The 274,402-nt window shown below is 42.9% G+C and overlaps 12 protein-coding genes across 33 annotated transcripts; 6 read left to right on the top strand and 6 right to left on the bottom strand.

Annotated features, from left to right (window-relative positions):
* Positions 1-403: 403 nt before the first annotated feature.
* On the top strand, positions 404-34,017 carry tmcc1a (transmembrane and coiled-coil domain family 1a). Of its 6 annotated transcripts, none has more exons than XM_088289975.1 (7): positions 404-514; positions 9,471-9,526; positions 9,693-10,072; positions 28,374-28,610; positions 29,204-29,889; positions 30,858-30,993; positions 32,145-34,017. In XM_088289975.1, exons 3-7 carry the CDS (start codon positions 9,821-9,823, stop codon positions 32,457-32,459), a joined length of 1,626 nt encoding a protein of 541 aa, XP_088146101.1. In that variant the 5' UTR covers positions 404-514; positions 9,471-9,526; positions 9,693-9,820; the 3' UTR covers positions 32,460-34,017. The 6 variants fall into 6 exon arrangements, with proteins under 6 accessions (XP_088146101.1, XP_088146102.1, XP_088146104.1 ...); XM_088289976.1 differs by having other exon boundaries at positions 406-514; positions 9,687-10,072; XM_088289978.1 differs by lacking the exon at positions 404-514 and adding an exon at positions 8,883-9,392 and having other exon boundaries at positions 9,687-10,072.
* A 1,682-nt stretch (positions 34,018-35,699) lies between these two features.
* Positions 35,700-110,901, top strand: plxnd1 (plexin D1). Its single transcript, XM_088291125.1, has 36 exons — positions 35,700-37,075; positions 40,872-41,048; positions 46,651-46,782; positions 48,279-48,379; positions 52,550-52,679; positions 55,179-55,356; positions 55,904-56,012; positions 61,114-61,213; positions 62,445-62,543; positions 64,103-64,192; positions 64,355-64,454; positions 65,940-66,097; positions 70,696-70,841; positions 78,346-78,451; positions 80,030-80,169; positions 80,439-80,618; positions 81,511-81,595; positions 82,367-82,660; positions 87,841-87,990; positions 91,380-91,494; positions 91,953-92,060; positions 93,922-94,034; positions 95,174-95,278; positions 96,013-96,143; positions 97,388-97,586; positions 97,892-98,038; positions 98,157-98,313; positions 98,676-98,779; positions 100,448-100,511; positions 103,505-103,539; positions 104,038-104,142; positions 104,268-104,431; positions 104,514-104,661; positions 107,577-107,717; positions 107,791-107,865; positions 110,125-110,901. Exons 1-36 carry the CDS (start codon positions 35,867-35,869, stop codon positions 110,239-110,241), a joined length of 5,712 nt encoding a protein of 1,903 aa, XP_088147251.1. The 5' UTR covers positions 35,700-35,866; the 3' UTR covers positions 110,242-110,901.
* A 2,453-nt stretch (positions 110,902-113,354) lies between these two features.
* exorh (extra-ocular rhodopsin) lies at positions 113,355-117,798 on the bottom strand. Its single transcript, XM_088290596.1, has 5 exons — positions 117,376-117,798; positions 117,100-117,268; positions 116,334-116,499; positions 115,182-115,421; positions 113,355-114,889 (listed from the first exon to the last, which is right to left on the bottom strand). The coding sequence occupies exons 1-5, from the start codon at positions 117,734-117,736 to the stop codon at positions 114,758-114,760; spliced, it is 1,068 nt and encodes a 355-aa protein (XP_088146722.1). The 5' UTR covers positions 117,737-117,798; the 3' UTR covers positions 113,355-114,757.
* Positions 117,799-118,695: 897 nt separating this feature from the next.
* On the bottom strand, positions 118,696-145,314 carry ift122 (intraflagellar transport 122 homolog (Chlamydomonas)). The gene is made up of 29 exons (XM_088291208.1): positions 144,939-145,314; positions 143,825-143,891; positions 142,032-142,116; positions 141,869-141,947; positions 141,671-141,747; positions 141,492-141,558; positions 141,273-141,419; positions 140,483-140,558; positions 139,511-139,702; positions 139,047-139,185; positions 138,478-138,680; positions 137,711-137,848; positions 137,035-137,199; positions 135,399-135,596; positions 135,020-135,160; positions 133,959-134,012; positions 133,514-133,675; positions 132,217-132,383; positions 131,068-131,239; positions 129,237-129,339; positions 127,331-127,471; positions 127,151-127,248; positions 126,729-126,832; positions 123,592-123,757; positions 123,339-123,453; positions 121,686-121,811; positions 120,655-120,731; positions 120,372-120,536; positions 118,696-119,199 (listed from the first exon to the last, which is right to left on the bottom strand). The coding sequence occupies exons 1-29, from the start codon at positions 144,980-144,982 to the stop codon at positions 119,113-119,115; spliced, it is 3,555 nt and encodes a 1,184-aa protein (XP_088147334.1). The 5' UTR covers positions 144,983-145,314; the 3' UTR covers positions 118,696-119,112.
* Positions 144,975-148,722, top strand: mbd4 (methyl-CpG binding domain protein 4). 4 transcript variants are annotated; one of them, XM_088291211.1, is made up of 8 exons: positions 144,975-145,221; positions 145,923-146,056; positions 146,131-146,657; positions 146,730-146,798; positions 146,876-147,010; positions 147,677-147,826; positions 148,287-148,390; positions 148,532-148,722. In XM_088291211.1, the coding sequence occupies exons 2-8, from the start codon at positions 145,944-145,946 to the stop codon at positions 148,604-148,606; spliced, it is 1,173 nt and encodes a 390-aa protein (XP_088147337.1). In that variant the 5' UTR covers positions 144,975-145,221; positions 145,923-145,943; the 3' UTR covers positions 148,607-148,722. The 4 variants fall into 4 exon arrangements, with proteins under 4 accessions (XP_088147337.1, XP_088147336.1, XP_088147335.1 ...); XM_088291210.1 differs by having other exon boundaries at positions 144,977-145,221; positions 145,825-146,056; XM_088291209.1 differs by having other exon boundaries at positions 144,977-146,056.
* A 735-nt stretch (positions 148,723-149,457) lies between these two features.
* On the top strand, positions 149,458-152,459 carry LOC148340507 (uncharacterized). The gene is made up of 6 exons (XM_088289422.1): positions 149,458-149,467; positions 150,220-150,338; positions 150,783-150,910; positions 151,926-151,985; positions 152,052-152,241; positions 152,316-152,459. The coding sequence occupies exons 1-6, from the start codon at positions 149,458-149,460 to the stop codon at positions 152,424-152,426; spliced, it is 618 nt and encodes a 205-aa protein (XP_088145548.1). The 3' UTR covers positions 152,427-152,459.
* A 518-nt stretch (positions 152,460-152,977) lies between these two features.
* Positions 152,978-159,009, bottom strand: creld1b (CRELD disulfide isomerase 1b). The gene is made up of 11 exons (XM_088292011.1): positions 158,676-159,009; positions 157,809-157,929; positions 157,651-157,733; positions 157,201-157,311; positions 156,263-156,354; positions 156,009-156,188; positions 155,535-155,630; positions 155,373-155,456; positions 154,942-155,037; positions 154,477-154,617; positions 152,978-154,394 (listed from the first exon to the last, which is right to left on the bottom strand). Exons 2-11 carry the CDS (start codon positions 157,923-157,925, stop codon positions 154,174-154,176), a joined length of 1,221 nt encoding a protein of 406 aa, XP_088148137.1. The 5' UTR covers positions 157,926-157,929; positions 158,676-159,009; the 3' UTR covers positions 152,978-154,173.
* Positions 159,010-159,722: 713 nt separating this feature from the next.
* On the bottom strand, positions 159,723-169,279 carry il17re (interleukin 17 receptor E). The gene is made up of 17 exons (XM_088291685.1): positions 169,096-169,279; positions 168,275-168,290; positions 168,118-168,207; positions 166,673-166,761; positions 166,487-166,579; positions 166,292-166,394; positions 165,707-165,855; positions 165,568-165,636; positions 164,824-164,890; positions 164,553-164,725; positions 164,404-164,451; positions 163,672-163,717; positions 162,631-162,782; positions 161,935-162,000; positions 161,806-161,857; positions 161,630-161,737; positions 159,723-161,420 (listed from the first exon to the last, which is right to left on the bottom strand). Exons 1-17 carry the CDS (start codon positions 169,180-169,182, stop codon positions 160,657-160,659), a joined length of 2,172 nt encoding a protein of 723 aa, XP_088147811.1. The 5' UTR covers positions 169,183-169,279; the 3' UTR covers positions 159,723-160,656.
* Positions 169,280-169,840: 561 nt separating this feature from the next.
* On the bottom strand, positions 169,841-189,014 carry brpf1 (bromodomain and PHD finger containing, 1). Of its 4 annotated transcripts, none has more exons than XM_088291034.1 (17): positions 188,641-189,014; positions 187,127-187,189; positions 186,111-186,892; positions 184,461-184,650; positions 183,236-183,523; positions 181,968-182,494; positions 180,048-180,237; positions 179,807-179,938; positions 178,734-178,862; positions 178,189-178,552; positions 176,811-177,122; positions 175,696-175,974; positions 174,958-175,105; positions 174,166-174,299; positions 173,971-174,086; positions 173,753-173,907; positions 169,841-170,607 (listed from the first exon to the last, which is right to left on the bottom strand). In XM_088291034.1, exons 3-17 carry the CDS (start codon positions 186,845-186,847, stop codon positions 170,424-170,426), a joined length of 3,885 nt encoding a protein of 1,294 aa, XP_088147160.1. In that variant the 5' UTR covers positions 186,848-186,892; positions 187,127-187,189; positions 188,641-189,014; the 3' UTR covers positions 169,841-170,423. The 4 variants fall into 4 exon arrangements, with proteins under 4 accessions (XP_088147160.1, XP_088147163.1, XP_088147161.1 ...); XM_088291037.1 differs by lacking the exon at positions 188,641-189,014 and adding an exon at positions 188,001-188,522; XM_088291035.1 differs by lacking the exon at positions 187,127-187,189 and having other exon boundaries at positions 188,696-189,014.
* Positions 189,015-189,913: 899 nt separating this feature from the next.
* Positions 189,914-224,264, bottom strand: LOC148340511 (serine/threonine-protein kinase WNK2). Of its 9 annotated transcripts, none has more exons than XM_088289613.1 (29): positions 223,793-224,262; positions 221,019-221,835; positions 215,042-215,214; positions 214,746-214,966; positions 214,521-214,678; positions 214,068-214,156; positions 213,564-213,783; positions 212,525-212,792; positions 211,245-211,360; positions 208,448-209,344; positions 208,032-208,214; positions 207,463-207,864; positions 207,097-207,345; positions 205,886-205,929; positions 205,528-205,687; positions 205,334-205,450; positions 204,792-204,959; positions 203,585-203,636; positions 202,819-202,917; positions 201,702-202,435; positions 201,181-201,223; positions 201,031-201,104; positions 200,011-200,588; positions 198,309-198,538; positions 198,000-198,224; positions 195,931-196,029; positions 193,583-193,627; positions 192,899-193,188; positions 189,914-191,838 (listed from the first exon to the last, which is right to left on the bottom strand). In XM_088289613.1, the coding sequence occupies exons 2-29, from the start codon at positions 221,643-221,645 to the stop codon at positions 191,584-191,586; spliced, it is 6,816 nt and encodes a 2,271-aa protein (XP_088145739.1). In that variant the 5' UTR covers positions 221,646-221,835; positions 223,793-224,262; the 3' UTR covers positions 189,914-191,583. The 9 variants fall into 9 exon arrangements, 8 of the variants coding, with proteins under 8 accessions (XP_088145739.1, XP_088145743.1, XP_088145740.1 ...); XM_088289617.1 differs by having other exon boundaries at positions 207,850-207,864; positions 223,793-224,261; XM_088289616.1 differs by having other exon boundaries at positions 191,688-191,898; positions 223,793-224,263.
* Positions 224,265-235,799: 11,535 nt separating this feature from the next.
* On the top strand, positions 235,800-245,762 carry ccm2l (CCM2 like scaffold protein). Of its 3 annotated transcripts, none has more exons than XM_088289622.1 (11): positions 235,800-236,002; positions 236,583-236,750; positions 237,214-237,297; positions 238,023-238,206; positions 239,080-239,654; positions 240,246-240,375; positions 241,490-241,553; positions 241,668-241,824; positions 243,077-243,215; positions 243,376-243,523; positions 244,969-245,762. In XM_088289622.1, the coding sequence occupies exons 1-11, from the start codon at positions 235,973-235,975 to the stop codon at positions 245,102-245,104; spliced, it is 1,815 nt and encodes a 604-aa protein (XP_088145748.1). In that variant the 5' UTR covers positions 235,800-235,972; the 3' UTR covers positions 245,105-245,762. The 3 variants fall into 3 exon arrangements, with proteins under 3 accessions (XP_088145748.1, XP_088145749.1, XP_088145750.1); XM_088289623.1 differs by having other exon boundaries at positions 244,972-245,762; XM_088289624.1 differs by having other exon boundaries at positions 236,604-236,750.
* A 2,555-nt stretch (positions 245,763-248,317) lies between these two features.
* On the top strand, positions 248,318-268,721 carry cables2b (Cdk5 and Abl enzyme substrate 2b). The gene is made up of 10 exons (XM_088291123.1): positions 248,318-248,960; positions 258,028-258,123; positions 259,856-259,933; positions 260,767-260,872; positions 260,945-261,113; positions 263,409-263,506; positions 264,540-264,646; positions 264,768-264,887; positions 265,172-265,256; positions 266,157-268,721. The coding sequence occupies exons 1-10, from the start codon at positions 248,395-248,397 to the stop codon at positions 266,298-266,300; spliced, it is 1,569 nt and encodes a 522-aa protein (XP_088147249.1). The 5' UTR covers positions 248,318-248,394; the 3' UTR covers positions 266,301-268,721.
* The last annotated feature ends 5,681 nt before the right edge of the window (positions 268,722-274,402 follow it).

A 274,402-nucleotide genomic window follows, 5' to 3' on the forward strand; every position in this document is an offset into this window, starting at 1 on the left:
TAGGAGAATTATTATTACGTTATTAATTAATTATTTTATTATCATCATTATTATTATTATTATTATTATTATTATTAACAGAAATACTAATTTAGAGTACTGACATTTAAAAATATACTTGGAACTCATCAGAGGAAACACTATTAAACTCCGAGCGCTCTTTCCATGAGCGGTTCTCCTAAAGCCATGTCCTGTTCTTTGACACTTTCTGCGCACACTTATAATTACGGCTATAGCAGACCAACTTGTACAGTCTGAAAGGTACGGTCAGTAACCTGGAAATTTGTTGAGCTATTTAAGCCCTTGCTATGAGATGCGAAGTCATTGAAGTGAGAGCTCAGACCAACAGAACGAGCAATTCTATCTTTGTGGCTGTCGTACGTGTTGACGTCATCAACAAGTGGGCGGGGCCTATCCAGAAGCGGACCAGGAACGCACGAGCGCACGCAAGCAACTCCGGGACACGGCTAGCAAGCGAGTCTTACAGCAGCGAGACACTTGCTTCGCCAGCCATGTAAGTGTCAGCCTGAGCGTCGTTTTTGTTTTGTTTCACATGTGAAATATGCGCGCTGGTGCGTTTTGTGCGTGAAAAGCCAACAGCCGCTCGCCACGGTTTGCTGTTCGCTCCTATGAGCAGCTCTGACTTGACTGGACTTGACAGACTAACGGGACTGTCAACCTGCTGACAGCGTCAACAGGACGCACGCGGTGCTCTTTCCGTCGCTTTGCACGATTGACACGCTTTTTGCTTTTTACGGTGGCGTTCGACCTTTTTATTTTTTTACGTACGGCGATGTAGTGTGATCTTGTGATGATAAAGAAGCTCCGCTGCAAGTTTTTTTTTTTTGAAGTGTGCTTTCGTAAGAGTTTGCTAGGCGTCGCATCTCCCGTGTGTTCACTACACTGTCGTTCATGACGTACATACTGACGTATATGTCATGTATATACGTCGATAAAATTGTTGGTAAACCCTCAGTTAATGAAAGAAAAATATTAATAAGAAGAGTAAAAGAGAAAAATAAGAGTAGTTTTAATAAATAATATTTAACGAAAGCCAACCGCTGAAAATCGGGCATAGCTTGTGAACTATGGCTCAACGGCATTATTAAAAAAACAAAAGAAAAAACAAAAGAAAAAGGCCTTCACGAAAACTGTGATAGGAAAGATTTAAAATCATTTGAACACAGCCATATTCAACCAAGTTGTGTCCTCTGTTTAGCATCACAGATGTCTTCAAACTTGTAGGCAGTCAATCAATTTTTTTTTAAAGAACGACGATTGTCATTGTGCAGTTTGTGGAATTGGTGTGTCCTATACTGAACATGGACAACAGAATGTAAAGGAACATATTATTCACGAGACAGGAGCCAACCTCACAGGATGTGGCCACATGAGGAAAATTTATGGCATATTGAAGCGACGGATATTACCAATCCTAACAAAAGGGCCCCGGACAACCTCCAAAGAAATTAAATGTGGACTCTGAGGTCGTATACATCAGTGTCAGATTGCCCCATTCTACCTTGTTGAGCCAAAGTGGACTTCAAGGGAGGTTAATAAGGAGAACACCACTGTTGAAAATAAATAATTTAAATGAAACTGTCAAACTGCATGTTCACAAGCCGCAGATCTTCTGGGAGAATATCCTATGGACTGGCGCGACAAAAAAAGGAACTTTTTGGCAAGGTGCATTTGCTCTCTTCACAGATGCAAAAATAAACCAAGAAACAAACACTGTCCCTCCAGTTAAACATGGAGGAGCCTCTGTTATGTTCTGGGGCTGCCTTGCTCCACAAGATGTCTTGAATCTGTGCGACCAAAATGAAATCTCAAGACTATCAAGGTATTCTCGAGAGAAATGTCAGAAAGCTTGGTCTCAGTCGCAGCCCATGTGTCTTGCAAAAGGATCATGAGCTAAAAGGCATCCAACAGCAACAACAGGTTCATTGGAGCTGGTCTCACCTGGTCTCAATTTACTCACACGCTTATTTGTTAACTTCCCGACTAACGTGAGAATTCTGAGCCAGCAGCATCTTAAATGCAAAAGAAAACATTCTGACGACAGTTTTCATCCTCATCTTTATCTTTCTGTTCCTCCTCCTGATCCTCTCATCCTCATTCTTGTCCTCCTCGTCCCTTTCTCGTTCCACTTTTGTGTGTGCTGGGCTTTTGAATTTGAAGGCTGTCATTTGTTTACATCCAGTTATTGAACAAAGTATGAGCGTTGCTATCGCGATCAAATATTTTTACAATCCATTATTTTATTTTATTTCATTGATTAATTTAATAACTGTTAAAAACTATTTAGCATTAAGGTTTATTGCAAAATCTTTGGTTTTTTAATTACTATCTATGAACTGATTGTTGTTATTTATTTGGTATTGTTTCATAATTAAACGACCATTACTGAATGAATAGATGAATTTTGACACCTAGTTGCATTTCCAAAAGCAGCCTGTGATTTTTTTTCTTAAGCGCTTTTCCTATGATTTGCTTACCACCTCCATCTTGAGCCTCTCTTGCAGTCAGGATGTGCTTGTTGTGGAAGACACAACAAGATGAACAACTTGCTTGCCTTGTCTGCTTTTCACAGGCTCCGCTTAATTGGTTGGAAAGGCAATGACCGTAGCGGTGACGTCAAGCTCATCTTTCGTTCCGGTTATTTTTAGAATTTCCGAGCTCTATTGGCATTGGTCACACTTTGATTAGCTGTCAATCTGGAGGCAATTTGCTCATGTGCTTGTCTTAGCTCAAAAGCATCTCTTTAATTATCGTTGATGTAGTGGAACCTTGAGCTCAAACACAATTTGTCAGTCTCTCCTTTATTTGTTTTACGGACTTCTCTTCTAAATGCACAGAATTTACAGGGAATAGTAGTTCTTTTGTATACCGTTTTGTATCATCTGTGGTCCCTCGGGCCTACTTATGAGACGTGTACTCTTTTATGACTATACTTGACATTTACTACTGCGACCATGCAACAATTTTGGTTCCAGGCTAATAATCGCCGCCACGTGTTTGAGATGCTCACATTTGCTGAGGTTTTTCTCCCCTACCTTTGTTTGAGGAAGACATTTTCAATAAGTGTGCTCTGGGACTGATGTTAAAGTGTCAGTGTTCATTTGTTGATTTAAATCCTGGCGCTAAAGGCTCCCATTGAAGTCAAGTACTTTTTAATATACATAGAAATGACTGTCGTGCTCCAGTTTTACAACAGTTTTTTTTTTTTTTTGAGCTACATTCTCTCCCGTATGACCGACTCCCACACTTTCCCAATGAAGGTGAAATTCCTTTCTAAAAGCTGTGGTTTCTCATGGCAACAAGCTGCCCGTTTCCCTCGCTTCCGGACCTGCTTTGAGGAAAGAGGCAGAATAAGGCTGCGCTCACATGCACGTCATCACAATCTGTGCTGGGACCTGGAGGCGTCGATACTGTGAATAACTATGCAAAAGTTAAGCAAGCTATCTGGTTAGCAAAAGCGTTGCCATATGTGATTGATTTTTGCGCGGCACGTCATCATTGAATTCTTTGCTTGGGACAGTCGGCTCATAAAAGGTTGATTAGGAGGTTATGCAAAACATCCTTCTACGTACTTTGTATGTGGGAGATGAAGGTAGCTGCCATCGTGTCAGTCAGTGGCCTGATGTCAAGAGGCAACAATGTTGATCAGTTGGAAACGCATCGGCGCTCACCTGCCAGCACTCGATGCCATTGGATCGGATAAAGCGTGTTTTGACCCTGACACGCATTCCGCTTTCCGCTCCTTTTGGGTCATCTCCGTCCATCCGCTATGAGGTTTCATCTGGCGTGTTGGTACTTTCCCGCTTGTTGACAGTTGACGGATATGAGCTACTGGTTGAAGACCTCTATGGATCGTAAGGCCATTTGCAGTTCTCACATGTATCGAATGCTGGAGCAGCTTCTTGTTGTGTGCTTTTATGGCACGCAGAAAGAATTTGTCCGCCAGGATGCAGCCAACATGAAGCAGCTTTGCAGACGTAGTGAATGATTCATGAGAGGATCGTGTGTTGTTGAGCTCACGCTCACACTCGTCGTCCTGTAAACAAGGCCGCTCCGGTGCACATTGGCACTCATCACGTCTGCGCCTTTCACATGGCTGCTTTGGTGATATTATAAAACCGGCAAAATGAGCAAGAAACCTCCATCAAAATATATGCAGAGTTTGTGAACAAAAGGCATGGTTCATAAAGTATGAAAAAAAAATAAAAGAAAACTACTGTCATTTCTATATATTTTTTTTAATTCTAGAGATTGCTGTATTCCCCCCTCCAGATTAAAATAATTGAACACAGAATTGTTTTTAAAATATAAAGTTGCGATGGAATAAAGTAAAATAAAAATTAACAAAATACTTTTCAGAATAATGTCCCACTATCACGAGAATGCAATAGAATCGAATACAGTGCTGCCCTGTTGATCGCGGCTGTTTTGTTCCAGGCCCACACGTCCATGATACATTTAAGCCAAATTCACATGCAGTGTGGTGTTTTAGCTCCAAACAGTCGGTTTTTTACCCAAATTCAAGATTTCAACAAAGTTGTCAAAATAATGACCAGGACACGAAGACACCCGTTTATTCAGTTTATCGGCCGAAAAAAAAAAAAAAAGTTAATTTGGTCTTGAGTACCCCTTTAAATCATAAGTGAATGTCATTTGGCCTATTCTGTAAATGGGTCTGTCGATTTCCCCTGACTTGGAAGCGAGGCTAGGCGAAGATCTGTGGAGTGTATGCTGGTAAGCAGAGCTGCAGTGTTGTCTCCAATTAGCATGAGCTTGTTATTTGTTATTATGGGCACATAATCAGATGTTGGGATGATTGTGTATGAGATGTTGAGTTTGCCCTTTGCGCCACGTGCAAGCATGGACTCAGTCATGGCCAAGTCATTTTGGATTCTTAGTGTTGAAACGAGCAACCAACACATTCACTTCCTGAAATCAAGCTTGCTTTCCGATCCTTCTTAAGCACACGTGCGCTCTTGTTGTGGGAATCAATCCATCTTGAGTTAGTTCCTCATGCGCGCGACACCGTTGGAGTGCGTTTGTGTGTGAGAGTGTTGTGTTGCTGGAAAGCTGAGTGCTACAATTTGTCAGCTGGGCCTCAGAGTGTTGCTGGCTGCACAATAGGACATTGTGCCCGCCTCTGTCCGGGAACTACCTTCCATTCAGCCATTCATTCACACGCACTCTGAGCCAGCAGGCTGAACCTGACACGGCCGGGTGAAAGCGCACACAGGACCGCCGCCGCCACCGAAGCCCCTCTGTCGCCCTCTGTCACTTTTCTCTCCCATACAAAGACGAAGCTGAGTCTCTTATCGCACTTTCTGCAGCATGCTGAAGTCATGTCCTCCTCTGCGACAACCGACACAAACATGCTATTCTCTGCCTTCCAGAGGCACACGCGCACACAGAGTACAATAACAATTGTTTCCTGTCGATTCTGTGCCGACTCAACTGCTAAATGAGACAAGTTTCAAGTTCACTTGCTTTACATTACACAAACCAGTGGTGACTCAAATTGGGATCCAATTTGGCCCAAAAAAAGCCATCGCCGGATTGTGTGCATCCTCAGCAGGGATCTGTCTGTTGAACACTTGCAAAAAATGTCTGCTTCTCCCTCAAAGCAACATACATGGATTGTTGGGGGAAAGCGTCGTCCCATGGACAGATACGCACAGAAACAAATTGATCCTTCTTTTAGATTTACTCACAAGGATTGGCATCATCTTGTTGCAGTGAAAAGCCAAATGACACAGATTATTTTCCAGTCAGTAGAAAAATACCAAAGAGTTTGTTTCTCGGCTGGAAAACAACATTTCACAGTTTTTGCTATATTTTATGTATGCAAAATTGAATACAAGGTGTACTTTATGTGATTAGTTTTCAACTAATCCCATTGTATTTTTCATTAATTGGACTGACATGAAGCATCTTTCTCTTTCAAATGGTACAAAGCGTGACAATTTAATTATCATTCATAAGTCATTAGTTAATACCAGTAAAAATAACCGTTTGATATTTAGAGGGGGAGTTTGAGCCCTAGTTAACACACACGCACATATGCATTCACGCACACATGCGTGGTCGTGCAGGCAGTCGTAGCTGATGATTGCTTCCAGAACCCTCTGGCCTAATTCCGTTCTTATTGACTTGCGTGGTCGTCAGTGAAAGTGGCATCGCTCCAAGTGCAGCGTGGGCCTGCGTGTGTTTCGGAGCGTACTCTGGGACGCTTTTGGAATGCTGTTTCAGATGAGCACGAGTACGCGATGTATCGGCTGACCTGGATTTGGGTTGCGTCCATCGAAAGAATTCACAAAAGTATTGCATAGTGATAACCTGTGAAAATGGAGCAAGCGTCTAGTTTACATCGGATGTGCAGATGGCGAAATTCTTCACTAACTGTGATGCCAAGCAGAATGCCAAAGAAAATGTTCATATGTTCAAAAGGCAACAGTTGAACATGTTCAAAATTTATTGGCGACAAGAAAAGCTGTTTGCGATCATTCAAATTGCTGGCAAACGTCTTTGCGACTTTTTGCGACCTTGACTGATCCTTGATGAAAAATGAACATTCACTACATTTGCAATCACTTGCAAGCCTTTGCCGTTCAGTGGGATATGGTCATTAATAGCCACACACATGTTGAGCGAAGCAAATAACAGCAATAGAAAGCTGGTGCAAAATTGCCACTCCTCCGTGGATGTCTTATCATGGTTGCAGTAGGGCAGTGAAGGCATCGTCAGCGCCGCCCCTCCCGACATGCAGATCACGCACTGTGCATACGGCCCCATCTGCCATGGAGTGCACCATTTTGACCGAGAGAACATATTGTGACCTGCAATATCTGAGTGAGTAAAGTGCAACATCCTTTGGGAATAGGACGGCAAGATGGAACAAACTGCATGTGGGAATGAAGTGCAATTAAAAGTGCGGCTGCAGATCATTTCTTTGTGGATTTATTGTGTGCAAACAAATACTCTGATGCCTCACAGTGCTGATGCATATAGAACTCATACAACTAGAGGTGCAACAATTAATCAATTATCAACACATCGTTAGTGAGTTTGTGGGGGTCCACGTTTGTGTGTTTTTTTCTTTTTGTGTGGTTGTGTGTGTGTGGCTGCGTTTGTGTGTGTGCATGTATGCAAGGGTATGAGCCAGCTCGACATGTTTCCAAAGAGGCCATTGTCGCTGGGATTGTTTGTCATTCACCTTTCGACTGCGATACATTTGAGGAACATGCTGACTCGCCGAGCTCGCTGACCTCGGTTGTCACCAGTTGATGATAATCGCCAGCATGCGACGGCAACACAATGGTTTATGCAGACTAAAATGCTCTAATAGTGTATTGTGTAATTAATTTGAAGAGAAGTTGGAAAGAGATTGTCCTGTTTAAAAGGCGCTGCAATGATTGACTGCATTGTGCAGAAGAGCGGACTCGTGCAACGGTCGGGCTTTGTCATTTAAAAGAGGATTTAGGCGGAACATAAAAGCATTAGCAATCAAGGAACAATCCAATCCTGTGCTTGGATCAGCTCTGGGGGGACATTTGAGTGACTTCAGGTTCAGCCTCAGGACACAACAAGAACTCACAAACTCTGAAGACAGCACAGCACAGGGCTCTAGATTAATTTGTTGTACTGGTTGCACTGGTGCGCCCAATTTTATCGGTTGCACCAGCGTTAAAGTAAACATAAACAATGGATGGAGAACAAATGATATGACACTGTTCTGTGTCCTACTGTCGTAATAGTAATTAATACTTGTATTACAAGTTTTTGCTGCGGTGAGGAGGAAGAGCGCACAAGCCGACATGGATGTGGGTGTGTGGAAAAATAAAACCTGAACAAAACATAACATCGTGTAATATAAAACCAAGCTATTACTCATCCATTTGATAAGATATTTTGTGACCAATAAAATTTCAGAAAATGAAAAGAAAACCAATCTTTTTGCATTCACCTGATCAGTCCCTATCTATGATGGCGTAATCAGATCGGGACATTCGTAATACCTAACACAGGATTAATGCTTGGAAGAATAAATCTCTCACAAAATTATTATTTACTCAGAAGTGGCATTTCAACAATGCACATTGCACACATGTATTGTTAAATAAAGGTGGACCCTCAACATTTTCGTCCTACTGGCCATTTCTCTGAGAAGGCATTTTGGACCCAAATAAAACCAAATGATTAAAAATATCACTCATCATCGTTGCGCTTCATTCATGGACACTTGTAGTCCAACAAGTATTAATGACTATTGTTGCCGTACAATACAGTGCAGTGTTATAATGTTTGCAATCCATCCGATTTGTTTAGCTGGCCGGGTGACCCAGCCACCAGCTCCCAGTCACACGTTTATGTGTCCCTATGTTCCCATTTCCAAGAGACCCCATCTCTGCTTTTGTAACAACAGAAAACTTTAATTCTGACAATTTTGCAGATAAAAACAACTGCAACCTACTGGGCATGGTTCATGGCTGAATACCTCTGTTGCCACAAGAATGAAATGTGCATCCAGCCATCGCAGCAACAATGGGCCGGCAATTTGTATGAATAAAGACGGAGGGTCGAGGCCGGGGGCAGGGGCGGGGGAGTGACCGGCTAAAATGGGTCAAGTTCCCAACTCTGCTTATTAATGTTGTTATACAGAATGTTTGGATATTTGTAACTAGCCTGTTTTGGCTTGTTAGCGACTTTTCTTTCATTTCTTAACTGGCAGACGTTGACAGAATGGAATCCTAATGTGAGTCTGTGGCTGTGCTTCAAAATACCGAGTTGGTCATCTTACATAATAAGCGAGGAAACACTGCCTGTGCCAAACACCACTTAGCTGCGGCCAATGCAGGCAGCAGAGATGTAACTTCATCGTCTGCGTCAAAGATCAGCTCGCGCAGGAAGCCAAAGTGCCGTTTAGTCTGTGTGCTGTCAGACAAACCTGAATGGAACCTCAAGCCGCGGTAGCTAACAGTGTCCACTTGTTTTTTGCAGCACCACAGTAGCATCAGTCAGTGATGCCGCAAGGCGGGCGGGGCCGACCGCCTGCTTGTTTGTGAGGTGATCGCTCTCCCACCAATACGGCTGCCGCTTGACAAGACGGCTCCGATTTGAGCTCAGAACGACTCTCGCGGCTTGCTTATTTTGGCGCTGATTTTGCTACAATGTTGGGACTCAGTTGGCAATATTTGATCATTTTGAACCTCATGAGGAAGCAGGAATGTCACAACAGGATAAAGGAGGGATACCACAAGGATACTAAATGAGCTCCTGGCGGAACACACCTCCATTTGTTTATCTTGGTTATTGCACAGCGCCGGTCAACTGATTGCAAGAAGAACAGATTATTTGAGTATTTTGAGTATCACAAGGTCAGAGACCTTTTGAATTGTTAATGATCACTTTATTTTCTTTCCTTTCTGCATCTGCTCTCTCTCTCTCTCTCTCAGGTGATCCACAAGAGTGAGTCCTTCCAGATTGTGAGGCTGTGCTACTTAGGCTGATGGTAGGTTTATTTAATTAATTAATTAATTATTTCATTATTTATTTATTTAATTAATTTTACTTACCTTTTCTCATCTGTCTCTGCACTGCTGTTTCTTCATTTGGAATTTTCTCATGAGACAATGATTTTTTGGAAAAGCCCTTTTATTCATTTGATGTAGTTTCAGTTTCAGCAGGTGGCCCCTCCCACTCCGCTTCCGAGGACTCCTCGGGGCCCCGCTTACCCGACCTCGCCTGAGCCGCCGGCCCCGTGGATCCCTGCACAGCCAGCCGGGGCTGTGGCCCCGCAGGCGTGATGAGGCGAGGGACTAGCCTGCAGAGCCGGCGCAGTAAGGGCTCCGGATCCGGGAGCGGCGACCGCGACCCACTCTTGAAAGGCAGCCCCCGGGCCCCGCATCGCCGCTACACCCACGATCCGCAACAGCATGTCAGCCGCCCGCGCTCCTCCTCTGCCACCGATACGGCTCCTAGTAGCCCCGCCCCCGGATGCACGGGGGGCGACGCGGTGCTGTCATCGGGGTACCAGTCAACGGATGAGACGGACAGGGTGAGTGACTCATCAACGCTGTTGTTCTGAAACTTGAGCTTTGTTGAATGCCACAAACAACAGTGAATATGCAGTATTGATGAAGTGCTGCATGTCGCAGTGATCAAGAAGGAGAGTTAAAACTGTCCTAAGAACTAACTTTCAAAATAGAAGCTGTATGGGTGTGTCATTCTGAACGGGAGCAGAACAGGATGGAAGTTGTTTGAACCGGGAAGGGACAGGATTTTTTTCATTTTTTTTTTTTTGCTCTGTGATTGGACAAGAGTGAAAATCCTCTCCAGTGTCACCCTTTACTGGGCGACCATTTTGTGGGGTGGGGAACATAAGCTCCACAGATATGAAGACTAGGTATGTGCATGCATGTTGTAGCAGCCCAGCCCGGCTTACCCACCTGCCTATGTGGCTGCCATGTTGGGAAGGGCAACATTCCCGTTAAGGGAAATACATTGACAGTGAAATTAAGTAGTGACTTGCTCTTTGTCAACCTATTTCCATGAAGTTAACTTTTTTGACAATGACAAAACGTGTCCTCTCAATAAAAAAAAAAAAAAGATATATATTTTTTTTATGCGTGAAAAGTTATCATTTCCCTTGTCATAACTGGACAATAATGTGCCGGTTCCTTCGGTTTTCTTGCCATCCGCACATGTGGAAAGTGCTGGTGCCTTTGTTCTAGCTGAGGGCCATCTTAAAAGGGGTGTGTCCTGTCTGACTGTCTTCATATCTAAGTGTAGTGTAAAACGCTGACTTTGCTTCTGTAAATTAGATCCTCCCTGTTTGCAGCCCTGTTGTTAGTGGAAGTTTAGCATATCAGCTTGCGACAATGGATACATATTTAATACAAATCAATTTGGTTAATTTGCTCTCAAACATTAATGGGGGTGAAATGTGAAAAAAGATCGTTTCCTTGGCATTTGGGGCTGAACATGTTTTTTTTTTTTTTTTTGTGGGGTGATGGATTTCTGTTCAGATAATGAGGTGGTCCTTTTTCCCTTGTCAAGCGTCCCAGGAGAGCGTCTCTGCCTTACAGTCAATCCTGGTTCCAATCTCCACTCTCTTTTCTGTATGTAGTGTGAATGTTGTCCCCTTGTTTCATGGGTTTTCTCAGAGGAATCCATTGTTTTTTGTCCCCACGGACGGATCATGAGATCAAGCAGCCACCAGAGGATGCTGTTTGATCAGTTAAGTTAGTATGAAGTGGTTCATCTGTTGCTTGCTTTGGTTAGAACATCACTTGTCTTGTTGTCTTTTCATAATGTTGCAAACAATAGGTTGACCACGTTGTGTTTTGGGCGCCAGTTCAAATGTAAATTTTGGCCAGCCTTCGTCCCCCTTAGAAGCAATTTTGCTATCTTCTTTTCAACTGAAATGAAATGACACCAATAGGTTTGTCTATGAGAAGACCTGAGTTTTTCCCCGGCGGGAGTCTCTGTGATGTCACGCTGAAAAGATCTGTATGTGTGTCGACTGTAGTCTTTGGCCATCCTCTTTCACTTCTAAGTCAACATTCATGTCGTCATGCCGCAGCTGACTACAGTGATGAACCAAGCGCATGCAGCAATCTTTTTCGGCCTCTTCTTTGTCCTGTTCTTCATCTTTCATCTCCATCGTGTACCCCATCACTCTGCAGAGCAACACGGCAACGTCTGCCGGGTCAGCCAAGTGGTCACCGTGGTTACCCTGAAACATGCAGCATGTAGCCTGCAACTACCCCCTTATGCGGTTGCCCTAGCAACAGAGCAGGTGACTCCCGTGTTTTGACGATATCTTGTCTCCATTTGTGAGCTCGTCAGAAGGATAAAGGTTGTCATCAAGACTGCACTTTGTTTGTCTTTCTTTCTCATCCTCGAAAAAATACCCCGCCGACCCCCCCATGGTCCCCTTTCCTCTTGCCTTTTTCTCCCTCATGATCTTCCACCCTCTGTCACAGGGAGGTATCGCGGGCAGTCAGTTCGCTTCTCCCTCCTCTTCCCTTCCTGTCACAGACAGGAAGCAGGAGGCGACCTTGCCTTCTCCGAGTTAAATGAGAACATCGGCCGGCTTTGTGTATGACAGCTGTCTTGTTGTGTGTGTGTGTGCGTGTGTGTGTGGGGGTGTGTGCGTGCATTCGTGCGATACAAGTGTCAAATAATCCTATGCAGCTGTGTGTGACCAAACATTGGTACACGTGTGTGAGTGTGCTTGGGACTGAGGGCGGCCAAGCTGATCTGCCCGTTTCTCCGCTTGCTCTCCCTCGTCTTTTTCATCTCAAGTGTTTGCACAGCCGGCACTTGTAGCCTCGACCTGAAATGTGTGAAGATGGATGTTTAGAGAGAAAAGGAGTAGATGTGCTTTCTGTGTGTACTAAAATAAAGTGGACCTCACAATTGGAAAAGACGAGTATGTGTGTGTGTGTGTGTGTGTTATCTATGGATTGGGCAGTGTGTGTTTGAAGGTAGATGAGGGCAAAAGAGTGGAGGGTTGAGCCGTGTTGTGAGGAAAGATGGTGCAGCGATTTCATCTCCGTGGACATTCCAAGGTAAGATTGTATTTGCTGTCACACGCCTACTCGTCCACTCTGGACAGAAAGCAAAGTTGACTTTAAGATTGTTGTTGAATGCTTTTGCACTTTAGCTTGTTTAGAGCAGGAGCCCGAATGGTAAACATGAGGTGAAAGTTTGCTCATGCATGTATTTGCTCAACTTGTAGCGTAGTAGTTGATCCACACAGTTCTTCTGAGTCGTTCTCTCGAATTTTGTTATATTGGAACTCGTGCTACAAAATGGCACATTGTGTTATATATATTAAATATTTGTCCATTGGCGCTTGTGCGCTTAACAAGACCCGTAGAGGGGCGCCTGTTGGATTCAAGACAATTAGGTGCTGATGAAATATTTGACACAGAAGTGGATTTTGACTCTTGCTCCCTCCCACTCCCATCGAAGATTTATCAAATCACATCCCAAGCAAAATTTTACAATCTGACTCTCGTGCTTTTTCCTTTTGCTTATTCCTCCAACTCAATCCTGCTCCATTTTCTTCCTCAGTCTAAAATATGCATTACACGGGTCACACCATGTCTGCCTTAAGTCACTGTAGTAAATACATTGAATTACCATGAATGCTCAAGAAATAAAAAAAGGGGCTATGTACTCAAGATGGTGTTCTTTTTTTGTTTTTTTCATTGGGGGCAAACTGTAGCTCACAAGCGAGTACATGCCTGCGTGACGAGGTCAAGTGAATAGCAGCACTCGTAGAGAAATTGGAAATAGCATGCTGTGAGCTTCAAGATCACTTTAAAGCTTTTTCATATGCTAATCTGCCACCTCGCTGCGTTCCTCCACCACTTGGAACAGATTCGGAGCCAGCACGGCTTCCAATTGATTTATCAATGTCAAGTTTGTTTGTCTAGAGCAGTGACGAAAAATTATTTAGATAAATAATAAGAAGTGTAAATGCTTTTGCTTTTCAGCCTAGTGACGCCATACCATGCTTAGAAATACACACTGATTGTTTTTCAAGCGTATAAAAGAACTTAATCAAGTTAGTTGCCAGCTTGGCAGGTTTAAATGTGGTGATTGGCAAGGAAACCAAGAAAAAAATCACCTTGTCACCTTTGCATTTCTTCTTATACACTAATGAATTTCAATTGGCCCTGGACTAGTCTGTTTCAGTATTTAATTATGCAGACGATAAGACCTTGGTTGCTTTATTAAAAAAAAAGGGGTGACTCAGTGGGGAAAGATGTAAATAGAGCAAATGTATCTTCTCTCCAAAACAGATGTGATTTTTAGCTCCTTGGAGATTAATGTCACGAAACTTAAGCGGCTAGTTGTTTTCGAAAAGAACTTGAGAAGACTCCAAAATAATTAAGTTGCATATCTAAAGAAGTGCAGAAGAATAGAAGCCTCAAAACGATTCATCTCATCCACTAAGAATGGAGCTCCAACTCCTTATTTCTGGTAGGCGTTTTAAAGTACTAAAGGAAAATCAGAATATATTGGAAAAAAAAAAAAACTCCTCTCTTCCAAATGCCATCAACGCACTGATTAATAACATATCTCATTAGATATGCCTCTTAATGTACGTGACTGTTGTCCTGCATTTTGCTTTTAAGATATTTTGCGTGTAAGTGTGAGTCCTGTTGTGTTTGAGCTGTTTTTTTCTGTATCTGAGACAAAATGTTCACTTTGTGGACAATAAATGAAAGACTAAAACTTTGTGTGTGAGGGGTGACCATGTTCAAATTGATTGCCGAGGCAGCAAATCATGTGCGTGTGCTGCGTATGATGTCTCTCGAGGTCGTTCTTTGTGTTGTTATTTCGGGCCTGCAGCTGGTTCCTCCTTTAGCAGTTTGTGTGTGAGAACATTAGCGTGGGCATGCACGTGTGCATATCGAAGGTGTTTTCACAGCCGGTCCAGGCTTGCCACATTTTGGGTCATCGAGGATGTTATGCTCAACTTTGACCCGCCTGTCGTTGTCCTCTAGTCCACTGATTCCCCGCCTGTGACGGATCATCAGGGGTTCTGCCGCTTCCGGAAATGATATTCTTTGATTACAAGAATGTTGCACATCTATCTATCCCAGCGACATATATTGACAAGCAGAATCTATATATACATATTTTTTGTAAAAGCAGTAGTTTTTGTTAAATTGCTAAGAATTTATTCTCATCAGATGATGCACTTTTCTCAATGCATAGCACGTTATTAATTATCCCTTGAACATTATTGCATCATATTTTATGTGTATTTGATTAATTTTTAATTTAATGATTTATATTATTAATGCGCTACAATTTGGATGTATTTGAATGCAATGACAATAAAGGCATTTCGAAGTGGAATGGAGGAAAGCGTCTCAGACAGGCAGAGGGCAACCTTGCATCACTGCCATCTATCTTGTTTGAGTGGATCTGATGAATTATGCATGAGGCTCTGGATCAGTGAGCTCCACTCACAAATGTGATGACACCCCTGAGGGAATAACAGAATATTTCTCTTCACTAATAAGCAGAGCGAGGCCTTGCTTTGCCCTGCGTGTCAGAGTCAGAAACTATGGAAGCTTTCTTTCCAAATGTGACTTTCAGACATGTATTCTCCATTTTTCTCATATTCGTCTCCTCTAATGGGTTTCCTCACTCCTTATGTTTGATTGCAATATACAGAATTGCATGTTGGCTCGTCAGGTGTTGGATGATGAAGGCATTGAGGAGGTGTTTTGGGGACGGGATTGCATTGAGTGACGTGAGCTAGTGACATAAGATATTTTGTGCAGTAGCACCCCTTAGTGGAGTAAAAATGTAATAAAGTACTCATATTTTAGCAGTAGTTTTCTGATTTTCCTGATCCTGATGCATCTGTTCGATCAGTGTTTCCCAACATTTACTAAGCAAAGGCATCCATTTTATATTGCGGGAATCTCACATCACCCTGGTTGCTACGTTGTTATGTGTACTGGTCGCAAGCTTTCACATGCCGCAGCAATTGTGACAAAGTGACAGGATTGATTGGATTGCTCAGTTGAAGTTGGAGCATCTGCTTCCAGCTAGCAGACATTGTGTTTCGCATGCGTCACGAATTACATGTTCAAGTTTCAATACAAGCAAAGTAACCGAATCACTCAACTTTTATGAAATGGATGAATCAGATCTGATTTTGCGTGCGCCTGGGTAATTCTTAAATGGTGAATTTGTCATTTCACTTGGACGAATGCGGCTAAACGTTGGAGACAGTCCCATTATTTTTTTTTGAATTATCAAAGCAAGTGATGCATGAAATGAACAAAAAAAAAGTACATTGCCAAGCATTGATAACAACTTTGCATTTGCACGATGTCATTTCTGTTTATCTCTGGCCTTGTTATAAAATGAGCCGCTTCTCAGCAGCGGTGTGGCTCAGACTTCCCAAACAGTACCGATGCCTGAATGAAAAGGTCAGAAGAGAGCTTGAATTCATGCAGACGAGAATGGGGCCAGTACCAATGATCAGTCAGGGCAAAAAAAAAAAATGTGGCATTGATTGTTCTCGAATGTTCAGCGTCCGCATCCTGCTTATGAATAGGCCGGCTGCGTGTCCCAGCCAATGCTGCTCCACTGCGGGTACCCTGGCCCAGTCCCACTCTGCATTTTGGGCCAGTGCCCTTTCGCTTTCACCATTACATAACCACAATAAACTTGAGGGTATATAAATCCTGCTCGACCAAACACAACATTTGATCACTCCACATTCCTGTTTTTGCATGCCTCACAAAATTACATATAAACACTGAATGGCACCATATAAAGCAGGCGTGGGCAAACTATGGCCCGGTTAAATGTTTTAATCCGGCCCGCCGAACTTGAAAAAAAATGAAATGAATAAACCTAAATACTGTCGTTTTTCAAATATATATATTTTGTTGTAATGCTTTTGTTCATTTTCATTTCAAATTAAATGTATTTTGTTTCTCAGATGATGTGAGGTCACCAAAACACTCCATCCATCTGCTCCTCGTCCAGCCCCTCTGTAAAATTATAGAACCCATTGTGGCCCGCCAATCGAAAAGTTTGCCCACCCCTGATATAAAGACTCACAGCACAAACATGATCTATAAAACGGCAGAGAAAAATTGCTGATCATAGATTAAGGTATTGAAAAGCCAAATGCAAGTTGACCTTATTTGGGTTCTTATTGACGCATACCATGTGTCTTTCATCAAATGGATAGGGCTAATGGTCGAAACAGATTTATTTTTTGGCCATAATCTTCTGATAATGTGAAAGTGTTACTACTGCATCCCAAAAAAGTTACGGTTGAACAACCTGGCCTGTCCGTTCCTCGAGGTTGCCTCTATGTTAGACTTGACACTGGATGGATCCGACCGGCCGATATTGGGCATTGTATGCATAGTCACGGCACACTTGGTGCTGTTTTTGTAGTTGTTTGAATTTTGCCTTGAAAGTACTCAATTTTGGGCAAAGCTAAGATAGTCGTCAGGATAGTCACAGTTTAAGATTACGCTACGAAAAGACGTTTACGGGAAGTGAACCGACCATGAGCGATGACCAGCAACACGCCCCCCCAAAGGAAACCCCCCTCCATACCTCCACCCCACCCCTCCTTTAACCCAGTTGTTCACAATTAGAAAGCTTTACTGTCGTGTAAATTATATGACACAAATAAAAATATATATGCAGCTGCTTTATAATGATTACTGCCTTCAAAGATATGCAAAAGAGTCCCAAGTCCATGAAAAGTCTCTTTAAAACTACCAAAAGACATTTTCACAGTTAGACTGATCGATGCAAAGAGGATCAAAACATGGGCTCGCAGAAATTCTCTGGTGTCAAACATGATCCCAACAATGTATTGAAAAGTGTGAGTTCAGGGTCTTAGCTGGTTTGTTCAAAGGATGCCGTCGATTGGGAAAGCGAAACCTTAGCAAATAGAAAAGTCCGGCAACACAACCATCCGCGCTCACAAACACACCTAGAGGCAATTCAGGGTGTCCAATCAACCTACCATGCATGTCTTTGGAATGTGGGAAAAAAACTGGACTCCAAGGGTTAAACCCACGCAGGCACGAGGAGAACATGCAAATTCCACACAGGAAGGCCGGAGCTGGAATCGAATCCTGCACCACTGAACTATGCGACCCTCGTGCTAATCAGTCGACCACCATTCCGCCCCAAATAGAAAAGTCACTTATGTCATTTTGTGTGCCAAAGAGGCCTAAATCCAACAATCCCTCTGTTTGAAGACTTGAACTGGCCTAATGGTCAGTTCACCCTCCCCTCACCCCACTTCTTTGCGTAAGCAAAAATCCCATGTGTGTTCGTGGATCCCTGCAAGTCAGAAGTAGTTCACAATGGGTCCGACGTGCTCAAATTGCCATCAACTTCAGGGATCATTTGTGTTGTGTAATACATTGTGGAAATTCCAAACAACATAATCACTAAATATGCGCCCTATAATGGACGGGTTGTGGCAAAATCACATGTTCGCCTACAGGCTGTTGCTGCCTGCCGCCGCATGCCGGTTGCCTCTTGAGAGTTGACAAAACTAATTGTCCGAAATATAACCAGTCCGGGTTCGTGTGTGCGTTCATGCTCTTGTCCGCTTAATCTTATTAAAAATATTATTAAAATACAATACGATATTTTTGTTTTTGTGCAAGTGGAGTTGATCACATGAGCTCATGTTTGATGTCAATAAATCCAAATTATTGTGCAGAAGGCTTTTATACTTTGACAGGTTGAAGCATTTGCATTTGGGGGGTGAGTGGTTGCCGTTTTGGACAGCAGAACTAACAAAGCGAGCCATATTACTTCACTTACCTCCCTGCTGTGACGTAGATAGCTGAGACGGAAAAAATAACAAGCCGCGCTCCAAAAGGGGGTGTCCAAAATCTCATCACAAAAGTCTTACAGGGAGGTGAATTTTTGTACTGATGTAATTTTTACATGCAAACCTATTATATGAGTGCCAATGTTAAGGGCAATCAAATGAAGTAGTCGTGAAGATGATGTCTTACTGGTTACCTGCTTGTTCACTGGAAGCTTCACAAATTCTGCTTGTTTGGTTTTTGTCATATTTGTTTTTCCTCTCCGCCATGGTAATTGGACCATTAAATGATTTCATCTCTCATCTTTTCTCTAATCTAATTTTGTCATAATGACGCACATGTTTAAAGTACTCAGTAGTTTATGTAACAGAGGCAAGAAGTGTTGAACAAGTCTTGAACCCTCAGTCAATCTTCTGCAACCATCCCGTTGTGCAGTCCATCATTTAGAATCACAGGAATGTGAGTGAAGAGAAGTTATTCTTCAGATGATTTGATGAGCAAGATTGACGTGAAGGTTGCAGTGGACTTGTATTGAAGGAACCTCCTCATGACAGACTTTGTGGGACTTGTTTGGAGAAGGTCCAAAGTTTATTTCTGTTCCACAAAGTGCAGCAAAAAAAGTTCCATAATGTTATGGCTGGAAGAGTTAAGTGTGGAAGAACTTCAGACACAGTTGCGGATTTATAGCTTGGAGATAGAATGAATGACATGTAATATAACAGCCTGAAGTTCAACTGCTTCGTGACTCATTCAGTGAGATAATCAGGCCTGTTCTTATTTTGCCACGGATGTCATAAGGTCATGTCCATCTGTCTATCTGCGTGCATGCATGTGCGTGTGTATGTATGTAAAAATCCATAATTAATTGCGATTAATCGCATTTTTCTACTACTATGTTTTGCAAAGCTTTTAACAGGTATTTACTTGAATAATAAATTATGATTAATGTAAAATCACCAAATATTACGTGTATTTTAAATCAAAGACTTTTCTAATAGCTTTGTTTGATCCTTGAATACAATCGAAATGGAATGAATTTTTCTTAGAAACAATTCTCAAAACTTCTGCAGTACATTTAGTTGTAAGCACCACACTGCAGCATTTTTGTTTTGCAAGGCCCAGTGGTCACTTAAGCATGCTGCTTTGTTCTGAGATGAGGTGCTAAAGATGTACAGCTTATATGATACAGTGAATTTGGCTTCGGAAGATATGCAATTTAATCACTGAAGTAAATAAAACTGAGTTAACTGTTAAAATATTTAATTGCGACTGAAATGGTTTGATTGGCTCTTGATGGTAATGTGATCACGTCAAGGGCTACTGTAGGACTGAATGTACTGTAGTGACAAACGCAGTCTGTGACAGTGGCGTATGTGAGGAAAAAAATGGCTGCATGACAACTCACGTAATAGACTTCCACTGACTAACAGCATTTGACTTGGTCCGGATTTGGACTGCTAAACACCCTACCAACCTTTATTTCTGTAAGTGGTAAATTTCCCCGAAGGGACTTTGTCATTGTGCAGGCACTATGCAATTCAGCGTATGTTACAAAGATGGAAAGCATGTAAAGGAGGCCTGAGTCCCCCTTAAAGCTCAAGTATTCCTCGACTGACGGGAACAGCTGGGGAGGACGTAGCCTCCACGAGACGTCTGCAGTGTCGCTGGGCGCAGGGTGCACAATGTTTGGAATTTGTCCGTCCCGTAAAGGAACCTGACAATCAAAAGCCCGCTGTTGAGTTGAGTAATCGATGACTAATGACTTGCAGTTACATCTGCGTCTTCAGATGCTCTAGTATTTCATTTGTGTCCATGTGCTGTCCATTCATTCATTAGCCCAAGCCGTCACCCCTGCAACTGATCTTGACTTGAACGCGTTTTGAGGCTACAAAATGCCACTAATTGTCGACTATGTTTTGATTTCTCTTACACTGAAATGTTACATCAACCTGCCAATGGATAAAGATTCATACGCACAGAGTTATTTTTAAATCAGTAAATAAATAAAATACATTAACTCATTAACTCCCATTGACGGCAAAAGACGTCAAAGATCCTTTTTTTTTTTTTTTTTTTTAAACTCGGCTGGTAGTGAATGAGTTAAAATAAAAGAGCAATGTCAGGACTTTCTGCAGCCTTGTGTTCCTGGGGATCAATCCTTCTCAACGACCTGCTATGCAAGTGGGGCTAGTTCTTATGTAAGCAGCCTTTTCCCCAAATCCTTCCCTCACTGGTCCCCGATCTGCTCCTGCCGCCTCATTCATGCTCTGCTCGTCCCTCACCTCCTTTGAGCAAGCTGGAGAGGTGCTTGTGTCGCCTTTTTCTTCAAAGCAATCTCTGCATCAAGACCTCTTGAGTGTTAGTCCACATTGTTAGTTCAAAGGTCATGGGAATGTGTTTTGATTCTCAATGATGGTTATTTGCGATAGTGACCGTAGGGCCAAATTGAAAAATTCCGCACTTGACATTATATTAATCCACCCCCCGTATTTGTTCGGCTGGTGCCTTCATAATGGTGGCTGTCACTTATATGAGGTTTTGAATGGCTGCCTTGTAATTATCACATGACTTTATGAATCGGCATCTGCAGTTTTCTCCAAGCTTCCTCCCTTGCATAGATTTTATCTGTCTGACCAAACATGTATCTTCCATACCACAAATGAATGCAAATTCCATTTTAAGTTCAGTTCTGGCAGTTGGTCAGGAGAAAACGAAACCCCAGCTGGCCAGGGTCAGCACTATGTGGTTCATTAGCACGAGATCACTTGGGAAACTTATTGGCTGTGACAATCTATCGTTGAGATCATTGAAAAGGAGGCCTTTCTTTCCACGTAATTGGGCCTCAAACGGCCAACCAAATAAAAGCCCCCCAGTCCTCCCCCTCGTGCATGAAGCTTTTCACTCTCTGCTCCCTTGCTCACTCTGTCGCCCTCACAGCAACATCACCTCGTGGATTGGTTTTTTTTTCCCTCCTAGATTTCTGCGTGTTGACTCCTCTCGCATTTGTTCTCTGGGTCTCTTCCTCTTTCTGACGATATGATGTCTCCCTTCACTTGACCCTGGAAGACTTCACCTGAATTAGAAGCAAAGTATCCACACCGGAAACCGTTCGCTCTCCTCACCTCTGTCTGTGGGAGTTGTGCTTTAAAGCTCCGATATTCATTCCTTGGACTCCGCCGAGATTGAACATGTGTGCCGCGATTCCACCTCAGTGAGCTCAAGCCAGGATAAATCATGGCTCAGTTTGTGGATATTCTCTCCGTCGGAATCCCCAAGGCTCACCCATTTTTGCTGTCAAGAGGAGCCTTTGCCCTGTGGGCTTTGGAGCCAAGTAGGTTGAAGTGGATCTATCCTGTCTGAGTGATGAGTGGTCACCCAGAGTTGCGATTTTGACCTCGTCGCTGACTGGTGTCATTCCCGTAAGAACACTCTAAAAGAGACGGAACAAACGCAAATTTATTCCCACGTGTGCACATGTCTCTTCTCGCCATGGAGGTCATCCTCAGCCTGGTAACTGCTGACACCTCTCCGCCTCCGATCCCCGCCACCGTGAGTCTTTCGGCTTCTTTTCTTTGCGCGCATCAGCCAACATTAAGGTTTTAATCTCTGCATTTCAGTCATGTTAAACACAATGTTGGGAACTTCTCATAAATAGGACAATAATTGTTTTTGTGCGTGTATGTGAGCGAAATGCTCCCTTATCCAGCATCACATGGGATTATGTAAGTTTCCATATCTAATGAATGAGATTCATTGTTACCGCTTTGGATCCCCTTAAAGGGAAAAAGCGGATTTTGATGTTAAAGACGTTTCATATGTGACGAATTTGAGCACAGCCTTAATTGGCATGTTGTGTGGGAACTAAAAGCATGTGACACTGTGCAAGCAGAGGGCAACAAGAACAAGAAAAAAAAGTGACATGGCTTGAAATTTTTAATTTGGGATTTTTTTTTTTTGAAAGAAAGAAACACTTTGTGTTTGTAAGAATGGGAGTTTACTTAGTCACTTAGGGCTTCATCTTGGTTCTGGTGAGGCTGCTCTCACATCATTTGCTCTTGTTGAATCAGAGAACTTGAACTTGCGGTACGGTCATAATGTTGGCATGCCCGCTTTGTTGACCTCCTGTTCCCCAGAGAGTGGGGTCAAAGCTCACACCCACCTAATCAGGAGTGTGAAGTTCATTTCAGCATAGATGGCTGGTATCGAAGGCAGCTGAAGGCCGCTGATGACGACAAGTGGTATAAATGGAGATGACGTGTCCGCAAAAGTCTGAATGACTATTTGGATGCGGAGGCTTGACGCCTGATGAGCTACACTCTGTTGTCAGTCATTGAACACATTCTGGAATGTACTAGACTATTTACTATAATATCGTGACATATCCCGTCTCTATATTTTCTCACGCTGAGAGAATGCTACAATAGGCGAGGGATGTATCAGAGGACAGAATTGTTCCATCGGATCATGCATCTTGACATGTCAATCTGCTGCTTTCGTGAGATCGCAGGAATGCGTGGATCAATAGCATATAAGGTACAGTGCCGTCCATTTGCACTCATCTGACCTGTGGAATTGATCATTTATGGATACATATGGATTCAAAGGCCTCTGCATTACTAACAATGTTAAGAAATCAAAACGGGAAAATGAAGGTAGTCATATTACTCTTGTGGGATCACTTTGTAGTCTCGATGTGATATTTTCGATCCATTCATCCAGGAAATAAAGTCCCTGATGTTGGATCCTGGCCAGAATGTCATATCTAATTTTTCCAAAAGTTATTTGATAGGGTTGAGGTCAGGGCTCTTCCGTGCTAACTCCTACACCATGCTGCAATTAATTTCTGTGTCTTGGGAAATTAAAGGTGACTTCCATGTCACATCTGCCAGGTCAATCCCAACATATTCCAGTGCGACGTGGTGTGCGTTAAATGACACAATCAGTTATGCAAGTTTGTAATTCTTGATTGTGCCAATACAGCGTAAGTGTCGGCCCTCTCCTGAGGAAAGGCCAAGTGATGTCTGAGCTGCTCTAACCAGCTTTACTAGGATCACAAGCTGTTGCGCAACCTGCCCCAGAAGCAGGTGGACCCAGTTTAGGCCGTCATGAAGTGAAAGGAGCCACGGGGCAAGGGAAAATTCCATGTAGTCTCTTTGTTGTTTTTATCTGACTGATAACGTCTTAACTAAGTGGGATCAGCGCAGACCCCCCCCCCCCCACTCAGGACAAACCGCAACTGAAATGTTTTACATACTGTCATGAAGAGACTTAGCCTTCAGTAAATGGAATTCTTGTTGTTTGTCACCTCGGCCCCCGGCTCCCGGCTCCCACTCACCATTTTTCGATTACATGCACAATTTGTCGCTGATCTCACCGGAGCGGGTGAGGACGATGTTGCTGGTGATGAAGTTTCTTTGCTATGTGAGCTAGCATAACAGAAGAGTCAGCTGTGTGCTGAACCGCAACAAGATCACGGAAAGCACCTGAATGAACACCCATTCCTTCCGTCACATGACCTCAATGACTTCATGGTGAGTGACGCTGACGGTGCCAGTGTGTTCAGGTCACCGGGCCTTTCTTATCGCTGCGTCGTGTACCTCGATCTCCAGCACAAAGGCCTCAAATGACTTGTCCTTTGCCCTCTTTATCTGTAGGATAACGTCTGTCAGAGGGCATACATTGCAAAAACTGTGCTTTTAAAAAAAAAAACAACAAGGAAAAAGGTAATGAAAGGGAAAGTGATGGAATAATATATTACTTAATGATATGCCAGTAGAACAGGACAGTTTGACTTTAAACAAGCAAAAATAGCTTGCCTGAAATAACCTCAGCGATGCCTTGAAACATTATACATTATGCCACCTACGCCTATTGGATTGTGGTATCTCTTATTTGAAATGAAACTTACTCATAACCAGTAATATCATCTCAATAATACATTAAAATACCCTACAAGATTTGTCAGAAAGAAAAACTATGCATGAAGCAAGAAAAAAGATCTTAGACAAAAACTGCCTGATAAAAATCCGCAGTTTGAATCAAAGCCACATTGGACATCTTGTTTGTCTGTTTTCACTTGCGCTGCTTGAGTCATCCTTTGACATGGGTGACATATCACAGACACATTGCCTGATAATAAGAACGAGAGGCATTGATTTGTGATTTTTCATCTTGGTGAGTGAAGAGTTTTTGTAGTGTAATTCCTGCGTTTACAGACCAAATTATCTCTGAGGTCAGGGCTGTAAACCTGGTCCAGCAAATTTGAATCAGATGGCTATTTTTGTCCCAAACATATTTTTGACGATGATTTAAAAAATATCTTTATTTTTTTTTCTAGCATATCAGGTTTTTGAGATATTATCAACTGTTGCTGAATCTAACCCTCATTATTACGAAATATTATTATGAAAACTGGGGAATAAACATGGGCAGATTTACATTCAGTGCAAAAAACATATATTTTGAAAAGTTAACTTGCATCTCTGAAGAAAACGTTTTTAAAAAAATTTACTCTTGTAATTAAGCCAAGCCCCTCGCACACGCACACACGCACCCAGTCTTGTCGTCCACTTCATAGTCATACAATTGATTCTTTCCAAGAAGCAAGCAGGTGCTGCTGTGAGGTGTCACTTGTCAGTCGTGTGCCGTGCCGGCTCAGCGGACTATTTTTTGCTCTGTGGTTCATGACGTTGCCTTGGCTGCTCGTCAAGAGGGTTAGACAATAATTAGATATACTGTGCCTTGCTTGTGAAGTGATTCTTAAATGTGACCAGAATTTTTTTTTACCAGTAGTGTTTTCATCTCATTTACTTTGCCTGCTAACAACGACCAATGAATAGTTGAATCTGGTATGTAATCATCAAAGAATTTCTGTAAAGCTTAGCATGAGGAAGATGTCGACCTGGTTTTTCTTGTCTGCCAGTATTTGTTTCCATTGGTTGGCTCATAACACACAGTGAGTAGTTGTGACTCGATTTTGATGGATGTCAGCGGTCAAAATTTGTTCCCTCCGCAAGGTATTGGTACTCTCCCTTAATGGTGAAGTCTAGCCCAAAATCAAAGTCACTTTTTGACTAAGATCCAAATTCTCCTCATAATAATTGTTCATGTCAAATAAAGGCAACAGACCTTGTCAGAATGCATTAGTAGCCTTGCTGGCAACACCACACGCATTTGCTTTTCATCTTTCAGAAAAGTTTATTCATCAGCATTTATTCAAATATAATTGTTCAGCCATTGTATGCAATATATTTTAATTAAATCATTAATGAAGGACAGTTTGCATAATTCTAAAGTTCAAATTGCGTAATTGTTAGTGGCTTACAATGATACGGTATAGGATTTAAAAACGCTGCTTTGTTTTTTTTGGTGAACACTTAGGCTCACTATGTTATTGCATTTTATTGCTGGTCATAATTGTGCTCCATGGAGAGTTTAAGATTTTTGGAGTTGGTACTTGGAGTCAAAACTTGGAGAACCACTTTTTTTTCATTCTTTTTTTATTGCAGGGACTTTTATATGTGTCATCCTTCTTATGCTGTTTCTTTCACTTTTTTTTTGTTAGCTACCCTTGTTCCTTTAAAGTCGAACAGGTGACTGTTTCTGCTAATGTGGTAGAAACGCAGACCGTTCTAGGACGGGCACACGAACGAAGAATGACAGTGATGGCATTTTTTGGAATGGTCAAATTTGCCCGGAGCAATGATAGAAAGGTTCAAGCTCCTCAATCGTGCTTGATTGGCAGGTCACACCGCTCACGGGATGATGTCATGTGTGGGTGGGGCTAGGAAGTGATGACAGGCGAGGTTTCTCTCAGCGGTTGCTTTCTACTCTTGGCTTGAGTATAGCAACTTTCACAACAAGACGAGCGACAACACCGGCTCAGTGCCTGATCCAGACAGACAGACGGATAGAGCGGCGACAAGCAGACAAAGCAGTGGGCTGTCAAGAAGTATCAACATAAAGACGAACGGACGCTGACGTCGCGGCTTTGTAAGCGTCTTCGTGTGGTTGGATGAAAGCAAACGCTCTTCTTGTGTCCGGACAAAATGCACTGGGAACAGCTCCTGCGTTTGGGCAACGGGAAGGTGAGCGTCAATGTTTTTACTCATCATACGTGTCATCCCCCCGTGCAAAAAAAAAAAAAGCTTGTTATCAAAACGGAATGCTCATCGAGTCAGTTAAACTCGGTCAGTTGTCAATTGACCTGATGCGGAGATTAGCGTTTAGAACACTAAGTAAGAATGGACATACGTTTTATTTCTACAGCGCTTTTCACAGAAGACTTGCAAAGTGGTACACATAATTACGCATTACTAAAACAGAAACATTACATTTTACAAATAAAATACTAAAAGAAACTTCCTGGAAATCCGGTATGAAAAGTGTTTTGAACTGTTTTGAACTGTGTTTTTTAAGTGAACTAACATATATATATATATATATATATATATATATTTATATATATATATATATATATATATATATATATATATATATATATATATATTTCCTCACTCATGCTGTCACCAGTGGAGTGCTTCTCATTTATGAGTCTAATAACAGGGGAAACAACAAAGATAACGTACCGCTACATTACATTTCCACAAATAACAAAAACACTGTGAATAGTTATATTTTTTTCTCAACTAAAATCCAATTATTTTCGGACTTCTTTTAATCCGTCAATCACATCACATCGTCAACCGCATCTGCTATGAGATTTGGGATTAGATAATCCAGGATGCGGAGGTGGAATTTGTGCCTACATATACAGATTTTTACCTTGTGCCGCGGAGAGATTCAAGTTTTCCGCATATATTAATACGTTGTGCATTGCAAATGATGTTTAGGCAGCGCGAGAAGAAGCAAGGAGAGCCATCGACTTGTCTATGCGAAGACCATTCGTATATCAAAAATACTTCTATACCAACATTTTCTGCTTAACCCGAATTACTCAATAAAAGGAATGTGTGTACCCCATGGTTCCACTGTATACATTTTTTGTTTGGTGTGTGCGGTTGCATTTTCTGATGTAAAATGCGCATAAAAAAGTGACTTGAATGGAGCCCGAGAAAGACTGCCTTCGAGAGATGTGGGTGAATTGCTAGTGTCATCCCATATTTTATCGCACGTTAACTCTCAAGTTGGCTATTTTGAGCAGAATGCAATTTTGCACAAAGTTCTTCCCTTGTGCACTTTGTTGTGCTGTTGCAGGAAATGAATCATATCGTCTGCCTGCCTCATCATTACCAGCTTTTACCTTGTTGCCCTTTTTAGGGAAGAAAAGACAGGCAGGGCGCTGCATGATAGCTACCGGATGACATTTTTTACCCAGAGTCAGAGACAGCGCCTTTAGGGATTTGTGGTCCCCCCATGTTCATACTGAGAATCATCACCATCCAGGTCACTGTATAGTTTTAATAATAGCATCGGTCAATCTAGTTGTGCCATTCAAGGGACCTAATGATGCCTTTGCATTTAGCGGTAGCTATAGTGTTAGCAATATATATGGAATGTCATTTTAGTAGCGGTAGAAGCTTGCGTCAGCTGACAGCAAACAGAAGCTTGATGGCAGATTGCAATCAAGTTGTGACAGGCGGGAGAGGTTCTGCCCGAAAAAGTAAGCAAGGAGGGAGATAAAAATGAAAGCTAAGAGTGGAGCTCCGTCAATTTCCTGCAAATAACGTTGTCACTCATTTCAAAAAGGTACAAAAAGGTTGAGGCTGTGCTTTGCGTCCTGCAGTTTTTTCTTTTGACTTCTTTCTTTTCATTGTGAAGGTTGACATTCAACTAAAATGTTTGAGACTTCCAAAGATTGACCGCAAGTGGCCTTCTCAACTTCTCACTTTTCAGATCACTTTTTGCAGAAAAGCAGAACCTTCTTCTGAGTCTGTCAGCAAACAAAAAACCCCGCCACTAATGCTTTTTATTCCTCTTGGAGTCATCATTCACTCCAAGTGACTCTCATGCTCACTTCCTGTGTCGTGATCGCAGATCGAGCGCTCGGAGGTGAGCGGGTTGGGTCCCGTGGGCGACTCTTCATTCTCGGCGGTGGAGGATGCAACTCTGGATCCTCAGCGCACCAAGCAGGCCATTGCCCAGCTGCAGCAGAAGATCCTCAAACTCACAGAACAGATTAAGATCGAGCAGACAGCCCGAGACGACAATGTTGCCGAGTATCTCAAACTGGCAAACAATGCGGACAAACAGCAAAGCACACGCATTAAGCAGGTAGGATAACGAAAACATTTGACTGAAGTGCACAAATGTTCTTTCTAGCTATTATTAAGTGTCGGAAAAAACCTTAACATTGTATCTGTTGGGGAGCTGAATATGCTCTACTATCAAAAAGTTAGGAACATTTCAGGATTTTCAAGAAGAATTTCAAGAGCAACATGCAGTGTACTATAACCTTTTCAGGTGAATTTGACGTGCTTTGAACTTTAGAACGCATGTGTCCAACTTTTTGTTTGGTTTCAGTTCAATTTCCGAACGGCAAAATTCACAACAATTAGGTCCACAAAAATTCCAAGGATGCCCACCTTTATGTCTTTCTGTGACTCTTCCAGTCTCTCTGTTGCAACCTTCTAATGACACTCAAGCTCAGTGGCCACTCCCATTTTTGAGGCCTTTGTTGATTATTTGCTCTGTATCAACAAAAGGTGAACAGCTTCCCCATTGTGATGCAACCTGAACATTTTTCGCTTTATCCGGGGATCAGTTTAAAAGTTTAGAGAAGTTCACCTGAAAAGGTTATAGCTCATTTTTTTCCTCCACTTCTTGTGAGTCATGTATTTGAAGTCCATTGCTGTTGTCGCTTGCAGGTTTTTGAGAAAAAGAACCAGAAGTCAGCGCAGACCATTCAACAGCTGCAAAGGAAACTGGATCACTACCATCGCAAGCTGAGAGAAGCGGAGCACAACGGAATACCTCGGCAACCCAAGGACGTTCTTCGGGACATGCAGCAAGGCTTGAAGGACGTGGGTGCCAAAGTGACGGGCTTCAGTGAGGGTGTGGTGGACAGCGTCAAGGGAGGCTTGTCCAGCTTCTCCCATGCCACGCACTCGGCAGCGGGGGCCGTCGTCTCCAAACCGCGGGAGATCGCTTCGCTGATCCGGAACAAGTTCGGCAGTGCCGACAACATCGCGTCTCTCAAAGACTCGCTGGATGAGCCCTCGGGGGAGGAAGGCATCGTAGTCGCTCGTTCGCTTGGCGCCGCCGGCCATCACCTCCAGTCTAGTCCCAAGTATGGCAGCGAGGACGACTGCTCAAGCGCCACGTCTGGCTCAGTGGGGGCCAACAGCACAGCGGGGGCACCTGGTGGCCCCCCCAGCTCCAAGGGGAACACGCTGGAAAGGGCTCACGCGTCCGGTCTGGACATGTTGCTGCAGGAGGTCCAGGAGCTGAGGGAGAGCCAGGCCAGGCTGGAGGAGAGTCTGGAAGGCTTAAAGAGTCACTATCAACGAGACTACACGCTCGTCATGCAGGCGCTGCAGGAGGAACGCTTCAGGTAAACAAACGAGTGGTCTGGTAAAATCTTAGTTACGTGAATAACCTCCAAACTTTGGAAGGTAATCTTTCCCACTCAAGATGATAATTCCTAGATAGGTGCTGTTATCTCGGGCCACACAGTGCCCGCCTGTGTTACGTCAGACTCCTTTAGACTCCCTGTACACGATAAAGCTAATCCTTGATTTTATCTCGTCTTATTCATTCTTTGCTTTCAGAATTTTGTAGAAAGATGGGATTGTCTTTACGGGTCTTATTATTACAGACTTGTTAAAGTCCAATAATACGTTATTATTTTGTTGCACTTTTTGGTCAAAAAGATATCACCCTCAAACCACTAAAAACATTCTTGGCATTCCAAGTCCCAATATAATGACCAACATTAGTCATCAGAACAAGATGGGTTTTATTCCTGAAAAGTATATTTAATATTATAAGCCACGGTAATATTATTCACAGTTTGAACTAGTTTTAAATAAAAGAATAGAAAATGAAAAAAAGCCACAGTAACATTATCACTTGCCTTTCTAAGGAGTAGGAGATATTGGTGCACAAGTCTACAGTGCCCTCTTGTGCTGTGTGTGAAATTATTTTTTCCCCCACGTTAGAGTTGCTCCAACACCAGCCAACCTATGAAAATATTGTGATTTGTAGTCCGGAAACTATGGTAACTTGAATGATATTTCAAGTAGCCCTTGAAAAACGAGAAAATCCTAGCTGTGTTCTCTTCTCAATATTACTGGTTTTCCATGCCAATAGAAGCTCTCGTTTGCGGTATTTCCAGGTGACTACTGCCCATTGGTGCGTTATGTCACGGATGCACTCTGATTAGACTGTTGCCTCATCAGTTGATTTAGCGCGTCCTAATCTTGTAAACATTTGAGTCAGGTGGCTGCTGTACCCGTTTTTATAGCATGAGCATCTTTAAACTCATTAAGCCCCAACATGCGTGTTTGTGTGTGGTTTCAGGTGCGAACGCTTGGAGGAGCAGCTGAACGACCTTACAGAACTTCACCAGAACGAGATCCTGAACCTGAAACAGGAGCTGGCCAGCATGGAGGAGAAGATCGCCTACCAGTCGAACGAGAGAGCGCGAGACATTCAGGTTGGTCTCGTCTGTTAGCTTGACGCAACGCAAAGTCAGTTGCTTGGCCGACTTCGCCAAAACTCACACCTGAATCTAGTAAATTGGAGCCCTGAAATACATCTCACTGCTAATCTCTCCCAAGTTCAAACAGAATGATTTAATTTTAGAGAAGATTTTGTATTAGTTTGAGTTTGTCACCGATGGTATAGTGACTGCGTGTGACTGCAACTTAAAAGAAAAAGAGTGTTGAGTTTCCCATAGTTTGGAGGTGTGTTGTCATTGCCACCCTCACATTGTCTTGGCGAGCGAGTGCGGACAAGGCGTCAGGCTGTCAAGAGAATGTGGAAGTGTGAGGAGCGCACACACGTGCATGTTGACACTCCAAACAGGAAGACGAAACCAACCATGCTGTCATCCGCGCAATTGGTCTGTTTAGTCACAACGTTCTTTGGTGGCAACTTGTGTTTCTTCTATTGCTGCTGCTTCCCTGCAACTTGGCCTTGCTCAGGGTCCTCTCCTTGCCAGTAGGGGGTGCTCATAGTGTGCACACAGTTGGGCCCAAGATGTCAGTGTCTGTGTGGTGGGAAGTAGGAAGGTTCATATTTTCTGCCATCCAAACATCTTTTTCTGTGACAAGACAATTCTGAGCCACATTCTGGCCATGTTACAACAGCGTAGCTTTATAGTAAAAAAGTATGAGTGATTGACTGGCCTGCCAGCAGTCCAGACCGTCCTTCCGTTGAAAATGTAACTTGCGCGACTTAAATATATACCAAGCAAGAATGGACATGAATGCCACCCACAAAGCTTCAACAATTAGTGTCTTTGGTTCCCAAATGCTTAATGAGTGTTGTTGAAAGGACAGGTGAATTGAACATGCCGGTCCCAGCTTTTTTGTAATGTGTAGCAGGCATCAAAATAAAATTGCGTATTCGAAAAAAATAAAACATGAAATACCGTGTTTATTCATTTGAAGATAGGTTGAAAAGGATTCGTTTTATTCTATTTTTATTTAGGTTTTAAACAATGTCCCAGCTTCATTGTAAATGGGATTTGTACTTCAACCATTTTTTTTTTTGGGCCAATTTTCTGTACCTTGCGTATGACGGAAATCTGAGCAGCTGAGCAATGGGGACTTTTGTGACATGCTGGTCAATGTCTTTCGGCAGGAGGCGTTGGAGGCATGTCAGACGAGAATTTCCAAGATGGAGCTCCAGCAGCAGCAGCAGCAGGTGGTTCAGTTGGAGGGGCTGGAAAACGCCACGGCCAGGACACTGCTGGGCAAACTGATCAACGTGCTGCTGGCCCTGATGGCCGTCCTCCTGGTCTTTGTGTCGACCGTGGCCAACTGCGTTGTGCCTCTGATGAAGACGCGTTCCCGCTCGCTCTCCACCCTCCTGCTCGTCATTATCACGGCCTTCCTGTGGAGAAACTGGGATGTGCTCTCGGGTTACACGCAACAAGCCCTGCGGCCGCCGGGATGACCGCTGCAGCACGTTTAAATGGGCACACGTTTCTTTGCTCATGGCAGGTGACGACAGTGAATCGCCGCAGTCACGGAGCAAATTTGACAAGAGCCGTGAGGATGGCTTTGGGCTCAACCAGTGCTGAAAATTCAGCTGAGCTCATTTGGGAAGCGGCTCGGGTAAACTCGGAGATGAAAAACCCTCGTCCAAGAAAGACCAGACTGTTTACATTTCTTCAACTGATGTGTTGACATCCCTCCATAACACATTGTTTTATTGTTGTTTTTTTATTTATAGATTTTAATCCATGTTATTTGTAATTAACCTTGTTTTATTCAGTACAATGTAGCATGACACTCCACACTCGGGGAGGATTTTAGTCAGCTCACCTCAAACGTGTGATGAATTGCCTTTGAAAACACAGCAATTGGTCGACTTGAACCTAAACCTCAAACCATTTTTTATTTTTTGCTGAGCTGAAATGCGTTCCAACTGAACTTTTGAGTCCTGACTCATGACCTTTTGTGCTTCCTCACCATTTCTAATTGCAAAATTAATATGCTTTTAATTTACTTTTGAAGTGAGGCTGTTTGTGATTTCAATCTCAAGTGTGGATGAGCCTGACTTAAGGATCAATGCTGGCTGAGATGAGTTGCTCGCCAATGGCTCCCTAACAACATCTGGTCATTGTCGAACGTCTGCTGCGTTTGCAGCATGCGCCTGTGAAATGAAGACAAATGACATGTGGGCCAGATGTGTTGTTCAATACATGACAAAAGTCCATGGTACCAGTAAAAGCAATTTAGCGTTTAAATTGGCTCCCTCGTGCCAGGCTGACCTGAGACCATTGGTGCTTATCTAGCTCCATCTCAGATGTGCCGGGAGGCTGCTGCTTTGTATCCACAGCATGCAGCGTTTCTGCTGTCAGTCCAGTTAAATCTGCCCGTTTCCGAGGGTGTCCTTTTCATCACGCAGTCTCCTGCTTCTTATCTCTGAGCTCATCCTGCTTTATTTTATGGCCAACTCACCCTGCAGTGCCAAACCCGAGTCAAGCCAGACCTGCCCGACAGGCGCTGAAGACAACCAACAGGTCTGTCGTGATTGGCCACACTTTATTTAATGATGATTACACCGGGTTTGAAAAGGTGGGAGCGTGAGCGGTTTTAACATTTGATTTATGACTTGGTCTCGTTTATGTGAAGTTGTTTGTGAAACTCGCCCACCTTTGTGCATTTTGTGGGCCCTGAAGTAGTCCACCCTTACCACCCAGATGACCTGATGAACTGTACACTGGCACTTTAACACTCAATTCTATATCGTATGACTGCGGCCGTTGATAGCAACCATTGTCTGCAAAACCTCACAAGGAGGCCACTCAGGTTAGGATTGCATGGTGGCAAAACCTCATCTCAGTTACATAAATAAAATGCAAAATGTATCCGTTTTAGTGAATTGGGAGCAAGCTGTTGTTTGACCTCATTTTGACCTTGACTTTGGTTTACATGATAAACCACTCCAGTGCCTTCTGATATGCTTTTCCAAGTGTGGAATCAATAAAAATACTTTCCTGGCTAAATGATGTGCTTTTTTTATGGCTGTAAATTTGCCTCTGTCTTGCTTTAATCAAATCCTGTTTGTCTGTGTCTTTGAGGATGCACACCCTCCCGAGCACGGAAAACCAATGCCATATGGCCACAAGATGGTGCTGTTGAGCCTTGCTTCCTGATAACCTTCGGTCGTCTGAAACGTGGATTGATGTGGGCAGCCTGAAAAGATGTGCCCGTTCTAAACCTGGAGAGGGGAGATGGGGGTGGTGTTTGTTGTTATCGTCACGATGCAAACAGGTTGGGGTGGAAAATCCGTTTTGTCTCGCAGTGCTGTCAAAGTGATCCCTGCATGACCTCACCCACGCACGACTTCACCGCGTGTGCACTTTTTGTTGTCCTTTGCGCATCAGCTGTGGCGGTGTCGTGATAGTTCCCCAAAGGGGAAAACTGTGTGCTCTTTATGTTCCACACGACGTGTGCTGAAAGGATTTGCATCAACTGTGGATATTAACATTCATTCTAGGATAAGTCATCTGTGCTCCAATTGAAAAACATTAATTTCCATTCTAATGTGAGCATATGCGCACTCCATCCAGAGACAAAAACAGAAAATCTTGAGTGGGAGCACATGTGTTCTGCTTGAATATTTATAAGTGTAGACCGAGATAGAGGAAAAATAGCGAGTATCAACAAGTGGAAAGGTGTGGCCATCTGTTAGCACTTTCACGGCCTTTTACTGTGACCGAACGTTAGGATGTGCACAACTCATCTCAGGCGTGCGTGGGGATGGTGACCTCTGACCTGACATTAACCTCAAGATGAGCGGAAGTCCGGTCGTCAAGTGGGCCATCTTCAGGACACACGACATATGCACAACTACTTGACGTGAGATCAGTCATACTGGCGAATGATGATCACGTGTTTTATACTGCATTGGTTCATTTACGAAAAAAATGTAAAAATAGAAACAGACTGTACCTGAAGTATTTTTATGTAATTTCGCAGCGCCAGATGTATATGTGGACGTGCCGCGGGAAATTATTATCACAATTACGTAATTGGTCAGAAAAATGACCAGCAATAACAATTAAATGTCCACTGGGAATACACGGGGTGTGTCAGAAGCGTTCCAGCACTGGTGTCACAAAACGTGTAGTTTTTTTTTGTTTTAATCCAAACCGCACAGCTACGTTGTCACGACTACCATCTTCAAAACAGGTGCCGTGTTGACCTTGCTTGAAAAACACAAAAATAAATATAGAAATAAATACATTGAGCCAGGTCAACTGAATATGGGTTTGCTCTAGCACGCACGGGAAGTGTGGAATGCTCAGGGCTGTGTGAGCCGACATGTTTGTTGTCATGGTGAAGCAGCCACTAAAGTTGTCCAGCCAAAACTCTTGCCTCTTCTCACGCACTGAACCAAGCAACCCCTCACACGATGTATGTCCCACAACGAAGACAAAAAGTAGTCGTTTGTAATTTGGGTTCGAAATCTAGCTTTTGTGACAGCAGTCCTGCAACTTTTTTGACCAACACGATATTCTTTAGTGGTGGTCTTTTTCTGTTGTAAATGACGTGCCTTAATTGGCTCGTTGAAGGAATGAAAGACTATAACGGCTTCGACTCACATTTATTTGCGCTTGCTCCACTCGGAGGCGCGCATGCAGGGGGGCAGAGAGAGGGACAGACAAGGCAGTCTGTAAAAAAAAAAAAAGGGGGAAGCACGACTCGCCTTATCGCGTCACTCCGGGTTGAGGCGCGAAGCAGGAAGCAGCCTTTCCTCTCGGATTGTCGCCCCTGGAACAAACAGGCAATTTAGTCTCTGCTCAATGCGCCCCTCGGCCCAGAAGACGCGAAAGCCGGCCAGAAGGAAAAATGCCTCCTCCGATGGAGATCGCTCTCGTGCTCCTCGGCGTGCTCGCTTTGGAGGCGCGCCGGAGCGTCAGCGCGCTGCGCGTTCAGCAGCAGTTCTCCGCTCCGAACCGCACCAATAATTTCGCGGTGGACCCGGCGTCCGGGAGGGTCTACTTGGCCACCGTCAACAGCCTCTACCAGCTCAACGCGACCCTGAGCGTGGAGGCACACAAGAGCACGGGGCCGGTGGAGGACAACCTGTTGTGCCACGCGCCTCAGCTTCCGCAGGCTCCGTGCCAGCATCCCAAGTCGCTCACGGACAACCACAACAAACTGCTGGAGCTCGACCGAGAGCAGGGCGTCGTGGTGACGTGCGGCTCCGTGTACCAGGGCTTCTGCGAGCTGAGGAAGATGAGCAACATCTCCCAGATAGCGGTGGAGTTCCCACCCGAGGGCGAGAAGACCGTCTTCCCCAGCATGCTCAACATCGCCGCCAACCACCCCGACGCGTCCACCGTGGGGCTCGTCCTGCGTGGGGGCAGCGGCGGGGGCGACACCCGGCTGCTTGTGGGGGCCACATACACCGGCGCAGGTACGCAGTATTTCCCCAAAAACCACAGCAAGGAAGACCTGCGCTTCGAAAACACCCCGGAAATCGCCATTCGCTCGTTCGACGTCGGTGACCTGACCAGACTTTTCACCTACGACATCAACCCCTCCGAGGACAACGTGTTCAAGATCAAACAAGAGGCCAAGGCCAAAAACAAACTCAACTTTGTGCGCGCGTTCAATCACAAGAGCTACTCGTACATCGCCTTCAACAACGACGCCAAAATGGGCCACAAGGAGAGCCAACCCAACAGCGTCCTGGCCAGGATCTGTCTGGACACTAGCGGACAAAAGTCCAACGGGCCCGAGAGCAGGAAGCTCACCGAGTCCTACATCCAGGTGCCCCTCCAGTGTGGGCGCAACGGCGACATTTACAATCGGCTCCTGTCCGTCTACCCCGCCGACATCCACGCTGGGGCAGACACGGAGGCATTCCTGTTTGGGGTCTTCTCCAAGGGGGACAGAAAGTCGGCGTTGTGCGCCTTCAAGTTTGGGGACATCGAGGAGGAGATCCGTCGAGGGCGCAGGAGCTGTTCTAACTCGCCCAGCAGTGACGTCCAGGTGCTGGACAGCGTCATCCAAGGCTCCGGGGCAGCCTGCGTCCAGAAATGGAACCTTGTGGTAAGCCGACAAGCGTCAAACCGACCCACTCTCCTCAGCGCTTCAAACTTCTAGACATGCGTCCCCAAATACGTTTGGAAATAGTTTCAATCGAGGGTGAAAGGCTTTGAAATTAAGTTCGTTCCATTTCACTCAGGCAAAACAAGTATAATTGAATTTGAAATACTTTGGAAAGAACAGAAATAGGCTTCTGATGTTAGGTGGCACAGTGGACGAGTAGTTACTGCATCTACCTCTGAATTGAAGTTGCGGCTGGAATAGTGCACAGTAATAATATGGTTTTTCAGATTTGGAATGACATACAGGACAAACATCTAAAAACATCACAGCATGTGGTAATTATGTGATGTGCTTCAAACCCATTGTTGGGTTAATTAGGATTTTTTAATTAATCGAGAAATATTACGAAAAATGAAATATTTTAAGAGCACGTATTTTGCACGCAAGTATGTATTTGGTCTATACTTAAAATGGCATTTCTGTCATACGTCTGGTTACTAGCATGGTCCTCTGTGGTCTCCGAGTATAGCAGTGATGAAAAATTGTGCCCCCCCTTCCCACTCCAGCATTTAAATTGCCCATAATTCCTTTAAATTGTCTGCAAGTGTGAATTTGAGAGTAAATGCTTGTTTGTCTAGACATGCCCTGCAATTGGCTGGCGACCAGTCAGGGGTGTCTATTTTCTTACTTTGACCAGTTAGGTTTTAATTGCTTTTTATTGATGGTCTTGAAAGGCGCTTGCAAATTGAATGTATTATTATTATTATTATTATTATAGCAGTCATATCAATACAGAGTACATGTACAATAATTTAATAATATTTAATATGATATTATTTAATATTCATTTATAATTTCATAATACAGTATACCGGTGGCTAAAAAACGAAGCATGTATCGTCTCTATCAACAAAATATACAAGTACGGTCAGTAAATGGGGTGAGATCATTGTCAAGAGCTTTTCAAATATCTACACGTGTCGCCTTCTTTCTCACCCGTTTCCTCTTTTTGTATTTTTAGCGTATCACTGCATCGGCCACCACAACTCGCTTCTTTCTTGACAATCATGCTATGTTGTTAGTGGTCCAGTAAAAACTAAGAGATTACTATATGTGGAACTTCAAAAAGTTTCTTGGCAAGAGCACTAATGGTTGCAGCGATTCTGGTATGTGCGCGAGGGTCAATCTCCAAGTATGTGCGTCCGAGTCTCAGATGAGATTTTCTTTTTTTAAGCCATTGTCCAGTTCGGCCACGTCACTCGGTGCTTCTCCCTTTGAACCCAGAACATAGTCCTTCTTCTTCATGAACTGTGTATTGAGTCAAATAGTGGATTTTATTTTGATGCTTTCAATTACTTTCACTTCAAGGCAAACTCGTTTGATTAAATTTCGAGTCGGAAATGTGACATCGTTTGTGACTTCCGAAAGTTGCTGGCGTTGCTCCAGAAGCAGACAAGCTTCCTCGTGATTACCGTCATTTTCTGTCAGCACATTCGCTTCATTAGTAGTTTGCGTGGAAGACCAACACCCGTGTCACCAATTGTTGATGACGCTCCACAGCCGCACTAAAATTACGGGAAGGCTTGCTTCCCACATAAAACATCTTACCGCCGTGTCGGCAAAAAATGAGGACAGCAAAGGGTCATTAGTTGCCACTTCTATTGTCTCCTTCTTACGAACATCTGTAACTTGCTTTTTACGGGACCGCAACCATGACGGTGAATAAAGAATTGCATTGTCTCTCTCGTAGATTAACAAATTGAGATGCTATCGTTTGTTTCTAAGTACAGTATGTGGTCTTGATTTCATTTATCTGTGTGACATGAGAGCACGATCACATGGTGGTGAGCGAAAACAGAATACAGACTGCAACAAAATAATCTCCACTGCTTTGTCCAAGTACAAAACAAAGGCAGCAAGAGAAGCAGACACTGTGCGTACTTGTGAATTCTTCTGACTGCGTGCTTGAAAGACGGACCGGCCCGGTGTCTTTCGCTGATTTCCACTGAACAATGGCTGCCGGTTTAAGAAAGAATCTTCAATCACGCAACTTGGGCCGGAATCCTACCCAAATATTTGGATCTTGTGGGTCAAGGGACTTTTGTGCTCATTTGTTTGCAAATACGTGCCGGTCACTCAACACGGTCTGCAGAGTCACTGAGGTGTTTGCTCACAAGAATGAGGCAGGCTTGGACTTTTGTGAAGTGAACATTTTGCAACCACCTTGTTTGCCTTCAGTCCGCCTCTCCATAGCGCCAGTAATATCGCAGAATCGAGTTTCAATTTTGCCTGCTGACATGTGAGCCTTTGACGTCATTCCGTTCAGTCCCAAAAAACTGACTGCTGAGTGCAATCATGATGCCAATTGCAGTCACGTTCATTCCTCAAATCATCACATCCGATAGTAGCATCTTTGTATGAATGGGAGGATGAAACAAAGGGCTAGTGTATTTTATGTCCAAAGCAACTTTGAATGTTCATGTCAACAAACATGATTCAAGTCAAATGACTGCAACATTGGTCCCGCTCCAACGGCAATTCCTCATGCACACCAAACGCGACATTTCCCCGGAAGGACATTTCACGGCGCCTTGTGTTTACTAACTCTGTTTTCTCTTTTTATTTGTGTCACGGAGAGAATTTTAGACAGTCTCATATGTCATATGACTGTAACAACATGACAATTATGTGTCATTTTTGTGGAAGTTTATCCTAAACGAAAATCCTCCCCAACAAATAAATCCAGTGACGTACATGAGCTCTACTCAAACCTCATGCTAATTTTGACACGTTCACTTCCCGAAATGCTGTCCCCATACAAGCTAATCGGTGGATATAATGAAATCAAACATGTCAGCTCTTCACAGAAAGGCTTTCCCGAGAAGCAGACTAAACCAAAACGGTGGGCAAATCTGTTGAGAAATAATCAAGCTACATGATTTTAGTCACATTTGAAGGCTTTTGTTGACCAGATTTTCAATAAGCGATATCACCCAAAAATATTCAACCAAAAAGCTAATTGCTAATTCGAGAGAGTGGGGAGTAGGATATAATGACGGGTTTCTAACTCCTCGGTCACTACAAAGGGAGTTTGAGTGGACATTTTAGCTCAAGATCCCGCCCAGATTGCAATGTTTGTAAATTGTAGTTTTGAGTGACAGTTGAGAGATGTAAGGCCATTCCTCGATCCTTCAAAAACGTCTCCTTGTGACGTTCTCCAGAATGATCTCGTTTGGTCGGCGAGAGACTGACAACTTTGCCTGCGCATGTACTGAAGTCCTTCGTACTGACTAAAGGTGCTACTAACTTGTGATCATCTTTTCTGAAGCTGCTGCTGCGACAGACGTGTGATCTTTTTGTGCTGTGTAGCGTGAAGTCCAGCACCGAGGGACAGGCGTACACAATTTATGATAAGAGAAGTGAAGCTGCCAGTAGATGGGCCTGTGGGAAACCACTGTGCAAATATACACACTTTCTTAAATCCTTTTTTTTTTTTGCCCTGACATTTTGAAAATATTCCTGAAATTCCCCATAGATGGGGGCGCTCATTCGAGCGTAGCACTGATGGTTTATCACTGTCTGTTTAACATGTGACAAAAGCAGAGTGTGATGAGTGTTGAAGACTCTTTTAAGGCCTTTTCAAGCATTGAGCAGTTTTGAAGCCTGAGCAGCTCATTGTGATCTCTCCTATCAGCTCTTGTTTTACTCTTTCGCTTTCATCATTCAGCTTGTCGTTCTCTTTTTATGCTTTGCAACTCAATGCAACTGATTGCGTTTGGCTGTGTCTTTGTTCTAGCTCCAGCCGGAGCAGCTGGACTGTGGTGCGGCCCACCTGCAGCATCCTTTGGCCCTACGGCGGCCCCTGAAGGCGCTTCCTTTATTCCAATACAACGGATTGAGCTCTGTGGCTGTGGACGATGTGCTCAACCACACCGTGGTTTATCTAGGAACCTCGAATGGACGACTTCGAAAGGTAAGACGCACACGCACGCACATCTCACTATATTTATCTATCTATCTAAATATATATATATATATATATATATATATATATAAAGTTCATTGAGTCTCTTATTTAGAATTATTCATTAGTTTTTTTTATCTCAAACATGCTTAGTGCTCTGTGACGCCCACCCACCCTCTCCCCGCAAGCTCCCCCCCTCAGTCATGAGGCATCCTGTCCCTTGATGTGGTCCCAATGATGGGTGACTTAGCGCCTGACACACCAGCAGAAAGCTGTTAACAAGGTGGCTTGGCCACGTCTGACTTGTTTGCGCTGTGTTGTGACCGCCTCGGACATGGGGGGGAATCCTGTCCAATTAACAGCATTCCTTAATTCTGTCGCACATTCCTCGTCAGCCCTGACTGGGCTCACTTGGCGCTGGTCCGCCTGCAAGCGCCACAGGCAGCTCCTCAACAGTGGAGGGGAAAACCAACATCATGAGCACTCTCTTCCAGTGCTCCCTGACCTTTTGCATTCAAAACCAATAACAACTTTTGCAAAAATGAAAAACAATCCCGCTGCTGGTGTTTTTTTTTTCTTTCCCAGAATGACAGTACTGCTTGAACCATGTGGGAGTAAACAAGTACGCAGATTGCATCAGATGCGTCAGGGGCCATTCGAGTGTCAGAGTGTTAGAGGTTTATCAGAGGTGCTGAGGGGAGCCGAGCTCCCGGCCAGCCTGGCAGGATCCATTTATTGCTTGATCTTGATCAATAATGCTGCTTGATGACCCTTTGCATCATTTGTACAATAGTCATTGCTCATTACTACCGCACTAATGGTCGCTTTACATCGCTTAATGACTCTCTGTACTGAACTTGCTGCCTGTGTTTATGTCTTAGAGACTTGTTAATGTTCAATATTTTGCAGACTATTAGGCACACCGTATTAATAGGCGCACTCTCAATTAACGGCTCTATTTAATAATAAAATCATATATAAAATGCACTGGGTTGAAAGGTACATCATTTTTGTGAAGAATTGTTAAATAGTTTATTGTAATTGGACCTCATGTTTATTTGATAGATTTAGCACTTTTATGCTCGGTTCAGTTGAAAGCATCAGGCAGTGTCGTGTGGTCACTTGTTTTTGTTCGCTGTGCAACTACACGGGTGTTGTTTTTAGCAAAGGAGGGGATCCTCCCACAGATGGAAAAAAAGCAAACATCCCTTGTAAATCCGGTGCGGATGTGTTATTACTGTAGCTAATGCTAAGTGCTATCTTGGTTGATAGTTCAACAGCCATAAATAAGTCAATGCACACACCATCAGCTATTGGAAGCTTGTTGTGCCGTTCACCTCGCGCCACATTTCGCTGCGGATAGAATGAGAACGCAAACATCAATGTTAATGTACCGCAATAGGAGAAATGTACTTGATGTTTACCTCTCAGTGCCACAGACCGCAATGATATTGTCCCACATTATAACACTGGAAATGCGCCGCCTCAAATGGCTCACATTAGGACTACATTTCGCATGATTCTTAGACACAGAAGCAGAAATTAGTCCTAATTACGAAATTACAAAAACATAAAGACGCCTGTTTGCGATTAGGTGCGGAAGAGAATAACAATGCAAACATAATTAAGGAGGATTTGAGTTAAAGGAGACGAACTGAACGATCAAAGTGCGCAGTATGGTCCGAAAAATTCGATATATATATATTAGAGTGGCTTCAACTACCAAAGACAAATTCCTTTCGTTTTCTTGAACAAAGTTGGCCAGTAAAGATGTTTCGGATTTCAACGTAATGTAGATTTTCATGCAATTTCCTTCACACATTTCTGAGAGGAAAGCATAGCGCTTTTTGGAAACTTCTGTGTCCAAACTGTTGAATCTGATAAAGCTGATTTCAAAGTTGGCCCACAGCAAAAGAGAAATGGATGGAATTGATTAAAAAAAAAACAACAACAACACACTGTCGCACGCAGGCGCCGTACAAGCAGTCACACAGCAAAATAAAGAACAAACTAAAATCAGAACAACAGACACACACACATGGACCGAGTGGTGATTGATGGAATAAAAATAATATGGGACGAATATTAATGACTTCTGTGGGACTGTATGGTATAGAACACTGTTCTATTTTTAATCTTTCAATTTAATTAGCTTGGTGTCAGATTTACGAAACGAGAATGCGAGCGTAACTTCGTTCAAATAAATGACCAGTCAACTCAGTACGACTATTGTAATAAAATGCATATTAACCTGATTACACACCTGCGGATGGATACGTTTTGCAGCAGCAGTGAACACCAGTACGGAGTACCGGCACTACTTTTAGCTTCTAGCGTACCGGGACTTTTTACAGCGTAGATGGACTTCACATGAGCCCACAGTTCCCGGTCTTGTTCTATTTCTCTCTTGCGCTTGGTAATACTCGTACTCCTCTGGCTATAGTTGTGTGCACTAAATGGCCAGGCTGTTGGTCAAACAACCAAATTAGGTATTTTTTATAATATATTTAGGGAGGTTGAATTTTCCCGAATGGCCAATGGATTTCCGGGCTGCTGCGATTGGTGTAGCCCACCAATCCAAAAGTTTGCCCACCCCTGCCCTAACCCATAAATGGACTATGGCAAAAAATGTGCCCGCTAAAAAGATAAGACAGTTGGTCAACGGTAATGCATGCACCATCGTATAAGTGATCATTTGAAAATGGAAACACTTGCCGGGATTTTTAGGAATCAAGTGTTGCATATTGATATTTATTAGCTTCCTTCCGCATTGAATCTTTGAATTATTGTAAGAAATCATCAACGTCATCAGTCTTGACTTTGATGAATATCTTCATTATCGCTTGAAACATAAAAATAAAGGTAATATGAGCATTTGTGTAATTTGAGGAGCGTGTATTAAACTGGTAGTACGTCGCATGAATCAGTAGTTGTCCCAAAAGGTCGCTGACCCCTGCTCTAGCCTGACCAATGATTACCGAACGAATGAGTGAATGGGTTTGTCTCGATACTTTTGTCAGCGTGGTGTCGGTCTGCTGTCGTTTGCGAGTGTGTGCGTGTGCGTGTGGCTGCCCCGAGGACAGCGAGTGGCGGGCTGTTGCCGAGCTTAATGGTGCTGTTAGCGGGCGTAATGTGATTGCGGCTGCGACTTTGGCCCAGACGAAACACGGGGGGGACCGACACTGGCGCAGATTAAGTTAGGGCAGCTCTTTGGCTGCGTTTGGAGAGAGCTCTTGCGCAAGTCATTTGGAATTACAAGCTTTTTTGTTTCTGAATCAATGAAGTCTCCCCCATCACAGCTGACTTCCAATTTAGTTTGCTTTTAAGCACCCCCTACGGTCCCTACCTAGTAACCTAATAAGAAACTTCCCAACCTACTACTAATAACCTACTAACCCTACAGAGGCACTCACACACAGCTTGGTTGTGACCAGTGATTCATTTAGTAAACAAGCAGACTTTATCTTGCCCTGCTTCCACCTGCGTCTCTTCTGCTCTTCATGGAAGGCAGCTGAATGGAAGGGGCCACATCGACAATCAAAGGAACCGACTTCCTGTTCTTCTTCTTCTGCTTCTCGTCCTTCGTCTATGGAGCCCTAGACGCGACATAGTTGAAAAGCAATCACTTGTGGGCACACTGGAGGTACACAGGCCACACACAATAGTAAATTGTGGCCACAATCCACAAATTTGAGGCATAGCACAAGCTTGAAATAGAAATCAATGATTTTACTGCCTTCCTCATGAAAGAACTTGAGGGTTTATTCGATTTCCTTGACATCCATATTTCGGTCCATGTACTGGCATACCTTGTCCTCATTAGTGAGACGATTCAGTGTACTATAGCAGTATGTCTTCCAAGTCAAATTCTTGCCACTGCGGCTTTCCACAATACTAAATGGCAAGGGTGTCTAAACAGTTTCTTCCACGTGGAGCATGCAGACTAATCAAAGGATACAAGGGCCACTTTGAAATTCTTTTGATGAAATCCTTTGATTTTTTTTTTTTTGGCATGACCCTTGTTCATTTGACGGATGCATTTCATTATTCACACGTCAAAACAAAGAGACTAAACGATTCGGAATACAAAGGAAAAATACATTGTGCTGACTTTAATATTTCATGTACACAGCTGAGCATTTCATCAGCTCGTTATATCTCCGTTGTGGCCACCATTTCATTGATTTCCTGCCATGTCAGTCCCGTTGCCACGTGTGTGTGGCCTGTTGTGTGCTCACCGCATCACCCTGCATCTGTTGACGTGCTGCTGAAATGTTTGCTGAAGACGTGGAATGGAAACAGGTGGCACACCTGCAAGTCGGAACATCATGTGTGGAAACAGGTTGGCAAGGTTAAAAAACATTTGAAAGCTGAGATAAAGCCAATCAGCCCGGCTTAAGCTTCTATCTGGCCGGGTTTTACATTAACTAGATGATTTTGGTTAATGTTTTTGTATGTTTGTGTTTGAGAGAGAGAACGAGAGGGAGGGAGAGAGTGAGAGAGAGAGAAAACAGGAAAGGGAGTGAGAGGAAGCGAAAGGATGTGACACAGCCGTGCTTGTGGTTCAGTTTGTCAGTCCATCAGTACGTCTCGAGTTTGTAGGAAAAGCCTTCAGATTATGGCAAGAAGAGCTTTTGCTGTCTGCTTGACAGGAAATCTCACTCATTGCACTTTGTTTAACTCTGCTGCAGTGTGTGTGTGTGTGGGGGGGGGGGCGTGCGTGTGTGTGTGTGTGTGTGTGAGCAAGTTGGTGTGGATGTACAGATCATGTCACCCGTTTTATGGAGCGCCAGCATGAAGATAAATGAGCAGTCTGGTACAAGAATGCCCACGCCATAAATATCGTGTGGAGACGGTCAACAAAAGGAATATTAGTTCATCATGATTGAAATATTCATTCATTATTTTTTTCAAGAAGAAAACTAGAGGGGTGTCTTGTCTGTTTGAGGGGCTCCCTATTTAAATATTTGCGTTCCTAAATGAAGTGAAGGCTGTTAAATTGGATCTCCATGGAAGACTTCTGATGAAAACGTCGCTGTTGAGTGTTTAACTTAAATATCACTTTTGTCCTTCTTGTGTGGCATGTAACCCGAAACATCAGAACTTCTTTCAGTTCTTCACAATGTCTCTGTAAATCTTTGCAAAACAAATCTTCCAAAACACTTGTCTTTATTGCGTTTTTCATAGCGTTTGCTCCAGGCTACCTCTGGGTGGCAAATGAGAGTGAGTACTACTGACCTGAATTCAAACCATGACAAACACTTTTTGTATTCGGGGTTGTGCCTCCAGATATTACCCAAAATGTTGAAGCTGTGTTGCTTTCACAAATAAAATGCTCAAGTAATCCGGCGTTAAATTGTTGTCAAGAGACAATGGCAAGATGGAGTCGCCACTCGTAAAGGGACAAACTGGTAAGAAAACGTCCTCCATCATCAGGTTTATGGAAGACATTTTCTCACAAATGTGTTGAAAAGGTTTGCGAGCTAACATCAGCGGGGCGTATTTGAGCATCTGTGCCGAAATGTAATTCAAGTTTGCCCTACATCCAGTGACACTTGCACGGCATGCGGGGTCTTCCATTTTGTAACGCTCCAACACTTCTCTTTTCCAGGTGACCCTCTCGTCAAACATGACGTCAGCCAGTCAGCGGACACTAAAGCTGCCGGCCAGCGAGCCCGTCCACCACATCATGACTTTTGATCCCAATGACAGGACCTATCTTTACCTCATGACCTCCCACCATGTAAGACAGCTGCCATTATTTGTTTATTGTCACTCATTCACGCTGACCAAACCCAAAATTGTTTCTGCACGATCGCTCGCTCATCAGCCAGTCATGTTTGTGACACGTAACCACACAAAGTTGAAAGATTAATGCAGTGCTTCCCAACTTATTTTTATCACGAGCCACTTTGTTGTTATGGTTGCCTTCAGGCAAAACTGGTGAAAATTGTATAATTGCTAGGGCTGTAAAGGTGAATCAAAAAAATGAGGAAGGATGAATAATCTGGCGCCTGACTCCTGGCTGCACCGAGTTGAAATGGTGGTGTTGATGAGCGACAGGTGTGCAGGAGCAGGAACGTAGGGGCGTGACCAGGAAGTGGGAAGGGGCCGCCCAAGCCCATGTCAGGAATCACAAGAACAGCACATGCTTGGAATGCAGACAGGGAATGAAGACATCCACGTGGAGTCGTGGCAGGCAAAGAATTCCATTTGAATGATGAATGAATGAATTTCAACCTCAGTCGTAACGTTTGGGATTTGAAGAAGGAAGGGATCATGAGCACGTGTGTAGAAAACAAATAATGTGAAGAAAAGCCTCACGAGTAAACAGGAAACGGTGATGCTCTTTTGTCAGGGCCACGACGGTCCAACCGACATTGTGGTACACTTGACAGCGATGCCTCGTAAAAACATCAGCAGTCATCAATCGAAAAGCAACATCATAGACTGGAGTGCTTTTCATATAGGGCGCAAGGGCACGCATTTAAATGAAATGACAAAATGGAGCTTGTACGACATGCTTACTTCAATAGCCAGGATGATTTATTCCTGTAAAAGATTGCCAGCAAGTGTTTCAGTTTGTTTAACAGTTTGGTTACACGTGTCTGAAAAAAGACAACTTGTCCTCATCAATTCAAATGCTTACTCACAACACGAAACGCTTTCTAAAGTCAGATTTGTTTTATTTGCAAGTCTTGTTTTTGTGAGTTAAATGGTTATCTGAGCGCCAAAGTTCAATGCTATGGACTTGTGTCTGGATCTGAATGTAAATGCATCTTGTGCAAACAGACGCTTTCAGATGTGCCCAGGCCTATTTTTACTTCAACGTTTTAGAATGCAAAAGTCCAGGCGACCATTGTTTGATTTGGATGTAAACAAAGTATCTAGACGAGGCCATACGAAAATACAAAATTCATCCAAACTATTTTATGTTGTTGCCTGCAAAATTGTTGTACTGCATCATCCTTCCACAAAATGACTCCTTGCACATATAAGAGCGCTAATGCAATACAAGCTCTAAATCAAATATCTCGCTTCGTCGGAAATAGTTAACACGTTAACTTTGACAAGTTGGACACGGTCAGACAGAGTTGAGTTTTTTTAATTTAAAAAAAAAAAATTTTTTTTCATTTTTTTAACTTTTGCCAGAATATTTGCCACAGCCGTCGATTATAATGCAGTCATTTGAATTACCTTTTGGCATCTCCTGAGGTTTTGTGCTTTATGCTTGAGCAGATGCTGCGGGTCAAAGTGGCCCAGTGTGACCAGTGGACGAGCTGTGAGGACTGTTTGGGGGCGGGTGACGCCCACTGTGGATGGTGCACTTTGGAGAATCGGTAAGAGAGCAACTCACCCATATCCACCCACCACAACATTCTTGTAGTTCTGTGAGTAGCTTTTTACCAAAAAAATCTTACCAAACCATTTGTGAGTCAAAGTGTCACAATGTCACAAAAACTATTGAATTAATGATGACGTCATCTAAAAAAAAAAAAAATAATTCTCTGGAACTCTGAGGGCCTTTAGTTAAACACTTGGCGATTATTCTTTGAATGGTAACAAGTTCATTGCACCTTTTAACAACTTGTGAAAGAGCAATTTCATTGTCATGCCTGTCACTGTATACGTAGCATAGAAAAAAAGGAAAGAAGAAACTTTCTTGGCGTTGGATAAGAATACAAAGACATTTCATAGAGTCACGAAATTCATCGTCTTCTTTGTGTTAATTAGTTGATTTTTTTTTAAATTTCTTCAGACAAACAGAGGTTCTTTTTAGCTGAGTTAAAAAAAGAACCTCCGATTGTCTGAAGAAATGAAAAAAATCAACTAAATGACATTTCGTTTTGTAGCATCTGTCCTACAGCAGCTAAAAATCTAATTTAAAGATAATTCAAACAACTAGTTCAATAAAGTGTGTGGCTTTTCAAAAGAGACGGCTGGGAGTCGATCGAAATTGTGGAAGTGGTTGCAAATAGCTGAACAAAGTTACATTATTTGGAGTAAATTCATGATCTCTGTTGTATCCACGAAGTGAAATTGGAGCATGTCTCGAGGCATCCTATCACCTGATTAATGAACTTGCAATCAAAACTCATGAATACTTATGTTCCTAAGTGTGAAACCTGAGAAATATGCTCAAAATCTATTTTTTAAAGACACAAAACTATGTTTGGATTTGGCCCGAGAGCTGTCTTGTTCAGCCTCTTGTTTCAATTTCACACCATTCGCCCCTTGCTTTCCCGCCGTTTTCTGCACATATTTATTGTAAATAAATCCACAGCCCTTGGACCAATGATTCCGGATTGCAACAAGAGGCCCAACGAGAGATCTCCACAGCCAAATCCAAATGTAGTCTTGCTGTGTCTTAAATCAAGCCGTCTGTCACGACGACGTGCAAACGGCTGCGACTGATTAATTCGATCACGCTTGAGAATAACGGCAGGCAGTTTGGACGCAATCAGAGGTCCGATCGCTGGCCAGGTCCACGCCGTTTGAGTTCCTGTTGGCTTGCGGTGGCGAACAAGCCTCGCGGGCTGTTTTGGGGATTTGGAGGGTGATCTGGCTTTCCTCGCTGCTTGGTTGTTATTCACTGACGTCGAGCCACATGTGAGTAACGTCGCTCACTCTAGCTTTGCCAGCTCTCGGGAAGAGAGAGAGCGTTCTTGCTCGCTTGCTTGCGTGATTAAAGTGAATCAGATGAGCTAGTGACTTTTGTGATGAGTTGTGCTGCAGCTCTCGAGGCTCTGCCGCTGCCACAGGCATTTCGGAGCTGGAGGAGTGGAACTGATGAGGGGCTCTGTGCGTGCGTGCGCGTACGTGTGGTCAGACTGTCATCTTCCTGTCTCCTCTCCTTATTTATCTATCTGTCGTCCCTTTCTCGCTTCACTGCATTTTTTTCACCCTTGTGATTCTCTCTTTGTCTTGCTTTCTTGCTCTGTCTCTCTCTCTTTCTCATGCTCATATTTTCCAATAGCTTCAAGAATTTGGCCATCCCTCAGTCATCCTCCACGTCTGTCCCCGCAGACCTCGTCTCGTCCGCCCCCCCACCACCCTTGTCCTCTTCTCTCCCCGTCGACAAAGGCGCGTTGATTGTGCCGATGGTGGTGGGAGGGAGAGCGCACACTGGCTCTTTTGACAAGGAAATGTCAAAGTGTGTGAGCCTGTGCGCTTCTGTGCGCGTGTGTGTCACTGCGAGTGTGCGGCTGTCTGGGAGCTGATGTCATGAGAGTGCGTTTGATGTGCTCTTTGCACACTCAAAGTCAGCCCGGCGTCCGCGCCAGCGCTCGTGGCCGCCGCCTCCTCGGATGGCGAGTTTGGTCACGAGGGGGCTCGCTGGGCCGTGTCTTTCGACGGCCTCCAAGGTGCACTGAGCAGCAATCGCCCCAAAACCTCAGAAGGCGCCTCTGTCTCTGTGTGTGTCTGCTTGATTTTCTGCACGGCTCTGATGCCTCGCGGTGCATTGCCATGCATCACCAACACCAAAACATCTCTGTTGCCTGCAAAGGGAGGCCTGCCACAGATAAAAACTCAGTCCTTGATCAAATATTTCATACTGGAGCCTTTTTCAGACAGCACTTCAGTTCCTTGATTGGAATCAAATCATGCGACATGTGCAGTTTTTGCTATGAACAAATTATCATCCTTATCTGTGCGTGTACGAGCACATACAGTATGTTCCCCTGCTGTTTAACAGTCTCTGTCGCTTCCCACCTTATCTGAAGCGCGCACACGCAAGCAGGAGGTGATGAGTTTCACTGTTTATATTTTAGCAGCATCTGTTAACTGTGTTTATTTTAAGTGGCTGTTTGAAATGCACGCCGTTAGGATTTGGTTAGCGTGCGTGTCAACTGGATGTTCCTCGCGTGTTTATTCATTTTTTGGACCTACAAGAAGCGGAACTGATCCTTGAATCGATTCCTTCTGTTTAGCCACCTTGCAGCTCCAGCCGTCTGTAACCCAAATCTCATATTTGTTGTTCTGCATGTTGTTCTTTCAAAATTAAAGGTCACGTTTGCGCAATGTTTCCTTCAGCAGGGCTCACAGATCAAATCTAGTCTTTGCTTCTCTGTAACTTGTCAATGGAAAATAGCAAAAGATGTTTGCCATTCGCCCTGAGTTAGAGGCCGACTTCCTTTCTCTATATATAATCAAGACAAAATGCATCTGGCAGTGTATATGCAATTCATTGTTTCAGAGATTTTACGACATCCGCCTCTGACTGAAAAGTCTGCTATCGAAATGTGAGATTAGATCAGCCCTTCTCAAACAGTGGGGCAGGCACCCCTGAGCGAGGCCATATGACCCCCAAGAGACATTATTTTTTGCTGTTTTTCTTTTCTTGCAGTACTAAAATAAAGTGTAATTACACCTCCACTACAGTAGGTGGCAGTGGCACTCTCAATGTCAGCGTATAAACAATGTTAAATGAGTTATTCCGTAGATTTAAATCTATTTTTTCTTTTGTGATGATGACAGCTGAACACAGTTCAACACGGAGTCCACTGTCTGTAACTGTTGCGTTTGCGAAAACAGCACTTGGAATTTATGAGATTATTCATGCAGAGGGGATTTTTTGTGGCTTTCAGAGCCACTTAGTGCTATTTTTAGCACAGCGGCTGACCTCATGGCCATTCTCAGCCCCACGGTTCCAATGGGACGAGAATCCTCAGACACAAACGCTAAAGCATGCAGTCACGCACACACATTTGCAACAACAGTGTTGAAGGTGGGGGTTGGTGGAGGGAGGATGGGGGGGGGGGGGCGCCGCACTTGTTAGTTAGCGTGTTGGGATGCAGCTAAATGGGGTCTCCTCCATGTGAGGTCACTTTGTGCTGCAGTGTGCAGATGAAGCAAGCCGGGTGCCAGCAGCAGCAGCAGCCAATGAAGTTCATTAGTGAGGCACTAGTCAAAGTGTCTGTCGGCCCTTCGCGCTTGATGAATGCCTCGTCGTCCTCTCTGTCCAAGACATTCATTAATGTTCACAGACATACACACTGTGTGTATGTTTGGAGAAACAGTGAGGGAGGGCTGTTTAACCAACTGCTTTAAGAATGACTAGTTTTCCCCGGATTGGATACCGGCGAGCAGTCTGTGATGGCAGCGCCCCTGGGATGGGTTACCATAGCGATGCATGTGACCCGGAGTGAAGGTTGTTGTGGCAAAGTGACAGGTGAGCTGCGAGTATCACAGGCGCACTTGATGCATTTTCGGCAGGCAGGCGTGCAGCGCACAAAAGGCAGCCGTCGGAATTTGTGCAATAGGCCACTCCATCACAATTAGCAACTGCTTACACGCACTGATGATGATGATGATGAGCTTCGGAGATCGAACACACTGTTCCTACCACTTGCAGAACAGTGTGCTGTGCAGTCCAGTGATAAAATGCGCCTTTGACCGCACAATTCGGAAGCGGGTGGCAAACATGTTCTGTCGTATGGCCTGAAGCTACGAAATACATCTGGTCACATGACTTTTCAATCAAGGGATCGCTCTACCTGTTTGTCCAGGTGTAGCATCCAGAAGGAGTGTGCCCAGGGACTGTTGGCACGCGCGTGGATTGCCATCGGTGAAGGCCCCCAGCAATGTCCTTCCATGACCTTGACTCCCCCAGAGATCAGCATTGCTGCAGATATCAAGGTACACACACATTGCCTGACACCCTTCTATGACTGTCATGGGAACAAGCTATTTTAATCTTTTCAACCAGACACCTAGTCATGTGTATTAATAATCACAAAGGTTAGACTCACTTCATATCGGTCTCCACTCAGTTTATTTGACAAATATTACAGTGCGTGCTATCTGCATAATCAAGCATAACATCAGCAATTACGACATCAGAGTACTGAGCATTCAAATGTTTTATAGTCCATCACTTTAACATTGCTAAGCAATTGGGCAATTAGTGGCTGCGATGTGGCATTTATAAAGGCGTGAAGATATTTTGCTGAGGGAATAATTACTTCCAACAGTGTTCAGTGTCACCGCAGCCTCACAGCTCAGTTGTGGACTTTTGTTGTAACATTACTGTTATGTTTAGCGTTTATTGCACCGCAGGATGCCATTTGCCACAATTGGATTAGGTCTGGCAAAGCCTTCTACTCCAGTCCAACATGGCTACTGACATCAGTTGAGGGTGAAAGTTAGGAAACTTTGACCTAATGACGTGAATGTCACACAGAGAAAAGCACACTTGTGAACAATCACATGAATGGTGACTAAATTCCATTTAGTTGCTGTGGCTCGAAGCCCATGTTTCGTTCTAACATTGGCACATTTGTTAACGGTAACACCTGTGCTTTGCCTTATGTAACAAGTCACCCATGGCCTATTGTTCCCAGCGACACACATACTGACCGTTTGGACATGCTAACACTTATCAAACTTAAAATGGCTCATTTTGCGTTTCTAAATTGCGTTTCTGAAAGGCTGGTTCAAACGAGAGACGACGTGGAGAACTTTTAAGTGTAAACATTTTAGAAAAGCCAGAAACAACAATGATTGTGACCTATGGTCTATTGAGCGATGCAATTTTGGAACTGGTGAATGACATCAGGGCTTACTCTTTGAATGTCACAAGAAGGAGTCATGCCAAATAGGCTATGACCTTTTCACTCTGCATTTCCTCATGTGTGGGTCATTTCAGTCCACTGTGACAACTGCCTGCTGCCTGCCTCTCCTAGAGCAGTTTTGCTAGTGTGCTGGCCAAGGTTTTAATCACAGAGTTACGCAGGTTGGGGCACATAAGTCCAATTCACACATACTCGAGACAAGTTAAGCAAAACAAAACATGACATGTTTTTTTTTTTAACGGTCCTTGGAATTATCATAGCGATTGATTTATTTTGTATAGTACAGTAATTTATTTGTTTGTCTTCCACTAACACTTCCAATTCCTTCTCTTCAAGTTTATTTTGCTTTTGCCTTGCACTCCCAAAATTGGCAGGGGGAAAACCATCAGAGCTATAAAAAGCAAAAATTATGTGAAGGAAAATATGAGGTAAATACATCCTAATTATTCTTTTAAATACGGCGATCTCTACGTCTTTCACATCTGTTGCCAACAGTGCTTGTGATCCGCAATTTTATACCCGTTTACCGCAACTTTCCTCATTGTGGGCCGAATAAAGGTCATCTCATCTCATCTCATCTTATCTTATCTGGGATCTAATCTGCCTTGGCCAAATGTGCTTTATTTTGCACAATGCCACAAAATGAATCATAGTACTCTACATAATTTCCTATGCAACGATTCTGAAATAAATTCAAGCGCATAATGAGTCTGCACAAGATGCAACACAAATTCATATTGAAAATAAATGTAAATTAAGAGGCGGGCAAGCTAATTTTGTTTGATGTTTTCTCTGCTAAATCCATCATTATGCGCTCGAGCTTCCTCATTTGATTTGAATGCAAGCAGGTAGACAGGAACGATGATGGTGACGATGTGTGCGTGTTGTTTTCACTGGAATTGCTGCCGTGTACCTGCAGCATAATAACAATGTGACAATTAGCTGCCTGCGAATTTGCACTCGAGGAATCCATTTGACCCTCAATTCCAGACCGTAATTAGGCAAGGCTGAAAGATGACGTGTCATTAATTGCTTCATTACTCGCGGATTAGTCCGTTATGTGGGTCACTCGGACCGGGCGCTTCCATTCTACCGGCTGCTAACGCAGGCTAACTCCACCGGAGCCACAGGAAGTCCAGCTCAAGGATGTCTCCCAAACAGGAAGCGGCAGGCAGGAAGTCAGGGCCTTCGCCAGGAAATGATCAATGCCACTGAACAATAGAGGAGCTTTTTAAGATACATTAGCACATGTTTGTGACCACTTCTCTTCGTATTTGTCTAGCCTTGGAAGATTTCGTCTCACACTTCCTCTCAGTCGCCCGATTTTTCCCACATTGCAATCACTTTGCTGAAATGGAGTCATATCAGAGAGGTGTTATGTTTCTCATGACATGGCTGTCATACTGCATCACATCGATAAATTTAGATGGAAAAAAATAGCAGCTTGCCATTTGTTTCTTTATTGTTAGTAAATTTCTGGTAAAGTACAGGACCAACTTTCAGTGAGTTGTGCTCTTTTCTCTTGAGAACACATGAAGCTCACCCATCTGCGTTTTCGCCTCAGGACGTGGGGATCCTCATAAACGGCATCGTTCCCGACCTGGTCGGCTTCCGGGTGGAGTGTGAATACGGGCCGGGCTTGTGGACGGCCGCCACCTTGCACCTGGGCCACGGCCCTGCTCAGATTCAAACGTGTCCCCTCCTCTCTCTGGAAAAATACCGGACCATACTCCCGGGCACAGGTGAGGCACGTGTCCGTCCGTCTGTTATTTGGTCTGGCTGCGTACCTGCGGCCATTACTGTCCTCAATCTGCTTGCACATGTGAGGTTATGGATTTAGAGAATGTTCAACACACTCTTTCACCCTTTCTGTGCTCATGGAAAATAACCTCCACAATTGGTGCAAAACAATTAAGTGTACTTTTCAGCTTTTTTTGAGTTTGTGTTGTCTTTCTTATACCATTGGGGGAAACTCACTTGTGTGCTCACCTTCATTAGTGGGCCCATTTACAAAAAAAATTAATTGCGTTTGCAATTTTTTTTTTTACATAAAAAGAACCCAGAAATACAATTAGATTGACATAAAGATTACAAATATTTTTTAGGCACGCCGGATCATTTTTCACACATTTTCCAAAATGCTTTTCAATTTTGTTCTGTTTTCATGAATGTTATGAAGATTTTTAATGAAAGTTTAGTGTAGTACTTTGTGTGTAGCATATAAGTATTTTTGAGTCAAAGTTGCTAGAAATCGTTCTGTTTGTATGACATGTTTCATTATTTTGGCAGATCATCTGACTGTCTCTGTGGCGATCAAAGTGAACGGCACATCCGTGGTGTCTGGAAGCTTCATCATCTACGATTGTGGGCGGACTGGAGCAATAAACCCCAAAACCTCGTGAGTTACACCTCTTTGTGATCCTACACTACTACACTATATACAGTAGGGATGTCAATCTCATTTGCGTCACTGGCCAGTAGTAGAGGGCTGTTAAAACTATGAACCTATTTAATAATAATAATAATAATAATAATAATGATAATAATAATGCTTCAGATTTATGTAACTCTATGATCACCTTATATTTTTCACATTCACAACAAATTGATGGATGACCATTTTGAGATCAGAAGCCAGTTAAAATATTTTTTCGATTTATTTAATAAATTATTTAAAGGAGGACTGGTAACAAATAATATTTGCAGTAGCTTACATCTCAGTGTTGTTAATAGTGACGAAAAATTGATAAGAAATTTGAAAAGTTGAAACACAGGATTTAACTTTGCGGTCCACTTAAAATGCTGTTTTAGCGCGGATCTGGCCCCCGTACCTTCAGTTTGATACCTTTGTTATACAGTATACAGCATGCACATGTTTACGGTTACTGTTGCTTGTCTAATGGAAAAATTTATGGTAAATACAATATTGGAATCAGTTCCTGCGGCCATCTTTTTGTCAGCTGTCATTTCTCCGTCATGCGTGACACCTTGCACGGTAACACATGCGTGCTCTATTTGTTGTGCCATAACCCAAAGATTGTGTCGCTTTTGGTCTAAAACTCGCGAGCCTCCCTTTGGGTTGTGTATTCACGAACATCCCCAGAGGCTTTTATCTTTCATTTTTCTCCTTCAACTCTTGAAGCCAGATTCAGATTGCTTTCCTATTTGTCTACACTGGGTTAGTATCATTTTAACGCAACAATGAGTTGACATTGCAAAAAAAAAAATAAAAATACAGTTAAGCGCCTTCATCAACATTTTTGACAATCTATGTTACAAAAGACGAAATGCAAACCAGTACAGTCATGACTGTATGCCTTTGTGTCTGCTGGCACATAGTTGAGGTCGAAGCAACCAATTAGAAGCAGTGAAAGCGTGACAGATGGAGGTACGCTGCCGAAATCCGTTCATTGGCCAGCTTCAGCTTGTAGCTCGGTCAAAATACTGTGACGATTACGAGCCTGCATGGAGAGAGTGGATCCACATTTGTGACAGTTTCAGATTATGCGACTGCACTGGACCCCCGCTGCTAACACGCGGATGTACAAAGAGCTTAGTCTCGCTACACAGCAATTGGGGGGATATTTGTTATGTCCCTCCAGCTTTTAAACCTTCCCATCAAAATTATCCCACAACCATTTCCTCGCATGTTCCAGAAGCCAAACCTCCTTGCGCTGTATTTTACATTTAAAGATGATTCATCCAGAAGCCTACTAGATTTGCAAAAAAACCCCAAAAAACTTCCTAAATGGTTCTTGGATCGCAATGAAGTTAAATCCGCATCATCTCTTAATGGAGACTGCCAATTTGCAGCCGCACATAAATGTCATCCCGCCTGCCCCGGCCAACTAGCGTTGTTGTTAAGGGCTGCAAGACGCCAGAGGTCAGCTCCTCTCCTCTTCTGGGCTGCGTTTGCCTGAAAGGCTTCTCCACTTTGTCCTCTGTCGCTACTTTTCCTATTTGGGCCTCGATGGGTAAATAGTGCTGTCACGTTCTCTTGCGGGGCTTCTTTTATATTTGGCTCGCTCAAGGTTTCCCGGCGCAGGATCAAACATGCGATTAATATGCTGTAACGCTAAGCCAAAGGAAATTGGATATGTATGTCTGGCCGCTCAGGCTGATGTTTGTTTTTGTCACAAAGAGGCTTTCTCCTATCTGGAGGCGATCCAGCTGGCTTCCGCCCGCATGCGGGACCATGTCGAGGATCCGAGTTATCTGATGGGCGCGGAGGCTTGCTGGGCCGTCGCGACCATCGTGTGTGTCTTTGACTATCGACACTGTCAGATTGCGAGCGCTTTTCTTTGCTTTGTGAATACGGTGTGAAGGTGCGAAGGCGACGGTCGCAGGTGGATGTGCGCAAGTCTTCACCCAATTTGCGCGTGCGCGTGTGTGAAATTAGACGGCGGATTGCGGCGAAGGTGATAATGAGCCCAGTGCCACTCTCACAGGATGAGCGTCGGCTTGCAAACCGCCGAGCTGCTCTGTTCGATCATATTTTAATCACTTCAAGCTGTTTTTTGGAATAATCCCTAAAGAGATTCTTGTGACCCACTTCTCGCCAATCTGTGCTCACTTTGTGTAGACATCACTTTAATAAATGTCCTTGATTTGAATTCCCGATCTATGTGGACTTTAATGCAAATAATGCTCATGCAAATCTGCCGCATGGGAAGTTGCACTCTTTCAGCATTTAGATTATTACAATGTAAATCTTGCCTTTGAGATTTTAGAGACTTGATTGTACACCATACGGGGTTTGAAATTGCTTTACAAAGCCAGCACACACACACATTCATACTCCAGTGGAAAAACAAAAGCAACTTTTCAGCCACGTTAACCACAAACTCTCAACACGCTGCAATGTCCTTTAGGCCTTGGAGAAGAACCTTTCCACAAAGATTCCCAATGTAATTTCCTCGATCTTATCTGGAAAACTTTATTGTATAAGGAAGTTTGTGGTCCAAAATGTGTGTGTCAGCGTGCTTTCTAGAATCCGTCTTAATTGTGTGTGCATCACGGTTGCAATGCTTCTGCCAAGGTCACTCGTGTACCTTGACGATAAACAGTGGACAGATGTCATAAAAAGACATTAGCGGGAAATGTTTCAACATTTTCAACCTCAGTGGTTGTACTTCAATCATGAAATAGCACGTACGTGAATGTCTATGTATATTGTGCGTGTGTGTGTGTTTTCTCTCCCGTCGCTTCAAAGGGGACTTAATGGTAACCAGAGCACAGCATTCCACCAACCACCCCGACTAGGACATCCACCTAACCTGCCCTCCCACTCTCTTTATATCTCTCAGTAACACACACACACACGCACAATCGCTTTCTCTCTCTCTCTCGCTTCCCTTAAGCAAACACATTCCCTGTTTTGCTTGAGCCTCAACTAGCGTCTCGGGTTTTGGCACCTCTTTATTGTTTCTCGCTTTCACGTGCGGTAGCGTCTGTGCACTCCTTGTCACGGCTCCTATTTGTCCCCGTGAAAGCGATCTTTTCTGCCGAACATACTTCTCTCTGACAGAGACGTGATTGAGGATGTGTGTTTAACCGCTGTGTCCACTGAGAGGGCCTAAGAGTGCAGGGCTGCTTGTGTATTTAGCGTGTGCGGTGTGTGCGCGTGTGGGCTCGTTTTGATCGAGGGGCCAATTTGCAGTCAGCATCGTAAGGGGTTAAACCTTTAGTGTTAGGCCAAGTTTCGAAGAAAATCTTCATGTTTTTGATGTTGTTTATGCGAACTTTATAGACAAACGTATCTAGACCTCAACTTGTAGACAATTGTATGCGTCCAATTTTGTAGGAATAGTTTGATGTGGAAGAACCTTGCTCGTCGGGTCCACCAAACATGTTTGGGACTCATGTCGAGATTGTGACCAAGTTTATTAGAGTTAATAAAAACGAACAAAATTACTAAAACTAAAATTGGAAATACATGAATAATGAAAATAATGATGATACAATAGGAGTGTATAATGGATGATTAAATAAATATATAATGAAATACAATTTTATTTAAAACTGAAATCTTACGTTTAATAAAACTAATGTCATTTAATTTTAATTATAGCAACAATTTCCTTCGTTTCCGTCTGTCAATTACTAACATGCATGAGATTTCTGGGTTAATTTGAAATGTTTTTTTATTTTCATTGTTTTACTTTACGCCCAAACATTTGTAGGAAGGTCAAATGGTCGTTTGAGAATTTTAGTTGACTTAACTTTATCACACAATACTTAATGACCTTTTTTATCTTGCACATGACAAACACACCATGTATTAAAAAAACAACTTCAACTAATACTAAAACGGGGGGCTGTTTGCATGAGTGTGTGTAGGGGTGAGTTGGTGTGTGTGCGTGCGTGTGATTGTTTGTGTGAAGTGATTAGAAGCAGACGACCCTCATGCCTCTTATCAGCTGCAGCTTTTCTGTTTTCACCGACTACCTTTGTGTCCAACTATAACACATATGCTGCAACACACACACCTGCACACACACCGTGCAGTCCTTCCAATTTGAAACCTTGTGAGAGTGTCGCTATTACCGGAGGCGCTATCATTCCTGGTGTGGGACATCTGTCTCTTCCTGGAGGCAAAACATACTCACTCTGTTCACTCAAACAGACACACACACACACACGCACACACGCACACCACAGCAGGGACTGAGATGCACACTTGTCAGACACCCAATCAAACACAAAACAGCAGCTTTCGTACATTTCAGTTGATGACAGAAAAGATTTACACTTCCGCAAACTGTCGAGCAGATTTTCAGTGTTTCCTCCATTTCCAATAGAAGGCGTGTGTAATAATTGCCATGAGTGTCAACCACTGGAAAAATCGTCCAAAATAGATTCGTCCCTCTTCCCCTCAGGTGTAAACGCATGCTTCTGAGATCTTGAACTCGGTCAGATGATCCATATGACTCCCTAATTTGACTTGAATTCAAGTTAAAGATTGTTCAGAAATGTGATTGATGTCAAAGTGGCATTTGATATCTGACCCCCCCCAGCATGAAGATCAGTGGTACATTTGAAAGAAAAGACCAAATGAAATATCTTGAACAGAGTCCGCCCGTTACATGCGCGCACGCGTTCAGCTCGTAGATCATTGCCAATATGAAACCGTGCGTAAAAGGGGAGTGCGTTTGGACACATGATCTATTTGAGACATTATACTTATTAAAAAGAAATATGCTACAGACTCCTGTGTAAAAGGTAATAAATCCTCATTTTTACTTGTTTAATAGTGAACTGTTGTTTTAGATAGAGAAGTGCTTTGTTTTGTTCACACTGACCTTCTGTCCGAATGTGTTGCAATTGTGGAATGAACGCTGTGACTAATCTTCACTTCCCCTTTTTTTCATTTTTTTTTCTCTGTTTCTTGCAATCAGTTTGCAAGCTCACTTTGTGAGGACTGAATGAGGGCCGTAGACTTTGCTCATTGCGCAAACCCGCTTGACCCTGACCCTTTCCCCTGTGCTTGTGTCCATCAGCTGCGTCAGCTGCCTGAGCACAAAGTGGAAGTGCTACTGGGACCGAGAGAAGCATCAGTGTGTCTCTACTAAAGATGAGACAAAGCACAACCTTCTGGAGGTGAGTTCCACCTTCCGCCTTGAGGATGTGGGAACATTAAGAAGGTCGGTGGCGCCTCTGTCTTCGCGAGGATCCAAGTGCGTCAGCGTGTCGGCAGCAACAAGCATGTGGAGATTTGGGGGAAGGTTCTGATAAAGGCAGACACATGTTGATATCGGAAATGCAACCTTCAACTCATGTTGATGTTCTGCTGTGACCGACTCGGATGACCTCCTATCCAGTTTCTTTTTTGCGTTTCATACGTCAGCGTGTGTCCATACCTTTCAAGCTTTCAAACACAAACTCACGACATGAACATTGCTTTCTCACGTGTTAAATATGCAAAAGCAGCAGAAGAATACTAGCTGCTGTGGTTACCATAAAATTTGGACCGGAGGATACCACCCACGTTTAGCTCCTGCTGTTTAAACAAAGATGCAGCTCATTTGTGGAATTTCCCGATGGTCCATTCTTAGCTCTTTAACTCGCCAAATTTGTGTTCAATGTTCATGAAGTTTTCACATTCATTGAAGCATTTAAATGAGACTTAAGATCACATCTGCATGGCAGAGGATTTTTGTTGTGTCACTGATGGTATTTTATTTTCACTTCGGTGTGACTCTGTGCCGTTTCCTCCCCTGAATGGGTCCAACTTGAGGAAGAGCCGTACATAACACAACATTCCATCAAGTCTGGTTCAAGAGTTCTTGAAGATTTGTGTGCGTCAGTCCTCTGGTCACCTGATGGTCAAATTGCTCACGGTCTTTAAGTTTGGAAGGTTTTTAGCATTTACGCTTTGGTTTTGTGTCACAAGATCCTTTGAAAAAGAGAAGGAATCTGTTTCGGTTAAACTTCGTGAAGTAAAGAAGATGTCATTGTGTGTTTTGGCGCCCAAATGACAAATTGCTTGTCATGTGTGCTGGCTGGTTTATTATGAGAGCGATCACAATGTATTTTTTTTTCCTTTTAACTCTTTGAATTGGAAACATTTTTAATCAGGACACAGTGGGCGGTGGGTAATTTCTGTTCTGCGGAACCTGCCTTAACGTCCAGCGGGCCTGTGATTCCAATCCCTCAACGTCTTTCTATTTGAGGCCGTTGTTGTTTCCCTTCCAGTGAGACTTCACCCTCTCATTTCCTCCTCCTCCTCCAGAAAAACAGGACAAGTATTTTGGTTAGCGGATGTGTGCAGCCCGACTATTGTCTTTCCCAACTGCCGTATGTCACTTCCTGTCCCTCCGCCTCACCACAGAACGCCGCTTCCTGTCCCAGGCTGCTGGCCGCAGAGGTTCCTCCGTCGCCATCGGGGGCGGCCCAGGACTTTGCCGTAACCCTGAGTAACATCCAGGAGGTACACACGCACCCCCACGCACACACACACACACACATGTTCCAACTCTCAAACTGGATTTTAGCCAACATACATGTTGTGCCGGAATAAAACAGAAACATATGGTGTATTTGCCTCAAGCTGAGTGTGGCACAGATGGACGTTTTTGCTCAGTGAGATCGCAAAACGTGCATTTACGCATTATGCACACCGCCTTGCGCTCTTGTCAGCGCACCCAAACGGCCTCCTATTGTAAACCTAATCCTAATCCTAATTTGAATCTTGTCATCTTCACCAATAAAGAGTCGATGCGCTCGCATTGCGGGCAGACAAATTGCCAGGTGTGGTCGGCCCTCTGTCTAACCTGGCTGGCCTTTTTGAGTCCCTTTCCTGGGGTGTTGCCATGGTGACAGACTTGGAGCGACGAACAAATGTCTACGTGCACACGCACGCACACACGCGCACAACCCGACACACGCACACACAAACAGTTCCCCTGGGCAGTTCGAATGAAAGTGAACGTTCACACGACTGTTAGGTTTCATGACGGACGACTTCATCAAATCAACACTGCGGTGAATTTGTGTCACTTTCGTTTGGTCTCTGCAGCGGGCTCCGCCAAATCGCAGATGCTTCTGGAGTTTGTGGGAGTGAAATTGGACTCGGTTCTCACAGGGAAGCACAGCAGGGGTGGGGCGACCCTTGGAGACATTTAAATAAACTGTGATAAACATTCTCGCTGATACTCTTAGCAACACGTTTGGCTTCAGATCATTAGACTGAACCCATGCGCACATTTCAAATGAGATGCCGAGCTCAAACAAGGCGTTCGGATCCCCTCTCTTGATCTCTCAACTTGACATGCTTGCGATCTGGCACTCATTTGGAAAGCAATCCATTGCTAAGTCATTCCTCTGGCACTCAGACGACTCGCTGAGGTGTGGGAGTCCAGATGTGTATGAATATCAATCGACAATGGAGCCCATCGTCGCTTGTCAGAGCCAATTTCGGGCTGCTCGTCTTCAAGCCGCAGAGTGACGCCATAACGCAGTTTTTTTAAGCATGCTGTTGTGACAGATCATCAAGCGTGCCATGAGACATGATCAGAGTACACATCATTTGTTCAAAAATTGTATTTACTAATATGTACCACTGTTCATCTGTCTATGCCAGTGATGTATAGTGACAGGCAGAACTACAAACTGCTCTTGTGTTAGACGGCAGTAGCTGCAATGAACCTGTTGCCCAAGACTTCTTAGCTTCCTGCAAATCTGTCATTTTGATATTCCATCATCCAGGCCCACATGGCGCTCATTTGAGCTAATTGGTCTTTACCATCTTCATTATTTCACTGGTTTTGTTTGGCGGTGGGCGGCATTGTGTTCAAGTGCTTAACCCATCCACCTCACGACTCTGGGGGGTTGGGGGTTCAAATCCAGGTTTGCACGTCGTCCAGAGAATTGATGAATTTTTGGTGATGTGCTTTAAAAAATTTGGATTGAGCTTAATAAAATTTGAGGTAGACACTTTTCCATTACTTATTGGCTGACATGCTTAAACACGAGTGTTTTTGATTGCAGGGGGAGGAGCTTGAGTGCGACTTTGGGACGGAGCAGCGATACGACGCCACATGGCTGAACAGCTCGACTGTCAAGTGCAGCGGTGTGACAGTAAGTGCAGACAATTACCAACCGCAAATAGCTACTAAGTCCATTTGAACGACAAAAGCACTTTAGCTCTCGCCCATTCCGAGAGCGGGCTTTTCGTTTATGTCACGTTGGAGCGCAATGCAAATGGGCGCACTGCTGCTAACTGCCTTTGTGTCCATGTAGCTGTCCACCAATCAGAGAAACCATATTTACCAGCTCAACCTGAGGAGGAGAGGCCTGCTTAGCGATGTCACTTTTGTGGACAGCCCCCAGCCAATGACAGGCAAGACAACATTATCATCGTTTCGTTTTCGAACAATAACCCATCTTCCTCAAGCGTGTTCAGCATAATTACAGACTTTTAAGCTGCCACCTCTGCTCCCAGAACGCATTTCACCTGTGCAAAAACAATACGTGCTAAGATTTTTTTTTTTATTGGAAGAAAAATAAGGTCTACGCTCATCAAGCTGCCATTCGCTTGTAATGATAGTACTTTGGGTATTACAACACATAATCTGACAACAAGCAGCAATTTACTGTCATTTTATATTCAGCCGGTGCCTAATTACACATAATGATTGTCGGATATAGATGCAATTGAAAGTGTTGGACGCCTTACCAAGCCTTATCCACTTGTAGAGTTACAAGTATCACCATGACAACGGAGAGAGAATGTGAAGTCCTGTTGAATTTGGCATACCGTCAGTGCTAAAGTTACAAGCCAGGCCTTCCAGATGTGCAGCTCGCACACAGGCCGTGTGAAAGCGCAGCCGAGGCTGACCGGCGCCATTTTTTGCATGTTTTCCGGACATGACGAGTTCGCTGAGTCATCGCAAGTGAAAAAACAAAAAAACAAAAAAAACAAAACCGGCTTAATGGGACACATGCACCACATGATGTGCAGATGCATGCGAGGCAGACACAATACAGCAGCTTTCTTTGTTCCTTTTCTACTTTGCTTGTGTGTTTTATCCCGCTGTTAATGTTGGGCACTTCTTCTCAAACGTTGGTTTGGAGAATGCGAACTGTAACTTGGGGAGCCAAATTGTTTTCCTTTAAATATGTTGCATCATTTTTTAAAAAGTACGTACCTACAATGAACACTAAATCAATTAATCACCTGTACCTTAATTTTGGCTAATTAAAAGCTATGATATGATTGTGACTCGTTGACACATCATATAGGTTTTGTAAGGAAATTCATGTGAACAACAAATTTAGAAAATTCATCTGAAAGCTAGAGTAAGGGCCAGGGGGGATGGTAGATAACGGCAAAAAAAAAAATGTCTCAAATGTTTTTCATTGGTTGTTGGAGCTCGGCTGAGAGCAGATTTGGAAATTCAGGTGCGCTTCTTGAAAGGACGTGCAACACGTGAACTCACAAAGTTTCATTTAGTGGTCAAAACTCACCTGGTTTTAAACGAGTCTCGCAAAGACCAATCAAATTCAGACGATGTTCTCAGTTTAATAACTGGCATAGCTTTCGAGGGCAGTGATTTAATATTCATGAGACCGAATTTCATTAAAGTGAGCTGACTGGTGCTGTTTGCCCCCAAAGTATTCCAAGTAGTAATATTAATAAGATTGCTTTTTTGAGAATTTGTAGGATGGTTGTAGACTTCCGGTAATGATCTGGTAGTTATTTGTTGACTTCCAAGAACGAAAGCCAGGCGTCAGTTTGACAAACTAAACTCATCACTGTACTATCTCATTAAAAAAACACGTCACAACAGCATGAAATGAGAAACTTGGTGTACTTCCCTTCTAGTGGAGGTGTACAACTGCGGCGTGGGCAGCGGCGACTGTTCGCAGTGCTGGGGCCGTGAGGATCAGGGCCACCTCTGCGGCTGGTGTGAAAACAGCTGCGGACTGATGGCTGACTGTCAGCCAATCAAACATCAATGTCCAGCACCTGAGATCCACAAGGTAAGATCGCGGCCAACTACAAACACTTGCATTCACAGTCCCCCTTTTTTTTTTTTTGCCTCCAGGCTGTGTTATGATGCCTGGGAAAAGTCAATCACAAGCTCATTCACATGTTGTAGTGTTGTCCAGTTTCAGATGCTTACGCAATATTTGAAGGGCATTCGTCAGTCTAGTGTGTAATGGTGCTAATGCTACCCTTGGCCACCGTCCCTTTGGGACGCTCTGCATGTTTTCACTCAGCAGAGTGCCTGCTTCCTCTGTGACCTCAGTTTGGACGGGCCGTGCGAGGAAAACCACAGATCAAAAGAATTAAAACCGTACAAACGGATTATGATGCATACCCGTGTATGGATTGTGGCGCTCATTCAATTGTTGTCATTGGTAAAAGATTTCACAATATTTTGGTGCTGTATCGTGGAACAGGTTGCGGTGGGCTGTGCGGGTTTGATTCCCGGCCAATGCCACGATACTTCGTCATGGCCCGGATGTAAAATAAACATGGAAGCTTGTGTCGGGATGGGCTTCATGCATCAAAAATGGTGCCATACAAAATCACACAAGTGACTCGCTGTGGCACAAACCCAAAGGTGCAACGTTGTGTCATGAGTCACTCTGAGTTTCTTACTTCAAGCAATTGAACTAAAGCGCAGATCAAAACACAGACTGGCCAAGTACAGCGCACAATTGGCAATTAACTGGCATTAAATTCAATAACACTTTTGAGGATTGTCGTTGTCGTTGACATTTTCAGCATGGTGTACTAGTGGTGAGTACATCTGCTTCGTAATCCTGAGGTTGGTGCTTGGAATCAGGGGCTTCCCTGTTTGTATGTTGTTCCGGTGCTCAAGTGGCTTTTCTCCGGGCACTGCGGCTTCCACCCACATTCCAAAAATGTGTATGTTGGCTTCATTAAGGACTAGATTGTCCTGAGGTGGTGATTGTGAGTGTGAGGGGTTGTCTTTTTATTTTTGCCTTGCCGCAACCCAAGTGACCAAAAGTGGCGTAGAAAATGACTGGTTGAATATGAGCTACCAAGGCTAGGCAAGGGGTTCTGCTTGCAACATTTTGCTTTTGAATCACTGTAATATTTCGGTAATCTGCCTGCCTCTGTCTCTAATTAACGCCTTACATACATTGTGCAGTCATTCTTGAGGGAGTACAGAGTAGCAGTGTCGGAAGCTTGACGCACTCAGCAACAGTAACTGAGGTGGGGGCGGGTCAGTTCAGGTCTACATGTTGAGCTTATTTGCATCATCCGTTTTGGTCCAACACCAGTTGGAGTGTGTTTAGAGCCAGCCTGTTTTGTGACGTTACCGCACACTCGTGGCGTGGCCCCAGCGGGCGGTCAGGGTAGCACGGCTCACATGAGGCCCAATCGGGCTGAACTTCCTGTAGATAAAAGCCAGAGTTGCCGTGGAGAATAAGTGTGTCAAACGCACACACGCACGCACACTCAGCTGACCATCCCTCATCCTTTCGTTGTCAGCCTAGTATGACTAACAGGATGCTGCCACACTAACTGAGGTGCACGTCTTCCGCGACTCAACTTAGCTGCCCTCCGTCCTGCGGCGTGGGCAGATCATCGTTGCAAGGCTCTCTTTCTCCCTCTCTCATACACACACACACAAAGACACAGGCTAAGAGTGAGTGCCCCTGGAGAGGGGCGGTCCGCTGGAAGGATAGCGGCGCTGTGGCTCAGCGGGGTGTGTGACGCAACACGTTGGCAGCCGTGTTTCCGAGAGCTTGCAGTTGACTGCATTAGCGAAGAAATGATCAGCTTTGCCTCAGCACTGTTGCTTCATACATTGGTGTAGTCCGACATAGGCTACTCCAGCCAAAGGATGTCGTGGTACAGTCCTGCCTTGAGATGCGACTTTGATTTTTTTTTTGTGGCTGCACTCAAAACTATTTCAAAAACCTCTGTTCTTTGAATCATCGTTCCTCATTTATATCTAACACAGAAAATGTGACTGTACATAATGAATTGTCTTTCCTTCTTCTGCTTCTTCTGTGGTGTTCATTGTCGGTTGACCAACGAAATTAATGGTGCACTAGTGCCACCAACTGTTGTTGTGCTACTCTTGAGACTGCAAGGAAACCAATGTGGCAGGATGTTAAGCTCGCAGTGGGCGTTTGAAGCACATTCCCATCTCAAATTTGAATCGAGACCAAAATATTGGTCAGGCGGCTTTTATATCTTAAGGCACAACTTATCGAGATATTGCCACATACTGCATCATCATTTGAAATGATCCGCATCGGTGGTATTGATATTTTTAAAAATGGTGGGTACCGTTCCTCGTTGCTAGGCAGATTTGTGACTTCAACAGCTGCTTAACTGTACATGACGGCTCCCTCTGATGTTGCCAAGATGGGGCTGAGGCTTCTTGATAAGCAAGAGGAAGTGACAGGAAATCATTGATGCAAAGGATTATGAGAGAATTTTACTTCTACATTTTTCATACGGAATCCTAACTGTGGTCTCTTCCACGGTTTTAAACAATCAGGTCTTTGGACTGTGGTCTTTGGAAAATCTTCCAAAACAGGAAGCGCGAAACATAGTTTACCTGTGACGTTCAACTGGAATGGGGCATTCCGAGTCTGGCGGGCAGGATGGAGAGACGCTCGGACCGAGCGAGGGTGGAGAAGCAAAACGTCCCATCGAGTCACAATGCTTTCCTGTTTTGTCCTCAGCTCCTCCTCTTTGATTTGGATGACGGAACCGCACAAGAAGGCTCAAACAATCTCTAAAAAGAAGATTTGATCAAGGTTGTAGCCACGTGAACAATGCGTCCCAATGCAAAGAAAACAATGCAGTCATCATTTTGAGCTAGGGCTTTTTGAAGGCACATTTTCACCGTGTGATCTCCGCAGAGGCCCGGCGAAGGCTGAGCTGTAAATCAAACCTCGCAGACTTGTAAGAGGTGCAAATGAGCAGCACGTCAGCCGATGTTGATGTCAGCGCACCGGTGCGCCACAGAGACGCACGCTGCCGCGATAATAAACGACTGGATGGACATTCTGCTGAGCTCTGTAGGAGGCCGGCTGCACCGGCGTTCCATGTTGGGCGCGTTTTATGTTAAAGTGCGTGGGCGTCACGTGTGGAATGTGGCTTTGTATTTTTTATACGTGAACAGCCTGCATGAGTTATGTGGTGAAGGTAACAGCCGGGTGGCCTCGCAGGCTGTTGTAATGTAACCACCAAAACATTAGAATAATTTCCTGTCTTGTAGTGGCTGTCAAATAAAAAAGTGTGGTTGTGTTTTGGCACCACAGTAAAAAACAAGACCTTCAGTCTGCACTCAGCGAGCGACTCAATCTTGAGCCATTCTGTCACTCTTGCTCGTGGAGGCGTCAGATTATCAGGATGCCGAAACGTATCTTGCCCTCTCACCGAGACCCACCACAAGAGCTGTTTTCATTCTCACTTGCCAAGCTAATAACACAGACGTGTCACTGTGACCGCAGCTCGGCCAGGGGTCATTTAAAAAAAAACAACCTTACATTGACAAGATCATGGATTTCTCCCCCGTCTGAGATTTTGAGATGTTATCTTTAAGTAAGACGTCCTCTCCTTTCGCTGTGAAGGCGACGGCTCAAATGATGTGTGAGAGTGAGAACAACAGCGAATATGGCAGACACGCAAACATGAAAAGGAAGAACGCCTGGCTTTAATTCCCCACGTTGAGGCTCTGCGCACTCACCACGATCAGCATTCACTGCGCTCTCGACACTGCGTTCCCCAAATTGCCTTCGCACTCATGCGCCTATCTGCTGCGCTCTCCACCACCGCCTCTCTCGCACTGGCTGTCTCTTGTGGGAGGTGAAGGGGGCTCTTAAGCTGCTCTTTATTTGCATGTTCCGTAGAGGAGTCGAGGATGAAAAGGCTCAGACGGTTAAGAGTCGGCTTTGTATGTGCGTGCGTGTGTATACCTAAATTGTGGGCGCTTTCAATTGACACTTGGTGGTCAACACTTAAGACTAGAAATGAGGTCTTCAATGCAGGGGGCGGAGCTACGTGGTGCTCTTTTCTTTCTTTCTTTCTTTATTTATTTATGTATTTATTTATTTATTTTATTTTTTTGGGCAGGGGCAATGGGATTTTGTGATAGATGAATAGGCCGTCATTCGCAGTATGCAAAACAATGTCGGCCAACGGTGACAATCACTGATTGGCTGTTAGTACATAAATCAGTGCATGAGATCGTAGTACAATATGATAAACATAAAAACAAATGAATGAATCATGAAATGACTATCTAGTAAATTAAACTCAGCAAAATGTTACATTTTACTTGAAGGTGACCCTGCTTGTATTATGTTGAGCACGTTTCTGCGTAGTTTTATTTGATGAAAAACGGACTGGATAGTAACACAAACAATGATTTCTCAGTTATAGGGGTGGTTATGAGCATGCGCATATACACATGCGTGCGAACGCTTTCGGCCACCCCTCAAAGTGCTGTGACACGCTGCTGAAACATTTCTGGCTACATCCCTGCTTCAGTGTCAGCATCACACACCACCACCTCCTTCGTAATATAATTTGTCTGTGCTTGTTTTGTCCTCTGTACAAAGCTCCCATCTGTCTCTTTCAGATCTTCCCGCTGAGGGGTCCAGTGGACGGAGGCACCCGCCTGACAGTGCAGGGCAAGAACCTGGGCCGCAGGGCTGAAGCAGTTAAAGTGTCCATTGGAGAGGTTCCATGCGTACTCGTGCCTGAGCTCTACACCGTCTCTGTTGAGTAAGTATTACGTATTACGTGATCTGTATACCGTGTCACTGGCGGCGGCCGTGTTGGGAGTGGGCTGTTATGGTTGACATTTCTGTCATCACGGGACTATTGCTTTTTTTTTTTTTTTATATGGCTGTTGTTCTGCCCATTGTTCGACTTGAATGTCTAACGTAACTGGGGGGCACCCTAGGTTCTGTATGAAGTTTCAAACTTGAAAGAGTCTATCCTTTGCCTCAATTGCCACGCGCTTGCTCTTGTGGGGTTCAGTTGGTTTGGTGGTGATTCTTGACCTGCTCAATGTGTCAAGTGCTTTGAGATAGTTTCTGTTGTGAATCAGCATTAGATAAATAACTGTCTTCACAAATGTGCATGTGCCATCTGTATTCATCTGATTTATCAGTTTAAGTCCTATTTTTTGAAAATGTTTAATTACACACGTGAGTTATGTACAATAGCTTGTTGTCACGGTAACCCATCATGCTGTCTGGCAGGTAAGTGTTCAGGCACTCAAGCCGGCAGTGATGCGAGTGTGGCTAAGATATCTGATGTGAAAATGCTGACATCTCAGCCCTTGAGTAATGAATGCCACCTGGAAAGAAATGAAAAGAAAGACAAAGGAGGAGAGAAGGCTGAGGTCTGACATTGTAGTGAACTCGACTGGCCTCATTAATTTCAGCCAATAGGAGAAACCGCTCTGCTGGCCACACTTATTGATTCGGTGAACCAAGAGCAAATGATAGCTGCATTATGAGAAAATGCTTCCGGAAATACCGCAACATAAATCTAGTGAGGTTCCGTTCCACACAGCATGCTGTCTGTCCCACTAACACACTGACATTGGACATGGTCAGAATGGTGTCCTGAAAACCAGTGTGAATGCTGTGGTTCAAAAGTTTTGGATGGCTTATTGTGTTTTTTTTTTAAAGACAATCACTTGCATATACCGTCAAGATCAAGAGTGTCAAACTCATTTGAGTTCAAGGCCACATTCACTCCAATTTGCTCACAAACCACTATATGTAAGACTTTTTTGGTGCAAATAATTACAAGCACATTTGGAAAATGTTTAAAATCATTGAGAATTATCTTGTTTCAAATTATCAACAATTTGAATTTTCTGTACCGAAATAAGTAAAATTTCAACATTATTATGAATCTGTGTTTTTATTTACGCAAGGAATTTACATAGGCGTCAAACTCTGGCCCGCGGGCCAAATTTGGCCCGCAGTCTAATTATATTTGGCCCGTGAGGCTGTACCAAATGACTACGATACCATTTTACATTCCATATGATAATAGTAACATTCAAAATGATAACAGTAATTTTAAAAACTAAATATTGCATTGCATTAATAAAACCACTAAAAAATTCCAATAAAGAATCTGCAGTTGTATTTATATAATTTATATAATATTTATTTATATATTTATATAATTTATATAATATTTAAAAAATTCATTGCTGGTTCGTGGCTTTGTTCAAGTTTTACTTTGTGTATTTGAGTTTGATACTCATGCTCTATATACTTTTTGTAGAACAATTTATGATCTAAAAATCATTTTAAATTCACACTTCAAAAAGTGTTATTTATAACTGCACCTTTGCACACAAAATGACTTCACAAACAGTATATGATATGATTAGTACAGATGATGCAGCGTCTGCACAAGTTACACAAACTTCCCGACTGCTTAAATAGAATGGAAGTCATCTTTCTTCGCTCTCCACTATGTGCATGTCGTGACATTTACGCTGATTGTGTCAAAATAAAAACATGAGTTTTTAAGTAAGAGTGTGTAAAAATGAATTGGAACTTATCTGAAAGGCAGAACTATCCCGTCGGGCTGGATTTTGGCCCGCAGGCCGTATGTCTAATCCCATGGTATAGATACTGTTTACATACAAATTACTGTTTAAAAGGTCATTTAGAAATGTCCTTATTTTAATAAAAAAGGGCATTTTTTTTTCAATTTAAAAAACATTAAATGATTCATAAAAACAGTCTCAGTCACGGGTAATCAATAGGCGGCCGGCGGGCCACATGTACCTAATCTTTTTGTACATCAGATATCACCAGTTCACAACTACGTATTTGGATGCAATGCGCTTCTCACTTGAAATGACTCCGTAGCTGAGGGATTATCACTGCGTAACCATGGAGACAGCAAGGTCGGCCGTCATAACAGTGCTGGATGGCAGTCAGCAACTTTCCAAATACATTCAAACTTCCTGGAGCAGCTCAAATGGAAATGTTTATCTGGTCGCGCTCCGATGAAGCCCGTCATTGCATTAAAAGCAGGTGTGGGTGTGACCCACGATTCCAACCCGTCACTCCGTCTGCCCCCGACCCAATTGCACAATACGCAGTGAACCCCGTTTCACTCCAGCAATGAGCTCATCTTGTTTTTCATTGGCTGTTTGTTATGACAGCAAAGTATATCCTGCACAAATCACAACATGTCAGCGCATCCGACGTCGTCAGCACATCACGCCCACTGGCTGCTTGATGTAATTGGATGTGATCCTGTGTCATCGCATTCATTTCAAGTCTTTACATTCATCTGCACCCATCAAGCGTGAAATTACGTGGCCACGTCCTTTTTTGAGCTTCCTGTCAGAAAATGCGCACCTAAGCAAAGTGTTGAGGTTTTGGTCGCACTGTGACGTCTTTGTCCGGATGATTTACATGATACATGACGAACATCTGGCCTTTTCATCCACAATCATGTGGAACCCTAAAGATAAGCAGAGCTGCAGTGTTGTCGGACGGGCTTATTTGCACAAACTGCACTGCCAGCAGAAACTTCCGATAAACACATACAACATATCATGCATTGCTACTTATAACTTGTAAGAGCCAAAAGCACTCCAACAACCGCTTTTTTTTTTTTTTTCACAAGCCATCGCTTGGTCGTGCTGCATTTTGTTGTGTGGTGTTTTCATCCCAAACTTAAGCTTCGAATTATGGAAGGAGGCCACACTCGACCAAAAAAAAAAAAAAAAAAAAACAAGAAAATTTCCATCAAAGCAAGCAGCAGTGGCACGAACTTTCAACTTTTAAATCTGACGGTTGCGGTCATTTTGGATTCCCACGTAAATCTGGAACACAGGAAATACAATATTAAAAATAATAGGCAGATTTGTTTGTAAACCAAAACACACACTTGTAAATTGTCAACATTTCAAAATCAATGAGTGGCCTCATGTTGTCCAGTTAGTCAAACACGCCATCAGCCAGATGCACACAGACTTGTTGATGAGCGTCGCCATCCACTCGAGGGAAATGAGCAGAGACGTCTTCTCCACTAGCCAAAACATGGCCCGCTCAAGCCAATAACATTTCAGCAGTGGTCCTCCCCATCTGCTTCTATTTAGAGCATGCGTGTTCGTTAGCTCACATTGTCGGCATTATCGGAACACAAACAGCATATCGCTTAGAGACTCCAGCTAACATTTGATCATAGCTTCTGCTTGCTGATTGTTCAGTTTTTTTTTTTTTCAAGAAAAATGACACCATGCCAATAATGATATAGTCAGAGGTGGGAATTTTACAAAATGTTGTCGGTCCGTCATTTGTCATCTGTCAACGGCTTGAGTACCCATTAGGTATTCCCATATGTTTATCGTTTTTTTTTTAAAGCTGAGGGAACCTGTACTCGTCAGTTGGTCAGTCCGTCACTCCGTCCATCAGTTATTTCGTCACATAGTCCGTCAAAAGTCTGTTTGTTTCACATGCACTTATTTGCCAGTCTATTAAACAAGTGGCGGCCTCCAGCTGTTTTAAACAGTCAAACAGTTTTAATTTAAAGTTTAAAATGGCTTACCTTAACTAGAATCCACTTCCACATTGTAGCCAAGGGTAAAAAAATCCAATCCAAGTAATGCACGCCAAATACTCTTTATATATATACTGCGCTGCTGCTTCTTCTTCTTCTTCTTCTTCTGCTCTTTGGCACATACCGCCACCTACCGTTCATTTATAGTCAATGTCTCGCGATCAAACACACAAGACAATATTGAATATAAATAATTTCGCCAAGCTTTAACAGAAAACCACAACCATGAAGTTTTATCTTCAAATAAATACACATACATAAAATAATAGACTCAAACAAACATTTTACATTTGTGTTGTCTTCTGCTTCAGCATCTTTAGCCAATCACAGCCAGCCATAACTGTCCCTGAAGTGGTCCTGTTAAAAACAGGATCACTCACTCTCACTCATCTATAGCCAATGTAGCTCTCTCGGGCTGAGAAGTCTGTTGGTACTTGACCCGGTTCGTGACAATTACCCTGGTGGACGAACCATTTCATCAGTCTGACGGAACGTCCACCCTTGGTTATAGTATGTGTACAGTAAAGCCTTTATTTACCAAGTTTTAGCCCGGAAAACCTGCACAGCATCTGCTGGTTGCGTGTACGTCCCATTCATCATGTTTCTGTCGACATGAAATGATGCAGCAGCCCATGACTCGCCGTCTAATTTGAATATGAGATCATTACACAATGAAATGTGAAATGCTGCTCTTGTTATTAATATGTACGTCAACTGGAGGCTGTCAGTTCAGGTTGGCTTCAGTCGGCCCGTCTGCTGAGTTATTTATGAGTGTGTGTGTTTTTCTCATGCTTCTTAGGTTGTGGTTTGGGGTGAGTTCAAATCAATTTCATTTTTATTATTTTAGTTGGAAAAACATAAGGCTTGACATTATGGAGATGTAAAAAGATGCCAAGATGAACAAAAGTAACGAGAAAATTTGTAAACACAGCAGAAACAAGAGCACCCGGGAGAGCGCTTACCTCCGCCAAGACTGAACAAAAATGCATGATGGTGGCAGACGAAATGCTAACATGCTGTTTGAGTACGACTGTGCTCCAGATGACAAATCAAAGCCCATGAAAGCCTTTTCAGGTGGTGAGTCAGCAGGGTGTCTTGTCAGGTCCAACATTAGTTAACTCTGAGAGTAGCGTTAGGACAACTATGGATCATCTTCTGCCTTCTTGGTGTTGAGGACCCGAAACTGAAATTATCTGTGCCCAACCGCTTGTCCCTGATGGGGTTTAAATTTTGCTTGAAAAAAATATTTAGTTTGCCGTTTTGTTCTTGGACTATGTGCAGTTCCATCCAAAACGGTGAGGTCATTTCCTTTGTTATTGACATTCTGGTTTCAGATTAAAAAATGAATATGAGACAAAAAGACATGAGCAATGTGTTCAACAACGCAGGACAGAACCCACCCACTTTTCAATTGAGCTAAATTATTGGAACACGTGACTGATGGGTGTTTCTAGTTACTCATGATATAACTCATGATGTAGCAGCAGAAGGACTTTGAAGGTCTGCAAAGCCATTTTGTCGGGAAATATGCAGAAAAATGCCTCGAAATTGGGTGAAGCTTCATCATGCAACAAGAAAACAAACCAAAACACACTGCCAACCCAACAAAGGACTTCATCGGGAGGAAAAGGTGGAAGGTGGAAGAATTACAGATGAGGTGGAAAAAACAAGCGTGTCTTATTTTAAACAGATTTGACGAAAAGCTTCCGGTAATTCTAGATTTAATATCCGAAGTTCGGTGGCACAAATGGTGTGCCCATTGCCGACCAGTGACGGCATCACAGCGTTGGTGTAGTCCAAGTGTGAGCGCTCTCATTTCATCGGCAGCTCAACCTCAAGCAAGCTCGTCTCCCACATTTCTTGTCACACCTCTCCCACATGCACCGCAGCTCCGCCACATACTGTATGTACTGTAGATTCCTCTGTCAATCAAGCGCTCCTGCTCTCAAAAGCGCCATAGCACCAAGCTGCTGACTAAATAAAACTCTCAGGGTCTGATGTACCGAAGGTTTGTACGTTCAAAAACTTGAATAAAAGCTCAGGCCAACATATGTGAGCGCTGATATCCTAACCTGCGAGCTCCTAGTGAAGCGTCTGCAAAACGGACAAAATTGCCACGCAGTTTATTTTGCGTGTTCTCAGAGGTACAGATACAAATGGAGTGATTTAACATGCACATGTGATTTATCAAACCAGGGACGAATTTCTGTAGCGGATTTTGAGTCTTTAAATAGCTCAATTGAAAGGCAGGTACAAACCGGCACGGCTGTGCGAACCCGTGACTGTGTTTACTGAAGCGAGGAGGCGCAGGCAAAATGAGAGGCAAAGGGGAGGCTGGATCTTTTCCTCTTGTGTTTGAAACGGCAGAATCTAAATTGATGTGGCATATTGTCTATTTTAGCGATGCAATTATGGAAATTGTGAATGATCTCAGGGCTGATCTCATTCACTGCCATTGACGTGCACTTGTCTATCATGTTTTTCAACTGGAATTGGTCTAGGAGCATCTGAGGCTCCTCCACAATTTTGAAACTTAGAAACAACTTGATTGATGCAAAATGACCATTCGATGATATTGATGCCCCATTTGGATATGAGATCAACACAGGTTGGGAGTCCACTGGGAGAAACGGCCTAATTCTGTGCAACCGACCTTCTCCCTACTGCTGATTATAAAAGAATGGAAAAAATGCGTGTCAAACTTTTTTTTCTCTTGTGAAAGGAGAGAGTCTATTATTTCAGTGTTGTCGTATATATAATGATGGACCACAATATCCTGTGGGTCTTGACTCTTCCACTGACACTTCCAATTCCATCAGTTCAAACTTGATTTTTGTTTTTGCACTGTTCTCTTAGTTATTGTGAAAACCATCAGTTAACAAGTGTTTACAAAAAATAAGATGGAGAAAGAAGAGGTGTTAATTGGGGGAACAACTTAATTATGAACTGACACGTGTTAAGTGCAGTTATCTACGATATATGTCTAAGTTAATGTGTTGAGATTTTTTTTCATTTTTTTTTTTTGTCAATATTTTCTGTTCCTTGTTCATATGTTCCATCAACAAACAACCACACATTACCTAAAGCGCAATCTGTTACCAAGTGAACGCGCATTTAGGACCTCTTATTTGAGATCTTAATGAATCAGGCACAGAGGGCAGAATTGTGGATTCCATGCAGAGTGAATGCAGGATTTCGCTTCCGCTGTTTGGGATTTTTGTAAATCATCAAGTAAAGTACACACAGAGTGGAGAGCAGATTTGCTAAGGTGGTAAAGGTTTGGTCCATCATTGGTGCCCCCCCACACGGTTTGTTTGATCTTCCCGGGTGCTTCACATGGTGTGAATATTAGATGTCCCTGTTGACACCTGCGACTAAATGACAGCCAAAGGCTAGAGAACAAGCCTCCCTTGTGGCTTGACACATCTGGTCGGAGGTATTGTGAACTTTAGCTCTCATAATATCTTGGAGCTTATTGGATTTCACATGCAAATGCAATCTGGTCTGATGAATGAGTTCATAACCCCCTTGCTCCGAGATCCATCATGTCTCCCTCTTCATGTTTTGTGTATTGTTCTTTCATTGTTTTTTTTTTATGAGCATTATTAAATAGGCTGAATTCTTGAGTGCTCTCCAAATCTCATAAAGATCGGCCTGCGTTTTGTAATTTGCGCAGGCTGGTGTGTATCACTGGGAGGTCTCCACTTGACGGCACGGCTATCGTCCAAGTGGACGTGGATCAGAGTGGGACGGGAACGTCAAAGGAAAGCTTCTCATACTTGGTGAGTATTCAGTCGTGCAAACTTCCGCATTCTTCTCTTCTCTCTTGTTTCCCGCTACCCACCGGGAGAGTCCTCCCCAATGAGCCAGCTGAGTGTTAACAGATGCTCCTTATGGCTTGGAAGAATGCGAGGGTGTGGGAATCTTCAAACGTTTATCGGGGCAGCCACCCAGCACCATTGTCATTCTGTGTTGGCTGCCAGTAAAAACAAATAATGTCCGCCGGCTGTGCTCGACGGTTGTGTTAATTGACCTCGGCCTATGCAGGCTCCCATTAGATGAAGCGTTCGCAGGGGTGGAAATACCCATAAAAGCCGCTTGTGTCATCTTATTTACAGGCAAAGAGGTTTTAATATTCAGCGAGACTGAAGCAGTCCATCATATGAGCAGCTTCTAGGGGCGACCCCGGCTGTGAGATAAATCAGCCCCCGATCTTGAGGCTTCACTTGATATGTAAGGACAAAGGAAATCCGGGACAGCGAGCATTACGCTGCACAGCTCTGGAAAACCCTTTTGGCCTCCCATCCCTTGAGATGTTTCAGACTAAAAGCAATTGACTGCAGGCTGTTGAAGGGAAAAGAGTGGAAGAAAGGGAAAATAGTTAAGGCGACAGGATATTTGTCTCTATGTCTTTCGTCAAGCCTCAGGAAGGAAACATCTGCCTCCTTACACCCGCTTAGGCGCCCAAACACACAATAGGTCTCCTCCGTGTACACGCTGAGGAAGTGAATCCTGTCAGCCAGGATGAGAGCTTTCGCCCAGAGGCGAGGTTCACCGAGGGGTAGAGGCTTCGGACCGAGCGGGAATGCTGATGCGAAGTTGGATATTCATCTTCACCCGCCCCGCACCTGCGTGTGTGTGGGGGTGTGTGTGTGTGCACGCGCAGTTTTTCATGTGCATGCGTGAACAGTAGCGATCGTGCAAGCTTTAGGTTTCTCCCGTCGTCACACTCGCCTTAACTGAGCTGCTGCTACAGTCAGCAGCTGTCTCGGCCAATGTGAGAAGACGAGATATTTAAACCCCAGAGCTTGAGGAAAAGTTGCATTTTTGTCAGCATGAGGAAATAGCACACACAGTGAACGATGTTCTGCCTTTTCAAGCTTTAGGAAAAGATCATACTGGGTGGCCAAAAGCAGATTTATTACTTAAAAGTGACTGCACACGATGCACATTTTACACACCCCAAATGAAATTGTCGAAAGCAAACTTTTATGCTGGAAAGCTTTTTGTCTTCCCTTTTCATATATTAAATGCATTCAGTCATTTGACAACTTTTTACTTCCAACACTTAACTTCCTTCCACAACAAAACACATTTGTTTCCCTAACATCTGTTTTACTAACAAGTGACAACCTGTCAAAGTTGAGAGCACATTTGCAGCTTAGTCTGTAAGGATTTGGGTTTGAAGTACTTGGCCTGGGGTCAGGAAGGTGTGAGGTTTGACAACCACCACAGACCAGAGAGCAGATGACCGAACGACCAAAGCACGGCACTGATCCCTCAAGTCGGGAGTTCTAAATGTTGCTATGAATAGAATTACCACTCAGAAGGTTAATGTTCTTCATGTTATTTGCATTCAGGTCCCAAAGATGCTGTCCATGGAGCCAAGGAAAGGCTCCCGGGCCGGAGGAACCCGAGTGACCATCAGTGGGGAACACCTGGGAATTGGTTCACGGGTTCGAGTCATGGTCAACAACACGCTGGAATGCATCATCACAGAGTGAGGAATCATTCTGTAGTCGGCAATAAACGATTCAGTCCTCTTGGGCATGTCATTAATAAAAGATACAAATGCTACGCTCTGATTTATCTTTCCACTTAATGAATTAAAGCTTTGTACATTGCTGCTTGTAACAAAAAGACCGAGTATTCCAAGAGGGCTCGAACCATGAAGCGGGAAGAGATATTCTGAATGCTAACATTTCCAAGACTGATAAATCTTGTGGATTAAAAACGGTGCTTTGTTGAAGTCCTTTTCCTGTCTTTTAGGCAAACAGATGACCGTATTGAGTGCACCATGCCTCCAGCCCTGCAGGCAAGCAGCGAGTCAGTGCGAGTGTGTGTCGAGTTTGAGAACGTGTTGTGTCAGAGTGAGCAACTGAGCACCATGTACGTGTACGAGAAGAATCCCACAATCAGCTTCATCAAGCCCGATAGGAGCTTCCTCAGGTGGGTCACGCGGCACATGACGCTAAGGCTGAAGCTGATTTTTCCTTTTTTGATCGAAATCACAATTCCAGACAATGCGATCATGTGATCAATTTAGCTTTGCTAAGGGACTGTATGGCGGTAATTTGTTTGTGTTAAATGTATTTATTATATTAAAGAAAATTTGCAAATACGTTTACGTGAACAAAAAAATATTAACTTGTCACATTTTAATAACTTGATAGTTTCATGATAATTTAAAGATAATGACCAACCATGCCTCCTCTGTTTCCTGGGTTTGGTCATGTGATGTTCACAAGCTGAGCCCTGATTGGTCGTTACCTGAGCCCTTAGGCACTGTGCTGTCATTTTCAGTCGGCAAAAAGTGGCAAAATGGATTAAAATTTAGATGGATTAAAATGCGTCGTTTGATTGATTTGTATTATTGGGGGCACATAGACTACATTATTGTAAAGATTTATTTTACTTGACATCCCTTTAAGTATATCTCACAATACATTCAAATTTATGCATGATGTGCATTTTCAAATCAAATCAGATTTTATTTGTGTAGCACTTTTCATCCATTGAAAATGCAACACAAGATACTTTACAGGAATAAAAACAATCAATCGAAAGAAACAACAAAAACATTTCAAAAATAAATCGTAGTCGTAGTCCATGTCAAAATTATGAAAAACAATTTGAATATGGTCTTTCATTTATGCACTATGAACATGTAAGTTAGTGTAAAATGTAAAACATTTTGAGTTAAAAAAAAAGAAGCATAAATCTAATCGAAATCGTAATATGTGCCAAGAAAAATTGTATTTCAATCTTTTCCTAAAATTGTTCAACCCCGAGGCTGTTGTTTGCTTTTTTTTGTACGACTTTTTGGGTGTGTGTGTTTCAGCGGTGGCAGGACTATCACAGTGGTGGGCCACGGATTTGACCTAGTGCAGAGTGCAACCATGCAGGTGCCGGGAATAGGACAAACTGTGAGTCACCACCCGCACTTTGTGAGAACACGATTACAATTTGAAGCGGTACCGTAGACATCACTTGCACGTACTGTACTCCCATGTGGCAAAAGGTCAGGCCATCTTGCACAAAGCGCATGTCATTTGAGTAAGGCAAAGCCATTGAGAAAACAGCAGAAATGGCTTGAATAATGAATTTTCCGTTCTTCTCCACCACCATAGTTTGAATCAAAGAGACGATGTTACGTGAGGTCAATTGCTCTCAAGGAGCAGAATGATAGCCACAATTTATATTCCGGCTGTTAAGGTAACTCAAAAATAGACAGAGTTGACATGATCATTGTGGCCACTTTTGTGATTTGCATTTTTGGCGCTCAAAGTACAGTTGTAGAGTGGTCGTCAGCTAAGAGGTGAGCCATTTTGTTTTGCTCGATAAAGCACAGAAAACCCAAGCAAATATATTGTATGTGCCCGCTGAGAGAAAATGTCTTACACAAATCTGATGATGTAGCTTTGCTTCCTAATCTGTCCGTTTACAATTGTGTTCTCGTCTCAAGATCTTATTTGTACAGCCACTGATTTATCCTCATCACCCACACATTGTGCTGGCTTCATTAGATTTTTTTTTAAAGATGTCAATATATATATATATATATATATATATATATATATATATATATATATATCATATCATATAATTCACTTATTGTGAGCGGTCATATCCCAATGAAGTGCAGTTGACTGTACATCATTAACATTATTTCCTGTTCTTTCTGATCTGTTTTCCAGCTGTGCGCATTTGTTTCACCCTCCATGATCACATGTCCATCGCCGCCATCCAGTCAGTCCCAGCCGACCTCGGTGCAGTTCTACCTGAATGGAGTCCTCTACGCGGGGGACCGCCCCACCTCCTCTGATATTGAGGCCAATGAAGAGGAGGAGGAGGATGAAGAGGAGGAGGAAGAGGAGCTGCATACAGGTCACTTCCTGCTGGAATACGTCGAGGACCCTCAGTTCTTCACAGCCAATAAGGAGAAGTTGATTAAACATCACCCAGGAGAGCAGCTGACACTCATCATCAATGTGAGTCACATGACATTCAGCCTTCATCCAAAACAAATTTGGCACAATTGATGGTATCTTCAAGAAGCGGATAAACCTTAAAAACAGTATTTTGGAGCTCGTGACCGTGACTAGGATAGTTTTTTATATTTTGCACTCAGTTGGAGACATCAGAGGTGTCCAAAAAAAGTCACGGGTTTGCTCTTCATGTGTTCCATGTATTCATGTTTACATCTTTTGACCCCTTTGGGCAGGGAATTGGTGGGATGGGATAGAACGGATGGAACAGGCACGTACATGCATTAAATCTGTGACCAAAAGGCCACGCTATGTTCCCATGGAATTTTAGCCATTTTTTTCCTCCATATACAAGTGGTGCAAATCTTTCTCAATCCCAAAGTCCACGGTTCGACCCGCGTTCCCTCCCAGCCCGTGGTGTTCTGATGCGTCCGTCACATTTCTCACGGCTAAAACATGCGCATTGGCTAGCTTTGGAGCAAGATTGCGGCCCGGGCAGCGGAGCTTCATTCCGCTCTGCTGACGCCAACAATGGCGTGGGCACATGCTGTTGCTTATTGACTGTTTTTCATCAACAATACATTCACTAATCCATCTCTTGTACCAAAACACGCTAAATAACCCGATACTCACACGCACACTGTCCAATGTGCTCTCTCGCTCTCTCTCTCTCTCTGTCTTGCTTGCAACAATAAAAGCATGTACGAAACCACAGGCATTTCAGGGTAATTAAACATATGGCTTGGCTGTTGAAAAGTTATAGGGGAGCATGTAAGATTTTTCCTGTCCAACTAGGGACTGCTTCAATGTTTTGATACGCTCTGTTACATATTTTTACGTTTAGTAGCATTCACTCTGTTTTGCTACAGCCGACTAAGTTCCTCAGCCGCACTGTCTGCTATGACCAAATTTTCGACTCTTTAAAAATCTTGACGGGCAGCCACAGCAATCACAGCCTGTTGAATCTGCCAATGCCAACCTGCCCCCTCCCCCCCGCACCGTGTTGTCTCATGCACATCCCGTTTTGTGGCTGTGTAGTGCACATTGCTGGCATTGGGTTGAAATCTCCTGTCACAATTTGGTTCTTTTCATATTTCTTCACATGTGGGTGTTATTTTTACAAATTCTTGATCAATCATAAGTGTTGAAAATGGCTTGGGCTCTCAGACGATGAATTAATGGTTGAACATACGCAGCTTTTGGGGTCTCCTGAAAAGGTTTGATTTCGGAGGTACAAGGTTTCGGCCGGATGCCAGCGACATGTCGCAATAAGGTCTTAAACACCGCAGTTTCTCTCCCTTTGGTACAAAGTGTTGTTATGAAAGCAGGAAAAAAGACTGTCAGTAGTTGGCAGTTCTGGCCGTTTCATATCCACAGTTTAACATTCGCAAACACATTTAAAAGATTTCATGACACCAATTTTGCCTTTTGGATATAAAAGTCCATCGTGGATGTCAGACAATGAAAGCATAGAAGAATATCATAAGCTTTCCTTTCGTGAGGATAAGCAGCTCAGATAATCGCTGGCTGGCTGGATAAATATTTTTTTTTTTCATTGATATCAAAAGCATAATTTCATTCTGCTGGAAATTGCACTAGCGCGTGCATCTTTTCTATTGAGGTCTGCTTCACACACTATGGCACATTTTGTACGTTGTGGTTTTCTGAGAGAGAGAGAAAGAGAGAGTGAGAGCAGGCACAGTGAGTACATTTTTGAACGTGTCAAATAGTAAACAGTGGTCTTCTGATTATAGGCTTGTATGATGAATGCTCGTCAGTCATGTGTTACAGATATCCTAAACCATAATTGTAAAGAGTTGTGACTGGATGCTGCAAATTGCCGTCTGTCAGCACGTCATGTTAATCTGCAAAAGCTGTAGCCTACAAACACCGCGACACACACATTCAAAAGATGCTTTTCTAGATCACGCATGCATTATTATTCCATTACAGATTTTCATTTAACTCCTTTACAATACCTTATTATGCATAATGTTACCGAGGGCTGCGATATGATCAAATATGCTTTTTAGGATTAAAGCTTTGGTCTTGCTTTTGCTGAACACTTAGGCCTACTAAGCTACTGAATTTTAATGTTGGTCATGACGGTGGAGTTAAGTATTTTTTTTTTTACATGGTACTTGCTTAAAAAAGTTTGAGGAACACTGTTCTAATGTGAGTGAAGTAAGGAGAAGAAAAGTGATAATAAACATGCAATCATGAGTGAGAGAGTAGCTTGTTTATTTTGTGTGCAAAGGAAGCCGAGTGGTAAACTGAACCGTTTCCACTGCAGGGCTCCGTGCTGCCGTGTGCATATTCACATGGACCACGGGCGTTGAAAACACATTAAAGGCCGCGTCCCAGGAGACGCGGTGGCTCCTCGTGTGGGCGCTGGAGGGGGATGGGCTCCCATATACCTGTGTTGCCGCGACTTGTCATGCACCTGTCTGCACGGATCCATCCAGCCAGCCAGAGGGCTCCCCGCTTCAACACCGCGTGACGCCACATGACACGACATGCTAACGGCGCAATCGGAGGCCCACGCTGGCGTGCTGCTTCCCCTTTATGTTAGCCAGCCTGTGTTTGCGTCAATGACTTGTGCTGTTTCCTGTTTTATTTTGAGACTTGAAATTTGACTTGTGGTTGACCTGAAGGCAGAAACTAGGCTGGAAAGACGGGAAGACAGTGTGTCTTTATTAGGAATTTTGCTGTCAAGCAGAGGTGAAAATAAGATGCGGAGCTGAAATGTGGCTAGGTTTGGTTTGGGTACATTATTTTTTTTCTGACAAAGTGTTGATGTTGTGTGTGGGTTTGTGCACATTTTATAAGATGCCGCAGCATACTTTTCCATGATAACGTGATGCCTTTCGTGTCAGCATGTATGTGTGCATTCGGAAGCATTTGTTGACAGAGACCTGGGAGGTGGCATCCTGCACTGGCGACAGGAGAGGGCCTTCAGGGTGCAATCAAAGCAAGGAAGCACTCTTGTGATAAACACGCACACACACAGGCACACACACACACACAGTTCCTCACTTTTGAGAAAAAAAAAAAAAGGGGAGGTGGGGCGGGAATTGCACTTCCATCCAAATTGGCTCTCACTTTCCTTATTTTGGCCTTGTTCCGTGTTGGTAATCCCATCGTTATGGTCGCCAAGTTAATTGTTGAGAAATGTGAAATGAAAAGAGGAGCCTCGAAACACAAACAGTCTCACAATCAAAGCCCCATATTTGCCACTTGGCTGTGGGAAAAGCAAATAATGACGTTTAATTGGCTTTTCTCTTCATGAACAGGTCATTTAACCGTCATCTGACCGACGAACAATCTGTTCATGCAGGTATATGGCACTGTGAAGGCAAAAAAAATATATTGAATGATATTATCAAAGCATCGGTTTTCACTCATGCGCTTCCTGTTGTAGATTTGACGCACAATCTTGCAGTTTTAGCTTGGTCTGTTTGCGTTTTTTGTATTTCATCATGACTGTATTTATGTTTCTTTCTTTCCTCAAGGTCTCCTTGATCCATTTTTAATCTATCAATAATCAACCTGAGAGAAAAAGAGATGTTAGGAGTCTGATAAGGATGGTTGTCTAATAGAAATTTCAAGAACTTGGCATTTGTCTATCCTAATCAACAATTTGAATGCTTCTCAAATGTAGCAAAGTTGTTGATGTATTTTCAAGGAACTGCACCCAAATTTTGCTTGAGTTATTTCTCAAGAAAAGCACTCGGTAAGACTTGCTTCTCGGTACTTCAGTATGAAGAGCTGCTCTATTATTAGCAGGATTACAAAAAAAAAAATACTTGAAGCTATTCAAGTCCCTCTCGGGTGGATTAAGCACTGGCTGCCATAAGAAAGATGACACTCAGTCCACAAAACACCATCTCAGGACACACAAGCAAAAGTCATCTGTGCAAGAGTTTCTCGTGAGCAGTGCAAGCGTGGCGTGTGACACAATTGTACAATTCGAGCAACAAAGAACAAAGCTAATTTTCTTTGCCTGCCTGTTGGCTTGGTTGAGTCGGTAGGTGTGAATGTGAGTGTGAAGGCTTGTCTGTCGCTCTGCGATCAGTCACCAAAGGACCTTGCAAAAGAGGGATGTTCTTCATTGTTGTTTCCTTAACCAATGCTGAGTACTTGATTAATCGTGCAGTGGTGGGAATTGTTTGGCGACACCCAGCAGAGGTGCTGTTGCTTCAGTCTTGGCTAGTTTGTTGTCTCAGGATGAAGACAGACGAATCAGTTCAGAAAGTTGACCTCCATTTACTCATACTTCCACGATGGCACGACACAATATTGGCATTGAACCAGAACAAGCTAGAGGGAGGGAAGGAAAGATGAATGGATGGACTTGTGAAGCCTATTCAGACTCTTTTGTGATTAAGGGCTCCAGCGCACCCCCGCTATTCGCAGGGAATAAAGTCTGGGCTGTCCTAAAAATAGCAAAAATCCATGCATGAGTGACGGACATTGAAATGCATTGATTGGATGTCTTTGTGGGAGGGAGGGGTGTTGTGCAAACCCCAAAAGTATTTTGCAAAAAATACTGATCTCCATTAATTGTACAATTTCTACAATAAAGGTGGTAAAATGGACGAAAAAAAAGTTTTATAAACAAAAAATGTACAGATATGCAAATATGCAAAAATATGCAAGTGTGTCTTGCATACAAATAAACATGATGCGACGTTAGTTAGCTCGTTCATTCGGTAGACGTGACGCTTCTCTGGCACTAATAAAGATTCCTTTGTGTTGCTTTAAGTGTTGTTCGCTTTGCATATCATCTTTGACCCTTTGGTGAATGTTTCATTATTGATGCGTTTAGCAGGAGGAGTGACGTCGTCAATGGACTGGAGGGAGGTCGATGGCTAGCAATTGCTATGTTTCTTTTTCCAACCGACGTCGTCCAGCAACGGGCCTGAGAAAGTTATTTTAGGCAATCGCAGAGTCTCTGTCAGCAGATTTGTTTGTCTAGCCTCGGCCATCAAAGTTAGTGGGATCGTTTGCTGCTTCAAACTGAACTTCAGCCCCAACCCAAAGAACGTCTGCCGGCTTCCTGTGCGTGACAGCTGTGCGACGGCAGGCCCACCGCTGCCTGCGTTATCGCTCCCTGTTTGAGGCTCCCTCGTGTCTCTTTACTCTCAGTCACTGACAGCTGTTTGTGTTTCTTCCTGTGGCAGAAAGGGCCCAGCGATCTGGAGCTGATGCCGGACGAATACTCAGTGATGATCGGCCCCTACCCGTGTAACATCAGCTTCCACAATGACCAACTTTTCCACTGCACCATCAGCGGCCTGCTGAGCTCCCGCGAGACCGAGATGCCCGTCACCGTAAGTGTGCGCGTCGCCGCTGCAAGCACAGCAGCCTTCACGTCATGAAATATAGCGCAAGCTGATTTAAGGAGGTCAAGAGAATCGTGCATTCAATCGAAATTCTCAGTTTGCTGCCAAACTGAAGAATACGCCTTTGCACAATGACGTCACATGGACTTTCGGGTGCCAAATGTTCATATGTTCTCATGGTAAACAAATCAACACCCGACATTACCGGTCAAAAAGTAGATTACGTGAGGTACATTTCTTCAAAGAACAAAAAACATTGGCTTTAATTTACATTTGAACAAAAACAGACGGAGGCGAAAGTCAGCCGTCATTGGCTAATAATGAATTGACTTTTCTGTTGCTCAGCACGGACGTGCTCATTAGACGCTGAGATTGAAAGTGGTCCGTCATCTACCAGCAGTTTGTCTTTGTTAGTTTAGATTATTTGAGATTTGGGATGTTTCCAATATCTGAGAAGCTGCCAACTGTCTGCTCGCAACGATCTGAAGGCATGACCTCACTTAGAGACCAAGCCGGCCAAATGCAACAAGAAGCGCAATGTGTCACCAATCACAAGAACCCACAAAGTCATTTTCCATGCTTGGCTTATGACACCTGTCTTGTATTTCCCATTTATCTCCTAAATCCTTCATCAATCTGCCATTTTTAGCCACACAATTTGTCAGTAAGACCTCATATGCTTATGCTGACATGCGCTTCGTGTTGTTCTCCGGGATATTCGTTTTGTCTGTGTCACAATTAAACAGTCTTCATCACGACGAGGCTTGAGTCCTTTACAGTTGTGATAAAAGCCGACTGTCTCGTCCCAGCTGTTTGCGTTTCTCTATTCGGCTCTATTTCTATGGGGGAAAGTATTCATCAATATTTAAACAAGAGCCAGAATGTGAGTGGTTTGCTGAAATAGCTCCGAAACATATGTCAGTCTGTCGCCAGAGTGCTGCCTGCTGCAAAAACCATTTGCCTTTTTTTTTTCTCCCTTTTTATTCTTTCTTTTTTTTTTTTCGCACAGAAATAGAAATATTTGTTTTGGGCTCCGCAACCACCACTCTGTGTCTTTCCGACATTGCCTGTGAATAAACACTTGTAATTAGCAAAGTGCGGTCTTGGGTCAAATGACGGCCATAACATGTCCAGAGTGGCTGACATTTAACACGGAGGCAATCACAGACTGTGCGTGTGTGTTCGTGTCCATTGTTTGAGCAGTGTTGAATGCGTTTTCTTGGATTTCGGCCCTGACTTTTCGAATGGTCGGCCTATTTTTGCATGCCTGCCTTTAGCTGGGCTCTGAAGCGGGGCCAAGACGCACAAGCTGACGAGGGGAAACTGTGTTTCTCGTACTCCGAGCGGAACAGGAACGCGGAACAACGACATTTTCCCCTCCATTGCACCCAGTCTGAATGATGCAAGTCGTCTACAGAAATTCACAGACCAAAGAGAAAATGGGTGCGGATAGGATATGGTGGGAGAGTGGGAGGCTTCTTTTTTTTTTTTTTAATCTCATTCAATGATTGTTGCGATTGGCTAAGAAGAGGGAAGGAAGTGGCGAGGGACAACAAACTTGCTGGCTGCTGACTGGTCACAAGGCAGAAGTGGAAGTCCTTTTTTTGTCACATCTGGGTTAGTGTGAGTCATGTGACTCAATGCAGCTGCACTTCATTTGTCCTAGATGCACCTGCGTGTGTCCTAACGACTGCATGAATCTTCACGTTGTCAGAAACATTCGTATTTCCTAAAATGTGGATTCAGCATACCTACCATACATTAAAAAAAAATCCCTGCTCTTATGAAAGCATTGCTGTTATTATGGGATTGTATAAAATCACTTGTGCGTGTTCTTCAAAACAAAACTTTTATGACAACTGCTATTTATGTTTGGTTGGGAGCAAGCACTTTTTTTGTCTTTCTTTTTACTAACACGTTTCCCCAGAGCGACAGTGGATTTAGCATACAAGTCCTTGAGAAGAGTTGATATTGTGCTGTAATCATGACAAACAACTGATGAGAAAAGAACATCTGCCCCTTAATTCAATGTGACACTTTGTCATATTGTCTGGAAAAGAAAGAAAGAAAGAAGAGATGCAGCAGCGAGAGCTACAATGAGAATTTGAAGCGAGCTGTGATCAAACTCGCCCCCTCCAAAATGTCACCTCAGTGGTTTGAATCGCATGTGTGAAACGTAAATGGAGTTGGGCGTATCGCTGAAACAGACGTGGCTTGTGCAAGGCACTTTTATGCTCCTGTGGATGTAAATCTGTTAGCTGGCCTGCAAGTCATTACGATCGTTTTTTACATTGCGCTCGCTCGCTCACTACTTTACACTTCTCATGAGCTCATGCCAAACCCGAAAAAGACTTTCTGTTAGGCTTTAAGATCACCATTTCCAAATGAAGCATTTCAACAACTTGATAAGATTCTCAAATGGTGAAAGTGAGAAAATGTCAAAGCGGGCGGGATCTTTTCTGATTTTCTCTTCTTTTTGACGAGTAACAGTTGTGCGACATAAATAAATAGATTTTTTCTTACTGCACCTGAGTTGATTTTTCAGGTAGGCTGTCTGTACTTGAGTATTGTTTTCCCAATGACTTTTTTATTTTTTGACTCCCTACACATTTGACCCACCTTTCTTATCCTGTCCTTGAAAACAATTGGCTTGCAGTCTGCGGATAACGTGAAAACTGAGAAAAGTCAAATTGGTTGAGATCTTGTTGGATCGAGGTCTTGGTTTCTTACAAGGTAGACAATACAAGGCCCGCAGCCACGCATACAAACATCAACCAGAGAGTACAGAACGATTCAGAGATGCAAGATATTCCCACACATGGCCTTATTCAAGAGAATTATTGATTGTTTGATACAAAAAAGGATTCATGGTGAATACATTTATGTTACATAGGAGTATTTTTATATTTATTAGCTATCTAACAAATTTAACAAAGCTGTAGAAAAAGTTTTTTTTTTCAGTAGTAAAAACCTTGACTCGACGCTAGCTAGCGCTTAAAGGGAGTGTGACCTTGATTTTTTATTTTTTTGCTGTTCTCAGTATGAGCACTATATAATTTGATCAGAGGTACAGTAAATGGTTATTAATGGGTGAAAATAATTTTTATTTAATGCTTTTATACATTTCAGAGTCTGTTCTTATTTACATATATATATATATATATATATATATATATATATATATATATATATATTTACCACCTCTGGCCAATAATGAGATTTGCAAGGTAAAAAGCAAAAATATGGATTCATTCCTAGATATGGGTTACTGATATCGTAATGACACAACACATTTCTCATCGGTCCAATTTTCATTTCGGTGCACTAATCTCTTCTCTTCTCTGCTTTGCTCTTCTCTTCTCTTCTCTTCGTCTTAGGTGCAAGTGGGCAACTTTCGGCACACCATCGCCAAAGTGCAGCTCGGCGGCAGCGAGCTGGCCATCGTGGTGTCCATCGTGGTGTGCTGCGTCCTGCTGCTGCTCTGCACCGTGGGTAGGTCGCCAGGCCAGGAGATGGAGAATCCAGATGTGACTCAGGCAAACAACTGCAATACGAAGCACAAAGGCTTCGTTGTTGCCCCACGCTGATAGTTTTAGCAGACAGTCTGATTACCACACTAATTGAGAAGCATGTCACTCATTTGGTAGATAAGTCTCATGAGTAGTATGTAGTATAAAAGTGTATAATTAAATTTATGAACATAAAAGATCAGAATTAGAGCAATCCAGTACTGACAGAATAGCAGTAACAGCTGCCAACAAGAGGGGAAAAAACACCCAACACAAATACGTTTCACAATCTCCGGAGTAACATTCCTACTGTATATTATTACTTGTCATTTTTTTTACAGCTGTCAGTCTGGGGTTTGAAACATAACCACACTAAGACAACTACATCTACATGTGTTTTCTTCTTCTCGTGTGTGCGTGTGTTTGTGCGTGTGTGTCTAGCCCTTGTTGTGTACTGCACAAAGAGTCGAAGGGCAGAACGCTACTGGCAGAAAACCTTACTCCAAATGGAAGAGATGGAGTCCCAGATCAGAGAAGAGATCCGCAAAGGTGTGTTTTCAACAACACACACACGGACACACACGCTACTATTTTATCCGTCCGCGTACCGACGTCAAATGATGTTCCGTGTCACTTTACAAGAAAAAAGACCCCGAAGTGAGACGGAAATATCGACCCGACCAGCTTAGTTTGTGTTGTTTTGTGCACTTTTCCGCTTGTTGATGTTTGTTGGAGGCTTTGTACTCTTTCAACTGCGACGACGTGATATATTTGTTGACAGATTTGTGCCTAGTAAGCGTGACTCATAAAGGAAGGCCGGCTCCTGACAAGCGATCAGTCACTTGCAGTCGCAGTGATTTGGCCACGTCGCCTCCGTGCAGGGCAAGGCTACGGCGTGCACGCGTGTGTTTCTAGGGCATGCGAATGAAGCTTCGCCAAGGCCGCTCCACATCTACGAGCAGCCAGATTGATGGCTTTGAGATAAGGACACAGAAAGAGGAAGAGGAATGGAGGGAGGAAGCCATAGGTGTCGGGGTCAAGGCGGCGAGTCAGAGGAAAAGCAGAAGTGAACTGGACACGAGGGCGGAGGAGGGGAAGACAGGTTTCTTAGGATAGATTTGCGACCTAGTTGAGTGTGCACAGAGGGAGAACTGAGACAAAAGCCGAGCTCAACTCAGAAGACTGGGGAGGAAAGGAAGATGGCAAATAGACACGATCCAGCTGACAGGGAGGGAGGTTTGCTGTTTGGGCCTTCTGGGGCTAATCACAAGTTGTGGGTGTGAACTGACTAGCGCTTTACAACACACAATTGAGTTACAAGACTCAGGAGGAAGCTTCTCCTCAATCCGCTATCTTTTGTATGTTTTCTGTCTTTCCAGTCAAACACGATCTGAAGCCCAAATGTGTCTGATGTGGTGCGGCAGAAAGTCCTCATCCGTGGCTCTGACTAGATATTCTGATATATAAAATTGGCATGCTGCACTCTTAATTGCGCAACTTGCCAACAGCCTTGTCAAATGGAACCATTTTGATAGGATTTAGCTGCTCTGCTTCATATTTGCCCACATTCCATGCTGGACCAGGTGGGCAAAGCCAGAGAACGGATCCATCCATTTTGCATTCATCCTGCGTCACCCTCTTTTTGCCTCAAACTGCAAGCTTGGCCCCTTGGCCCAAAATCAACTACTTTCCTAGTTAAACAGATCATTCGATTCTACCCCTAAGATTGATTTATTAATACGAGCAGTTTTTGGTCCAGTTTTTTCGTGTTTTCTGACGAAACGGCGACTTGTGCCATTATTTTGGGAAGGTGACAATATGACCGCAAATCCAGGAAATGAACTGATGCAATCGTGTGTTAAAATATCTTAATAATTGAAATCATGTCCGTTTGGACGGATATCACAACGCCTAGGAGGATTTGAAGGCACACATTTTTGTTGGCAGAAAATATAATGCTGGTAAACAAAAGGAAACAAGAGCACTCAGCAGAGCGCTGACCCCCGCTAGGCTGAACAAAAGTGCCAGGTTGTGCTCGAGCGAGCGAGCGAGCCCTCCCTCCTGGCTTTAGGCCGAATCACCATCCAATTTCCGTCATTCATTTTCTTTAGCACTTGTCCTGTTCCAGGTCTTTGAGTGAGCTGGACTCAATCCCTAATCCAAGTCAGGCGAGTGCATCACTCCGCCATCAACGACGAGAGCAGTGTACATTTGCAATCAATGAGGTTGGGCTCCTGTCCTGTAGGTGGCGATGATGTGCATTGCAAAAAGGTTGCCAAACAATTGGAAAGAATACAAGTCAGGCCCGCCAACATCCACAAATTGGAAGCCCGGACACTTTGGCATAATTTATCTGCTGCTGGAAGTAACAACAGCATCCAGCGTCTTACTTGTATTTTTGTCCTTTCAGGCTTTGCAGAACTGCAGACCGACATGACAGACCTGACCAAAGAGCTCAACCGCAGCCAGGGCATCCCCTTCCTGGAGTACAAACAATTTGTCACGCGCACCTTCTTTCCAAAGGTGACCAATTCAGTTCATCTTCCTTATCTGATTTCAGCAGACACTCACATTTTTCTCACAGCCGCTGAGTTAATCCGCTCTCCTCCCGTGCCCCGTATTATATTTGCCGCCTTTCGGAATAAGCGTCACAATTCAGTGGCTTGAGGCTTTAAATGCACAGTAGGTGTTGCAAAATGTCGCCTAAATTGGCACCCTGGCGGACTGCTAATGTATTCTCTATAGGTAAGCAATTTTCTGACGCGTGAGTCACCCTGAAGGGGTCCGTTGCTGCGTGGGTATTTTTCCACAAATACACACGTGCACACACACAACTCAGCATGCTTTATCTTGCAAGCACAGGCGTGGACTTTCAAGGAGACAGAACAATGGCGGGCACAGAGACAAGGGAACTTTTCACTCTGATTTCTCAAATCGCACTCAGCTAACACGCCCACGCCGGCCGCTCTCCCGGTTGGCGGACTCCCTGGCGGTGGCAGCCATGTTGGACGTTGCCATCAGGTCAGAGTGGAAACATGAATTCAACTGTTCCCCGATGAGATTTTCATCTTCTGCTCGGACAGCAAATGCTGCCTCTTGACCCTCGTTTCAGCATTCCTTTGCATCCTCTCTCACGGAATGATTTACTAAAATCCCCCAAATGTTGTGTTCATGCTAACCTGTTGTACATGCTGCTCCTGTGCATGATCTACCAATTGCAATATTTTTCTAAAATCCCAAATGCGTTCATTCTCTCTAAAGATAAAGATAAAGATGTCCTTTATTAGTCCCACAATGGGGAAATTTGAGGTGTTACAGCAGCAAAGATATAGAGGCCTTTATTGAGCGACAGCACATCCAGTATGCAATCACTAAACATCAGCATAAAAAATGTACCGCTGTTTGGACAATACAACAACATACAACTCGAATGAGAACAGTATTTGGGGCATTCTCTTATTGTATGAGGGATTATATTCCAAATAATACAGCCCCAGCCGAAGTGGACTGACTGTGCGAAAGTGTCAGAGTCCATTTAAGCGTCCCCTTTGGTTCCGGTCTCAATTCAGCAAAAATGTTCAAGGCAGCCTCTTATCTTCTCTGAATCACGTGACGATGACTGCTGCTGGCTTTGTTGTGACGTGCAAACGTGTGCCTTTCAGATGTGCTCGGATTACGAGCGACGTCTGGTTCAGCCCGCCTACGAGTACGATTCTTTGGGCCCTCGAGCGCTGCCGGAGACGCACCCACTGCTGCAGGACTGGCAGGTGAGGGGTTAAGCCATTAGGAAGTTTGCTGGCACGCTCTTCTGCCAGAGTGCCTTGATTTGGGTCCTTACTATTCCGCGCTTTTCCAACTGGGTCACACAGAAGCATATTAGGGCTCCACTGTGGGCTTGTTGACGGGAAGTCAAAAAAGGCGTATCGTGCATTTTGTCGTTACGCGCCTGTGTGTGTAGTTAATGCTTAATGCGGCTCGGTAAGAACTCCCTCTTAGCACACTTTGGACAGCTGAACATTGGGATTCTCATGGAAATGCGTCTTGTTTAGTAATGGAGGGCCAGAAAAAAAGCGGGAGAGCATGCGCTTTCACACCTGTCTGCCCGCGGAAAGCTAGTGCACATTACGAGACAAAGTAACAATCCTGAGCTAGTTTTAGAGCAGGCGGCCGGAGGGAGAGCCTGTCTAACTGTGATGAAGTGCCCTCCGTCCACATCGTCTTCCCAGAAAGTGTTTCCAGGTCGCGGAAAATAAATCTCACAGGCAAGCATTTATCTTAATGGGCACCTCTGTTCTCCTTCTGTCAGGCTACAAACTGCACCATATGGTTGCTGCTCAGTCGCACCCGTAGCCATTAAGTGGACTCTGCATATTTAGGATGCGTGGGTGCGAGAGCTGGGTGGGGATGAGGGAGAAGAGCTGATGAATTGGCGCAATGGATGAGCAGAAGATGTGCCAAAGGTCACGTGGCAAACTAATGGTTTGCGCCCCTCTGCCCTCAGGCCGGCAGCCCGACCAGACCCAACGTAGAGGAAGGCATAACGCTCTTTGCCACCCTTCTCAATAACAAGCACTTCCTCGTCACCTTCGTCCACGCCTTGGAGCAGCAGAAGGACTTTGCTGTACGAGACAGGTAAGCATCTCTGATCTTTTCCTTGCAATGAAAAGGCGCTCTTTTCGTACTCTATTTGAAGTAGGTGTATATGATCGTATTTTCATTTAAGTAAGTTAACAAATCCTCATTTACTATTTGCACACCATCGACAGCAATTGCCATCAATGAGAATAATTACAAGGGGGGTCGTCCATGTTAATTGTCATGCACTATGTTTTTCTTTTTTTTTTCTTTTTTTTTTATGCGATTGGGCAGAGAAGAGTCTTTAAGATGGGAAAGTAAAAAACACATTAACTATGGCTGGCAAATGGCAGCATTGTGCCTTTTCGCCTAAGATGACTTTGTATTAAAACAATGTCGTCACTTGTGAGCTCTGAAAATTCAAACATTCTAACCTGTTTTTGTCACGTTAAATCTACGACAGTGTCACAAAACAGAGAAAAGATGATAGAGATTATTTTAATTTAGAAGTAGACGCAATGACAATAATTGACATGCAGTACACACTACAGGCTGAAGAAGATGCATACCAACTAATTTTATGAGAGAAGATACAATCTCTTATTTGGTAGTTTCTGTCTTTGCAAAGACATAAAATACAGTATTCTTGAGTCTTGAAAAATCTGTCAGAATGCTCTAAATTGGCTGGCACTCTGTTTCTATTATTTTTTTTTTAATGGCCGGCTTTGCCAGAGTTAAGACATAAGAGAGAATAAAGACTGAACCTGAAGTAAAATTATGAATGATTGCTTAGGGTTAGGTGGGAACTGCTTGTTCTGCCATTACAAAGATGTTTTTTTTTTTTTTTGCACTCTCAGGAAGGTATTCGGTTAACAATATGTTTATTATTGTGGTTGTAGTTTGTAGTTGGTACTTGTTTCACATCTTGCTATTTGACAGCACGGAGCTGAACAGCAAAATTCACTGAATGTGTTTAATCTATGAATAGACCAATTAATTTTCAAAAACATCAAGGTATTTTAAGGAATCCTGTTCCGTCTCAAAAATAGGAAGAGATTCCTACATCGTCATGAGTTCGCCTCTGTCTGCTGGATGGAATGATTTTTGTGAGGGGAAATCCCTTTTGCACTTGTGGAGTGAGTTATGCAGACGGTCTGCGGGTCCTCCTCAGTCACAGCTGCAATGAGGATGAACAGCAGCCTTGTTGTTGTGACAAAGTTGCATTAACCTCACACTGACGCCCCATTTGGCACCTTTTTACTCATCTGTTTCCTGTCCTCGTCTGTCTGCTTGCTATTCAGATGCAGTCTGGCATCCCTGCTCACTATCGCCCTCCATGGCAAGCTGGAGTACTACACCAGCATTATGAAAGACCTGCTGGTGGACCTCATTGATGCTTCAGCCTCCAAGAACCCCAAGCTGATGTTGCGCCGCACCGAGTCCGTGGTGGAGAAAATGCTCACCAACTGGATGTCCATCTGCATGTACAGCTACCTCAAAGTGAGGATAAGCACTTTTAAGGGAGCTCTGCCAACTTTGCGTCTGACTTGATTGTCAATCAGGGTAATCCGTACAAAGGTTGATTTGAGGCAACTGGACGTTGAAGACATTACACCTCTCAGGTGTCTTCAGTCCTACATTTTCTGAGGCAAAATGGCTCATTAGCAGCAACGGGATAATCTTTGGGGGAGAGATGTCAGCACCGTCCTCACCTATTGTCAGACATGATTTCCACAAATCTCATAAAAGGTCTCCTATTATCACATCGCTAACGCTTGACTCATCTGTGCTCGGTCACTGTTCAGGAAACGGTGGGCGAGCCTTTTTTCCTCCTGCTGTGTGCAATCAAGCAGCAGATCAACAAGGGCTCCATAGACGCCATCACGGGCAAAGCGCGCTACACCCTCAACGAGGAGTGGTTGCTCCGTGAGAATATCGAAGCCAAGCCGCAGGTGGGATCCTCTCGTCCGCGCTCTCAACTTGACTGACGGCAGGCTTATGAAAAGAAAACATGCTGAAATTTGAACTGCGTACGTTTCATAACATGGCGCTGGCTGTTTGTTTTTGCAGAACATCAACGTGTCCTTTCAGGGTTGCGGCATGGACTCGCTATCTGTCAAGGTTATGAATACTGACACCATCTGCCAGGTGAAGGAGAAAATCATCGAAGCCTTTTATAAAAACTTGCCGTTCTCCCAGTGGCCCCGAGCAGAAGATGTAGACTTGGGTAAGAGCACCGTTCTCTTTGATTATTTTCATTCTCTCCCATCCTCGGAGATTTGACAGTCCTCTTTGCAAAAGGTCAATTCCTCTCATGAAGCCCTGTTAACCCGCGGCTGCAATAAAATAAATGACAGGATGCATCGAGGAGATTCTACAGTAATAATCACGAGAATTATTGCTTCCAAAAGCCAAGGCGCCCGCGGCGCTGATTTGATTAATGGCCTGAGAGTATTTCAGCGGGCCTTGTCGTCCGGAGTCACGGCACGGCCGACCTGCGTCTTTGTTTTTCTTCCTTCTTCCAAATGTGGACGGAAACTCTCGTTTCTTCTCTCCTGACTTCAACTCTGTCATCTTCCATCCCCTCAGAGTGGTTTGACTCCGGCAGCAACAGCAAACTTCTGCAGGACCTGGACAACTCCTCCGTCATGGAAGACGGCCGCAAGAAACTCAACACCATCTTCCATTACCAGGTGTGTGCGTGCGTGCATCCATGCATATGAAGCGGAGAGCTGTGTGTGACTTCTCAATGCAGCCCGCATTGATTGCATTTCACGTCCGACTGACAGATTTCAAGTGTCCATTTCTTTTCAGTTATTATCTGATACAATTGGCTCAGTCAAAGTGGAATTCTATAAATGCATGCAAAAGATATTTGAAATAAGGAGATCCGTCCTTTTTGGGTGAAATTAACTTCGATAATTGACTTTGGTTTTGGGCATGAGCAAGTACAGCATGTTCATAGTTTAAAGAGGTCAAAATTTTTGGCTTTGAAACTAATGTATAATATTTATTCAACTGTTTGATATGCAAAATGTTGAAGCATGTTTGCGTAAATAAGATGCCAACTGGAGACAGATGCCTTCCAAACGTGCTCAATGCAAAAATCGACCTTTTAGTTTCAAAGTAATTAGATTATCGTAATCATTCATCTGGTCAGAAGCACAGCGGACGAGGGGTTAGCACATTAGATTTGTTTCGTTCCATCAAATAACATTTTAAAGCGATTCTAAAAAGAAGACACAATGAACGCTCGTACTTCCTGGGTTCCAGTGGATTCTCTCTGTGCACCTCGTCTTCCACCCACATTTCGGCAACATGCATGTTAGCTTCATTGAAGACTCTAAATTGTCTTGGTGTGATTGGTTGTTTGTGTATCTGTCCTGTGATTGGCTGGCAATCAGTCCCGGATGTATCCCAACTCTCACCCCAAAGTTTGCTGGGATCTTTATTGGTATTTTGCACCAAATCTTATTTGCATCTTCGTTATATTGGTATTTCATATTTCAATTCTAAGTTGATCATTTTTTACCAACATTTTTGTTTTTTAACATCGAATTTCAACACTTTTTGACCAATTATAACATTGCAATTTACACTATTCAGACATTGTTTACTTTTTTAATGGGAAAATAAAACTTCAGGATTAAAATATTTTGGGTTTTACCTCTCATTTCCGCACTTTTTGACTGATTCTAACCAGTCCGATTTAAAACTGTTGAGCAACAGCTTGCAAGAGTTAACAGTCCCATTCAAAATTGCCATGTGAATTTTCTGTCATCATCAAATCATGCAATGTATACATCATGTTGAAAGTGTATCAAATTACAACCACACAGAGTCTAACGAAAACGATTTATTTATTTTTTTAAGATTGATAACTTCTTTGTTTTGACACTTAACAGACACTTGTTTTGTCCTTTAATTGCAACACAAACACCACTAACACCTGCTCGGCATCTGCAGAAGAAAACAAGCAAAGTAAAAGCAGAACGGAATGTCTCTGCATGTTTGCTTATGTCTACATTCATTTGGGCAGAAGTAAACAGACACTTGGCGACCCTCTTACCTTTGACCTCTTACCTGTACATGTTAAGTGCTTTGTTTAGTTTGTGGGGACACTGCAGTCAAAGCAGCGCGCTGCGACGTGGACTAACGGTCCTGGGTCAATGGCAGAGTCTCACAATCACTTTCTGCGTAGGCCAGCTTTAAAGAGGCAGACCACCGCAACGGCAAACAAGCGCACGTCTCAGCACTGCAGTCTCCACGGGCACTCGCTTAATGACATGCCTGTGGTGCACCGGTACTCACCTCTGACCCCATCCTTCTCTGTCTGTCTTCTCTCATCTATATTCCTCTAGATCCCAGAAGGGGCATCGCTCGCCATGAGCCTGCAAGACAAGAAAGAGAACACCCTAGGGAGAGGTGCGTCCCCATCAAACGCACACTGATGCTCTGCCGTACACACGCCCACTTACGCATAAATACATTTACTCGCTCGCTCTCTACTCTTGTCATGGCAAACCCAGATTAGTAGTCAGTAATATCGTAGGACATTCCCCAGCCATTTCGTCCGGCTCTCCCGGGGGATTCCCAAGGCATTCCCAGGCCTGCTGGAAGACAGATGTCTCTCCTGTGTGTCCAGGGTCATCCCACGGGCCTCCTCCTGGTGGGATGCACCCAGAACACTTCACCAGGGAGGCGTCCGGGATGCATCCTAACCAGATCCCTGAGCCTCATCTGGCTCTATTTGGGCCTCACTTGGATGAGCTCCTGGCAGATGACCACACTACTCACTCTAGCTCTAAGGGAGAACCTCATTCTGGCCACTTGAATTTGGGATCTTGTTGATTCGGTCACGACCCACAGCTCGTGGTCATAGGTGAGGGAAGGAACATGGATCGACCACTAAATCAAGAGCTTCACCTCAGCGATCTGCTCCTACTTCACCACGCCAGACTGATACAGAATCCACATTTCTGCAGATGCTGCACCGATCTGCCAGTCTTCCTTTGCTTGAGAACAAAAAACCCAAAGATACTTTAAAACCCTCCATCTCCTCCCTGACCCAGAGAGGGCACTCCACTATTTTCTGACTCAGCATCATAGCACACTTGATTGCGAAATGTTTCATTTAGAGTTGAAGATTTTGGCTTGATGAAGCCAACAGAACCACATCATCTGCAAAAAGCAGAGATGCAATACTGAGGCCAACAAATTGGAGCCCCTCAATGCCTCTGCTGTGTCTAGAAATTCTTTATACGCAGATTATGAACAGAATTGGGGACAAAGGGCACTCACTGAAAAGTTCAGTCCTCATCCACAATAAAATGCCCCTAAATCCTTTTTCCTAGATTCAAGTTTACATGCAGCCTTTTAATGTCTTGTCTCGGTTATCCATCCATTCTCTTTACTGCTTATCATCTTGACAGACCACAGTTGTTCTGGAGCCAGCTCACAAGAGTCGTGATATATGCTGATCTGATTTTAGCCAATTTCAGGCCACATCTAGACCAGCATTCCCACTTCCAATCACACTTATGAACACTTGAGTCTTCAATAAAAGCTAACATGCATCAGGTTTTCTGGGGAATGTGAGAGGATGCTGGTTACGCAGGCACAAGCAGAACATTATTGCAGCGTTTGAAGTACAGCCTACCTACCGCCTTGAAGCCCCCCCCCCTCCACACACACACATAAACACCAAAACTGTGAGGTGAACGTGCTCAACTACTCATCCAGCGAGCCGCCTGTCTGGCTCATACCTCCCACAATCAGCAGAAGACCAGAGCTGCGTTGCGTTGGGGGTTTGTCCATCACATCTCATCTCATTCATAGCAGGCCCAAAAAAATGGCTTATGTGGACAAAAGCTGGCTGCGACTTTAAAGCATTTGAGGGGGTGTCACGAGCCTTCTGAGGTCCCCAGTTAGTATGAAAACATGGTGATTGTGTGGAGTGGCTGGAGCGAGACCCAGTGGGCAGCTGCGCCACCTGGCAGAGGGGCCGCTCGCATTCAACATTTGCACAGTGATCTGGTGTCCTGTGTTCTCATCACACGTCTTCACATGTCGCTACATCCAAATACAGCAGAGGTGTGAGAAGCACAGTAGATGCCTGGGGCGAACGGCCGATTTGGTGTTTTTAGTCTTGCCACGACTATCCAAATTAGGGCTGCCGGCTTGGGAACGCAGAGCACTCAAACGCTGTGCTAAAAGACTGAGGCATAGGCTCGCTGGATCGACTTATTACCGTAATGGAAGCGTGTTTTTACAACTATTTTTATATTCGTGGGGTGGACGGACCTTTCTCAAAGTATACGCCCCCCTCTAGCCCAGCAGGATGACCCTTCAACATGCACATTAATTTATTATTAATCAGCCGATCAACAAGCACCTATTACATTTACGTTGACCAGCAGAAGGGGGCGTGGTTTGTCTTGGATGTCTGAGGCCGCCACACCCTTGGCCCCGCCTTCTGCACACCATTGAAATACAGACTTTCCCCACTGTATCACAGGTCATCGTTCGCGCCCCCATCTTATCGCAGACGTTTTGTGAGTTTTTCAAGTTCAGAGTTGTTGTTTGGGCAAGTTTTTTTTTTCGGCTTTGTGTAGTAAGCCAATATTTTTGTTACATGTGAGCTTCAGATATGCTGCTGTTCAAACAAACTGGAATGCCCTGGCAGGTGGGCAAGGAGAACGACAAAGCAAGTGAAAGATTTTTTTTTTTTTCAAAAGCCTTTTTTCCAGAAGCTTTATTTATTCATGTAAGGCAATTGAAAACAGATTCTTATCTGCAATGCCGGCCTGCAAATCCCATCGAGCAGGTCGCCGACACGAACTAACGGGATAACATGACTGCATGACTACACCCCCTAATGTCACTATTAGGCCACGCCCCTTATAGGCACTTCATCAACACACAAATACAACAATGTGGGACATTCAGCTCAATTGCACTTCAGAAGAGTTTTTTTTTTCCCGTCTTGACGTTCTATTCGATGGATGTATTCTGAAAGTTTCTCAAGTGCTAAACGGAAACGGTTGACTGTATATGAAAGCAGCCGCGGCGCTCTTTTTCCAAAGCTTGCCGAGCATTAGCATCTCATTTGAGGGTCTCCGCAGCCAATTGCAGATTTTGTGTGTCTGTCGCTCCCAATCTGCTGCTCCTTTCTCCCCTTTCACTCGTAATCTCTCTCCTTCACGCCGTCTGACAGCTTTCCTCCCCTTCCGGCCCACGGTCCACCTTAATCACTTTCTCTCCTTGCATGTGCTCCTTCTACCTTCTCCTCCTCTCAGTGTCTTTGTTTTTTTTCCTCCCTCCGAGCTGTCACGCCCTGTCCGCTTCCCTCCACCTGTCTTCTCTCATTATCCTTGTTGCTGATTGCACATTGTTTCTTCTTCTTTTTGTCTCTGTAGTCAAAGATCTGGATACGGAAAAGTACGTCCATTTGGTGAGTATGGATTCTATAAGTTCTCCCTGAGTGTTGCGTTGGCTCTGTGTGGAGATTGAGAGAATGGGGGTGAATGGAGGTGAAAAGGAAAGCCGCCGCGAGGAAAGAGCGACGCTAATGCAGCTTAAGCTCTTTTATAACGTCTGCCAAGATACGAGCCCTTTGACTTTAGAATAATGAGTTCTCGGGAGCGCAATTTGCCGGGTGAATAGTCCGTTTTTAAGGGGAGATTTGTACTGTCGTCTTTTTTTGACACTAGGCTGTGCATTTGCATTCAGGCCCGGTGCACAAGTCAAATATGTGATCTTATACACAGCAAGCAGCAGACATTCCTTCACTTGTTGATATTATTTTCTGTCTACCCTAATGTGGTTTGTGGATCATGTGTCTAACGCATGAAACAGAGAAATTCCTCAGCCATTCATTGAGCGTCCTCATGAGGCGCAACACAAGCAAACCATGTTCTCACTGTTGACTTGGAGCCTTGTGGTGTTCCAGGTCCTGCCGCATGACGAGTTGATGGAGAGCAAAAAGTCGCATAGGCAAAGTCACCGCAAAAAGGTGCTGCCTGAAATCTACTTGACACGCCTTCTGTCGACCAAGGTGAGCTCCACACTCGAAACTTGACAAGACACAAACGCGCATGCTCACAACTTCCAACGTTCCGTTTTCCTGACACCCATTTTACAATGTGCACATCATGAAGCTGCCTGTCTTTTCTTCCAAAGGGAACTCTCCAGAAGTTCTTGGATGACCTCTTCCAGGCCATCCTCAGCATCCCGCCAGAACAGCCCCCACTCGCTGTCAAGTACTTCTTTGACTTTCTGGAGGAGCAGGCCGACAAACGGGGCATCACTGACCCGGACACCCTTCACATCTGGAAAACCAACAGGTAAGCAAAGCAAACTCTGTCATTCAAGTCTCTCTGTGGTTCAAGTGCCAGCTTTTCAAGGCCATCCCCTGTACGTGTACAGTTTACCGCTGCGATTCTGGGTGAACATCCTGAAGAATCCCCAGTTTGTGTTTGACATCGACAAGACGGATCACATGGACGCGTGTCTGTCTGTCATCGCGCAGGCCTTCATTGACGCCTGTTCCATTTCCGACCTGCAGCTGGGCAAGGTCAGTACATACTGTCGCTAACCAGCCGTTAATCGATATTACCCCCATCTGCCTATAACACTGGTCAACAGAATTTAATCAGAGATAGATTTTTATAAAGCTGATTTAGAAATATCTCAACTTCTTTTCTCGCTGCTTAATTCATAAACATCATTAAGCAATACTTAGCATGCTACATATTTATTAAAAATGTGTTTACCAGTGTAATTGGTACCTCAGCAAATACATCCTTACCTGTCAGCAAAACAACCCACCTAAGCTGCCGACCTACTGAGTCACCTTCTCACATAGATACATACAAAGCAATTGATTGGCACGCAGTACAATAAGCAGTTTTTACCTGCCTACCTTCTTACATACATACTTCCGTACATCTGCCACGATGGCCGAGTGGTCTAAGGCGCCGCGTTCAGGACCCAGTCTCCCCAGGAGGCCTGGGTTCGAATCTCGAATTTCCCCATTGTGGGACTAATAAAGGCAATATTAATCATTAATTAATCAATGTGGTTAACGTTTGAATGAAGACCAAAACTGCAAACAACCACTTCAAATTGGTCAACTTGGTAAGGTTGACTATTGGGATCCCAACCAAGCTGTCAGACATTCAACATACAGTATAGTGTAAGTAGCCTCCTGGTTCACAAAGGTCATGCATATGTCAGACAGGGCCACAATCTCTGACCTCCAGAATCAGTCTGTGAAGCCCCTGAGCCATCAGACTGTCAGCTCCATCTACCTCACCTTGTCTCATTTCAGGCAGGCCGACTGATGCAAGGTCACAAGCATAACAGATCTCGCTTGTGGCTCTGCATGGATGTGTGTGTGTGTGTGTGTGTGTGCGTGTACTGACTGTCTTCTAGCATGCATGTGTGTGTGTGCGGGGGTGTACGCATGTGTGTGTGTGTGTCAAAGCTCAAATGTCACTGTCTTCACTGTTCACAAATGTGTCTCATTCCTCCGACACTGTGACCCTGTGAACACGCTCTGCTTCCTGTCTCTCCCTGACTGACTTCCTTCCCGGGAGGGAATCGAGCAGTCAGGAAACGATGCTCCTCCTTTACTTTGCTCATTTACTTTTCTTGCACTTCTTTATTTTTTTAGTTTTTCATGCCAGGGGCACCCCACATATTTATTGTTGTTTTTATTGAGGTGCACTGGCTCAGAATTGTACCTGCGCCCTACGAAGGACTATAGCGATATTTACTACGGCACCACCCGTGTGGAATAAACATAAATTAGTGGCGTTGGGCAGAGTCCTGGTACGTCCAAAATCATAATTTTTCAATATAAATATATATTTCAATATTATTTTTCAACATTAAAATTGCATCTTCCAAGGTAGCGCGCCACACTAAACTGACATAGGAGGAGTGGCGGGCATCTTTCCAATAAAAGACAATTTGATATGTATCTCGACATCTTGTATCACAATTGGGTGTGATACGATTCAGGGACAGTTTTTAAAGTAGGCTTTACGCAATCAGGGTTTTTGGGGCATGAGACATGTTATTAAATGGGGTGTTCTCTATATTCTTAACACTGGGAGACGCCCCAAACAATGACGGATGCAGCTATAGTAACAGAGCGTACTGGAACCTTTCTCAGAGTCCTGTTGTCGCACGACGCTAATTCACAGATAAGCTTGGACCGGAGTCGCTTTGTAAAGATGGTTGTATTAATTGGTGACTTGGTCACTTTGCTCAAATGAAATGCAACTTAAGGTGCTTATTTTGACTCTCAATTGCTTCTTCACACAGCCCTGTGTATTGCTTCCGTGATTTTGACTTTCTCTCTCACTCACTCCTGCACACACTCACATAATCTCTCACACACATACGCACACACACATTCACAGTTAAAGAGCCAAAAGAAACAATCACATGGACGGATGAAAACCCACTTCCGTCTTTGCTTAGTTCGTCTTGTTTTAAAAACTTCTCGTCATCCGACCCAAAATGGGCGTCTGCCCGAAACGGCCGTCCGAAATGCCCATCTCAGAAGTATAGTATGTACTGTACATGAGAAGTCGGTACAAGTCAATCGTTATTGCTCTCCGTTCCAATGCGGGAAGTATATCGTGATGTTTGGGACCACATTTATTTATCCAAAGTCAATTTTACACTACATGTACACACAAACAAAAATGTACGTTTGCGGTTTGATCCTCTGTACACGGCCGCATCATAAAGGTTGTCTCCTACATGTGAAGGTGTGTAACTCACACCTCCACATTTTCTGCAAGTGGTGCATGATGGACTCAGCGCGGGGGACAGAGCAGGGCACGTTGGGTCCGGATTAGCCACATCAAACGAAGCCATGTCCCCCGTTTGCACGGAAACGCTCTTATCTGGCAAGAAGCATGCTCACACAGGGGTGAGAGGTCACGGGGGGGTTGGCAAACAGATGGGCGAACAGCAGGAAGCGACCTTGCGAACAGGAAGTGAGAGGGTCGCTATCAGAAGGAGCTACTTTGGCCCTCAGCGAGCACACGCTCACAAACACATCATGTGACACAAATAACTCATGACACACAAGTTGTATTGTAAGCAGATTCGCTGTGCCACCACCACCCGACCCCCATCCCCTGTCCTACTTTTTCCGACATGTCCCCTTCCTCCATTTACTCACAAGTGTAGTTGCCATTAAGAGCTGGATATGCCCACAACCGACTTTAATTTCTGCTTGAGTGAACACCAGTGTGAGAGCGACACAGGAAGTGGAAAGTCGGGCTGGCATGAAGGAGAATAGAGCACGCCGAAATATTCCTTATCTTCCTCCTTCCGTTGTGTCCGCTCAGTGGGGCAGGAAGTTGATGGACATGACGTCCATTTGACTTGCTTTGAAGTTTTCGAGCAAGTTGTTTGCAGCAAAATTTATATATATATATATATATATTTTTTTTTTTTTTTTTGCAGGATTCTCCGACCAACAAGCTGCTGTATGCCAAGGAAATCCCAGAGTACAAAAAGAGGGTCCAGTGCTACTACCAGCAGATCCAGGAAATGGCGCCTCTCAGCGAGCAGGAGATGAACGCTCACCTGGCCGAGGAGTCTCGAGTGAGTATTGCCCTCGCACGCGCCACAAAGAACATCCAAGCTTTTTTTTTCTCATGGCAAAACTATTTTGCAGAAGTACAAAAATGAATTCAACACCAACCTGGCCTTGATGGAGATCTACAAATATGCCAAGAGATACAGAAACCAGGTAAGAGCTTGTTTACTTGGGACAGCCAAAACGTAAAGCGATATTTTTATCAGACCGCCGTGGAAACAAATTTGTAACTCACCGCGACACTGAATGGAGATATTGGGGTTGGCGCGTTTCTCTTCAACGAGGTGCACCAATCTTGGGGTCATGGAAGAATCTCATTTCACAAAGACTGGATGATGGATTTTGTCCCGTTTCGGCAGCTTTGTTGCCTCATTTGCCGGCCTGCCGCCACATTTGATGCACTGCAGGCTTGGCGCGTCACAATCACCTGCAGCGATAAACCCACCCTCGACGTTAAATTGCAGCTTTCCTTTTCTTGCAAGTCATTCCGTCTCCTTATTTGGCTTTTGTTTCTTACTCCTTTTTGCAAGCTTGTATCTCAATGACCAAGATACAATTATTTCTCTGTGTGGTGCGGTGATTGGGTGCCACTTCTGTGAACTATGAATCGGAATCAAAATCTATTTTTATTGGCTGTCGATGTTAATACTCTGTTTATGATAGTTTGGGATTTTTCATGATAGCTCGTATTTACTTTGTTGTGATGAGCGGTTCAGATGTTGGATGGATGGATAGGTTTAATGAGTTTTTAAGCAAGATTATTTTTTCAAAGATGCTTTGTTTAGTTTTTATTAGTTTTAGCATTTTTAGTCTATTTTAATATGTGAACGATATAAAAAAGAAAAAGGTCAGTATATATTGTTGTGATAAAAAGAATCAAACTAAAATTCTCAAACGACTTTTTAAACTTCCTTCTTCAGTACAAGCGGCCCCATAAAATGTATTTTTTAGTTTGGTAGATTCTTTGGGGACCGGTGGTGGTGGTGGCTGACATACCACAAATCAAAAAGAAAATTTTAAAAAATGCTGATAAACATTCAATGAAAACACAGGCGATATGGGAGAAAGAAGCACAGAAATAATATGATTTTTGGGGATGGTGGGGGGGGGGTGTAATCCGCAAATATGCGACTCTCTGAAACTGTAGTATGCGGAGGGTCCCCTTTACCGATGAAATTAGTTCAAAGCTCAGTCATGGAACTCTACTCGAGGCCTCGACATGCTTCCTTTTTGCCGCCGTGGACGACAAGTGTGGGTGCCCCTCAGAGGCGCTTGAGACGGCGCCGCCGAGCTGCTCGTTACTCGACAGACGGGCTGAGGCCCGTGAATGGCCTCCGATTGGCCCTTTTCTCACCCCGGTTGGGCTTGGTCTGCGCACGCTGTGCAACAACTACTCGGCAGATGTTCCTTTTGTTAGCATGTCGAGAGGCTTTTGCGGCATGGAGACGAGGCACGCGGAGAGTCGCCCGAGGCGGCGCACTCGTTCTCCGGTGCTTCAGAATAATCTGCGACCGGAAACAATTGCCAACCAGGAAGCCCTCAGTGTGGGTCAGGCCTGTGTTCGAGAGTTGCATAAGCAAAAAAGAAGAAGAATACTTTTGTAAAACAAAATTAAAATGTGAACTAGTTTTGGTCTGAATTTGTGGAGCCAAGGGATGATATGGTTTGAACTGTTTTAATGCTAATAAATGGGTACATTTACCAAAATCAAAGTCTCAATCTATATCAGTCAGTCCATCTCATTATTTGAATTCCACGGATCTTAACAAATTCAGACCAAACCTAGTTTAGTTTAATTTAATTTTTAACACAAGTGATGTTCTTCTCTTTTGCCGTTCAACACGCAAATGCAGACGTGGTCGACATTTTTTTCTGTCCTCCCCTGCATGGAGATGTGGCAAAAGTACAAGGACTGATTTAATTCATGAGAAAAAAAAAGAACAGACTCTGAATTTCCTTGCGTCGCATTTTTTTATTTAATTTAATTTTCAAGTGTTTGGAGATATGAGCCACCACTTGGCCTCATATTTTTTATCTTGAGTTACAAGCACTTAATGTCTGCAAGCTTCATAAGGAGCAAGCAGCAGGTGGCCAACAATTCGGCAAGCTGCTTGCGTAATGCTAACATACAGTGGGAAATGCCATAGACAGGCTAATGGAACTCAAATTAATGCTGCAGTGTTTGAACAATGCATATTTGAACATAAACGTTGCAGCAACCCCAATGGAGAGACAATATAACAATACTGTCAGGTATATTTTCTTTATGATCTGCAAGAAACGACTAATATTATTGCAGCCAACCGAGTCATTTTCATCTGCGTCTACATGTCAGAACCAGAAGTCGAGCAGCAGTGTGTTAGTACTCGTGATTTTTGCGCTGGTTCAAAGTTTTCTTCTTGTTGTGTCCAGGTGGTAAATGCCTTGGAGTGCAACCCGACAGCGCGTCGCACTCAACTGCAGCACAAGTTTGAGCAGGTCGTCGCCCTGGTGGAGGACAATATCTACGAGTGCTGCAGCGAGGCCTGAGTTTACGGCCGCCGGCTGCCGAGGAGGCCGTGCGCCACCCCATTTGCCTTCACCACCGTAATTGGCGTTTTGCCAGGAGTGAAACACAGTGAGGAGGCAGACATCTGAAAGGCTTCCCGAAGCGTCCGGCTCGGCTTCAGAGGAATGCCGAAAAGAGACTTTCGTACGGTCAGCGGACGCGAGGCCAGGCTGGTCTTACTGCACTGAACCTTTCCCCGAGGGAATGAGCCAATGAAGCACTGCACTGTATTATAATGTCCATAGCAATATTTATAGATGTGTTGTAATGCTTTGGAGTGGCCGTCAGTCCGTCCGTCCGTCTGTCCGGAGGACCCGACGGTGATTAAAGTTGTCCATAAAAAGCCTGTAACGTTCTCAGGTGTGACTCACCACCGTCGGTGCTTTGAACTTTTTGTCCCAAATGTGCTTTGCAGGTGAAGTGGAGACGAGTGAAGCGGCTCACTGGGAAGAGCTGCCGCGGCACTTTTCAATTGTCGAACATTACTGAAAACGTCCATGCGTCTCGTTCGGACCAAACTAGAGGGAAATGTACATTTATGATAAATGTGATCTCCGTATTATCTCAAGACAAATGTCTCATATGACTGTATTTGTGATGCCAAATGAGAGTGGGTGAAATAAACAACAGTATTTAGGCTGTGATTGTCTCTGTGCCGTCGCCACTGAGAGAGATGAATGACGATTAGCACAAGTAACACAGAATATACGTGCGTGATTTAAATCACTTCAAGTCAACTGTCCAGAGCAATGATGAGCGCGATAAGGAGGTGAAGAAATGGGTCCTGGCAGGTTGAAACAAGATTGTGTGTGAGAGGCAGTTGATAGATGTGTTGAGGGAGGACATGAGGGCAGTTGCTGCTAGAGAGGAGGATGCAGACGAGAGGAAAAGGATGACGCGCCACATGTGGCGACCCCCTGACGGGTCAAGCCTAACAAAAAGCAACTGCAACGTTTGATAACCGTCTCCAATCGGCCGACGAGCATCTGGAGCTGTTTAAAATGAAAAGCGTGAAAGAGAGAAAAGCCAGACAGACGTTGAGCTTAGTATTTACAGCAAGAAAAGATGTCACACAAATGATCACGCTCTTTCAATGTACATGCTGACGTCCGATCAAACGCACTCACACCGTGTATCCGACTTAGTCTTTGTACACTCGCAGCTCGTCGTCTCAGCATTGAGACGAGAGCAGCAACAGAAGAAGACGGCCCAAAAACTCATCTGAGACACGGACGACATTAACTGATATGGAGTAGAGCCATTAATGTGACTCACGACTTCTGGACAATCAGCGATACAAGTAAAGGATCATGTTCCTCTAATTTGACTTTTATTTTTTTCTGAGGGGGGGGCTGGGATGGTATGAGGTAATGAAACACCACCGTGAGCAAGCAGTAAGTGAGGCTGCAATTCATTTCTTTTTATGGTTTGGTGCTCATGCCTAGAAGAAATATGCTTTCTGACAAAGGTTTGAGAAACTTGTGTTAATCTGGTTGCCTGTTTCCACTGCCCGGTTTCACTTGGAATAACACAACATTCAATTCCAACCTGAGTTTAGGCCAAAGTAGTAAAAAGCAGACATGTCAGTTTCCATGTGTTCTTCTACACTCTTGTTTTGTAAAACCACACTTTGTTGCTCTAATGCGGATAACAACTGCTTTCATATTGAAAAAACATGTTCCAAAAAATTAAAGTTAAATTTAAAGATAACGTACTATACATTGCGTATAATGTTAGTTTTTCCACTTCAGGATTAACAGTAAAATATGTCAAGTCAAAAATATTTATTAATATTATATTCAGTGCGCATTCATATTAAGGGAAGTGTAGAAGGCCTGCCATTATTATTTCTTTTTTACATCAAAGAAAGTCACAAAAGGCTGACTTTACTTTATTTTTTATAAAAACGTTTTTCTTAAACATTACTGTTCAGAATGCACGTCCAAAAAAAACAGACCAGATACGTTTAAAAGTCTTCGAGGTCAACAATATGAACAATCAGACCATATTCTGTCATTTGGTTGTCATGTGCTTTATTGGAGGTGCGCTTTAGGGACAGCTGATTAATCAACTTCACTTGGACAAATGTCACGGGATTGGGGAGGCATGAGTGAGCTGAGCAAAGGCGGCAAATGAGTGAGTCGCGTTAGGCACTGGTTCTCAAACTGAGAGGTCGGCAAAATCATTTGCAATAAAGTATGACGTAACCTTTCTCTTTCTCTCTCATACGACTGAATATGAGACGTAAACATACAAAACTAATGACTCCTTCCCTACTTAAGCTTTCAACCAATTAAAAGCTCTGACGATTGTGACATCATCGCATCAATTTAATGTCTCTGCATGCTGGTATCAATTCTAGCTCTCCTGTGCTCTTTTGGCAGGTGGTCCAGGTGAGGCAACGACATCCACAAATTATGTGCGGCTTGGAAGCACATACCTCGGGTCAAAAGTTTAATGTGATTATATTATGGCTTGTGCAACGTATAAACGGGTAGCATACATTTGGCAATGTTCAGCGCCATTGACTCTGTGATTGCCTTCCAGGGGGCACCTTTCATGTCATCTGGAACAAGAAGTAAAAATGATTCTGCTCTGGTTGTCTGCTTATTAGAAGCAATTAGAGTGGTTAGTTGCTTTTGTGAAAAAGAGTCACAAGTGCGATGGGAAAGGCATCGACCAAATCACAACGTTACAAACATTGGCTTTGGCTATGAACGTTCTCGTTCATCCAGGTCAATTTTATGCAACCGGACTATTCTTGTTGTCTTGGAAGACATCTCGCTTCTCATCCAAGCAGTTCATGCAAAGAAGCTTGGTTATGACTGCACCGTAGGTTGTCCTTGTTGCATGAATTGTTGAAGTCGGCTCGGATGAGAGGCAAAAACTACTTCAAAGAGAAGTTACGGTCGATTCGCTGCTCTGAAAAACACTGACTTCACTATTGTGAATTGGCTCCTCTCTGTTCACAGTCATGATAGTCCAATAGCATGTCAGCTAGCAACAACAGGTAAATATTGGATTTTATAGAGTTATTATTTTATTTCTTTTATTCATTTTATTAAACAAGTCATGAATACTTGCGTATGTTGAAACATTACTAAAAAACAACTAAGCTTTTCCGTGGCAATTAAGGATGCACTTTATTAGCCTAATAGCATAATAGTCTAAATCATTTTTTATTTAGTGTCACAACAGTGGTACAGTGGTAAAGAAGGTCCACCAGCGTCTGCACTTCCTGAGAGTCCTCAGGAACTTCAACCTGGACAGGAAGCTGCTGCTAGCCTTCTACCACTCGTCCATCGAGAGCCTGCTGACGTACTGTGTCTCCACCTGGTACAGCGGCTGCACTGAGGCGGACAGAGTGAGGCACCAGAGGACAGTCAAAACAGCGCAAAGGATTATTGGCTGTCCTCTCCCCTCACTGTCGGACATCTACACCGCCCGGTGCCTCAGCAGGGCTCTCAATATCGTCAAAGACAATACCCACCCAAACTCACACCTGTTCGACCTGATGCCCTCTGGCAGTCGCTACAGGTGCATCAAATCAAGGACCAATAGACTGAGAAACGGTTTCTTTCCAAGAGCCATCTCCATTCTAAACCCTCACACACACACACACACGCGACCACCCTTACCTTGCAGAACAGCAACGTGATGTGTTTTTACATATGCTATTCAGTATTATTTTCCATTGCACTAACTATTCTCTTATTTATCTAATTTATATATTTAATTGAATTATTGTTGTATTGCACCGGAGAGGGGAGCTCTCTAATCTCGTTGCACACTTGAGTACAATGACAATAAAGAGATTTCTGATTTCTGATTTCTGACAATATGAATAAAACAAAAAAAGTTTATTCAGCAGCAGGTCATGGCAAAGCCTGAATCAAGGCTCTTCTTGGTTGCTAAATTTGTTGATGAGTTGTTTGGCTTGGTTTCCAAAAACGTTCAAACAAGCATATGCTATTAGGCTAGTGACATGGTAGTTATGTTTGTTTGGTGTTCTACCCAAAAGACCCCCAGGCTTGTGGAAATATTTCTGTGGACCCAAAAAGTTTGAGAACCTCTGGCTTAAGTTTTTTGACGGCTACTGTTCATTTCCTTTACGGCGACCGCCGCCTTCTCTTTAAGATGTTGCAAAGCATAAACACGCTAGCAGCATTAGCTTCGTTTGTCCTGTCATAGTGGAGCAAATTGGAGTGATTAGCTGTTCGCTAGCTACAGACCCATCATTTGCGTTCAGGCCAGTGAATGGCAAGCAGCAGCACTTGAGAAGGCTCCAAGGGGCCCGCGTCGCCTCCCGAGTGCCGAACAACCACAACAGCACGAGGAGATGCGAGTCAAGAAGGTCGTCCAAAGAAGAGGGGAAAAACAGAATTATATGGTGCTTGCCGCCTGTCGGCGGTGACGGTGGCTTCTGAGATAGGACAGATGGGACATTGAAGGTGGGTGGGGGTATAGGGGGGTTGAGAGAGCGTCGGAATGCACAGCTCAAGCGGGGGCCACCTGACTGGAGGCAACGGACGAAGTCTGAGTTTTGGAGAGGGTGGCGGACGCCGCATCGTCGTCATCTCCAAACGGGTTCTTGCCACAGCACACGGTGGTGATCATGCAGTTGCGGAACTGAAGGAACAACACAGTCATGTGACCCACCAGTTTTACATGAGGGCCACTGAGAGTGGCCCAAGTGTGGACTTACAAAATTTAATTAACCATAAACAACAAAACAAACAGCTCGCAAAGCCAATTGGCGTAAACATCGCGTCAACGGAATTTTGCGACCACCATATCGTACATATTCTGGGAGAAAAATAAAAAAACAAATAAAATCCAATTTTTAAACATGAACTTTTGAAAAATGCCATTATTTAAATGACTTATTTCAAATGAGAATTTTGGGGGGGGAAAAGCGCACCTGCTTGTTGAGAAGTATATATATGATCGGATTGTAGAGGGCGGCGCTCTTGGCGAAGAAGGCGGGCGCCGTCATGAAGACGGGCCCGAATTGGATGCCCTGGTTAGCAAAGATGTACCAGGCCACGCTGGCGTACGGCACCCAACACACCAGGAACGAGATCACCATGACCACCACCATGCGGGTCACCTCCTTCTCTGCCCGCTGCGTGCTTTCAGACTCCAGTTGCTGCTGCGCCGCCTGCGTGTGTGTGGTGACAAACACACGCGTCAAGCGCATATATATATATATATATGCATACGCACACACACCACATGATCAACCGTACGTTTGTGTAAAACAAAGTCATGGCCCACTAGAAATAGGAACGTGCACTAAGCACTTTTGTCCCAAGTCCTTCTTACATTTGTAACGATTACTTGAGGATGAACGCATGAATTATGAAGGCTTCGTGTCTTATTATTCATGAGGGTGACACAGTGAGGCAGCAGACTTCCTTTCAGCTGGACGCCTTGCCTCCAAGCTGGCGTGCTGGCAAAAGCCTTCGTGCCTTTCTCCGGTGTCCTTGAGACACTCAGTTCTTGGATGCCGGCCACTGTCATGGCAACCCTTCACCCTTTAACAAGCCATGCCATATAACTTTGACATTTTCGCTGGCCAGTTACCGTAAAAAAACGACTGGAAAATCTTTTGTTTTGTTGAATACGAGCCTCGACCAAAGCTGATAGTTGTCACGTGATGGTTAATGGAAAGGTGCAAAACAAACAGAGAGAATTGTTTTTTTTCTCGTTGCTTTTCGAAGGAATGCACAGCTCAAGTTATGGGTACAAATGAGTCATTGTCTTTCTGAATTGTTTTGTTCTACTTCTTCATTTGTTTTCCTCAATGCATTAGATTATCGCAAAAAAATAGGACATATGATCATAAGGAATATGACAACTTAATTATCATCTGTTTAGAAAACAACATTTAATTAATTGAGTTCTATAATAAAAAGTGTTTTTAACTTTTAAGGAGCGTAAATTCTACTAAAAGTGACAATTTGCTTTCTTTATGTGCTCTTGGTTGGTCAATCACGGAGTCACATTATTTCAGTTGCACCGGAAAATGGGTGGTTGGGGGGGTGGGGTTAAGTGTGTTGTGGTGTGGTACCGCTCTGATGGTGCACAGCAGGCGGCTGTAGCAGAAGAAGATGATGACAAGAGGGATGACGAAATGCAGGACGAACATGTAGACGACAAACGAGGCGTTGTTGATCTCTGGTTTGGGCGTGTAGTAGTCGATTCCGCACGAACACTGCATTCCCTCGGGGATGTACCTGCACACGCATGCATACAGGTGACTCGTGGCTTCAGCAGAATGGACGTAAAGCTAAGGTACATGTGAACATCTATGTGCCCTCACCATTCGAAACATGGCACTATAATAAATATTACTTTTGTAGAATATTTATTAAGTAGAAGAGTCCAGCCGTTTATATCCATCTCAGGAAGTGGCCATTTTTCCACTTGCTGTTGACTGAAAATGACATCACAGTGCCTAAGGGCTCAAGTAACGACCAATCACAGCTCACTTGTTTTGTGGGTGCAGTCATGGGACATTCACATGCTGAGCCCTTTGGCACCAGGATGTCATTTTCAGTCAAGAGCAAGTGGCAATACAAGGCCAAATGGAAGTCCCCTGATATGGATAAAAACAGGTTGATTTTGCCGCTTAAGTCACATATTGCAAACAAGTTAATAATTAGCTGGGACATGCTCCAGCACACCCCCGACCCTTGTCAGGATAGCGGCTCAGGTACAGGAGGGGGGGATGAATTCTTGATTTTGAAACCTATTTATATGAGTTCCACACCCTCATTTACATTATTTACCGCGTCGTTGCTAAAACATCAGATGGTGAAAGCGCACAGCCATACCGCGACCATCCGAGCAGGGGGGGCGCGGCGCAGGTCAAAGCCATGATCCACGTGACTGCCAGCCCGCAGATGGCGTGCTTCTCCCCAAAGCGGAAGTTGCTCATCGGTTTGCACACCACCACGTAGCGCTCGATCGCCAAAACCACCAGCGACCACAGGGCCACCTCTCCTACAAACACACACCGCCAAGACACATCATGGACACACGACACAATGTGACGGCATGACAACACAACATGGCAACACCAAGACAACTCGGGGTGACGACACCCTGACCTCCTAAAGTGGCGAAGAATCCTTCGATGTTGCAGCCGGCGACGCCCAGGCTGAAGTAGCCGTGCAGGGCCGTGTAGAGGGTGACGGTGAAGCCCCCCAGCACCATGAAGAGGTCCGCCACGGCCAGGTTGAGCAGGACGTAGTTGAGGGGCGTCCTCAGCTTCTTGTGCTTGAGCGTCACGTAGAGTGTGAGGAAGTTGATGGGGAAGGTGGTGACGATGAGGAAGAGCATGTACGCCGCCACTAGCGAGTACTTCCACGGCTCGGCCAGGTAGTACTGCGGGTACTCGAAGGGGCTGCGCACCACCCCTGTCTTGTTGGACATGGGCACGTAAAAGTTGGGTCCTTCTGTGCCATTCATGGCGAGGATCCGCGCTGTTCTTTTGTCTTCGGAGTGTGGGCTGAGCGAGCGAGATGGGATCTGCGGTGGTCAAGCCGAGCTCTGCGGCCCCCCGAGGCGCCGCGCCACCTTTTAACGTGATGTTTGGATTAGGGACGTGCGCAAAAATGGAATTAGCGCAATCGCAGGCTTGTCCTCTCTCTCCTACCTTCATGAGCGAGAGAGGCCATCTAAAACCCAAATGAGAAGTGGTCAGGTTGTGAAGAGGCCTGAAGCAACGCTGGAGTAGCTGCAAGAATTGTACTTTAAATTTGTTGACTTTCTTCACATACTGATGTCAGATGGATGTGATGTTACGTTGCTAGTTTGCATATTTTTTCAGCATTTTTTCCGCAACTCCACCATAGCCAGCAGGCTGCGTATGTTTGTCTCGTGTCGGTGTGTGATTTATGACGGTGACTATTCTTGATATGTTCAAGAGCAGCTCGAAAATACGTGCTACAACAGCTTCAAAAGGAATTTGATTGTTTAATGGTTGTTAAAATGTGTGGTGAGGGAGGCACAGAGGGGACAAAGTTAGAAAGTTCGGTGGAATATGTCCTTGCCCCCCCTCATTTTGCAGACCCCCAAGCTATGGCTTTTACCCCAGTTTGAGAAGTGCTGCCCGCCCATGAGACTTTGCCGATCCGTCAGGTTGTCGGCTGCAAGAAAGTAGGCGCAAACAAAGGATTGTGTTTCTTGAAACTTCCTGAGTGCAACTCAAACTGTTGAAAAGTTTTGATCACTGCTGCGTTTCCAAAACATTACTTCCTTTTTTCAGCATTTTGTGATTGTAACTTGATAATTTATCTGTTTTGTCATGTTTTACTGTTTTATTTTCATTTATATCTTGATTTTCATCTTTTTATTTCTTTATTTCATCTCATTTTCAATCATTTTTTCCTTCATTTTCAAGATGATGCAATGAATTTGCAGCCAAATCTTTGCAAAGTATTATTTATTGATAAGAGTATAAAAATATGTTCTCTTGACTAAAAAAAAACAAAAAAAAAAAAACGGATGACATACTATTATTTTATAAAACATATGCTTCAGCTCTAGAATACAAACATGCAGAATGCACATCTTTGTTGACAAATCTGATGAGTAAAAACAAAGGAACGTACCACAACTTTCAGACAGCATAAATACATTTGTACAATCCCGGTAAAGTGACACAATCCAAAGGGATGGAAATTTGCAATTCAACTGATCTCGTAACTGGCGAGTTGCGTGCTCGGGAGAAATTGACGGGGGTGTCCTTTGAGATTGTGAAGACGAATGTCCAGGAAATACATAGCTGGCGACACCGTAGTGGCCACGTTGAGAGGAACGGACGATATCATGAAGCTCATGGATCAGTTTGGTTCATCGATGGGTCTCCGACAGAACGGACAGCAGTTGTGCTGTAGCACCAAAAGTTCGTAGTCTTCGCTGTGGAACATCTGCCAAAAAACATAAGCACATCAACGTTCTTAATCATCGGGAAAAAAACAACACGAGGCAAGAAGTTGCTGTCATAAAAATCAAGCAAATACAAACACATTACGTTCACATACTGTATGTGGACTTCATTTCAGTATTTATTTATCCTCGGCTATTGTGTGCTGTGAGACTCCTTTAATTAAACAAACAAAACAAAGCGACTACTAATAAGTACATACAGTTTGTCTTCGCCATCTTCAGAGTCTGCAAACGACCCCGTTTGGGCCAGTCACGCACGCACGCACCGGGTCAAACTAGCCGGGGCGGCCAGTTTTCTGTATTTTTTCGAGGCCTTTTTATTGCGTTTTTACCAAACTAATCATTTGAATTTTATTATTTGTACTTGTACTCCTTAAAAATGTTTCAAGGGTAACTTTTTTTTTTTATTTTGGGGAAAAGCAGGCACCAATGCATAACATACTTGGAAAGGCAAGATAATCCCCATTCAAGGCCTTATTTGATGTTGTCAGCTACAAAAATTATTTTTGATGAATATGTTGTCTTGTGCCAAAATCCATTGTCAAAAACTCACATACAGATAAGGTATATATTTTTTTCAGTTGTTAGCATTAGCTCGACCAAAAAGCTAATCACAAAAGCAAATCCCAGACACAAATTAACAAAGGATTAACCGCAACAACGGTTTGGCGGGATCGGGGGGAAATTTACTCACGGCAGATTGGACGAGAGAGGTGACGTGATCGGACGTATGCCCCGTTCGTCTTTGACCAGGAAGTTATCCCGTGTGGCGCAGTTTTTTCCAAAAGTGAGTACAACCAGTGATTCAAAGGTAACTGCGGCTACAAAAGAATTTTTGAATTGTGGCCAATTGAACATTCATATATGAGTTTATACTGGATAAGATCAGGTCTCATCACGATATTCAATTAAGAAGGTGCATTTCCAAGACATTGGTCTGGACAGACGGCGTAACAGTTCTTGAAAGGGTAAAAGTTTTTTGAGTTTGTAATTTTTAATTTGTTGTGGGTTTTGTTCATTTCTTTTTTATTCAATTTTATTTGTTTTTGTGTTCAGCACTTTGGGGGTTCAGTAAAATGGAGAGATATAGACTCGGTTAGGCTGGTCGTCTGCCTGTCAATTGTGGCACTTGAAACATATCCGACGCACGTACCTTGAAGCAGGTGGGACACATGGTGATGCTGACGTCAGGAAGCAGCGAGCGGAAGTACTCCCACTTGAGCGGCGCCGGCCAGCGCTTGATCAGGACGTCTCTCCTGCTCATGGAGCGCAGCACCGAACGATTCACCTTCACGGGGACAAAGTGCGAGCCGCCCTGCTGTTTGGAGGAAACACGCAGGGACACATCCGTCATCAGTGATGCGCTTCATCTGTTCAGCTCGCCAGCTGCCGCAAAATTGACACACACACTGAATGACACTTCTGCCCTTTCTTACCTCGAAGATCATTTTGGGTGTGAACGGGTCTTCCTCCGCATCATCCAAACCGTCATCCATCTTTAAGACCTGCGCATCTGAAAGTGCACAACACAAGGTTAGGTGCACGCATTTGAGTTTTTGTGAACTTGTCTGAGTGCACCACCACAACGGCTTGGAAATGAAACAACAGCATTCAGAAAAGTATGGCATTTAGTATTGGAGCCATTTAATGGAAAGTGTGCATTTTCAGGGTCTCAAACGCAAATGCTCTAAGAGCCATCCGTTCCAATGCTTGAATGAAACTTTTGGAGAATTGTGTGCTCTGCAAGGTTGCAGTAAAGGTCGGTCTGGTAAAGCGTTTAGTGATATCCATTTACTCAGAACATGTTCATCCAGGTATTAAGAATTATGGTTATGTTGGCAATTTGAGCACCTGAAAATGAAGGCACTTAAAATACTAATTCCATATTTTAGGGAAACTTCTGAAATTAAATCTCTACATTAACAAATCAATCAAATCTCAATTTTGTTTTATTTCAGGTCCATCGTGGTGATCGTCGGAAGGCAAAAAAAAAAAATCACAAAAACTCTGCCGCTGTCCAATTACTTGTGGACAGAACGGTACATTTAGTCTTGTCAAAGAGTAACACTGTCTTCCAGCATATTTTCTTGTAATTACCCGTACATTGTAAAATCCCAGCGCGCTCTACTTAAAGAGCTTAAGTGTTGAAAATGCCACATCAGTTGTTTGTGTCATTGGCAACAACAGAGTGCCTCGGTGCCCTTGAGCGTCTGCCGGCTAATGCAGGTTAATCCTGCCGCTCGGGCTGCGGTTGCGGCTCTCAGAGGGTTAGTGTCATTAAGATGAGACATGCTAACCCTATTAGCGCCACAGCTAAGATGACTTAGCGGCGACAGCTTAACTAGCGAGGCCCAATCCAGGCCACGGCCGAGCACGCGGCCTCAAAGATGTGACACAGTCGAGCACTTTGGTGCGTTGAGGTGGGGAGGGAAGCTCTCAGAATAAGTGTTGAGAAAATTTCGGGTACCGTTGTCCATGTGCTGCCAGTGGGCATCCGTCTGCTCCGTGTGAGGAACTTCCAGGTCAATCAGAGACACGGCTTCCTCGTCACTGATGCCTTCCTCCAAGTAGAACTGTACAAGCGGCAGCACCTCTGTGAACAAAACAAAAGTCGACGTGTTAAAAATCCGCGGATGGCGTCGTCCTGTTTGCACCCAGCACATCACACACTACTCGCAAAAGGTTACGCAAGTTTGGCTTCAGGAGGAACCTAAAATGCAGAGTAAATTTAGTGAATTCAATTTGACTTTTTCGAGGGCTTTTGTGTGCTACTTATGGTTCAACAACAAGGAACTGAACGGCAACATTCGTTTGATCCATGAATGGACCGATACATTTCCTGGCTCAGTCAAAATTGGTCCGTGTCATGATACTGTTCACATTTCACATATCTAATGACGAACATATGAAATAAGAATTTTCATAGTTGCAGGATATATATGTACACGAAGAGAAATTCTTATACCCAAAATATGATTCAAGAAGCAGACCACTAAAAAGTGAAAATTATTATTTATTTAGTAACCCTGACAACATAATGTAAATGACAATGCCAATCGCAATCGTTTTGCCCAAAGTGACATGAATCTTATTTTTTTCATATCAATGTCATATGACGTGCTTTGTGCGCATGCTTGTCACTTAGTTGCATTTGTAATTTTGGAATGTGAACAACTACATAAATAGATTTGATTTAAAAAAAACTATCCGAATTGGTAATCAAGCCTTGCAGTGTGAACTGTGAATGTAGCCTTATATTGTTTTACAAAGTCACAGCTTGCCGTAGAGTGTAAAAAAAAAAAATTGCTGGTTCTCTCGCCTTTTCTCTCAGCCAAGTGAGTGTGAGGGAAGAGATGTGTGCGGCACTTTGCTGTCCTCTGTGTGTCGTTTATGTGTGTGAGGGGGAGGGGGAGGGCACTCGGGCAGCACAACCAAAAAACGTAGAAACAGAGCGAAAGAATCTCAGTGCACAAAAAAAAATGACAAGTTAAACAACGTCGAACTTACTTGCAATACGCTATAATCAACCCGATAAATTGGTGGGCGCTCAAAAAAAAGTACTGAACTTTAGTCTCCAAATCTGAAAAGTAGATGCGATATGTAAGCTTTTTGAATAGTTGCGCACTAACATTGAACCGATTTTGATGAAAGGTTTTGATATTCACTCATTTCGATCAATTTAAGCACCAAATGACATTCTGACTGCTTTCTTGGCCCTTAACTTTGAGAACGCTGCACAGTATGAGAAATATTTGCTAAGCAACCAACAACAATCAGAAGAGTCACAATGGGGCAATTCAGTAAATTAAGAAAGACTTCTTTGTTTGAAGGCTGTTCTCACGGAGTTCAAATACGCACATGTGGGACTTCATTGTATTAGACAAAGTCCGCAAATTTATGTTGGCAAAATGATGTCACAATGGCCAAATATAATTAAAAGTCATTGTTCTGTCTTCATCCCCTCAGATCTGGCTTTGAGTTTAAACGTTAGCCACATTTCCAAGCCACAAACGAATGAGGCATCTTCACCCGACGGCTCCACTTTGAGGCCGATGCTGACGTGCGATTAAGAGGTGCTGTCTTTGTGCGTGTGATGTCTACGGTTTTGCACTGCGCTCACCATACGACGAGGCTGAATAAATGAAAGGCTGCTTGCAGTTGAGGCACGCTGTTCCCTGGTTGTTCAACAGAGGCTTGTTGGAACAGCGGTAACACATCAAGGCTTCTGTCAGCTCCTTTTAACGACGGGTGGAAAGAAAACAAAAGAAACGTGTCACTAAATAAGCCAAACAGTTTGAATGGAAAGCGGCTTCGAGCCACGTGTCAAAGATATGATGAGAAGATGAATGGCGCGCGCATGGTGTGGCACAAACCTCGCTGTCGTGGAAAGGTTTGGCCCGGATGGTGAGGCTGTCCAGTTCGATGCACTCCTGAAAGCGAGACGGAATGTACAGCTTCTGGAGCTTCTCGTAGCAAAGTCTGGCCAACTTATAGGCGCCCAGCTTTCGACTTTGCTTGGCCAAAGCGTACAAGGTGTTACTTGGAAGCAGGTCAAGAAAAAAAAAATAAAGTGGTGAGATGTCAACCATACAGGACCAGCGACATGGGCCAAATCCAAATGTCTTGCATGTGGGCTAGCGCGCGCCGGAGCGTTCGTGTCGTGCCGCGCATTTGCATTTACATGCAGACGGACGGACTGTTGAAAGCGCCACTCAAGGAGTTGCGCTGGCAAGTCAATGAATTGCAGCTGCAGGAGCTTGACAATGGCTCTACTTAACTTTAACAGGCCACCCTTCCTTTGCGCACCACTTTGGGTGAACAAGTCCACGCACATGCGCAGCACAGATTGATTTTTATTTTAACAAAGTCCGGTGTAGCTGGCGCAAGGAACAGCAGGGGCACGATTAAGATCCCAGCTCATCATTTCGTCATTTGGTATTTTTGCTACTTTCCATTTAGTAACTATTTGGGGGGAAACAAATGAATATATTGACATTTTAAACACATTGGACAAAATCCGCGAAGAAACTAATTGATCGGTGCCGAACCGAGAGTATGCGGGGGCTCACAGTATATCAAACTGAAAGGTGTTGCAGCAAAATAAAGTGCAGTTTGACACAACTGGAAATCGCAACACCACAAATATTTTCAAATGAATATCACTTTAGATTGTGCATTTCTATATTTTCATGAGCATTATTTTAGTATCAGCATCTGTGTTGGTTTGAATGGTGCAGATGTACTCACAGAAGAAAAATAATGTTAAAAAAAAAATACACAACAGGAACAAAAATTGTTGCTTTTGAATTGTGGTCCAAGAGAATTATTAAAAAAAAAAATAAACTAATGAAACAAGCCTGAACTGGTATCCTTAAAAAAGACAAAATTAAGAAACTAATTTGACCACAGGGGCATGCTCAACCAAGGTACGTCCTCTAATTAGCAAATTTATAAGACAGGCATGTCTGAAGATGCTTGATAATGATCCTGATCATTTGAATCAGGTGTGTCGCAGCAGGCAGACCAGCGGCCCTCGAGGACCAGAGCTGGACACCAAATCCAAATGGCCGGTTTTCAGGGTGACAAGCAGTCAAGTCTTCTGTTTGGTGACATGAGGTGGAAACTCACGAAGCAGAGACCACAAGGAAGAAAAGGAGAGAATTGTCTCAAGAGATTGGAAAGAAAATTATAGACGAGCACATTCCTGTGACTGCAGTTGCACATATTACGGCACTGAGAAATTTAAGATCCAAGGGAATGCAGCCAACATCGCTGGACGTGGCCGCAGGAGGAAAATAGATTTTATAGAGATGGATAAAATGAATGGTAACAAAAGAGCCCAGCACAACCTCCAAAGAAACTAAAGGTCAGGGTACATCAGTGCCAGATCGCACCATCCGTTGTTGTTTGAGCCAAAGTGGACGTGATGGGAGATGGCCAAGCATGACACCACTGACATGCAGTCAATATTCCGGCTAAACGGAAAATTTCAGTTTCGGAAACATTTGAAATAACCCGTTTACATGCGTAAGCAGAGTTACTCCTGTAGTAATTGTGCTCAATTGGAATTTGCCTGTGCAAACTGCGACGCACAGACGACGTGACGCAAATAGACGTCATCTCCGCTTCTTATTTTCTACTGTCAATAAACAGCATTCTAGTCACATCTTTCCTTCTGGCTCCAAAAGTGTGCTTCTGCGCTGTGTCTGAGATCCGCCATGTTTGTTTGCCTCTAATTGTGTATTTCTGGTGCATTGCACGCCAGACGTTGTGCATACAAGTAGTTACTGAACTCAAAGATTCCTCGCAGCTAGAGCAAACGGAGAACAACAAATGAATGTTCCATTCAATTGAGGTAGTCCAACATGCATTTATCTGACCAATCATTCTGCCAGGAAAAGAAGCAATCCGGGGGATTATTTGGGTTTTACAAAAAAAATGAAATACATAAATGAATTTAAAAAAAAGGGGGGGGGGGGGGGGTTGCACGTTTTCATGGACTTTGAACAACCGGAAAATTATTCCGGTTGTGAAAGGGTTAAGGGGTATATAAACCTAGTCACTGTTGAAAAGAAATCATTTGAAAAAAATGACAAACAGCATGGTGGGAATGTCCTATGGACAGATGAGACAAAAATGCAACTTTTTGGCAAGGCACATCAACTCGATGTTGTAGACAGATGCAAAAATGAAGTGCATCGAGACACATGAAACATAGAGGAGGCTCTGTCGTGTTCTGGAGCTGCATTGTTACATTGTGAAGAGCAAAATAAAATCTCAAGGTATTCTCAAGTGAAATTTCAGAAAGATTGGTCACAGTCGCAGGTCAGGTGTCTTGGAAACAGGGTAATGAAAAAAAAAAAAAAAACACCCAAGAATGGCTAAGAGCAAAACATTGGACAATTCTCAAGGGGCCTTCAATGAGGTTTGACCTAAATCCTAATGAACGTGTGTGGAAGTAGCGGAAACAAACAGTAAGACAACTGCTGCAGTTTGCTCATCAAGAGAAAATAAAAAGTGCTGAGTACAAGCACAAGTCTCATTGAAAGTTACAAAAATCATGTAATTGCAGCAACTGCTGCAAAACTTTGAATTTACGTCAAAGGTAGCAGCATTTTTGGCCACGCCTGTTTCTTGAGTTTCTTTTTTGTGTGTTTTTAATTATTGAAAAGCAATGTCTGATTTAGATTTGTTTATTTTAAGTACTATTATTTTATTTATTTTTTTTGGAGTATTGTTTTCTTTCATTCAGATTTTGTCCACATCTTTAGTTGTGTCCAGCGAGAGTTTGGTTTGTTAACATAATGATGGGCATTTTTTTCTGAATCTTTTTAAATTTCAGCAAATTGTTTCAGTCAATCAAGTTTCATTGATTCATTCATCATCTTCTTCATCATCAGAAGAAAAACAGTCGCATCACCCCAAGGCCCCAAGCCACACCGGATGTAAGTGGCAAGCTGTCACCGATGTAGACAGACAACCTCCAGGACTTTGTCGACGGGAAGGATACACTTTAAAGATGCCTGGTGGTGGCTTGTCCTTGGGGAGGTTGCTCAGAAGAAACCTGCAGATGTTGAACAGCGTCTCTGGCATGAGGGAACTGAAGGGCTCATCCTGAAGACAAAAAAAAAAAAAAAAGGGGGGGCGCAAATGAAAGAGACTGACATGTACTTTTACACTAAATCTGAGCACAAGCATGAGGTCTCTAGCCCAAATCACAGAAATAATGCCGGGGTGTGGTCACAGCCAAGCAAAAAGCTCTAACAACAAAACTAATGGCGACAAGAGAGGCCACCCGTCAAATGTTGGAAGAGATGTGGCGACTTTGTTATCATGAAGGCAGGAAATGACATTTGTCACAAAAAGCTCCAAAAATCCAAAATAGGAGGCGGTATGACAACACCTCACAGGGTCCGTCCGGTATGTTCTTACCGTGTAGCGCTGAATAGGGTGGTAGACGTGGTAGAGCTCGGCAAGAGTCTGGAAATGTTCAAACTTTTTCAACATTTCATCCCGCTGATCTTCATTTTCTGTCGTAGACAAATGCAGACGTTAGAGGGCGAGAGACAGCGCGATTAAAGCAGAGATGCGTCCAGCGGTTACAAGCCTCACCTCTGGCGATGTCAAGACACTGCATGGACAGCATCCAATAATAATAGCCGGCGTCATCAAACCTCCTCTCCACGACGGCATTTTGCGTAAGCTGCTCCAACACTCTGACAGCTTCGTTCTGTCGCCCGGCCTTGTGAAATGCTACGGAATGAAAGGATACTGCCTATTCAGTACGACTGCATTTAAGTAGCTCATTTCACTCACGTCAGATTACTTTTTTTTTTTTATTCATCTGTGAGGTGTTTAACATGGCAAACAGCCTTTTGTGTTGTTTTGCAATGCGAGTGCCAGCAATGCTCTCATCTCATCTCGCGTAAGACTTTGGCAAAAGCAAATGTACTTGAAAGCCATCAACACGAGACACGAGTGTGCTATTGTTAGTGTTGATATCAGAGTGTAATTAGAAACAGCTTGATGGACTGCAGCCCGGCAGCAATCCTGCCCGGAAAACCACAGCTGGGGGTCCAGATTACGGATGTCTGTTATTTAACAGCCCGACTTGGCTGTACTAGAAACACACAAATAAATACTCGACAGAGTTGAGTTCGACAGACAGCGAGATGGTACCCCTACTTGTCGGTCCTCAGAAACATAAGAAAATCGAAAACGAGTCTACAGCGATGGGAGCATCAGCATAAGATGAGATGTGAATGAAGTTCAACCCAATGATCAAGTGCTTCCATTTTGCCGTTTTTTCTCAGACGACACAGGCATAAAACTGGAGTACAGGGGTCCTTGGGGGTTCACAACCCTTGAGCTTGTGGACCCCAAAATAATTAGCACAAAAACGCTGCATTGTTTTAATGTGTTTATCTACAAATGGGGACTGGCAGCCAATGAAACAAACATTCCAATGACTGCTCACTGCCTTAGCTTTGAGTCAATTCAAAGCTGTGATATTGATATGGATTTTGGAACGTATACATTTGTGATACATTCAAGTTGTGCGGGTGAAAGACCTAAAGGCGCACAGAATTAAAGTGCGGTTTAATTTGGGGAACAAAAGGCATATTCTTTCAAAAGTAAAGTCCAATTTTTTTCATCTTGGAAAAGCACAACTAGATTCTCTTAAGATTCCAACTTTTTTCCTTGGAAAAAAATCTGGCTTCATTCTAAAAAAAAAAGCAACTTTTTCTACGGAAATTAGGCCAAAGTTTAATTTCTATGGAATTTAGGGTTACACGAGGTAGTTATGTTTAACTGACGACATTTCCAATGAGAATATAAATGTGATGATATTAGATAGACTTGTTGAAAAGATGCCCAGTGAGCATAAAAAAAGAAATAAAAGCTCAATTTGATGCAACCAAATATTGTGTCAAATTTAAGCCTGTTGTTTGGCTCAGTAGTGTTGAAAGGAAAAAAAGTGTTGAGGTCCCTCAAATATGTGCCCAAACATGAACTTTTTTCTGCAAGAGACAGACCAGAGGCGCGGGCTCAATTACAGTCAGTAGTTAAAAAAAAACAAAAAAAAACGACCTCACTTCCTCACTAAAACACACAAAACCAACAAAATTCAAAGTGCAGGACTGCCAGCAGGCTCGCCAACAATCAGACCTGCTCAGGCATGTGCGCATATTTCACGCGGAGACAGCGCAGAAAGATTATGTACCAGAGAAAATATGCCTGCAGAGATCGCAATTCTAAACTCTATGAGCTGATTACAACGATGGCTACAGTTGGTAATCATCATCAGAGATGCTTCAGAGGCCCGCTGATGAGAAGCAAGCATACATGCCGCTCAGCTACCGGGCGGCACAGCTCACTTCGGCAAAGAGGATCATGTTCTCCAGTGGATGTGCATCATTTTGTTAAAAGCCAGAAAATTTTTTAACTCACTCTGTTTAACGTTACACACCACCTCGAGCTTCACATTTCCACTGTATGAGGGAAGGAGCAAACTCACCTTTTTGTGCCTCCTCGAATCGGTCGTTCTCAGCCAGCCACTGAGCGTAAGGCACGAAAACGTCATTTTTAAACTGGGGATGCTTCTCTGCCAGTGAGAAGGCCTGAAAAGAAAAAAAACACAGCGCACATTTTGTAGTGGACACAGGAAAATACAGAACATTCCCAGTCAAAACATGTTTGCTGCAATTATTAATTACCATCATTTCCCATGAATGCAATGATCCAAAATTGTCCCCCTTATTGTACGAAGCTCGATAAAAATTTCATACATTGATCACATTTTAATAGATGTTTATCCTTACATAGAGATTGTATTAAAAAAATATATAAGAGGATACTTACATTCCAACATGATTTTTGATGTCTAATAATATAATAACTTGTCAGCCGTTGTTTAATTTCCTGTTTCCAGTGCGGCCACACAAAGCTAAAAAAGAATTTAGTTGCCTAATTTCTAATCTCACTGATGTTCTTCTAAGCGCCGCTTTAAAGAAAATTTATTCCATGTTCTGTGCTTGTATCCCCGCAGTTAGCTTGTTTGGCGCGCGTCAGTTAGCCACATTAGCCTGCTAGCAGTGGCCACGTGCCATTTGCAGTACAGTAGCATTATGTCGCCGATGTCTTGTCCTAAGAGCTTATTTAAGGATGTTTACTGTTTTTTAGGGCAGCATCTGAGTAGGCAAGGCAGTGCAGGCAGCAGACTAACTTTTCACAAGGAGCAGAATGGTTCCTAAACTGAATTTTTAGGGATGCAAGATTGACTTTCAAAGTAAACATTCATCCCACTAATTTTCACTTTATTACTGAAAAATGTGTGGAGGAGAGGTTTGTCAGCAACCAAAAATATTCAAGAATATCACTTACTAAAAAAAATAATTAAATAAATAAAAAAATCTGGTTGCAGTGGCGAGAGTAGATGAAAATTGTAGCTGCAAAAAATACAAAATATTAGAAGCAAAACACCACCATTTAGGGGCAGTCTGGAGCCCTGCTGCAGCTTTATTTGGAAAGGTTTTTATTGATTTATCTTTTTAAATATCTTTGATACACAAACCAAAAACTGTTGTTTGGAGGATCATTACATGCATTAATCACGGAAAATTAGGGTAGCTGGGAATAAAGCGTGCAAACTGAGTGGATTTACCGCTCAATTAGGGGTGTAACTGCACCACTTGGACTCTTTGAATGACACAAAGTGCACATTTGTACGCACTGACAGTGACTATTGAATGGAAATATCTTTCAAGGAAACACAAATCAGTAATGGATTTCTGGTGCTGCAAGGCTGTGAGTCCAAGTATTGCATGTCGGTCAGGTTAAGGATATCAAAATTGTTTTGTGCTTATATAATACCTTTCTTCATTCTTTTCACAGAGGATGAAATATTAAAACCTTGCTCATAAAAAAGAGGAACACGTCTGTTTTTGGCACCCCTGTTTCAGCACACAAATTTCATGTAATGAATGGAACCTTTCTGTCATGTCTCAGTAGCATCGTACGCGCCGATCGTGGAGTGTGATTGGAAGCGCAACAGAGCTGGAACGTGATACTCAATTGGTGTGCTAGAACGTTTTGTGCTTTTCGAATCATAACGTGGGCTGGATGACGAACTCTGAAGCATTTGCAGCAGCTTAGAAGGTAATTAGGCTTATGTTATGAAAATTCAGCTTACTTTTCACGAGCCATGACGGTATAGTTCTCATTGTGTGTGTGTTCCCGCGGCTTACGGCAACAGTTTATCTTCTAGCACCATCCCATGTAGGTGACTGGTTAAAGACGACTTATGTATGCAACGATGAGCTGAGCAGGTGAGAAGAAAAGTGTCAGACCTCGTCCCAATGCTGGGTTTCCACATGTAGCTGCACCAGTGCCTGCAAGTCCCCCATCTTGGAATAAGTCTCCGAGGCATAGCCGTGGTGCTTCAGCTTCTTAAAATAGAAAGCGCATTTTGCCAGTGGTTCTCGTTCAGCCTTGTCCAGCTTACGAGCCAAGTCTATCAGCCTGCATGAAAGGAGAAAGGAAGGGGATGAAAGGGAAGGGCAGGGGGATGCGCACACACGACATCATTTAAGGGCTCAGAAAAATGAGCGGGATCATCAGCTGGATTTGCAGCAGCCTGACGATGACGAGTGGCCGAGCCGACATGATGGGACCCACATGGAGAAACGCTGCCATTTGTTATGCTCTGCATGCATGAGTGAAAGCTAATGGGAAGAGAAATCCAGAGTAAAAAAGCTCAATTGGTTAACGCACTAGATTGTGAGTGCGTGAGAGAAAGACGAGGTGGTGATGAACAATGGAATGTGTAGCACTATTGTAAAATGACCTATCGTGATTCACGCGCTTACATCCTGGAGAGCCTCTCATTATTAAACATATATTCGCCTCAAAATAGAACTGGAATTACCAACTCATAGTTGGGCGGCAACGCAACTTCACTTGTCTTCCTTGTTCCCAGTCATGTTTGTCCTGACTCCCAATATCCGAAATTCAACATATTGTAAATGGTTAATTAACATTTCAAAGTTTATTGAAGTTAGTCACGTCATGCCATCCCACTCACGTCTTCCATGGAGGTTGTTAGAAAACATTCCCTCAAGCCCAGAGAGCGCTGGCACTGATTCATAGCTGAAAGTGTTTTGTTTTTTTTTTGTAGAAAATAATGACGCTGCACTGAAGATCACCTTGGATCCAGTATGCCATCATTTTTTTAGAAAGTTTGCTTTCTTTGTTGTTAAAAACATTCTTACGGCACATTCTTGAGCACAAGTCAACATTTGCGTCAACAGAAAAGAATTTGAGACGACAGGTCCCATTAACAAGACCCAAATTCTGTGTTTTGGAGTCACAACAACCTTGACCTCATTCGCTGATCCTTGACTCAAAGCAATTATTCAGAGGAATCACCAAGAGGCCGCATGGAGTTATGGGAAAACACTTCACACCTTGTGCAATCATAAATCTCAGAAGACACCTACATGTCTGCCCAGCCATGCTCTCCCAAAACATCGATGGCTTTGAGATTTTCTCCGGCTGAGATGTACATCTCTGCCGCTGCCTGAGGCTCCTTGCTGCACTTGGCCCAGTCGGCCTGCTTGGCCATCAAGATGCGAGACGTCTTTGGGTCCGCCGCCCCGACGTAGTCCTGCAATGCGCAAAGAAACGCATGAAGAAGCATTGTGATATAAAGACAAAATTAGGGCTGGGTCTCGATTGAAATTTCCCAAACCGATGTGATTCAATTAGATTTTCGATTCCCCATTCACTTTGAATGATTTTCGATTCAATCAAGGATTTCACAAAGTAGCAATTTTACTTTCGTATTGAAGGCATTCTCAGAACAACCAATGCTGCAATTATGTTTTCTCTGTGTTGTGTTCATTTTCAATGCCTGGTATATCTCAAGGTACATTTGTTTGGACAAGTATCATGATGGCACCTAAAATAGATAAAAATAGCTTAAGAGAAGAACTTTTCCATGTCTTCTTTACAGTAAAAAAAATCAGTGGCAATACAACTAAGCTTAAGCAAATGAAATGGGACAAAATATAATTAAGTCATCTATATCACTTCTCTGTGTTCCTCAGTAATAACTTTAGGGGTGTCAGGCATCACATTGAACAAGAAATTGAAGAAAAGAAGTGGTCTAATAATCCCGGTAATTATTTCCGTGACTGTTGACACAAGCACAAACTGATGCTTTATAACTCTCAAGAGACACGTGAAGGTCAAGTTGGAGACAGGAGGCAGCCCGAGTTCCTCCGGTTCCGGCATGCGCCCTAACTAAAACATTCAGCCTTTGGGAGCAGATGGCCGCATGGCCACATAAATATACAGCAGCTACATCAAACACACATCACGCAATCTGACACACAAGCAACTCGTCAGCACTTCGTCATCTGCTTGGACTATACAAATGCGCCGCTGATGATCAAAGACTTTGCATGCATGTAAACAGAAAAAAAAAAAAAAAAACGCATTAACTTGTTTTTCCCGACTCCAACCATCCTCCAAAGGAATCATGTAAAAGCAGATGCTCCATTTCCAACTACGAATGTGGAGGTGAGCTTTGTGTTATGAAAGAATACATGCGTAAAAGCATGCTGTGAGCTTGCCATGTGCTGGGAGCATGATTTGTATGGGCTGATTTATGAAGAGATGACAGGCCGTAAAAAGGGCTTTTAAGTGGTTAAACGGCACATGGCGACATACATCGTGGTACGGGGAACATCAGTTAGGATGTTTGTCTCTTGGCTCGATCATTGATTAAATCACCTTGGCGTAGTCGAACATGCGCAGGTCAGTGTACATGCCCAAAGCTTTGGGTTCCTGGCCGGTCCGCTTGTAGAGCTTGGCCGCCTCGTGGAATTTCCCCTGGTAGGCGTAGATGTCGGCCAGGAACAAGTCGTTGTCGTTCTCGCCCCTCTTCTTCCTCGCCTGCAAATCAGACGACACGTGTTGCAGTATTTACGTCCTTTGTACAGACACGCACTTGAACTCACTCTTTCAAGTTCATTCAACTTTGAGCATGTTCTTGCAATTAATTAGAAAAAGAATTAGACATTGTCTGCCAAGTTGCTGCATGTTATGTTGCAAAAAAAATTTGATTGTGCTCCTCATGTTGGTGTGTTTCTTTTTCATTCTGTCAACTTTGGAAAAATCATCACTGCAAAACGACCTTACAGAATGAACTTGATCAAATGATCAAATGTCCTTTTACCTCAATGCTGTTGATGAGCTCCAGGTAGCGAAGGTCTTGTATTCTAATGAAGGCCTGTAAAATGGAGAGAAGATTTAAATGCCGCCTGCCGTTACACAAACACACACACAATTGCAGCTCAAACATTAAATGGACACTTTGCTTATGAGAGTGGTTCTCAAACTGGGGTCCAGGAACCCGTGGGGGTCTGCCAGCTGTAACTTGTGGGTCCTCAAAATTATCTGCAATACATTAAGTGAAATCGTTGTATTTTTAAAGTCACACTGACATGTGGGGACCTGCGGCGCGCAAATAAAGCAAACATAAATCGACATCCAATGACTTCTTCCCGAACTTAGCTCCGGGCCAGTTAACTTGACTTGTTTTTGTCGTATTCCATAAAACTGACATTGCTGCATATTTGCAGCATTTTTTTAGATATCTCACATATTTAGTAGGGTTGTACAGGTGATGCTAGGCAAACTCTGCAAATTATGTGCAGCTTGGGGGCACATACCGCAGGTCAAAAGTTTCCAACACAGAAACATGCAAAGGTTCATCATCTTTTTCTTTTTAAATGTTCAGTGGTATGGATTCCGTGATTGCCTTCCAGCAGGCTCCTTTCTTGTTCTCCGGTACACAAAGTAAAGATTATTTCACTCAGGCTGACTACTTCTCAGGTGGAATTAAATCACCAGTTGCTTTTGAGAAAACCAGTCAAAAGAGTGTTTAAAAAAAAGTTGCTTAACATACGCTGACTGTGCTTTAGTAAACTAGCTCCTCTCTGTTCCCCTGCCGCTTTCTTTTAGCACGTCAGCGAGCAAACATGGATAATTGATGAACGGTTCCTTTCTTATCATACAGGCCATGCATATTTTGTTTAAATATTAAAAAACTAATTTCCCTGGCATTTAGGGGTGCACCTGGTGGTTACGTTTAATGCCTCGCCTGTGAGATGTCCCTGGAGACAAAAAGTTTGAGAACTTATTATCTGGAAGGTACAATAAATACAAACAAATTTCTATTGCTGCACATAAACCCAATCAAACGTAAATACTTCAAGATGAGAAAAGGTAACTTGCCTTCTTAGCAATATCAAAATCCAGGCCCTCAAGAGCTTCTGTGGCCAAATCCCTCCAATCGCTGTCTGTCACACCTAAACAGGCGATTTGGTGGGCCTCCTTAAACATCTTCCTCTCCAGGTACTGGTACATGGGTGCAGACTGGGAGGAGATTGCAGCAAAAAGCAGAAGGAAATGTAAATTCAAAACTCTCGCTGCATGAGATGAAGAAGATTCATGTGGAGGTTCTCATTGGACTCCACAGGTGTTCAAGTGAAGATTACCCAACTGTAATTGTTAAAATCACCTCATACGGGGATGGTTTGGGCTTTGTGGATTTAAGAAACAGCAAGCTTTTTGGATTAGCTACCTACAATCAGTGCCACACTGACACACCCACCTGAGGAACCTCCACGGCAGACATCGAGTAGACGTGGAGACAGAAAATTTTGGAGCCGTTGAAGCCCACCATGAAGCCTTGCATCTTCTGCTGATGTACGGGAAAGTTGCTAGCTTTGATGTTAAGATAGCCGTTGCCAGAGAAGCACAGCATCACCTCGCACTGCGTGTTCCAGGCCACACTGTTAGCATTAGGCTCCTGCAGGGAAAGCAAAAAAAAAAAAAATAAATAAAAACACAAGATTGAAACATGTTTACTCTGTTAATTACTCTGCTGTCTGCAGCCAGGTTAGCATTGCAAATGAGAATCTGTTCTCAAGTGCCTTACCTGGATAAAGAAAAGTTAAACAAACACAAATAAAATGTGGTGTGCATCCCTTCTTAGAATGTGTGTATGTGGCTGTGGCTAGGAGAATTAATCACTCACATTCAAAAACTCAGGCTCACTGGGAGTCAGCACACACAGGTGCCACTAAATTACCGTATTTTCCGGGCCATAGGGCGCTCTTTAAAGTCCCTAATCTTCCCCAAAACAAACAACGCGCCTTGTAAAGCGACGCGCCCATTATATGGACTGAGCATCACTCTCGACCATCAACCCTTTTACTCATTAGGCTGTACGGAGTGCATGTTAGCACACCCTGCTGGTCAAAGTCTGAGTCATCTATGCTTCTAATTGACCGTGACTTATACATTATGTGACTATGGTGTTTGGGTGATGGTGTAGGAGAAAGCTGGACAAAAGGGCAGCTGTCCACAATGTTGTAGTCTGTCTTATCATTTATGTTATTGCAAGCAAGAAACGTCCCAGGTTTAGACAACAGACTGCAAAGAGCCCAAAGCACAACAGCCCATCTCTCTAAACAGCCATACGATTGGCTGAGTCTGAGTGGCTCCCAAGAAGCCATTGCTGTAATTGGCTAAGGCTGAGTGGCTCCCAAGAAGCCATTGCTACAATCTTTTTGTTATTTTTATTTCTTTTGGGTATATAGATGGCATGAGAGATACATGTTTTGTGTTAATCTTATTTCTTTGATTCATTGTTTGCTTGTATGCTGAGTTTTTTTTTGGTTTTGATTTGAAACCGTGACTCTAAGGAGTGTGGTGACCAGTGAAGTCCCTCCCCTGACGTTGTCTTGTAGATTATTGCCAAGACATCTTTTATTGGTTAGAATCATTGTTATTGGCAGTGATTCCTAAAAATGTGCATCTGTCATTGAAACGGGGTGATACCTCAGGCAATGATCCCTTAGGAGATTGGGTCCTGGTGATCTTGCATCAGCTAGTGCGAGCAGCTGAGCTAACGCCTTGTAGTGTATGCATAAAATACGGAAATAGCACCCTCAACTGGTGTTGCGCCCTTTGATGCAGCGTGTCTTATGGCCGGAAAAATACGGTAGTTTAAATAAAGTTCAGATGTTCTAGTAGGATTTTGCAGACATTCTCTCACTCACTCATGAAAAGACAAGACGTTTTGAAATGACTAATCTTGGACTGATGCTTTTTTCGCCATCACAAAAAAAAATCTATCATTTGAACAGGGGTGTGCAGACTTTTTAGATCCAATTTAAATACATTATTTCATGTTCTATTCAGCGCCACTACGCCATGGAAATACAAAAGTGCTGCTTGCTGACCTGAAAAAGCAGTTCTTTGCTGATAATGTCGTAGACCAGCAGAGTATTGTGCTCGTCCACCACGGCCAGCTTTTTTCGCGAGGCGCTCATGTCCAGGCATCGCACTGACGTTGACAACTTCAGGAGCGTGATGGGAAATGGGTTGTCCACAAAAATCTTAAGGATCTACAGGAAAAACAATCAGATAACATTTAGAGCAAAGCAGTCTTGCTGAAATACATGAAAAGTACAACTAGCAACTTGAGATGATTTCCCCAAAATTAGGAAAATAAAAAACGCTGAATCTGTTTGGATTGGCTACTTCAAATTGTGGACCTAAATTGTGATGTAAAATGTCCACAAAAAAAAAACACTTTGTCATCATTAGAGAATAAGAAATAAGTGAATAATAGCTAGGTTCACATTATTGACTCATTCCCTCCTCCTCAATCACTACAAAGGGATTGTTATATAGTAGATAGTTCATTTAAAAAAAAAAAGAAATCCTGTCGAAGTGATTTGAGAGTCGGGAATGACTGCCGCCTTTGCAATCATCATTTATTCCCAACTCCCCAATCACTAGAGCAATGCTACATGGTATTTCATTATGTTACAAATGCTCTTACACAACCATCATCCAAGTATCGCATCTACTATTCATCTTCTTTTTTTTTTCCAAATATCTGGAAATACTTACAGCTCCATTTTTTAAGCCCACCAAAAGGCCTTCTCGGCCTGGGGGCCCGCCGATCACTTTGATGTAGCGAATGAGCGACTCCATAAGCCATTCTTTTTCTTTGACGCTGGAGAAGGACAGACACTGAAGTCTCTTCTCCTGTAAAACACATCAGCATGAAGTGCTTCACTGGATATCATGTCAGTGTGTAAATCACCTGCCCTATTTCCTTTAAGCATCTTTTTTTGGGGGGGGAGGTATTCATCAACACCTAACAAATCTTGGCCCAATGCTCTTTTATTAAAACAAGAGTACAAACAGGACGCTGGAAAGATAAACAAAGGTTTGCTTTGACGTAGCGGCGACATCCCATATGAAAACAGCCCATTTGGAGTGTCTAAAAGCTGTCTGAAGGATCAAACACGAGCATGCGTGTTTGAGGACCATCTGAATGATTTAAAAGGAAGTAACCTATGTGTTATGGCAGCTTTGCCTCCCCAACAGTGTCTGTCAAACACACACGGACAAGAAACAGAGGCACGTACTGAATCGGCTTCATGTGGCCTTTTCCTTCACTCATGACTTACTTTTTGGAGTTTAGGAGTGTTAAGAGTAGTAGTGAGGCAGGGCCTGCACAACATTTACAAACCACATGGAAACATAAGGGAAACACATGATGCTGTTTTTGACCCCCTACGGCCTCATTGAATATCAGACCGCTTGCTCTCAGTCAAAGTAGTCAAGTAGTCTCAACTCGGCTACAAAAGAAGTTGCATAGCGTTTCGAACCTGACACAGGACGATGTGATTGGAGCAGACCACCAGCAAGTTGCACTCAAACTTCTTGCAGATCTTCTCTTTGATGCGATAGCGCATGTCCGAAGAGTCGTCGGAGAAAAGCTCGTAAATGATTATCTTCTCAGGCAGCTGGATGGCCAGGCGGTTTTTGTAGATGGCGATTTTCTTCACCAGCTCACCGCACTTAATCCTCACTGAAGAAGACAAAGAACAAAAGAGAGATACGAAAGCTGAATGAAGCTTCTGCGCTACCCTGCGGTGGGGTCCATTGTTTGTGGAAGGACTAATAATCATGCACATTGAAAAAAATAAAAAAATATATGAGATATGTAGGTTTATAATACAGGTCCGTGTACGGCAAAGAACGAATCAACCCGTAATTCCGTCAAACACAGTACAAACTCATCAAAATGTAAGACAAAAATACAACAAATCATTTATGAGTATTTTTTTAAGAGTCAGCTCACCCTCAGAATTCACACAAGTACAAACAGCAACCATAACATTCTGAAAAACGAGTTTAATTATTATCGTGATTGGTTGCTGGAGCAAAAGTGCACCTTTTCCTTCCGTGATGAGGTGCTGGACAATGACATCAGTCATGTTGTCGCGATAAGCATAGCGATCCTTGTAGAGCCCGTGAACTGTACTGAAGTTGAGCTGATAGCAGGCAATAGTCCCATCTTGGCAGCCCATCACCTATAGAAGAAACAACAATGTAGCAGCGCATCTAATTAACACCTCCAAGAAAAGACTGCACGAACGTTCCTGTGGTTGGAACATCCACACAGAAAAACGGAAACTTTCAGCACTCAATTCCCTCCTCAATAATTCATTGCTTACGGCTAAATACAGCAGGAAGAAAGCTATGAAGGTGTTAGTAGAAAATAAAACTGTCTTAGGATGCATGTGTGTCATTTGAAAAGGTGTTAGTTGTGTCAATTTAGAAAATTATTGACACTCTTGCATTCTCACCTGCCTTTTATTCTTAAATGTACCAATTCACCCGCGGAAAGAAACTCACCATAAAATTGGAGTCAGGCTTGACCCGGCAGGTGCACACCCTGGAATTCTGCTCTCCAATGACGCCCAGTCGCACGCCATCTTTGGTGTACAGGGACGCCTGTTTGTCCGAGCCGCCCATGACAATGTACTCGCCCTTGGAGAAGTAACTGACGCAACACGGATCGTACGAGAGAGTCCTGTCCTTTCCAATCTGACACAGACAAAAAGAGACAGGAACGTCATTTGAAAAGGCGTCTCTTTGATTTATTGTTGAGGCCCCCCGGCCAACATTTCCCACCATCTGGGCCAGCATCATTCGAAGTCAACACCACATCCAACCATCCTTTTAAGAGTCGATTTATAAAAATAAATAAAAAAGACAGAGAGCTACAAGGACAAAAATAAGAAAGTGCATCTTTGTTTGAAGCAGCTGCTATCTTAGTGTTCAAAGTCCATGTCCACAGCTCGGTATTAATTACACACCTCTACACATCTGTTTCTCCTCTCTGTGGGAAAAAAAAACACAGCCTGACAACCCACAGATGATTCTTATTCACTGCACACAATTCCTGGCTTTGTAATCAAAACTGAATGTTCAGTGAAAAAATAAAATAAATAAGTAGGCCAACGACAGTATATGAGCCCATGGCATAGCGGCAGAGTAATGAACAGTGCATAGTTGTGTTCAATTACGGCGCTGCCCACGGGGAGTTTTAGGAGAGAGGCGAGACAGCAAGGGGCCATGAAATCATAGCAATGCAGCACAGCCGTTCCATTTGAACGGGAAACCAGGTAACTGCATTATTTCAGACTTTTGTACAGTACATACCGGCGGTCATCTAAAATGCCATTTAACCTCCGTGTGTTTTTCCCCATGCAAGCTAAATAACACCGTTGCTCCCGTTTCCATTGGAGCACAAGTTTTGGCATACACACTCATGAAATTGGTAGCTTGCAAATGACGTTTGTTAATGTTACTTGGGAGAGTCACCTGCTTTCCACTGAGTTGATAGAAGGAAAGCTTCTGACCCCAGTCGGCCACGGCCAGAATGTCATGTTGCTCATCCCTCAAGAAAAACGGCAAAGAAAATATATTAGCAGTAGAAATACTCAACTTCACTGGATGTTCATGCAATGTTACGTCTTTTTATGTTATTATAAAGTCATTACATGGACAGATGTAATCTACCAAAAAAGTGGTGCTAAGGAGACATTTCTACGCCAGGGGTCACCTACATGATGTCCGCGACCATATGACCATATGAGTAGCCCGCAGGCCTGTTCTAAAAATAGCTCAGCAGTGATCAGACATTGTGATTCACTAAAAGTGATCATTTGAAAGTGGAAACAGAGGCAAAAATTCACAGAAATCAAGTGTTGTTTATTGATGTGTGTGACAGTTTTCTACCTTTCTAAATCCCTGTTTAAAATTATTGAGAAATCATGAACTTATCTTTACAAAGATGAATATCAATAATTATTAATAATAATTAATTCAAGGCCAAATGGGCAAATTAGTTAGTTCAGAAGCATCGAGATGTTCTGAAAAATTCAATTTAAAGGGAAACCGCCAGTTGTATTACTCCCAAACAAACAATAAGCAGATGATTGTAACTTCTCATCACTGATGTCTTACCCCCACCACCCTCTCAAAATGTCTCAGTGGTCCTTCAGGTCCAAAGATCCATGTCTATCTGCTGCCACCTCTTGGTCCTACATGGAACTACCCTTCTTAAATGCGCTTGAATTTTAGGCTGAAAGTCTGCCGAGTGTATACTAACTTGGAAGGGTTCCAAACGATAGACCAGACTGGAGCGGAGGAGCTTCCCGAGCGGTCTATCTTGACCTTTTCCTCGCCGTTCTTGTTGCGTATGCTCACCACTCCATTCATCATACCAAGAGCAAGGTACTGCCCATCGTTTGTCCACCTGCGGAGAAACGCTTCAATAGATATAGATGTGCTTCATTCAAGTTAACGAGAGAAGCCTCGGTTCACTCACCCACAACATGTTATTTTGCTGCTCACTTTGTGTTTGTTCACCGACTTTTGCTCCGGCGACCAAAGGCCTACAACAGTAAATGAGTATCGGGACACTCTCAAAACATGAGGACAGATTTATACTACTACCGTTACATCACTAAGAAGCCCAGTGTCGAGGCAAAATCAACACAAACTGACCGAAGTCACCAGAGGAACAGGATGCAAGTTGGTGAGTGACTGGGTTGTAGGCAACACACTGGATCGAGTCGTAGTGGCTACAGATAGTCACACGGGAAAAGACACAATAGTCACATTTTAAAACCTTAAACACTGGCGTTGGAAGTGTGTGACAGTCAGTATATTGTGTTTGTCTAAAAAGCAGTATGTTACACTTACGTGTACTTTAAAATACCCTCCAATTTAGATGTCCATATTATTATGCTCTTGTCTGCTGAGCCAGAGGCAAATCTTTTACCTGCAGAAAAATACGGTTAGCAAATAATAGTAGCAGCCAGCAAAGAAAATTAAACAATTCACAAAATGAAAATGACTTCATTACCGTCCTTGGCATAAGCAACACAGTAGACTACATCTTTGTGTCCTTTTAAAGGTTGAATAATGGTTCCGTCTGAGGTGTCATACACCTACAACAAACACACCATTTGGCTATGAGAGAGAACTGAGAAGTCAGGCTTTGTTATTCAAGCAAGTAGGCCTAAATATATTTTATTCATACAGCACCTTTGAAAGAGCCTTATTTATTTATTTAGTGCAGAAAATATTAAAAAACAACTGGAAACAAGTGCAAATAAAAAAATGATGCCAAACGATGGCACCGATGTCATACAATACAATACATTTTTTTTTATATGGCGCTTCAAGGTAAATCTGCAGCAATTTTAGAGTGCACAATTGTGTGCTGTGATTTTTAATGTAGGAATGGGTTCTCCTCTTGTATTTTATTATTGTTAATTATTAGTTTTGTTCCATGTTACACGGATGAGGGAACACCGTGATTGAAAAACAATGTGATTCTCATTCAAGTGTATAAGCCAAATGTTACTCACCACTGCACCCAAGAAGCAGTCAACGGCATTAACACTTGGGCATGAAAGCCTGACAAGTGTCAGTGAGTTTATGAGCTGCTTGTCAACAACATTAATTACTATGCGATAGCCAATTGTTATTTTGCAAAGCAACTGTCGTTAGATTACTTCACTGAGTTACGTTTAACTTTAGTGTAAAAAAAAAAAAAAGATATTTTAGAGTAATGCATAACTTTCCAATGTGTTATGTTTTTACTGTATTTGCTTCCCCTGGGTTCCATCCTACAATAACATATTTCCTTCCACTGTTATACAGACGACAGTCTGATCTATGTCCAGCTGAGTAAAAAAGATGCTGGCTAAGGTAAAGCCCTTCCTTTCTCAACAGCACGTAGAAATAGAAATCCATGCCTTTGTTACATCTATCCGCTACATCTATATAATTGTAATGCACTTCATTTTGGAGTCAGCCAGTCCTCCCTCAAGCGTCTCCAGTTGGTGCAAATATGCTGCTTCTCGCTTGGAAGAGGGAGCACATAACCCCAATTCAGGACTCTCTTCACTGGATCCCAGAGCACTTTGGGGTTCATTTCATGTCTTGTATTGCATTGTATTGTTACCGGCATCAATGATAGGTTGGCTTCACGAATAGAATGGCTTGTTAATTACTGCACTTCATCCCTTGGTTTAGAACAAAACTTGCCAGAAGTCTATCTTATTTGCCGCAATGAAGGCGATGATCGCTGACTTGGGAGCTATTCCGCAATATATTTAGCCGCACTAGCGAGCCAGCCGAAGCTCGTTGCCAGTTAGCTGTGTGGCCCAAGCAGCGGTGAGCTTTGTGCATCGGTGATATAAGTGTGTGTGACCAGTCCAGCCCAACAAATATAGAAATAAATTCATTTAAAATCAACCTGAAGGTGTGTGCATGAAATTGCCAAATACAAAAACAAAGGACATTTTTTACACAAGTATATTTAGTTTTAGTTAGTTTTGTTAACAAATAAATGTAGTTTGAGTTAGTTTTCATTTTTATTTTATTTCATGAACAAAAATGTTTTATCAATTTTAGTTTGTTAAGTCGTTAGTTTTCCAAAATAACCTTCGTGCAAAGTGCTCATTTTGACTTGCAAACTGCGATGCGAAGCCGCTTATTTCAAGCGTATTTGTTGTTGTAATAATGGTGCAATTTTCTGTAGGTCCTGAACAGTGAACACTAATTTTCTAAAGATTTTTATGTGGAAAAAACAGGAACTCGTTTCAGTTTGGATGTGTTCAAAAAGCACGATGAACTTTCAAATCTTACCAGGACATGAAGGCCTGCTGCCACTACGAGTTGGGTGCCATCTGGCTTGAAGGCAAGGTCATAAACACTGCAACGAAACAGTCATATTGTAACTTCTGCTCAAAACAAATACTTTGCTTCTAATATTCAAGCATAAAACAAAAGTAAAAGATGTAGATTAGCGTTCTTCTTTTGAAAAATATAAAGATGCAAAAAAGTGCAACATTGAAAATGAGCAATGATGATGCCATGAAAACCTAATAATGACATTTGTTATTACTTGCATGGTCTCATAAAAAGCTGAGGGGAGTCTGTATCAATGCTGCTAGGAATTTTTAAATGAATTAAAGATAAAGATGTCCTTTAATAGTCCCACAATGGGGAAATTTGCAGTGTTACAGCAGCAAAGAGATAGATCACACAGCGGCGTAATGTAGCCGTTAATGTATAACATTAGCAGCAGACATTCATAAAAAGCATGCGAATATACACAGTATATACATATATACACAAATCCACATGTATATACACACTTACATCCCACAACATATACAAGTGTAAGGAAACACTCCTAATGTATGTCCATGATACAGTGAGGAAATTTATAAAAATGCTGCAATGATAAAAAATACTGCAATGATAAAAATTCTGCAATGATAAAAGTACTGCAATGTTAACAAGTTTGACTGCCTGTCATAAACATAACGCGAGCCATGACATCCACAAGCATAAACGTAGCTGCACTGTGTTTATATACTTTTGTTTGAAATGTTTGGAAGTTTGAAAACATGGCACACAACGACGTGAAGGGCCGGAGCTGGACCGCAAACCCTCGCTTTGACAACAGTGCCTAACATACTGCTAGCTTCTCAGTGTTAGCATTGACTAAACGTCTTATTATGTCACAAACAAAACACAATGTATATCCTAGCACTCATTGGTAATCAACAACTGTGATTTAGCTACTGGGTTTGTGTTGTTTGACAGAGAAACTGCAAGTCACATTGCGCTGTGCTAACCTATAGGAGCTAGTTGGCTTAGCAGCGGTTGGCATAGCAACCGATGTTGCTAATCGTGCGGCGTCGCATCCCGCCTGATACTGACGATGACGCAAAGGCAACGCAAAGACGCTCACCAATGCTGACGTGTTGTTTCTTTCCAGACCAGGACAGCTCTCATTTCTTGACAGGTTCCAGCTCGAATTTGGATCAACAGGTGGTTTGCCTGCTCACTTGCTCATGTTGGCTTCTCTTGTCATGACTCGCTGGGAGCGCGCAGACGCAGACTCACTTCCTGCTTCACACTTCCTGCTTCCTCCTCCCTTGCGTCGTCAAAGCTAACCTCGGAAGAAGTCAGAGCAATGCACAGCGGGCTTGCACATTGACGCTGTTGTTGATTTCTCCAGACTGTCAAGAGAAGTAGGTTCATTTGGAACGGATTGCTTTCAGGCGTATATTTTAGGAAAGTACAGGTTTTCGTATCCTAAGCAACACGACAGGCGCGGATTAAGGGGATTCTTCTTTGTCGGGCCTTCTGCACCTTCAAAGCTAAGGCACTTCATAGTGCCCCTTGTGGTGATAGAGGTGCACCGCAATTGATCGCCCCTTCGTGTTTGCGCACTAAACTTTTATAGTTGAACATGAGCGCAGTATTGAAACAAGGGTATTTTATTTGAACTAAGAATGCAACTTTTGGCCTTCTAACACTCGCAAGGTGACAAGTCACCGACACATTTGTGGAATTGTCTAAGAAACGCGGAATTAGCATTTCAAATACCGCTGAAGTCCTCCATAAAAAGCATTTACGATAAAACAATTCCATTTGATGACTGGTGTACCGTACATTCACTATTCTACAGCTTTTCTAACTGATAATGTTCCACTTGCACAATATAGGTGGTGTTTTTAGGTCAAGTAATGCCATTTAAAATGTCACCGTCATTTTTGACACCCCGACGTTCGACCTTTGAAAACTCTGGTTTTGGCTCGTTTGAACTTATAGGTGAATATTTTCAACTCTAGCTTGTCAACCATTTGGAGAAGGCCTTCCCTGTGCAGCAGACAAAACCATAGGGTACAGGAGATATATGTTTGTAGTTCGTTCTTCTTTGCCTGACTAGAATATACATGATCGAAACCACATGGATTTGTGTGCATCCTGCCACCACCCCAAAATGCCTCAAGGATGGACAAGAGAGGTTCGGCAGCGCCGATCGGGCAAGACTGCGGGAAAACTGGATGTGTATATAACCAGGTAATCACTTCCATCCAGCATAACAGCATTTCTGGCTGTGCAGTGCCCAACTAAGCGTATGTTTATGTTTTAAGTCCCCAAGGGCAGACGTTTCGATCAAGAGCTTCTCTGCGTGCGTTCTTTGTGAAAAACACTCAAGATATGGACATCAACCTCTTTGATTTTACACCAACCTGTCTCCAGTGTCTCCCTGTTGGAGAGAAACAAACTCAGGGTGGACAGCAAGACATTCCAGAAAATGTTTCAAAAATACTGACTGCACCACTAAAGGCACCGAAAAGAGCAAGCTCCTCCCAAAAAAGCGCGTGTGGGGAGCAGATGAACTTTGAGAGCCAAGCGTCTTCTGAACATACAACGCGGGCGCATGAAGATGCCATGTTGCATGAGGACGGTGGTAGGCTGGGCCCGCTGGAAGCAAAGCTTCCAAGACAGACTGTGAGAAACTCCAATCTGGATGGCGTCAAAGGAGGCGAAGATGAGGTGCAGATTGACAACGAACCGAATCGGGAATGGAAGGTTGTCGTCGATGGCCAACAGGAGGAGTTACCGTGTGTTGGGACTGCTGGTAGCGCAGCAAAGAAAGTAGCAAATTCCAAGAATAGTAAGTAATTATTTGGAGACATTGTCAAAGTCACAACCTTTTTCCTCTTTCACAAACACGTTTTTGTACAAGCAGAGTCCAAGAGTTCAGAAGACAAACGGAAAACGAGCCCTTACTTCAGCAGGAAACCATTTGCAGATGGTAATGTGCTTTACTTGACTAATTGTGCATAAATGATGAAGAAAGTGATGAAGAAATGCCATCCCATACGTGGAAAGGTCCCAGTCCCCCTCGAAGAAAGGCCTTCAAGAAGTGGACACCTCCTCGTTCTCCTTTCAACCTTGTTCAAGAAATCCTTTTCCATAATGTCTGGAAACTGCTAGTGGCTACCATTTTTCTCAATAAGACAAGTGGTAAGTTTCAAAACACACACACACATTTATGGTACAAATTCTGGACAGTATAGAAAACATTAATATTGACAAATGCTGGGGGGAAAAAATGTGCCCTATCTCCTACTAGCATCGCTAGCCATTATATCTTGTCAAATGACAAAGAAAGGCCGGCAAACATTTTCGACGTGTCTGCTGTGAGAAATTGTCTTCTAGAAACCTGATGAAGGATATTTGCTTGCCTGTCTGTCGCTTACAAGTGGCTGCGATGTCTTGCGATGTCTTGCCATTGGACAACAATTAACATCCTCCACACCTTCACATAGCATCGGATTACTTGAATTTTTTTGTGCACCCTCGAGGCTGTCATGAAATGATCTCAAGAAAATGTTTTCTTTCAATGACCACATGACATAAAATATGATCCAACAACATTCTTTCGGTATTATTGCCAGCTAAGCACATAGCAGTTATCAATACTACTTACTATTTTCTATACATTATGTGCATGCTAAATTTGTGTGCATAAAAAATGTTCAGTGTGTGTGTGTGCGCGTGCACGCGTGTGTGACAAAAAAAAAAACCATTGTCTATTTCGATGATTTTTGCGTTTTGCTGTGATATATTTTTTGGACTATTTATAGTCTGTACAGTACAAGTGTCTTGTGTTTTATGTCAATGCTGCAGGTAAGACAGCCATTCCGCTCCTTTGGAAATTCTTCGAGCTGTACCCGTCTGCGGAGGTGGCCCGCCGAGCCGATCGCACGGTCATGGCGGAACTCCTCAAGCCGCTTGGCCTCTTTGCACTCCGGGCCAAAATCATCATCAGATTTTCGGGTGAGTGAAATTCTTGTCTTCTCAAAGTGTAATATCTTAGCAATGATTGCATAAAGGTGCTGCATCTCAAATACCATCTTGCAACCACACACACGAGGCACTAACCAGTGGATTTGGTTGAGCCGAAAATGCTCAGTTGTATTTAACTTTTAATCACAATACAGTAATTGAATTAAGGTGGGGGTTTTTTTTTCCTTTCAGCGCAGTGTTAAAAGTGTGCTCAATGTTGTAATGGATTACAATAATTCATTTTAAGTACAAAACCTACGCCTTGTTTTTAACGAACACTTGGGCCTACTCCACTTCTGTAATTGAATGTTTGTCACTCATGATGGTGGTATTTGAAGAGCTAAGATTTTTGGGTGGTGGGATTTGGTGTAAAAAATTTAAGACGTAATGGATTATATTTGTATCCAAGCAGCATGTGAAATTTCTACGTTGACCTTTTTGTCGTGTGCAGACGAATATGTGAGCAAAGAATGGCGTTACCCCATCGAGCTGCACGGCATCGGGAAGTACGGCAACGATTCCTACAGGATCTTCTGTGTGGAAGAATGGAGACAGGCCAGTCCTCATTTGAACTTCAACATTGGGTTGGCGGTGAAGGGTGGGGAGGGGATGAAGCTAAGCAAGAGAAATCCTTATAACAATGGCGGTAACAGAAAGTTGAGGTGCCAATCTTGGTATTGCTGTGTTTTGTTCAAGGTGACGCCTGACGATCACATGTTGAACAAATATCACGCCTGGCTGTGGGAAAACCAGGAGGCGCTGGGAATCTAAAGACGGCACGAACAACTGTCCATGAGAAAAGCTTTCAGTCATCAGTGGACTTTTTTATTCGGAATATTCAAATGTTAATGTTTTCTCAAAGGGACAATAAAATGTGTTTTTTAGCAGGTTGTTCTTTGTCTCAGATGTTTGATTACACCGGTCACCAAATTTTAAATAAATTTTTTAATCAATGATAACTTTTCAAGATTCTTCATCTGCCCTCTTTTTTTTCTTGAGTATATCAGGTTTGCATAATTATCATAATGATGAACAATAATATAAGACATTTAGTAATATTTATGAATTAATGGTTTTAGGTTTGGCATCAAGTGAATTTTTTTCCTGAAACGTCATAGCTATGAATTACAAAACAATGTAAAAGCTTTTATAAACGCTAAACTTGAAAAAAAAAAAAATTTAAAATATTACAAATCCTGATATCAGAAAATGGTAAAGACATTTTTCGACAATATTTCCATAACTTGAAAAAAACTTCCATAAAATAAAATCTGGTTAATTCCCTGTCCCTCAAACCGTTGGGCTATACTTTTATTTACAAAAGGTTTCCTTCTTTTTTTTCCCAGATAGAATACCGCAGTGTCGCATAATTCATAATATGCTAAATTCCACAATGATATTTAGTCAACTGAGTAGTGATGACCAAAGACGCCATTCAGAAGCTGTTTTGTTGGTGGTGGCGAGCAGCCTGGCTGCCAAGGTTACTGTTGCCATTGCCAAAGAGGAGGCACACCATAGTTTGACGTGTCTCCAACTGACAGTACAGTATAGAACACTTCCAAGTCATGACAGTGACATTTTGATGAGTGGATTTCTCCTGAGGGAAGCGCCTGTGCTACAAAATGAAGCTCCGTAAGCAAAGCCAATATGGAAAAAAAATATATATCTGTATTATTCTTAGTAATTAAGTAAGTACAAATACTTGTTCTGAAGTAGATTTTTTTCTTCAGGTAGCTACACTTAAATATTTATTTTCTTTTACTCCCTATATTGTATACTTTGTATTTCGTCAAAATATGTTTGGCAAATTTACCAACCTCCGCCAAAGATCTCCCAACGTAAAAACGAATGACATATACTAACATTAAATCCCAGCTGACTCTGGACTACAATGTTATTTTCATCTTTTGTGTCAGTGCAGAATCAAAAGCCATCAAATAGTACTACGTCTGAATACCTGTCGATCTGGTTTCTGTACCGCAGTCACACCAGTTTCATCCAAAAGCTAGTTCGAGCAAGTTATCTTCAAACATAATGACTGAGGTTTGACAAGATTCCTTCATCTGCCCGCCAACAAGTCCACATTAATCACTGTTACGATTTTTACCTATTTTTGAAATATACCATGGTGATATTTTTTTACTTTAAAACTAGTAATTCACTTTTTTCTTTTTGTTACGCCTTCTGGTGGAAGAGATAATTGCAACGTGACTACTTACTTATGTGACTCAAGCCCCGGTCTACACTTTATAACTGTAAGAAAAAAAAGTAATTGTTACTTTGGTATTTTTTTTTCTATGTGAGTCCATTTGCATCCTGTGGTTATTATCCATGCTGGTGACATTTTAAATGCATTCCGTTTGAATTTTTCTTCAATTCAACAGCTTCCATTCCCATAGCAACAGCCCCCGCAATGCACCTTCCTTCAAGTGCACCCCCCATCAAGGAATCAAAACTGCCACTCATTTCCGCGGCCTCTGGTCAGCTGCACAACAGCGATCAGGTAGGCGCACCCACGGCTGTCCATATGACATGTCAACAAAGTTCTCAATTTGCAGGAATCTGGCCACAATCATGCACACAGTGCGACCAACCCACGAGGACATTGGCACAGTCCGTCCAATTAGCATCGAGCACATAATTTCTACGTCAAATGCAGACACAAAGCAGAATAAAAAAAAATAATATATAAATAAAATAAAGGGACAGTGTGGTGATCGGTGAAATAAAAAAATCTATATGGAACACATCTGGGACTGAAAGTTATACAACAGTTTTATTTTTTTTTAGTTTTATTTATACGCGTGACGTGGTACCAGTTACAGATTGAGCGGGCCTGAAATACTGACAAGGGCTCATCGAAAACACTGAAAAACACCCATCTTCCTAAACCTGATAGTGTGGAACAGTCTGAGGTAAAGGAGTCCAACGTGCAAATTATCCGCAGGTCTTTCCGAGACTGAACCCTCTGTGCCCGCCGCCGGGCAGTAAACGCGGCGTCAGTCTGGAGACGCGTGCTGTTCACCAACACAATCAACATCGAACGAGCATCATGCAGAGGCGAGAGTATAACAGGTTGGCATGCACACGCGCATCAATGACTGCAGTTCTTGCAGTTCACAGTTGGCTGAGGAGGTAAAAGTATTCACACTCTGTACTGGGAACTTGAAGAACAGTATTTAATGATTGAAATCCTCTAGGCCGACCTACAGTACATTTGGAATTTATTAACCTAATGTAATGTAATATAATATAATATGGAAAAAGTGAAGTGCTGCGAATACATTACAGATGCACTGCAGATGCAAATTGGTTTAACGTGGGCATGTTTTAATAAACAAATAAATTAAAATAAATTGAGAAACAGTTTCTTTCCGAGAGCCATCTCCATTCTGAACTCTCACACACACACGAGAACACCCTTACCTTGCAGAACAGCATTGTGATGTGTTTTTATATACCCTATTCAGTACTGAATTCCTTTGCACTCTCTTATTTATTTATCTAATTTATATATTTGTCTGTATTATTGTTGTATTGCACTGGAGAGGGGAGCCCTCTAATCTCGTTGCACACTTGAGTACAATGACAATAAAGGGATTTCTAATTCTAATTCTAATTCTATAACCAAAACACCCCGGTGGCGACTGGTTGTAGTTTTCGGAAATTTAGCCACGCAAAGTGTTAGGATGCAATGGGTGGCACCAAAGTTGCAGTGAGGAGGCAGACTCCACAGCCGAATGTGGCCACACTGGATGCGTTATTTTCAGATGAGTGGTGTTGGCGAAGCCCCTTTATGGCAAAAAGTAAGTCAAGCTAACGCTTATGGATTCAAATGTCATATTTAACAACCTACTAAAAATTATCCTTACAAAAAGCCTCTTGGAACGTATTGTGATCTGTGGGTCTTGTTGACTTATTTAAAAAAAAAATACATAAATGAGCTTCTTGTTGGAAAATGGACCATCCCGACCGACTAGATGATCCCTTTAAAAGCATACTCACATTCACAGTCATACTGAGTGTTGTGTAGAATGTGTGGAAAGACGACTGTATCTGTTTACGTACTTCTTTTTGACTGATATTCCAGGTATCACCAAGTATGGCAAAAACCTTTTTACGGAACCAGTGTGGAGAAAGAAGAGTACAGGTACTTATAAGATGTCAAACTGCTGATTGAGCGCTTGAAAATGTCTGCGTGGGCCTCTGGCTGCAGGAGGGACTTACGTGAGCATCTCAAGAGGCAAATGGATGCGAAACTCGTTCCGCTGACACTGCAGTTGGCCAACGTGGCGAAGGAAGCGGAGGATCTGCGCGAGGTGGATCGTCTCGCTGTGTACGCTGAACGCCAGCAAAGGCTGCAACACCGCAAGGCCATGGCAGCCTACAGAGACGACAACAAGAAGGTAAGGCCTGCCGATAGACGCAACGAGCTCAGAGGACAATGACCTTTCACCTGCCTGTGTTGCCGTTTGTGCAGCTGATGGAGCAGAAGTGGCAAGACCGTGCACTGGCGCGTTCTTGGGACATCCTGAGGGAGAAGCACATGCTGCGCCTCAACCCCATCAACTGGAGTGGAACACTCAAATAGGTCGCCACACTTGCAGCGTCATTAGCAGGCTACAAAAGAGGGACTGGAAGAGTTATAGAAAGGCAACGAATTGGACATCCTTGGAAATTGTCATTTTGTTAATGTTGTCGTTCAGCTGCCTAGTTGAAATTGGCAAGTTGTGCAATAAGTACATAAACAATTCAAATTTGAACAAGTGAAGTCAATATTTTGTCTACTCATGCAGTAAATTCATTTAAAAATGACTATTCTTGAATATTTTATTGCTGACAAACCTCTGAAGCACACTTCATCCCATTTATCAGTAACATATTGAACATGCGTGGAGTAAATTTTTTTTTCCTAAGTCAACTTGCACGCGCCCCTAAAATTTCAGGTTAGGGGCCGCTGTGTTCCTCATCAACCAACGTATGTTTTACTAGCGCTCATCACCACCTGCACGTTCACTTCCAAATTAAGCGGCAGTCTACAGTTATCAACAATTGCCCTGGACAGGTTTCCCCAGAACTCATTCCACATCTTCCCTCCTGTCAATGCCGTTACTTATCCAATAAATGTCAAGAAAGCCAGACTTCATCGCTTCTGTTGCGTTTATTGAAAAGGAAAACTCCAAGCTGAGAATTAACTGATGAATCAAAACATTTGATGCTGCAAAGCAAACCCACACGACGTGATCTTTGCTGACAGCTCGTCACACTCCGAGAACACAAATTTCATCAGATAGACACGTGTGTAAAGGGACAACTTGAAAATTTACGGAGAGGAAATGTTACACAAAGTAAAATAATAGTGTGTCTTGGTATTGCTTCAGTATGACACCAGAGATGTGACATGGGGGATTTATTTTTTTTTCAATTTGGGCCATAACATAGACGTAACGTGGACTAAATGTCCATTTGTGGCCACAAAATGAGTATAATTTTATAGTTATAATTTGCGGGCTTCATATCATTCCCGTGAACAAATTGGATGTCAGGGTAAGCAAATGGAGCGTGCCTTAGCTTCCAATTACATCATCAATTTCTTCTTCTTTGACCTGAAAGTTTTGCACTCCATTTGCCTTCCTGACTTTCCAGGAATGATATTATTCATTTGTATTTTGTGCGCCACTTATGTCGACCTTGTGGACACAAATGAGAATTTTGCACGAGTCAAATCTATAATACAGCCACAATTCTAAACTAAACAAATAAATTAATGGTAATAAAAATGGCTTGCATCCTCATAATTGGAGCATTATCTAAGCACATCGATTTCCTTTCAAAGCAGCCGCAGCAGCGATGCCATCCTGCATCTGTATGTCTTCCATGCCAAAGACAAGAAATAAATACGTCCTATATGTCCTACCGTGTTTCATTTCAGTGTCATGCATCATTACTAAAACGGTCAAAACATTTCCTGCTTGATTCGTTATGAGCTTCACTGGATCATGAACAAGAGTGAACATGATGATGATGAGGTCGGGATTGTGTACATAGAGGAAAAATAAAAAGACAGCAGCCATTTTGCAGTTGAGTAAATACAGTGGATGAATTGGACAATCAGTAGTGGTGGTTTGCATAAGCCTCGAACCCAACAAAGTCCAGGTAGGGAATTCAGTTCAATTCTTTTCAAATGAGTGCAGTGTTACCTTCATGTCTTCAAGAATGCTTTTTGCTTTCCCGCATCCTTGTAATGATGCAAACAAAATGCAGCACAGGCTTTTCAAGCGACTCCCCAAGGCAACACCACGGGAGGATTTCCCGCCTCTGCCCACTTGTCGGCAGTCCTAGCGGCCCTTGAGGAATCCGTCCAACGTATAGTCACCCTTCTCCGTCAGCCAGTACCCGGCCATGGCGGCAACGCCCCCGATGAAAATGGCCGTAAAAACCATGTCGCCTTTCGCAGCCAGTGTGGCCAGGGCGCAGATGACCACACCGAAGAACATCTGCTGCAGAACCAGAACCTCGTCGTCCGTCATGTCGTCAAACAGGCCCTTCTCTGGACTGACTGAAGGGACGGCCGCAAACCAAAAACAAACGTCAACTCAGCGAACGGCTATAGACCAACTTGCGTTTGCATATTGACATACCGGGAGGTTTATTCTCAACGCAGATGCTGTCTCTCCTGATGAAGCCGTCGGCGCAGTCACAGTGGAACGATCCCACCTCGTTGATGCAAGCCTCGTTGAGTCCCGGGCACGCCATGGCGCCTTCGCTGCATTCATCCACATCTGCCACAATATATGTTTACACTTATTTATATATACTGTATCCATATAATGATGAGCTCATCTCAATTTAGCCCCAAAAGTTCATGCTCATTGTGAATTAGAAGCCTCTCTTTTTGTAATGCCCAAAGATGCCACAAAATCATACTTGGTTAACCGCTTTGCATACTTGACAATGATTTGGAAACACTGTGATAAGCCAACGTATTGAAGAGGTCTTGTGAAAACATTGGAATGCAAGTCATGGTGAGTTTATTAGCGCTTCAAAGTGTCAGTGCAAATCTTCAACAAAATTCCAGTAATCAAACAACAAAATGAAATTCTTACCAAGACATTTAGCTCCTTTCAGCTTGTACCCTCGCGCGCATTTCTTACAGCGGGCAGGACCACTTCCCATGCATCCCACACATGCTTGGTTGCATCCTGAAACCAACAAGTCACACTTAAAAAGACAAACCTATGAGTGGATATATTATCATCTATAGCCCCAAAAATGTATATTCCTGTCCGATGTGTAACTTTAGCTCCGCCCTCTAGCTTATTAACATTTGGAGAGAAGGTGCGCTCCATTTGCTTACGGAGCTGTCCAATAAAGACTTGGGGGTTTATTTACAAATAAGTATTTTGTGGCTGTAATTTGCATTTGGTGCACAAATTAAATCCATGTAATTGAGTTTTGATTTTGTTTATCCGCCCCATGTAATGTGCATGTGCGGGGCCACGGAGTGATCAGGTCAGCTCGACTGGTCATTGCTTACCTCTGCAGTCGTACGAGCCATCCGTGTTGTGACAATAAGTGTTGGAAGGACAACGAGAAAGCTCCGTGCCGCACTCGTCGATGTCTAAATGGACACGAGAGCAGTCGGATAACAAATGTCTAGATAACTGACTCGCCTCGTGACCCGAGAGAGCCCACTCACCCACGCACTTGTTGTCGTGAAGCATCCAGCCCGCTTTGCAGTCCAAACATTTGTAGTCCTGCGGCCCCGAGCATTTCTTACACGAGTGGAAGCAGGCTGCGGGGGACGGGTGACAAAAAAAAAAATAACCAACGTGACAACATATGCCCGTAATGAAATGGCCACTTCAACTTGAGGACACAGAGAGTTTCAGAAAATTGTTCACGAAAATTTCTTTGTAGTAAGAGAGTCAGGAATGAGTGAAATTGCGACTGTAATCATTCCTTTTTCCTAATTGCCTAATCAATATAATTAGCAATGTGACAAGATTTGCCAAGAATGACAAGTTGCCAAATGGAAGGATTTTAGAGGCTTTTGAAGTGCTCAGTCCATGTTTTGGAGAAACTTCCAGAAACATGGCAGCCACTTGTGACGTGGCTACACAAATGTGAGCAAGATTGCAAACAAACAAAAGTGAAAGTGCAAATCAGGCACCTGCACAGGTTTCAGCGGTAGTGTTGGCGCTCTTGTCTGCGTAGTAGCCGTCGGCACAGTCGTGACAAAGTGGGCCCGCGTATCCAGGATCGCACACGCATTCGCCATCCCCCATCCGAGTGCCCTCACCCTCGCAGCGGCCCAAACCGCCACACACTCCACCGGGGCCCGACGGACACTCTGGAATGGAAAAGCGCATGCACGTTATGCTCGCATGTTAGCTTTCGATGAGAGCAAACGGGTCAGCTGGCGACCTTTGCAGTCGGGTCCAAAGCGTCCGCGAGGGCAGCAGAGTCTCAGTTGGTCGATGCACAACCACTCCAACAGGTCGGGCGCCTCCCGCTGTCTACGCCACATCATGTGTGTTAAACACATCAAATGCATGTAACACATCAAACATTGCTACCTTGCTGTAACACTGCAAATTTTCCCATTGTGGGATTAATAAAGGCCATCTTGATCTTGAATTGATCCCCTGACCATAGTTGAAAGTCAAATTACATGAAATGAATGCAAATGCCATTCATTCATTCCAGATCCTCAGAAACACAAATTATTTGGGGTAACACATTTCTAACAGCCCTGTACAGTAAAGTAATGTACTGTATGAAAATGTACAGCAATAATGTATTATAATAGAATGGAGAAAAAAAAAGGTTTTCGTTAATTTATAGATTTGTTTCACATTAATTTGACTGAATTTAACAGTCACTGTTTCCTTTTGTCTGTTTTGTCGGACTAAACAATTTTTCCAACTTTTCATGGATGGAGAAAAATGGCTTGAAAATGATTTGAACGCTCTTGGTTGGCCTTTTAGACTTTATTAATTTCTACTACACCAGACTATAAAAAAAAAAAAGTTAAACATCAAGTTACAACGTGACAATTTTAACAGGGTGATTGTCATTAGACTTTCATTCTTCTTCTTCTTCTCAGCATTCAATTAGCATTGTGTGTTACACAAAAAAAGCCACCATGCCTTACCTTTCCCAGCTGAAACTGACTTGTAAGTCAAGTTTTTACTATAATAAATAAATAAATATTATTATTATTCGATTGACTTATTTATTTTAAATGAACCTAGCGAGAGGTTGAATCTCATTGGGGCCAATAAAGGTAGCAATGTCCCATAAAACTTTTTTCTGAAGAGTTGTGTTCCCTGTGAGCTACGTGACCACATTTCTGGAGTTACCGATGGAACCACCACGTCTCCACCTGGTCTTCTATCTGCTCCAGCAGGCGGTTGCACTCAAAGTCGGCCTTGTCACATGCGCTCTCCACGATCTCCAGGAGACGAGTCTCGCTACAACAGAAAGACAGCAGTTCATCAACACATCCATTTTCTGAGCCGCTTATTCATTGTGCAAATCAGAATAAAAATTTAGCAGTCCTTGGTGCAAAATATTGCAGGGGGTTTAAATTATATATTTATTCTAATGCATTTTCACGACACTAAACAAATTGTTTCAATACTTTTAGAGTGGTCAGCTGCATTCAAGACTTACTAACACTTGTTTAGAACGCAGGAAACGAGCGCTAGCTGTTTCGTTGCCTGTTGCTTTTTTTATCATTATTTTTGTATTTTCCAGTTAAAAATAAACTTTCAAAACTAATTGGATTGTCTGCAGATGTAACGACTAACCTGCTTGCATACTTGGCCAACTTGTCTTCCTCCCAAGCTGTGTTGCCTCCACCAAAGTTCTTGTTGGCTGTTCTCTCCAAGCCCTAGAAAGGAAGAAGGCCATTCATGACAAGGTCTCGACGATGAGGTGACAGCATGCGTAAATGCAACTGCGGTACCTTGATGAAACTCTCCACCAGTTTCTGACAGGTCTGGCATGGCGCCGTATGGACTGTGACGAGCGACAGCTCCGACAGAAGCATCAAAGCAGGCAGGAATGGCCAGGCCTGCCGCATGATGCTTCCAAGACAATACACACACAAAAAACAGAAAAAATCTAGCCATGCAGATCAAACACTGAATCCCAAATGAAAAGTGTACAGATTTTCAGCGTTAACCTTCAATCCAAATCTTGTTGCCAGCTATAATGTGACTTAAGGCTTAAATAAAACCTGTGCTTTGGTGTTTCCAACCGTTAATTGAGCCAAGGGACCTCATTTTACATCCCCCCGCCCCCCCCCCCAATTTTTTCTTTTTTTTTTAAAGTTAGAAAGACTATTTATCCTGAAATAATGATATGCAATTCAAACAGTTCAATATTCAAGAGGGTTCATCGTCATTTCAGCCAGAATATGCAAGTATGATACACTGACTTATATTGTAAAACAGGTTGGTGGCGTTAAAACGCTTGTTTAACTTTGTGATTTGTCCCACCAAATGTCTCTGTATGCCCTGCCTTGGTCCAGGTATTAAATATTATCATCATCATCACCCAGTTTTCCCCCAAATGATAATATATTCCAATGAACATGACGACTGTTCTTTGCTTCCCGTGTGAGTCAGCACAGCATCAGCACCGAAACTAGGGTCAGGTTAGCTTGGAGCACTGGCTAACGAAAATAAGCTATGCTGCCCAGCCCCCGTTAATTTTATTTTGTTATTTTTGCGTGACCTCTAAACAAAACGCATTAAATAGGCCACCGCGGATGTGAGGTCATATTAGAAGCACTGTAAGGTTGCTAACAGTTAGCCACAGCTGTTGTTACCTCAACGAGTCAAAGCCTGAACGCCTGCTCGTCCTCGTCGACGTGACGTCCTTTCGTCTTGCACACGCAAAAGGCACAAAGTCATATTTTGGGAAGAAGCCCAGTGGAATGCGCTCGTTGTGCAGGAATCGAAGTGAAAAGCTTGGCTAGTTTGTACGGTCACACGTCTGGAATTTTGAATGAACGACAAGAGCGTCTTTCCAGTCGCTTCTGTCAGGGACTGATGCTGCATTCGAGGAAGGTAGGAAATGGGACAAAACCCGCTCTGATTGTGCCGGTGTTCCGACCTCAATGCGTATGGCGTAAAGCGAGTGGAAACAACAACGATGGCTGATTCCGATAAATTGTCATTTTTATATGCAGCAAACCCTTTTCACGATTTGTTTTATTTATGTAAATACACGAATATATTCTTTTCAAGCATTTAATTAATTTCACCAAATAACTTCATGCAGGGAGATAACGGCATATCTACGCAATGAGTACAAATCGCGTAGTGTTACGTGGTTATTTAGAATAATTAAATTATTTTAATAATAAAAATAGGTCAGTATATGTTTATATTATACATTATGCGTTGCTATTCAGGGTTTGTGTCTCCATCTGGGGTGCTACTGTCAATTAATGTCACATTGAAGCCGATCGTTACAGTCGGGGTCCTTTTTTCCCTTCGCAATTCGGACCTCCCAGTTCACAGCATCCCAGGTCGGAGATCGCAAAAGTCGGACTTTCCAACTTCCTCGAACGTAGCAGAAGCCCCGCACTAAAACCCTGGAGTTGGTCTATCTATTACCCAAATACATTCATTAAAATACTGATGACATCACATCCACGAATTTGTTTTTAAAACAAACAAAACTAAACTGGCATTCCTGTTCACGTTTAATGTTGTGCTTGACAGAATATCATTGTGACTTTTCACCATGACCTCAGTCACACGTACTTGCGGATTGTCAGAGTTTTCGTGTTACATTACACGTTTTGAGTATAGAAAGTAATCAATTCACTTCTGTACACTAAAAGAGTAATAAAAGCTTCAGCCATGCATCCTGGTAATACTTTTAATGGACTCAAATAGGTCAAACAACTGAAACAGCAAGCAATTAATTGGACTTATCTCAAAGTCTCAAGACAGCATCACACTTTTGTTGTTAAAAACAAAACAAAACGGGTTCCATGTAGACATAACATAAAAAACAAATCCAAAAAAACCTTTGTATCCATGTGGACGCGGCCTAAAGTGGCTGTGTTGTTTGATAATTTGTTTTTGGCTAAATCATTAAGTCTCCCTTGAAAGGACACCTTTGTATGTGGGAGATGTTGTAACATAGAAGGCCTGTCTCACTCCAGCTTCAAAACATGTCTTCTCTTTCCTAAATCTGTCGATTTTTGTCTTCCAAAGAGGACCAGTTGTCTTTGAGATGCGCGTAAACCACCGAGCTTTGACTGAAGAGGCATCATACCTCGAACTGGCCAGTGACAACCTCAGCATTCCAAATGGCGTCATCAGTCATTCAAATTTGCCACTTCCAGGACACATCATTGGCTGTCACTTGCATTGCGCTTTTCTACCTTTGGTACTCAAAGCGCTTCACACTATAATCTCCTCATGCCCATTGTATGGTTTCATGCTCATTTGCACAGAAGAGCCTGAAATTGAGGGTGCTGTGGCTTAGTTAATAGGGCGGGTCATCCAGTAACTGAACGGTCTGCAGTTCGATTGTCACCTCCAACTGAGGTTGGCATCGTAAATGAGAAACTGTTTTGACCGACCAAGGTAAACAAAGAAAATGAAAGTTCGAGCCACTGTAACTGAGAACTCTCAGGTTTTACAAGAGAACGTTGCCATCAGGAGTTCCACAACAAGAGATTCACTGGTGTTTCGGTTTCGCTCTCAGTAAGTTTCTTTTTGAGCTACCAGCAAGAACTTGAACCTTCCCTGCATCATATCCAATGTTCTTTTTCCGACTGATGTGACCCATCACCTTGGGCCTTTTGTCATTTGGCCAGGTGGCAAAAGCGTCTGCAGTCTACGGGCCAACTGCCGCGCTAGCCAAATGGACGCCCCCTTTGAAAGCAGTCTGTGCCAACAGCGCCACCAAAACGCCCTTTTTGTTCTCCTCAGGACTCCGAGCTCCTGGATGAGGCTGCCCAAGTCCCGCGGGATACAGTAGCGAGGGATGTCTCGAAAGGGTTTAGGAATGTCCTTGCTGTGGCCCAAGCCTCTGAAGTAGATGAAGGCCACCCCTCCGCCTTTGCGCTGATGCAGCGCCCCCTCCAGGCAGGCCAGAGCAGCAGCAAATACGGGTTCGATGACGGCAGAGGGCTCATTCTCCATCGCCCTCTCTTTCTCCTCGCATGTGTCGGCACCTCCTTTCTTAAGCTTTCCTCGACATCCGGCGTCGCGGCAGGAATCGTCAGTCTCGTCTTTGCCGCCACGCGTCCGCCGCCTCCACTTCCTGTACGTCTTCTTGGCCTCAGGACTCCAGATGATTAAAACTTTTCCTTGTGCCTCCCGAACGGCTTCCCACTGCCCGTACAGCCAGGGAAGCGGGCCGAGGTCTGCTATGCCGCTTTCTGCGCCGGCGACCGACCACTTGTGCGAGCTCGGGGCGCACAGGGCGACATGGACTGTGGCACTGAGATCCCCACGAAGCAGAGAAGCCAGGGCGGACGTGGCTGAAATATGCAGCGACCTCTCCGATGAGCAGACCAGCAACACCGGCTTCTGGATGGACAGCCAAGCTACATGTGGGGGGGGGGGGGGGAGAGAGAAAAGTGCTGCGATCTGATAAAGCTTGAGGCCCCACTCAACTGGACAGTTCCATTCTTATGCGGACACAACAAAATGCCTAAAGAATCTTGTTGCAGTCTTGTCTTGGAAAGTTCTAGTGACATTTTCAGATGGCAGACTGTTCAGTGAGATAAAAAAAGAATGAAATGATGCAACAAACCTGTAGCCCCCTTTTTTGTGAGCGAGTGGAGAAAAATGGCCAAAAATGCTAGCATGGTGAGAAGAATCAAAGGTGCCACCGCTTGCGCACCCCTTCTAGTGCGAGTTTCTGCAGAAACAAGAGAATGAACGAACAGTACAATCTGGAATTACAATTGAAATGACGGGCATACTCACGGTGCGGACACAGAATTCTTCGTCCATTAAGGGCGGGAGATGACTGCCACACCTGCACAAGTTCAACCGATGAGACACAAAAGCAAAGTGGCATTTTGCATCAACATTCAGCATCAGTTTGAAAGTTACCTGCGCACACGCTCTGTCTGCAGCCCAGTGGAGAGGCATGCTTACTTTGCTCTCGGTCGCTGCTTCCTGAGAAACATTCCACACAAATCAGCAATTCTGTGATTGTCATAAAGGCTGCCCAAATAACAGCCCGTCGACATCAACTCAAATTCTAAATTGACACGGACTGTGCTGTTTGCAAGTTCACCCATTTAAAAAAAGGAGAGAGTTGTCATTTTCATCATAGGTACACTTCAAGCGTGAGAGGCGGAATGAAAAAAAAAAAAATCCAGGATATCATATTGTATGATTTTGAAACAATCACATCATACAATAAAAGTGTTTCTTTTTGCCAGAGATTTTTTTCATACCCTTGCAAATTGCAAATGACTCACCTCATTTCCTGTACTCGAGCACCCACAACTTTATTGAGGGTTTTCTTGTTGCGTCACCTCACGCGCTCATCTAAAGCATTTCCAAAGTTTTTGGCACTTAATTGTAGAGTGCCACTGCTCTAAGCTCTAAGAGCCACCAGGGGCCCAAAGAAAGTTCCAAGGGCCCTTTGATAAAGATGAGAGACCCCATCCAATTCAAGAAAGAACCATCTGTATCCTCACAGACAATAACCGATCGGCTCAAAAAACAGAAAGATAAAGCACGCCAGAGCGCCTCATAGACGTTTCCGAGGAATTTGGAGGCTCACTTTTAAGTACTCACCGCTATGACTGCGTGGACGGGCCCTCGGGATACGCATTCCCTTTGGCTCGGCACGCATATCTGAACCGAGAAGGCGGCAGCCACGGAAGACTTGACGTACACAGACAACGTGCGCGGGCCAGCTTCCAGAAAAACATGCCAAGACGACATATCTGCAACACAGAGGATACACCATCATGCTTTCCAACTAAAAACCGCAACCTGCATCCACCACGCGGATGATGATCCTACGTCGCTGTACTCTCGAGGATCTCAACTACCCGAACGCTTCCATACGGTTCATTTCCACGCATACCATGCAAGTTATTTACCGGGTCCATTCTGACTCAGAACAATAATAATCATGATCAAATGATGAACTCTAGATAATTTCAAAATGAATTCATATCAATCATTCGTTCTTACGTTAATAAATGCATCATCGATGTTTCGGAAAAAGTTTATATTTTTTACATTGCACATGGGCCTACTGTATGATCGTCATTAACCTGTGACCCTTGGAAGTTATTGTGGGAAAATGTGAAGAAACACATACAGATCTCAGGACAGTTTCAAGCTCCCTCTTAAACATTGCTAGTGGTGTCCCGTAAAACAATCCCCACATTCAAGGCTTCTACAGTTTGAGAACCTTCTCCGTTAGATGAGCTATCTTTAGCTTTGAGTAGCTAAACGGCTACTTTCGGTTCCTCCCACATTGAAAGAAAAAGCATGAAAAGTTCCTTGAAGACTCAAATTCAAAACGGTCCTTCAGCATGCCTGTGCGTGTGTATGCTTGTTTACATTGTTGTTTATTTGTATTTGCAATTGACAGCCAAACAGTTTAGGTTGTAACTCCACCCACCACCCAAAGTCAGTCAACGAACGCACACCTAGTCTCTTGCTCTCCTGCAACCAGAATTAGAACAAGCGCAATCACAAAAATTGATCAGGATGGAAGCTCACTCTGGATGGGCTGCTCAAACCAGCAACAAACTACATTTTCTAACTTTGATTTGACATGAAGCAAAGTTTCCTCAACACAGAATTCTTGATTTAACTCACCAGCCTGGAAGGGGCAAGAGATGTTGTGGCTGCCTTGCAGGGAAAACTGCAACCACAAAACAATTCATTAAAAATGACAAGTCCATTTTGCACTTGCATCTTTCATTTAGAGACTGCTTTCTTTTATCAACTCGCATCACCACCAAGTTCATTTTGGTATTGCGTCAAGATGAATCATGACATTCAAGACTGTACTCACAAGACATTGTGTCAAAAAGAAGGCGATGGAAGAGTCAGGACAGGCAAGATGGCCAATTTGCCTTTCGTGACATTGGACCATTCTGAATCATTTGTTACAACTTTTATTTATATGACTGGAGTTGAACCCTTTCTCATCATGTATTTTACACACACGCGCACACAGAAACTTTGCAACACAGGTTTAAAAGAATGACATTTACAAATACTTTCATCTTTATATATTTTAAGTCACCTTGGTAAATGTCATCAAATGACAAGGTAAAAAAACTACTTTTAGGGTATTTTTATTGCTGTCAAAGGTCAAGATGACCCAAACAAATATGGAAATGGCCTATGGCAATATTTTTTTCATTTCCAAATGATTGCTGTATGTATTGAAACCATAGTCCTCATCATAACTTGGAGCAAGGAAACAAGTTTGAACCGAGCAGCATGTAAAGGGTTAAACGTGACATCATGGTGAAGTTCCACTTTAAGGACACAATTACGCGTAGTGAAGGCTTTCTATGTATTCTTCTGTCGCATTCTCACCTTCACGCACGTCTGTGGGTGTTTGTCCACGGCAGAGATGTTGAATATCTGGAAGGGGACACGTCAGCCTTCGTGAGTTGACCTTGAATAAACACACGAAGAAAGGAAAGAAGCCCGCTAGAATGAATGAAAAGCTTGTTGCCAAGTACCAGGTTTGTCCCATCTTCCTGCACGTCGAGGGTGGAGTTGGGCAAAGGGGTGCAGACGCGTTCTCGATGCCTCCAGCAGAGGGAAGCAACGACAGGGAAGCCTCGGGCAGGACACGCTGAGCTCCAAGTCAAAGTGGACTCGTACAGAGTGACCACGGAAGACAGCAACACGTCTTCCATGACGAGTGACACAAATGCATGCACGTTTTCATTAATTACCCGCAACCCAAAACAATGTGTAACCATCTTATCAAGTGACAAGCGTACTCACCAGATAGAGGGACGCTTTGTAGAGGACACACCGTTTTGCGAAGGGTGTCAGTATGGGTGTAATAAACCTGTCAACACAAGAGGCGAGCTTAGAGCGCTGACTTCCAGCCAGGTTGCCGTGAGAAATCAGCCTGTTAATTACAAAGATTTATCTGTTCATATATCTATAACAGCAACATATAGTGGCAGGCGGAACAATTCAACGCTCTTCCACTAGAGAGCACAATCTGTCTGTTCAATCAATGCAACATTTCCTCCATTAAAATTTGGGACAAAGGAGTTAACACATTAACGGAAAAAATTTAAATTAAAGGAAAGCAAGAAAAACAAACAAAAAAAAAAAACACATAGCATCGACACACAAACGGAAATTCCACGCAAGCACGCACACTAATTGATGTGAGGAAATACTATTGAAAAAAAATATATAACAAAATAATACAAAAACTAGAAAAATAATAATAAGCAATAAGATCATTGTGTTGGTAATGTTTGCGTGCTTCCAAATAAACATTTTTCCTTCCAGCAGATGGTCAAATTGAGCCAGTTGCCATTCTCATGACGAAATCATGCCAAAGTGAGCTAAAGAGGACCACATTCGTGAGTTAACCGAGATAAGACCCTCATTATTTTACTTTTCATAATTGTTTTTTTTTTTTTTAGTTCAAGACAGTTTGGCAAACGGCACTTTTAAATGTTCATAAGGAGCAATTGTATGAAAATCAATTGGGGATGATGAACATACTTGTACGCAGACACACGGAAGCACGTACGGGATGCTGAGGAGAGCCGAGTGGCTCTGAGCTGGATCAATCTAAAAATAAAAATAAAATATGTTCATGTTTTGGTGCTAAGAAGTTTGAGCAAGTGCAAGTGACTCTTACAATTGTAACGTTGGAATGCGAGTGTTGGACGCAGAAGTGTGCACTCTGCTTGTAGCACCACCTTGCCAGGACTTTATTGCCCGACTCCACGGTGACATTAATGGATTTGGACACACCATCCCAAGACAAAGAGAAGCTGGGTACAGGATCTTAAATCACACAGAAGATAGGAGAGATTCAGTAAAGAAAATTCAAGGATCAAGACACATGATATGACCGAAAGGCCCACTGTCGGAGATATTTGGCTTCTCAAGCTTCCGCACACTTCAATCATTTACTGGGCAAGCAAAGTAAATTATTCCCTTCTACAAGGAAGTTAGCTTTTCACACCAAGGCATCAAAACAACTTTTGTTTCTGTGGAACAAGTGGCAAGCAAATGTTGCTGCACAAATCTCAAATTTAACACAACACAATTAGAATTCAGAATGACAGACATTTGGCTGTCAGCATTTGTCGCTTGCGCCTTACTACTTTTTTTTTTTTGATGACTCCCAATTGATAGGCTCCACCATCCCCAAACCAAAGAAGAACGTCGACATCCTGAGCCGTGACTCGCATCTACATTATACGTCGCACGTCGCTACCTGGTAGTGTGTAGTTGACGCTGCAGCGCACAGACCCGACGCTGTAGGACACGGTGACCGGAAGACGCAACTTGGTCTCCACACAGTCGCAAAGCAGCTCCCACTGGAAGCAAACGGGCACCTCATGATTATTAGCACAGCAATGATGATCAGCAACGTGCCAAAAATGGTCTTAAATTGGAGGCGGGTCATTACCGAGCTCAAAGTGTTGTTGCTATGTGGCCCATATAGGTCGGAGCTCTCGTGACACCACACTCGAATTTCACTTCCATTCTTCTTGGTGTGCCACTACCCACAAAAAAAGATGATGATAACGGAGACAATGAGGACACAACAAATTGTTTTAGAAAATGAGGGGGAAAAAAAGGTAAGAGGCCAAACCTTTTTCTTTGTTCGCTTGTATTTGAAGACCGGCCGGATGATCTCTTTTCTCAACGATGCGATTTCAATGGTGGGGACCTGAATCATGTCTGGAACAATCACACATTTCATTTCATCCGACAACAACAATTAAAATGATGATTAACGCTAGAAGCAGTTTTCTGCCAATACGACTGAATACAATAACAAACAATATTGCCTTTTTAACAAAAACTACACACTTTAGTGCATTAAATGTATTCGTTCTTTACAGTACATCAATTTATTGCAATTCGTTACCCAAAATGTGTGTGGACATGTTGATGGTTTGTGTCATGATGCACTTTTTCCGATGTGACATCACTCTCGAATCATCTCACTAATTTCACAAACTTCCTGTGTCTTGCCTGTTTAAAAGCAAACACGTGTAAAGCTAATGCAGTATTTCTCAATTATTTTAGCAAAAAGAAAACAATTCGCGCCACCCACTCTCTTCTGCAATTATAAATAATAGCAATTTCGTCGCAAAACAAACCTATAATGTCGAGTGCACAATGGGCAATGAGAGTGCCACTGCCAACTACTGGAGTGGATGTGCAATTACATTTTATTGGAGTACGGCAAAAAGAAAAAGCATGTTCCCCAGGGTCACATGCGCCCCCCTCAGCAAATTTTGTAAAATGCCCACATCTGTATAATACAAGCATGAAAACAGCAAAGTAAAAAGCGTCGGTGAAAATTGATCACTCTGATTAGCTCTTAGCTCGCAAATCAGAGCATGAAATAGAAGTTTCTATGAGATAGTCCACAAAAGCAAAGCAACAGCAAATAAAAATGCATCATCTACTTTGTAGTAAATTAAGCTCAGCAAAACTTTGCTTTTTATTTAGATTTGATCCTGATTGTATTATTATGAATCAGGCATAGTTCTGGGCATTAATTTTAGTTCATAAAACCCAGACTGAGGATAGTATGAAAAACCATGACTTCTCTGTTGTAGAGAGAGTTAAGAGCATGTGCGCACATATGTGAGTGCACAGCCGCACACTTGTGAGCACTCCTCAGTGAGAAGTGTTAGAAGAAGTGTTAATAGTTACTGAAACCTTGACTTTATAAAAGCACAGGAAATAGTCAAACTGGTTATCGGCCTATGCCTAATCCTGATCTTTCCAAATGTTTCCGATGTTCTTATGGTTTGTTTGGCTAGTTACTACTTAACTGTAACAATATTAATGTGCAAAGGTCAAATGCACAGATTGTGTTAAATCAACTTGAGTAACTTCACTTTTCACCTGAAGGCTTGTATAAGTGTGTTTGGGCAAAGTCAAAAATGCTTAATATACGCAAAAGAGCTTAACGTTGTTTAATTTCTGTGGACATCTCTACCCGCGCACACCTGCACATGTGAATGCTGTGAACATCCTGTGCATGTTAAGCATTTTCGACTGGCCCATGCAGTGTCGTACCTCCATGTTGAATCCAAACCTGGACGGTGACACATTTGCTCCTGGACGGATGGCGGCCGGTCTTGACGGGGCAGCCGTCCACCTCGTGAGCTGCCCGCAAGTCAACATTCATCATCATGAAAACCACACGAAGACAAGTAGTCAAGACTTGACTCACCGATTTCATGGGCTCTCTAGTGTGGAGTGAGAAAGAACACAAACAATGATTATTTGGTTTTTAAACAGTTACTTGAAATGGATAACATTTCAGAAATACAATTAAGTAGCGAAACCTCATTTAGTGCAGGATGCAAAAGGTTTTGTACAAATGTCACTTAACTATTGCAAAAATCAGACACAAAGACTCACATTGGGCAACTAAAATGTCTCAGTGTGTCATTTCACCACAAGCAATCATTCATCAATCGATTTTCTGAACTGCATATATGATCATAATTTCTTAAACATGAAATGGACAAATGTGGCTCAGACTAGCTCTTTGGTTGCATGCTGGTTTATTTTAATTATTTGAACCTAGAGAAAAATAACGAGCCTATTTGGACAGTCATGAGTAGAAATTAAATCAGACACAGTCAGGGGAGCACCTTTTTTCTTGTTGATTTGAATGCCATGAAGTTGGAATGACTTAAAACATTGTTTTGGCAGCTACAATAGTTTAAGAACTGAAGTAATTTCACTCATTATTAAGAAAACGTGCATGGGAAATGTTTCTATAACAACTCGACAACTCAAGGCGCTATTTTTGTTGTCATTATATCTGTCCAAACAAATGTAGCTACTTACTTAGTAGAACAGAACAAAAAAACTAATGAACAAGGCTTGTGTAAACATTCCAGCCTTGAATGCACTTTACGAAAGTATAGGGTGGGCGAATTAAGCTAAATAAAAAAAAAAAACATTTTGGACAGTAACGTACGTTGCCATTCATTTACTACTCGTAGCAAAAGTCTCCCGTGAGTCCAATCGACACTCGCTCACCTGGCATGAGAAGTTTGCGTTCCCGTGGGAAAGCAGCAGACCGACGTCGAGGAACAGCAAGACCATGCGCCAACTTCCCAATTGCATCGCAGCTTTGGCAGGGAATTACTGCAAAAGAAATATTTATTTGTCTACAGTACACGATCACGTCGCTCGTGGTGGTTGAGCGGGTTAGTGGGCGTGGTCTTGTAAAGACGTCCGAATGGCGTGCTTGACTCCGCCCCCGCGTCATTACATAGCAATGAAAAAAATCTATTAAAAAAAACGCGGTTTTACTTGAATACCCGTTACTGTAATTTTTTTTTTAAATCACAAGTAGCAGCAATAAAGCGAAATGACATTGGATTTTATGTCCAAGACATTCTAAACGTTTTCCGGAAATGACAAAAATTTGCCTCCAGGCAAGCTTTTCACTTGCAGGTCAAAACTGAAATTTTTGGCAAATCAATAACTCAATCAACCTATTATTTCATGAGATAAATGAAATGTGTCCAACTGAGAGTGAGCTAGTGGTTAGTACATCTGCTCCATGTTACAGAGGTTGGGGCGTTCGAATCCGGGCTGCAGTCTTCTCGTGTGGAGCTTGCATGATCTTCCTGCGCTAAAGTGGCTTTTCTCCGGGTACTCCGGCGTCCTCTTATGTTCCCAAACAAAAACGTCTGTTGAGTCCACCAATAAGACGAGCAAGCGAGTCAAGACACAAAAGCATAGAAGACCACACACGGGATGTTTTTTTAATTTTTTTTATTAAAAGTTGTATTCTTCTGCGAGCTGTACTGATATAAAAATTGTAAAGCGCTCATCTTGGGACAATGCGTCAGTGAGGCAACCGTACTCCTGCCGCACTTTGGTCACCAACCTGACGACCTGTGTGACGTTACAAAAGCTTCAAAACGGGAAGTGTTGGGATAAGATGTGACATCATGATGATGAGGAACAGATTAAAAATTTAAAAGACCGCAAAGTGTCGGGAGGAACTCGCAAAGAGTCGTGCGCTGAATAAATTAGGTGGAATTCAGGTTCTGGCTTCTGTTTGGTATCCGAATGTGGACGTGCTTGGGTGAGGGCGGCTTTTCGCGTGCGCCGCTTGTCAGGCACGCCCGCCGCACGGCCAATTTTCTGGCCTCCTCTTTATACACATTTAGGCTCGTGCATTTAAATACATTTCATCATATATCCGATTAAATAAAGTTTGTTGAAGACAACCACGGTGGACTGCTTCCAAGTGGCACGACATTATGTGGGGAATTCTTGTGAGACGCGCACAAGTGCCACTTTACTGACTGTGACCCGCGCGAGATGCCGTGAGTGCATGTGTATGCGTGCTTTCAGTCGCTGTCGCTGGTCTCGCTGCTGGGGTCTCCCTGCACTTTGCTGCGGTGCTGCATGGCCCGGTGGTAGGCAACCTGCACCGACTTGCGGATGTTGGACTTGCGGCCCTCCAGCATCTTCTCCTTGTCCAGCTCCTGGTCCACGCCCAGTGGCACCAGCTTGGAGCGCGGCAGCCACTGCCTGTATTTGGTAACACACACGCACATGGACAAGAAAGAAAACAAACAGAAAAGGAATGTCAGTTGAGCTCTATGTGGTTCAACTTGATTTTCCAGCGAGGGTGGCACGCTTTTTTTCTCTAAACAGATCAAGTTCGTAGATCAAGTTACTTCCAAAATACAATAAATCACATTCTTATTACTTCTTTCATAAAAATCAAAGAAAAGGTATTTGCAGCCAGTTTCAAATAAGCATTAAAAAAATTAAATAAAAATAAATAAATACTTTTTATTTTATTTTATTTTTTACTAGGAGCAGGTTTGCCCCTAATCTTCGGGGCTCCCACGGTAAATGAGGAAATCTTTGTATTTCCTCTTATTTAGTCACTGTATTACTGATACACAGGAACTCAACCTTAAACAGAATATCTCATGCCAGTTTTTGTGTTGCTCCTTCATGCACTTTATATTTGTAAGCTGTGTACGTCATCTGCCATTCATCAGTCACATGCCGATCGCAACTTGACTATGAACGTGTCTGATGCTGACCTCAGTCACGTCCGCCTTTCCTCTATATAAGCAGTGTGTCGACAAGCAATTCTCCCAGTCAGTCAAGCGGAGCGCCCAAGAAAGTCACGACAACATTTTCAGATTTTGGAACTTGGTGCACACACGAGGCACACCGCATTATTAAGCGGCTAGTCCATTTTGGAGAACATTTAAGACTTTTAATTGTGCCTTAGTGTTGTGAAAATAGGGGAAATCATAATCAACTATTGTTTTGAAACATTTATTTAGGGCCAGTTTTGCCTAACTTAGAGCGCAGGACTTTTTTTTTTTCAAATCCAGTGGTCTTAATGGTGTTAGTGCCAGTGTTTTTATGTTTTGTTTTAGGAGGTACTTGGTGACATGACATGACAGCGTTTGCTGTAGCTGTCGTCCTTTGGTAATGCGGTGGCACTGGCTTAGCCCAGACGCAGGTGTTGACACCAGCCTCAATGACATGACAAGAAACCACAGTGGCCGGCTTCCCCCCTCCTCTTCACTTCTCTCACAAAACACTTTTGGCCCATTTCTGTGAAACGTTCTTTGATGATTTGCTGAGTTTCCGTTTTAATCAGGCCACCAAACGACGCATGTGCACATTCAGGAAAATGGTAAGCGCCTCACGGGGGCGGCGGGGTTTGCTCGGCACACACTTAGAGGTTGAAACGTCGGGCTTGAAGTGCTGACAACTTGTTATGCTGCTGCTAATAGCGTGCTAATCAACTTTCCTTCCAAGGGGCCCTACACGACAAGCACAAAGAAGACAATCCAAAACAAAAACTGCAAAGGCTAGAACTTGTCCACTAAATATCAATCTTAGGCTGGGGAACGTTTGAAATTGTGCCCTTACTCGGTGTAGTGCAAGGGGCTTCAAGCTGTTTCTTGCCATTCTCACTTGAGGTTTACTAGAAAACTCAGCTCAAAACAGAGAAATATACATTGCGTATTTCAAACAATCGCAAAACTGCTTGCTCGGGGTGGGCGATATATATCGTCCTCGATATTTATTGACAAAGTTGCTTTCACATTTGTGCAATTTCAACTATTAATACGGTCACAAAAACTGACCCATTAAAAAACTAACAGATTCACTCATTGGCTGCAAAGTAGGAGGAAGCGATGAAATCCTCATTCGACGAATCGGCTTGCAAAGACGGTAAAGAAAGAGGAAGTGATAAACCTACATTCTGCGAACGTGACTCAGTGGCACCAGTTGCGTTGGAAAACAATGTTGTTTCAACTACGGAGTAGAGTCCCGTTCAGCAAGTGCTTTAATAGCAAGACGTAAGTCCACATTCCTAGCCTGGAAATGATTCGGAGGAGATAAGACTGAGATTGGTCAAAATAACATTGTAGGTAGGATTTGCGGAAAAACGATCGGGATGAGAGATTACCAGACTTCCAAGCCTGACTACCACTAAAGAAAACATAACTACGCCCGCACTCTAACATTGAGAAAGCAAGCAAACGGAGAGACAAAATGCTTTTATTACTTTAGCGAGTTAGTAAAAGTTGGCCGGATGGTCAATACTCGCTTGATCATTCTTACACGCTCGTATTCCGCAACATAGCAACAGTATTTTAGCATTTTTCTCATGTTTAGGATGTGAAGGAATTGTTGGAAAGTATCTGTCAAAAGATCTTGGCTACATTTTTTTGTCACCTCATGTAAATGCAATGATGGCACTAACACCTTTTTTCCGCCTACCGTCTGTATTAAGGACCTTCTACAAATTCCATATTCCAGGGTGACATATGTGGCACAAATCACCATATATAGTGGCTTTTGCCACATTTCAAGCTTCAAATAAAAAGATTGGATTTTGATTTTTGTTTTGAAGAATCAACACCATGTGGGACATAATTGTGAAGAGTAATAAAATTCATATGACATTTTAAACTTTTTTTACAAATGAAAATTTGAAAAGCGGGTCATGCAATATTACTCAGCTCCTTTACCCACACCATGAGCTCCCTGGGGATTTCAAAATGATTCAATGTTGACCTAAATGACTGATAATGATAAATAGAGGCCATTTGTATGTAATCAATCTCAGTAAATGAAACTGCTACATGTCTAAGAGGTCTGTTTAAAGTGCTGATAGCATCATGAAGAACAAGGAAAACACCAGGCAGATCCGAGATATTGTACTGAAGTTTAAAGCAGGATGTAATAATATTTCCCGAGCTTTAAACAACTCAATGAGCACTGTTCACGTAATCGTATTAAAATTGGAAAGTGTATGAGACCAGTGCATACTGGGGTCCAACCAATATGGATTTTTTTCAGGCCGATGCTGAGTTTTAGCAGGAAAAAAAATTACAGATTACCGATTAATCGGCTAATTAATTAATTTTATTAAAAGTAAAGTAATTAGTCAATTATATACATCTTTTCAATTTTCAGAGGCCTACCTGGTCCCTATTCACGACAACGTGACGCACATTGTATTGTGCACATGCCACAAAAAGCAGATTGTGTAGCCTTGTTTAAGAAATATGCGATGTAAATAAAGTTGCCTTTCTCTGCCTTGCTAAAGTTTTATAGTTGCTGCCTCAAAAGTAGAAACATGCAAGAGAAATGTCACAAGACATTTACATAAAGAGGATAAACCACTAACCATGTTCTTTTGTTGTCAAAGAAGAGGACCAGGAAGAGGTGCTCGCGTGCTTCCTGGGTCATTTGCTCGCCGAGTTTGAGAACGTCCAGTGGGGGGACGGGGATGGGGACGCCGCGGTGAAACACGCCCTCCCGGGGCATTTTAGGGTCAATGATCTGCACACAGTTGTCATCATGTTTAAGATGCCACGGCCTCTGTCAAACATCACACGGACTCACCAGAGCGGGATACGAAGGGTAGCCTCGGCACTTGGCCCACACCAAGTCCAGTGCCTCCAATGTGGCGTAATCGTCCGACGTCATCCAGCATCCCGATCGCGACCGCCCGCGCACCACTGATGGCAAAGATGCACAGTGAGCACTGAGTGACACCACCCATCTTTTTGTCACCGACTTGGAGGTTTCCCCACTTACGGTGCGAAACTCCTCTGGAACCTCCGACAGAGTACGACTCGTTTTCCGTGCCTGACGTCTCCTCGCTGCTGTCCTCCTGGAAGGCCGAACGCGAGAACGACGCCTTTCCTCGGCCCTGCTTGGACGGCGTTGTGCTGTCAAACCAAGAGGAGAAGTACAGTTGTCAATGGTTGGGGGTTCGAATCTTGACTCGAGCCTTTGGGCTAAGCAATTAATTGAAATCTAATTGTGATATCGGTTTTCGCATCTCACAATCTTAAAAACAAATGGAAGAGAAGCGATTGTGCCAAACGACACACTGTTTTTGCAAGTTCCTGATGTTGTGAAAGTACCTGAATGCACCATATTGTGCACCAAGCGTGTAACGTGTATCATTTTGCCCTCCCCGAGTGTGCTTTAAAGGGTAACTCAAGTCAGTTTTGAAATCTATGAATAATTGTTTTTATTAGTCTGGATTTCAATATTACTCAAATATGATTCTGATTTTGATTTCCATAATCGCCAATGGTCTTCCTGTGTTGTGTTTGAATGTTTGCTGAAGCAAATGTGGCCAACCCACCGGGCCTCGTCTCTTGAAGGTACACAGACTGTGCTGTGTTTTCTATTCAGTTTATACTTGCAATCTGTTTTTTGGGCGGATTGAAAAATATTCACATGTTGAAAAAGTGTGTTTGAGTACGTCTCCATTATGCGGCATTTTTATGTCATTCTTCAATAAGATTCCCTCTGTGTTTGTCAGCGCTCGACGGAACTCGATTTATTAATAACCGTGAGAGTGATCAGTCGTCTGACCTGGTCCGGTCGGAGGCGGCGCTGCTGCTGCTGCTGGTGGTCGACTCAGAGTCGGAGCTGGAACGTGGAAGACGCGTGTCATTTCTGTACACGCGGAAGCTCTCCGTCACGGGCTGGTTCCCACCGTCAAATCCGTTACTTGGCAGACCTGCGCACACAGCATGGTCAACAAGCACTATCAAGAACTTGATTTCTTGGCATTTTGAAATGTACTTGGTCAAAACGTGCTTTGACAAAGAAAAGCACACACACACACAAAAAAAAAAAAACAGACAGCTGAAGGCTGCTGACATTCAACGTGATTTTCCAAATGTTAGTGTGTGTACCACCAGTGGTACGTAAGTTGCCTCTAGTGGTAGACCAAAGAAGTACTGAATTAAACGGTGAAACAGTGCATAAGGTAACAGTGACTGAATATATTTTTTAATCCAGTATGTGCTTGTTAAATATTCACTTGTATTTAACTTTTTACTTGTATCTAATCGTTGAGAACAGTCTGTCTTACATCTATTTAGGTACAATTATTGTGTTTACCTTTTTCTAGCTAGTTCGAGTTAGTATTTGGTATAAAAAGTTTGAAAACCACTAATCTATCACTCAGGAAAGACAACAACATGGTCTGAGACCAGCAAGATTGATGAGGGATGGTAAAACATAGTAATAAAAAAAAAAAGTTTGCTAGTGTGCTGAACGTAAAAATATTCATGTACAATTATTGTGTGTGTGTGTTTCCAGCACCTGGCAGCAGATCGTCGTTGTCGCTGTCAGTGTCGGAGGTGGAGCTGGTGCGTGGGCTACGCGGACGCTTCCTTTGCCTGCCCGGCGACAGCATAGGCAACTGAGGGGGCCCGATGGGGCTGGGGGCGACCCCTGCCGCGACGTAGCCTGCATCCCGGTTTTTAGGAGGGCGTCCGGGCCTTTTGGGAGGTCCGGCCATTTTGGGGTTCTTCTTGGAGAAGAGAACGGACGTCCGTCGGCCCACCTCAGGAGCCAAGGCAGACGACGACACGCTCAGATCTGTTAGGAGTTAAAAACAACCACAAAAAGAACCCTTTAGTCTGAGTGATGCACAAACACAATACAGGAAAACTAAAATGTGAACAATTGACGCCTCCCTTTAAAAAAATAAATATACATGACAACATTGTCACTAAGAAAAATACATTTTAAATAAAGGTTTGCAGATTGCATTTTTGGGGGGGAAAAAACTGGCTGTGTATATGCAACAAAAACTATTTCTGACTCCTAACATCCCAGGCTACACTCCTCTTCAACATAGAAAGTTTTCACTCTATTAGTCAAGATGTCGAGTGAAGCCCCACTCAATGAGGACGACGTGTTACCACATCCGGCCGCCATAAGTGAAAATCTGGGACACAGAGACAATTATGAGAGAAAAAAAAAAAACAACTTCTTACACTTTTAAATTTAAAAAAAAAAAAAAAAACCTGATGAGATGGCATGTGATGTCAGCGTATCAATAGCCACGTTTACATGGAGAAAATTTGCTTAATCCGATTAGGTTCATGGTTTCAATCGGAACTAATTATTTTGACATCCGCAGATTGACCAATCAGAAACAGTAGTAGTAGTAGAACAAGAAGAAGCCGTTGCAACCTCCGTGTCAACAAAACATTGCTCCGTCCATTTCTACTTTCAACGTTAGCGTTATTTCGCGCAATTTTCCTGTTTGTGCTCTTATGTCGAGTTAACACTGGCTCCAGCGCGTTGCGACCCTCGTGAGGAGAAACAGCTCAGATAAAGGATGGATGGATAGTTGGTGGCAGATTCCGCAGAAAGATTCAAAGAGGTGAATTGGTGAATAATGACAAGTAAGAGATTAGCGTACTGACCCTTGCCACCGAGCTCTTGACTGCTGCTCTCTTCCCCTTCGTCGTGGTGCCCCGTGGACGAGGGCCGATGCGGGAGCGAGCCCCGATCTCCCCCGCCCGCGCCACCGAGAGAATCCCTGGCGCCGCCCAAGCCGCCTTCTCGCTGGTGCGCCAGCTTCCTCTTGATGATGCTGAGCTCCTTCCGGAGAGCTTTGGCTCTGCGGGACTGGCCGATGCTGTGCTTCCCCGAGCTGGCCTCCTCTAGACGTGCCTGCACGTAATGCAGCTGCTCCTCCAAAGGCAGTCGCCGCCTGTTCTCTGGCACCAGGAGCTCTACGAAGGGATAAACATGTCAAAAAGCATTGAATGCTCCTCACAAAAAGTGAGGGATATATTGAGCCCTGACCTGAAATTCACAGAACATTTTCATTTGACCGTCCCTAAACCTTTCATTGCACATGTCCAGCTGCTCAGTGTTTCAGTACCTTTTTGCACAACCTGCAGGTCTCGACCAATCAAGTTCACCAAGGACCATGGATGTTCCCTTCTATGCCTTTCTGTGAGTCTTCCAGTCTCTTTGTATTTCTGTTGCAACCTGCTGATCAGGGACGTCCAGTCAAATAGTGATTAAATCAAATAGTTTTCAATTGTAGTTCTCTGGTCTGTGCTTTCTATTGATTCATAATTCGAACCTAATTGCGTCCCTGAGTTTTAGTCAGTTCCTGTTCAAATGGGCAAGACATTTTTAGTATGTAACACTAACTTCCCATAGTTATGCTAATGTATTTAATATTTCTGGATGTGACATTTAGTGCTGCTGAGTGCATAAAAGCACAGATATTTTTCTTTTAAAAAAAAAGCAGGTTTGAGACAGACTGTACACTTGTCTCACAAAGGTGGACTTTGAAAACACAGGCAATTCCTTGATGTCATCAGATTTCCAGAAGATTAAGTGACTTATAAAATGGATTGATAAACTTTCATCACTGGCTGATCTGCCCCCTTCAATTTTTTTTTAAGTGAGCCTGCTAATGCCAGTCATGAACCGCATCGCACTTTGGTACCTCTGTCTTGTTTGACGGGGAAATTCCGTTTAGTAATTGTTAGATTATGTCAAGGTCAAAACGTAACCAGCCTGATGAAGACGACTGGTTAAATGTATCGCTCCATTCACGGACCAAACAGCTGTCGTTGTCGAAAAGTAGTGAAACAGAACAGTAGGACAAGTGCATTCAAAAGTGTAGAGAAGGTAATTTAAAAGATTCATCCTGACATTGCACCAGAAAGCCGTATATTCCAATTTATGTTTTTGTGTGTCGAGTATGCCTAGGGTGGCAAAGCGACTGCGTTTAAGGGCCACAGCCTTGTATTTGTCTTCAAAATGGAGAGGCTTCCTCACCATCTTCATTAGACGACAACGGCCAATCTCGTTCTCTTTCCCGTTCCCGTTGGCGCTCCCTCTCTAGTTCCCGTCGGGTGTCGGGACTGGCCTCTCGGGGGAGGTGCATGCCGGTCTCGTAGTCAAAGCCGATCCTGTCCGCTTGCCGCCTGGCACTTCTGATGACCACTCCGCCCATTTCTCGGAGGCGCAAGGCAGCCCGGTAGAACACCGTGTCCTTGGCGTTGTACTTGAGGCAGTTGTTGACAATGAGACCAAAGTCGCCCTCGAATGCCTCAAAAGTCAGGTAGCGGTGGGATTCCAGAAGGTTCCACATAGTCTGGAAGTCCATCGGAGTGTCAATATGGTCCAGGTAGTCCGGCACCTGCAGCCACAGTGGGCAAACAAGTTTTTGGACCAATGTAGGAGCCCAACTTTCACAATACACATCTATAAAAACATTTAGCAAATTATAACAAAATAAGTCATGGGATAAAGACCAGGAAATACACTTGACCTAAAACAGATATGCGTGTGTGTGCGTGTGTGTGAGGACATTGACTAACCTCTGCAAGGGGCACAGGCTCGGTGAAGAAGTTGTTAGTGTCTCTTTCCTGTAACTGTTCCAACGTACTTCTCAGCAGCACCAGGAGGGGAGTCAGCTGCATCTCTAGAGCCATCTGCTGCATTTTAATCTGAACACAGAAAAAGGAGACCCCATTGCTATTTGGTTAGACAGTGTTGGTTAGAACAAATTGTAATCCATAACAGGTAGTTTGAATAGAGGGAGGATGGAAACAGCCACTGGTGCTCTTTCAATCGCTTTGGTAACAAAATACTGTCGGTGGCGTCAACTGTCGCCGTTACTCAATATGTATTGTGGCTAATGATTTAGTCAGGTAACAGCCAGACAACTTTACATTCTCAGTCGCTGACTTCCCACAACAAGCCAGGCCCGCCATTTAAAAGCAGACACAAATTCAACGTCACAGATACTACAGTGTAGATTGCGAAGACGGTAAACTCAAGGGAACAAAAAAATACTTGCACCTCACGTGTATTTTATATTTTGGTATTGTATATTATTTAAAAATATCCCCCATGTGTTGCAGGAGTGGTCCAAAACGAAAACTCCTTGACACAAGAGGGATTATTCTATACGTGAATAAAGATACATTATTTCCATCTATCCAATATCTGGATCGCTTCTCCTCCCAAGGGTCGCAGGCGTGCTGGAGCCTATCCCAGCTGTCTTTGGCCATAGGCAGGGTACACCCTGGACTGGTTTCCAGCCAATTGCAGGCACACATAGAAGAACAACCATCCGCTATCACACCTTGGGCCAATTTAAAGTGTTCAATCAACCTACCATGCATGTTTTTGGAATGGGGGAGGCAAACGGAGCACCCGAAGAAAACCCACGCAGGCACAGGGAGAACATGCCAACTCCACAGCCAGAGACGGAATCGAACCCACGAGCTTTGCATTACGAGGCCTTTGTGCGAACCGACCACCGTGCCGCCGATACATTATTTGTTGTACGGTAATAATTAGGTGAAACTGGATCATTTCCTGCGGCACACATGATGATCTTTCATGAGACACTGGTTGGGAATCACCCATGCAAAATGCATCTCACCGTCTCCCTCTTGAGTTTTTCTCTCTTGCGGATGAGTTCCACAAGCAGCCTGGCTCTCTCCAAGTCATGCCTCAGTCGCTGCCACGCCTTCAATTGCTCTTTCAAAACCGTTTGTTTCTCCTCGCAGTCCCTCTGCAGAAGCAAAATGCAACATGGATGTGCGACGTGTTGTAATTAGAACAGGAAAAACCGCATTCCTTTCAAAAGCAACTTGCCGGTAATAGAACAGCTCATAACGTACCACAGGAAGTTGAGCTGAAGGCTGCGGCGGGATGGGCTCAATATGTCGTTGGGACTGCAAGTGCGTTTGAAGCCGCCGCAGCAGCGGGACGCCGTTCCGGCTTTGCCTCTTCAGGGTCCAGTAGCTGTGAAGCCGTTGCATGAACTGGCTCTTCCTGGGTACCGTTAAGTTGCTGGTGATCTTGCTTAGCCTGAATCAAATCAAACATTAGTTAACTCAACTAGAATATATTTCTATCTGATTATGTCTTATTATAGTTGTCTGCATTCGATTGTCATGGAGGATCATATGTTGGTGCTCTCAGGTCAAATTTAAGGATGAACAGAAAATGCTGTATAACAATTTAGGTGAAACAAATTTGACCTTGAGAAAACTCCTTAATACACAGTCAAGTGTTTTCAGTTTTTTGCGAGTGATATTCTGTACTTTTTTTTCTTCAGACTTGTACCATTCAAGTAGGACGGGAAGATATGACTTAAAAAAGTATATCACTCGAATTTTCTTTTTTTGTTTTTACTATTGAAAATAAGGACCAGGACAATAAAAGGCTGAATCTAGATCATTTTATTTTAACATAATACTTCACCTTTAATATGAGGTCAACGCAACCATAAAAAGTCAAATAAATTGGTCAATATAGTTAGTAAATAAACGCCTTTTTAATTGAATGAAGTTAAGCCACACGCTCGTTCCGACTGAGTACACCACACGGACATACGTGTGCACACTTATTCATTGTTTCACTTCTTTATGTTTGGAGACGGCTGCGGACTGCCTACAACACGCACAATGCCAGGGTCGGGGTTTGCTTTCTGATTTTTTTCTATCGAACATTTTATCAAAGACATTTTCTATTGATATTGATCACATGTATTGTATATCGCGATTTTGATTTTGACTTATGGGCCAGCCTTATGTACAGTATTCATCCTGAGTACGCATCGATACAGAGCATCAATCAATTCCTCTAGTACTTTTGATACATAAAATGTCATTCAACACGACAAAATTGATGCAGATAATGATTCGCTTATGTATGAATCCGCCGTAGTAAAGGTCTAATTACTGATGAGGAGGACTTAATCAGATATTTTTTGCCTCAAGTATTGGTGGCTGGCATCGGCAGCCTCCACGAGACCCGATACCTCAAAATAAGGCTGGTATTGATACTTGCCCATCCCTACTTTTTGCACAAATTACTATTGTCTAACAAGAAGCTGAATGGCAAATTTATGCGGTAGATGACTGAAAATTTCCAAGGATCTCCACTTGTATGCCTTTCTATGACTATTTTCAGTCTCTCTGTTGCAATCTGCTGATGGCACTTGAGCAAAAGACATTCCAGACAGTTTGCTGTGTGCACATTATTTTGGGGGACTTCTCTGGCCACAGATGACCCATGTACCTTCTAAAAATAAGGCTAGCTGGCAACTCGCTAGGGCCGTCATCTTAAAATCATGTGAACGGAGGATGCATTTTTATTGGCCACCTGGATCTCAGCACATAGCTCAAGTCACATGCACGAGTGAGCTCTTGGCTTGGTTTGGGTTGTCACCTTCCTCTCAAATTTTATCTAATAATCTAAAAAAAACAGCTACCTCTGAGGTGTTGTCTTGATCTCATGATGTCAAAATGTGAACAGCATGAGGAACAGGTCTGTTTAAAAAACAATTGCAATTGAACCAGGAAATGGATCGGTCAATTGTAGGAATTTTGTCATTTAATTCCTTGTTGTCGAAAATCAAGTTGTGCAAAAAGAACTGAAACCGAATTGAATATTCAAAAGTTTAAAAAAAAGGTCAAATTAAGTTCAAAATTGATGTTGTAATTATAATGCAGTTCAGGTTCTTGATGAAATTCCACCCAACATGGCCAATTTACTGGATCAGTCAGTGTGTGCATGTTTGAGCTGAGCAGTACCTATGAGGAGGTATACACGGCACTGACACCACTGGAGCAGCAGCTCGTCTCTCAGCCAAGATCTTCCTGGCTCTCTTCATCTTCAGTCTAGACTTGGCCTTTGCCCTCTTGGCCCGCTCCGAGCTCCAGCCCCTGGAATCCTCATCGTGGCCGACGGACGGCTCGTCGTCCTCCTCCGGTTCACCTTCACTCTGAGACGATGCGCCGCTGGCGCCGCCGACCCCTCCGACCCCTCCCAATGGCCGGGCAGATCCCGGGGGCGTGTGGATGTCGCAGTAGGCCGTCTTGCGCACGCTGAATGAGGTTCCGTTGGCACCCGTCTCTCGGACGGGCTCCATTTTCATGTAGAGGCCTGCTTGCTGCGCGCATGTGACGTGGAAGGCCGTGTAACAGTTGGCTTTGTGACACTGAATGCAGGCGCCAGAGCCCCGCTGCTTGCATATGTAGCAGGTCAGCTTCCAGCGCGCGGGAGGGATGTGCTCTATGCTGTCGATGGGCTCCAGGAAGACCGTGTTAGCGAAGCACACCTGACGAGTGGCAAACAATTGAAAGCAGAGAGTCAGGATAAAAGGTTGGTGCAAAAGGCTGAAATACTCCAGTCACTGCTTAAGAAATACTGCAGTACGAACAGGCTCATTAAGCCAAGCTCCTGGCAGCTGCTGAGCAGCATCCATGTGGAAAAAAGAGCAAACAGTAAATATGCGATGTGGTTTCATACTGCAGCATGTTCCGAATAATGCAGAGACACAATGGCTGTCAAAAGCGAGGCTCGTGGACTACATCCTGCACTTTGGATTTTTGTATTCGACAGTGCAGTTTATGTGGGTCGGACCTCTGCACAAAACTAGTTCCTGCTTAAGTATCCATCATAAACACAATACGGAAAGTGCAGGATAGGTTATGTAATATGATGGGGGAATTATTAAGGTTCCCACACAGAATGTTAATTAAGGTATACAAAGTATAACTTGCTACATGCCTCCTTGGAAAACAAACAGTGCAGTGACAGACGACATGCTTTTTGCCATGCTATTCAAATGGGGCCCAAGCAATGTTTTAACACGCAAGTCAAGACTGTTCAAACTGTTTCTGATGCATTTCTCTGCAGTCGTCATTTTCAGGATGTTGCGGGTTTAAGCTGTACATTTCAAATGTTACGAAATAGGTTCCTTCTTACAAAAGACACGCAATTTGTCTTGTATTTTGTTGACTATACCAAACTGTGACCTGGGCAAAAGTGTAAAGCATAGTCGGGGATGAAAGCTGACCTCTGGGATCCAGAGGGCGCACACCACGTGAGCCCAGCGCGCGTCGTCTGTCTGCTTGAAGGCTCCTCCCTTGTTGGGGCAAAGGGCGCAGTCCACCGCTCGGCTCGGCGACTGCAGGCAGCGACGACACAACCACTGGCCCTCCGGGATGTATGGCACTCCGTAGCATTCCTGGTGGACGGCCAGGTTACACATGTCGCAGAAGAGGATCACGTTGCTGTTCTGACACTCTCCGTCGTTGCAGATACAGCATACGGCGTCCTCGTCGATCAGGGTACTCGGGTCTGCCTGGTAGAAACAACAGTGAGCCAACATGAGAGCGGATACGAGAAATGCAATGAATTGATTACCCTGCAACTAATCGATTTAATTGACAACAATTTCGATCATGATCGATTAATTGCTTAGAGCCCATTGTTTGTGTGTGAAGAAAATTGAGTTGTCTTGTATATGAAATGCGCAATAAAAATATTACCTTGCCCTATTTAACTTCAAAATATCAAAATCCTCTGAGTTCAGCCTCTCAACAGTAAATTGGCTATTTCTATAATCCTTCAAGGAAGCAGTCAAAATAAGACGTTCGCAAACATCTATATTTTTGAGGGGGGTGAGAATAAAAATCAACATTAATGTAGATTTTTCCTGATGAATTTTTACTGAATCACAACCCATTTTAGAGGCATCAAAATTGATCAATTAACCAACAACTAATCAATAATCACACTAACCGTCAACTATTTTAATAACCAGATATTAGTTCAGAACAACTGGTGAACTTGTCCACATCCTCGGTTTACAGCCTCTCAACAGTAATTATTTCTGTAGTCCTTCATGAAAGTGTCTTCTATATGTGTTTCATGAAAAAACAGCATTTTTCGGATGATTAGGCGCAATTAAAAACCTTTCATTTTCTCAAAAATTGAATGCAGTGCGCCCAATGTTTGGATAAATGTCGTCGTTCAAGCTTGTCGTCTTTAATTCAAATTATTCCTTATTAAGTTTGTGTTATCGTTCTCATCCGTATTGAGTCGCTAGCAAGCGTCGTTATGTTTTCGACTACTTCCTGCTTCGGCGCCTAAGAATTATGAGAAATGTGGTCATGTGACCCAAAGAGAAATAATCTCTAAAATTAACAGAAAGAAATCATTTAACTTTGTGGAATGTCACATGTAGCTGCCAAGTATGCTTGCATGTGAGCCTTGTAGTATTGCGTTTGCTGGAGTACCTTATTATGGCTTTCAAAGTAGGACTCCTTCTCTAGACGATCCATGAGGTACTCGAAAACCTCCTGAGGGATGGGCGTGACGCCGTCCATCCGCCGCTTGTCATTCATGATGTCCAGCCAGATGTAGTCCTCCTCGTCTATGTCATACTCCACCTCCTCGTCCAGCTCCTCCACTGACTTGTCCATGTACCTGAATCCAAATTGATGCGGCGTTAGTCACATCTGCACCACCGATTCCCCACCATGGTGGAGCATCGTGAGAGATCAGCATGTGCTCAGCCACTTTAGCAAGACTGCTGACACGGACACTGAGATGTGGCTACGTAGCTCAAGAGGTCTCGCTCATTTGAAATTCACATTCATTCAAGACTCTCTGCAACTTCCACTAACAACCCAGGATAAAGTTAGCTCCTCCCCAATATGCGAAGCTCGTCTCCTAGTCGATGTGCATTGACCGTATAATCAGCGTTATCCGTTTCGATTTATTAAAACAGACCTTTTAAACACAAGCTAAATGAATTTCAAACTAAAATTTGCATACAGAAAATACAGTTGGCATTTGGGGTGCACAAATGGATCAGCATCAGCGCAGAATTCCTTAACCTCAGGCAATCATGATCAGCTGATCACTTAATGTAAAACTGATCTCATCTCCCTTCGCAGAGCTATGAAAAAGTCAGCCACTGTCCTCTACAACTTTGAGATGACTAGCATGCTATTTGCGAGAACTAATTTATGCACAGTTAAAACAACCCATTTGGTTTTTTTTCTGAGTTATTGTTCAATATTTTACAATAAGACAAAATTGGAACATCAAAGGTGTATGATGCTCTTATGAAAATAAAATTAGAAAAAAAAACAAGATGGGCCAAAATTGCGAGCAGTGCACCCCTTGTACGTATGTTAGATAGATATATGCCTTTAAGAGGCGGGGCCTGGTGGGGTGGTTTGTGACGTGGAGATGGATCACTTCAACGTACTTCCTTGACACCAACTGCCGTAGCGTTCTACTTCATAAAAGGCTTGGCCAGGCAGCACTTTGGGATGTTTTAGAGAGCACAAAAGGGCAAATAGGTGAGTGTTTGTAACAAAACAAAGCTGGTGAGAGGTTACGTGGGAAAAAAAAAAAACAAGACAAAAAACAATAACTTACAAAACCTTTTGAGGATATGTGGGCGATTACAAAGTGTACTTAAATGTAAAGGTGTAACACTTAATTGATTTATAGAGAACCAATCAACTATCAAATTCATGTTCAATGAATTACTTTGAGACCTTGCTTAAATTCAAACAAAAATCTAAATTCAAATAAAAACTGTGGATTTGGGATGTGGACTGAAATATTCCGATTGTGTTTTTTATAGCTGCTATCAAGACACCCCTAATTGATTTTGACACCTCTAATCTGCGTTTACTTTGGAAAATTATTATCAACATTTTCTGACACATAATGGAAGAAAGCAGCAACTGAATCAGCAATTATGTTTGAGCATTTTCTGCACTGTCAATTTAATATGTCCAGTTCTGTAAAAAAAAAAAGGGGTGGAATTTATATTTTGTTTTTCTTTTTGTTTTTATCCAATTTATCAATGAATCAATTATTCAAATATTAGAATGAAAAAAAGGTTACTTTCTTTGCACGAGTCTGACCTGTAGTAAGATGCCGGGCGGGTAGGCGCGTCAGGCCTGTCTTGGTCCAGTTCTCGGAAGACAGCCTCAGGCAGCTTGACCGCAGGCCCTGACTGGGCACCATGGTGATACGCTGAGCCGTCCTTCTTTTTCTCTTTACTTTTATGCTTTCCGGACTTGGGTGTGGCTTTGCCCCCGTTAGAGGACGGAACGTCGGGCCGGTCCTTTCCGGCGCCACCCGCCTCACCGCCTCCGCTGTCACTCCCGTTACACACGCCTCCAGAGTTGGCGCCCGTGACAGACGGGGGGTCGTCTTCAGCATCGCTGTCCTCCTCCGACACGACGTCGATGTTCTCGAAGATGCTGATGCGGTGAACCCGTCCTTGGATCTCCAGCTCCACCATGCGCTGCGCCTGGGCGTACGTCATGGCGTCCCTGCCAGGGGAATTCGAAGGCTCGGAGCGACCGGGGCTTCGAGGCGTGTTCCCGCCGTGCCCCTGCCCTCCTCCTTGGCCAACGCTGCCATCGTCCAAATCCAGCGAGCCGGCGAGCGACACGCGAGGCGGCCGCCCCTTGCGCTTCTTGTGGGGTGCAGCCTGCGCTAGAGGCGGGTTGTCATGGTCATAGTGGTAGAGGTGATACTCGATTCCGCTGTAGCTCTTGTAGACCTTCCGGCAGCTCTCCACAGGACACTCGTACGGTGGCTTGGTGGCCCGCAGGTTGTGGCAGAAGGTCTTCACGTCAAAGTCCAGCCCCATCACGCCAACGGCCGCAGCCGGCTCGGATACCGCTCAGGTTTACATCTGAAAACAATGTGGCAGATTTCAAGCTTGTGGGCAGCACCTATCATGGCGCACTCCCCCCATCCTCAAAAACTCAAGGTTACACTGCACTATACAGAAGTTGTACAGAAGTTAAAGGTGTCAGAAGAGCTCCTTGAATAGTGTCACAAAAGATATATTTCAAATGATAAAGTTTTGCCTCTTGAGTGTGAGGCATGTTGCCAGCCTTCAAGCATTCCGGAGAAGAATTCTTACGGGATCGTTCGCAGCTCCATTCATCCTAGCTGTCCATTTTGAAGTCGTACAAATCTTCAAAATCTGGAAGGAGGAAAAGCATACCCCAGAGAGCTTTTTCAGGCAAGAAGCGAGATCACTACAGCATGGTGATGTTTTTCTCTGCCAGGAAGTGCCAGATGCTTGATCATCTGTCCCACACAGGGAAATTCCTTGTTTACGTTTGGAAAATGAACTTTTGCGACACCAGTCCTGGAACTTTTTGGACACATTTTGCATCCTAAAACTAGCAGACAAAAATTGTCATTGCTGTTGTAAGCTGATTATGCAACAGACATCAAATGAAATCTCAAGAGTCCATACTTTGCAAGCCACACAACAAAATGTTGGATACAAATTCATCTGTCTGGGAAGTGACTCAAACACTGAACTTGGTGCTTTCCCAAACAGAAAGTTACGTGTTATATGATACCACAAAGCCTTTAAAGGAATTTTTTTTAAATGCAATATAATTGTAAAATAATTGTCACTGTCTTCAAATTTATTCATGACATTGCCTAAGTTCCGCCTACTGCCTGTATTTATATTTCATTATTTAAAATTGGGCTATTTTCATCTTTTCGATTCTTTGAGTATTCAGTGTGAAACTCCAAATTAGTGTATCAAGAATCAAACTAAAAACTGAATAGAAACATTGAGTGATGCCTTCCAAATAGCATATTTACATGCTCTATGACTTTGTACAGCATAGTCTAGTCATACCGTTATCGTTCTATCATCATTGTGACTACATCGCTGCGTTTAAGCCCATAAAGTACATTTAGCATTTTATTGTAATACTCGTATTGGCTCACGTTGCCAGGTACAAATAAATCCTTGTGTGTGTTTAACATACTTGGTGATGCATGGGTGCAGCAAGTGAGATTTTGGTTTACAAGTCGCGTTCAGGGTTGAACGGTGTTGTGCAGCTGCCAAAGCCTAACTTTAGTACACAAATGGTGACTTTCAGTGCAAACTTCCGCAGCTCAGCAACGCTAACGTTAGCTTAGCATGGGGCCACTTGTCACCACAATCGAGCTCGTTAAAACATTCGGCTTCAATTACCGATCAAACGTCCAAATAGAAAAAGCATTAAAGCAGACGGACGTGCAGCAGCTTTTTGGTTGCCGACTTGTTTCGCGTGTTCTCGGACGCTCGTTAGCCGCATTTGCGAGCAATCGTTAGCTTCGGAACTGGGGCGTTGGGGGGGGGGGGGCTTGCTGACTTTTTTACAGCCAATAAAAAGTCGAACAAGTACATTGTGCCCACAAGATGACTTTCGATTAGCGCAAGCAAGCGAGCGATGGTTTCCCTCCAACCGCGACGACCACCTCACGCACCGCCCGGCTCCAATCTGTCCCAGTTGAGCATCCGAATGACAACATTCCGCTCGGCGTGGAATTTAGCGCGACGCCTGCAAACGTCAGCCAATGTTCCCCAAAGAGCCAAGAAACGCCACAAAGCAGCCGCCGATTAAGTGATGCCAAAGCACTTACTACTTGATTTCCTCTTCTTTCATTTCTTGTCGGATAGCAAGCAACGTTCACTTACTACTTCCATCACATCGATCGAAGCCTTTCAAGGCTCACGCATCGACGCCGCGTCTTTCCTAATTCCCAGGAGACGACGTTCCAGGCGAGCGTTGTGTTCTCTTAAGAAGCACTGTCCTCTCGCAATCGGTGCATCGTGTGCGAAAAAGAAATAAAAAAAATAATAAAGAAAAGAGTGAAAGGAAAAAATCAGTCAGTGAGGATGAACAACAAAGGGGGCCGCCATTGCTCTAACAACATCGTCGTCTTGGGCGCCCGTCGGCACATTCGACACACGAAGCGGGAAAACGGGGAACCTTTCCCAGACCCCCCCCTCCTCCTCATCTCTCGATTTTCTTTCTCAGTTACATTTGGGGGGCTACCTGGCTTAAACAATCCCATGCGATCAATATTGTTCTCATTTGGCGTCCGAGCGAATCTGCCGCTTTGTTGAACGTCTGTGTACGACCTCACATTATTTGGCATCTTGGCGCAAGGTGTTTATTTAGAAAATAAATAAAATTCAAGATGTCTTAATTTAGTACGCGGTTCCCAAACGATTAATCATTATACATTCAATTTGGACGCGCCTTTCGACACTAACAAGGACACTGTACGTCAAATAACAAGAGTCAAAACGGAATTTTACAAAGTAAGAAAAAAATGATTACAAAAATAATCTTAGTTTACCACAAGAAACACCTAAAAAAAGTAACCACCACAATGAACAACAGTAGTATCGTAGGCAGAAGTGTTCGTCAACAACGCTGCAGAGGTTTTAGTTCATAAAATTATGGTAAGGCATTTTTTCCCAATACCTAAATACATATTTGAAAACAAACTGTTGTGAAAGATTCAATTCAAAAGTACAGTCCTTAAAAATATGTAACTTGAAAATTTAAAAACATTTAATTCGTTCTACCATGTACCACAAGAGGGGGCCTAAGGTCCACGTATTGATAATTAACTGTGGTACTTGGACTTTTTCTTAACTAGTACCACTATTGACCAAAATACAGTCCAGAATAAGGCGATAAACCCAATCTAATTTATGTCCAGTCTCATGTACTTAAGTAATGGCTGTACCTAAATAAATGTTTTTAAAAAACAGTAATTGAACTTGGCCATTGCTTCTCAGTTCTTTTGCTCACATAACAAAGTTTGAGAATTTTTCTTACAAAACTAAATGAGAATTGTGATTGAGGGCTTTGTTTTAAATCAAAACAATCAAACGTGACCATCAGACTGAAAATATTTATTTGTCTCTCAACACGGTCAAACAGTGCAGCAGGTAGGATGAGTGACAGTGTGGCAGGTTGAAGAAATCTATTCCACTCAAGTGTTTTTCCCGCCTCCATCAATGGGAGCATATTAACTGTGAGGGAACGTTTGTTGGCCACAGACATGCAGGGAGAGGAAACGCCAGCCACCACCTGAATTTGTCAAATAAGTTACCTTCCTCTGCTCAGAACAAAAACATAAAGCAAAGCAAAAGAGCCCAGATAGAAATGCCAGAGAACAGAAATCTCTTACAACTGGAAGTACCATATTTCCCCACAGAAGAGGATTCTGCATAAATTACTAGAAAAGTCCAATTCAAAGCGAATTGATACTGTACATCCAAGCAACCTCTCCACAACGCGCACACAAAGTTTAACAAAATATACAGTTCACACTTCGACTAATCTGTACAATTCACAGCTTGGAAGGATCAGGGTGCTGATACCCCTCAGTCGTGTCTTGTGGACAACTTTGTGGAGAAGAAAATGTCCGTGCTTTTTGGTGATTTGTCAGAACCAACACTGCACACATGAAACACTTCAACATAAAGCACATGAATAGGAGTCTATGTTGTGCAAATCTCCCCCCATGAACTATCCAATGGGTGACAGGAAAATTAAAAATGCTTCACGCAACAAAAAAAGTCCGTAATACTGCTCAGTTTCGGGACTCTTCTTTTTGGTACCATCTAACCATGTCAATAAGAGCCTCACATGACAGCAGCCTAAAAATGATCTAAATTTCCAGTGACATTCCAAAGTGGCCAATATGTACATGGTGAAACGTTTGCGCGCTTCTTCTCGTTGACTTTGTGCCAACCTTTGCGCTTGTCCTGCAGCACACGTCGCATTAGATCAGATCAGATAAGGCTCGTGGCAATGCCACAATCAAAGCTTTGCAGAAGGATTCAATTGCACTTGAACGCCTCCAACCTTCACTTGCCAACTGCTACATTCTCACCAGAGACCCGCGGACATCGTTTATGGCTCTGGATGCGGTCGGTCCTCTCAATATTCCAATACCAATTCTTGTGCTGCTGTCTATGTTGTCTGTTAAAACGAGACAACAGGAAAAACAAGAACCATTTGACCTGAGAGGCTTACATCTGCTGGCATCCTCCGACTTCCTTCCCACTTCATTCAATAATTCATTCATTTTTCCTTTGCAAGGCAATGGTGCATTTCATCACCATGGCATACTGTCACAGAGAAGGAAGCTTGAAAGAAAGTCATTTGATTATTCGAACAAGAACATTTGCTGCAATGGCATTCAGAAACAAAAAAGGTGTCCGCTGAATTGAAAAGAAGACTCGACTCAAGTGAGCTGTTAAATCAAATCAACAGAAGAACAAGTTGAAGGTTCAAGGCACTACATTCCATCAACGTTAACACGGTTTGGTTTCGGAAACTGAAGCCACTGGTATTTGAATTCTAATGTAGTGCTTAAAGTGTACCCATATGCCCAATTAAAATGCAAAGTGCACAGACAAAGATAAATCAGGACATTTGTCAAGAAGCATGAAGTCCCCGTAAAATAACACTTGACATGCACACACGCACAAACGGGTTTCTCCAAGTAGTTGTGGAGACACAATCCGAACACGCCGACGACGTACTGCCACCGTCCGGGTTAGGTAGTCCTGGCGGAGGGGCCGGAGTTGGGCTTGTGGGCTTGGATTCCAGGTTTGGCCATGGTGGATACCGATGCAACGGGCCAGCGCTGGGCATAAAGAGGCGCTGGAGCCACCATCCCACCGTAAGGGCCCACGGGCAAAAGGTACCCGGGGGGGTGCGCCAGAGGCGGGCCGAGACTACTTGGCTGCATCCCCCCGGCGCTCGGGGGGAGGCACGGAGGCAATCTGCCAGAGCCAGTGTGGCATTTCATCTGGAAAGGAACACAGTTGGACCCTGTGAACCTTCATCTCACTTCAGCTTATTAAAGGACCTGAAAAGTGCAAAAAGTGAGTATAATGTAGTAATGACTTGTTGAGATATAACATTCATCTATTTTTTGCCATTTCTGTTGTCCTCAAATTTCTGATTTTATATACTTGGCCATTATTTATACTACTACAAATTTAGGCGACTTGTTAACAACACTCTTCTCAGTTGTACATCAAATTTACAAGGCATTTTGATTTACACTCTAAAGCAGGGGTCTCAAACTCGCGGATGATAGTTTGCGGCCCCCGCCTTATTATGAAAGTTTAATGTTCGTGCGGCCCGCGAATTTGATATGACTGGCACTTTACAGTGTAAAGTTATAAAGTTATAAAGCTTTAATTACAGTGTAATTAAAGCTTTATAACTACAGAAGTAGGCCTACTCATCCCAGAACTATGGTTTATGCTTAGGATCTCTGCTATTTGACAAGATTTTGATTTGATTGACAGGAGACCCATGCGCGAACAGGATGTGCAGTCTGACGGAGCTTTGCATCAGCACTAGCACAGACGGGACTAATTATAAAATGTAGGATTACCTGGTCACGGTGGATAAAATTGAACCGCGGATTATTGTTGGGCACATCTTCAGCTTTAAAACGAGGGTAGGATTGTAATTTTTTTTTCGATGTTTTAGTAGGGGTTTGATTGATGACTGTTCCACTCATGTTCAGGACAATTCATGTTCAGAAGAAGATTAAAGAACTGTTAATACAGACATTTGACTCATTATTATTATTATTATTTATTACTGATTAATTTTCTTATTAATTCCTTATTTATTTTCTTATTAATTCCTTATTTATTTTTAAATCTTATTTTGTGTTAAAAAATAAAAATAAAGACATTTGAGAAGATTAGATTTTTTTGATTTTTTTCTTGCGGAAAACCTGATGCGGCCCAGCCTCACCCAGAGTCTGCCTCTAGTGGCCCCCAGGTAAATTTAGTTTGAGACCCCTGCTCTAAAGGGACTTTAAATGACATACATGGACTTCAAAGTACCTTGTGCATGGGTGCTGGCGGCGGTGACTCGACATTGCCTTCCAGGTCGTGCAAGCGCCGCTGTTGTTTGATCTGGTTCAAGGAGGGAGGGGGCTGATGGGCCGCCGCGGCCTCCTTCGCCCAGTCATCCACCAACTTGTGCAGGTCCTCGGTAAACAATCTTTTCTTATTGTTGCTATTGTTGGTCTGGAGCCGAGCGAGCTGATCGATGGGCTGAGGGGACGGCGTCGGGGGAGCGGCCGAGCCAAGGGATGGCGGCGTCTGAGCTGCTGCGGCGCGGAATGAAGACCCTGAGAAAGAGACAAAGGTGTCACGCAAATGCCCGCAAAAAAGATGAAACTCAATCATCTGGCTGATGTATGGCACACTACATCTTCCAGAACAAGATATTGTCACCTATTTCCAGTGATGCCTTTACCAACACAGCAGCCAAACAATTAGAATAGAACAGTTACAAATGAGTACACATGTCTAAAATGTCTGCTACAATATGCAAGCAATGACAAAAACTATTTGGAAGACTGTCATGCAAAATAAAAAAGTCTCAGGAGCACCAACTACAGTCACATTTTCAAGTGCTGGAAAATAATAACAACAATAAAAAGACGTGCACACACACCACGAGAAAAAAGGATGAAAAGATTTGGGGGAAGACTGTAAGCAAGTAAATGAGATAGTTACTACTACTACTGCGCTCTTTGCCTAGACATAGTCGTTTCAGTGTGGACCCTGTAAGGAGGTAAAACAGCATAAGACAAAACATTAGGGCCATGACATCAGCAATGAGCACATTCAGTTCGCAAATGGAGAGGGGACAGAAAGAAAAGAGGCGCTTCAAATCAAACAGGAAGTTCTTTTTTTTTGTCTTTTTGTGTGGATTTGCTGTAAATTCACTGACTGGCATCTAGATTCAAGACAGTTGTCAACTGATGAGCTAAGAGGGAAGTATTGGACAATTTGTGCGAGCTGTATTCTCTCAGAATGGAAGACTGGATGGGGCCTAGGTGTAGCTGGATCGCAAACAACCTTTTGCCAGGATGAGGACGCGACGCCTGCTCAACCGGCCCAAATACAAAACAAATACAACTTGGAACTCAAGGTCAAAAACATGCACTTCATTCAAGTGGCAAGAAAAAAAAAAAAAAAAAACAGTTGAGCAACAATGATGATACAGCCCTTGTTTTGGCGCAGCAGAGTCCCGCCGTGCTCATCTGGCGGCATCGCCTGGCGCCGCCGAAACCGCCTGCATCATGCACGTCTCCTTCGTCCAAACATGAGAGGGCACTCTCTCTTCTCGCACAACAAAGGGGAGGAGGGCTGAGCTTTGCGTTAGTGTTGAAATAACGACTGGCTACTGCTTTCAAGTGGCAAATTTTACACACTACACGCAAACATTTTGACTTTTGGTTGAAATTTCAGAATGGACTTAAAATGCAAAACAGCCTTGACAGGTTGACTTCATTTGACATTTTGAATGCACATGTCCAATTGTTTGATGTTTCAGTACTTTTTGAGAAATCTCCTGTTATCTTACTGAATGTGCTGAAAATCTCAATTTATATTAATGGATCAAGAAAATTCTTTGTGGAAATTGTGATGAGGTCTTAATCATGTCGTTGGTATTTTCACATCAACAATTGATCAACAGTACTTTTCTGTCCAAGAGGAATTGGTCATTGGGCTGAGAGTGTCATCAACAGGTTGCAACAGAAAGACTGGGAGAGTCACAGAAAGGCATATGAGTGTAAGTAAAAATTAAACATTGAACAGTTGGATGTGTACATTCAGAAAGTTTAGACAAGGTCAAAGTTCACCTGTAAAGGTCATAGTGCATTTAAGAGTGATCCTGAAATGTCCCTAACTTTTGTGAGTCATGTATTATTTAAAGAAAGAGTCCATGACAAATCAAGTGGCGATCACGGTTTTCACATTACACTCAAATTTGTAATAAGACTGAATCAGAGACTTCTGGCCTCAACGCTATTTTTTTTCCCCAAAAGCAGAGCACTTCATTGTGTGTGTGGGCTTGATGTTCTACTTGTGGAAGTTTATAAAAATGAGTGTGGTTGTGTAACAAGTGAATGATTGGAAAAGGGATTCGGCAAAAACGTATCAACACTAGTGGCAACCTGTGCTATTGTGGCCATGTGCAATTCTTTAAAATGTTTTCTTTTCATTCTCTCTACACTATTCACCATCACTAGTTCCGAATTACCACAGCAAAAAAAAATCAAATTCAATATTTGAGGTAACAACCTTTCTGGATTCAAAAACATTACATTACTAAAGAAGCTCAATGGTGACAAGATAGACGGAAAAGAAGAATCGCTGGACAATCACAGTGATTGCAACGCGCTGTAGCCTTCACAGCATGAGTAAAACTCGCTATTACTAAATTTCTTTGGACTTGTGGCTCATCAACATTGATTGTCTGCATTTGTATGTCATTTAAGAGGGCGCTGTGACTTGTTGTTTAATTTACACACCAATCTCTAATTGGTTATATTAAAAAGCAAAATTGAGATTTTCAAACAGGTGTGCTTTTTGTCCTTGTAGACTACTGCGTTGACATCTTAAGAGCAAGACAGGCCGAATAATATCATCAGCTCCCTTTAAGAGTCGCATGTCACGCGTTTTAATTCATTTGATTCCCAAGATGGTTGAAGACTTTTGTCAATTAATACGCCAAACGTACAAAGTGGGGACCACGGGAAAATGAAAGCAAAACATTTTTCAGCAGCACAGGCTTCACATTGTGGGAGCATTTGTTTGTGTAATCTCTTTGCAATCATTTGAAAGCTGTTTCAAAAAAACATTTTCTTCCATTACTCGTGAGATGGAAAGGCTGACATAAATTGGCTGTGCACAGTGTGCAGACTTTGGGGATGGCTGATAAATGGCAGATGATTGAAATGAAGGTAGCACCCCAAAGTCATGATTGTGTTAAACGAGCGTTGGCCGGCAGTGTGGCAGCGTAAAATCAAGATTGTGGGGATGAAAGAGCGAGAAAATAGGAAGGAACAAATACAAACAGATGGACAGAGACACGGGTCCACTGAGGAATCTAGTGCGTGGTTTGCTACTAGATTTAAAGGTGACTCTCTCTGACGTTTGGTGGTAAACCGTCCAGCCTGGAAAAATGAATATAAGAGGAAAGAAGAGAAGAAACAAGAGAGACACTTTGAAAAAGGGAACAGAGATAGAGATGAGAAACCCCCACAATCACAAAAGCACTTGCGGCAAATGATGTTAACAAAAGTGACAAATGGGAACACCGACCACAACAAGTCAAAAGGATGTCAGCACTTGTGACTGTCTACAAGTTACACCGGGACATTTGCTTTGCTCATTATTTTTATATAGTAAATATGATTTGTCTGATCGCATAATTTGCCAGCGTCAGTAGGGCTGAGTGATAATTCAGTCCAAGTTTTCTCTTTCTTTTAAAAAAAAACTAATTAAAAATAACAAAAAAAAATAGATATAAAAATTATATATATATATATATATATAAAAATTATATATATATATATATATATATATATATATATATATATATATATATATATATATATATATATATATATATATATATATATATATATATATATATATATATAAGGGCTATCAGTTAACTCAAGATTATTTTTTTTTAAATTCACGCGATTAAATATTTTATCTCAGTTGTATTTACTTCAAAAATTAATTTGCATTGCATGCAAAGCTAAATTCAAACAAAGGGATGTAAACAGCATTGCACATTACGCTATATTACAGTGCACACAAACTCAGTGTACATTTCTTGAAAACTCGTTATTTGTGCTTTATTTAATTTAATCAATTGAATTGCTGTTTATTTTATCTTTAATCAGTTTCATTGTTTTTCTCATTTTAAATATAGTAGGTAAAAATGAATTAATTATCAATATTGACTGATATGAAATACTGATATTGTATCACTTTTCATATTGCCCTACTGAGCACATTATGCTTAAAAAGGCATTATTTAATCTTTACATTGACCAGTTTATGTGACATTTTCATAGTTATTAATTAAAGGTTAAATATTATATGTTAAAATAAAAATACATAAATCCATAGTTTTTTCTGCGGGTCCTTATTTTCAATAGTAAAAATATATCGATATTGACCAATACGAAATACTAATATTGTGATCTACTTTTCAATCATATGGCGCAGCCCTAGCCTGCAGTCAGAATACCAATAAAAAAGAGCAATGTGTTTGCTCAGATTTTGTGTTTTTTACTTGATGTCAGTGTAACTTGTAAGTGAGTCATCCAGGTCACGGAATACAAATTTGTTTTGTTTGTTCTTCTTCTCCCAGAATGTTAAAAAATGACTTGAGTAATTGTTCTAGATGTATTTTATAGTATTGAAAAATTGGACTCATGTGTAATGTTGTACCATTTAGGACACTCTACCATCGAGGATTTGTGTGACACATTACCTGCCTTTATCAATGGCATCAGTGTGTGTATCTTACTTTCTAAGATGCACTACCTAGATGGGGTTTAATCCACTAGTTAAGGGATCAACTTTAGTGCTGCCCAATGCCCGTTACCATGATAAAGCGTGTTTTGGTATTAACAACACGGAGGCCTCACTGAAATCAACGGGTGGTCAGTTGGCACAACAAACTAGCAGCGGTGCCTCAAGTATGTTGCAATATTTGAGTCAATCTGTCACCAGTACTTGTCCTCATATATAATAAATGCATGCCCAGCTGAAAAGGCTCATTCACTCCATCCTTCCTCCCAAAAGCACTGCAAAGGGAATTTTAGAGGAAATTTGGGAAACTATCTAGTTTTGCAAGTTGAAATGGCCAACCGATCTTAGCATTTTGGCAGACAAATTTTTGCCAAATGTTGTCATGTTGCTAAGATGAAAGGTTTGTATTTGACTGTCTTTCTGTATGAGATAGCAAACATATCTGAACTTGTACAAGTCAAGTTGCTTTAAGTGTGGCCCTGGTAAAGACAACACTACAGCTCTTAAACAAGTGCTCAGTAGCGTATGGACTGATCTGTTTGTACGTATGTATGGCAGCATATTTTCCTCCACAAAGTGTGTGTTGTCCTACGTGTATCTTGGCACGTCAAGTTTGTCGTCCCGTCGGCGTGTTGGCCAGCATAGATGTTGTCTGAGGAGAAAGAGCTTTTCAAGGAACACGGTTGTTGGGTGAGGACTTGCTCTGGGGTTGCACTACGCTGATTGCTGGAGCCGGAGCTGCCACTAAAGCGAGCGGAGCAGTCTGACAGTGCCGAACTTTTAGCGGGGGATCCAGATGAACTGCCAGAACTTTCACCTTGGTGGGATGAGAAGACAAAAGAAAACATTCCAATGTTGAATCATCACATGGACCTGCTGACCGCCAGCGAAATCCACACACCTTTCCTCTCTGCTGCAGTGGTGCCGAGATTGCTTTTGAGCTGCTGCACCATCGGATTGAGCAATTTTCCAGCCTTGACTTTGTGTTTACTGGCCCTCCGACGACGGCCACAGGGAGGTGCCGCATGGAGCAGGCCCACATTTGGGGGCAAGGATTTTCCCACCTCTTGGTACAGACGCTCAATTTCACTTCTCTGGAATGCTTGCAGTTCCGATATCTCCTTCATGTGCCTAGCCAAAATTGTAAAAAAAAAAAAAAGATATTAATTGATATTAATGGACCACATTTCCTTAAGAGTAAATATTGTTTCTCAAAATGTCCAACAGTTTCATTTCACATACAATTCTTGTCGTTATATTAGACATTGGCTTGCATCAGTAAGACTCATATTGAACTAATCATTTGAGCAAGAGTTGATTTGCATTATAATTTCGCAGACCAAAGCCTTCATTCACTCTTTCATTCAATTTTGATGCAGTTTTCTTCTACCCAATGTTTATTTGTAGGGTTAATACAAGATATTTTTAATAAGGAAAATCAACGAGAGAGAAAAATTGCACTTTGGCCCTCACTTGAACGCTGTGGCCTCATAGAAGTGGAACATGAAGCTGACTTAGGTGGTACTGAAGATTTAAGCTGAAGTTCAGTCCCAGCCTTCGATAAATTTGCTGGTTTTAGTATTTTTCCAGCAATATTTTGATGTTAGTTTTCTTTGCTAGTAAAGAGATTTTCTCATATTGAAAGTCCATCTTTTGATCCTTTTATCGGTTATGCAAGATAACGTTTGTGATGGAAATGACCATGATGCAATTTTTCAAGCTATTTCACTTCTTCTTAAATGCCTGACATTTGATTGGTTGGTTTAGCCATTTATAATCAAACATATTCAATATGTAAATATGCTTTGCTCCAACTGAGTCGCTGTTCTCTTTAATTGAATATGAAAAGCTATCCTCTGATTGGTAGTTCCTGACATGTGGGCCGCCACGTTTTTTCATCGTATTGGCTACTTTGAAATTTGAATTGGAGTTGTGGCCGGTGCACTCTGAGGTAACCAAGGCAGCACAACGCCTGGTAGGAATATTTTTCCTCCTTTTTTGTCTAAGTCCATCTCCAGAGGTCACCCTGAGACAGGCCGACCAATGTGTGCAGTGGAATGTGTGTGTGGCAATGTATTTTTAGCATGTGAAAGCTTCCGATGACGAAGCCATCCTCAGCTAAATGTGACGGAACATAGCACAAAAGTGCTTTCGAGTTTTTTCCCAAAATAAATTGAAGCGGTTTATTGCTCAACTCCTCTGAGGTTGGCAGCATTTGCAAGTTTTAGCTTTGCACAAGATGCAGGCGCATTTTCAACGTCAGACATTTTCCCAAGTTTGTGTGGGTGTGTAGCAACCACAGAGTGGACAAGTACTTGAATAATGAGTGAAGAATAAATGTCACGATGACGCCAAATTCTAGTCTGCAGTTTTGCAGGCACTTTCCTTGAAAAGCCTATTGAATCCAATCGACAAAGCAAACTTGAACCAGTTACTGACTAATTTTGACCTGTTATGCGTAAAACAATGGAAGAAATAGAATTTTGATGACATGCAACCTTCAAAAAAAATTATGTAGCAGCATAATTACGGAGACCAGGAGGAGCTGTTGCGTTACTTAGCAAACAGACACTTGTGTTGTGTGCGTGTACGGATTAATTTACTTTTCTCTCAGTTTCTGAAGTTCTTTCCTCATGTCTGCATCCTCAAATTCGGAGTCATTGTCACTACTGATGTAGGAAGATGGTGTGTGTCCTGTAGAAGGCGAGGGAGCGTGCCCGTTCATTTCCAATGGCCGTCGGCTCAACGAATCAGAGCTCTGCTCACTTTTACTCCTGCCGGATCGCTTTAGAAAGGCCACCGCTCTCTTGACGAGTTCGTTCCTGCCGTGCTCGGTCGAGGCGTGAAGCCGCCCTGCTGGAAGAGCTTTGCCACTGCCGCTGTCCTCGTCCGCAGAGTCCGAATGTCGGTAGAGGTGATGGCTTGGAGCGCTGATGGTTACAGCTCGGGGCAAATGGTGTGGAGTCACATCCGAGCTGGACATGGATGTCGCCTGGTAGAAGTTGGGAGGGGCGGAGAAACGGTTAGTACAACGGGGTGTGGATGTGCCTGGACTTTCAGGATTGGCCAAGGATCTGCCAGCAGTCACGCAGCCATTCTTAATTATATTCAGTCCGTGATCCCCTTGTGACCCTCGAGAACAATCAGAGGGTTTGCTTGTTTCCACATTTGGTGCCATTATCTGAAAGAAAGACATTTCCAAACTTTCAATTAATTTTTTCCATGGGCATCTTGAGCTAATTTAAGGGTTAATTAAATTAGCAATGTGACTAGTAACTTAGCAGGATTTTCTTAAAAAAAAAAATTGGGATGAGAACTTCAAATTCCTCTAAACTTGTCCACACAATTAATTCAGTAAAAAAACAATTGATGATTGATGTGCGAAAGCTACTCTGTTTTTTCTCACCAATAATGTTCAATTTGCATGATTTAAAATTGAGTTCTGAGGGCAAATGAATCCATTTGAAGCAGTTATTTTGACTCTTCGAACTGGAAAACTATGAATCGGAATTTCGAACTTAGTGGTAGATATTTTGAACTGAAACCTGTCGAAAATAGCAACTATGCAATGACTATATAGCATTTGACTGACGTGACCGAAAAAAAGATGGATACACTCTTACTTGAATATTGCTTTTTGAGTTGCATGAAGCAGCACTGATGGTCACAGCTCCTTTGTTCAAATTCCAACCCGCAACTACAAGAGCAGAAGAAACTTGTAATAAAAGTGAGTCAAAGATGGTAAATGCATTAAACAGGGAAAAATTGCCTACCTGCCAAAACATCCGCACAATCTGCGCTTTCGGGAATCTGAGGCTAAGAGCAAAAGAGAAGCGCAGCACACATGCACAAAATTAAGTCACCAGCAGACGATCGTAGGAATAACATAACACAGTATATACTCTGATCATAAGGTCACAATAATCATTAGCGCCCATCCAAAATGGGATTTATGGGGTTGATAATGATATTGAGGACTATAAAAGGCCGATATTCGATAAACCGTGCAAGTATCGTTACATGAAATACGAACATTGAAAAACATAGGCTATTCAGTGCATGAACATAAATCATTATAATATCCAAAATATTATTCAAATTAAAGAAACACAGCGGCAGAATCCATGCATAGTTAAAAAAAAAGTTGTTATATCAGTTACATAGAGACTGATGTCAATAAATCAGTGTAATGCTATAATTAGCCAGTTACATCGGCAAGTAGACGAATCTGTTATATGTTCATTCAGTGAAGCCGCTTCACTAACACACACGAACAGACAAAGTTTGTGTTTACCAAAGGCTCCTCCTGTTTCTTGGGCAGCGGCACCTCGCCGCTCCGACCATCCAACATGGATGTCGACCCGAGTTGTTCCATGGCGGCGGCTTGCGGGTCAGCGGCAGTTTGCGGGTCAGTGGCAGCACCAGAAGGCTGCGAAGGAGCGTGCTCCTGGTAAAGCAGATTCCTCAGCTTCTCATCCAAAGTCTTAATGGTGCGATCTGCAAACTCCAGTCGGCGCGGGCCCTCGCCATCCGATTCCCCGGGAACTAACGGAACTGAAGTCTGATGTGCCGGACTCTGAGGTTGGGAGGCAACTGACGCTGCTGGCGGCGCAGGTGCAGGGTAGGGTTGCTGGAGGACCACCGACGGGTGAGCGGTACACTGTAGGGGGAGCTCTGTGGTAGGACTTGCCTTTTGATTGATTGGATGACTGGTTTGTGCAGCCGAAGGTATGACCTCCACCTCATCAACAGTCTTCACATCCAATGAGGCGGGCGGCACGAAAGCACAGCACGGGATGTCGCTTACTATCGACACGGCCGACACGCAAGCATCTTCAACGGGAAGGCCCGCACCCTTTGCGTTGTTTTTTTCTTGACTGACAGCGGAATGCGGCTGCCGGACTCGGCAAACGGCAGCGTTTTGGTCTTGATGCTGCACCGAGGAGCCTCGTGAGGACAAAGACGGAAGAACGGTCGACACAGCGGGTGCATTGGCCACGGCTTCGAGTGAGGCAGACTTTTCACTTTCTGAAAAATGGCAAAGCCAAAGGTTAATCGAGCAGAGCTCAGGCCACAAAAAAGGGTCAGAGTCCTTTGTTTTAGTCACTATTACATCATTTCTTCACATCAAGCTCTGTGAGCTACAGTCAAAATCATGAAATCATCCTTCACTGCTGCTTTTGTTTGCTGCCTTCATTGCTCTCTTATGTAAGTGCCCCCACCCCAGAAGAATTGTACTAAAGTGCTGCATGTAAGGTCTTAGAACAACAATACAGCACACATGAGTCCCTTTTTTTAAACAGATGATAAAAAGGCAAAGCGCAGATAAAGGGAAATGTATGTTTGAATGGGCGAATGTGAAGACTGAGGACTCCTAAACATTAGGCCGTATGCGTGTATGCCATACGTACCCCGGTCAGTTGAGCTGTGACACAGAGTCTTATCGTGGTCTTGAACCGGCACCTCGGCCACTGGGCAGATTATAAACCAGCGCTTGCCGGTGTGAAGGACTGCCAAGGACACAATGGAACACATTATGGTATAAAGTGCATAGAAATGTCTAAACACCTATTCTGAAATGCTAGGCTTCTATGATCTAAAAAATGAGAACAATTCTAAACCTTTTCCATCATTAATGTTGATTTATGGCATGCAGAAGTCAAAATGTGTAAATAAAATAAAAATAGCGTCCATATCTCACAGGACTCAGCGTAGTTCTGGTTTCCTTTGAGTGATGAGCACTGCTGTTTGCGCCAAACATACTTCACTTTTTGGAATTAAGTTCAACCTTGGTTTCATTGCACCATAAAAAAAATCCCAAACATGTGGGAAAATGCGTTATGGATTATTATTTTTCTAACTTTCAAAATGACTTTTGTTGGTTTCAGTTATATAAACCAGGGTGTAAAGATTAACCACTCTCTATCCATGGTGATTGAAATTTAGGCCAAACAAAGTGGACTCACGCTCACTGTTTCTTAATAAAATTGAATTAAAAAAAAAAAAAAAAAACTTAGTTCCAACTACATGTGTAGTAGGATGTTGTATGTAAATATTGAAGCCTTAAAGGCATGTGAGAGTGCAGATACGTGAGGTGAGTGTGCTGTTAAGTGAGTTTATGTAAAACTGAAACCCGACTGTAAATTCTTGCGCCATACATGCTGGCAAATGTCTCACCATTTTGTTGGTAGACGAGTTGTGGCGTGCTGGGGGCACAAGACTTCATTCCCTGAAAAGAAGAAATTAATGCAAATCACATTTAACGCTGATACACAAAGATAAACGGGCTGATTGTGAGTCCCATCTGACCAGATTTCACCAGAAAGGCGTTTTGCTAAAGACTAGCTCTCCCTATTCCTTCCAACTTCTTTGCTACTACCACATGTACTGTACCGCAACTTGGATGCCCTTTGGCACATTGCTGCCTTGCACAGGTCAGTCTGTGCAGTGGCACAAGATTGTCAGCGGTGGAGAGATGGTTATGCCTGCAATTATAATAGGCATCAATTACAGATGGATTTTCACTCTTCGCGTGAAGGCCCAATCCTCATCCCCTTACAAAGATCTGCAAGTACTAAGTGTTTCAGTGTCAGGAAGACAAAATGCTGGTCGTGATTTTCCAAAATAGAGGATAGCTGGCCCATGATGACAGAGTGGACTACAATTTCAGTGACGTGCATAATTATGAAAATACATGACAGTGTTTTTAATGCAAACACCAAAGGCATGTTTTTGTGATATTGATCCATATGAAAACAAGTGCCAATTTTTTTTTTTATTGCTGCATGTCATGTTAAAAAATATTTGCGAGCATATCAGGCATAAACAAAAAAGAAGCATCCGTCTTTTATGGGGCCTATCACACTGGTGTTGACAGGCGACTTAGGAGACCAAAATATTGCTTGCACTCTCACCAGGGCGACGTCTGGAAGAGACCAATTTGACCGTGAATCACTGTGACGTCTCTGTGACCTCTCCCAGTCAATAGTACAACTAAAAAAATCGTTCGCTTTTCATATATCAAGATCTGAGTGAAGGTGTCTTGAACTTAGTGACGGTGTCTCACTTTATTATAGAAGACCAGTGTGGGCTCAGCTAATGTCTCAAGCATCGTCACACAGACAGTGCCACAAAATAGCGGAGACATCTTCTTAGTCTCTGAGACCTTGCAAAGATGTCTCCCCAGTCAGTCCCCAGTTTTGCCGACATCTCCCAAAAATCTTTTACTAAAGGTCTCCAGAAAAAAAAACATGGTTAAAGTTCCCCACGACTCTCTGGCGACGTGTCAAGTCTCCAGGAGAAGTCTCTGAGACTCCATCAGGGGGCCAACTAGTCTTCTGCATGCCAATCGAATAAAACCTTATGGCGTTAGTGCTCGTCTCACCTCCACTAGCATCGTGCCAGCTCCTTCATTCGTGGGACTGCTCGTCTGGTCGGAACTTCTCTCTGCCTCAGTGTCTTCACTCAACAACTCCTCAGCCTTGTCAACGATGTCCTTGAGCTGCTCAATGAATATTTCTTTCTCTAAGTGTAGGATGAAATCATTCTCCACCTGAGAGGATGGTTGGTTAAAAAAAACATGAATGGAAATATTTCGCCATGTGTATTTTTAAATACAACAATTAGGCCAATTCGTTCAGAGATTACATTGGTTCTATAAAATAGTTTGTATTAATAACAAAATAATAAATGAGGCATCTTCCTATTGATAATGAATTAAATTTAAATTACTCAAAGGATCAATTAATGTACTGTATAGTTTAATTAGATCAACTGATAAGTAGAATCCATACATTTTTATTCCCCAATTTTAGAGAAGAAAACAAATACATGATTGCAATATTAAAGCGGATCCAGTTGATGCAGGGAAGTATGACGGCCGTCCCTGATATACCGTACATGCGTAGCAATGTGCTCGGAACATACCATGTAAGTTGCGATCTCTTCAGGAGCGTCTCCATCCAGGTCAAATTTAAATGTGACCATTTTGTGATTGTGCGTTTCCAGTTGGCACTCCACCATCTTATCCCCCGTGTTGCATACCTGCAATCCGAGGAAAACGTCTTTACGGTTACTGCGAACAAGACGTGGCTACTGGAAGATGATTTTGCGCAACGCACGTTTAGCATGCTGAGCTTTGGCCTGCTAATCTTCTCTTGGCGCGAGCGAGTGCGTGTTGACCTGCGATGGTGTTTGCGGATTCTACCCTGGCCTTTACCTCCATGTGTCCCCTCATAGCCATCACTCATCTCCTTCCCTGACGTGGCATCAGAGTTGACACTGGTTTGAAGAAAAAAGAAAGGCAAGAGATTGGTTGGTTGATTGATTGGTTCTGGCAAAGATCTCTTTAATTTATTGTCTTTTATTGAAGAAAATTGTAAGATATCTGCAATTAAGGAATTCTGACGAAAACAAAATCGCTAATTAGTGGCTTCTGTTGAGCAAATGTGTCAGATGGAGAAAAATATTTATTGGTACCTCTCATAGCTTTGTCCACCAGTGTGTTTTTCGACAGCCTGATCCTACAGACAGGAGAAAATCCAGAAATAAACTCCCACAAAATAGAATCAAGACTGTGTGTTGCAGTGCAGTGTAATCAACTTCAATTCAATAGTCTTGGGAGAAACTACATGAGCTCCCATTTGCTGGCTATATTTTTTATTACCGACCCTCATATACTAGAATATGGCTAAAAAAATTGTTTGCGTAGTCGCCTTAATGTCCACATCCCAAAACTCAGTGCCTGTCTAAATGTACAATGCTGACCAACTGGCTAAAATGCTCATTAAAATTTGGACACATGCGAGGTGGCAGCACGCTTCTGGCTCTGTCCTGCCTCAAAAGCATTACTAACCTACTAGTGGACCCTTTACAGATCACTCACAAGTGTAAACTCTATAAAACTAGCATTCCATTGAATACTGCAATGGAACATATACTCGTATCCCGCTTGTGGATTTCAACTCCGCCTTCACCACAATCATCTAGGCTCAGCTCCACAACAGCCTTGTGACACCAGCGATGTGACATTTTCCCAAAATGACTGAGTCTGTCAAAATGCTGTGTCTGGTTAGACTTCTGGAACTAGATAGTTCCTGAAAATGTTGACAAAAAATTCCTTTGTAGGGATTAGGGAATAGGGAATAAGTACAGGAGTTCCAGCATCCGCAATCATCGGTCCAGACTCCTGAATAACCAGAATTAGCAATGTAACAAAGATTTAGTCTGTCAAAATGCGGCATCTGTGTTGGAAAGGCCACTTCAACCCAAGTAAAAACAAGAATTTTGTAAACTAGATGATGGGCTCCGGAGAAATAGTTTTTTTTTTTGTGTGGGGGATAAAAATGGCCTATAAAAAGTGTGGTCCAAAAACGCCTTCGAATTAGAATTAGTCTGATAGCTTTACAACATATCTCAGCAATTGTACATTTTCCCTCAATTCATATGTTGTGGAGGATTTAAACTCGCATTTGAAGTGCCAATTCCATGTTTTTCTGAAAATTCCACAAAGATGGCGGCCACTCGTCACATTGCTGTTCACAGATGAATGTGGCCGATTCCATTTGAGGGTGTATTCCAAAATCGTTGCCCTTACGGTGCACCCATATGAAGAACATTAACCATACCATATAAAACATACTATTAGCTAAACTTTAACGTGCAGGAATGAGAAAAATCTAGAACTTTACGTCAGTGTTGGCCTCAGCTGGACCTGCTTCTTCCGTGACAACATTGAACTGCTGCTGTGTCAGACTGGAACTTGCAAAGCCACAAGAAGCCCTCTGAGACTCGGGGGGATGAAGAGGTGGAACGTGGCTCAGAATTTCCTTCTTCTCCGATTGGCCAGCGGCGACAACCGTGCTCTGGTCTGAGTTACTCTGTGCAGGCTGCGTGAGAAGGTTCATGTGGACAAGGTCGGAGTTGCCTGCAATCAACTTCTGAGGGAAAGAAGAAAAAAAACATTTAGGACCATGTACAACAAACTGAAGCTCACACACATACACACCCACAGTACCACTTTTTGGTAAATTCAGCACTTCGCTGTTATCATTTACCTGCGTGAGAGCGCTGCCATTCGTGGGCGGGAGTGTGTTGGGGGAGAGGGCAGCATGTGTGTATATGGGATGTGCAAATGAGGGTTCTGAGTAAAAGGCGTCATCACGGACAACCTGCTGCCGAGCAACAGCAATTTGAGCATTTGGAGATACATGTAGCGGCATTTGAGCCAGCACAGGTGAAGGGGGAGCTGTGAGCACCACTGGGACGGATGTAACTAACACATTTTCAATGATAATTGGGGAGAGTGGAGAGACAGCAGGGATTACGGGGTGAGTATGTCCGGGAGAAAGGAAGACATGGTTGAGAAAAGAAGATGCTGAAGAGTGAGGGGCAGTGTGTGAGTGAGGGTAGGAGGATTCACAGTCAGTAACAGCTGCCATCACCTGGACAGACGGGTACTGTGAACGAAAGTCAAGAAGAAAACAAAAAGAGAATGGAACGAAGCAAATCATATTTTCTACAGAAGAAATGACATTTTTAGTTGTACACGTTTGAAAGCCGGGAATTCACTAAAGAAGCAACACAAACAGGCGAGGAACCACATGAAAGCGGTGGAGTTGCCTACCTGCGATGAGAGAGCTACTGGTGGTAGCGAGGTCGAAATCTGCAGCGGCTGTGGCCGCTGATGGACATCTTGTTCACCGAGTGGCTGCTGAATGCAAATGGTCTGAGCTGGGAAACTGCACGCTGAGTATGGGGGGGTCGCTCCCTGGTTCGAGCAATCCTGTCCAACCAAGCCAATTACACTCTGCAGAACATGAAGAAAAACAAAAAGACTGTGAAAGGACACCTGCTGATGTACAGTACTGTGCGCCACTAACATTTGAAAACGAAATGCATGATTGATAATTAGCAGGATGAGACCTCATGAACAAAACTAATTTCCAACTTGAAGACAGTACACAAACAAAACAGTATGGACACATTTGGATTCAAATGGACCAGTCACTGTTTTAGTTATGAAAATGGTTGAAAGTTCACCTTTTGTGTCAGGTGAGTAGCCTGGCTATGTGGGGCATGGGGAACTCCTCCACAGGTCTGTGGCGTAGTAGATGACTTCCCAGGCAGGTATGGACTCGGAGGAGGAACGGCATTGACGGCCGAATGTGCAAAGCTGACGTCAGGTAAGCTGGCAGTAGAATACTGGTGATTTGTGGCTGCAGTCTGATCCTGTTGGACTTCACACTGGGGTGCATCCTGGCTGGATTGTGGAACGGCTACCTGCGCGATATGGCGGATTTGCTGCTGGGGAGCAGAGGAAATTGCTTCCTGTTGACTTTGTGAATGGTGAGGAGGCTGTGATGTGATTTGTTGGTGTACGCTCTGCATTGCCTCATGGCCGTGCTGGAGTTGCGTCTGAATGCAAGCCTGAAGCCCATTTTGCGTTTGCGGCATCATGCATTGTTGGTGCTCTTGTTGAACGGGCATCTGCTGGCTAATAAGTAGTGATGCAGAAGAACTCAGACCAGTTTGGGCTCCAGCTGGAAGCAAGACAGCACTACTGGAAGCGTGTGTCAAATGACACTGGGCCATGGCCGTCATAGTTGAAGACGCACACGTAAGAGGTTCCAGCTGCTGTGCCGGTCGAGTCGTGCTGGTGGCTGCCGTCTGTTGCTGATAACCTGACACTGTGTACGTCTGCTGCTGGATCGAAGCGACACAGTTCAAAGTTGCTAGCTGTGGTTGGCGACCTTGTGTCTGATAACACTGCGCCGCAGGTGGGTAGCAATCGCTGACTGCAGGATGGGGGTTGACTGAGCATGAACTGGGCTGACTTAGGGTTGCGGCACTGGGCTGACATGCAAACGGTGAAGCAGGCTGGATGTATTGGTGAGGTGTGTGCTCTGTTGCTTGATTCTGGTGACCCACAGAACAGGCCTACAGAAACAAAAGCAGGGAGCTACCATAAATTCAATTTTCTTCAGGACATTCATGGTCACAAGTGTACAAAGACAATGCAAGCCAACTAAAACTACTTCAAGGAGCCAGTAAGGCAAAACAGAAAGTTGTTATCATCTGTGTGGATTCGAGAGAAAAGCAGTGACAGTTAATCAGCAAGTAGATATAACCTGTTAGAGAATCAACAACAAGCATTTTTCTTTATTATAAGCAGGCTTATTATCCTTTTGAAGATTAGATTTCAGCTATGGGAGCCTAAGCAGCAAGCCAAACCCAGAAGGAGGATCGGATTTCTGGGAAGAAATCAGCGAGTCTACTACTTTGACATACCGCTCCAATCGCTGGGGCAATGTGCTGCTCTCGTGCAAAGGATCTATCCCCGCAGACATGGAGGGGTTCCTTATCCCCACACAAAGTGCCCCTCAGAAGATGATTCTTCAGTTTCCCATCTGGGGTAGCAAAGGGATTCCTATGGGAAGCTGAGGACTGAACGGAAGTGAGCTGGGCAGACGCAATACGACATGGTGCTCCTTTTTGATTGATAATATTTAACAGGGACTTCTGCAGCAGAAGGAAATCTGGATAATCACTTGAACCTTTATGATGTCCTAGAGCAGGGCAAGGCGTCGTTCCCACTGAGAACAGTGTGCTTTTGGACTCATATGGGCAGTGTGGCACATCAGAAGATGCGAAGCGTCCAACTACTCCCTGGTGCTGGTTGCTATGACCAGACGTTAAACTGAGGAGACCGCTGATGTCAGAATGTCTGCGGACCCTTGTCGAAGGAAGTGTCACATTCCCACCTCCAATGGTGTCCGAGAACAATGGTCGAACAAGTCGGGACGCTTCGGCGTGATGTTCCTGTTGATTTGTGGGACTGACGCATCTCAGGGAGAGTTTAGAGGCACAAAGTTGAGCTACAGGCTCGACATTGTATGCATCAATAACGGGAGCGCTTCCTCTGCGAACCCCAACTCCAAAACAAGTACCACGTTCCGGGTTCAACGCTACCCTGCACACTTCGGCCATTTCACAAGAGTGACCTGGCTGCCACTGATTGGGAAGCGAACCAAAAGGCAAAACACATGTTCATCACAATTAGCAGTTCACAAAGACAACACAGCTAAGTCACACTCAATGAACAACAAAAGCTGTTGTCCAATGAAAACCACACTTTGAGAATTTGGACTTTGGTTTGTCCTTAGGTAAAACAAAACAAACACAAACAGTTAAAGACTTAAAGTCATGGGCATGTGGAGAAAAATGATTACTTCTTGGAAAAATACAAAAAGATAAGGTTTACTTTGTACTACTGTAGAGGTTGTCATTTTTTGGGGGATGCCCATGGAATGGGAGTCAATTTAACCTTTAACAGGATTGGGACAGTACGGAAAGAAAAGTTCATTCTCAAGTGGAGTTTTTGAATTTTTCCAATTCAATAAAGGAGTAAAATGCAACTTTAGTTTTTTTTTTAATGTATGTTTTTTTTTTTAATTTAAATCTCCCGGTACTCAAATGTGCCGTTTTAGCCAGCAAAAATTGGCACTGAGATTCTGACTTTACTTCATATAATAGCCAAAATATAATTTACAAAGGTTTCTAAAGAAAATAGTTTGTTGATATTCAGTTTAAATTTAGAGGAAACATGTTATATAAAAACGATGACCAATAGGTCATTGAATGTTAAGTGAAATGTGTTATATATTCTCTCGTGTATTAATAATTGTTAACCAAGTAAAAATATTTATTTTTATTAAATCATAATATTTGATTATTTGATGGACTTTTCTGTTGGATTCGTGAATACCAAAAAATTCTATAGCTGCAGCCCTAAAAAGCATATCTGAATGAATGTGCAAGTCAACTTCCAAATACAAACCTGCTGTGTTGCCATAGTGATGGGCTCTAGCAGGGACTGATAGAGGACACTCTGCTGGCTGCTGTGAGAGTCCGAGTATACAGTGGAGCCCTTGCCACTGTCAAAAGTGCCATCTGCTATAGAGACACAAAAATGATCCAATCATAAAACGGGCAAAGGTTATGCTAGTCTAACGAACATGGGCAACAAAATTATTAGCACATGTGGCCTTGAGACCAATGGCGGAGCTTGGATTTCGCAATGTAGAAAAGCAATCCCAGAAAAAAAATCATAAACTATCAAAAGGTCATTTATCTAGCCTGGCACCTATGGGGGGTCCAAACATATTTTATCAAGGCAGTGCGCCTGCAGCTCCCCCTCTAGCTCCACCAGTCCTTGAGACATGGACACAATTATAATCTTTTTAGCTCTAAATGCCACCACAATGGATTTGAAATGAAACCAAAGGGCTGTGCTTGTAACTGCAGACTCTCAGCTTTACTTTGAGTGTATTGTCATCCAAATCAGGAAAATGCAGCTGTGGGAATGATAACAGTTTGCATATGTCTATGCCTCCCACTTTTGAATCGAGCAAAAGCAATGGGCCAATTGGATGCTCAGCTGTTCCATCGCCACGTGGGCTTGTATCGTTGCCAATTATTATTTAATGATGTGGCTGCGAAACGAAACGAAAGCAACCAAAGTAACGCAATGTAATGGCTGTAATGAATCCAAGTGAGCATGCATTTCAAAGATGAAGAAATAAATGTGAAGAGGAAATGTCCCAAATACAAATAAGAAGGAAGTGAAGGCACAGCATCACTAGGAATGAAAATCAGCATCAGCTGATGTTGTTGATGAGTTCCACACTCCAGGGTGTATATCACCGCAAAGGATTTGAAACCTGTATTCCAAAAATCAAGAGCTTGATTTGGGATTGCTCATTTGACCCATTACTTTTGCTCCCTTCAAAAGTGGGATGCACAAACAAACAAACTGTTGTCATTCCGACAGCAGCGTTGAGTTGATGTGAATTGTAAATACCCTAAAAATCAAGCACAAAATCTGCACCTAAAGAACATCTTGTCATCATTTCCAATTCATTGTGGCGGTCTTTAGAACCAAAAATGTGTCCATTGTCTCTTTGTAGAGGTGTCAAAATTAATTAATTGATAACTAATTATCAAATTAATCTACAACTAATTTAATAATTGAGTAGACGTTTAGAGCCATTGCTTAACTTCAAATTATCTGATTTCAGTGTCTCAACAATAATTATTCTCTCATTTCTGTCGTCTTACATGTGACTGAGGTGAAACTTGCTGGCGGGGTCCGAGGTTGGTTGTGCTGCTCGGCGTCCGCTTGTGGCTCCAGCAAAGAGGGCTGTCCTGCATGCGCATCCCGACAAGCCACGCCCTGACAAGTGGCCATTGGGAGCGCATTCCCACCATCCATTTGATGAGTAGCCGATGCCATTCTTTCTCGTCTCCATTTGATCAGCGCAACACGGTCCCGAATGGATTTTCCTACAGTCTTCACATCACTGTCATGGAAGAATCCAGACTCCACCTGAAAAAATTAAAGTTGTGACTCATAATTTTTGTTGTTGCAGAGTGTGCAAATACTAATCATAAAAGGCGCACTCCAAAATATTGGTCGAAAAAAGACAACCAAAACATCTGTAGGAGACTCATTACTTGCGAGGATTAATGAGTGTTGATGACTTTGAGAGTTGCAAAACACAGAAATATTCATAATTTTGCTGATTGTAGTGGGCCCCTCCCCTTTTTCACAGAAAACACATATTGTTGTTTATCTGTATGTTTATATATATTGTATGTTTATCTGTGTTTGTTGAAGAATTTGGGGGGGTTTAAATAACCCCCCCAATTTTTTTCTTCCAATGCACATTGGGTTTCAATCATACGCAGATTTGGGCTCTTTGAAGGCACTTTGATCTCATTGCACCGTTAGAATCCAGTATCAAGAGCTTTAATCCCGAAACAGACAGCATAAATGCCAATGTCAGAGTTATTCACATGAGAAGCCAGATAATAATTTGCCCTTTATTAGTCCCACAATAGGGAAATTCGAGATTCGAACCCAGGCCTCCTGGGGAGACTGGGTCCTGAACGCAGCGCCTTAGACCACTCGGCCATCCTGAGAAATCCTGTGTAACGTATTTTTTTGCTCAAGATTACCAACAGGACCAAAGGCAAAGTTTGAAAGTGTGCAAGAAAAAAGCCATTCGGTCAGGCTTACATGATCCCTTCAGGAAGACGACCAATAAAGAGCTGTGAATGAAACACCATAAATCCCAAACAAAATGTATTCACATACCATCTCTTGTGCCACCACCTCAGGTACTTCCTTCTCCAGGTCAAAGGTGAACTCAATAGCTCCACTCTCCTTATATTTGCCTTTCAATTTCTTGTGGTCCTCCACCCATAGTTTGAGGGCTATGGAGGTCTTTTGCCCATCGTCCTCCTCAGCAAGCTCAACTCTCACACCCGTGTCCTCGGCAAAAAAGGCGTGGTTCAGGAGGTCTTTGATGGCGTATCTGTTAGAAGATACAGTCAAGTTCACACGCAACCACAAAGGACTTTTCGGCTCTTATCCTTTAGGAGAGTCACACTTGCCCCGAGGTGCAAGCACAATCAAAAGGCGGACACAAAAATAACAGCAGCTGCCCATGCGGTGTATTTGGCCTTCTTTTCTAGTGACCGTGTCACGGCAGTGCCGCTCGGCAATACACAGCCTGATACAGTACTGGCTGTGCATTGACTGTCGCGAAAACCAAAATTGTTGGGAGATCTAAGGTAGCGGTATGTCAGAATGGCTTACCGCTCTTCTCTCTTTTGGCAGATACACTCCCCAATAATCTCTTTAATTTCAGGATCCATGACCTTATTGTAACTGGCTGGCTTGACTCCCTAGATGAAAATGACAACAATTTCAACACACGGAATTAAAACATTGAAGTCAAAACTACATTTAGGAGTTTATCAATCAAAAACAAAACAGAATACAAAAATTGTCATATACTGTATGTAAGACATGTTCTAAATGTGGATGTCATTCCACCTCCTTTTAGCTTCTTTTAATTCTAAATTTTCAAATTTTTCATTTGCATGCCAACGGCTGGTTTGTGCATAGTGCACATCATTTAGACCAGGTCAATTCTGATGTTTTTGCTCACTTGTGACATGTATCTGATTGTTTTCATGTCAATGAATGTGAATTGTGATTTCTTCAAATCAAAAATAATAAAAATTGAGCATCCCGCCTTGCACTTACACTTGTGACTTTGCGATATATCTGCGCAGCATTCTGACATTCCGAGTAGGGATATTCTGAGGTGGCCATTTCGAGCATACACATGCCGAAAGCGTAGACGTCCACAGCTTCATCGTAGTGCTCCTCATACATCTCTGGGGCCATGAACTCTGGAGTGCCTGTGCGAGAGGTGCATCCAAACGTCTTCCACATGCTTATCTGCTTGGATCACAGTGGACGACTTACCTATGACACTCTTTGCAAAGGAGGCAGCCTTCAGTGTGGCCAGCCCTAAATCGCCAATCTTGACGGAGCCTGTAGGGCCAGTGATGAAGATGTTATCGCACTTGAGGTCCCTGTGGATTATGGGTGGAGTTCTGGTGTGGAGAAAGTGAAGGCCTTTCAGGATCTGCCTGCACCAGCTTCTTAGCACCTTGGGCTTCATTACCTTAAACCGCTTCAGATAGCTGCACAAGAGAAGGCGAGTGTGTTGGTGCGTGTGCTGATATTGGCGATTGTTACCAGTTTTCATCAGTACTCACGTTTTTAATGTCCCTGATGTCATAAGCTCCGTCACCAAAACAATGCACTTCTTTCCTTTGAGCGGCGACTCCCAAAAGTCGTAAAAGCGGACAATGTTTGGATGTTGAAGACCTTTTAACATCTCAGCCTCTTCCTTGAATCGCTGACGTTCCACTTTTGACAGTTTCCGATCCTGAGAAAAAGGAACAGAGTCCAATGAAGGAAAAATAAAGATCATATACCCAAATTATTGGAAATCAGAATCAGAAATCAGAATGGCAGCCACTTGTCAGGTTGCTCATGTAAATTTCCTCTTAAATTGGTTAGAAAATGTGATTTGACGCATACATACTGTAGGCAGGGGCGGAGCTATATAGTGTCCAGGGGTGGCCAAGGACACCCTGTGTCACTCTCTGGTCATCCCCCTGGCCATCCTTACACTGAGTGGAATTTTGTTTTTTGCCATTTTCACAATTTTTAGACCCTTTCATACTGCGCCATGAGTTCTTTTTTTCAATATTAAATGCATATTTAAAGATGATATCCTGTTTTGATCTAGAGTTTTGATCTGAATGCCTACTTTTAAAAAAATCTGTCTCAAGTAAATAACATTTGAGTCATAGAGTCAATATCAATCAAAATGATTACTTTCACGCAAAAGCAGGCAAACAACATTCATTATTTATCAAACCAATCACAGTCATGGTTACATGAAATAAAATGCACACGTTCCAATCTTGCACATACAACGAAAGCAGGAGCTAACATGACAAAAGTTAAAATAAAACCTCAACATTTCGAATTGTGAAGAATTAGGATATTTTTTGTGCCATTGTGTTTTTTAGAAATGATTTGAAAGAATGAGTCATGAGTATGCCTTGTGTGGCAAAGGGATCACTTTGATTGGTTGTTAGCTAGTGGATCAATGCATGAGATCGAAGTAGACTGTGAGATAGTACAACAAAGCAAAGCAACTGCAAAGAATGTGAAATTATCTAGTCAATTAAGCTCAGCAAAATGTTGCCTTTTACTTAGACTTGATCTTGATTATGTTGAAGATTATAGTTGTTGTTCTGTTTCATGAAATCTATTTCATGAAACACTGACTGAAGCACGAAGAGATGGAACGGCCATGTTGTGTCAAACTGGCCACCCCACTCCAAAATTTCTGATCACATTTAACAAAAAATATATTATTAAATCCAAGTAAATCCAGAAGGTGAGTGCACAAATATTTTCTTGCAGAATGTACACCACTCTGTTAAACCAATCTTGTATTGAGATTGTGCTCGATCCACTGCGACTAAGTGAGAGAAGAGCTCAAATGGTGCGCGGACAGGTGCGAGGATGTGTGTGTGTGTGTGTGTTGGCAGTTGGGGGTGGTCACACCCTCTGCACACTGCAGTGAAAGGCTTTGTGTCATCGATCTGTTCCATCTTTCTCCATTTCCTTGAAAATATCTTGCCATCTCATCGTCTGCCTTCAGGCGCCCTCCCATCCCCTGTCACTGCATTCAGCCTGCCTCTCTCTCTCTCTGCACCCCTCAAAGCAGCCACTCCCTTTGAGATCCCCAGCAATTCCCCGCACACATATGGCACGAGGAGCAAGGAATTTGTCAGCTACACCCTGTCCCATTCCCTGCAAGGCGTATATTGCGCCAGGTAGCGCCATGCGATGCTTTACCGCATTTTCTTCCCATCATGGCTTACATAATCACGACCCCACCCTCACAGAGATGGACGTAAAACTTGGAAGCTCAGAGACATTCAATTATTTAGCCCCCACAATGAATTTCAGTGACACGCAAGAACCCAAGGTCATCTGAAAATAAGAAATAATTTCAAATTGGATGATGATCTGTTCTAACACACTGCCTGACAATGTAGCTCGGTTTGAGATGTGCGTGCGTGTGTGTTTGTGTGTATGCGTGCAGCCTATCGGGTTATGTGTGAATGTGTGGAACTCGGGGGTGGAGACTTTCACTGCACTCTTCTGAAGAGTCATGAATAATTCACCTCTGCAGAAAAGAGTGAGGCAAGCTGAGCAACAGCGGACTGGCTGGGTCCATCCTGCATGGGTTACCCCCAAGACGCTCAGCCTTCACAAGTCCAAAAAGGGGGTGTACAGTGCATAGAAGACGCTGCAGCAAGCAAAATGAAGAAAATTGAATAAAGGCAATAAAGAGGCTTTGGCCTCCTCCTAAAATCAATCAAGTCATCTTACACAATTTCTTTCCCCTCCCCCAAATCTTCAATCAGTCATCACACACAAAGACATGTACTCACACGCACAAAACTCCAATGAGCGACTCTCACAGCAGACGGTGAAACTTCTACATAATTCAGAAGCCACGTGTAGGCTCAACATGGTGAGACACCGAGACTCTCCAAAGACAGACGTCAACATCTTAGGCATGCATTCCAGTATAGCATTTGCAGCACTTAAAATTTGATACAAATGATACAAAAACATTTAAACATGTATAATATATTAACACAGAGCAAGATCAATGAATAACACAAAATTGTTGTATCAAGCAAGATTATAATAATGTAGTTTTGGAATTTTCATTTGAAGGAAAAACGACACAATACCATGATTCCCAGATCCCGGTATATCTGAGGCAAAAAAAAAACAAAAGAGTAAAACGCATTAAGTCTGCGTCAAACTGGGCTGGTGTGTCGCCTATGGTTCAACTGATTTCCACATTACATAACTTGCTCCCAATTCCTGTTGTAGCCATTAGGACAATATCAATCCAGTAATTTTGTGTTCCCTCTCTGCAGATTTGTCACAAACTGGATACCTTTTCAATTCTTCAACAAATACGTGAAACAAAATGTCTCCTTTACAAGTCTCGACTGGCTGCAGAAAATTGCAAACGTAATAAAAACTAAAAATATGAAGGTAGAGAACAGTATTTGAACCCGGGACCAAAGGAATAAAGCAGTACCTTCGGAGAGGCCGCGCTCCCCATGAAATAGCACCGGGACCATGGACCCAGACCCTGCTTGCTAAAATACAAAATGAACACTATTCCCACATAGATTCACAAACCAGCTTTGACTCACAGATAAATTCAAGCAAAATCCAAATGTTAATCTTTCACTACCTCACCACAGTTAGTGGTCCAAAATCTCAATAAAAAAAATGAACACACAAGGACTTGTTGCACTTATTTGCATATCCACTAGTATTAATCAACAAAATGGAGAGAAGACAATTAGTTATGAACTCAAAACTCAATTGCCAAAGTATGATATTTCACTCCTTTTATTCACGTCTCAATATGAAAGGATCACCAAAATGCCTGGAGAAAACCCTAGCGTCACCCATCAATTCTGTTTTGCGCAATGTACTACACCGCACTATAGGCGTTTTCATGACGAAGCAGCTTCATTTGGACAAAAAGCAGCATCGGTCTGAGTAACCAGCAGAAGCAAAGGCATGACAGCTGGTGGTGATGTCCTTAACAAAACACACCTAGACACACGCACCCACACACGCACACACACACAATATAATATAATTAGCAATGAATAGTTGTGGTGCTGCGATACACAGCGTGGGAGCTGGACCCATCTGCTCTAATGATCAACTTTTTATGAAGGCGCTTCCGTATCTAAATCAAGACCAGCACAGGTTGATGTGGACCAGAGACTATTTCACAAGGATCATTCGGACATTTTACTTTTATAATTACAACATAAAGCTTGACGAAAAAGTGGTTAATGAGGTGTATCAAAGAGCAAGCTAATACTTTATAACATCGAGATTAAGCAGCAAAACAGCCTTGCTCAAATAAGATTATGGAAGGAATTCCTAGAATTCGAGGGGGCTACAGTGAGACCTAATCCGCCGACTAAAGGCAGACGTGATTTTTGCCAACAAATATATTTGAAGTGCTTTTCCTCATTTCTTGTGCTAGGGCACAGACGCCATTCAACCACTCCCACCAGAACTGACTGGTCATGTCATGTCCCTCCAGGCCTTCAAGTGACAAATTGCCTCGAAAACTGCATCCAGCAAGCCACTCGAGAATTTCCAACTCAGGACTGTTTTTCTGGCTTTTATTGTTGGTGCTGTAACTGTCAAAGACATGCTCATTACCAGTTTGCTCTCACAATCAGATTTACGACTTTGGAACTGAGACAATGTAGTGAGACTCTTGCTTGCTCCTGGCAGAATCTTCAGCAAGAATCCTAAAATTAGTGCCAAACACACATACAGAAGTCTGAATGAGACTTTGGGCCTTTTGGGAAAGTCACATCTCCTAACGTTTAGGCCACCATTTCCTTAACCTTTGCTGGGGTCAGGGAGAAATGAATTGGTGGAAAAGGGAGAAAGAAGAGGAGAGTTGCGATCAAAAACTAGAATCAGGAGAACCACTCTCTCTCCCCAGGCAAAATCTCCTGCAAACAATCTAAGAGGGCTTAGCCATAAAATCCCTGCCATGATATCATTGCCACCATCGCAATCACAAGCCCAGAACCAGATTTCATCGATAGCAACGCACCCATACTCCGAAACGCCACAAAGGTCACAATTAACCTCTGAGCTACGGAGTAACCACACAACAAACGTGACCAAGATATTGCATACAAGGTGTATCAAAAATGTTTTCCAGGAGCTCCATCGTCACGGCCATCTTAATGTCGTCCACATTCTCAAAACAGGGGTCCTGGAACTTTTGCGACACACTGTTTTTTCTCAATGAAGAAAAACTCAGATGTTCTCCAATATTGACATATAATATCAGCGTCAAATTAAACTGAGAGGAGGTGAAGGTAAGAATGGGAGTCAGTGGAGATGGGAACAAAAAAAAAAAAAAGGAGTGATAAATGTAGAGTGAGCGAAAGGATGAAAAAATCACCACATGACCAATGCAGACATTTGACCAATATAGGAAGGTAAAAGAACAGCGAAATAGATTCGGTTAGGAAAAACAAGTTGCCAAATTGGGCATGCCATAATCATTCAAATATGATACTGCCCTAGAATGTATTTATTTTTTTGCCCCATGTCAGAATTATAAAGTTTGTTGAGGGTATTTTGCATTTTAGATAAGACAAGGACATAAATATTCAGCATTTGAGCTGCATACCTCATGACCACCTTGAACGGGCAGCCTGTTTTCAAATAGAACCAGAAAGCTCTGGTGTCTTGGTGCTGCTACTAAACGCAGGATTTCAAATTAAACATTTGTACAATTGTTTTCTGCTTAACCCTTTTATTGACTGTCCACTCAAGGGAGTTTTAGTATTTGTCACTAGGGAGGAATAATAGAGCAAATCGCTTCCTGTTTGCGTTTGCAACATTCAGCATGCCCACCATAACATCAGTCAGCCAGGTTCTACCTTTTGTCAGTGTTTGTGTGTTTTGTGTTGCAAAAGACTGCTACTTTGTAATATCTTGGAAAGGCCGAATAGCTTGGGCTCCAAACGTCAGCCACAATGTTGAAAGATTAGCAGGGCTCCAAGTAAGCCTCATGGGAGGGAGAAGCCAAGAGATAATCCAACTCCATTCCCCAAAGCATTGAAATAATTGTTAGTTCATTCCTTTGTGCCGGTTAAGTGGGTGATTTGCCAGTCTGACTAAGGAAAAGCGCAAAACATTTCGTACACTTAGCATTGCTGATTAATGTCTAATGACGGTCGCTGATTTGGTTTCACTGCAAAACACTGACAATTTGAAGTTTGATCATTTGCAAGTTACCAGGGAGTGGGTCAGTGGTTATGATATTATTATGGCGATCCTCTGTATTTTATAAGAGCAATGTACTAAGATGAGTTTGAAATTATATTTTGGATCATAGTGCGGTTTAAACCATGCACAAAGGAAATTCTAAACATTTTTAGAGGGATCAGTAACTTGCTTTTTTGCTATTCGTTGCATGGCTTGGTGGCCACAAAATGCAGCGGTTTATCATATGGCGCATAACTTTTCACTCCTGATGGCCAAGCGGCAGACAAGACTGGGCTGGTTATTAGAGTTTACCTGCAGCTCACACCAGGCAACCTCCACCCAGGTTTCAGTGTCCAGACCCTTGTAGACTGTCTTGAAGGAGCCTCTCCCAAGCTCGATGTCGAATTTAAGGAAGCGTCCTCCCGGAGAGGTGGAGACGGCCTTCATCTCTGCCTCTTCCTCCGTCTCCTCACTGGCTGCCTTGACAGCAATTTTCCCACCATCATTGCATATGGCGTTCGGTGTTTGTACTCCGCTTTGACCCTTTTCCTCAGCAGCTCTGCCACTTTCTTCGGCGTGAGCTTTTTGCCCAACTCGACTCTCAGCGACAGAGTCCGCCCGTATAATGGCGCTCGCGCCTGGCGTCCTGTCCGCGACCATTGAGGGGTTTCCGTTCAAGGGCCGGCCGTCACATTCGGATACGTCTGAGGCCTGCTCGTCTGCATCCGAGAACCACAAGCTTCTCCTGATGAATCTCTGTCGCACAATCTTCTGATAAGCAGAAGATGGGTCGCTGCCACCTCTTGGGGCTGAGCCCGGCGGGCATTTGTCAGGCATGGCTCCACAGGTGCTTATTTGATGCTCACGCTGCTGGCCAATCGACTGGTTGGCCTGCGAGCGCTCCTCGTTTCCTGTGTTGGGGTGAGCTTCCTGCTCCATGCTGAGGCGTGAATTCCGTCACTTCGGCTCCCAGCTCACACGTGCCGTGGAAAGATTTGCCAATATGCGGCCCACACATCAACACCTTCTGCTTCCACTCGGTGACCAAGTCACGGTAGTCTACATCAGTTGACACCACTGACAACACTTGCATGGACGGCACACACCAGCTTGAATCCAATATCAAGATCTGTAACAAAAACGTTGACAAATGGTTTTAGTCAGGCCATTATCCACTGAAAATAAGTCCTTTGACTTCTTAATTTGAACAAGTAAATTATATGCAACTATAAGCCTCAAAATGTTTTGAATAACATAGTGACTGTAAAGCAGGTAACTGAATTCAACGAACCTTACAACAGTCATTCCCAAACAGTGTGCTGTGGGAAATTATCTAATTTCACTGAATTGATCCAAATATTATACAGTACGTATATTTACGCCACGTTTATCTATTCCAATGTATAATGACAGAAAGAATGAAGAAATGTTCTTCCACTCGATCAGAGAGTCTCCAACTTTTGGAACCACATCTGAATAAACAAAATAAGTTGTATGTCAAAGTTTTCCTCAAACACTAGGCGGAGATTTCATTCCTAAAATGTATATTTAATATTGTTGTTAGACACTGTAACACAATGGACAGTTTGAACACTAACACAATGATTGAAAAAAAAAAGTTAAGAAAAAAAAAGAAAACGTACGTTACTTAACTAACAACCCAATTAACTGCTCGACTGCTGATTACTAAGGAAAGGAAAACGGTAGAATCAAACTTTTTTTCCTAGTGAAAAAAAGCATTCTTTTTTTTAATTTGGTACATTTGTTGTATAAATAATTGAACACAATATGTTGTGGCCCTTGAGTCAAAATGCTCCGACACCTGAAAATATGGGTTTGGCTTTGCTGAAAATGTTTGGCAGTGAATGAGTTCAAATGTAAGGCACATAAATTTCACTTAAATAAATGGTTTAAAACACACATTTCTTAAAGATCACAATCAAATGTGCTGTACTAAACGGAACTGAACTTGGACAGGGATTGTTTGGCATAGGACTAAAGTGGGCACGTGTAGCATAAAGACCACACTTTGAGAATCATATTTCTAGTCCTGGTAAACCTGTGTAATACCCAGCATGCTTTGCAGTGCACATTGTTAAGAGCTGTCGTGAATCAAGCTCGTGGTTGCTCTTTGTTTGCATTTGTTGTGTTGCGAGTGTGGCCGTGAAGTCTCCAGAGGTGGAGGAACAACATTACCGATGAAAGGTCAAAAGGAACATTTAAAAGTTGGGCATTTGTTCAAGACAGTGAGTCAGTGCGCACGCGTGTGATGTGACTGGGCGCGAGTTGTGGCCGATAGCAGCTCTTGAAAGAATGTGCATTCTGTTATCCCTCGTGGGAATGAAGAAATGTGATGAGCATCAGCGACGGTGTCATCCTTCGCCACATACGCATGCGTTACAATATCATCAATTCACCACCGGCTGCCATTCATGCAACAGAATCATTCATGACTTGCCTCAAGCATTTCATCCAAGAGGGCCACATTTTACACTGCAAGTAAACTGAGGCGCGATCAGCTTTATTTCATGACATGTACTTGTTGAAGCTTTTTTTGGGCGGAGGCCCGTGAGGTGTTTCGAAAGTAAGATATGTGCCTCGCTATGCTACGTCAATAAAGTTTGCGAACCACTGCACGAGTGTAACATAGAAATGATCCAATTTCACTTAACTGGACAAAAACAGGATTTATTCACTATAAATACTTGATCTTTGTTCATGTCAAAGGTCAAATAGTGCGAGGCACAACAACAAAAGGATCTTCCTTTAAATGGTGGAAAATACACAATTTATATGTCAGTCCACTTTGTCTTATGTTTTGGTTTGATAGAGTGCCATGCCATTTTTTTTAATGTACATAAAAATGTGTTTTGGCTAAGTGCCGGTTGGAAAATAAAAGAGCCTTGCAGCACGTTTCTCATTTGTTAGCTTAAGCACAAGATTGCACCCTTGCCTTCTTGGCAGGGCGGAGGCTGAATGGGCAATATTAGACAGCCCATTTGAACCAAACCAACACATTTCTGACAGTCTTCATGTCATGTTGACGAACCCAGAAAAAAATGCGAGCAAGCTGCAATTTAACTTACCTTGGTCCCAAAAGGCACGATAGCACTCCAACGGCCTGCTTTTAGGTGCTGATTCCAACAGCGGGGGGCATCATCATCATCATCATCATCATCATCATTGTCATCACTCAAGCTCGCTAAAGCTGAATGAGCCGTTTATCATCGAAGAAATGGGCACTTTGGAAGGCCATGTTGGACGTTCGTCGTTTGTGGCTTTCTTCTTGGACACATGAAATGCGTTTCAAGGCCGGACCGAAGGAAGAAATCCTGGAAATGCTCTTATTGCTTGGATGCTCCCGTTGCCCCTCGACGCAATTCGCCGCATCACTCCGCCTCCCTCTCTGGCAGTTTTCGAAAAATGGGCGAACACTTGCTTCAGATCCTGTCAACGGACACACGACGCGGACATGCTCTCCTGTCTTCTTCTCAAGGTGTCCGTTGAGCTTCAACGGCGTGTGAGGTGATGACGCTGCCCACGCTCGTTCCTTCAGCTCTAAAGGCTCCACGGCCACGCCCCTACGAACGAGCGGTCGAGCCGACCAATCAGGTGGCACGCCGGAAAAGTGCACGAGGCTGCATAACAAAAGTGAGTGGACCTACGTGAGAAATTCAAATTACATGAAAGGGACACTTTTATGAGCTTATCATTGGCACTTATATAATAATTTTGTATGTAAAAATGTCATCAGTACTACAATGGTCCCCAGTAAAACACTCTGTAGTGAAGGTTTTTTTTGTGATGAGATTTATGACAAATTGGCAGACACCCTTTTGGAGCTCAGCTTGTTATTTTTTTCCAGTTTCAGAGATAAATGTCACAACAGGGAAGCAAGCGTTGTAATATTGCTCACTTTGTCAGTTCTGTTGTCTAAAACGGCGACCGATTGCCACCAAAATGCAAATGCACATTACTACTCATGTCCACTTCAGCCTGTGAAAGTATAAAATCGTTATGCACTTTAGCTTGGATTTATTGACATCAAATATGAGCTCACGTGATCACCTCCACAAAATCAAAAATACCGTGCTCAAATCTCAGGAGGCAGACGGGGGCTGACAGCAGGCAGCCAGCAGGCCTGTTTGTAAAATGCTAACTAAGCCAAATTCTTTTGTGTTTCTGTCGCAGAAAATAATCCTACACGAAGGACTGCTTCCGAAAAATCTAGGCATAGTGCATGTCTTGGTTTAATGAACAATTCCAACCAAAGGGCGTCATAAGCGACACACTTTGTTTAATAGCCGTTCGTAACCCACTTTGCCCATTTTTATCCTAAATTGAATCCCACTACTCCTTCTTCTTTTGGTGTCCTTTTAAACAAGCCAATACAGTTGAAAATAATGTACACTATTTGATTGAAACATTATGTTTTAACAACAAAATACAGAAACAGCAGCTCCAATAAAAGCCCCTAAAATAAGTCCAAGATTTATTTTTGATCCTCACAGCAGAGTTCACTCCAAAAACGGGCATGCTGTTTACTTTTTATGTTGGGGAGCTCGGAGCTGCTCTCGCAAAATGTCTCGTTGTTACCCAGAAATTGGGGTTGCACAAAGGCAGGCACAACCCCACGGTCACTCTCTGGCCACCCCGTGGCCTAGGTATTAACTACATATTTAAAGAAGAAACGTACAATTAATGCAAATGCAAACTCTAAAAGATCCTGTCATTAGAGAAATACATCTTATTCTCACAGTTTCTGTCAGTAGAAATGATTACTTTCTCACCATAGCATTCAAAACATGGCTGGGAAGTAATTGTTTATCATACCATCCAAGTCACGGTTTCATGAATAAAATGCTGACGTGCAATCGATGAAATGTAATGAACCAATTTTAGGAGAAACGTTTCCATTAATTCGACAAATATTACTTCATTCTGGTCAATGTGAATTCTTTCCAAAAAAAATGCTGCATAATATAAACATCATATTGGTCCTATGATCTGAGTAAAAAATAATCTTGTCAGGTCAGCATGCAATCAAATTTAATTTAAGGAAGTGCAAGAAAGTGTTCCGCATGTGTGACGTCAGCTTGAGCTGAGCAACTCACGACAGATCACACGGCCTACCATGAGTCACCTCAATCATACTTTGTTTCCACTTCAGTGGGCAAGAGGAAAACCTTTCCATGATGTAATAGCACAACTATCGCATTGGATATTTCAACTGAATTTGCCATGCGACTCGTACTAAGAGCTGCATGTGGGTTTTTCAAAGAAGGTGGTCAGGCTCCAGCAGGCCATCCAATTAAAAACTCCATTGAATTTTTGATGGATGTGATGGCGCTCAAAGGGAGGACCAAAAGTGACGCTTCAGCGGACTGACGGTCACTCGCCCCTCAGCTTACACTTGCAAAATGAGAATCTCTTAACGCTCAATAAAATGAGCAATTGCTCTCATTGACAATGTACGTCCTCCAAATGGAGTGGTCCGTTTTTCGCAGGCAGCCTGTGTGCAGCGCTTGTTTGTTTGTTCTCAAGCCACATTTTTTGGTGCCTTATCCAGTTGCACCTTCGCTGCAGAACCACATTGTGCCACAACATGCCGGGCATCACTGAACTCCACTGGATGACATGCAGTGTAATTAATTAAGAGCGAGCAGAAGATACAGACAAGGTCCTCGACTAAACCTCAGTTTCAACTTCATCTAAAATCTAAGAAAGTCAAAAAGTTCAAGTGCGAGGCAGGGATATGCAGAGCATTTTGGAAACTGTCTCTCATGTGTCAACATTTCAGTTTTTGAGAGAGCCATAGCAGGATAGCACTCGCGTGTTTACTTTGCTCATGCCGTGTAAGGTTATAAAAGTAAAAGCCCGGCTGAGAATCCTGAAAATGAGAGTTACACGCAGGTCGATCCTTTTCTGGAAGAGGGCCAGAGTGTGAGGTGAACGAGAGGTGACTTCTTACACTTGATGGATGAAAATAGTAGAAGGGAGGGGGGCGAGTAAAAGTCCCCCCTCCATCCATGGTGGAACACGAGTTAATTTGCTTCTTAATCATGTTAAAGAGGCAGCATGTTCAAGCTGTTAAATAATAAATATCTCCTCTACCATGTCTTAAGTGGTGTCTTGCAAAGTGCTTTCCACGCGCCACACACACCCACACCATCACAAACACACACATGTATGCATTCGGTTCATGTCATGTCACATCATGTCATGTCATGTATATGGGTAAGTAGCCTCAAAGTAAAGCACAGCGTAATTGGAGGCGCCACTCTGAGGTGGACTGGACTAGACTGCGGCATTCCTGTCCTTTCTTTCAGTCGATTTTCATGGCTACAACCGCTGAAATGATTTGTCCTGCTCAGAGCAATACTTAAGTTTATTTTGAGCAATTTCTAACGTTCTGACAAAAAGTTGACAAACTGTTCAAAAGCCAGGTTTTTTTGTGCATAATTTAAATGACACCAAGATGTTGACCACCATTGATGTAATCCATAATCTGTTCAACATGAATTGAAAAAAAGTAAAAATAAACAATGAAATACAAATGTACTTTTTTCCAAATGAATGTTGGAAAATATATTGTGGTCCTATGTAACCAATATTTAACTTTTTGGCCACACTATTAAAAAGTCAACACTGTACCTCCAGAAGAATGAACACCAGACCTTGCCATTACGCAAATGATATGTGGTTGCTTAGCTCTTAATTCAATATATGTAAATATTTTTTGTTCTCTCATGATTTGTCGTAGAGAACTTATTTTTAAATATTAGTCATGCAAAGGTTTAGACTAACTACCCCTGTGAAGTTGCTGATTTTATAATGGAACACTTCACTGAATTGTGTGTGATCAGCGAGTGATTGGTTCCCGCTCTGTGACAGTTCATCGTCGCTCTGTGTGCCCTGCAACTGTCTGGCGACCAGTTTCGGGTGTAGTCCTCCCTTTGCCCGAAGTCAGCTGGGCTCGGCTCCAGCACCCAAACCCACACGACTCTTTACAGGATAAGCGCCAGTGTCAAACATGACATGACAACCTTGTGAGCTCACGACAAGCAGCATTTTCTCAGTCAACGTTGACTCACAGGCACTAGAATATATTTGCAATTTGTGCTGCACATTGCGTTAACTCGCAAACATCAAACGCCTGCAGCAGATGCCCCAGTTTTGGTCTGGATTTCAAATGTTTATTAAATACTGTAAATGCACAGTACAGTGGATCCCCATAAAACTGTCACCTGCCCTCTGTTTATTCTATCCTTGTCAAAATGCCGAAATGGAAGCAACGACTCCTTTGTTGGGTTGATCCACAGCTGCAGGTGTGTGTGTTTTGAGAAAGAAAAAGGGGGAAGCGCTGCTGATTATTTTGTAGCGTACACAGACTTTGGCCTTGAAACTGTAACAAGTGTGTAGTCATCCTGAAAGCTTAGAAGAACGTTGGAAGCCTGTTCTAATGTGCATATAAACAGCTAACACACACACACATACTAAAGGCCAATCTAATCTTGTTACATAATACTCACATTCACAAAAATAGATCCAAGAATCTAATATGAAATTCAGGGGCGTTTTTTTCAATGAAACTTTGGGTTTGCGCTTGTCGCTCCTTTTGTGGCAGCAGCAGAACATTTAAGTCAGATTTTGGTGCTTATCAATGGCAGTAATTGATTAATTACAATGCCACACTGGACGTGGCTCTTGGTGTGAAGAGGCATTCTCGTTGTCAGAATGGGGCATTCCCGTTAAAAAACGGGAACGCCCATTTGTGGCTGCAGCTGGACCATATGGACATTTGGTTGTCATGCCCAATTCTTTTCACCAAAAGTGGAATTTGTTCCATCATCTGTCTTCTCACATGTCAGGATGATGTTGCCATCTGGCTTGGTCATCCACTGATTCAACACTCTTTTGCAAACTATTTCCACAACCACAAACATACTCAAAAGTCCAAATCAGTTTGTGTGGTTGACACAAGTGGCTGTTGTGGGTTACGTTAAAAATGTTGCATAAGCATGTGCCGAAATCAATCCGTAATCATATACATTTTCCATCACAGCCTGAGTAGATGTGTTCACAAAATTTGAGAGTCTCCGATGTACAAAGAAATCCTCGGAGCTCACCAGATCGACAAAGAAAAAGAAAAGGAAAGTGCGTGTTAAATGTGAGTGCTTTATTCCAAAGCCGACTTCGACTGTTGGCATACAGGCTGCTTGGTCTGTTTTACGTTCCATCTTTCCTCGGCCCTAATGGCGACCTTTCCAAAGGTCACTGCACTATAATGGGATGTTTGTTGCACTAATTGCCTCACAAACTAACTGGACAGTAAGAGGATCCTCCTTCAACGCCAGTGCAAAAGATGTTCCTCTAAAGCGAACGCATGATGCTCATTTTATGTGACTGTTGGCCTAAATTTATCAGCTTGAAGTTCTACTTTTTGGAACAAACTAGCAATTAAAAATCCAATAGATGTCATGCAATAAAATACAACCCAACTTTTTTTGTATAGCGCATTTTATAACACATGCACTTGTCAAACAGAAATGTTGCAAATTTTGTGTCGCTTCTAAATCTTCTCGACTTCGTTTTTTTTTTCTTTTTTTTTTTTTTCTTTTTTCAAAAGCTGCATATTCCGAACTGGTCTTTGCAAAGCTCCTGAAACTCAAGCTAACAAGTTAGCACTTGGCTGCAGGTGATGGGCTATGAGTGCACAAATGATTGACACATTGTTGTTCACATCTTCTGTCTCTGATAGATTTCCTAAGATGGAGTGGTTCCTTCTATCCATTCATTGTCTTCCGGGGTCAGGTTGCAGGAGCAGCAGCATTGCGGTGGTCCAAATTCTGTCCTGGACCCCATTTGTAGACCACCATCCATTTTCTTGAGTTCTGTAATATAATTACAAATACAATTACAATATAATTACAATTACAAATACAATTGTATATTTGTAATATAATTACAAGTAATTTCAGTTCTAGAGCAGGCTCTTGTTTTAATTATAAATGAGGAGATGGGATTATCTGAAACGTAGCAGATTTTCAAATTAATTATTACAGTGCACTGTATATAGAAATAAGCAAATCAATTGGATTGTATTTCTCGTAAAAATGAAGTTGAAAAGAGTGTCTCAGTGTCCCTGGCATTCTCCGATGGTACTAATAGGGAAATTTCCCCTCGCTCAACCCTCAGTGAGTTTGAAAGCACCACGATCCCCCATTTGCCTGACACAAATTCCCCCCTCCCTCGCCGATGTCAAGTCCATCGACTCCTGACAAACACCCATTACAGCTAGGCTGCACTTGTAACCATGACAGCCAGGCATAACAGAGGGTCAGAGTTCACTCGGTTGGAGTGCAGTCGTCAGCACGGGCAGCTGTTGACAGCAGAAGCTTGGTTCGTTCAGAATGGGCCGATATGGGTGAGTGTCCCTAATCTGACAAGAAGAAGAAAAACAATGAAACAACCAGCTGTGAGTAATTGCCATATCACTGGCATAGGGTGCAGTCCTCACAACTTCAAAAAAATTATATGAATTTTAAAAGTATTGGCTGGCAACCAGTTCAGGGTGCCCCCCGCCTACTGCCAGAAGATAGTTCAGATAAGCTCCAGCACCCCCCGAGTGAGGAGAAGCGGTAAAAATAATGGGTTGATGGATTTTAAAGGCAAACAAATGATTTCTTTCTGCACTTTATCCACCATCTTAGAAGCATATGTGCTAAAAGGCTTGAAGTATTTCATTTAGTTGATTCAATATTTTGTGACGTCCATTTCAAATTAACCAAAAATTGGTATTCAGGTGGGTCACTCGGATTTCAAAGATTCACTTGTCAGAAAAGAGGTCAGAGGTCAGTCAGCATATAAGAATCATTAAAACATTGTTCAGTGATAGGACTAAACACCACCCCCATCAAAACTCATACAACCACACAAACACATCCCATTCTCATTAGTCATTGGTTCCAATGCCCCCCCCCCCCTTCACTTCTGTCGGACATTTTGCCCCCTGTTTGTGGCGCACCGTGCTGTGGCTCCACCTCCATCCCAACGAAAAGAGGCACAGTGCGTGATCCCACTGGCCTACATACACTTGCCCTGAGCCCACTTGGCCCGCTGGGCACATCAGACTCAAACACATTCAGGCAGTGCCCTTACAGCAGTTAATCCTGCATTATTACACACACACGCACACCCCCCCCACACACCTAATTTGATGAATTTGCATGAACATTGAAGAACTGAAGTTAGATTTTTTTTTTTTTTAGACCCAGGCTGAATCGTATGAACTGAAGGAAGGTGCAGAAGCATTTTTCTCAGGGGCGGAGCTACAGAGCGGCCTTGGCCTCTGCTTGTCACTTTGAGGCCACCATCCTGGCCACCCCAAAATAGAATCAGAATCAGAATGCCCTTTATTGTCATTATATTCAGTGTACAACGAGTTTGATTCTTGTCACATTGATTGCCAACATATTTTCCAGTTTCACCAGCTCTATTTTCTCTCCTACTATGTGTGCATTCTGCAAACTTGGACTTGCATGTTGTCAGCATGTTTTGGATGCTGTTCTGCCAACCACTACCTGACCAACAAACACACTGACCTCTCCAGTTGCCCATAGAAGTTTCCACCAGAAACCAAGTCACTCCCCCCAAAGAAAACAACAACAAAAAAAAAAACAACCACAGTCGCTTATTTACTCCCAAACATTGTCCGTCATGCTGCGGGCATGCATTGGGAGAAAACGAGGCTTTCCTCACAAATCGTGACAAAGGCGTCTGATCCATAAACAACACGTTTGTTCCCAGTGGACCAACAGGAAAGTGGAGAGAACAACAGTCAGGCACATGTGACACCTCCCATGCCCGAGTGATCCCCAAACCCCCATCCCCCAAACCAAATATTTTCAAGTCCATTGTTCGACATCAGCCATACAAAACATTATGCATGAACAACAGATTTCAATGTGACTTTTTGCGTGATCATGAAATCATATTTTTAACAATGGAAACTGACTGCTTGTGAATGATTTGCCCAAGAGGTAGCATGCAGATGACGAATAAAAGAAGGACCTGGATTGACCCTTGGGTGAACCTGCACAGACTGTGGACAACCTAGGAGTTATTACATTGCTAGATGGATAGATAGATATTGTAGTTCGATAGATATTATCTGATACTTTATTCATCCCACGAGGGAAATTGGATGATAAGATATCAACACATGCCTGTGATGCTGAGATTTACCAGCTGGTGAGTCAGAAGCCATCACACAGTGCAGAGCCAGCTGCTCACACATACAAAAAAACGTTTTACTTTACTTCTCCCAGATCCTGACTCTGTGAAAGAACGCTCCTCTTCCAGCACCAGTGAAAATTATGGAACTAAAACTTTCCATGAAAAGATGCAGCCAACTACTGGACCTAAATCACTAATAATTGTTGACAGAGCTGTAAACACTGTCCCCATCCTTCCTTTCTGGCCAAAAAAAAAAATAGTTCACTGCTATGCACAGTTTAAATTTAAGACTGTGTTGATGTGTATTTGGATCTGAGAGCCAGCGCTTGGAATTGAAGCAGATCTAAATGTGACTAGAGAATTGAGCAAGTCTTTATGTATGTAGGTATGTTACCCGTCAACGGATGCTACGTCTACTTGTTTTCTTTCAAACAGATGAAGCAGATGTGTTTGACGTCATGCATGACGTCTCTGACCCACAGGTGAAAGGAGCCTGAATCATTCCTGTTCCATCTATAAATGCACCAAACAACAAGGCGTATGCTGGAATGATAGTATTATAGTGTATGATTGTCACAGTTTTATGCTTTGTTCTGTTGTATAATTGTTAATATTTTAATGTTGTATGTTTTGTAAAGCGCATAAATAAATTGTATTTGTTTATATTAACCCGGTGAGGGATGATTAATGGAATGGACGAAAACGCGCTTCTGTCCTTGCTTAGTCCGTCCTTTTTAAAAGAAACTTCTCGGCCTCTGGCCTCCGTCCAAAAAATGGACCTCTGTCCAGGATGGACGGATTCAAGTCAAGTCAAGTCAATTTTATTTGTATAGCCCTTAATCACAGACAGTCTCAAAGGGCTTTACATAGCCACAATCGACATCCCCGATCTTAACCCCCAGGAGGGCAAGGAAAAACTCACAAAACCTCATTAGGGGAAAAGTGAGAAACCTTGAGAAGGGACCACAGATGGGGGAATCCCCCTTCCAGGATGACCAGGCTGCAATGGATGCCAACTGGGCAACATTTGGCACATACAATGATGCTATGCAATAATAGATGAGATAATATAAGAGTCAATTGAATGAAGTGCTGCAGGAAGATGACTTCAGTGGAGTGGGTCCTCATCCAGGGCCGTAATATCCATGGCAGCATATCCGAAGATGAGCCTTCGATCTTGTACCGGTCAGTTGGTGTAAATTCAGTACAGCCACTTCCAAGTGAATCGCCATCACCTAATTCGGGGAATTGGGAACAGAAAAGAAAGAACAGAAATAGCAAACAGGCCAACAAGTAGTTCAATGAAGTGCTGAAATATAAGGAAATCAGAAAAGGCGCTGCATGAAGACGACTTCGGCAGAGCAGGTCCCTTCCCGGTTTGTCAGTGCCGTAATCTTCAAAGCATGTCCCCATCACCTAATTCCCAAGCAGGGGAAGGAGGGGGCAGAAAAGAGAAGAAGCGGCAGTAAACAGGCCAACAAATAATTAAATTAGATGCTAAAGTATATAAATAAATTGATCAAATGTCGCGCTGCAGGAAGACGACATCACTGGAACAGGTGCATGCCCAGTTGGTCAATGCCTTAAACTTCCTAGTGGGTCACCGTCACCTAATCCCCCAGCCGGGGGAAAAGGGGGCAGAAAAGAAAACAAAAGAAAAAAAAAAAAAAAAAAAAAAAAGCGGCAGTAAACAGGCCAACAAATATTTCAGCTAAATGCACAAGAGTATAAATGCGTCTTTAATAGTGTTTTGAACATTTCTACTGAGGTGGCGCCTCTAATATCTGAGGGAAGTGCATTCCAAAGCATTGGTGCCCGAATAGAGAACGCTCTAGAACCTGCGGACTTCTTTTTGGCTCGCGGGATCACTAAAAGACCAGCATTTTGTGAGCGAAGGTTTCGGGACGGAACATATGGTACCACGAGGTCAACGAGATAAGAAGGTGCTAAGCCGTGCAATATTTTAAAAGTAAGTAGCAGAACTTTAAAATCACATCTCAAGTGGACCGGAAGCCAATGCAAATTGGCTAATATCGGGGTAATATGATCAAACTTTCTCGTCTTAGTTAAAAGTCTAGCTGCTGCATTTTGAACTAACTGCAGACTTTTAATACTCGACATGGGGAGACCCGAGAGCAAAGCGTTACAATAGTCGAGGCGAGATGTAACAAACGCATGGATTAAGATTTCCGCGTCACACGTTGATAGAATTGGGCGACATCTCTGATGTTGTCAATATAAGGGAAAAAAAATACCAAAGAACTCTGCTGCTCTGGATATTTTTGGTCGGTCACAACACGTGCATTGCCCAAACATTAAGTTGGTTTCCATCTGAAACACAAATTGTTGTTGACCCAGTTCCTACGTTGGAATTCCAGCAGGCATTGAAAACAATGGAGGAGCGATGATACAATTGTGAACAAGGGCTCCTACATGGAAGCTTTAACTGACCCACAAAGGCAGAACCCCGGATGGAACGAGATGATGAATGGTACAGCCCGCTTTGGTGACGCGCACCCGCTTGCTTGGGGTTTAAAAAGGTTTCAGTTGACTGCCGTGATTGCTAAAGAGAGTTTACTTGCGCTTAATGCTTCTCTACGTCGGCACTGTAAATATCTTTTAGTATCAACTTGGTGGTTTGGGTTCCAGGGAAGGGCAAGACACTGAGCTAAGTATGCACCCCACCGCCCACCTAGACTTGCCATTGAACGCACCATATCTCTCGATTTTCATATATGCGATGCAAAGCAGTTACACATGCCGAGGTTGCTTTTGTAGATGGGACAGCGACCTCTGTTGGCTGTTTGGAAGATTGCAGGACGTGCCCTGTCTTCAAATTACGTGGATTTGGGGACTCTTCAAGATACTTGAAATAAACAATCTCTAATTATGTGACAAGGGTATGATTGAACATTTGAAATATTTTGGCAAGTCCCACTGAGAACAAACCAAACCCTGACAAACATCTGCAACAATAAAATAATAATCAGAAAAACATGTACCTTGAGACTCAAATTCTGATTATCAAGATGATTAATAGACTGCAACATACTACAGCAACATGCCAATTTTCCCCTCAATGTATTATTTGTATGCATGTGATTGCGTGTGCAGCATGATATATATATATATATATATATATATATATATATATATATATCCATCCATCCATCTTCTATATCGCTTCTCCTCACTAGGGTCGCGGGTGGTGCTGGAGCCTATCCCAGCTTTCTTCGGGCAGTAGGCGGGGGACACCCTGAACTGGTTGCCATCCAATTGCAGGGCACACAGAGACAAACAACCATCCACGCTCACACTCACACCTAGGGGCAATTTAGAGTGTTCAATTGGCCTGCCATGCATGTTTTTGGAATGTGGGAGGAAACCGGAGTACCCGGAGGAAACCCACGCAAGCACGGGGAGAACATGCAAACTCCACACAGGATGGCCGGAGCCGGGATCGAACCCACACCCGATGCTGTCTCTCACTGTGAGGCCATCGTGCTAACCAGTCGTCCACCGTGCCGCATACATATATACATATATATATATATATATATATATACATATATATATATATATATATATATATATATATATATATATATATATATATATATATATATATATATATATATATATATATATATAGAGCGAGAGAGAGAGAGAGAGAGACAGAGAGCGAGAGAGAGAGAGAAAGAGTTTGAGTTCAGTGAGCCTGGGCCTTATCAGCTTGTGGTGGAGTTTCCTCCTGGACAGGAAGTGGCCTTCCTTTGCTTCCTGCCATGCCCTCCTGTGTTTGTGCGCGTGTGTCAGTGTGTCTGTGTGTGTGTGCGTGTGCGTGTGGGAGTGCGCGTGCGCGTGTGTCCTAACAATATGGTGACAAAACAATCAGTGTAGAGAGGCGAACAACAAGAATGCGGAGACATTGCCGTAATGACGGGGAAAAAAACTCGAGCAAATTTGAACAAGGACAAATTTGTCAGACTGGGAAATAGAAAAGAGTGACAGAAAGTGGCTGAGCCACAATGGATTATGAACCTAAAAAATCCAAAAAGGTAAATTCCTATTTCTTTTTCATTTCTTACGTTTGCTTCAGGAGGATTTTTGTCATGCATTTATGACATTTCATTCATAACATTTCTTTCTTCATCATACATATGCCTCAAAGGTATTTTGGAAATAATCTCATAGGACAAAAATGGTAAATACAATACGATTGATCTCTGACAATTTAAAATGTTCTAGGTTATGGTAGATATCTTTGGCATCTTTACTTCCTATCACACCAGAAATGTGGTCAGAAGAGATCTCATGAAATGTTTCAATTCCATTCCATGTCATCTCAGAGGAAAACAAATTAGGAAAAAAAATGTTGCTGTAAATTGTCCGTCTTCCTGTCAACCCAAAGATACATAGGCATCCCCAACGAATGAATTTGCCAGTGAACAAATGAAAAATCTGACTGTTTGCTACTTCTAACCTAATCTTCTACTCAAATGACCTAAGAAGTATTGAAATGGATCCATTTTGAATTAATTAACTGTGCCAGTCTTGACAGGAGTTCTTTCAAATCGTTCATATACACATATATAAGCCAACCTGCTCCTTTCCTGTGCATGTGGTGCGCTTCCCAAGGGTTTGGTGTCTCCCATAAAGCGTCTGGTGTGGTCCAAAGCCAGTCGTCGGCCGGCGGAACGTGGCAGCGTTTACCGGCGTCCCCTGCACACCGTTCCACTCTACCCTCCCGACTTCCTCATCCACCCTGAAAGACTCATTTTTGACTATGTGGAGAAGGAGGTCAAGGTAGGATTGCTCACACATCATATACAACACGCGCAACTGGTTTGACCAAGTTGCATTCGGCCAAGGCACATATTAGCCATTAGGGAAAAGATCACCAAAAGGCACAAACCCCAAAAGTGAACACACTGCTTGTCACTATATATGGCTTGCATACATTATTTGATGTAAATCATTTTTGGACCACTGAAATGAAATTAGACTCACTTTTATCGTTTAGCCTTCTCGTGCTGTTGGGTTTATTCCATTTTATTATCTATTTATTTAATTTGCCATTTTCTCTTGTATTTTATCATGTTTGCGTAAATGGCTCTGTAGTCTTATTTTGTTCATTGTTTTTATTGTGAAGCATCTTTGGCTGTGCAAATCCAGATGTTACTATGCTGATCTCTTATGTGGAACAGTGGTTGGAAATGACTGCAGAATATGCCATACAATCTTCTGATCACATGACCTTTCCCATCAGTTCCTGGGTCACCTGACATGGGTGTCGGTTTCTCTGAACCCGTCCAGTCGGGATGAACTGCTGCAACTGCTGGACACAGCCAGGGTTAGTAGAAAATTCATCATTCAGAGCAATCATATCAACGCTCTTATATAATCAGAAATAAGTGATAGGCCAGCACCATTTATTACCCAAATATTTTTTTTCTGGGTGGCATTGTTTTAAATCCACCTGTCCTCACTGGTTAGGTATTAAGAATTTTCATCTATTATCAATCCATGTTAGGGGTTATCATTAAAATTTGGCTTGATGGGCTTTGCTTTCTTTTCATTGTTCATGATTCTGACATGATGCAGACAAATCATTCTTGATGACTTAGACAGAAGCGATGTATCTTAAAATGAAAAGTTGTATTTGTGCATGGAGCCCTTCACCCATACTTCAGGGTATTTTTTGACATGATCCTCCTCGCCAAGACGTCACTGGAGACTAGCGTTCATCTCGTCCTTGTCCAGGTAGCACCACTTATATGCACCCCTGTTGCATTTTTTTACATTATTTTGTCAAAAACGACGAGGTGGATAAATCCACGAGGAACGCCAACGTCCCAAATGCACCGTCTGCCACTGGCCCACATCTCGCTCCCTTTTTAACAGTCAGTTATGACAGCACAAGCAAATGTATGAACTTTAGTTAGGAAATGAAGGGCGCTAAAGTGAAACCTGGCAAAAATGTTAATAACTACATAAAGTGCAGATTTGTGCAAATTCTACTTAAGTACACTAAGAAAGGAAATTTAGTGACTGGTTGCGACATGTGTTGGGGAGCAGCAACTGAGAGTTCTGCCGTCGAAGACCAGCGTGGACCAGGACTGCATCTTGAGTCTGTCCGCCCGCTGTCTGCTGCTGACCTGGAGAGATAACGAGAAGCTCCTGATGAGGATTCCCACCCACGAAATCGCCGCCGCATCCTACCTGAGAGATGACGCACTGCACCTGCTGGTCCTCAAGACAGGTGAGATCATGATTAGTAATCATTTGGACCACAATTGAAGCACCAACATTAGTGCAAAAACAGACCATTTATGTGCTCGTTGACTGGCCGTGATTTTTTTTTTTTAACTAACTAAGTGTGTGTAGCCATAAGCATGAACCATGCGAAATGAATGTGTAAAAGAAGAGAGAATGTCCAAAGTTTTAGATCAGTTCACACTTTAAAAAAAGAGGACAAAGTGCAATGTGTCGACTGTAAAGCACAATTAGCGTCCGCAACTGCGCGTCAATGCTAAAAAAAAACACTTTGTTAGCTAATTTAACATAGCCTAGTACCGCTAGATACAACTAATTGTCATTCTTCCACCAGTGGTCAAGGATAAATCCATAACTAGCAGGGCAAAGTTGACAGACTGCTATTGCTGTGGATGCCTGACCAGATTTCTAAAATTTCAAACATTTGTCACGTCAGTCACAGTGCGGATAGAAAAGCTATTTCGCGAATATTAAAACAGGGTGATGGCAACAAGACCTGACCGGCAGTACATATATGGGGTAAACAAATCTTTGAAGTGGTCCAAAGTGCGACTGGAAGCATATTTCATGCATTTCCCAGGCAAATTTTGTCATGCTCTTCCAAATTTGCTGTACAGTGTCCTGATTTGTCACAGTTCTCACGGCAAGCTAATGTGGATGGAAAAGGTCGGATATTGGTGAGTGCCTTGACTTTGATTGGCACTGTTGAACCAAGATAGCATTAGCTAAAGTAATTCGATTAATTTTGAAAATCTGGTCAGACTCAGCTGCCATGAACAAAATGTGAACGTGGCATAAGAAGAGCTTTGGACACGTGAAAGTGCAAATATGAGGGTTGTAACGCATACATGTGATTCAGGTCTAAACGTGGACACCGTGGTCGCTGGGGACAACAGCCTGGACCGAAAGAAGCCAACGGGCATCGACAGCCGACGTCAAACCGTGAGCTGCAACGCCGACCCACGACCTTCCGGCGGTACGATGGAGCGACGGCACACCATTTGCGGAGTAGACTGGAGGCCTTCGCTGTCCAGGAGCAGCCATGATAAGAACCAAAACGTGGACCGCGGAGGGGGAAGCGGCAGCGGTGGGAGTTTAGAAAGGAAGCGAGCAGGGGGGAGCTGGGAGAGGAGACAAGCCACACGCAAGACGGGGGGCAGCTGGGAGAGCCGCCGGCCTCGGCCGGTGAGCGGGGTGCCGCCTGGCGGTGGAGGGAGCTGGGAGAGGCGGCACGGTGGAGGAGGAAGCTGGGAGCGGCGAGGAGGAGGAGGCGGTGGCGGCGCAGGAAGCTTGGAGCGCCGGCAGGCCTGCACAGGGAGCTGGGAGAGGGGCAAGAGCTATGGAAGCTGGGAGAGGAGGAACCACAACCCGCTGGAGCCCACCCCGTGCCCTGACGCCTACTGCAACCTCGTCATCCTGGCTGTGGACAACCGAGTGGGTGACCGCTCGTCTCTCGCACCATTAATCCACTTGTAGATTTCCCCTGCTCATTCGTGAGAATCGAGGTGAAAAAACGAAACGCCAAGAAGCAACTAGTCAACATGACATGTCAGTACCTTCAAGCATGCCGAATTGAAAACCTTCAAGCATGCAGGCATTGTTTAAAATGCTTTAAGCCTTAATTGACCAAACAACATGTGCACTCTGTTCCATGTTTGACTGGTCTTTAATTGAGTTTAGATGCTTGAACTTGGGTGTAAGAAAAAAAAAAACATTGCAAAGCGTTGGAAACCTCTCTTCATTCTTCAGAATTTCCCAGCAAAAAAAATCTAAAGACGAATGAACTGGAAAGACTAAAAAGGTCCACGTCAGCGTTCTTTTGGTGATGAGCTGTCATGTGTTTGCGCCATTCGGGATAAAATGATCAACCTTGGTTTCAGTGGCCCATGACAAAATCTCCCAAACCTGCAAAATCTGAGAAATCTAATCATTTTGCAGTAGTCTATTTAATTTTTTTTTTATCAGGAAACTCCACAATTTGGGGGCCGCAATGACCTTTCTTTTTTAATCTTGTGTGCGTTTTAGGATGCCGCAGAGGAGTACTGTTCACTGATCTGCCAGATGTTCCAAATCATTTACGGCCATCAGACCATTGAGTGTGTGGACAGAGCAGGATTTCACCACACCATGCCGGACCGCTACTGGCTGCAGAGAAGTGAGTGAAACAATTTATCCCTGGAATAAGCAACAAAAACCATTGATGGATGATTGGCTTTGATAAATGTCAGGGTTCAATTTCCTCAGTCAAAGGCGGAATTCAGGTGTGCATTCACTTAAATTACCAGTGGTTCCTTGCCTGATAAAGCGTCTGTTTGACTGAAGTTTCTGTGCAGTAATTAGACTTGCAAAGGAGTTGAAAATATCCGGTAAATTTCTGCAAAGTTTTTGGGAAACATCCTGTTTTCTGAGTTTTGTCGCGTAACATTCGCAAGCTGAGCCATGATTGATCATCACCTGAGAACAGAGCAACTGTGATGTAATTTTCAATCGACAGCAAGTGGCAAAATGGCAGCCCCGTGTGATGGATATAAATTGATTGATATATTGATTGATTCTTAATTGATATTCACAAATGCAACATTAATCAGAATACCATGTTTAGACTAGTGGGGCCACATGGAAAATATTGTAAAGAAGATTTTTTGACTTGACTTGACTTCCCCTTTAAGATGGGGAATTTTGGGAACAGCATACATAAATATAACAATTTAAATTCTGTTTCGTCATGAAACAGCAGTGGAAACTATTACAATCAAAAGGCATGACATTTACAAAGATTTATTTATAAGACCCATTTTACAGCACTTTCCAAGTATTTTATTGAACAATGAAGTCTCATTAAACAACAAAAACACAAATGTTGAGTCCACTGTGACTCACCAGTTAAGCTAACCAATTAAAGACCTAAAAATCCAACAAAATGTTCAATGAAAAGTGCGTGTCTGTCAATAAAATTCTCCTTTCACATGCAAAAAAAAGATTGTTTCTCAAGCTGTGCGGCTACGTTCTTGTAAACCTTTATAGGCAATTGCATTTTGTTTTCAAGTGTAGCTGCATGAAATTGCCTTGTTTTAGTCATGGTTGTACTGAAGTATATTTTCCCAACCCCTAACTACATTTAACTTCCCTATCAAGACCAAACTTCAATTTTGCTAATTCTTGCCCTAAACTCCTGTTAAATCCATTGAACCTTTCCAACTTTAGAAATTCCCAAAATGTTCAACCCTAGTGATAACAGGGACACTTCTAACTTTTTGTCTATGTGACAGGTGACAGCAGCCTGACGGATGCGGCGTACAGTTATGACCCAGAGTTCAGCTGCTGCAGCTCATAGTAAGTCTCATTTTGTGGACTATGTCAGCTATCGATTTGTGGACTGTTTTTCTGTTGTATTCATCTCAACGATTTAAGTTGTGCTCACTTTCTTTGGCGTCTCGTCTCTTTTAGTGACGGATCCCAGGATGCGTTTGAGCTCTACTACAGTGAGACATGTAGCGAGAGTTCATCGCTTTCGCTTCAGGACTCCCATCGTGGTCTGGCTTCGATCAACGACGTGGGAGAGAGCAACCCCACCCTCGCGCTCATGCAGGAGTACATGATCACGGTGGGGGGATTAGCATGTTTTCCCATGCTAAATATATAAAACATGCAGCTCATTTGCATGTCATTCCATTTAGTAACTAATGGCACTTTTAAAAAATGTTTTTCAATTGAGCATTGTTATTTGCTGACTTGAATTGATTTTCAAAAAGTTGTATTGGAAAAATCTGAAACAATGACAAATTTTATTTATAAAGAACAACTTTATTCAACAAACAAACAATATCAACTGCGAACTCAAAGCAAAACATTATCTATAGTACAACAGGCAAATTAATTGTGCAACTAATTGTTTCTACGCACACGAGAAATATATCATTCATTCAAAGAAGACTTAACCTTGATCATATTCTACATTTCTTTCTGCCACAGTTTTGTGGCTGGAATACATTGACGTTAGCCAATTGCGCCAGCCCACTGAAATACACTTTGTGCTTAACAGTTAAGACATACACAACTTCATAAAAGAGAGTCGCTGATGGTGTAGTGGTACAACCGCCTGAGTTATTTGCGGGCAGCGTGGGTTCAGTTCCCACTCAGTGACGATGTCTATGTCTGCCCTGTGACTGGCTGGCGACCAGTTCAGGGTGTAGTGCGCCTTTCGACCGTAATCAGCTGGGATAGGCTCCAGCACCCTCCAGTGACCCTGTACAGGATTAGCTGTGTGGATAATGACATGACAACTTCATAAAAATTGTGTGAGTTGCGCAATTTCCCCGTTTTGTCCTTCAAACGCTACTGATACAAGTGCATACATGATCCCAACTACTCATGAAACCCATGACGCTCTGGTATTGATATAACCGTAATAACGGTGAAGACATTTTCAGACAAATTCCGATTCATTTGTAACGCAGAAATAATACAATTTTTAACGGAATTCTAGAAGTCGTTTGTGTAATATGAGTAATATTTATCTCTTAAAAATTCCTCGGAAAGGCATATTAAGGAATGAGAAAAATCCTATACATCCCAAAATGAATTAGTACATTTGGTAAACATGTTACAAATAATGATACTTCGTTAAAACGGTGAAAATACTACATTAAAAAAAATATCTTCAAAACAATTATTCTCTTTTGAACAATAACAACTGCCAATAAAATCAAATACTCATATCGGTCAACTTAATTAATTTTCAAAATTCTGTGTGATAGGACTTTAGAGTTATTGATCAAATTATATGAAAACAACCCATATGTATGCTGACATTTTTTATTATGCTAATAAAACTGATTGTGTGTGTGCATGTGTAGTTGAGGAACAAGCTGAGTGCTGGGGAGTTGCAACACTTTGCAGCCTATTTGCGAGAATACAGGCTGGGCTCCGACATTGGACACTTCTGCTCCGAGTTGCTGCAGCTGTATGGAGACAACCGCAAATTTCTGCTGCTGGGTGAGTAGCTGACACCTTGACACACCGCAAGCGCACACTAACCCTAGTTTGTAACCTTAATTTACAAGCCTATTGGAAGCAACTTTTCCCAAATTGATGTCCCTCAATCCCAGCAAATAAAGCAAGAGTGGCCCTTTAACAAAACACCTTTGACCTGCAGGTATGCGGCCGTTTATCCCGGACAAGGACGTGGGTGTCTTTGAGAGCTTCCTCGAAAGTATAGGAATCCGCGAGGGGGGAATTTTGACTGACAGCTTCGGACGTATCAAGCGCAGCATGAGCAACACGTCGGCCACCGCAATGAGAGGGTATGAACGGGGGCGCTGAGATGCCGGCGTCACGGTTCACAAGTCCAAATAAGGCTAGCAGTCATTTTTATCCAGGCCTTTGGACCGAAATTATGACTTGTCGTTTGAACGTCATCAGGCATTGGTGAAGTTATTTTCATGGCAAAGCTTCTTCTTAGTTTTAATAATATCTTTATCTCGATTTTATTTAAGGCATTTGTGAAGTTATTTTGATGGCAAGTTTTTTTTCATATTCTTTCTAATAGTATCTTTATTTGCATCAAAGGTTTGCACGGAGCTTAGAAAGGTCAATGATTTGTTTTTAGTTAGCTTCACGTAGCGAGAAAAAAAACGCTAACATATTTGGCATTTGCAAATTCCCATTATTTGTGGGAACCGAGCCATTTGTTATTGGCAAAGTAGCCGCCATCTTTATGGAATAGTAAAAAAAAGTAAAATAAAATAAAAAATATAAAATAAAATAAAAAGTACTTGAACCAAGCACTAAAAATGCCTTTAAAATCTAACTAGTGACTGAAGTACACAACCTCTTCTACTGCCTATATTGCTCTTCCATATAGAAGGGGACTTTTTAGCTCCAGTGACACCCTTGGAATAGTTATAGCCATTCATCCAAGAGGGGCTCAGAGTCGAGCCGCTGCTCCTCCACGTTGAGAGGAGCCCGATGAGGTGGCTCGGGCATCTGAGTACCATACTTGAGGTCCTAGGTCAGCAGCGGAAGGAAAATGCAAATCTTAAATTACACATGATATTTACAAAGTAAATTTGTACTTGACAAAAATAATGGAATGTTTAAGAATAAAGTGTTCAACGTGCAAGATGGATGTGCATGAGGCTATTTTACATTTAAGAAATTGAATGTTAGTAGGTGAATAAATACAAAGTTTTGACATCAATGATTAATCTAGTTATTAATCGTGATTTGATCATTAATCCAAACTAATCATGATTATTGTTTTTCCCATAGTCATAGTCCTAATTCTTGCTGCATTTTACTGAGGTTGAAGTGGCAGCTCCAATCACACTCAACATTTTGACACAGTGTCGTTTCAGGCAGATCTTGCCGTTGCAACTTAAAAAAAAATCACCCATTTGTTGTTTTTGCCAAAGCAAATGCTCTGCAACCATCTTGGTGCCAAGGTGATGTTGAAGTGACTTGAGGAGATTCATTTTGACAAAAGTAATGCTTTGCCGCTATCGTATGGCATCTGTAGCCCATTACCAACGTTTTTTTGAGGGGGCGGATGAAAATCTGGTAGATTTTGCTGTTTGCGATAGAGCTTGGTCATCATCCCGCCACGCTGCACTGTCACTGTTCTTAACTGCTTGAGTTGAAGTATTGGTGCCTTTACGGCTTTCCAAAAAGTCTGCAGTGCAGACAGCAGACTTTTGGGACAGCAGATTCTTGCACAGATTGCAATTCGATAAGTTGCTTGCTTTCCCAGCAGATACGACAGCTGCTCTCTGACGTCGGGATCCCAAGAGTTCAACCGCCGCATCAGCGACATCACACACGACATCCAAGCCCTCGGCTTCGGGGACGCACACGGCGATATTGAGGAGGAGGACTACTACCTGTGATTTAAGTGGATTCCTCAACCTCAATCGTCCAATTAATTGAAGAGATTTTTAAATGAAGAGAAGCAAGGTGAATTGTTTTGAAATCAGTGATCCTGCCAAGGCAGAGTGGCGCCTACACGCTGTGCGTCACCTGCTCTGAATGAACTTGTGAGTAACCGCATTACTTGCTGAAGGTTTCTTAATGTATTATTCTGGTAGTTGCACTTTAAAAAAATGAAATTATTCTGTGATTGAGTAACAAAATTTGAAATAAAAATGTTGATCAAAGAATAGGCCTATTTCATATTTAAGGGCATTAAGAACTTGTAAACGCATAATTTCATGTTCATCTAATAAATCAAAACAACCATGACAGCCTCATTTGTTTTGTAGAAAAGTGAAGCATGAGTAAAACTAAGGCTTTTATAGAAGTTAAAAATGTGTGTATTCTGTTTAGGTTACTATAAATGCATTTTCTCATCTTGTTTTAGTCGATATCTCTAATAGTTCTAAATCGAATGCAAATGCCAATGTACTTAATAATGCAGCTCAATGCCGGTTAATAAGGAATTAATTAATTAATTAATTACTAATTCAACTCCTTTACTCAAGTAAAATAAAAAAATGCTGATATTTTTAAGTACAGAGGAAAACTGATTAAACGTATAGATTACTTACAAGTAGGCTAGGTCAAGACAAAAAGTCAATTGTTCTCCCAGCTGACAACATCACAGAAATTATGTGAAGTATGCGGAATATCTTGTGTCTCCGACTCTTTTGCTGTTGTCGAGCCTAATGGCTAATGTTCTTCCACAATGATGCTCGTCCTCATGCTTTCAATGAAGTGAGTTTAAATTCCATTGATCAAACTGTCAGTACCGGTTCGTCACCAGGTAGTGGCAGTAGTGCACTAAACCACGCTTAATCTTGTATTCGCCAAGAACACCTTTCTGTGGCAGCACGAAATGGTCTGAAAATGAACACGAATGCAATGCTTGTGATAAAAAAACCCAACTGCCTTTGTGTGTTTCTTTAATTGTTTCGCTCGATGCAGGTCACAATTCACAGCCGTCCCATGGTGCATTGCTTCACCACCGCCGGCCCTGTGACCTCTGCCAGCCTCACTGAACATCAGCCGGGGTTGTGATGTAATAGACCAATGATTTTTTTCTTTCCTGTTACAGCCACAGGAATACTGGTGTGCAGTGCGCTCGTTGTTTGTGTGCTATCGTGTCAGCAGACCGATGACATGGACCGCTCCATCAGGGGATTAGCGCACTGTCATTGATCTTTGTAATCCCCCGTGTGCTGGTATTAACACCATTAGTCCACTCACACCATCCTGTGCAATGTGAGGGCTCACCTCAATGTGGCATCACTGTAATGGGAGTCGTGAATAATGCAACTGTCATTTATTGTCCTGGAAGCCATCAGACCTTTTCATAACATTTGTATACAAACAGCAGAAAGTGACTGCCTATCTCGCTGACGGCTGATCTGAACTGAAACCTGAATGGTCGCTCTACCAAATAAGACACAAAAGTTATTTTTATTTAACAAATTTTTTTTTTATTAAATGCAGTGGAAACTGTTGTTGACGAGGAAAAATGTAATGGATGTCGTAAATGGTTGCACAAAGAAGATTGCAACACGCAGAAACTACTCGTAAAGGCACAGACTGAAACCAAACTGCCAACATTGGGTTTGGGAAGGCATGTTCTCACAGCCTCAGGTATGTAGAAAATGTTTGCACGTGTTTTCCTTGAGTCATTTAGCAACATATAATGGATCGCCTGCTCCTAGATGTCTTAACATGCTATTGATTTGAGCAATCAAGCATGTCTATGCAATAAATCTGAAAGACAGAAAGTCAATTCAGAAACCAGTCCCTTGATGATAATGTTATTGCGCTCTGAATTTCCAAATGTAAATTCAGGCCAGTGCGTCATTTAACATGCAGAATTATGTGTGACATCATGGTGAAGAGGTCAATAAGGGCAGACTACACAACATGGAGGCCAAATACTCGGGGTGCTGACCTTTGACCCTACTGAAGCCACCCTGGAGATGCTGTGAGAAGCAAATATTAAAATGCATGTAGACATAACATTGTACAAATGAAATCCTCACAATATCGGCTTTGGATACGAAACAGCTGTCAGCCCGTGAGAGCTGGAAAGTCATTTGGAGTTCAATTGGTTCCTTTTAGTTGTGTGCGATCAGAGGGCACACGTGCGACCACAAACGCTCGTCCTGGAGGATTACAGAGTGGCGCGTCCCCCCCGTCGGCTATATTTAGCGACTCGACAGCCAAGGCGGAGCAGGTTTGCCCGTCGGCTCAGCCGCGGCGGTGTCAGTGTGGGGATCAGTGTGAGCAAATCCTCTGTGGTTTCATAACAGCGACGTGCTGACGGCCAATCAAAGCTGCTGTCGGGCAGAGCTAAGGTGACAATGCTAATGCCTCAGCATCCTGTCACCACAAACAAGACAAGCTTTGTCATCTTTTCAGCTCTACTCAGAGGTAGTTAATTGCTCACATTCTGCCGCCCGAAAGTAGTCTGGCACCAACTGTTTACAAACATTCGTGAACATTCTAAATTGCTCCGAGGTGTGATTCTGAGCGTGAATGTGTGCCCTGTGATTGGCTGGTGACCAATTCCTTCCACCCAAAGACAGATGATATTTGCCCCAGCAAGGTTGCGACCTTCGTGAAGATAAGCGGTTCAGCTGATGGATGGATGGATGGATGGATGAAAAAGTCATCAACATGATAGCACCCAAGGACCACATGATTATCCCTGGGCCCTCTGGCTCACTAGTGATTAGACATTGTGATTTCCAAGCAAATATTGGAATTTCTTTTTAAGAAATTGCAGAGATTTATAGAAATCTCAGTCTGGTATAAAAATTTGGCATATCAATAACATGGTCAGTGTTATTTTATATATATATATATATATATATATATATATATATATATATATATATATATATAGTTCAACTTAAAGGTCATTAGAGCAAATGGTAGTCCTGGACCTGGGTCACTTCCCAATAATTGTCTCTCGGTTGAAAAAAAGTTTCAGCGTCATGTTTTTTGTGTGTGCGTGTGTGTGTGCGTGTGTGTGTTTTTTTTTTTTTTTGACAGCGTCATCTTCTCCCGGAAGAATGCCTACAGAAACGTCATGACGCACGCCAGTTTTGGTCCAATTGGAGCGCGGGAGGGCTTAAGGCGTCTCGCGCCGGGTAAAAAGGATTTTGACAGTTGAGAGTGCGATTCCCAGCTGGGCAACGTCCGCGCCGGGACGCGCAGAATGGCGGCGGCCGCCTGCGGCCAGCACGGAGCCGCCGCAAAAAGCCAGACTCGGGAGCATATCCGGAGGAACCGCGAGAATTCAAACCGGAGACGAGCTGCTCTTTTGTTCCTCTCCAACATCTCGCTGGACGGCCGCCCGGTGCGGAGCGGCTCAGCCGAGCGGGGAGGAACGCAGCGGCGCGTCGATGCCTTCCCGGAGCGGAGCGAGCTCGCTTCTGCCACGCTCCCGGAGCCGCGTAGCGACGACGGGACACGCTTGGCGAGTTTGCCGGCTTCCGCCAGCAGCGGGGACGTGAAACCAACGACGACGACTATACAGCGGACGGGCGCAGGGCTCTTGGCCGTGCCGCCCATCGTCGTCCTGCCTTCCGACGCGGGGGGCGCGGAGATGCTGCTTGGTCGCCGCCGGGACTCTGCGCCCTCGGCGGCCGACAGCCACCTGCTCTCGCCCTCACCGTCGGCTTCCAACAGCAGCCTGCAGCCTTCACCCGTGGCACCGCGGAAGTCGTCCACGCTGCTGTCGGTACACAGCTGCAACTCGCTGTCCTCTGACTTGAGGCAAAGGTGAGCGCAAAAGACGAGAGGAGAACTTCTTCTTATTTGTTTGTTTGTTGGCCACTTCGGACAGTCACTCGGTCTTTCGCAAAACCAGTTGCGTTTCCACAGCCCCTGAGGCACCAAGAAATAGGGACCCCCTCCAAATAAAAAAAGCGATAACGTATAAGTGATGATAACTTTTGTTAAGTAATTTATCCGTATAAAATGACAAACAATAAGCAACTAAAACAAAAAACAAACTTTGCAAACGTCGTATAAATAACTTTCTAAAATAACGTGTGTAAGTGATCAGAATGATAAACACCACCAAGTAAAAAAAGGAATAGAATGCAAGAATTGTCACATGAGTGATAAGTTCTTTTGTTGTCCTTGAAAATGAACTCTTCGACAATGTGCACATACCGTACATTAATCAATATCCTGAAAAGATGCTTGCACCAATCTAGCAAAAGCTATTTTCCAAGTGTTGTCCCCAACACCATACAGACAAAAGACCCCAAATTGGGGTACAGGAGACCTTAAGATAAATTCATAAAATATACAAAAAGGAACCAGGTCTAGCCAGAAGCTGAGCTGCTCTGCATGTGTTGGTTTACAGACACGGTGTGTGCCACATACACTTCCTGTCCCTCCCCTAATATGTTCCTAATATGTGTGTGGGAGCCCTAATAATCTGCCCATTGTATTTCATACTCACACACATCTAGCTAGTTTTGACAAATTGTGGCAAGCAGGATAGCGATTAGCAGAATTATCAAAATTTGGTTGTTGCCATAACATCAACCAATAACATCTGAAAGTTAACACATTATAAAATTTATGTTTTCAACTCTATTTTCTAAAACAAAAAATTATAAATGTCAAAAAAGATCTTTTATCTCGATCCATGTTCCTTTTTGAAGATCCTTGGAAAGCGCAGCTCCAATGTTTGTATGAGAGCACACAGTATTATACCATGGTCTAGGATCAGGGTACAAAAGAATGACCCCTGTAAACATGCAAAAAAGGGCAAAAGTCGGACTTTCAAAAATTCATAACTCACTTCCTGTTCATATTAGACGTTAAAATATCAAATTTTTCGCCATGCCCGATGAGACTGCCAAGTTTGGTGAGTTTTTGTGCATGTTTCGGGGGTCAAAAATGCGATCGAACAATCGGAAAAATAATAATAATAATAATTTCAACAAAAACAATAGCGACTTCGCAGCGGTCGCTGCTCAGGCCCTAATAATAATAATAATAATAATAATAAAAGTAATAATATTTTCTACAAAAACAATAGGGACCTCGCAGCCGTCGCAGCTCGGGCCCTAATAACAATTTCTAGAAAAACGATAGGGACCTCGCAGCGGTCACTGCTCGGGCCCTAATAATAATAATAATAATAATTTCCACAAAAACAATGGGGACCTCGTAGCGGTTGCTGCTCGGGCCCTAATAATAATTTCTACATAAACAATAGGGACCTCGCCGCGGTCGCTGCTCGGGCCCCAATAATAATTTCTACACAAAGTCCATTGTGGTGACCGGCCCCTTTTAAGTAAATTCAAAATGGCCGACTTCCTGTAAAACCTAGCTCATTGCTCCAAGAGACTTTTTTGTAGGTCTTGGTCTTATACATACAGTGAACCCTCGCTACTTCGCGGTTCACCTTTCGCGGATTCAGTGCTTCGCGGGTATAAAAAATATTCGGGGGCATTGTAGTTTCGCCGAGCGGCACGACGGGCGCTGGAGCGGGTGAATACTTGATTCTGATTTCCTCAGGAAATGACATCAGTGTACATCATCATCTGTTAATGTACAGTACACCCTAAATGAATGCACAGCGCCCTTAGCCGTTAGATTATACAATCAGGCGGCGCAAAATTACAGTGTCCAATTTTCTGATCCATGCAAAGTTCCCCGAAGGCAGAAATTAGACAGTTTAAGCAATAAAAAACAAGTAATTCAAACGGATGAATGGAATGTTGCTGACTAATTGAGGAATGAAGAGAGAAAAACTGTGCATAGAGTTAAATTCCTAAAATTTCAATCAACTCGTAGATGAGAATGATGTGATTATCCCCACGAAAGAACAAAATTGACGATTAGAACAAAACGGCAATACACTGACTGGTAGAAAAACGGGCTCACCAAAGACTCACAATGATACACTTCTACTTCTTCAAATGTCTCATATTATTATTTTTTTTCTTCTTTTTGCTGAAAAGTCAGAGGAGATTGGGGTCTGGAAAAAGGATGTAATTTTTAACTCTCAAACGTGTAGGAGGCCTGCTTCCCGTATGTAGACTGTAATTTGACAACAAAGCTCTTGTTAAATTGTTGAAGTCCACTGGACGAAACCTCTGTACTACCGGATTTAATCACGAATAGGAAGGAATTATTTGTCTCTTTTCTTCTTGTGCTGTTTATACTAGTCTAAATGATTGAGTTTTGATGAGTCAAACTGAGCAAAAAGCAAACATCAGAGATGCTGAAGTAAGGGAAAGTTTGGCCTCCCTTGTCTGCGTTGTCATTTGTCACGCCTGATGACTCATTGCAGTCATTGCCCAATGATGACAACTTGGATAGGATTTTCTTCTCTCAAATATCTTTGAGAACTTTTGCTGAATTGAACAATTGGAGAGAGAAATGTTGGCCACCTGAAATGTCTTGTATTGACGGTTACTTGGCGATTATGACGGCTGTTGGTACATGATGCCGAATTGTGAACTGGTGCCTCTGCAAAGAGGAAGTGGGGGAGGGCGAGTGGATAAAACCACATATAGACATCATGAAGTCAAACAAGATGCAAAAATGCAACAGTAAGACCATGAGATAAGGTCGTCAAGATAACCCGAGTAAAAGTGTTTACCCAATAAGGAAGTTTTCTCTTGCCGGCCCACTTTTGTTGTTTGTCTCCATTTTGGCAGTGTTTCAAGCCCGTGTCACTAAACACCGCTTAACCTATTTGCATGTGACGAGAGACTGTGAAAATGAGCCTCGCATAACAGCTCATCAGTCCAAACCAGGCACCAGCTGTCGTTTGTTTTCTAGGTTGATTACTTAATGACGTTGTGTGACTCACTTGCAGTGTTGCCTCAGTTCCCTAAAAAAGTAACTTTGTTACTGTACCAATTCCACGTTTACAGTCAAAGAATGATGAACCCCAACCTCCATTAAATGACTTTCTCTGCATATTCCTGCGATCATTTTGAGTAACTATAGCAAATTTGAGCAATATCTCGTTTTTCTAGGTAAAGTTACAAAAGTGTGAGCCAAATAAACATTATGGCATGTACCACATAGTTAGTTTTGCTTTTAGCATAATAGTATTGTGACGGTTCATAGAGAGCATTAAAAAAAAAAAGAAAGAAAACCTTATTTGTATGGATAGGTCTAATCCCCCAGAACATTTTGAGAGGTTGGACGTAAAAAAAAAAAAAAAATCAGAAATGACAAAGTTATCGCACCTCAAAAGCAGAGCTCTTTTTTGGTCCCTTTTTGCATTGTTAAGTTATTTACTTTACATGCACAAGGGTTTGAAAGACAAATTTAATGAGCCATGGTTAAATGCAGTTTAATTCTCTTTGCTACATCATTTTACAGTAAACTTCAGCTGCAAATGGAAAAAAACACAAATGCGATTCATTTTGTATGCGTGATAAATGTCAACACCGCCGGCAGACACCCACTTAATAATCCCTCTTGATGTTTTGCACAAACTCCAATATTCACTTTTATGAGGATGTTGAGAATTCCAATGTCATGAAAACACAGAGTGACAAGAAAGGTGGGGCAGATAGACGATGAACTTGCACGCCACACTCCACATGCATGCATACACGTCATTATGAGCAACATCATTGAGAGGTGGAATTTAGCCGACATTTTCTTTCTGCTGTGTGTAAAACATGCATACTTTTCCAGTGAAAACAGTTGAATTCCCCTCCACACCCTTACTACACACACATACTTGGGCTCGCATGCACACACACACACGCACACAATTCGTCATGACCTTATTTCTGCAGTACTGTAATGTATTTCCTTAAACTATTTCTTTGAGAAGAACTGGACAGACACATTACAAGACACGTTTCTGAACTCAACACACTTCATAACAAGCATCAATTTTCCAATTGTTTGCCAAATCTATTCATCAAAAAAGGCTTACAGCATTCTTAAGGCACTCCCAAAAACTAAATAGAATCTTTCTTCCAATATTCTATATTTAAAAACAGCCAGACTGCCTGAAGATTGACCCTTCTGGCTTAATGCTGACACACTAACCATCTGTTTTGCTATGTTTTAGTTTTTATGTAATGGACTGAACACAAACAGTGAAGCAACAATCTGTAGACAGAAAATATAGCAGTGCTCAGTCATGTCCTATGCCTAGAACGACTAATATTAGTGCCGTACTGATGAGATTAGAGAAAAGTTCTTATGTTATTTTATATCCCACTTGCGTTTGAAGCAGGATGCGCTTTGCTGCATTATGATTATGCAATACAATACAATACAACTTTATTTATATAGCACATTTCACAACAGCTGCAGCTGTAACAAATCACTTTCCATTTGGTGTAATATAAATTAGCAGGAAATTAGAACACAAATTAAAACACATTTACAGTAGATAGCAGAAAAACAGCGTAACAGTGACCAAGTCATGTTGAGTTCAAAGCTAAAGAATAAAAATGTGTCTTCAAAAGAGTTTTAAAAATGGACAGAATGGGGGCTTGCCTAACATTCAATGGGAGCTCATTCCACAGAGAAAGACCGGCAACAGAAAAGGCACGATCCCCCCTGAGGCTGCCCTGAGTCCTCGGCACCTCCAGCAGCATGTGGTCCATAGACCTGAGGCAGCGGGCAGGTGCTTAGGGGTGGATGAGTTCAGAGAGGTACACCGGGGAGAGGCCATTTAAAGATTTAAACACAAACAGAAATATCTTAAAGCGAACTCTAAAGTGCGCTGGGAGCCAGTGAAGACAGGTCAAGATTGGGCTTATGTGCTCTGTCTTCCGAGCGCCAGTTAAAAGGCGAGCAGCAGCGTTTTGGACCAGTTGGAGGCGCTTTAAGGAAAGACTGGCTGACTCCAAAATAAAGTGCATTACAGTAATCGAGCCGAGAGGTAACGAAAGCATGGATTACTGTTTATGAGTGTGTGGCTTCACTTTAGTCAGCTGCCTCTGATGAAAGAAGCTGGATCGAACAACCACACTGATTTGCAGATCTAATTTAAAATCACTATCCAAGGGTAAGTTCGGGGAAATTTGATGCTACTTATGCCACACTAGTAAGTTTTGGCTGAAATTGCCCCACGGAAAATGTTTCTGGACAAGAAAAATGCAGTTTGCTGCTATGCACATTTACAAACTAAAAAGCGGGTTATACAAATAAAGAAAGCACATTGTTTATTCATTGTATTGTCATATTTTTATAGTTTAATCAAAAATCCATGCTTCAAGTCCTTGGGGTTTACGCGCAAAACAATTGGAAAGTTGTTCATCAAATCAAGTTGCAAATGGTGATGAGCCAAATTGCCCCTCAAAGATTTTAAGCCTTGCACATTATTGTTGGACTTGCCAACTGAATATTGATGCAGATGCAGATTGTGTGTATGTCGTGATGCAAGACACACGGCAGCAGGCCTGCTAAGTGATTATCACCTGGACCCTCTCGGCCCTTGAGTGTGCTTGTTGGTTGAAGCACAAGATTTTTAATCTCCAACTGGTGCTTGGTCACTCAGTACGTGCTACGGATTGACTTGGAGTGGATTTAAGTATATCTCCCTCCCTGTCTGGTGGAAATGCTAACACTTGATGAATAATGAGCAGAGCAGGATGTTACTGCGTGCATTCACATGTCAATTCACTGACGAGCAAGAGACAACATTACTAGGACTGGTAAAAAGTGTCAAAATTTGAGCCTCTTAAGTGTAAACTGTTCCCCGGTTTGTCAAGTCCTCCATGAAAGCAGAATGATCATTTTCAAAATAAAAAAAGATCTGCCTTGACTTTGGAAAATGATGATCAACGTTTTGGCTGTCTTTTAGACAAAACCATTAACTGAATCATCATCATTTTTATTGTGCATTTTCTGCACTTTCCATCTCAAATAACTGTTTTTGAATAATGGGATGGAAACTAAATATTTTCTTTAATCGAAGTAATCAATGAATCAAAAATAATCATTGGGTGAAAAAGCTGATACTTTTGGTTCTTTGGAATATTTTGACAAAAACACTTCATGCAGATCTTAACCCCTGGAAATTGTTTGGAATTGTTTGCATTGTACACTACCTTGAACAACAGTTGTGTTAACATTAACATCTGATTATACTTTGAGGGGATTTCTTCATTTGTAGTCCATTTAACGTGGCCTATCAGGAGGATAGAAAATGTAATTCAAGAAGAGAGAGCAAACTAATCGATGTTGGTGATGGGGCGCAACAATTATATTTGGAGTCTTTCCAAGGGGCAAAGCTACACTAATCGACATTGTGCGGCTCGTGACAGACTGACAAATTTAGTGCAAAGTAAGAAAATGGCAGCGGAATTGGCAAAATGCAGAGACACCCTCAAGTTCTAATTAGTGACGTCCCAACAAGCATACATAAATGATTTGAGAACACAATTGGTTTCAAATTGTCAAGCAATGGTGAAATTCATGTCACCACAGCATCAAAGCTCCAAAGTGTCAGCAAAAGCTTGGGGATATTTGTGTGCACTTAGTCTTTTATGTAAACAACAATCATCATTCTCAGCAGCACTGAAGAGATTTTTCCATTCCCACCAAAGTTTCCACAACATCCTGGACAAAAGAAGCTGCTGGGTTCTCATGGGAGAGGGTCGCTGCAGGTCACGCTGATTAGAATGCGGCTGCAGATGGAATCTGCCGCTCAGATATTGTCTCTCACAAACAACACAAAAATATTCACTCTCTCACACACACACACACACACGCACACACACTGTAGTTTATCCTCCGGAGACCAACCAAACTCATTTGTAAATCAGCTTGCACCATCACCAACGAGAACGTCTGATTGTACTCACTCATAAAAAGAAGCAAAAGCTTGTCTCTTTTGCACATCAGCTCTGTTCAGCTCATTTTCTTCCCACTAGAACTGATTCTTGTTTAAGTTGAACCAAAACACGATAGATTGCTAGCGCTTAAATTAGCATCGGTCCATCTATTCAGTTTTTCTTCTTTGCCAACTTGTCATTTGGTGTGTTTATATATCTTCATTCGGCTGTCATTCCCACACAAATGGAACATTCCTGAATATCCTCCAGACTGTCCTGGAATGGTGATTTCCGTGGAAATGTGAAGGCTGAGAAAATCCCATCATGTGACGGGTTACAGTAAACCCTAAAGATAGATTGGTGGCTCTCTTCAGTTGATAAGCGCTTGGCGGGATGGTGAGCAGCCACGATAAGAACTTTCATTAAAAAAGATGACGTGACGTTTGCATGCGTGTGAGTGTCATATCTTGTGTCGTACTTCTCTGGTGTCTGGAAGTAAGACTTGGGTAAAATGTGGCCACAACCGGCCCTCCCGCAGCCTCTCACCGGCCCTCATCGTGACCATGAAGTCAAAGTAAAATGCAAAATATGCACTGCTTTTATTTTGAAAGTTGTGCTTTGATTTTATGCGCAGACGTGGATGCTAGAATAAGCAAAGTAGCGAACAAGAGCTATGGCTTGTGTCTGCATTGTTGCCAACATTTAGTTTTTACCAACTTTCCAACGCCAAAAAAGAGACCCATAAAAAGGACAATAATGGCGCTAATGTTAACAGCATTTTTATTTCTTATTTAGGGAAGAGGGCTGAGATGATTTGGCCTGATAATACTCTACTCTCATCTACAGTTTTTATTGGCTATACCTCACTGTCAATAATATTATATTTCCCACTTATCCATATATTTGGGAGTTCTGAAAAGGAACGGCGACAATGAGTTGATAGTTGGTGCACACTTCATATGATCAGTTTTAAAGTGAAAATATGTCATTTTAATGACGGCTTCATTTTGTTTCAAATGTGTTTTCGCTATCACACATATTCCCACGTCGCAATTTCCTGAAACAAGACAAAATGCTTTTTCTAAATTCATGCGTGTTAGCAAAACGTTATGAGTTGGCTTGGCTCTCGTCAAGAATTCTGCCCCTTTGCAAAATGTAATTCCTAGTTCTCTTAATGATGGGAATCCTCTTGATTAACATTATATTCCTTCTTCCACCTCAAAAATCGCAGAATAGAAATGGCTTGGAAACGATTTCATACCAGTGATATGCCATGTGGAAATAAAAGAAGCACAAGCATGCTTTTGAAACTGTTTTGAAGGAGCGCTAATGCGGGAATACACGCACCGTGCCATTTGATTCAGTGCAGGTGCTGCTGTGTGTCTGTTGTGATGATGTCACAGCTGTTGCATAACTTCTGTGATGTCATTGAGCCGATCTCCTTGGCCTGATTTTTTTTATGTGGAGTTGTTTTAATCCGCGAGGTCAACACCGCCATACAACCTCTAGCAGATGGTCGCTGCAGCAAACGCTTGGAGTAGATGAGCGCCAAATAACTGCCGTGCTGGGTGCTTTCTTTCTAAAATGATCAACCAGCAAGAAATAAAAATGGAGATTTTTTTTTTTAAATCTGCAAATGCGTGAAATTTTTCAAATGCCACACTGCGAACATTGACTGCAGTGTCGATCTATATACTCAGTCATACAGTAATCATATTGTTGAAGTATAAAAAAAAACACTTTAACCCTGATATTATTGTCAAAATACAAAAATGAGTTCAGTCCACCAAATTTTTTTCACCAGGGTGTCTACACTTTTGCAAAATGTTATTCAGTGCCATAAAGTACTCCAAAGGGTAATTTAGTTGTCCAAAGAGGAACGCAAAAGAATCAAGAAGGTTTTGGTATCACATGCTCAGGGTCCGAAAAGGACGTTTGCTGTATAAATGGTTTTGTTGCTTGTCCCAGATTTGTACATGCACATTGTCAAGTCAGTTTGTCTGTGTGTCGTGTCGTTTGTGTTGCTTTTTGAGAACTTGATTCATGTTTTTCTTTTCCAGGACCCGAAATCTCTCAGGCGGTTCTCCCAGACCGCGACACACCAAGAAGATCCACTTCATTAAAAACATGAAGCAGTACGACACGAGGGGCAGCAGGTGAGACAAAAACGCTTGCTCACAAGTACGCTATTTGTGGTCTGTTGACAAAATGACATCTTAAACATGTTAATCATTTGTTGCGCCAAATGTGTCAGGGCGCAAGTTTTGCCGTGTTAGCGGGAGACAAACCATAAACTGTAATATGAGCCACCTATTTGCTTTGAGGGGAACATGAGGACATCTCGGGTGCATTTAAAAGCAACGCTATGACAAGTGACCGCAAGCAGGATTTTTCAAAATTCAAGAAACACGAGGCCAAGCTCAAGTCAGCCAATGTCAAGCTAGTGCAGGGTGCCAAAATGCTTACAGCTAATGTTAGCGTATCTCCTACTGTGGATGATCTGTTGATTTTATTTACTTATTTATTTATTTTATAATCAGCAGTATAAAGGCTGGTTTCATTAAAAGCAGCGGTTTCTCCCAAAAACTTCAGGATTTATTTTTTTTTTTTGTGAAAACAAATAAGTCATGCAGACAGTGTTTTGGATGCTAATGTTTTTCGATTTAGTGAGACCTTGAACATCTAAACTATAAAACAGCAAAAAAAATTATTTAAGAATGGCTTTTGATACCAAAATAATCATTTACTTAATAATAGTAAGACACAATCAGCAACTCTTTGGGACTCACTGGATGTTCAGTTTAGTTGCTTCTCATGCAACCACCTCCATCTTCGTCATTCGTCCAAGATCTCAGTAGCACTTTGTCCTGATCACAACACACCACATGCGGTCTGTTTGACAGTAAAATGACGTGTCTCAACGTCAATGGAAGTGAATGTTTGGATTCCATTTGCGGCATCAATGGCAGTAAATGAGTTCATGAAAAGAGAATTTTATATCTATTGGCGTGTATTTTTTTTTTTGTTTGTTTTGATACGACAAACCGCAAAAAAGAAAACCAAATTTTCATTGGGCAGCTGCATTCTTTCTCCTTAAAGAAAAAATATCTGCAGCAAATATTCATTCTGCTGCAAGGAAAATGAGTTGACGACTCATCCCAGTGGAGCCAAGAAACTGATGTGAAATGTATCGGATCATATTATTACTCGTATTTATTCTCGTTTGAAGCAACTTGTCACTTTCCAAGCCATTGCTTTGTCTCCTATTGTGATTGTTTTCAGCATAATTGTTCCTCTATTATATTCTATTCTTGTACTTCCTTGCAGAATGAACAAATCTGACCTCTGGGTCAGGCGAACAAGAATGAATCGTTCGGTAATAATAGACTCACGGCTGATTGTTCCAAAAATAGATTTAGCTATAAGCGGCGCAGCTGTTTGTAGATCACTAGTCACAATGTCATCCCACAGCCGTGAAAAATCAAGATGGGTGTTGTGGTACCTTGTGTTGTAAGCCACCGCTTCAGCTGTCTGAATCTTTGTCGTGACCTGAAGAGTTGACAAAAAAAATGGCCTTTGTGTCAATATATATCTTATTGTAGCTCATAGTGAAATAAATCATGCAATTATGCACTAAACCGCCCTGCTGCTGTCACAAAACGAGTATGGAAGTCAATATCCTGTTCAGTCAAATCCCCCCAGACGGCCGAGTCTTGACTTTCCCATGCATCATGGGAACCCAGTGCTCGTTTGTGTATGTGCGTGCGTCCAGAGCCAGCCAAATGCAAACACTCTTTCACGACAGTAGGACAAATGTGATTTGAGTTGGATGTTCACAACTGTGATGGGAGGAAGATGAATTGCCGTCGCATGATTTCTTGTTTTCAGGATCGTGTTGATCTGCGCTAAAAGATCCCTGTGTGCAGCCTTCTCTGTCCTGCCGTACGGAGAAAGCTTTTACCTCAGGTACACGCACGCACGCACGCATGCACACACACAACACAAATGCACACTTCAAGACATTCACGTCCACGCTGAATGATAAAAATATTTCCAAATTGTATTTTTATGTTATCTATATATCTAATAAATAAATAATTACGGTCGATAAATAATCAAACCTATGAGGAGTTAATACCCGCATAATGTGCTTTGAGACTTTCACATCCCCTCCGCTCCAGAAGTTGAAATTTTCCATTAAACTTCTTATTCATCATATTTATGTGTCAGCTTCCACTCTTTTTTTTAATGAACTGTAGGCAGATAATGTACATAACATCAGCAAAAAAAAATGGGAGCTTGCTGACAGGGTAGAACATTTTGGTTAATGTAAGCATTTAATAGTAGACCTTCACTTCGCGACACGATTCAGTTCTCTACTGTGCAACAAATGGATTGTGATTTAGAATTTTGAAAGATTTTTATGCCAATTGACATTCCACTCTGACAGGTTGAACATATTACTGGTTTATTACTGGTTGAACACATACTGGTTTATGTGTACATTTTTGGCCGCTTATATTAAGACCTTTTTTATTTTTCTCCTCCATTTTCATGACAGCCAAGTGATTCTGATGAGAACATCAAAGGCATGTTTGTGGTCCTTACCCGAGGGCAGTCCTGCGCACCAGGCTTTGCAATTCATGCTAAAACGTGCACTGTATTCTTTCACATCCTATTGAATTTTAGCAATAATGGACTGAAATCCGTGTTAAAAGCCCATTTGCAAGGAAGGGCTGGAAAGAATGAGGCTGCTCTCCAGTCAAATGAATGTTTTTCCTCTGCCTTTCTGTCTCTAGTGAGCCAATGTTGAACCATCCCCGGCGGAGACACTCGTCAGGGAATATTTCCACTTCCTTGGAGATGATGGGACTGGAAGGTTTCCACATGGAGACATACAGCAGGGTATGTCAACACCCGGCCGCCCACGTCACAAAAGTAAATTCCCACGTGACTGTTCCTTTGCGTCTTGCCCAGTCGGTGTCGTACGCCCAGTTCCTGTACCCCACCAACGCTTTGGTCAGGCAGAAGCCGTCGTCCGCCAGCGACCTGACGCTGCAAATTCCCGTTTCCAGGAGCGCTCACAGCATGCCCGGCCGGAGTTTCCCCCCGAGTAGGCTCAACAGCGCTGTGGGACTCGACCTTGGTAGAACATGTGCACACACACACACACACACACACACACACCCACACACCCCCACACACATCCAGTGTGACTGCAATCTCATCTTCATGTTCTGTGTACATAACAAACTTCCAATTAGGACAAATGTTTTAGAATTCAGTTCTTTTGTTTTCAAGCCATCATGTCATTTGAGTCAACCATCAATGGTACATTTTTTTTAATGAGATTTGATTTGGCATATCATGTAGTGTATTTTGCTGAGTTTGTCGCAAGCCTGTTCCAGATATTCAGTGAGCTGGCTCAAGTGTTTTCTGGATTTGGTCACGTGATATCCGCACGGCAATCCCGTGGGCACTGGGAAGTAAATTTCAATTGATAACAGGTGGATGAAAATTGTTTTTTTCAGTTTCATTCTTATTCCACAAACACAATATTAATCAGTATACAGTGATTAGACTCATGGGAGTGCATAAAACAAATCGGAAAGCATATTTTTTTTTTAGTTTAAGTTTTTAGGCAAAGTGATATAACAACATGAAAAGACACACTTATTTGGACGTGTCAGTTTTAATAGCCCCTCAGAATTTCAGGCCAAACCAATTGATGGATATTTTGAACTGAAAATTGTTGATCAATTGGAAAAGGGCTTAATTTATTTGAATTTAAGGCATTTTTTGACCACATTTTCTGTAGGCAATATCACACAAAAACCTCCCCAAAAGTGCAATTATTTCAGAGATTAAAAAAAAAAAAACTCTCATCATGCATATCTCTAAATTCTTGCTATGGTGTAATCAGATTGAAGTGTCCGTTCCAACCACATTTTTACTGACTGTAATTTTTTGGAAATCTTTTCAAATTGCTAATTCTAGTAATTCGGGAGTCGATGAATACCCAACCCACTTACTGTATTTGTTATTCACTACAAACGCATTTTTAGTGAACATTTTCAGGAGCACATTTTGGGGGAAATCTTGTCACATCACTGCTTTGCGATAGCCGGAAGAAGATTGCAGTTAGTAGAAACTCACAGGAAGGAAGGATGCTAAAAAAGAAAACAAACCCGAACACAGGACGTTTTGCTGCAGCTGTGCCTGCGTATAAACACAACATATGTGACATGTGCAACGACTTGTTATTAGTCACTGAGTCGAAATACCTTCATTAACACAACGCAGCTGTTCTCATGATTGCGCTCTCATTCCACATTCATGCTGTGCTGTGTTTTTACATCCTACATTTATCCATCCTACGTACAATATTACCCATTTTCTATGTCCGGTCGATACAATATGTAGCACATTTGGTACTGGGCCACTCAGAAACCGTGAACAAAAATGATGTTGTTGGTCATTCGGGCCTGAAAGATGTTTTATTTTTTTGCATAGCATAATGGCCGACCAGCAATTACCTAAGCTATTTTTAATGACATAATTGCCATAAGCAAGAAAACAACAAATTCAACAAACAAGAAGACACCAGTTTCCTGGATTCAATCTCTGCAGACCTTACAGTCTCGGATGACAACATATGCAAACATAAAGAAAGAATACAATTTTTAGCACGCACACTGCTATGTTTTTCTGATATTGTGACAGTGACTTAGACAATATGCATAGTCTAACAACTTTGAAATTCGGTTGATCCGTCTTTGCCACTGTCCACAGTTCACCCACTTGTCTATGTCACGTCACACAGTAGTCAAAACATTAGCCCACAGTTTTTGGCCAGAGTCTTCGGAAAGGGGGAAAAAAATAATAAAAGAGAAGAAGAGCCAAGAATTAGTAAGAACTTGTACATGACAGCTGCTTATTAATATAAAGCGACAAGCTTGCAAATGCAGCAACAACCCTCAGAATTGCCAAAAAGCACTCATTTCCTTGCGGCTTACATTTTGTGAAGCGAGATTTTCAATGAAGGCCACAAAAACCAAATTCTTAAGTGGATAAAACATAGTTGACATAGTTCTTTATCTCGCATGACCACAACATGGGACAAAGATGGGATGAAGAAAAACAAGCGTAAGGCTCCCACTAATTACATCTCCATTCATGGCAAGGTGAGCTGCATTTGAAATAATGAATTCATTTTTGTTTGTTTCTGTGCCGGTTCATCAAAATAACTGTGGACGGTGAAAGAGGTCGTGGCCCAAAAACAGGTTGGGCATCTCCCTTATATTGGGATGCAGGAGTTTCTAGCTTCCACTGTTGACCTTTCCAATCAGCACTTGACCTAAACTGATGCCTGCTCTTATGCCGAGAAAAGACCAACAAAGGTGGCCCAAATTAGATTTTGTGCATCTCTCCTGTTTTGCAGCACTGGAGGACGTGACAGACTACGACCCAAACATCCTCAGTGATCCCCAATGGCCTTGTGGCAAACACAAGCGGGTGCTGATCTTCGCCTCCTACATGGTGAGAACATTTTTCCATAGTGGAAGAAGCATTTTGATTCACTGGAACGGATCTTGCATGGTTTTTCTCTTTTGCCCTTTTTTGCAACATTCATGAAATAATCTTCTCAATTTGGCCAACTCCATCCACAGTCAATATTTGAAATACAATCTGTTTATTCTCTGCAGTGACTCCCCGAGTGCCTCAACAAATGATTTTATTTTTTATTTTTGCTTTATGCTGTGAGCAAAAACTTGGTATACAGCAGCCTTGCAGACGTTTTACCATGACATAGCGGCAACAAACTTGACAAAACCTGGCCTCAGTTTACGTGGTTACCTCCTCAAGCAAGTGAAAGCGACAGTCGAGTTTGCAGGCATTTTCCATTTTTTGTGCAGCGTCGTTTTTTTCTAACCATAGCTCTTAAGAAGGTGAAGGAGAAGAAGGAATTCATTGAATTCAAGCATGAAGTCCTCATGTACTGTAATTGTTGCTTCATGGCAAAAACATGTCACAGATGTGCTGTGAAGAAACCTGAGTACTCTTTCAAGTTGTATTATTTGGCCTTTCAGAATAAAAAAATAATAAATACATTTAAATTAAAAAGAAATAATACATTTAAATTATTTTGCTATATTTCTTGTTTTGACCTCAATCTAAAGCTTCTTTGAAATGTCCTCTCAGAAAAAGGTAAAAATGATGTTGGAAAAATCATTTGCAAGAGTCAAGAAGTGGCGAATAGACGCACACAGAGCGCCTTCATGTCAGCTTAATGAAGTGCCGATAGGCAGAAGCTTAGTGGGATCCATTCCAAAGGGACGCACACACGCATACACACCCACACACACACTACTGCTTAATCCATCCTGGCGGATTTTTACCACAGCAGATGAGCTGTGCCTCTCCTGATCTGAGCCGTGTGTGTACGACGTGTATGTGTGCACGTGCGTGGCACATTCAGTGGCTCGCTTTTTTCCTCCATTGGAAGGTTCCATTGGCTGTGAACTGCTCGAAAGCAAAACATCTTTTGTTTTTTTTTCTTCCCTTCTCACAGACCACCGTCATTGAATATGTGAAACCATCCGACCTGAAGAAAGACATGAACGAGACATTCAAGGAGAAGTTTCCTCATATCAAACTCACCCTGAGTAAGATTCGCAGGTAAAGTGATTACGTCAAGGCGCAAACGTTTTCTGAAAGTGGCCAAGCCAAAACGCGTTTTGCAATGGTTGGTTGCGCTTGCTGCAAATCACAAGGGATCTTTGGCTTCTGTGCGTTTCAGTCTGAAGCGAGAAATGCGGTCGGTGGGCGAGGATTGCGGCCTGCAGCCCGCCACCGTCGCAATGGCCTTCGTTTACTTTGAGAAGTTGGTGCTGCAGGGGCGACTCAACAAACACAACAGGTCGGCCTGCTTATGCCTTTGGGCACTCAAGTATTCTTACTTCAGTCACCAACAGCTGGGTTATTTCCAAAATGGACTGAAAGCGTCAGAAAAATATTTTTACCAGAAGTGATTTTTTTTTCCCTCCAAAAGCAAGAGTCAACTGGGCATGTTGACTCGTTGGCCCCGTTTAGTGTTGGGATGTCATAATTACAACTCAAGTTGATTTTTTCTTTTTTTTTTTTCTTTTCTTCAAATGAGCCCTTCAATTAAAACGTTCCCTTTCATTTTGTTTTATTCAACAGGAAGTTGGTGTCAGCGGCCTGCATCCTATTGGCCGCCAAGATCAGCAGTGATCTAAGGAAACAGGAGGTCAAACACCTCATTGATGTAAGACTCGCACACGCACGCAGCAATTTACCAAAACAGAAGCATTTAAAAAAAAATCACACTTTTCATGCGTATGTGAGTTGCAATTTCTGTATCTTGATGCCAGTTGTGTATTACAAGAACATGAGCCGAGCCCTGCCATGAATAACAAACACAGGGACTAAAAATGCAGGTTAAATCGGACTCCTCCCCGATGTATAAAGGTTGTCCCTTTTGACATGTATCACATTGACATGCTTTATTCTACCACTTTCCTATTAGACAACCGATTGGCACAAACTTATGGCATCTCGGGCGGTTTCAAAAAGCCAAAAAATGTCAAGTGTGAAGGGTTTCAGAGGAAAGTTGTGGGTTTGTTGAATTTGTGGCTAATTTGTGAAAAGAAAGATTCAAGTATTATTCTAATAAGATTATCGTAAAATGGCACCTTGACTTCTAAGTGCCCCAACTCAAGAGTTTTTCAAGATGCTCCATTTTCTTTTTTTTTTTTTCTTTGTGATGCAAACAAAGGTTTGACTTTAGCTTGAGCTTCAGACATTTTACCACTAGATGGCAGCAGCAAACTTCACAGCATCTGACCCCCATCTTTTCATGTTTGTTACCTTGCACTGGAAATACAGTTATCATTTTGTGGTTTGGGGATCACAAGTTCCGTTTTTTGTGCGGGTGATTTGCTACATTTCTAACCACGTTTTTTAAAGCTAAAGTGCTGTGATGAAGTAGATGATTTCCACTGGATTAAAGAATGAAGGCATGGAAAAGTATTAGCAAGTGTGGCAAAAAAATGCAGAAAACAAAATAAAAATAACGAAATAGTGAAAATTAAGTTCAGTGAAAGTGAAGTTTAAAAAAAAAAAAAAAAAAGTTTCAAAAACCTTGTGTGTGTTGTGTCTTGAGCAGAAGCTGGAGGAGCGCTTCAGGATCGGCAGGCGGGAGCTGATAAGCTTTGAGTTCACCATCCTGGTGGCCTTGGAGATGGCGCTCTATCTCCCAGAAAGTAAAGTCATGCCACATTACAGGCGGCTGGTGCAGCAACAGTTGTAGCTTGGCGCCCTTCCTTCACCGCTGATTTGCACAGCATTGGGGAAAAAGGGCGCCATTTATTTTTCATATGAGAAGAAGAGAAATATTTTGTTGTCTTTTATAAGTCCTTGTGGGTCAGCTGAGTGGTATTCTGGTGGGATCTCTGCTCCAATTGTGCTCTGTCTGTTTTGTAAGGAGTGCAGTTAGAGAGCTCGATCAATCCGCACACAAACGGCATATGACGGCAACCTACTTGTGTCCAGTCTGTAGTTGATTCAAATCTGAAAAAGAAGAAGCGACGTTCCCTCGAGAACAACAATGGCCAAATTGTGGACAGAGAAATCCGCAGGTTTGAGAGAGGTGTGAAAGATGACAGCCAAGTCAAACTACTTTCGAAACCACCATCTTACAACTGACACGACGTCTCTCCCCCAAAGATTGTCTCACTCCGTGGGTGCTGCGGTCGCAATCTGCCGGTTGTTACGCAAAAAGCTCATTCGCCAGTTCTGAGGGTATTGAATGGACTGTTACAGACTTAATGTGGGAACGTTATTTGTAGCAGGGAAAATCTTTCAATCCGGCTTCCTACTTATATTGTGATGTAGGAGTGGCAAGCGACGACGTAGAGTCGCATTTTCAGCTACTTTCTAAACTCTCTCGCTTCATACAATGAGGCAATCTGAAAAGCTCTGAGGCGTATCGAAACCTACCCAGTCTTCAATTGGCGCCATTTTGTTAAAAGTGGTTGGACGCAGTCTAATTTATTTAACAGCAGATTTAGGACCTTTCCACGACATGCAAACCATGTCACATATGTGCTCCGAAAACACGAAAACCTGGTACAGAGTCATGCACCGGCAACGACAACCCAAGGGTGAAAGCCCCCAAAGACGTATGATATTCCGTTAACAGGAGGACTCCACACCTAAGCTGTAGAACTGAAAAAACCTTTTGGACGCAAGGTGAAACGTCTTCAACAACCAACCCGGTTGCCTGCACTCAACTTTTTAGTGGATGACCAAGACGAGAAAGTCTGATGGTAGCCACAATTCACATGTGGAGTCACATGATCTCTGTGAGCACATGCTGAATGGGTCTGACAAAGCGAGGCGACCGGTCTTCATGTGACGCCAAAGAATGGCACCGGTGCCCGACCTGAAGAAGCAAGACAAAGCCAGTTGTCCACCAAAGATTCCGGGCGATTCCTGTGAAATGTTCAACCAATCATGCCAATCATTGTCTTCTGCTCCAACTTCAGCTATCTGCAAGTCTTCCCTCATCACCTGCCCTATAAAATGTGCCCATGCAGAGCCCAAAGGTTTGAGAAGCCCTCCTTTAAATGTGCAGACCATCTGAACAAGCAACTTGTTTTGCAGTCCAAATTAGAAGTGGGTGGGAGGGAAGCGTATCAGCAGAAAGTTCCACCTGCATTTCCATCAATGAGTTTTTACTCCCAAGTTTGGTCGTGGTCACGGTTGGTCCTTCTTTGTGGTGCCACACATCGAAGGAGCCGCAGTCAGCCGCCCTTCCTGCCCTTTCCCTCTTTGAAATTGAAAACACAAACAGACTATGATATTTTTCTACCTATATTTTTGGGGTTATATTGTAATCTTGGCGCTCACTGAAGTCGATTATTTATTCACTGATTGATGTTTGCAGCGTCGGGTAGTCGAATGTCTTCCAGATGTGGTGTAACTTTGAGTTCTCTACATTAGAGACTTGATTCTATGCAGCCTTCCTCCCATCCTTCACTATTTGACGTACATTATTTAAAACAAAGCCTGTGTTTTAACTTTGTCTACTTATCTTCCATTTGTTTATGAGCATTTTTTATATTTCATTTATTTCAAGGTCACATTTTGTTTGTTTTCAACTGACTGTTTCAGTTTCAATGTACAATGTAATATAAATGTATCAGTATCCATGTTGATTGAACGTGTCAGCCCCCCGAGCTGAACATTTCATGACATTCCCCATTCTTTCACAAAGTTCATTTAAAGCACAAACATTCCGAACACACATACCGAAAAAAAATGGTTACTGAAATTGTGTCACTTTCTCATTGTCAATGTGTTTATGATTTGAATTTGATGTTTGGTTGGAATTGGTCCTGAACTGATCATGCAGTTTGACAAAGTTGTTGCAACTTTTCATCTTGGCCCATCAAGGGTCGCCACTGTGAGTCACTTGCATGATTTGTTCAACACTGCTTTTACGTTGGATGCAAACCACCCTAAGCCACCTTTTATCCATCTTCCCTGTGTATGTTTTTGTTACATAATGTCAACATGTGGATATTTGCAGCGTGCTGTAGCTCCCGGAACCGACTGTTTCTTACTCAGCTTAGAAAATAGACCTGTGATACTTTATTTTGTTAGATGAATGCCAACCTGCTCAAGATAACTGCCGATGTTTATTAAATGTTTATTTTCCTAAAAGACATGTGAGCTCACTTTGAATTGTCTTGAATTTTCCTTGGCATTTGACATTTTGACAAACTTTCACTTCTGACGGAATATCTTGATTTTACTTACATTAATATGAGAAGTACTTGGTAAGCAATTGCACTACTAATTAATGTGGTAGGTTTAAATGCAGTGGTGTGAAGTAAGAAAGCACAAATAATAATTGTTCAGTTATCTATCCTTTACTGTACTGTACTTTCTCTGTTTCTTCCTTTGTCCAAATGGGCTTCTTACTTACTATGAATACTTCTTCGTCTATATGAAGGCTCAGAGGATCGAACGAACGTAAAAAGTCCTGACAAGCATTTGAAACTGTTCCTTGTTGCGATGCCCCAAATGGCCACTAGATGGCAACAAACATTCAACATTACGTTGGACTGGATCGAAACTATCACAGAGCTTTTCATTCAAATCATGTCGTCTGTTTAATACCGTGGTGGCTCAGTGGTGTTCTGCAACGAGATCTGTTCCGAGGATTAGACACACAAACGACCACAACATTAAATAATACGATTTGAAGGCTACCGTGACAGCGGCAATCAAACGTGAAAATGATCAACTCTCTAATGGCAGAGTTGTCCAATAGTGTTGCACCTCAAAAAGCTGTATGTGCATGGCTCAAATAAGATAACACTGATTGGACAGATACGCCGCATTCTCACTTATTTGATTTGCTATCTCTCTGACTTTTCTAGTTGAATGAAAAGACAACAAAAGGAAAAACGGACACATGCACTTTTGCAAGCGCTGCTCCAAATAAGGCAACACAATGACCACAGCATTCCTACTTTCCTTTTTGTGTGCGTGTATATGTCACGTGCTTGCTTTCCATCTGCGTGATGTTGAGAGTGGAGAGGAAAAAGGATTCTCTGTCTCTCGATCACATGCTCACTGGGTCATGAGCACAAACCGTCTGATCAGGCACATTGAGCTCTTGTCAACTGCCATAGTAGAGATTATTGACGATCAACTGGAATGCTGCAAAGATTATAGAACGTCTGTCGGAAAATTCAAGTGAAAACTAAATTGAATATGAGGCAAAGACAAACTGCTATCGCTTTGAGAACGTCCCACGAACTTGCGCGGCTTTTGATTTGACTCTTTCCATTTGCTCCACGTTGGCAAACAGATGAGGCCCACAAGTTCAAATCACCGTTGGCGTTGTGTGAATTTTCCTCCAATGAGAAGGAGCTGCGACGTGCTGTGACCCAGCTCATAAAAGTGAAAAATGCTTCCCCACCGCTGTTCCTTCTGTGGCCAAATCATGACAACAAGCATTACAAAATGTGGGCGTCAGGGTTGTAATAGTTGCTGGGTTTTCAATTTTGTTAATTTTTATTTCGTTTTGACTTTTGTTTTTTAAATTTTATTTGTTGTTTTAGAGAAGCTTTGTTAGTTTTTATATTTTTAGAAAATTATTAGTTTTCTTTTTATTTGTTTTAGTTTTAGTTTTATCGTGTATGGAGTATTCGTCGAGTGCAGGATAAAAAAAATGGATGGGGAGTATCTTGCATCTCCAAATCTGTCATGTAATGGCCTTCCTTGGTTTGTGTTCTTTTGCGTGGCCGCTGTACCTGTAATTGTATTCATTTTTGCTTTGGATAAGGCCCCAAGATGACACTCAGTCGATTAAGATCTTAACCACGGTGGACTTTGCCTCTCTAATTCCATCTTCTTTTTTTCCACATTATGTTGGCATCGGTGGAGGTTGAAACTAATAAGCCTTTTAACAAAGTAAGGACTAGAAAGTGATGTTTCTTTTCAAATGGAGCGAGCAAATGCAACAAGATATAAGTAAAATAAATTTTCACGCAGCTACCTGGAAAATAATTCAACTTTGTAACTTGATGCCACTGCGCTACACTAATATGTTTTGTCAATAACTGCACTAAAGATGAGAACATGAGTTCACAAAAAAACACAGCAATAGAAAATGAGGGACGATCGTCCATGAAGTGACTCCTGTTTTGTTGCCAAATGTCCATTCAGACTTCATGGAAAATCCAGAGAAGCAAATGTCAGTACGTCAAGTTCCACTGGTGTCTGTCATGAGCGTCTCCCACTCTCATTCTCGTTTTTTTACATTTGAGCAGCTGAAAGTGGAGCATTCAAGAGATCGCCTGGTCAACGTCATGTGAAGCTGCTTCCAAGTCTGCTGCTCTCATGAATTTTGAAGACATGCACATAGGAGGACTTTGGAGAGCAGAATTCCTGGTACTTGATGTACTTTGGCTCCCAGATGAAATCCAGATGTTTGAATAGTTGGCATATGATCACATGCTTGCAGATGCCAACATCTACTTTAAGAGCTGAAAAATCTGTTTTCAATACAACCCTACATATACACACACACACGCATACATACTTATATATATACATATATATATATATTTAGACATCTGTTTTGAAGCAGCATCCATTTGGGAATTGCGAAAGACCTGAGAAAAGATTCAGTGGTGAAATGTTGCATGTGACATTTCAAGTTAACGCGAAAAGGACCTCGCAGAGCACGACTGGCTGAGGAAAACACAACAGTTGGACCAAAATCCCACAAAACATTCAAATCACAAAGGCTCACCTAGCATGAAAAAGGAAACTTTTGTTTTCGCTTTAAGTAAAGTGGGACAAAGGCAAGCGGGTTGTTCAAGATGACCAGGGCGAAAGGGAGGAACTCACAAGTTCAACAACACGCTGGGCGAGATAAGGAGATCGATATACGAACCGTTGAAACACTTTTCAATGGGGCTCATTAAAAAAAAAACACAGCGCTAGAATCTTCAAGGTCACGAATTGTTATTTATTTGTGCTTAACACTTACTAATCATCTTTAGTCAGTCTGGATGCTTTTCCTTCTTTGGCAATTCCAAATCTCAACTGTTTGTAATGTGTTGCATTAAGAGTTGTTTGCTCGTGTGGCTCACAGTCGACAGGTTCTGGGTTTGAATCTGACCTGAGTTCTTCCTTTGTTGCCCTTGCATTCCTTCCTCATTCCAAGGACATGATGCATGTTTGTTTTCATGTGTCGCCTGTTCACTTCTTCTCTGCTTGTTTGGCCATAGTCTCCTCTTGTTCTTGTCAGCGCCGTTCCTCCCAATCAGATCCCTCGTTTCAGGCACTTACACTTTTTCAAGGTGTGCTTTCTTGCAGTCTGACAGATCGCCTTGTCGTCACATGTCTCACGTTTGCCTCTAGTGACGAGTGTTTTGTTTCATTTTGCTACTTTGAATCTTGTTTTGGGGGACTTTATTATCTCAGTATTTTGATTCGTCCTTGTGCTTTGTGCTTAGTACCGCTTCCCCGCATTTGGGTCCATTGCTGCCTTCATTGTGTAAAGTCAGCTGTGATAGGCTCCAGCACACCATGCGATCCGAATGAGGATAAGTGGCAAAGAAAATGGCCGATTCATTTTTTATTGACGTTATCGTTGATGTTTTGCAAGGTGGCCACCAACAACCTCTCGACTGTGAGTCAGACATGCTCACCACTAAAGCACTGTGCTGCCAATTCTCTTCCAACACGTGTGCGCGCGTGTGCGGGGATGTGCGTGTGCGTGTGTGTGTGTGTGTTGGAAAGGTTCCATTATGAACATGCCCAATTTAAATGACGGCCATCCTCTCAGCTTGGAGTCCATGCAGGCAGGCACGCATCCCAAGCCAGAGCTCCTGCCGACACCAAATGTGTTTCTCGTTAGCTGCCGCAGCTTCCCTCATCGTTTTGTTTTCACACTAAATTCTTTGCTTTTTTTGTCTGGAGGAGTTGGAGCGATGACGCAGCAAAAAAACATGAATCTCCCGCTCTCTTGTTTGTTATCTCATAGAGTCCTGTGAGCACACTCCCGCAAGTGGAGGACCAACAAGCTCACTGGCGTGCCCTTCGGAGGTCAGGAGAGACCAATTGTGATTCTGATTCTGATTCGAAGAGGCCATGAAACTGAAAAGTAGAATGCATTTTCTTCCTTGTCCTGTCTGAGAAGAAACAAACACAACGTGAGCGGCGGTGAGAGCCACTTAACCATTTTGCACAACAGTAAGTTCAAAACAAAAAAAGTTATTAACGTAAAATATTTTGAAACAAGCGTCTTCCAGATTAAAATTCTAGCTGTGAGTCATGTGGACTTGTTGTCTTTTTATACTTGAGTCATTGTTGCGTTTTACTGTAAAGCCACTTTGCAAGAGAGCTGGTATTAGTAAACATGGTCGTGTGGGAAAATATGTCTCAGTCGTTTTGGAGTTAGTTGTCACGTGACATGCAAAGAAAAAGCCAATGACAAATACACTTCTGGCAAATTGGCCACGTACGCCAGAATCGCTATCCGGATGATGACTCAAACGAGTGTTCGTTTGTCATGTTTACTAATTGTTGTTGGAACTATGCCCGCATTTTGGGACTGGTTTGTTTCATGATACACAAATGCTTTCTGTTTTGTGTGTAAACATACAACAAACTACTGTATTTTGGGTACGTATTTTTTTTTTTTCCATTTTCAAAATGCTAAAAAAATGGGTATTGTACATGATAGTCAAAATTAATTCCTACTTTTCATTTTGTACTCAAGTTCATTTTTTTACTTATACTTAATTACAAGAGTTGAATTCATACTTCTAAAAAGCATTTTTTGATGCAAATACAACATGACATCATGACTCTCACTTAAGTGACGCACATCGAGTCATGACTTTTACTCTAATTGGGCTTTTTCTTTTCTTGTCCTCAAGATCATCTGTTTGCTTTTCGAAAAGTGCTTGTCCTCATTAGTGACGTACTGAAGCCTATCCCAGCTGACTATGGGTGAGAACCGGGGTGCACCGTGAACCGGTCGCCAGACAATCACACACCATACGTGGACAAACAAGCGTCTATGGGAAATTGACTTGACAATCAAGACTCCGCCCACATTCCAAAAACATTAGACATTAGCTTCAATAACAACTCAAAATTGTCCATAGGAGCAAATATGAGTGTGAATGGCTGTTTCTTTATGGGCCTTGCGATTTCTGCCCCTCGGTTCGAAAAGAAAGACAAAAGTAATGGTGTTGGGTTCCAGGGGCCCGTCTACTTTCAACCCTGTTGACTTCGGCCCCCTGACATCTTATCTAAAGCCAAGAGTCTCAAACTTGGGTTTTAAACTGGACAGTGATTTTTAATTAGATCGGCAAATCAGTGCTGCTGTTCGATCCGGCATCTTTCATCTTCGGCAGGTGGCTAAAGTGAAGCCCGTTCTTCCTTAGCAATACTTAGAAACAGTAATTCATGCCTTCATTACATCTTGGCGAGATTACTGTAATGCACTTTACTTTGGAGTCAGCCAGTCCTCGTTCAAGCGCCTCCAACTGGTCCAGAATGCTGCTGCCCGCCTTTAAACTGGAGCGTGGAAGACAGAGCACAAAACCCCAATCTTGGCCTCTCTTCACTGGCTCCACTTGGGAGTTTGTTTTAAGATACTTTTATTTGTCTTCAAAGCGTTAAATGGCCTTGCCCCAGCGTACCTCTCTGAGCTTCTCCACCCCTACGCAACTGCCCGCTGCCTCAGGTCTGGAGATGCAGAGGGCTAAGCGAGCCTCGTGCCTTTTCTGTTGACAGTCCTTCCCTATTCAATGAGCTTCCATTAAAAGTTAGACAAGCCACCTTTCTGTCTACTTTTAAAACAAATTTCTCATC

This window comes from Idiotropiscis lumnitzeri, chromosome 3 (genome assembly GCF_059441095.1).
Source record: "Idiotropiscis lumnitzeri isolate Australia: NSW breed Sydney's pygmy pipehorse chromosome 3, RoL_Ilum_1.0, whole genome shotgun sequence".
In the NCBI taxonomy this organism is placed as follows: Eukaryota; Metazoa; Chordata; class Actinopteri; order Syngnathiformes; family Syngnathidae; genus Idiotropiscis; species Idiotropiscis lumnitzeri.

Bases quoted from the DNA above. Each gene is read 5' to 3' on its own strand.
- brpf1 (XM_088291035.1), bottom strand. From the start codon at position 186,847: ATGGGGCTGGACTTTGACGTGAAGACCTTCTGCCACAACCTGCGGGCC. The intron at 180,238-181,967 runs GTACTGCTCAGC...GATTTGATTCAG, and splicing joins CCGTGTATACCTCCTCATAG to GCTAAGCAAGATCACCAGCA. The intron at 173,908-173,970 runs GTGAGTCCGTGT...AACTGTGTGCAG, and splicing joins ACCCTTCGTATCCCGCTCTG to ATCATTGACCCTAAAATGCC.
- ccm2l (XM_088289622.1), top strand. From the start codon at position 235,973: ATGGATTATGAACCTAAAAAATCCAAAAAG. The intron at 237,298-238,022 runs GTTAGTAGAAAA...GTTGGGGAGCAG, and splicing joins AACTGCTGGACACAGCCAGG to CAACTGAGAGTTCTGCCGTC. The intron at 243,216-243,375 runs GTGAGTAGCTGA...TTTGACCTGCAG, and splicing joins CCGCAAATTTCTGCTGCTGG to GTATGCGGCCGTTTATCCCG.
- il17re (XM_088291685.1), bottom strand. From the start codon at position 169,182: ATGCAATTGGGAAGTTGGCGCATGGTCTTGCTGTTCCTCGACGTCGGT. The intron at 161,858-161,934 runs GTAACTTTCAAA...GAACTTGTGCAG, and splicing joins CAGACAGAGCGTGTGCGCAG to GTGTGGCAGTCATCTCCCGC. The intron at 161,421-161,629 runs GTTTGTTGCATC...CCCCACATGTAG, and splicing joins CACAAAAAAGGGGGCTACAG to CTTGGCTGTCCATCCAGAAG.
- LOC148340507 (XM_088289422.1), top strand. The intron at 150,911-151,925 runs GTTGGCATGCAC...CTGATATTCCAG, and splicing joins CAGAGGCGAGAGTATAACAG to GTATCACCAAGTATGGCAAA. The intron at 152,242-152,315 runs GTAAGGCCTGCC...CCGTTTGTGCAG, and splicing joins ACAGAGACGACAACAAGAAG to CTGATGGAGCAGAAGTGGCA.
- creld1b (XM_088292011.1), bottom strand. From the start codon at position 157,925: ATGCGGCAGGCCTGGCCATTCCTGCCTGCTTTGATGCTTCTGTCGGAG. The intron at 155,631-156,008 runs GTGCCTGATTTG...CGTCCCCCGCAG, and splicing joins TACCGCTGAAACCTGTGCAG to CCTGCTTCCACTCGTGTAAG. The intron at 155,457-155,534 runs GTGAGTGGGCTC...GTGTCCATTTAG, and splicing joins TCACGACAACAAGTGCGTGG to ACATCGACGAGTGCGGCACG.
- cables2b (XM_088291123.1), top strand. From the start codon at position 248,395: ATGGCGGCGGCCGCCTGCGGCCAGCACGGAGCCGCCGCAAAAAGCCAG. The intron at 264,647-264,767 runs GTAAAGTGATTA...TGTGCGTTTCAG, and splicing joins ACCCTGAGTAAGATTCGCAG to TCTGAAGCGAGAAATGCGGT. The intron at 265,257-266,156 runs GTAAGACTCGCA...TGTCTTGAGCAG, and splicing joins AGGTCAAACACCTCATTGAT to AAGCTGGAGGAGCGCTTCAG.
- ift122 (XM_088291208.1), bottom strand. From the start codon at position 144,982: ATGAGAGCTGTCCTGGTCTGGAAAGAAACAACACGTCAGCATTG. The intron at 143,892-144,938 runs GTGAGCGTCTTT...GTTTCGTTGCAG, and splicing joins GAAACAACACGTCAGCATTG to TGTTTATGACCTTGCCTTCA. The intron at 123,454-123,591 runs GTTTGTGCCACA...CGTCGTTAAAAG, and splicing joins AACCTTTCCACGACAGCGAG to GAGCTGACAGAAGCCTTGAT.
- plxnd1 (XM_088291125.1), top strand. From the start codon at position 35,867: ATGCCTCCTCCGATGGAGATCGCTCTCGTGCTCCTCGGCGTGCTCGCT. The intron at 70,842-78,345 runs GTAAGTATTACG...TAATTTGCGCAG, and splicing joins CTCTACACCGTCTCTGTTGA to GCTGGTGTGTATCACTGGGA. The intron at 80,170-80,438 runs GTGAGGAATCAT...CCTGTCTTTTAG, and splicing joins CTGGAATGCATCATCACAGA to GCAAACAGATGACCGTATTG.
- LOC148340511 (XM_088289613.1), bottom strand. From the start codon at position 221,645: ATGGAGCAGGAAGCTCACCCCAACACAGGAAACGAGGAGCGCTCGCAG. The intron at 198,539-200,010 runs GTAAATTAATCC...AATTTTGGCTAG, and splicing joins CTTCAGAAACTGAGAGAAAA to GCACATGAAGGAGATATCGG. The intron at 191,839-192,898 runs GTACTTTGAAGT...GTTCCTTTCCAG, and splicing joins CGCCAGCACCCATGCACAAG to ATGAAATGCCACACTGGCTC.
- tmcc1a (XM_088289975.1), top strand. From the start codon at position 9,821: ATGAGGCGAGGGACTAGCCTGCAGAGCCGGCGCAGTAAGGGCTCCGGA. The intron at 10,073-28,373 runs GTGAGTGACTCA...TCGTGATCGCAG, and splicing joins CAACGGATGAGACGGACAGG to ATCGAGCGCTCGGAGGTGAG. The intron at 28,611-29,203 runs GTAGGATAACGA...TGTCGCTTGCAG, and splicing joins AAAGCACACGCATTAAGCAG to GTTTTTGAGAAAAAGAACCA.
- exorh (XM_088290596.1), bottom strand. From the start codon at position 117,736: ATGAATGGCACAGAAGGACCCAACTTTTACGTGCCCATGTCCAACAAG. The intron at 117,269-117,375 runs GTCAGGGTGTCG...GTGTGTTTGTAG, and splicing joins ATTCTTCGCCACTTTAGGAG to GAGAGGTGGCCCTGTGGTCG. The intron at 114,890-115,181 runs GTGCGCTTTTCC...TTGTTCCTTCAG, and splicing joins ATATACTTCTCAACAAGCAG to TTCCGCAACTGCATGATCAC.
- mbd4 (XM_088291211.1), top strand. From the start codon at position 145,944: ATGGATTTGTGTGCATCCTGCCACCACCCCAAAATGCCTCAAGGATGG. The intron at 146,799-146,875 runs GTAATGTGCTTT...ATACGTGGAAAG, and splicing joins CAGGAAACCATTTGCAGATG to GTCCCAGTCCCCCTCGAAGA. The intron at 147,827-148,286 runs GTGAGTGAAATT...TGTCGTGTGCAG, and splicing joins AATCATCATCAGATTTTCGG to ACGAATATGTGAGCAAAGAA.